The sequence below is a fragment of the Myotis myotis genome, unplaced genomic scaffold (genome assembly GCF_014108235.1).
Source record: "Myotis myotis isolate mMyoMyo1 unplaced genomic scaffold, mMyoMyo1.p scaffold_m19_p_3, whole genome shotgun sequence".
In the NCBI taxonomy this organism is placed as follows: Eukaryota; Metazoa; Chordata; class Mammalia; order Chiroptera; family Vespertilionidae; genus Myotis; species Myotis myotis.
This window is the reverse complement of record NW_023416335.1, coordinates 167,634,074-167,911,862: the sequence shown is the minus strand read 5'-3', so window position 1 is coordinate 167,911,862 and position 277,789 is coordinate 167,634,074. Positions and strand designations below refer to the sequence as shown.

The window sequence follows — 277,789 nt, the reverse complement described above, 5'->3', positions numbered from 1 at the left end:
CTGTCTATGCTTCAAAGGACTATGGACTAAGAAATAAGGAGAAGTGTAGTAAAGTTACTAAAAAATGAAGTTAAGTTGTTGTGAAAAGATAATATTTTCCAGGTTACTTTATCCCTAACTCAACCCGTAGCAAACAGGGCATCATGAAGAAAGAAATAAAATCTTGAGAACCTGGGTTAAAGAAAAACAGGAAAAAAAAATTTTTTTAAAGAACTAAAAATTTGTAGGCAAAAAGGAATAGGTGAATTTCTGAGCATTTTGAAACAGTTTAGAAAACTTGTAAATTAAATGCCTGTCGGGTCACAGATCCTTTGCCAAGAGCTGGACCTCCGTGGGTGCTGGGAATTGGAAGAAGACATGAGTGTCTGCAGGTATATAGGAGGGAATTTATTGTAGACTAAGCAGTCATTGCTAACAAGGAGTCATTAGACAAAGCAGTTCTTCAAAGTAGCCCCGCCAAGCAGCCGTGCACAGGCTGGTCAGTAACACATTTTTATATCAACTTAGATAAAGGACGCTTGAACACCTGATAACTCACTTAATTTTCACTCCTTTTCAGGTTTAACTGATTTGAAATAATGGGTGAAGCCAGGCTAAGCTTTGAACAAAGAAAATTTATCCTAAAGTGCCACTGGGCTTTTTTTATGGGGATACATAAAAGATAAAGTTTGCAGTACATAATCACAACAGTTGGCAAATTGAGGGCACGCAAGTATTGAACGAAATGATTCTTGATGTTTGAGATTCCATTGCTCCATGTTATTAGCAGTACCTGGACCAGAATGGTCATCAGTTTGAAAACAGGCATCGGCAAAAAAAAATTTATTCATTTTGTGTAGGTTCTTTTAAATTTTGAAAATGAACTGTACGTTAAAAAACATTGACTTTATAATCATTCACAGTGTGTATACATTTCTTAGGGACATCCTGTATTTATGCTATTCATTTCCCAGTGACTATTCTAAAATATGTCAGTGTGGATCATTGAATCTACATTCTAAGTGCTATCATTTGAAATGTGTGTTTTAGAACGCAAATCTATCTTGTACCATGCCCCTTGCCTTTTTTTCCCTTGAGGACATTCCTGGGCTTTAAAATATTATAACTTCTAATAATCTGTCTTTGATGCTAGAAACCAAATTTAAGAAAATCCACTTAATTCAACAATCAGAAAGTATTCTTGGAGGCAAAAATTGTACTGTTTGCTAGTTCATTTTAAAGCAAATAAAAGTTTAGCTTTAGGGGGAAAGAGAGATAGGTCAAACTGTTTCTTTGCCTGCTTGCCCAGTGATGCTAACAAGTCATTGTCTTTTCTCACTCAAGCATAAATGCCCGAAAACTACTTGTTCTTTGCCTACCATTGCCTTAACCAGTAATGCTCTTCTCAGACAGCAAGATACCTGAATGTCTAAACATTTATCTATACTAATACAGGCTCATTTCATGTGAATGCCTGCCAAGCAGGAACTAGGCTGTCAGCTTCATCCCATCAAAACGACTTTCAGTCCCAAGGACGGATGGCAGGTTCCAATTGTTAAGTCATTCTTGCTTGAACTGAATTTTAAAGCCAGGCTCCTACTGTTAAAAGACTGGAACTCAAAGAGGGTATTTACCCAGAAATGTTGCAATTCTAAATATAATACTGTTGGCTATGGATTTTTTTACTTGTCTTTTTTTTTTCTTTAATTTGGGTGCTAAGTAAAACTCCAGGGCAGCAAATAGTGTGTAAGGGCAACCAATACTGCATAACAGCTCTTGTTTTGGTACATTCACTTTGTAGTGATTTATTAAGGGAGACTGAAAAAGCCTGATTAAAATGCATAAACAGTGCTGAACAGTAAACAACCATGTCTAAGGATGAAAAAATGGGACCCACATGCTGTGCATGGAAATTGCCCTTAACAACATGGCCTATTGTTGAACAGATAGGAAGCCAAAGGTTGCTTGTAATCAAATTTGAAGTTTCCCATCACTTATAAAAGCAACACTTCCTTGTGCAAACGTTTCAATTTGTTGTAGTTAAAAACTGCTTCCTGACTTAATCCTTACAGAAATCAGGAGTTCTTTTGACTGTCAGGTGGATAGAAAAATTTAGACAGAGAGCCTACTAGGCTAAGGAAAAACTAAATGAAACCAAGTTTATCTAAAGAATTGACAGGAGCATATTAAAACAGCAATGGAGCTCAACATATATATTTGGTATTTCATTTACACAGGGAGTAAAGAGTTCATGGTTTAGGTAGGTGCTAAATCTCCTTTTCTCTTTCAAAAATAAAACAAATTCCAAATAAAACAAAACAAACAAACAAAAACACTGGCTCACTACAGCCAGAATCAAGTCTATAAGAAAAACTCAAAGAGAAAAAAATCATTAATAATATGACAAGACTTATCTGATGGGCTGATTTACATGAGTTCACATACAAGATTTCCTATATAATAACAATTACTTAAATTTTTATTTTGGAGAATATTAATTGCTAATTAAAAAGACAGATTTACTGCTAAACTTCTAAACCATGTTTATTCTTCCACTGTATATAGTAGATTACAAAGAATAATACATTAAGAAATTTAAATAATTTCTTTAAAATTCTATTTATATTATAATCTGCAGTGTCTTAGTTATATGAAGAGCATTTTAAAAGTGTTTTAATATCCTTTTCCCAAGTAAAATTAAAGAATAAACCAAAAAGTCATCAACTTCCATCATCCTAACTAAATATCCTTGTGCTAAAATTTAAAAATTCACAAATCTCTTATTATTAGCATGTAGGTCTTTTTCATTTCCCAATAATAATATTATAGAAAACATCTTTATACCATAATCCTTATATATGTGTATATATATAATTATATACCATTATATATATATATATATTCTGTATATACCATCTTTATGCCATTATATATATATATATATATAATTTCTAGATCATGGCCATGAAAATTTCACTTCCTAAAATGGACTTCGAGAAAAGTCTTACTAATTTTCTTCCTACCCTTGGTACATGAGACTACATGGAACCAGCATTTGGTGTTCTTTGCTAAATCGATAGCAAATGAATGAAAATGGCATCTTTTAAAAATGTGTGTGTGTCTCTGATGTACCATTTATAATTTTAATAATTTTTATGATTCACTCATTGTTCTTACATGAATTGCCTCTTAAAAAGATATCTGGCACAGGCCGGTGTTCTCAGTGGTTGGAGAGTCAGCCATACACTGAAGGGATTCGGGTTTGATTCCAGTCAAGGGCACTACCTGAGTTGCAGGTTCGATCCCTGGAGGCAACTGATCAATATGTCTCTCTCACATCGATGTTTCTCCCTCTCTCTCTCTCCTTATCTGTCCCTCTCTCTCCCTCTCCCTCCCTCCCTTCCACTCTCTAAAAATCAATGCAAAAAATATCCTTGGGTGAAGATTAACAGCAACCACACACAAAAACAAAAAACAAAAAACAAAAAAAAAAAACATGTCTGATCCACCCTGGCTGGTGTGGCTCAGTTGGTTGGAGTGTTGTCTGGTACACTGACAGGATGTGGGTTTGATTCATATTCAAGGTACATATCCAAGTTGTGGGGTCAACCCCCTGTTGGACCCATACGAGAAGCAACCAATTGATGTTCCTCTCTCTCTCCCTTCTTCTCCCTCTAAAAAAAAATCAATAAAAATAGCCTCTGGTGAGGATTAAAACAAACATATCTGATCCTTTTATAGGGTTAATGGGATAATTAAATGTGATAATTCATGTAAAGTGCTTAATACAGTGACTAGAAGATCTTCAGTATTTAAGAATAGTTAATGAGTTTTAGTTATAATTATGGGTATTGATTTTTTTAACCTCTCTGAATTACAGATATAAATGTGGTCAGTAAAGAAATTCAACTTAAATGAAGATAGCATTACCATTATTCTGAAATTATACATGTAATAGTAAAATAAAAGTACTCTTTCTACAAAGAACAGAAAATCATAAATCTGTGGAGGGAAGAAGTCCTTGCTCAGTAATTTGTGCATGCCTCTCCCAATTCCTGTAACCATCACAAGCACTTCCCTTCACTTTGGGGAAGAGAGTGGTGAGTCCAAGTTCTCGATCAATAGAAGTAAAGGATATCTGTTATGCAAGGAACTGTCCTGGGCACCTCTTAGGTATGTGGGGGAATGTTGTAGCCTTCAATGCATAGAGCTGCCAGCTACAGGGAGAGAAATACAAGTCTGGGCCAAGTGTGACCTCACAGGCCAGGACCAGCAACAGAAGGGCCATTGAAGGGGCTCTTCTTCACTTCAAAACCAGAAAGTAGGCTTTTTACTACATTAAAGAGAGAATGGTTAACTTTTACCAAAATGAGTATAAATCCTCATTTGACAATAATTGCAATGATCCTACTAAACCAACTTCATACCTCTAACCTCTTGCCTCACCAGTCCATCATTACAGCGTGATGGATTTGTCACCCTGCACCACAGGATGGATTATGCTCTTCCCATCTTAGAAAATGGTCGGCTCTTTCTATGCCTCTACTCCTTTGCTCATGCAAGTCATAACTATTAGCATAATGTTCAAGACCCTTATCCATCTAGCTCTAACCTACCTGTTTCAGCATCGACTTCATCCCATTTCTCTGCACATTCTGTGCTCCAGATGCTGGTCTACTCACCACTTCTCAAACATGGACCATGAGTATTCATTCCTCCAAGCCTTTGTTCCCATTTCTGCCCCCTGACCCCTTCGAAGCTCCACTCTCTGTTGATAGAGATCCCATATATTCTTCAAAGTCCTACCCAGATTCTTTCCCACATTTAATCACCCCTTCCTCTGTAGTCTTAATATACAATCTACTTGGCACATTTCTTTCTGCCCTGTATTTTGATGGTTATTTACACAAGTGTTTTTCCCATAGATTATAAGCATATGAGAAACAGTGACTATATTTTAATCATGTTTGATTTCCCCACAGCCTACCACAATACTTCACAAAGAGGAAGTGCCAAGTAATTGTTTCATAAATTGAATCTTCAATGACTAGTTTTAGTGCTTTCTATATAAATATGACAAGTTCCTGTATGAGAAAAAAAATACTCTTCATTAGTTCCAAAATAGGATGGCAAAATAAAATACTGAACACTGAGTTGAATTTGAATTTGAATTTGAAATTCAAATTTAATGGGATGTTTTTGCTGAATCTGGATACCCTAGTCCAAAAACATGTCAGTTTCACCAGTGTCAGGGTTAACTTCTGGGCAAGGGTGAATTAGTGTGGGCGTAAGTATGTTTCCATCCAATTCTGCTGTAGCATTGTGTATTTAGCCACCATGAATCCTCTTTGTGTAAGGGGAAGGTAATATTTGGGGGGAGGGCTGAAGGGCAGAAGAACAAAAGTAGCCATTTATTACCTGATCCTTATATTCTCACACACAAAATATAGTGGATATTTGAGGAACCCAGGAGAATAATTCCAGGTATTAATGCAAATTCTTCAAAGAGCTAGTAGATTAACAATATAGCCAAGATAAATCTTTGAGGTCATTGAGACTTTCTGCTTTTCTTCAGGACATTTCTTCATGCTGCCCTTGGTCTCTTTTATTGTCTCCCTAGCATCCTAACCACAATGGGGTTATTGTGTGGGCTCTGTTTGTGCCAATTTTCCATGCTCAGCCCTGAGGATTCCTGTCTACCCCAAGTTATCTGATAACAAATTCTAACTTTATCCTCCACCCACACTTAGCTCTCCTCCCCACCTCTTCTCTTTTCTAGTTTCCTAGGTAACAGTTTATTAGTCTAATAATAAACCAATGCTTGCCATCCTACAATGAAAGGAGATCAATAGAACCCTAAGGTTTCTCCTTTGGTCTCAGATGACATCTTCAGTTGCACACTAACCTTCTTCGGACAATTTCTGGCTCCCCCTAAGTTGTCTGATTAAAGAAGGTTGGAATTTCCTGTAAGAGTGGGTGATGTACTCTGTGAGGGAATGATTTTTTGGAGAGAGAAACCTTACAGCAACCTTTAAATCAAATTATGTGAGCAGTTGTCTGGTGATGAGTTAAGCAGAATCTCTTATTTGCAGAAGTTTAATGAGCATGTTCAGACCTCACCATTCTGATTACAAAGTAATTTTCCTGTTTATCTAGATTATACCCAAGTTGAGCGCCCAGTTGCCCCTAAGGAATTTGTTGCTGCCCAGAAGGGTGTTCTCATTGCCTCATGTGTCCATGAGAACAAACCCCTTATGATCTTGGCGCCTAGCCTCTGTCGAATCTCTACTCCTCTACTTCAGACAGAAACTCCCAGGAGCCCGTGGCTTCACTGGAAAAATACTCCTACAGAAGTACAGACACATTTATGACAATACAATTGACCAATCACGGGGAATAAGCTTTGGGCCATGCAATGTATAAGAAAAGTAACTCATTAGAATAAAGCCAATAATTTTAGTCACTTTAGCAAACAAATTGTTGGGAAGCCCCAGATGTAAACCGTGTACTCCTTAAGACTCTGATTGCTGGTAACTGAAACCAATTGTAGGTAGCTTTAAAAGAAACAAAAATTAAAGAGGAATGCATTACAAGGACATGATTCGGGGAATTCTCAGAATTCAAGGGAAGAAGAGGCTAATGGGTAGTGAAATGGGAATCTAGAAAAAGTATAATCCTGCTTCTTGGGACTAAATCTCTCTTTCTGTCTGTGTTGTTTCATTTCTTTTTCTCTTTGCCATCAGTTTCCTCTGCTCCCAAATCTTCAGGGTGATTTGACCCACCATACTGAGGTCAGCACCATAAAGCTTTCTTGAAGGGTAGGGTCAGATTTCTCAAAGTGTCCCAGAGACCCAGCCTCAGTGGGATCATTACTAGCTGGGCAGACATTACAGAAGGAAGATTATACACCATCATGGCTACTATTTCCCTAGGTCTTACCTGCCTAAGACAAACTTGGAAAAGGAAATAGTAGAGATGCTAGATATCTATTAAATGCTGATGTTAAACTGTGATGAAGCAAGTTCAGAATTGTAATAAAGCGTGCTAAAAAAATTGTAATCCATAATGATGGTCTCCAGTGACCAAATTCTCTCTCTTTTTTTCTACATTCATTCTTTCTGTCCTCCCCCAGAAACCGAGATCCTGAACTAATGCTGATCCTGCCAGCAATTCAGACCAAAGGAAATCATGAGATACAGTAATATGTAAACCAACAATCTAAGTACTATCACATATACCAGAAACTTCTACCCAACAACTACAAATCCTAACCATTCATTTATTTGTCTTCCTTAATTGCTAAGCAGGATAGCTCTTAGAAATAAAACTGAGTTGAATTGATTTAAAATAACATGATTCCATATGGGCTTATAAAAGTTTTTTACTCTAAAATTACTGATGGTTTACTATTGGCAGAGTTCAGACCCCCTGCCTAAGTTTCCTCAGTGCAATCAGATGTCATTCAAATACTCTAAAATTAAGTGAAAAACCATCTTACAAAAAGTAACTTTTGTGTGCCATTTAGCTCTGTGACGGGGAACTAATAACTGTGAATGAAGCCTTACTCAGTGCTTCTCGTTTTTACACTTTTCTTCGGTGTCCCATTCACTCAATGGTTATACTTTCTAGTCATCCCTTATAGTCACTTCCAAGATATTTTTGTGCACCCTTATTTTAAAAAGTTAGTACATTTCTCCACTTTATGTTTATTTATTTACTAAAGTATATGCATTATAAAGTAAATAAATACTAAAAACTTTAAACCATGACCTACACTAAGTCTAAGTAGAAGTTGAATATTTGCTTCCCTGCTCCCTGATGAGCTTCTTGTGCACTGGTCTGCATCCCAGGACCGTCAGCCCATCTGAGTTGAGTTGTTCTTAGTGCATCATTTTCAGTGTCCTCCAGGCCAGTTCTGAACTTCAGGAATGAAGTGTTCTCGGTAACCACATCTTGACTTGAATTCTCCAGCACTAAACCTTTCATTGTGTAAGTGCCATGAATATTTGTCTGTAGTGCCAAAAACCACCGAATGAGTGTAAAAGTGACCAACATCAAACCAGCAAAGTGAATTTTCTAAAAAAAAAAATGAGAAATTGGAAAAGTAAGGCATGGGGCTATGGCTGGGCTTGGACAATAAGGCTACAGACATCAAAGTAGATAGAGCAGGGGTTCAAGCTGTGGCTGACGCAGACAAGCATAACCCCACATAAAGGAGGAAGGGAAGCCAATTGGATAATGATGATCTCCAGTGACCAAATTCCTCTCTTTTTCTCTACATTCATTCATTCTGTCCTCCCCTGGAAACCGAGACCCTGAGGTAATGCTGACCCTGCCAGCAATTCAGACCAAAGGAAATCATGAGATAGAGTAGTATGTAAACCAACAATCTAATCTACACTAATAAAAGAGAAACATGCAAATTAACCATCATTCCGCCACTCCACTACACCCACAAGCCATGCCCACCAGCCAATCAGGAGTGAATATGCAAATTAACCCAACTAAGATGCCAGCGGCCACGGAGCTGGAGAGAGCAAGAGGCTTGGATTGCCCCTGGTGATGGCGGAAGCCAAGCTTCCCGCCTGCCCTGGCTGGCCCTGGGCTCTGCTCAAGGCTACAAAGTTTCAATTATAGAAGATAAATAAATCCCAGATACCTGCTTCCAGCCCGCCCTGGGCTCTGCTCAAGGAGGCGCTGAAAAAAAAAAGAAAAAGAAAAAAAGGAGAGGCTGGGAGCTTGGGTCGCCAAGGGGGTGTGGCCAGCCTGAAAATGGCCCTCAGCCACTCACCCAGGCTTGCCACACCCCCATGGGGTGAGGGTCCCCACTGGGAGGCTTGGCCAGCCTACAAACAGCCATCAGCCCTTCACCCAGGCTGGCCAGGTACCCCAGCGGGAACCCCCCCACCCTGAAGGGGCTGTGGCCAGCCTGCAAACAGCCATTATCCCCTCACCCAGGCTGGCCAGGCACCCCAGCGGGACCCCCACCCTGATCTGGGACACCTTGCAGTACAAACCAGCCAGCCCCCACCCGTGCACCAGTCCTCTATCCTATATAATAAAAGGGTAATATGCAAATTGACCCTAACAGCACACTGGGAATGACTGGTCACTATGACACACACTGACCACCAGGGGGCAGACGCTCAATGCAGGAGCTGACCCCTGGTGGTCAGTGCGCTCCCACACGGGGAGCTCTGCTCAGCAACAAGCCAGGCTGACGATTACCAGCACAGCAGTCGTGGCGGGAGCCTCTCCCACCTCCTCAGCAGTGCTAAGTATGTCCAACTGCAGCCAGGCCTGCTCCCCACTGGCAAGTGAACATCCCCCAAGGGCTCCCAAGCTGCCAGAGGGATGTCTGACTGCCAGCTTAGGCCCGATCCCCCGGGGAGCAGGCCTAAGCCAGCAGGTGGACATCCCCCGAGGAGTCCCAGATGCGAGAGGGCACAGGCCAGGCTGAGGGACCCCCCCCCCCCCCGAGTGCACCAATTTTTTTGCACCAGGCCTTTAGTCCTTTAATAAAGCCCTTCTCACAAAAGGAATGACCAAAATTTAACAAGAAACTGAAAATACTATTCGTTAAAAGAATGATAGGCACTGGAGTTATAACTCCAGTAATAAGAAGTGCATACAAATTCATGAGAACAGTAAGACCTTCCACTGAGTAAGTCAGCAAAGGCTATTCAAAAAAGAAGAAATGATTGATTGGCAAATATGTGGAGAAATGTTCAATTTTCATTTTTTAAAATGTCATCAGTTAAAACAACTGGGTATTGTCTTTCCTCCGTCAAATTAGCAATAATTTATTTTGAATTGTATTTCTTTTATTTATTGCTGGCAGTATTATAGATGCTCCCCATTTTCCCCCTCTATCCCTCTCAACCCAGCCCCTGCCCCACCCCAGGCCTTCTCCACACTACTATCTGTGTCCATGGGTTGTGCATATATGCATATATATTCTTTGGTTAATCTCCTCCTGCCCCCTCCCCACCTTCCCACTGAGATCTGTCATTCTGTTCCATGCTAAACTATCATAAAAGTACAAGCCCAAGAAGTGATATGAGAACTTGAGTTCATCACATGTAGAAGTGTATATTAACCTGACTCTTTGCAAATTAATACTTCAATGCAGATCAAAAGCTATTAATATTTATATTTCCTTTGATGTAGCAACTCCTATTAATTCATCTTAGGGAAGTCAAAACAAATATTTAGAGACTAACATGTTTACTAACACACTTTATAAAGCATTGAAAAAAGATAAAACACCAGATTATTTGATAATATGAAATAGATAAGTAAATTATGATATATCTACACAATACATTATTGTCCAGTTTCTAAAATGTATGTTTATTAGGAGAGCTTGGTAGTATAATGGATGTCATGTTAATCTCATTAGTAGAAAACGTAGGATATGCAACAGGCCTATAGTAATGACAACAACCAAGAAAAAAATATATTAAAAAAGGCTCTACATAAAAATAGGCAAAAATTCTATGTCATTTTTATTGGTTGGTGAATCTATGAATAATTTTAGTTTCTTCTTTCTAGAGTTTAGTTTCCATTTTTATATCTCTTTTCAAATTTACATTCATGTAGCAAATATTTATTGAGGACCTACTGCCATTCCAGACACACACTGTCCTACATGTCCTAAGTGCCTAGAATAAAGCAACAACAAAAACAAAATTTCCACTCTCAACAGGTTTGCCAAATTTAGCAAATAAAAGTAAGCATCCAATTAAGTGTGAATTTAGATAAGTAATTAATAATATTTTAGTATAAGTATAGTATTTTACCTAGCAACCCTAAGTCTCACAGAATTTAATTTTAGTGGGGGATATATTTCCTACAGTGAGCACAAATTAATTTTTAAAATTCATTTTTCATTGAAGTAAAATACACATGACATAAAATGTACCATTTTCACCACTTTAAAGTACATGATTCAATGGTATTAAGTTCATTCACAATGTTGTGCAACCATCACAACTGTCTAGTTCGGTGGTTCTCAACCTTGGATGCACATTAGAATAGCCTGGGAATATTTTTAAAATTCCAAGGATGAAGCCCAGAAATCAGGATTTTAAAAAGATTCCCAGGTGATTCTAATGTGCAGCCAAGGTTGAGAACCACTGGTCTAGTTCCAGAACTTCTTCATCACCTCAAAGAGAAAACTCTGTACATATTAAGTATTCACTCCCCATTCCTTACTCTCCCCAGTGCCTAGCAACCACTAATCGGCTTTCTGTCTCTACAGATTTGCCTATTCTGTACATTTTGCATAAATGGGATTGTATAAGATGTGGCCTTTGTGTTCAGCTTCTTTCACTTAGCATGATGTTTTTCAGGTTCATCCATGTTGTAGCATGTATCAGAATGTCATTCCCTTTTGTGGCTGAATAATATTTCATTGTATGTGTATACCACATTTTGTTTATCCATCGATTGATGGACTTTTTGAGCTGTTTCCACCTTTTGACTGTTGTGAAGTATGTATTAATTTTATACTTTTAAAAATAATATTTACTTAAATATTAAAAGCCCCAAGCGATAATGAAAATCTTTCACTAAGCCTTCTCTATCTCAATGTTATGTGTTCAAATAGCTCTGAATGAAGTAGATAGCCAGTCAACACAAAATAGTGTATTAAGCAAAATAAAATGTAGCAGATCTGAAGAAGCAAAAAATATAATCTTGTCATCAAAAAGCTTATACCAAATTCTGGGAAATGAGAGTCCAGCGTTTCATCATGGCAAGGCTACTCTGCCTCTCAGTTAGAAACAGCTGAGTTTAGATTACTAATTCAGGGCTGCCACTAGAACAATAACTAGGGCGCATCACATCTGCATGATTAAAAAGCTTACCAAACACTGTGCTTCCCAGGGGAGGAGAAAAGACCTTCATCCAAAGACAAATCACATTTTCCAAACCTTGAAGCCATGAAAGTTCAGAAATATTGGAATTCCTCCTCCAGCATATGTCAGATAACTAATTTCTGCCTTCCCATTTTAGCGAGTGTTCTTCTGTTTCAGGTCCTCTGAGGTTTTCAAACTTACATCAGTAAATTCTCCTTTCAACAGCTAGGGGAGACTGGCTTGCAAAACCTTTTGCTGGCATCATCTCAGAGAATATGAAGCATAAGAGAGAGAAGCAACACAGGAAGTGGGAAGAACCTTCACACTTCTTTCTCCTTCGCCAGAGCCCAAGCAGCCAATGCCTGACCCAGAGCCAAAGGCTGCACGGAGAGGTGAGGCTGAGTAAGATGGTGTGGTGAAGAGCAGTCAGAGACTCAAGATACAAGTGTCTTCTCTGGCTCAATTGGTTCTTTCCTTCTTCCAGAACTTGCCAGACTTCTCCCATTGCCTTGTTCAAGCTACCTGCCTTACCTTACTTCTTGCTGCCCACTGACTAAAATTTTATGTGTTTTCCCTTTAGGCTCAATGCAAATCAGCTGCCTCTAAAGAGGCTTTGCTGATCTTTTTCTTCTTTGGAAGGCTTTGGAAAGCCTTCCAGAGAGGCTCTGCTGATTCTTCTTTCTCCCAAAGAAGGAAGCTACTGTTTCTTCCCTGTTCGGGCTCTATCTCACCATATTTGTTAGTTATTCATATGTTTGGTTGGTACTTGTTCCCCATACCCTACCACCATCAACAAGCATAATACAATCCCAAAAGGTTGTCTCTTCGTGGTAGTAACTACATTCCACTTGTTTGTAAGTCCTTCCCTTCTCTCATTGACCGTGCACACTCATGACAGGTTGACCAGTGCTGTATGCAGGTTTGATACGCAGGGAAAAAAAGTACTAAATGGATGAATACTTACTTATTTTTAGACTCCATTTTTAAAGGCAAAGAAGTCTTTTCAAATACCTTAATAGCAGGGTAGTGGTGTTTACCTGCCCACTGCAAGCTAAAAAGTGTTGTTTTGTTTTTTTATTTTAAAAATAAAGTATAGTTATCATATTAGTTTCAGGTGTACAACATGGTGATTTGACATGTATGCTAGTATACCCTACAATGTGAACACCACACTAAGTCTAGTGACCATCTGTCACTGTGCAAAATTATCACTATTTTTGGTTATATTCCCCTTCCACTCTTTTACCTATCCCCCTACCCCCTTCCCCTCTGGCAACTACCAGTTTATTCTTTGTTTCTGATTTTGTTTTGTTTTTTGTTTTGATTTTTCAAATTCCACATATAAGTAATTTGGAAATATTTCATTAGAGCTGAAAGTATATGATTGGAGCATCTTCTCTTTTTTTATCCTTAAAAGAATTTGTCTTTTAGGGTATAAAAGAGAAAATTCAGCTCACATTTCTCTAAATATCTCCTGAAGAGTACCATTTCTTCATTTCCATTTTTTTTCTGTAGCCATTAATTTTCTATACTTAATTTCTCAATTAAATTTTCTACATTAAACCATACAAACTTTTATTCTGTTACTATTTTTATAGGGTTTTTTCTGTATTACTAACCCTAAATTCCAAATAATTATACACTAGAATAATTTCTATATGTGTATGTAAAAAGTAGGAAAGTAGAATGCTCTTATGAAGAAAATATCTAGCCTGGCCACGTGGCTCAGTGGTTGAGCATCAACCTATGAACCAGGAGATCACTGTTCAATTCCTGGTCAGGGCACATACCTGGATATTGGGCTTGATCCCCAGTGTGAGGCATGCAGGAGACAGCAGATCAATTATTCTCTCTCATCATTGATGTTTTTATCTCTCTTTTCCTCTCCCTTCCTCTCTGAAATTAATTATACATATAAAGAAAATAACCAAAGCATTAATTTCTTTAACCTCAAGTACCTGGGGTGGTGGTATGAGTCATGCTGCTGGCTTTGTATACTGCTCCAATTGCAGTATAGTTGTCAACATGACTTCATTAACTCATTCATTCCTTCAACAAATATTTATTGACTATAATATCTGAGATACTGAGCTAAATACTATAATACTATAGACTGGCTCATTTGCTCTTATTCGCTTTTGCCAGCACAACTTTCCCACTATCCCTTAAGGACTGGTGTTTTCCAGGGGTTTGTTCTTGAGTCTTTTCCTTCTGTTAGTGGGAATGGTTAACACCGGACACAGATGCAGTCCTCACCCTCTCCGGAGCCAGTGGTGGATACTAGTAAGTCACCATTCCTGGCCATCTTTCCCACTGTGCCTGAAGATGGCCTTACATTCTTTCTCAGTGCAGCATCTCATCTAAGTCATTTGGAGATGATGGGCCACAGGTAATCCTTTTGCTCCCCTGCAACTCTCTCCCTCAGTGATTTCATCTCCGCCTGTGGCCTCCACTTTCACTTCTATGAAGATGATCCCCAAATTCTACCTGCTATTGTTCCTGAATTCTAGGTTCATAGTTTCCATAACTTTCTCCACTTCATGTCTCAAACTCAGCTTGTCCAAAACTGAGCTTACTATGTTCTCCATAAAACCTGCTCCTAAGGATTACTATTTACAGTCACTCAGCCTAGAGGCTTGTCTTTACTTTCTCTTCTCCCTCACTTAGTATAATTAAGTATATTAATCCTACTTTATAAATGTTAAGTATATTATTGCTTGTCCTTTTCCACTTTCCTAATTTAAGCTATCATGGATTGCCTACCTGGATGCTTGCAATAGCCTCTATCATTCTCCACGAATGAATTATTCTCACTCCAAATTACCCTCCATCTAGCCATGAATTATCTTTCTAAAGCTAATTATGTGACCCTGGTAGTGATTTCTTTCCTTTCCTTCAGTGGATCCTTAAAATTCTTTATTGTCACCTGGGGAAATATCAGATTTCTTCTTTGCTTGTAGTCCAGAGCCCTTGACCCTCTAGCACCAAATTACTTTTCAAGCACATTTCTCATTTCCTCAACTCCTAGCTATGCTTTAGGCATACAGTACAAGGTACTCACTAAGTATACCATGAACTTCTGTGCCTGTGTGTCTTTCCTCGTGCTGTGCAATGTGTTTAGAATGCCTTTTCTTCCGCTAACTGCCTGGAGAAATTCTCCTCCTTCTGCCACCAGACTCTCTCCCCTTCTGCAACCCAGCCTCCATTAATGGTTCCTGTTGCTTTGTTGTGTGATGGTTAGTTGAGTCTGTTGCACCAGGCTGTTGACTCCTGGAGTAGTCTCATCCACTTTTGTATCTATAATATGAAGAGTGGTGTTCCTAACACATAGTAAAAATTAGTGAATGTTCGTGGCATTTGCCAAAGCAAAGAATAGCCCATATTCTAAGTCACTTTTATCTTTAAAGAGTAATAGCTGGTTAGTAAATGAAGATGATTATTTTAGCTTAAATTTGAATCTTATCACATGGCCTTGGATTGGAAATTGTTGATTTGCCAATATTTTTTCCCAAGCCTCCAGTGAAATTTTTTTTGAAAGTTATGCAGTGAGATGATTCATCCCAACTTTATTTTCTTGGTTTAGAAACAAAAACAAAACCATCAATGCTTGATTGACATAAGCGGAAAAACCCTTTTGTTTTGTATAATCCAATGTTTTCACTAAGTACATTTGCAGAGTAGGAAGAGGAAAAGAGTATTTGTAGGGACTTCCAGTGGCATGCTACCGAAGAAAATCTGAATAATTTGAATAGTAGAGTTGGAGGTTCCAAGTATACCTCATACAAGCCATCCCTGGGGAAAGGGACTTCCCAGTAACAAGCTGCTACTTCAGGACAGAAATCCCTTTTTCTGCTGCCTGCAAGGCTCCAGAAGAAAGTGTTTCATGGCACTTTCACACTGAAATATATTTTAAAGAGGGAAACCTGCTAATGTAGTGGTTGGGCATAATAAATGTGATATAATCAAAGGTTGGTTTATGTAATGACATAATTCTTTACCATAAAAATTCAAAATATCAGGAGGTATATTAGAGAGTTAATATATACTAGACTAAAATTAAAATTAGCACTTGTGTAGGTCTCCCCTAAATCAATCTAATAATATTTACCTGCATTATAAAACTGTATTTAATACGGCAATTGGAATTAATGAATTACGATGTCATTTATGAGAGAATAAAGGCCTCCAGTTCAAATACTGCTGTAAGCAGTTCCCAATGGAATTCTTTCATTAACTGTGGAAGTTGATTTAAATGATGCAATCCAAATTTTAAGTGGAACTGTTAAGAAATGCATCAAGACACAGAAAGATAGAAAAAATTCCCACAAAGCTTGAATACCAGTAAGTGAATCTTCCCCACAGAGAAAAAGATGCCAGATTACAAATGAGCACTCTCTTTAGTTGGCCGGTAAATCAGTGTGCAGGCCTGGATAAAGGGAACAATGGACACCTTCGACACCAGGCTGTGTGTCTGGTGAGCATCCCTCAGTGCAAATGTTAGTACTGTGTGAGTATTTATTGTGTTTCTATAAAGTCCTAATGAGCTCCTTGGGTGAGAGTGAAACCCTTTGCTTTTTCACACTGTGCTCAAGACCCCTAAACTTCATGGGGTCAAATCTAAAGAAAGGGTAATGGACCATGAGGTCCAGCTTAATAGACCTGATATTAACACAGCAGCAAGAATGTCACCAAATGCAAAGTTTAGGGCAAGCAATGAATGAAGTATTTGTTACACTTAAATAATATACAAAGGTTATAACAGAGTAGTGGCACTATATCAATGTCATCATTGCAGGACTTTGAAAACCTGCCATGTATGAAATAACCCTGTAACACATCTTTAGATTACAATAGACAAATTTGCTTTCCAACAGCAAATAATAAATTAGAGTAGAAAGTTATGCAACTGTGGGGACTACTTATAGTTATTTTTAGGTATTGAAAATCTCTTGCCCAGAGAAATAATTGGGATACTATCAATATATATACTCGTGTAATAGAAATGTATTGTAGCCTTCATATTGATTTTGCAGTTCACATACTGAAATGTACATTTTCTCTAAATGAAACAGAAAAAATTTTCTCCTCTAGTGCTCTGCTTCCTTGAGGATAGGACAGATGTTTCTTGCTTTGAAATGAGTAAAACATAACCACACTGAGTATGATGTCATGGACAGAACCACTTGTGTAAATATAGGACTCTTTCACCAGACTCCTCATCCATGTAGTTGTTGACTCATCATGATAATCCTCGTCTGTTGTTACAGTGAACTTGCAATTCATATGATGTGATGTAGGCCACAGACGGGATCTGAAAGCACTGCACTCTGTGGTTTTGTTTCTAAGTTAACATTGAAAGCATCATCACTCTCTAACATGGGTAAGAAGGGGAAGATGTGAGGGTATGCGCCAGTAAAAATATCTGTGCTTGTTCACCTTCCATGTTTTCATTTTCTGCTGGGTTACTTTTTTTTTGGAGTTGACTCAAGTGGGTTATAAATTATTTTAGGACAAGGACTCTCTCCTGCTGCTTTATGCTTCCATTCCCAACACCAAAGACAAAGCCGCCGTATTGTTTACACATGCCTCATCTCATGGAGATTTTATACATATGTATTCCCAAAAATGTATACACACTTTAACAGCTGAGAACTCAATTTTGAAAATGAAATGTATTTTAATAAACACTGACTTTATAATTATCCAAAGTGTGTGTATACATTTTTGGGACACCCTGTATGAGAAATATTATTCATTACTCACCAATTCCTCTTTTTTCTAGGCCTTATTATCAAAAAAAGTGGAAAATTGCATTTATTCAGGGAATTCATACAGTCTATTGCCAAATTAGTTAGCTAAAATATGCTATCATTAAATTTCAAGAGATTATTAACTACTAATTTTGCCTTGTTGATTTGCATTCCAGGAGTCTGCCCAATCCAGTAATTCAGAAGTTACTTGAATGTCACCTCCACATTTGTAAAATTAAACCAGGTTCGAATAAGTGAAAATCCTCACAGGTTTTAAAAAACTAGTTTCAGTGTGGGAGTACAGGAATCAAGGTCATTTACAAACAAACAAAAATGCCTCTGGACTCCTTAAGTTCCATGGTTAAGTGTCATCATTTCTCTTTGACTATTCTCTTGGACTAATGAGGATGGAAATAATGACATAATTATTTTACTTATACTTGTTGCTATTTTTAAAAGGAATACAGAGAAATTTAAAAATGGAAACCAATTAAATCTTTTTAACAAAGAAAAGCTAAAAGCACTTACCTGTTGATAGGATTGACCGTAAAGAAGGGGCACTAAGAGCCCGCCAAACGTGTGTGTGATACAGGAACATCGAAGCTCTGACCTTCCTTTTCCATTCCTGTAGTCTATTTCTCTCAAACCATCACTTGTAGATTATACCAGTAAAAGAAGTACATAAAGGAAGTCATTGTAAAAATAAAGTTCATATATCACGACTGAAGCCAAACATATACGGTTCCCTTACAATGGCAGTGAAGGAGAAAACAATACAGGACTCTTCCCATTGAAGGGGTTATTACTAACACTTCACTAATAACATGGACTTCGCTGGGTCAGCAGTTTAACAGAAACAGCCCCTGACAGTGATTGACCTCATCAAAGTTCAGTTTTCCTTCTCTATTGAAATGTTTCTTCACTAAAGTGCTTGTGGTGTGCCCATGCCAGTGGCTTCAAAGCATTTCTTTTATTGTTTTAATGTTAAAATGTCTGCTCTCCCTACAGAAGTTTCATGCAGTCCTTTAAGCTGTTGGAATTCAAATCCCTTAATGGCAGTAATAATGATGTTAGCTGACATAAACATTCAATAGCTATCCCAAAGCTCTGCATCAAACGCTAAGTGAAAATAGGATATTTCGTGTTTTGTTCTAAAGACTTAGACTCCTTTGTAAATAGGCATCATGAATGAATAGGTATTTGTGGTTTCCTAGGGAAATTCTGCCACCTAGAATTTAAATGCAGGAATCTACATGAAATAGACCTCATCATTTTAAGGGAGAAAGCATGTAGTGTGGAAGAAGGGAGAAAGGAGGAGAGGATATCTGAGTGATACAATCACAGTGTTTTGGGACAAGAATCATGTAAAGTTCACAAAGCAACTTTAAGTCTGCTTTGAGTACCTCTCGGGGTATAAATACAGTTAGCAACCATAACACTAGGACTCTCTCAGATAAAACCTCCAGGTATCTGTAGAGTGTGTTTTATTTAACAAGCCTTCATTAAATTACTATATGTCAGGAAATGTACTATTCACTAAAGGTGTAAAATTCAGTTCACATTCTACTGAGAAAGAGCTACCTTTAAAGGAAAAGTACAGCCCTAGCTGGTTTGGCTCATTGGATAGAGCATCAGCCTGCAGACTGAAGGGTCCCGGGTTCGATTCCAGTCAATGGCACATGCCTGGGTTGCCGGCTTGATCCCCAGTAGGGGACGTGCAAGAGGCAGCCGGTCAATGATTCTCTCTCATCATTAATGTTTCTATCTCTTCCTCTCCCTTCCTCTCTGAAATCAATAAAAATATATTTTTAAATTTTTACATTTTATAACCCCCAAAATTGAAAGCAGGGTCTAGAAGAGATGGTTGTACACGCATGTTCATAACAACATTATTCACAATAGTTAAACAGGGAAGCAGCCAGGTGTCCCTGGACAGGTGAATGGATAAGCACAATGTGGTATATACATACAGTGGAGTGTTATTCAACATCAGTGAGGAAGGAAACTGACATAGGCTACAACATGAGCCTTGAGGACATTACACCAAGTGAAATAAGCCCAAATAAAACTAATAGTGTGTGATTCCACTTATATGAGGTGCCTAGCGTAGTCAAAATCATAAAGACAGAAAATAGAATGGTGGTTGCCAGGGCTGAGGAAAGGGGGAATGAAGAATTGTTGTTTAATGGGTAGAGTTTCAGTTTTGCAAGATGTGAAAGGGTTCCGGAGATGTATGGTGATGATGGCTGCACAACAATGTGAATGTACTTAATGCCACTGAACTGTACACTAAAATGCTAAAAATGGTAAATTTATGCCAGGTGTACTTTATCAATAAAATTTGGGGGGGGGAACTACATTTAAAAATTACAAATATATAATAGAAACACAAAGAACATACTGCAGAGTCATGAAAGAGGAAGACATTTCTAGTACCTTTATGTCGAATGGGGTGGAGGCCAGAGAAATCTTGCAGCAGAGGGGCTGGCTGAATGAGGCCTCACAGGACACAAGATCCATTAGTGCCTGTTTAACCACCTCTACTTAACACACTCCTCTGCCCCCGATGTAAGCCACGCGACTGGTTGCAGTTATAGTAACCGCCTTCTTGAGTGCCCTGGACTTCCCTGTCCCCATGACTCGTGTGCCTCTCAGGAGTCAGAGGCACTGACTCTCCAGTGTGTATACTACTGTACTTACGGCAATTCCCCAACCCAATGATTGATACATTGTGTAAACCAATTCTATGTCACTGTGAGGAAGAAGAGAATTGTTGGTCTACAAAAACAAATGCTTTGGAAAGGCTCCATAAATTAGTCACTATAAAAAAGTTGAAATTGGGTATAGCTTAAGCCACGTATCAAACGCTGGGAGAAAACTGTAAACATCTAGATGGATTTTGCACTCAGGTTACTTGGCAAGTGCACCTAATTTCTCTTCCTCTTCAGTGAAATCAAAACTAGAAATTGTAGAACCATGCAAAAAGGACGCAGCTAATGCACAGTGAACTAACTCTAAGGAACTTGAGTCAGCAGACTCATTCTCAAAGAAAAAAACCTTGGTCACTAAGGTTTGACAACGAAGCGAGACATTTGTTTTAATTTTAAATACACATATGCTCTTGTATCAAATCCCTTTTTCTACCACACCATCAGTTGCAGGTGTGATTTCCTTGGTTATGAAGACACCGTGGTTTGGGGTGCAGGCTCTGGAATGAGACTGCCTGGGCTGAATGATGGTTCTACTACTTAGAAGCTATGTGACCTCCGGCAAATGAATCTCTTTATACTTTATTTTATCAGCTATTACATGGGGTAATAACAGTACCTATCTATGAGATTTCTCTTAAGAATGAACTTATTTAGCACATGTAAAGCACTTAGAAGTGCCAGACACAATAAATGCTGTGTGTTAGCAGTTACCAGTACTAGTAATGGTACTGATACTACTAATACCAACTGTATTTTGCCAGGGAAAGAGGATGAAGAGAGAGCATTTGGAGAGGAACAGCCTGCGGACCATGGAGTTGTGATCATGCCAATGGGAGGTACAGTACCTGTGGGAAAGACGAATGATGAGGGGTCTCAGATCCACATGGTGATGTCGCCTTCCTGTTCCATTTCTAACTCACCCTGTGCCTCTAATTCTCTCTATTCTCATGGTCATTTTTTAGATGCCACGTTATAATGAACATAGAGACTGAGTGGTCTCAAGCCCTAATGAATTTACAATTCAGCAAGACGTTCTGATACATAAATAATATGAGGGAATACACATTAAGAATACATGGTATATCCTTTATGTAAAAATGTACTGATGCAAAGAAGAGGGTGCGACAACTTGACCTGAGAGAATATGATAGAAAAATGATGATTGAACTGGATGTTAGAGATGAATAAGAATTTGTAAATGATAGCATCCAGCATGCATAATTGCCATCACTAGAACAGACAAGGTAATCACAGTGCCCTTTCCAAGTAGTTACAGCAACAAAGAAACCCCTGCCCTGCACTAAAGATCTGGAAAGTGTAACATCTGTATCCCAAGGTCACGGCTATTTTCTATTTGACGTAACCTTGATAAAACTATGAAATATGTCATTGAGCCAAACCGCCTATCTACGATTAAGTCATCTAGATGGCTCCTGAAGTGTTCCTCTCTTCCATCTTCCTGTATTTTAGCTCTCTAGTTTAGACAACTGGCAAGATAAAAATGAACATGAAATGTTGAGTACAACCCAGGAAAAGCTATAATCATTGTTCACTGCCTCTCCCTTCAGTACAACACAATAAAAGGAGATTCCATAAAAATCATTCCATTTTGGTATCATCTATTATGGGCAATGTCATTCTGGCATTTTTGTTCTGTCTCCTGTTGATATTATAGACATAGGAAGGGGGAAATAACTTTTTCCTGAATGTTCAGTAAAGGTTAGAAATGGGCAATGAAGAGGTCAAGCAGCAGGCAGGGGGTTCAGCACAGAAAAGCAGCCACAGCATAGGCGCTGGAGTCAGCCAGACTCCTACCCCACAGTGTGCTCAGCGACACTGAAAAGTCACGGAACTTCTGTTAAATGTGGACACTGTGTCTTATCCTCTGGCATTTCTGGAGGATTAAGTAAAATAACATAGAATACCTGGAACATTATAGATATTTAGTAAATGCTTCTTGAATGAATAAGCTTACAAATGCAGTTCTTTTCATTTTTCACCTTTTTCAAGAATACTGAATTGGTTTTTAATTTCAACAGTAAGTGTATTCATTTTCCTGGGATGCCGTAACAAAGTACCACCAACTGGGTGGCTTGATCAACAGAAATTTGTCTCACAATTTTGGAGGCTAGAAGTCTGAGGTCAAGGTGTTGACAGCAATGGCTGGCTCTTTCTGAGGCCATCGGGGAAGGACCTGTTCCAGGCCTCTCCCCTGGGCCATAGACGGCTGTCTTCCTCCTGTGTTGCCTGTGTGTCTAAGTTTCCCCCTTGGTTAAGGACACCAGTCAAAAGGAAACCTACTCCAGCATGATCTCATCTTAGCTTAACTAATTACATCTGCAACTAATTTCAAATAAGGTCACACTCTGAGATACTGGGGGGTTAAGACTTCAACATGTGAATTTGGGGGTGGAGCACAATTCAACCATAAGAGTAATGAACTCTTTGTATAATAATTCAAGAAATATAGAGATTTAAGAAATTAATAGTCTCCTCCCCCTGCCATCCAATCCCATTTCTCTGCTTTTAACATTTTAAAATAAATCCTTCCATAAGTCTTTCCATACCTACACACACACACCTCATATTATATTACTAGAGGCCCAATGCACGAAATTCGTGCAAGAATAGGCCTTCCTTCCCCCGGCTGCCGGCACCAGCTTCCCTCTGGCATCCAGGACCCAGGCTTCCCTCGCAGCCCCTGCTTCATCTGGAAAGTTGTCTGGTGAAATTAGCATATTATACTTTTATTATTATAGATATAATCTTAGACACACACATATATAGTTTTTTTCTTTTTATTGAATCCAGTCATATTAAACATATTATTTAGCCCCTTGCTTTTTTCACTTCACATGAATATACTCATATAAATATATGAGTATAGACCTATGTAAATATTTGCCTAATGTTCTACAGTATGAATTAATAATAATCTATTGGTGGATAGTCAGGGTAATTCCAGGGTTTGGTTCATTTTTTTAATTCAGCAATATGCAGTTTTACTCAGCTTTTCCCATAAGACTAGTGCTTTTCTTTATGTAAATTAGATTCCTAGACATAGTCTTTTTAGGTCAAAGATGTGCACATTTAAATTTAATATTACCAGGTGACTTTCAAAAATGTTTTAGCTAGTCACACATTCATCAATAATGCCTAAGAGGTATTTGTTTTCCCCACACTTTTGCCCAAGTAGATTTGATCATATTTTTTAATGTATCTCTCTGAAACATGAAAAATAATATGTCTTTATTTCTTTAATATACATATCCCTGACTACCACTTAGGTATAGCAACTTTTCAAATGTTTACTGGCTGTCTGTATCCCTTATCTCAGAATTGCTCCATCACCATATATACCTATTTTTCTATCATATATCTTGTATTTTATCCATTTGCAGTAGTCATTATATTTAAGGAAAACTAACATCTTGTCAAATATGCTGCAAATATTCCTTCCCAACTATTATTTTTCTTTTAACTTTGTGGTACATTTTGCCATTCAGAAATTTTAGGTTTTTAGGTACTGAGTCTCTCAATTTCTTTTTTTAAAGATTTGTGGATTTTTCTGTCTTGCCCATGAATGCTTGTACCCTCCTCCTAAGATTCTTGATCTCCTTAATTATATTCCAATATTCTGTTTGTGTTTGTTGTAAATTACAAGTCTATCTTTTTCTGCCAGGTGAATATTTCATTACCATAACACTTCCTATAAGGAAATTCTTCCTTTTCTCACTAAATTGAAATTTAAGCATCACTATATATCAAATTGTTATTTTAAAGAGTGCTTGAATCTGTTTCTGTACTGTGTTCTGTTTCCTGATCAGTTTGTTCATCCTTGAGTCAATATCCATACTATTTGGATTGTAGTCACCATACAGGGAGTTTTAATATGGCAAATTCTCCTTCACTCTTTGTTTTATTTCATAACTAGTGCCCTGGTGCATGAATTCATGCACATTGAAAGGAAATTAATTAGAAGGTGGTTGGCACGGTGGGTCTGGGTGAGAAGGACCAGACATGCTCTGGAGCCAACCTCCTGCGGTCCCTCCCTGGCCAACCACACCTGGGGCAGCACCATGGCTCAAAGGTTGTCTGCAGAGTGAGCGGGGTCCCTCCAGCAGGTGGGGTCCCTCGGCCTGGCCTGCAAGGATCGGGCTGAAACTGGCTCTCCGACATCCCCCAAGGGATCCCAGATTGCAAGAGGGCCGTTCTCGGATGACGCACCCCGGAATTGGGCTCCCTCATCTCTGGTTCTGGGTGCATCACCTAAGAACCGCCTCTGCCAAGTCACTGCAGCTCGGCAGCTCCTGCATTGAGCATCTGCCCCCTGGTGGTCAGTGCATGTCATACCTACCAGCCAGTTGGACGGTCGCTTAGCCTTTTATATATATAGATTTTCTTGACAATGATTTACACTTTTTCTTCCATATCAATTTTAGAATTATCTTGACCAGTTAAAATAACAATGGGACTCTGATCCAAATTGCTTTAAATGTGAATGCATGTTTGGAACTGTTGATGATTAGCCCTATTCAGGAGTCACTTACATCAGCCACCTGAGTTTAATATGAAAGGTGCAGCTTGGAAAGGTTTTGTAACTTATCCAAGACCACACAGCTGGAAAAATACAGAGGCCTTAGTGTCTCCCTGATGCAAAGTCCACAGCATTAGTTACTTTCTCTGTTCATATCAGAGAAGGAAGATGATAAATTAAATTACTGACACTGTCCTGACTAAAGTACACAGCAGTGTAACCATTTACAAGGCTGTCAGATGCAGTCAGAACTTGACCGAGCATGGCACCAGTTTATAAGCAAATCGTTAGTTTTTATATTTTAAAAAAAAAAATTATCTTCCTTCAAAAAAACCTATGTAGAATAAGAATGAGAGTAAACTTCCACTGAATAAGTTTCTGATGGAAATACATCTTTACTGATATGAAATTCTGTCATTATATCTTCATTTTTTGGTTTTAAAACTTACTCTTCTAAAATGTAAATACCCTTAGAAAGATTACTGCACATATTGGTGTGAATTGGTTTAATTGCTACTCTTAAAACTAACCGGTGGACTCCCTGTTGATATAAAATTTTGGTCTTGGGCAGTGGGGCAAGGGGATAGAAACGGATGTGGAAAATGGGACAGCACCTCAGGGCAGCCGAGGTAAAATAGAATGCTGGTGGCTAGGAGCCTGGAAAGTTGGACAGGTACCATCCGGGAAGCAGTGCAGTGTAAGAGGCAGAGGGCCACACCTTCACACTTTGCTTTGGGCTAACAAGTTCTGCTCATCCGTCAGGGACATGTAGTGAATCACCTCGAAAAAAACAGTTGGCTGGCCTTGCCTTGCTCTGCCTTTCTGCGTTGCCTGCTCTGATCTCCCGCCTATTCCCAGAGCAGCCACTGCAGCCACTGCTTTCCTTACCAGGACATCTGGTCACATTTAACATCTCTGCTGCTCAAAAATAAAGCTGTTTTAAGAAAATTTCAAAAAATGAAACAAAAGAGCAGCTAGAAGCTCATTTTCAAGTGAGAAGCCTAACCTGAAGGTGGAAGCTAGTTGTTAAGAGATGGACCCACCAGGCAACAAATAGGAAAACAGATCAGGACTAAACCAGCCAAATCAATACCTTATCCTAGTCAGTTAACTGACCAGTCAGTAGTATTGAGCACCCGCTATGTGCAAAGCGCTGGCTAAATCGAGTTTTAAAAAAGTACTCAGTGTAATGGACTGATATTGGAGACACATCACCTGAATGTCCAAAGCTTCTGCATTTCTCCACCTCTTTTTTATTCTTGGCAGAATAAAAGTATATTGTGCTCCACCTAGTAAATGGGAGTGGTGATGTTGACCATAACTTTTTCTACTCATTCTGCTTGTGTATTATGCATATTTCTTTAAACTATTGGATCAAAGGCATGCTTAGACTATTTCCACACACAAAAAATCAATGGGCATGGCATAACCTGATGAGTGAGTAATTTTCAATAGAGAGAGAAGTAGTGTCAAATTAGTACTCCAGGATGTAGGATGAAATATTAGTCAAATATTCATTAACTTATTTGGAAGATTGGCATCTATTCTAAATTTACCATGTGAATGTATAATAGTTTAGTTTAAAGCATTTTCAAATAAAAGGGAGGTTATTTTAAAATGGGATACAAAATGTCCATTATTTAAGAGCTTAAAAATATATCTAAACATTCTGAATAAAATACAATAATATTTTAATACAGGCAGGTGTCCAAAACAATTTTATGTTCTTTGCAATAGATATATGCCTCCACTAAAAAAATAATAATAATAATAATAGCAAAGCACAGCAATGGAGTTTTGGAAAGTGGTGCTGGATGAGAAGTTGCAGGTTCTATCCCAGGTTATGCTCTCTCTACCTGGGATGTTACTCATGGTTGGTAGAAGATGAAAATGACATGAGGCACAGTCATAGGCTCTGAGAACTGCAAAAACCTATCAAATGCGAAACATTCTGTTATCATACAAAAATCGGTGTGCTTTAATGTGGTGTGCCTCAGTAAAAATTATAAATGCCAATGTCAAAATTCAATAGAATTTTAGATTCAATACTTACCTTCAATAGAAAGGCCCACTATTTGAAGGATTTTGTAGTTTTTTTGTAATGCAAAAACCATTCTAAATCAGTTTGTTTTGTGAATTTATTTGGTTTTCTTAAAATGAGGTTGCTTTATTGAATATATACAGGGTAGCTTCATTTTTGTTCATCTCTTTGATTCAAAGCATTCTGTGCGCAGAGGTCTCCCAAATGCTCAGTTTGGTGGTGACTACTTTCCATCCCGCCCTCCTATTCAGGACACAGAAAACAAAGGCAGTACTGCCACCAACAGGAAAGTGGAAGTCCCAATAACTCCACTTAAACCCCAATTCTCCATTTTCTCTACTTAGAACTCTTGTTAAATAAACTAAGTCATAGTATGGACAACAGAGAAACATGGAAAAGAGCTCTTCGGATGAATGAAACTTAAATGTAAAACTAAGAAAAGTAACATCCTGTAACAGCAAAAACAAACAAACAAACAAAAACCAGTATCCTGGAATAATAGACTGAGAGGCAAGTGTTCTGCGTTAAAGTGCAGCACAGTAAGAAATAAGAAGTCTCCATGAAAACCTTCTTCCTTGTCTACATGATTAAAATACAGATTTCTTAAAAGCCAAAGAAAATACTGACATGCATTAGTAAAGAATTTGATTGGCAAAATATAATTTCATTATAATACTGTTGTATAATAGTGCAGATGTATAATCTGCACTCCACATGCTGCAAAGTTTTGCTTTTATTGCAAAAATAAAGGTTAAATGTTACAAAAAGCATCATTCAAAATTACCAGGAAAAAGTGGAATACTAACATTTAAAAATTATATAATATAATTTTCTTAAAACTAAAAGGTTTATGCAATTATAAATTATAATTATATACATTTATATGTTATAATTTATATTTTAAAGTTTGGACACAATTGAGGGGTAGGTATAGATAAATTCATGTAAGATTTTTCAAACTCTTACATTCAAAGTCTCTCACAGTCCTTGATCTAGAATCATCTTTTTGATCATTAGAGAAAATTAGAAATGTTCTTTCTGTAGTCACAGACATGAGAAGAAAAGTGCGGGTGCCATTAAGCCCCCAGCTCCTCCCATCCATTTTTTTTAAACTACTCAACCCTTCTCATTTCAAATAGCTCACAATTACAAAAGACCAAATTTCTCACTCAGTTACACCCACACAATTCCCACTGGGGTTCTTTCTTTCTTTCTTTTTTTCTTCCTTTCTTCCTTTTTTAGCAAATTGCATAAACACATCTGAAGCTACATTTATCCCAAATGAATATGGGCACTTATTTATTTTACTTTCAATTAATATTTCTTCGATATTAAAGAAATTTCTTAGAATATTAATGAAAAATATCAAAGGTCCTAGAAAATCTGTTTTAGTCAGTGTGTTTTTCAATTACAGTTTATATTCAATATTATTTTGTATTAATTTCAGCTGTAGAACATAGTAGTTAGACAATCATATGCTTTACTCTGATATTTCCAGTACCCAACTATGTAATATTGCAATACATAGTTATTACAATATTATTTCCTATGCTGTACTTTACATCCCCATAGCTATTTTGTAACTACCAATCTATGCTACTCAATCCCTTCACCTTTTTCACCCAGTACTCAACCCTCCTCCCCTCTGACAAACATCAGTCTGTTCTCTGTATTGATGTCTGTTTCTGTTTTATTTTTCATTTATATTGTCTTTTAGATTACACATATAAGTGTAATCATCTGATATTTGTCTTTCTCTGACTGACTTATTTCAGTTAGTATAATACCCCCTAGGTCCATCCATGTTGTCGCAAATGATAAAATTTTGTTCCTTTTAAAAGTGTATATATGTACTACCACTTTCTTTGTTAAATATATTTTATTGATTTTTTACAGAGAGGAAGGGAGAGGGATAGAGAGTTAGAAACATCAATGAGAGAGAAACATCAGCTGCCTCCTGCACACCCCCTACTGGGATGTGCCCGCAACCAAGGTACATGCCCTTGACCGGAATCAAACCTGGAACCCTTCGGTCAGCAGGCCGACGCTCTATCCACTGAGCCAAACCGGTCAGGGTAGTACTACCACTTTTTTATCTACTCTTCTACTGATGGGCACTTGGGTTACTTCTATACCTTGGTTATTATAAATAACACTGCAGTGAGCATTGGGGTCTTATATTCTTTCAAATTAGTGTTTGGATGCTTTGGATATATAACCAGAAGTGGAATGGCTGGGTCATAAGGCAGTTCCATTTTAAATTTTTTTAGAAAATTCCATTCCATAATGTTTTCCACAGTGGCTTCACAACTCAACACCAAATAAAAACAATCCAATTCAAAAATGGGCAAAGGGCATAAATAGACACTTTTCCAAAGAGGACATACAGATGGCCAATAGACATACAACAAATGCTCAACATCACTAATCATCAAAGAAATGCTAATTAAAACCACAATGAGATATCACCTCATATCTGTCAGGATGGCTATCATCAATAAATCAACAAATAGTGAGTATTGGGGAGGATGTAGAGAAAAAGGAGCCCTCTACACTGTAGGTGGGAATAAAGATTAGTCAGTGTGGTTTTAACTCTTGACTTTCGACCACCTATTAAGCACTTGCTATATGACAGTCTCAGTCTGAGATACGGGTGTGCCAAAATGAACCAACATACAGTTTTCTTGATTCTAAAACTAAGAATTAATAAAAGGACACATTTTTTAGCTCTAACCTATGCATATATTTATTTGTAGCTATTCCATGTAGAATTCACAAGATGAAAATATAGGTTATAATAGCAATTGCTGGGGAAAGTTGACAACTCTGATAATTTCCCTAACTTGTTTCATCCACCTGTTAGGTACTTAGATGTCAGTATTCAGTGTCGAGTAACATTTTCCTTCTATCGCATTGCATTATTTAGATCACACCATTCTGAGTGTGTGATTCTTCAAAAATGAAGATGACATGATTTAACAATTCCTAAAAGGGCAGAGGGCCCAGATCCGTTCAAAATTTCTCCACCTCTATTTCTTCTTTTTTCAGAAAGTTTCTGATCCACGGAACACAACTGTGAGAAGGTGTGCAATGTTGCTGATTTGACGTGTGGCCCTCTAGCCCACCATGCTTTCTCAGCTTGCATTTTTTCAATAGTCTCTCAGCTAGAATCCTTGTCCCTAGACTCACCCACATGCCGATCCATTCTCTCTACACTCAATCATTTTATCTACTTATAAACCCTTCAATGTTGTTTTATAACCAACTATATAAAATCCAAACTTCCTGGAGTGGCATTTGAAGACCTTCACATCTGATTCTTTTCCCTTAGCTCCTGCCATATCAACTTCTTGTAGTCCCAGAAATCTATTCTGCTGCCTCTCACATCCTGACCTTTGCATATTTTAGTCCTTCTGCTTGGAATTCCCTTCTTTCCTTCTGTTCCCTTGTTCTGGATAAACTTTATATCCTTCAGTGCTCTGCTTAACTATCTTATTCCCCAGAACCTTCCGTGGTCTGGAAAGGGGTCAAGGGACTATCATAGAGTAGGTTAGGAGCCTATTGAAAATTGTCCTTCGAACCATGTACTCACCCCATCCTGTCTCTGTGCATATCATTTTGGGGGAATCATCTGTTTAATTATCCATATTTCCAATTCTAAAAGCAGGGAGTCAGCCTTATTCACCTTTGAATCTTCACTCCATGACACACAGTAGGCGCTCAGTAAACATACTGAAGAATTAAGGAGTAAATTTGCTCTCCCTAAAATGAAGCCTAAAATGATGGCTTGTCTGCTCACATTAGCATGAGGTTCTAATCTACCAAACAGAGTGCTCATGGAGATTGATAACTCACAGGAGAAGATTCTCTTGCTATAAATTATGCAAATGGAATCTGTATGAGGATAATTGCTTAAAACATTTTCTTTTGTTTAAGCATTAAGAATCAGCTTGCTCTGGTTTTTAATGTACTGACCAGCAGGGCAATACAACATATCAGAGAAGGGATGGAGAGCTGAATGCAGATTGAGGAGCCATAAGTCATGTCTTTTTGTCCTAAAGGACTGCTCATTGAGTTGATTAACAAGCAACAATCAATTGGCTACTCATCTTTCAGGCTTTGTCAAATGGCCAGCTGTCCTCCCCAGGTGACACCTTTGTCATCTCCCAACTGTAACATACCTCTCTACATATGAGTATCGAGAATTACTAGTAGATTCATTACTCACATAATGAAAGATAGGTCAATCCAGGCTGATTAAAGCCCCAGTCCTGAAAGTGGGCTAAGTCATAAGGTATTCCCACAGCTGCTATTGATACTAGACTTTCATCATCACCCAGATATGTACGCTTAGACCGGGGAATTCTTTCCAGCACCAGTAGTCTGGAATTACATTCTCGTTCTTTACACTTCTGTTCTGCATTTATGTGCTGCTGTTGCTTTTGTTTGTATAACTGATTGCACTTTAAAAAGAAAACCAGGTTTAGCAAATTTCAAAAAATGCTTGGCACTGATTAAAACAAAGAGGATTAATGACCAGTTCCAAGAAACCATTTCTGCTGCTGGTAACACTGTCTAGAATTTTCATTTTAAATCCTGAAAATAAAGCTGGAAAAAAAATCTGAGAATGAAAAGTAATAAATTCTAAAGTGCTCAAAATAGTAATACTCAAAGTTTTATATTATGGAGGGGTAAGGTTTACCACCAAAAACAAGCAGTATAGATATCTTGATAACATCTTCATTTTCATGTATAAGCAAAATATCTATATAAAATAATTTGTCATATTAGCTTAAATTGTATCACTAGTAAAAAGCAATATAATGGGATTTACTCCAAGGGTAGTCTCGCTCTTCTAGGATTTGATTAACATTTTTTCAACTGTTATTTCTCTTAGCTACAGGATGATAAATGGCATACATAAATGTTAGCCTAAGGCACTGTAAGATTATGTGACTTGGGAATCATCAAAGAGTAATTAAATAATGGTTAATCCTGGTCTAAGATTTAAGTGTGTTTTATGGTATTTGATAGCTGCAAAGAAGAACAAAGTACTGAGCTCTGAATCTCAATACCTGTTTAACTCTAGGTTTGTGATTTGGAGCAAATCAAGCCATTCTCCCTGCCTGCCTTCATTTGTTCCCTGTGCTGGCCAGTGAAAATATGATTTAGCCAAGGTCTCAGAAGTTTCTGATTCTCATTTTCCTTATCTGTAAGATGGGGCTTTTATGATGATAATTAAATAAAATATGTTAAAGTACCATTTTTAAAATGTATTTTTATTGATTTCAGAGAGGCAGGGAAAGGGAGAGAGCTAGAAATATCAAAGATGAGAGAGAATAATTGGTCAGTTGCCTCCTGCACACCCTCCACTGGGGATCAAGCCCTCAACCCAGGCATGTGCCCTGACTGGGAATCGAATCATGATCTCCTGCTTCATAGGTCGATGCTCCACTACTGAGCCATGCCGGCTGGGCTTAAAGTACTTTTTAAATGGTTAGCAGTCATACAAATGTCAAATGTTATTATAGCTAAAATAATGACAAGAATGTTTAATGAAAATATTAAAATATTTGCTTCACTTTTTAATAATTTTATGTGGAAGTAAAGTCAAACTTACAGAAAGATGCACAAAGAATCTCCATATAGCTTTAATCAAGGTCACTTATTTATAACATTTTACCTCATTTTCTCACTCTTTCCCTCTCTACCTCTCTTTCTTTCCTGGACAATTTAAACATAAGTTACATGCATCATGGCTCATCACTCCTGAATATTTGTGTTTCCTAAGAGTATGGGTATTTGCTTACATAACCACACTACAGTTTTCAACTTTTGTAAATTGTGTTGATATACTACTGTTATCTCATTTGCATCCATATTCCACTTTGTCAATTGACCCAATTACGTTCCTTTTTGTCTTCTCTTGTCCAGGCTTCAGCTTAGATTAGGTATTGCATTCATATTAGTTGTCATGACTCTTTAGCCTCCTTTAAGCTGAAACTTTTCACACCCTTCCTTTGTCTTGTATGATGTGGACAATTTTTAAGAATACAGTCCTCCTATATTTTGTAAATTGGAAGATTTCTTATTCTTTAGTTGTTTCACTATAATGATCTATAATAATAAAAGCATAGTATGCTAATTAGACCAGACAGCCGAATGACCTTCAGGACATCATTCCAGACGTTCTTCGGATGAAGCTGCTGTGGCAGGGGCCAAGGCAGAGGTGGTTAGGGGCGATCAGGCAGGCAGACAAGCAGTTAGAGGCAATCAGGCAGGCAGGGAAGTGGTTAGGGGTGATCAGGCAGGCAGGCAGAGGCAGTTAGGGGTGATCAGGCAGGGAGGCAAGTGGTTAGGGGCGATCAGGCAGGTAGGCAGAGTGGTTAGGGTGATCAGGCAGGCAAGAGAGCAGTTAGGGGGGATCAGGCAGGCAGGCGAGCAGTTAGGGGCAATAAGACAGGCAGGCAGAGTGGTTGGGCGAGCAGGCAGGCAAGCGGTTAGGAGCCAGCCATCCCAAATTGCAAGGGGGATGTCCGAGGGGTTCCGGATTTCGAGAGAGTACAGGCGGGGCTGAGCCCCGCCACTCCCTGCACGAATTTTGTGCACTGGGCCTCTAGTTATTTTATATTTATCAACTGAAGGTTCTATTCCTCCCACTGGGAACCTAAAAGCTATCCCTGCATGTAAAACAATAGCATGCACAGTGTCTGGCTTGCCACAAGTGATAATGTAGTGTTCATTTCATCCCCTCCTCTCCTGCCCTGTTTCTTCCCTTCATTCTTCTGTTTTTCTATGGGTCCTTCGACTGTGACATCCAACTTCCTCTCCTCTCCCTTCCTGGTATCTGCATTAAATGGATCATGGACAGAATGTCATGTCTGTTCACATCACTCCCACAAGGGGGAGAGGGGCCAGAAAGCCATGTCCGTTCACATCACTCCCACAAGGGGGAGAGGGGCCAGAAAGCCTCATCCTTGATTCTTCCACTGTATCTCTCACCTTCTTAGCCTCCTTGGTTTCTTCCTACTAAATGACAGATTCCTGTCATATTGGTTTTTCCAGCATGCGATTTTATTTCACTTGAACCTTGAGCAACCAAATGTGTTGGGCAGTGTTCATTATCACAGTTTTGTAGATAATGAAACAGAAGCTCAGACCCATTGAGTCTTTTCCTCCATATTCAGGCACCTGTATGGTTATAGGTTCAGGCTGAAATCCATGGGCTTGGGTTGCTAGCCAATGTTTCCCCACTACAGTTTGATGTCTCCTTATAGTTACTTTACATCTATGGATCCTATGTGACCCCATGGCATGGTGGTCGAAGATGCAGGACACTGAGGTTAAGCTGCCTTTTCTTTTGCGGAAATGGTAGAGGTAGTTATAGCTGGCACATTTAGTACATATGGTGCTTAAACTCTTATTTAAACAAACTTGAAATTTGGCAAAAATAGAGAAATATGTTTGTTGTAATATGCACTTAGCAAATTTGGAAGATATAGCTCATAAATGTTCCATAATTATTCATCAAAATTAATGTGAGATCTCACAAATAATAGCTTTTAAACGAGGAGTCCATATTTCAAATATATTAAATTGCAAATACACACAGTCATGAAAACATCAAACAAGAGACGGGGAAGGGATCTAAGGGATCCTGCCCAGCTTTCTTATTAACAGCATAACATGCTCCTTAAAGAAAATTTAGAAATACACAAAATTTTTAAATGGGGGTTACTAACTACAAATGTGGAAACTAAGAAAGAGAGAGTCTTAAGTATCTTGTATGTGGCCACACTGGGTGTCAGTGACATACCTGGGCTTAGACCTTGGACCTCCTGCTGTTAGTCCAGTAGGCACTTGCCTACATTTTTATGAGTTATTTGTGATATAAATTTGAAAATGTTCTAATCCTCTCATATAGAACAATAATATGCACTGACCTAAGCTATAGAGAGCCAAGATAGACTTGTAGCAAAATTAAATATTAAATTGAGCAAATACTATTTTTTAGAAAAGAATGTCATCATTGGGGGCCCCTACTGAGGAAAATGCGGTGAGATACCTTTAGCCTCAGGTAAGCAGGTGAGAGTAAGGTGTACTTCAGTTGCCTTGTCTCTTTAAGGATTTTCTCAAATTGGGCAGTCAGCTGAGGCCTGGGGTATTTGTAATTATCACACCCATTTTAAATTAACTATTGTATATGCTGCAAGATAAGAGTTGGGGTTCATTTTTAGGTACATGGATGTTCACTTGTCCCAGCACCATTTGTTTGATATTTTGAATAATAAGATATCAAATTAACTTCAGAAAATCTCAAACATCAAGTCTACACATAGGCAACATGCATATTCCATAAGCAAGCTTTTTCCCCTTTAAATAGGCCTCTCTAGGAAATAGACTTAATCTTTTATACATGTAGCCAGGGAAAAATGAGGAACTTGCTTTCTCTCAAAATATGGTAAAATAAGGTAAGTACCCATATTATTGTATGTCATAAATGCTTTCATTTGGGAATTTTCTTAAAGAAAAATCACAAGTAGGAGTTAAAGAGAATGGGATTTCAAGAAGCATAAGTGAAGCAATTCTTCTAATTTATCAAGCACCCAAGATAGACAAATGCAGAGTATCAAATCTGCAATTCTGTAAATGAGCTGGTCACAAATGCTCCAGTTCCAAAATGATCTGCAGTTCATGATGAGCTGAATTTTTTCAAAAACTGTCCACTTGGTGGCACCGTGGTGCTGCTTCAAGAAAGAGCCTGTTGATTTGGGTAAAGGTCCAGTTAAGGGCTGATTTCTCATGGAGGGTTTTGTGATTCTTAAACATGTGGTCATACCACAATACGTGCCAACAACTGACAATTGCCCTAGTCATTTTTCCAAGAGAAGAAAGAAACGTATGTGTAGGTGGTTCAAGTAAAGACAGAGCAGGATTTAAGTGGACTTGTAGGGCAGGTTGAACAAGTGGATGGATGGAAGTCTACCAGACCTATCTTCTACCTTATTCTTAAACAGAAATGCCTCCACGGGGTTTTTTAATTCTCTCTTCTTATGACTTGATTTTGAGCAGAAAATTTGACACTAATAACTTCAGCACAAATGAAAACTCAAGTTGAGCTTCATTTTCTCCGTAATAAATATTTAGAACCAGTGGTGCCATCATTATTGGGCACCATAAGTTACATGTGAGAAGGCTAAACACTGTTCTTACCCTCAGTTTCCTTGCAGTCAACCTGTGAAGACACAACATATGTGTAAAACAGTAATTGCTGAATTGTGTGCTAGAGGGAGAGCCAAGTGGAGGCCATAATTATGAAGGCCTTCGCTGAGCAGGTGGGACTGTCGCTGTGGATAAAGAATGGCTTCACTGTGGCTGCACAGCTGAGTGGAAAGAAGGCAGGAGGGAGCAGGACTTGGCAGTTGTTCTGGTGGCCTGGCTGGAAAGGGGGAGGTCAGAGCCTCCTGCTCTGCAGCAGTTGTTGGAGAAGCAGCCATCCCAGATGGATCCTCTGGCCTCTCCATCCAGCTGGTCCATTACTCAGTGCATCCACTGACTCACTGATCCATTTTGTAAATTATGTACACTTATTTCTTCCAGATATTGGGGTAAATACAAACTATTGATTCATTTAATTTATATTTTTTGTAGTTGAATTAGAAGTTTGAATACCCAATGAGTGAGGTTTCTGTGAAATAACTTGGTAAATAGTGAACCTAGAGAATAAAGTCCCTACTTCTTAGAAAAGTATTGATTTCAATCCATATAGGAGTGAAATGACATGAAGCCTCAGGTATACTTTAAAATATTTCAGCAAAGAAAAAACAATACGTATTGTAGTATTGTATAATTTTGCTAATTATTGATTTTGGGTTATGGGTATATAGGGATTTATAGTACTATTCTATTTTTGTATGTTTGAAATGTTTTATAATTCCTTCTCCTTACAAATTAGTCCATCGTTTGAAAAGATAATTCTGGAAATGGGCAAGACTGATCCTGAAGTTAAGGTAGGTGGGTTCAGGTGAGGGTGTGAATGATGAGGAAATGAAGCAGAATTTAGCACTAAGACCCTTCAGCTGGGAAAACCCCATTTACCAATTTATTCTACCCAAAGCATGATGGAAATAATGTGCTTCCTCCCAGAGAGATTTGCCAGATAAAAAAATCTGCAGGAAGTGGACTGCTGCTCCATGCTTCAGTTCACGTGCCCAAATGTGACAAGAAGGAGTTAAAGAGAAGATCAGTCATGTGTAGATTATCAGGGACTGTGCAATGGGAACACCTGCTAAGGAAGGATTATGTGCACTCTTAACCATTAAAGTGCTTTTATACAGATTCTCTCAAATATATGAGAAAAGCCATTCTCAGCTATATCTGTGCTCTAGAATGACTAGCAATCACCTCTCTCACCTATAGGCCAACGAGAAAGAGGCCGGCACACCAAGAAACATTGGAAAAGAAAGAGAAACATTTTTTACAAATGAGCCATTGTGTTATTCCAGGCAGAACATAGGACCAAAAGTAAGAAAACTTTTAGGTTAGAATTCTGGCTCTTCCACTTTTGAGGTGTGTGATTGGAGGCAATTTATCTAACTTTCCTAAAATTCACTTTATGCCGCTAAAAAATAGGGGTGCTAGTCACTTCACAGGTCTGCTGTGAACAACAGACAGTGTAATGAAGTGTTTAGAAGAGTTTACTGTGGCCATAATTTGCACTGCAAAGTCTCTGCCCTCCCACTTCCCCGGTATGCACCCCACAAGTCCTCCGGTCCACAGCAGATGAGGGTAACTACACAAGATTACAAATTACAGGTTCAACGGAGACCCAACCAGGTATGAGATGAAAGCCATTTGGGAATGATAGGAAAAGCAGAAGAACCTGATTGCCCCCCAGGTGGAAAGTAAGATATAGGAGCAAGCCAGAAGATTGGAGAGAGAACGTGTGGGAGGCACCGCTTCAAAAAGGAGAATGACGTAAGGCACAGCACCTCTCACTCTTCCCTGCGGAGGAAGGAAGTGTTTCTCAAGTAGCACTGCCAGCCTCTCTTTGTCCTCTTCTTATCTCCTCCACCTGAAAGGTGGGGGGATGCATCTGATGGGTGAGTTTGGAATGAGACACAGAACAAACAGAAGCTAGCCCTTTCTTTCCCCTTCCTTTCTCTCGGCTGCCTGCCTGCCAAGAGCACGAACTCTGGTCGGCTTCATCTCTGATAGCACTGCTGTAAGTATAGCAATGGGTACATGGCGAAAGTGGGCTTTCCTATACTGAAACTCAGCATCAGACAGAATTACGTATTCCATCGATGCCAGAAAATTGTAGGCCTACTCCAAGAGGGCAGATCCCCATGTACAGCTGAATTTAGCACATGGCCTACCCATTCTGCCATAAAATCTATGTATAAATGGTGTTGATTGATTGCAATTTTCAAATCAACCTATAGATAAAGCATAGGTGATATAACTAGTTATAGAATAGACTGTAAGTGCTGTAAATCTTGATAGTGAAAAAAAATAGCGATATTATTGACCAATAGTTGGTGAGACATAGAGGAAAGAGATGGTATTATGCATTGAATGTTCACGATCTCCCAAGTTCATATGTTAAAATCCTAACCCCCAACAGGATGGTTTCTGGAGGGAGGGCCTTTAGGAGGTCATTAGGTCATGAGGGTGGAGCCCTCATGAATGGGGTAAGTGTGACCTTATAAAGGGGACCCCAGAGAGCGCCTTGCTCTGCTCTCTGCCATGTGAAGACACATGACAGTATGGCCATGTGCGAACCAAGAAGTGGACACTCACCAGACACTGAATCTGTTGGGGCTTTGATCTTAGACTTGCCTCCAAAACTGTGAGAAATGAATGTCTGTTGTTTAAGCCACCCAATCTATGGTACTTTGTTATTGCAACCCAAACTGACGAAACAGATAGTCTTTTAAAAACATAAAGCAGCCCTGCTGGCGTGGCTCAGTAGTTGAGCATCGACCTATGAACCAGGAGGTCATGGTTCAATTTTCAATCAGGGCGCATGCCCGGGTTGTGGGCTCGATCCCCAATAGGGAGTGTGCAGGAGGCAGCCGATCAATGATTCTCTCTCATCATTGATGTTTCTATCTCTGTCCCTCTCCCTTCCTCTCTGAAATCAATAAAGATATATTTTTTTAAAAAAACATAAAGCAGTTATCACTCCCCTGCTCAAAACCTCCAAGGCGTTTTTCTATGGTCTCCTAGCCCTATTCAGTGGTGAGAACCTTTTTTCTGCAAAGGGTCATTTGGATATTTACAACATCATTTGAGGGCCATACAAAATTATCAACTTAAAAATTAGCCTGCTATACTTGGTCAAACATTTAATTAACTCACCCCTAAGGCCTTGGCAGGGCCAGACCAAAGGATTTCCGGGGCCTTATACAGCCTGTGGGACAGATGTTCCTCACCCCTGTCCTACAGGATCTGCCCCTGCTATTCTCCTGTGTCCTCTCGTGCCCACATACTCTCACAACATTCCAACCATTCTGGACCAATGACAGCTTCTAAAAGACGAAAACTTTTCCGCTGCTCATCTACCTGAGAAGTAAATGTGAAGCCTAATGCTCCCCTCTCCAATTCAGTTTAACTTCCTCTCTCCCTCAACAGCATGTACGCAAACGACATACTGCTCCTGTTCACTCATGTTTTCAAGAGCTACCTTTGTGAATAGTTGAACTTAATCGCTTTCTAGTGTCCCGCTGTATGAATAAATCCCGTGTACTTATGCTTTCCCCAACTGATGAACATTTAAATTGCTTCCAGTGGGGGAAAAAAAGAAAGAAAGAAAGAAAAAAAAATAGTTTTCAGTGTTTGGCTGTTGCTAGTAGATTTTTAGGAAACACCCTTTATTAAATTTAAGAAGATTCTTTATACATATCATCAAATAGGATGTTTTTACAATAACTAAATCTTAAATTTCATCAGATATTATTATTATGATTATCTACTAAGGTGTTTATATATGTTTACTTTTTTAATAAGTCAATGCATTAAATTTACCTGGATAGAATTTTCCAATATGAAACTATCCTTGATTTGTGAGATAAACTCAGTATTGGTCATGATTACTGTTTTTAAATACTGCTACCTGGATTTAGTATACTAATAATTTGTTTCTTAATTTCGCATCTGTATCCATTGATGAGGTTTATCAATAAATTGATTACTTAGTTTCAATGTATAAGGTTATGCTGCTCTTATACAAATGAGTTGAATATTTTTTTTTCATTTTTTTTCTTGTCTAAAATGTTTATCTACCTGTTTCTTGAAACTTCTATGCAACTCATCCTTTGTTCCCTAAAAGATATTCTTTTGGAAGAGTAGAGTTGTTAAAATTGATACCATTTATGTAGTGGTTATTCATTTATTTGGGTTTTCTATTTCTTCTGAATTTGTTTTAATATTTACATTTTTTTCTAGAAAATTGTCCATTTCATTTCTTTTTAAATTCATCAGCAAAACAGTCGATTAGGCTGTACCCAGGTATAGTTTTCTGTACTGAATTTGATCAGTTTTCATAAGAATATATATTTTTATTTATCTTTTGGAAAAATAGGTTTTGAGTTTGTTAATTATTACTATTGGTGACTTTTCTTTGGTTGTTTTCTCTGTTCATTTTTACTCTTAAGGTTGTGAACTTCTTACATTTTCCCCCATAAGTTCAATGTTTTATATTTATAGAATCTTCAATTAAATCATGAAATCACTTCTTGAAAATAATATTTATTGTTTATAAGTGAATACACTAAAGTATAAATTTCCTCCTAAATATTGTAGCTGCATAATACAAAGTTTGAAATATAGTGTGTGTGTGGGGGGGTTCTCAGTCTTAAATATTGTATCATTTTCTTTGAAGTTTCCTCTTTAACCCATGGATTTTTTAGGAGTACTGGTGTTTTGCTTTGTTTTTAACTATCATTTTGTTATTATTTTCTAATTTAATTACATTATAGTTTTTTAAAAAAACATGGTCTACCTGATAGTAATTTTTTGAAATTTGTTGAAACATTCTGTAACCTAATATATGTTTAATTTCCATAAATATTTTATCTATGCTTGAAAAGAATGTCTATTCTTCATGTATTGGGGAAAAGGTTTTGTGTTTGGTTTGCATGTCTGCCTATGATAAACTCTTATACTAGTAAACCAGATATTATTTATTCTTACAGATTTTTATTTTTGTCTATTTTATCTATCTGTGCTTGATCAGAGTGTTTTATTTAATTATTCAAATATCATTGTGGATTTTTCTACTTCTCTTTGTGGTTTGCTTTTTATATTTGAAGCTCTGTTGTCAAGTCTGTCCTTGCTCATGATTATTATGCTCTTTGTGGATTGTTCTTTTATCATGCGTAGGTCTGCTTCAGTCCTATTATTGCGTCCTTTTGGTCTGACTTTAACCTTGCATAATAGGTTCTGTTTTGATTATGATCCTAGTGTACTTTACCTAGTGGTTTTCTTTTATGGGAATGTCTATACACAGTAAGTAGCTGTATTTTATGAAATCCTTTATTGGTATTTTAATAGCTGAGTTTAATCAATTGATACTTATTTTGATTATTGAAACATTTAGAATTACTTGTCACATTGTGTGTTTTATATTTACCAGGCTTTTCTTTCCTTCTTTTCTACTGTTTCTTTTCTTCAGTTGATTTGATAAAGTTATTTATTAAAAATTAAAGGTTTCTGTATCTCTTTCCTCATAATAAAATTATAACTTTTTTGCTATATACTGAGCTTCCCTTTCTCATATACAGGCATTAATTAATTTATGAGTGTGTTTATCAGCTGGGCATCATACTTCTTCCCTACAAATTTGTTTTGTTGTTCATCTTTATAAAAAGCTCTTCAGTTAAAATACAATGGACAGAAAATTATTTGTGTGGATCTGAATCATGTCTATATTTTAAAATAAATGTTGAACGATAGATTAGCTGGGCATAAAATAATATTTCTGCCTTCCAACAAAACTCCAAGGAATTGAAATAAACCAGTCCTTCACTGAAGGATTAAGACCTTAAGCATCAGGCTCTATGCCAAATATCTTAACACACTGTTTTATTTAACTACGACACTGTTGAAGAAAATGACCCAGAGAAATTAAGTACTTTGTCAAGTCATGGATCTCCAAAGCAGAGGTGGGACTCACATTCAGATCTGCCTCATTTAAAAGCCCACTCTTCTTACATCCAACAGTGCAACAATGCAAATATAAAAAGTAAAGTAAAAGGAAGTTTAATCTCCAGTAAATTCATTTCATGACAGAAAGAGACAATTCAGGTATCTAACAAAGAAAATGTCCAGCTGAAAAACATTCCCACTTAACCTGACTCTCTTCTGTAACTCTATAAAAGTGTCATAGATTTGTGGGTATTTTCAGGAAACTGACAACTTCTGGACGGAGCGTAACTTTTGTTCATCTATAGACTTCCTCTACTCCAGTGAGAAAGCAATTTTAAAAAGCCTTCTATTTCTCTCCCTCTAAATTTGAGGTCCTCTATTATTTTCTGTTGTCAAAACTCAGACAAGCCTTATTATTTTATTAGGTCATTGGCTATGATTTATATGTCTCCTAGGAGCAGTGACTGTAGACAGAGAGAGTGATAGGACTTATCAGGCCCCGAGTGGACTGAGCTCACCCATTAAGTTAGCCTGTCTGCCCTGCTCTTGACAGTTATTAATGCTTCCACTTCCTGCCGCTCCCAATGCTTTTTCTTCTGGAGTGCCAATTCCAGATGCTACTGTTACATGTGGCAGCACTTATAGCCCAAACATGCCAGTGGTTTCTGTGTCTTGGGCATAGTCCTGCTGTAACAGTTCCCCGGTTGACCCCCTTCCAATGCATTATCCAAGAAGCACAAAATGACCAGTCAGAGCCCCTGAAACAGCAGGCATATCCTTGCTGAGGCACTTAAAAGTTCAAACTGTTTCTCAATAAACAAAGTGTTGTGTGTTGCTAACTCCCCATTAACCTGACAGTCCTTGCTTTACCTTCATCGGCCTGCATTGTGTCTGTAGCCTTAGTGGCCAATGAGCCCTACTAGCCAGCCCTTTGCCCACAATAAGAACTGTTTCCCGTTGCAGGGTGGGCGAATAGGGACAGTGAGAGATATGATTTCCCTGTATCAGTCAGGTATGCTTGGTTATGCTGTGGTAAAAATGATCCCCAAATCTCAACGGCTTACCATAGTAATAAATAGTTCTATTTTGCATTTATATTTATAGCTGTTGTGGGTTAGCCTCAGCTCTACACTGTGCTGTCCAGGACCCAGGCTAATGGAGCAAACTCTCCGGGGAACATTAAGTCTGTGGCAGAGACAAATGAAGCGTGACAAACACAAGCTCGTTCTTCAAGCTTCTGGCCCCACTTCGTCAGCAACGCAAGTCATACAGCCATTCCCGACATCAACAGAGAGGGGATGTGAAACCCTCCTTCGGGGAGCCGTACCCCGGGGCGGGGCAGCAAACATTTTGCGCATTAATACAATCTACCACTCTCACTTGGATGGAGACCTCTCATGCCTAAGAGGAGCCCTTCTACGGAGCCCACGTCTCAAGACTTCACAGGATTCCGCCAGGGCAGGGGCGGCCTGCCCCTTTTCTCGGCCTCCCCTGCCACCTGCCACAGGGCCTGGAGCTCCTGACATTGACAGATGGGCCGGGTGTCCTGGAGACTCCCTGAGGTGAGTCAAGGCATCGCTCCTGGTCTTTGTAATTCCTAGGCTGTGTGACCCCAATGCCTGAAGAAGCAGACCTCGGCCCTTGCCCAGCCCCTGGGGCAGGGTAGGGAGAGGAGCCCCTCCATCAGACCCCACATTTGTGTCAGCGAAGGACACGCCACTCTGAGGCACTTATTTCTGCAGCCTGCCAAAGACCAGATTAGATCACTTTGAAGGAATACATTATGACCGTCTGTCCATTCAGATAAATCACTGACCTTCCTTTTTTTTTTTCCCCTAGCAGTAGGGTGTTCATGACAGTTGTCTCTGTGATAAATCTTTACCAGTTTAGTAGCATAAACGTGGTTGTGCTTGATGTTTTATGCTATGATTATTGCTGTGTTGAAATGTCTAGGACAGTGATGGCGAACCTTTTGAGCTTGGCGTGTCAGCATTTTGAAAAACCCTAACTTAACTCTGGTGCCGTGTCACATATAGAAATTTTTTGATATTTGCAACCATAGTAAAACAAAGACTTACATTTTTGATATCTATTTTATATATTTAAATGCCATTTAACAAAGAAAAATCAACCAAAAAAATGAGTTCACGTGTCACCTCTGACACACGTGCCATAGATTCGCCATCGCTGGTCTAGGACTTAAGGCGTTAATGCTGTCCTCAGCATCGTGAGACACATCTGGAATAAAAATCATTTAATGATTTGAATTATATTAATATGCAGAAAATGCCTTGCAAGAAGTTCTTCTAAATACAACCACTCAAAATCTGGTTGAAAATAATTTCAAAAGTGTGAATAACATAACAATTTTAAATATATCATTTTGGGACTACACATATGCAAACACACAAATATCTTTAGATATAAAATTCATTAAGTGTCAAGCATTTATTACTCATGTAAGTCAGGGAGACAAAGAGAACCAACTTAAAAAGTGTCTCCCATAATGATTATTATAAGTAGCCTGTAATTGCAGTACCTTTGTTGAGTTGTTAAACTCACATTAAAACAACTGCTATTTCTTCACTCAAAAAAAAATATATATATTTATTGAGCATCAATCATGAGCCAGGCACAGGGGATACAGAAGAAAACGAAACAGGTAAAAATCCCTGTCCTCGTGGAACTTGGGTTCTAGTTGGAGGAGAACTATCCTTCTGTGGATGTTTCTACTCGGAGGAAAATGTCCTTCTGTGGATATTTGTACTTGGAGGAGAACTGTCCCTCTGTGGCTACTTGGAGTTGGACAGGAATGTCCTTCTGTGGATATTCCTAGTTGGAGGAGAACTAGCCTTCTGTGCAAGTCTTCTGTGAGCTCCTCCTGACTCCCTCTCCAGCTTTCTCCCCCCTGATCTGTGCATCTGTACAGACCACATCAACAAGCTCACTTGGCTTCTCTCCAGTTGGATTTGGCCAGTAGGAGGCACTTGCGGCACAAGAGGAGAATAAAGTTGCAGTGTTTATTCGTCATGGCTACATTCTTCCTCCAAAGGCAGCCCTCTCCATGCTGCTGTGCTCTCTAGGTTCCTCTCTCCATCCCCATAACCGCTCTTTCACTCTTTCCTTCCAGCTCCCCACCTTCACCAGCATTATTGCTAGTCCCAAGTCACTACTAGCCCCTGCCGTTTTCCCTGAGACTTGCTCACACTTTTGTCAGTCATTCTGCTAGTAGGTTTAGTTGAGATCACCCTGTTCAAGGATACTTTTCCTGCTATAACCCTGACCAATACACAAGATGAAGAAATTATATAGTAACTTAGGTATTGATAAATGCTGCTGAGAAAAAGGGTAAAGAGGCTAAATTGTGCTGAGTCAGGACAGGTGGGTGCTCTTTAAATAGTGTGGCCAGAGAAGGCTACATAGTAAAAATATAAAACACTACAAATTTGCACATCTCCCAGCAGCACTTTGCTTTCAGGGGAACGTCAACAAGAAGCCCCAACATGTAAAACTTAGACTCAAGGAACATCCCTGGTTGAAGCAGAGGTAGGAGTAGAGGTGAAGACTGAGGTCTCCCACTGCCGCATGGCTGAGTCCTGCCTCTGCCCTCAAGGCTGCACGAAGTCATCCACCATCCCACCCTTGGCTTCTGACGCACCTCTATTGCCCCAGGCTCTGAGTCACACAGAACCAAGGCTGATACAAAATAGTCAGTTCTTAATCCTCCCAGTTTTATGCCACATCATTCCTGAGAAACGTAAAACTACTCATCTCACCCCCAGGAAAAGCTTCAATAGAGCCATGGTTTAATGCTATGTCCTCATCTCTCTCTCACTGCTTTAAAAAAAAAAAAAAAGTGACCTCACATATATTTGCTTTTCATCTTTATTTGTAAAATTGGCATTAAGAATCATGTCCCAATATTTCTCAACGTCTTCTTTACAAAAACCCATATGATAAATTATCCCAGGGAAAGGTTTCTTTCCTGATGGACATCGATGGTCCTTCTACTGGACAATGAGAAGTATGTTTTCCTCCCTGTTTTCCTCCTGGCATTGGTGAACAGGAAACTCAGAGGCAAGTGTCATGCTATGGGTAAATTGCTATGACTTTTCTCAAAAATTGTTTTTTAATGTGATTTTTTTCTTTTCTAGTTTCTCTTCTCTGGTTTTTGTCATATATGTGTTATTTTATTGTAATTTTGATTTTCTTCTAAAAGTAGGTAGACTAAATAAATGTTATAATGCAATTGAATTCAGATATTTTATTTTGATTTTAATTAACTATTTTTCCTGACTGTCTACGTAAAAAATGATCTATAAACTATGAAAACTTTAGCCAATTAATAATTTTTGGTTTCTGTGCTAACCAAAATGACCAGTTTGGCTGATTTGACTTTCTTTTCCATTCAAGAGACTGTGCTTCTTCAATCAAGAAAGGACAAGCAGTACTTCCAGGTAATGTTTTATTTCCAGCATCAGTGCTCAGCACTGGGAGATGAATGTGGTACAGACCCTATCCTCAAGGAGTTATCTTTCAAACTTCTCATTCAGAACCAGTGTTTATTTGCAGTTAAAAATTAATTTACAAAAGAACACATTTTGGGGGGAATAAAAAAGACTTTTCCCACTTGGTTCTCCGCTGCCAACAGATACAGAGGTAAGAGAAATAAAAATTCTTAACCGTCTACAACTGTAGGTTGCTCCCAAACAAACATAAGACTGTTTTAAAAATACTTCCTGCAGTAGGATTTATGGAGGGCAGCCTAGGCTTCCGACAAGCCACTGGGGCCCTGGTGCTTTTGCTCCTGATCCATCCTACTTCCTTCAACACCAAATCCCCTTAAAGCATTTAAAATCAATATTTGGCTTTGAAAGCTGAAATGTGTCTGCCTAATAGCTCAAGCTACATTTTTATGTCAATCATAATTCCTAGCGAGTTCTGTAACTTTCCGAGTTTGACAAATCACTTCTGCCATTGACGATGTGAAAACTGCCAGCCAAGGTACTTGAAGGCCTCCAGCTTACAGACCAGCCCCAGCGAACCTCCAACTTCTATACTATTCCTCCACTTGACTAAAATTCGCTAAGCACCTATGGTATTCCAGGCTCACTACTATGTGCTGGGATGTAAATGAGAAACAATACAGATGTGTTCTCTGCCCTCACGAAGCTGCATCTAACAGAAGACACAAACGGTAAACCGATAACTCCAAGTGTAATGAAGGCAAGGATTTTTGTCTGATGCCTTCACTGTGTATCTCTCATGCATATAACAATGCCAGGCTCAACACATGTTTGCTGGGTGAACAGTAGGCAAGAGGAAGCAGGGTGTGCACAGGAACATGTCTGGGGGCGTCATCTAGTCTGGAGAGAAGAAATGCCATTTCATCTGATACCTAAATGAAGAGTTGAAGAAGCGAGGGAAGTGTGATGCCAGTGGAAGAAAACAAGGCCCCAGGTGTAAAAGAACTGAAGGTTTACGAATGCACACATACCTACCCATATTGGCTGACGTGGAAAGAGCATAGAGCGGACTGAAAAGAGATGGGGTTGAAAGCTTGATATAAGTGGCAGCTCAGATGATCTCACCAAGCGAGTTATGAATTTTGTACTTTGTCTTACAGGCTGTGGAAAACCATTGAAGTGTTTTGAGTAGATGGGTGATGTAAATCAGATTTGTTATTTTAAAAGATCCCTCCTGGTATAGAGAGAAGTCCTTGTAGCTGATGTTAGAAAGTGCTGCCTTTAGTCTGGCAATTCCTCAAAAAATTGAGAATAGAGCTACCATACAACCCAGCAATCCATGTCCTGGGTATATACCTGAAAAACGCAAAATCACTCATTTGCAAAAATATACGCACCCCGATGTTCATTGCAGCATTATTCACAGTGGCCAAGGCATGGGAACTACCGATGTGTCCCTTGATAGAGGACTGGATAAATATGTGGCACATGTACACAATGGAATACTATTCAGCCACAAGAAAGGATGAAATAGCGCCATTTGCAACAACATGGATGGACCTTGAGAGCATTATGCTGAGTGAAAGAATTCAGTCAGAAAAAGCTAAGAACCATATGATTTCACTCCTGTGGGATATAAAACTGAACCTCGTGAACACAAACAGCAGGCTGCCAGAGGGAAGTGGGTAGGGAGAGAAAGGGGTCCTAATTTCTGGCGACAGGAAAAGATCTGACTTTGGGTGGTGGGCACACAGTGCAATATAAAGATCTTGTAACAGAGAAACCCACACCTGAAACCTATCTGTTCATGTTGACCAATCAATTTAATTAATAAATATATTTTTAAAAACGTGCTGCCTTCATTTGCATTATCTTCTTATTGCTTTACACTCTATTTCCCCCTTCTGCTTGCTCTGTAATATTCCATTATTGAGATGTCTTTATCACAATTCCGCACCTGTCCTGTGTGCCCAGCTTCCCCCTCAGAGATGGCAGCATTACTGTCTCCCAGACAGTGACATAGTTCATTCTTTCATGGTTTCTTACTCCAGGTACCCTTTCAATCATACGCATATATCTTGACTGACCATACCATATACCTGTATCTTCTGGACATCCTTCCAGACATCCTTCTGGAAAAAGCCACGGTGGCGGGGGCCAAGGCAGAGGCAGTTAGGGGTGACCAGGCCAGCCAGGAAGGGAAGTTAGGGGTGACCAAGCCGGCAGGGGAGAGCAGTTAGGGGCGACCAGGCAGGCAGATAGGTGAGCAGTTAGGAGCCAGCGGTCCCAGATTGCAAAAGGGATGTCCAGCAATCAGACATCCCCTGAGGGGGGTCCCTCCCCGCCCCGCCAGGACGAATTTCCTGCACCAGGCCTCTAGTAATATATAAACAAGTAAGTTTGAACTCCCCTGCCTCAGAAAATAGAGAGCCCTGCACAATTCTGAGAACACTCAGAAAATGCTCCCATTCCCCTGTTGTTTGTTCTCTCATTCCAATCTGCTGCTCCCCAGATTTCCCTATCATTTCTCCTGGTCTCCTCAGCATTTTATATGCTGTCCCAGAATTCGGCCACATTGCTCCCAAACACAGACCTCCCCTCATCCTCCCTAAGCACAGCTGGAGACTCAGGAACAGAGGATAATTTCAGGGAAGAAAGGCAGAGCCAACATTTGGTTATCAGCTCACTGTTACCACACCCTTTGAGTGGCAGTCTGCGTCATACCCCCAGCCAGCTCTATGTTGCTGGAACCAATGTCAGTTCAAAGAAGAGTCTGCCTATTGCCCAACCTCCCCCCCTGTCTCTAGAGCCCAAACATTCCTTTCTTCTTAACCCCAACCAGTGGAGGCCAAACCAGGGAGGCTATAATAATCCGCAAGAGTTGCCAACCGGTGCAGAATGATGATAGCTATTAACACTGCAAAAGGAAGGAGTGCATTCCTCTGTGACTCAACTTTTCCCTTCCACACTAGCCCCAGGGATTGACTTAACTTGGCAAACCAAAGGGCCCACTAAAGTGTTTTCTTCCAAACTAAAAAACAGTCCTCCTTTGAAAGACACTTCTTCTATATCCCCCTAGAACACAGTTTTTGAAACAACATTTTTATTTACTTTATAGATGTACAAATATATATATATACACATATATATGTGTATATATTTATATATATATATTTGCCCACACACAATGTTTCTCCAATTTTCCAAATTAATTACTGCTAACAAGTGAAAATTCCAGGATGAATGGGGAATGTTATCTCAAAGCAGCCTATGGCATGCATATTATTTCTGTAGAGTCTTATATTTTTCTCTCCTAAAATTCACATTTTGCATGCCACTATAATATGTTCATTTATTTCAATACATAATGATATAATGAAATACATTTAAACCCCGCCATAGTGCTAGAAGGGGGATCCACAAAATTCTATCAAGAGTAACAAAGAGAGCCGAAACCGGTTTGGCTCAGTGGATAGAGCGTCAGCCTGCGGACTGAGGGGTCCCGGGTTCGATTCCAGTCAAGGGCATGTGCCGGGGTTGCGGGCACATCCCCAGTGGGGGATGTGCAGGAGGCAGCTGATTGATGTTTCTCTCTCATCGATGTTTCTGGCTCTCTATCTCTCTCCCTTCCTCTCTGTAAAAAATCAATAAAATTTATAAAAAAAAAAAAAAGAGTGACAAAGAGAAACCATACCTTAGAGTATGAGAAAAGAGAATTGACCTGCCTCCTGTCTTCTAGGTATATCTCAAGAAGATCTAACTGATGCACACCTCCATTCTCTGGGCAACTGCTCAAGACAATAGAGCCCATGCTCTATCGTGAGGGTGTCATTAGAGTCCGAAAGTGATGGGGCCCCAGTGTATGTGGAATGCTGAGTAAGAAAGAGAAGGAAGTTGCCAAGGGACTCTGAGAAGGTTCACAAGGTTTTTGTCCTCCAGCAAGCAAGTTATACAGAAAGGTAAAAGTTCTATCTTACTCAACAATTCCTATAGAATATCCAACAAAAAAGATTATCATCTTGATTCTAAGATGAATTAACTCCACATAAAGCTTCTAATTTTAATTCCCCAATTTATACAATTTTATAGCAGTTTCTATTCTGCAACCCCTAAACTTAGTAATTAAATATGTTTGCCTATAGAGTTTTCTATGTCTTGTGTAATACTTGCCCTTCCCATCATACTTTTGGATGCTTTAAGTCAGGGACCAAAATAATATAGCATAATAAAGAAATCGACACTGGGCAATTTACTAACCATTATAAGTCTCAGTTTCTTCATAAACTCCTTCCTTTATAAGTAGTAAATGAGATAATGCTTAAAAATGCAATTTTTTTGGTAAATGCCTGGCACATAGCACTTAAGAAATATTTTATGTTGTACCTTCATAATTGTTATTAATAATTATTTTCATACCACAAATAAATAAAGTATGGAACATACCATAAATGTTTAATAAGAAATTTGTTGAATGACCCATGCAGGATGTGCTTTTCAAAGTAATGCTTCTATACAAGAAGGAATAAAACACTTCTCTGGATCATTTTTATTTATTTGCCTAATGAAGAGATTAGACTCAATTCTCTCAAAATTCATAAAGTTATTCATTAGTAGAGTTAATTATTTTTGTTGAAATATCTATTTGCAGTTTCTTTTAGTTACTAGCAAGCAAATACAACAACATATACTATTATGGAAAATTATGAAATAAGCACTGGGTGTGTAAGATATGATTCATATGATGGCACGGGTGATGCTCCACTTAGATATCTCACCCTTATCAAAACTGAATATATACAAAACTACATCGTCAACTCCTCCCCTAAAACTTCCCATTGTGTCTCTAGCCAGTGACTACTATGGCAATTCTCAACCTGTGTGCCACAAGATTTTTTAAAACATGAAATACCTGACTAGTCAGAGGCACTGACTTCTTTTCCCTTAAATTCTCAAATAAAAAATGACAACAGCCAACACAACAATAGCTGTCTGGTGTGAGTGAATCAAAATTATACCTATTTTTTTATCAGATTGGCAAAATATATAATATATATTTTTAGTGTACCACAGAATTGTAGTAAGGAGTTTATCTGTGCCATGAGATAGAAAAGGTTGAAAATCACTGCTCTAATCCATTTCCACATACCCCAATATGCCCATTTTAAAACTAACTCTATCTCCTCCACAACTAGGTTATAATCCCTCAGTGTCTTCTGTGGTAGATTAGATTATGGTAGAAAAAGTACTTCCTCCTCCCCCCTCTGCCTCCTTTAGAAGATGGTCCTCTGTACCCCATTGATGCTGGACATGCCCATGTGACTTACGTTGGTCACCGGGATGTTAGTTCTTCTGACACAAACAGAAGCTGTGTTGCTGTGTGCTCTCAGGCTTACTCTTCTGTGCTTCTGCTCTCACCATGAAGAGTTTCCTCGGGTAACTACTGGCCCTTGGGCCTGTGCTCCTGTATGATACATGTGGAACAGGGCTCTGTAGCTGACCCTCAGACCTGTAGCCTGATACCCATTTGACTTGTGTAACCAAGAAGTAAGTGCTGTTGTCTTATACTCTTGAGATTTGGAGGTGGTTTGTTATGAGCTATAGCGAACTGATATAACTCCATATAAAATCAATTTAAAAATTCTTACCATGACCTAAAAGGTCTGTTATGAGTTGCTAGACTCACCATATAGCATGCTCTCTCTTCTTCCTCCCCACACTATACTGTAACCACTCTTTTAGTTCTTCCAATACACCAAAGCCCTTTCCCAGCCTGTAGTCTCCTCTTGGCCTGGATGTTCTCTCTCTCTCTCTCTCTCTCTCTCTCTCTCTCTCTCTCTCTCTCTCTCTCTCTCTAGCAAACTTCCAACTCCCATTCTATTTACCTTCTATGTCCCTGCCTCAGGAAAACAAGCCCTAAAACTTCTCTTCACCCAAGTACCAAACTAGGAATCATCCCCATTTTACATATTTCCACCTCACTCTGCACATTTCTTCATAAGCACTCATACAAATTTTAACTTACTAAGTTGGGGAAATGTTTACCAGTATGTCATGGCTCTTACACTAAAGAATTAGCTCCATCACAGCATGACAGGGTCCATCTTGTTTACTTCTGTACCTTCATGGCCAGCACATGCCTGACATGATAAGTACTTGAGTAAACAACTTGATTGGAACAGGCTTTACACACTGTTTATCTTATATCAATGTCAATAAACCTATCATATTTTAGAGCCCTTCCGATATGGCAGGTTGCCTTAGTAGAGCAAACAGTTTTCTTGCCTTTCTAGAATCTAGTCTATTTCTCATATTTTTATTATAATAATACATTTAAGTATGTCACCAATCTGAGATGATAGCTAACAATCTACCTTTTCCTTATTATATCTCTAGCAGTAACATTGGACAAATTGATTTATGGTACCCCATATGCAAACAAAAATATTAAAAGAAATTATAGCTGGTGTGGCTCAGTTGGTTAGGTGTCATCCTAAGCACCACTCAACCCCCAGTGGAGGGCATGCAGGAGGCAGCTGATTGATGTTTCTCTCTCTACCTCCCCCTTCCTCTCTCTAAAAATCAATAAGAAATAGTAATTAAAAAAAGAAATTATAACATTCCAGAGTTATTTTTTAGGGTATTGAGGGAACTTTTAAATTAAAATGTTACTAAGGGGGAAGGGTAAAGTGAAAATATCTTGAGTCCAGAATTGTGATAGTGGAGGAAAGGGCATACCAGGTAACTTAAAAAAAAATTGCCCCCCCCCCAAGAAAATTAATTAATTAATTTTAAAAAATCAACCTGTTATCCCATATGTGCAAGAAACTGTCATTGCAACAAAAATAAAGATGTGGGGGGGGGGAGAGAACAAGGAAGGGAGAGAAAGAAGGAAGGAAGGAGGAAAGGCAAGAAGGGAAGGAGGGAGGGAGGGTGAGGGAGAAAGAATGAGGAGAAAAGGAGACTTTCACTATCATAGATCCCACTGGTTCCAGCTGAGTTGGAAGAGAAGCTCCTGCCTGTAAAATGCTGTCCCTCACCAGGCTTCTAAAAGAGCTGCTAAGGGGTTAACAAGCAGCCTGAGGCTGGAGCTCTGCCCAGGGCCCTCTGCCAAAGCAGCTGTGTAAGCAACTGTGCCCTTCAGAGCAGCTGTTAGGAGCAGCAGAGAATAGGGTCAGCCCACAAGGGGAGAAGAGGTCAAATCAGCATTTTACACAGGAAAATTCAAGGTAAACCTCGCAGAATTTTTTAATGGGACTTTCTATGGCATCTACAATATGTTCTCCCATCACTATGAACCATTAGCAAACAAGACCAGGAAGGTAAGACTTTATCCCGCTTCTCTTCAAGGATGGGCCCAAAGCACCTGTGTTTCTATACCTGGGGACAAAGCCATTGGATGATAAACTGAGCTGGATCTTAAGGGTTGTTGCATACTATGGCCAGACTCTCCTACGTAATACGCATAAGATACTTAACACTACACCCATGTAGTGAACGTGCATCATCTGCTCCACCCAAAATAACATCTGCTCCTGGGATATTCCATTGCCTCTCCTTAGCCACATGATTAAAAGGGAAGTCACCATTTTCTTACAAATCTCAGTCACCACCATTGATTGGCCCAAGGTTGTTTATCCAATAGGAACTAGATTTGCAAGCATATTCTACATCCTGGACACAAGTTATTGATCTGGGAGAGAATACCTGACATCTGTTGAAGTAATTTAAAGTTTTCCTTAGGCTACAGTTTTTGTTCATTTGTTAACTTGAGGAGAGAGAGAGAGAAGAGAGAGAGAGAGGAGAGAGAGAGAGAGAAAGAGAGAGAGAGAGAACGCTTTGGTCCCTTTCAGTGGCACATGGAGAAGGAAAGAGGAGAACAGCTGCTGCTTCCTGCTACGTCGTGAAAGCCAGTTTGAGAGAATGAAAGTAACATGCCCAGAAAAGTCAAGAAAAGAAAGTTAGAACAACCTAGTAGCTGTTGAGTCCATGTTCCCGTTGCCTCTAACACCAGCTGGGTCCTGGTTTCTGTCACTTGCAACCCAAAGTTCTGACTAACATATACCGGTATCTAGCAACCATTCAATAATGATGAATACTATTGTTGAGCCTATTGACCATATGTTAGGGAGCCCCTCAAATCAAGTGCTTAGTCTGAAACAGCCATTTCTCACATTTGGGATTTTCATATATCAAATTTTTACAATTAATGACCAGTAATACTTAGTCAAATAGTAAATATATCATCTTTTTTAAAAGGAATACATTTATATGCCTGAACTAGGTAGCAAGTTTGGGTGCCATAATCTGGGGTGATGAAAGCAATAGACACCATATGGGAAGACACAGATTGGACTGTTCCTTTATAAATGAAAACAATTCTGAATTGAAAAAATGAGTTCCGGTGCCCAAAATTTAGATTAAGATTGTTATTATATGCCTAGGAGTGCCAGAACAAATTATATATTATCTGATTATTGCCCTGGAGAATTTCATGTACAGAACTATGAAGAAAGAATATTTATAGATGACACATATGATATTAAAATGCATCTAAATGCTCTCAATCTCTAAGTAAAATAACTTCAGTAGCTAAGAGTCCAAAACTGTTTCTCCACCCCGTGTGAAAATCAAAAAGTGTGAGAGAGGCAAAACTTATCTTTAGTGATTTTCTCATGAGGACTAACTAGATATGTGCATCTTCCAAATCTAACTGTGAACAGATTTTTTTAGGAAACTCTACTCTCAAAATTAATTGCTCCCTGCTCTGGACTCCTATAAGATTGAATCAACCATACTGTATAGTATTTCCACTTTCCCTGCTAGAATGCAAGCTTTTCAAGAGCAAAGATTGTTTTTGAAAACAATGAGTTAACCAAACTGATTGTTCTCAACAACAACAAAAAAAAACCTGAATTGAAATGAGTGAAAATTCGATAGCCAAAAAATTACATTTAGATAAACTCCTTGTATTTCTGTTCTCTGGGGACAAAAACAGTGGCTGTTTTTTGGCCACGACCCAAAGTAAGGAATACATTTTACTTTGTAACACAGTGTACATGTCCGTAGGTATATAAAACTGAAACAAATTTTATAAAACAATATTTCTTCTTAAAACATGTGACAAGCTCTAACATCTAGTCTTTTTTTCCCTTTAATAATATCACCAACTTACACCATACACAAAAACAAACTCAAAATAGCTAAAGGACTTGAATGTAAGACGGGAAATCATAAAAATCCTACAAGACTCCAGAAGCAGCAAAATTGCAGACATATGTCGTAGGAATATCTTTACAGACACAGATCCTAGGGCAAGAGAGACTAAGGAGAAAATAAACAAATGGGATTACATCAAAATAAAAAGCTTCTGCACAGTAAAAGAAACCATCAACAAAACAACAAGAAAGCCCACTGCATGGGAGAACGTATTTGCCAATGTTATCTCTGTTAAGGGTTTAATCTCCAACATTTACAGGGAACTCATACAAATCAACAAAAGGAAAGTAAACAATCCAATCAAAAAATGGGCAAAGGACCTAAATAGAATCTTTTCGGAAGAGGACACTCAGAAAGCCAAGAGACACATGAAAACATGCTCAAAGTCACTAATCATCCAAGAGATGCAAATCAAAATGACAATGAGGTACCATCTCACACCTGTCAGAATGGCTATCATCAACAAATCAACAAATGACAAGTGCTGGAGAGGATGTGGAGAAAAAGGAACCCTCCTTCACTTCTGGTAGGAATACAGACTGGTGCAACCACTGTGGAGAACAGTATGGAGTTTCCTCAAAAATGTAAAAATGGAACTGCCATTTGACCCAGTGATCCCACTTCTAGGAATATATCCCAAGAAACCAGAAACAGCAATCAGAAAAGATATATGCACCCCTATGTTCATAGCAGCACAATTTACAATAGCCAAGATTTGGAAACAGCCTAAATGCCCATCAACAGATGAGTGGATCAGAAAACTGTGGTACATCTACACAATGGAATACTATGCTGCTATAAAAAAGAAGGAATTCTTACCATTTGCAAGAGCATGGATGGAACTGGAGAGCATTATGCTAAGCAAAATAAATCAGTCAGAGAAAGACAAATATCACATGATCTCACTCATTTATGGATAATAAAGCACATTATAACCTGATGAACAAAAAGATAGATACAGAGGCAGAGAAGCATGGAACAGACTGTCAAATTACAGTGGGAAGGTTGGGGGGTGGGGAGGTAAGAGATCAACCAAAGGACTTGTATGCATGCATATACGCATAGCCAATGGACACAAGACTCTGGGGGTGGGCGGGTGAGGGCATGTGCCGGGGGGTAGGGGAGGCTAAGGGAAGGTCAATGGGGAAAAAAATAAAAAAGGAGACATATGTACTACTACTATCTGTAACACTTTAAACAATAAAATAAAATTTAAAAAATAAAATAAAATAAAAAAATAATGGTTCTGATCCATTAAGTCAATCTCATGCCTCCTAATGAGTCATGGCCCATAGTTTGAAATCATTGTGCTAATGAGAACCTATGGTTTGGTGCATCTATCAGAGAAGGTGGGAAAATTGAGTGGAATCCTCAAACCAGGTGAAACCTCAAAAGCAGCCATTATGTCTACATGGTTATTTAATGTATAGGCTGCAGAATTATAAACTCATAGAAATACTAACCCAGAAGCAAAATTTAGAGGACTTATTCTCCTACTCTCAGACGATTTTTTGTCTACAGGTTACAAGATCAGTGTACGGTAAAGTAAAGATCTTGGAGGTTTATTCGTATCTTCACCAATATATTGAGCACTGTGTTTTAGGTGTTGGAGCTACAGAGGTAAGTAAAATGTACTAAGTCCCTGCCTTCATGAAGTTTCGATTTTAGTGAGGGGCACAAAGAATAAACACAGATGTGTCTAATATAATTTCAGGTAGTGACAAATGTTATGAAAGAAAAATAAAACATGGGAAAGGATTAGGAAGTAATAGGAAGAGGAAAGGACTATTTTAGACAGAAAAGGCCGTGAAGGCTTCTCTCTGAAGGTGATATTTGAACAGAATCTGAATGAGCCACTTGAATGCCTAGAAAAATGTATGAAGCAGAGGAGCAGCAAATGGCATAATTATGTTCACTAAAGAAAGGGGGCTGTTAGGCAGGTGGCATGGTCAGTAGAGTTAGCAATTAGATCTATGATACAGATGAGCCGAACCACAGCCCCTTCCAAGGGAAGTTACCTTGAACACAATCATGGGCCATCTGGTAGATATGGGCAGTCATTGTAACATGTCTCACCCTCCTCTTCCAGCCGCAACCATTTGGACCAGGCATGAACACCTGACCCTAGGTATCAGAGATTTGGAACTGGTTTTAATAACTAAATAGAAAATAGCTTGTTATGGGTCGAATTGTGTCCCCCTCCAAATTCATGTATTGAAGTCCTAACCCCTAATACCTCAGAATGTGGCCTTATTTGGAAATAGAGTTGAAGATGTCATTAGCTTAGATGAGGTCCTACTGGAGTTGAGTGGGCCCCTAATCCAAATTCTGGTATGTCTTTCCAGAAGGGGGAAATTTGGGCATAGTGTTCATCCAGAAACAAGTGTTCAACCAGGACATGACAAGGCTCTTCTACACGCCAAGGAGACAGACCTGGAACAATTCTTCCCCTCACAGCCCTCAGAAGGAACTAACTCCACCAACACCTTGGCCTTGGCCCCCAGAACTGTGAGGTAATAAATGTCTGTTGTTTAAGCCACCCAGCTTGTGGTATTTTGTTAAGCAGCCTTAGCAAACTAATACATCTAACCTGGGGAGGCGTGGAGTGTATTCTATGTGTAGTAAGATGGATAACACATGGATGAATTGTGGGACGTGGCTGACTGCTACCTCTGTAGTTGCATATTGAGACTTTGTCATTGAGACAAACTACATTTCCTCCTCTCTAATGCAGCTATACGTGCAATCTCACTGAGTTCTGGCTAATGAGCTATAATCAGTTGTACCTGGTGGCAGCTCCCAGCAGCCTTCCTTAAAAGATAGGTGGGAGCTGGCACTTGACCTTTTTCTGCATCCTTTCCTCCTTCCTGGTGGCTGTAATACGGATGTGATGGCTGTGTTTAAACTAAGAGTGGCATTGGGAGTGGAAGCCATGAAGGATAAAGAACCAGAATAAAAGGAATGTGGGTAATTGAAAGCTTTGTGGAGCAGACTCGTCATACCAATCCTGGACTGCCCACCTCTAGACTTGGGCATGAACAAGAAGTGGTCTTTTACCTCATCTAAGCCACTGTTTTGTTTTGTTTTGTTTTGTTTTGTTTTGTTTTGTTTTGGAGAGGAGGATTGCTGTTACTTGCTGTTGAATCTAATATTAACAAATACAGGCATGCAGAGTCCAGACAGGAGAAAAACAGAACCTCAGAGAGGATTTTAGGTTAGAGGCAGAAAAATCAGATTGAGAAGGAACAATCAAAGAAAAGCCAAGAGAAAATTTTGTCTGGGAAGCTAAAGGATATCTAAATGAAGAGAGAAACAAAGCATTAGGTCTTCCTGAATCTAACAGAAGGACCAAGAAACATCTAATGGTAGGTCCATGTTTCTCAAACCTTAATGTGAATAAGAGTCATTTGGTGTGTTGTGAACATAGAGAATGTGACTAAGGAGGTCTGGGGCGTGGCAGTTCAGAAAGCTCTCAGGTGATGCCAGTGCTGCTGCTACACTTAGAGTGGCAAAGGTTTAGGTGAGGAGGGGTCTCAAAGTGTAGTTCTTGAACCAGCAGCATCAGCATCAGCACCAGGGAACTTGTTAGAAATGCACATTCTCAGCCCCAGCCCAGACTCACGGCATTAGAAGCCCTGGGGTTGGGGTCCAGCAATTTGTTTTAACAAGCCTACCAGGTGGTTCTGATGTGCTCTAAAGTCTGACAGCACTGGTGAGAGCAATGATGATGATGATGATGATGATGATGATGATGATGATGATGATGATAAACTGCTACAGATGTTGCTCACCAACTGTGGGCCAGGCCCTTTAACACTCTTCCTACATTATCTTATTTGGTCATCACAACAATCTATTTCATCAGTGAGGAAGCTGAGACTGAGAAGAAGTTAAATACTTGCCAAGGTCACACAAGGAGCAAGTGGATCCAAGACACCACATCAGTCTGACACCTAGGCCCATTCTCGGGCCTCCTTGCCACTTGCCTTCAAGGGTCAACGAGTATCACTGCTAAATAATTTCAGCAGGGTACGGGGACAGAAGCCACATTGCAGTGGCCTTGGAAGGGAGGAAATGGGGAAAGTGAGTGCAAAATACTTTTTAAAAAACTGACTTTGAACGAGAAAAGAGAAATAAAATGAAAACTAGAATATAATGAGAGAGAGAGAGAGAGAGAGAGAGAGAGAGAGAGAATATTCATTTGCTAGCTTGCTTGTTTGTCAGAGGGGAAACACTCAGAGATAAAAGAGGAAACGAGTTTCACAATACAGGAATGTGCTTGAATTTTCAAAAGATCAAACTTGAGCACAATCAGGGGAGAATGAATGAGGAAGGAAAGATGATTGATTATGTTATTCATGCTTTGAGGAAATAGGATATTTACCAGGAAAGAGGAGAGACTTGGGAAGAAGGTAAGAGTGAACTTTGAAGATCTAGGAGGCTGTTACATGGAAGGGGAACAACTCTTATTCTTATAGCTCCAGAGAGCAGACCAGGGGATGGAAGTTACAGGGGATAGATTTCACCTTAAAGTGAGAAAGAAAAGTCTAATGATTCAAGTTATTTGAAAACAGAATTACTTGCCCTTTGAGATGGCGATTTTCTTATTACTGAAAGCAGTTAAGGAAAACCTATTTGACATCCACGAGGCAAGTTGTAAAAGGGATTCCTGTGAATTCACTGGGGGGTTTTAACTCTGCTAAAAGTCTATGCTATGTTCCTACACGGCCCGTTCCTTTCATAAACCAATGAAGAACAGCACTGCTTATGGTAAGGAGGATTTTCTCTGTGAAGTTTACAGCTTGAAGCCTTCCCCTTACAATTTACAAGTAATGGAGGTGGAAAATAGGTGATTGCTTACATCTCTGACATTTTCAAAACAATTCATGTATTTGCAGTAATTTAAGTCCCTATTTAGACTTCAAATGCTCACTTTTTTAATAGATTCTGTTTCTAAGCCTCCACTAACTTCTCTTGGCCTAAATGATTTGGACTACATAAACAACTGACTGGATTTTTCTATGCTATACGGGAGCCCCTTTGTTATGCATATATCTCAGCATTTCTGCCTCTGGCAGATTTTGTTCAGAGCATTCTGCAAACATCACCATGATTTACTAGGTAGAATGTCTCCTCTCCCATGTTATCAACACCATTATTTCCAACGCAGAGGAAATCATAGTTTGACAAATTTATGAGAAGAAAACCACAGAACCCACACGTCTCCTAAATTGAACCTGCAGAGGCCCGATCTGTTTGTTCTTTTTTTCTCACAGCCTAGAGACAGTGGTGTGACCTGAAGCCTTCCTGGTATCTTCACTATGGACAACCAAGCCACGGGAAAAAGGGCCAAAACTGAGCCTCTGCACTCCCAGGAGATGAACACACTCATCAAAGTAAGCGGTAGCTTTTGTGCCCACTGGTAAAGGGCAGCACAAAGGCATGTGTGTGCTGGGGCGGGGGGACGGGGGGGGGGGGGGGAGGCACCATCTGTTGCACCTGTTGTGAAGAACAGTTGATCCCCAGACCACGCTGTCGATTGCAATCAAGAGTTGACGTTTACTGAATTGCTATTTCCTCTTGGGCTCAAGTGCATTGCTGTAGCAAGTGCTTTGTAAAACTTGCTTTAAACTTAGATTTTGCAAACTTTGGAGTGACCAGAACCCACCATCTCTTAGAGCAGCGGTTCTCAACCTGTGGGTCCCCTCTGGCGGTCAAACGACCCTTTCACAGGGGTCGCCTAAGACCATCCTGCATATCAGATATTTACATTACGATTCATAACAGTAGCAACATTACAGTTATGAAGTAGCAACAAAAATAATTTTATGGTTGGGCCACAACATGAGGAACTGTATTTAAAGGGCCAGAAGGTTGAGAACCACTGTCTTAGGGTGAACTGAGGAAAAAGGACATCAAACCTTTGTTCTTGGCTTGTGAATTTGGAACAATGGTTTCTAAGGTTACACTCGGGTTTTCAACTTGAGTCACAATATGTGGGTTTGCTTTTGGGAAGAATGTCTTTACCTTCTCATACCTTTCTAATATTTGATAGAATATAGTAATGAATATTTAATTGTACATGCATGCATATGTATACATGTGTGCGTGTGACTATGTTATATGTGAAATTTTGGACATTTATCTCTGAAGCTTCAGATTGAAAGTGGGAGTTCCACTTGATATATTGTCACATGGTATTTGCATGCATATATATTATTAGGGACATAGGAGAGAATGAAAAGAACATAGACCAAGTGCAGTCTATTCCTTTGAAAGACTTTAAAGAGAAACAGTATTTTTACATGGCAGTAATATATTGCCAATATTGGAGTCCTTCTCACAGCATTGAAGGTCAATAAAATTTACAAACAATATAGTCTAGAAAGGCAGAATCCTAAGAGTCTAGTAGGGTGTCTCTTGAAAATAATTCCAGGGTGTCCCTTGAACATAATTTTCAGGTGAAAACACACCACAATGTTTTCCAATGCTATTGTATTTATTTTTCTCACCTTTTAAAGCACCAAATAATCCTCAAATGGGCCTTTTAAATTTAACGCAATCGTGGCATTTTAGCTAAATTAGAAGCATTTTTAATAGGATCATTATTCCTAAAAACATTCGAAATAACTAGTTTGAAAACTAATGTAAACTATGTATAAGATTTCTTTCTAATTTCTTCTGTGAATCAGTTAATTTATTTGTTTTGTTTCTTCTTCTGAGGGAAGGGAAGAGGGGCTATTAACAGGAGACCACTAGGAGGCAGCACAGAACTAGGAATCAGGAGCCTTGGGTTTGGGCCAACTGGTCACCAGCTGTGTCTCCTTGAGTGCTGGCCATCTGAACTCTGAGCTTCATTCAGCCCTTGGTGGATGGCTCAGTTAGCAAGGGAGCCATGTTTCTCTCGCATATTGATGTCTCTCTTTCCTTCATTCTCTCTCTCTTCTTCTCTCTAAAATCAATAAACATACCCTCCAGTAAGGATAAAATATTTTTTTAAATAAATAAACTCTGAGTTTTAGTTTCCTCATCATAACCATGCCAGAATTTGATGTATCTATTGCTATTGCTGTTTTTAGGATTTTGTTGTGACTATGACCGATCAGGAGGGCCTGAAGTGCTGAGGGACATGAGATGGGAACCCAAGGGTGGACCACCAAGAGTAGCTGATTGAGGAAAGGCGGAGCCTCCTAGAGACACTCCATTCTGAAGCACAATGGTTTGGTCCAAGTTCAGTGAGAAGTACAGGAAAGGGAGGGATTTTGAATGCAGGCAGGGGTGTGCTCCTTCCTCTGACACATAATGCAGGATGTGATGTGTTCAACTCTTAGGGCAGAGCACATGCAGATAAATGTCAGTCTGTTAATTTGTAAGAGGACATTACTGTGTCAGGTTTAGAATACTCCTATTTCTGTAATCAGAGCGTTCTCTCCCTTTTGGGCAGACGGACATGAAAAGCCAAACAGCAGTCAGAAGTGCCGGGTGACAACTGGTGAGTAGCATGTGGGTACAGTGCATCTGTCTCCCCTGGCCCAGTCTTATTGGGACCAGAACTTTTGAAGTCTGATAAAGAAAGCCCCTTTCTGTTTTTGGGGTGGCATGCACACTGGCCACCAGTGCTGTTTTATTGACGGGCTTTGGAGAACAATGGTTATGTGTATTTAAAAAAAACTTGAATAAATGATCCCTGATTTCTCTTCTGAGCTATTATTTGTGACTAGAGGCCCAGTACACAAATTCATGCACCAGTGGGGTCCCTCAGGGTGGCCTGTGGGGATTGGGCCCTAGCTCACATCCCCAGCCTCATAGCCCTGCAGCCCCGCCGCCCCGCCTGGCACCCACTGTGGCCTGGAGCCACCCCCTTACCTGCTCCACCACCCTGCCTGAGGGCAATCGGTCGGGGGCCCGGCTATCCCCTCTCCCTCCCTCCCTCAGCACCTGGGAGCCTGGCGGCAGCCCTGGCCTCCCCCCCCTCCACCGCTGGTCGCAGTCTGTGGGGCGATCAGTGAGGCGATCAGGCCCCTGCTCACACCCGCCTTGGCCTGGCGCCACCTGCTCTACCATCCTGCCGCAGTCCCGCTCTCGTCAGGGCCCATGGGGCCGGCAGTACCTCCAGTGCCGCTGCTGCCAGTGCCACGTCACCGATGCCATGTTCCGCGCCACCTCCTGGTGGTCAGCGCACGTCATAGTGAGCAGTCAAACTCCCGGTAGAACAATTTGTAATTAGGCTTTTATTATATAGGATTCTGGGGTGTCACCAAGCAGTGGCATAGCTGAATGGTAGAGGAGTTCTGGCCCTGGCGCCAGACTGCCTGGGTTCAGCCATGCCCACTGGGTAAGTTACTTGATCATTCTATGACACTATCTTCTTCATCTCTAAAATGGGAGAATAATAGTATCAGGGTTCCAAAATTGTCATAAAGATTAAATGAATTAACACATGAAGCACTTGACATACTTCTTGACACATAGTGAGTGCTTAGATGTTCGCTATTTTGAGAATGTGCTTGCCTTTTTCTTTGCAATTTTTTTGGATCTTAATAAGTTTAATATAAGTAACTACTTATTGTGTTTCATAACAAGGTGGTTGTGTAATACAGTCAATTATTTAATTTTACATGCTTTTTAGTTAGTTGACATACTAGCCAATTTTTAACAGTAATAATATTATTACTAGTATTGTAATGAATCATACTAAAACAAAGCTGTAAAATTAATGAGCATGTATTTCTTAGGCACAAGAAAACACAGTAGCCCCCCCCCCCCTTATTCACAGTTTCCCTTTCCACATTTTCAGTTACCTACAGTCAACCACTATCTGAAAATATTAAATGGAAAATTCCAGAAATAAATAATTCATAAGATTTACATTTTGGGCTATTCTGAGTACACGAGGAAATCTCGTTTGGTCCGCTCCATCCCACCCAGGACATGAATCAGCCCTTTGTCCAGCATCTCCATGCTCTTGACACTCCTGCCTCTTAGTCACTCAGCAGCCATCATGGTTTAAGATCAGTCACAGTATCTCAGTGCTTGTGTTCAAGTAACTCTTATTTTACTTAATAGTGACCCCAAAGTGCAAGAGTGGTGATGCTGGCAATTTGAATATGCCAAAGAGAAGCCATAAAGTGCTTCCTTCACCTGAAAAGGTAGGTACAATACAATGAGATATTTTGAGAGAGAGAGAGAGAGATCACCCTCATTCACACGACTTTTATTACAGTATATTGTTATACTTATTCTATTTGATTATTAGTTATTATTGTTACTCTCTTACTATACCTGATTTATAAGTTAAACTTTACCTTTGCATGTTTAAGGAAAACATAGTATATATGGGGTTCAGTACTATCCATAGTTTCAGGCATTTATTGGGGTTCTTGGAAGGTACCCCCCATGGATAATGGGGGACTCTATTTACACCTGGTTGAAGTTTTTCCCAACAAGAGTCATGGCCTTCGAAGAGACAATCTATTGATCACTGCCAGAGCTATGCCATGGGAAAAGAGCCTTGGGGACATGTTTTGCACACATTAGTCAAGTCCAATGTGAGCTTTTTACATAAGTGTGTCAGGGTATGTTTGTGCTATCTATTCCCATTCCCATTGTAGGGTCAGAGCAATTAAGGAAAACAAATAGTTCTAAAGTACTGGGTAGCCCTGGCTGAGTAGGTAGTTCAGTTGGTCAGAGCATTGTCCCAATACGCCAGGGTTATGGGTTCAATCCTTGGTCAGGGTATTTACAATTATCAATCAATGAATGCATAAATAAGTAGAACAACAAATTGATGTTTCTCTCTCTCTCTTCCTTCCTCTCTCTCTTTAATATCAGTCAATAGCCCAGCCGGTGTGACCAGTGGTTGAGCATAGACCCATGAACCAAGAGGTTACTGGTTCAATTCCTGGTTAGGGCACATGCCCAGGTTTCGGGCTCGATCCCCAGGAGGGGACATGCAGGAGGCAGCCAATGGATGATGTTTCTCTCTCATCAGTGTTTCTGTCTCTCTATTCCTCTCCCTTCCTCTCTCCCTAAAAAGCAATAAAAACATATTTTAAAAAATCAATCAATAAATTCAAATTCAAAGCACTGGGTAAAAATAAAACACTAAATAAAAATAAAGGACAATTTTAACTCCCATAAATGGAGCTTTTTTTTTTAGCAATTTTAAGTAGATGCAATTAAATGGCTTCTTTTGCAGTTGTTTTTGAATCATTTTATTCATGTAAAATATATTATTCCAAGTGATTTTTAATCTTATCTTTTAAGGGTTTAAGACTTAATAAACAGAAAGCAAAACATGTGGTAAAATGGGTAAATCATTTGTACAAATAATCGATAATAGGATTTATTCAAGAATATAATAGCCAGTATAACACTTAATCTTGAGTAACTGAATAATTTGTGAAGGACTTCATGACTTTTTAAGAAATTTATAATCACATGGTTAGATTTAGATCAGTGCCTTGGGTAATTCCAGGATATAAAATAATAAAAATATTGTAGAATTAATTCTTGAAATTTGGAATATAAAGAGCTTGATTGATGCTGTGCAATCATTGTTTTCATCACACTTTCTTTAGCTGTTGGATTATATCCATTGGCTTTTAGCGCCAATTTTTGTACTTAGGAAAATCCCCTTTACATTCATCTCTGTTTCCAGCACCCTCTCCCTGCTGCTTTACCTGTTCAGAGTTGCACGTGCATACCACACAGAAGGTCCAGGGCAAGGCAGGAGACACTGCCACTAAAAACAAAAACAAAATCAATGTTTGTTTTTCACATTTTTCAAAACATGTGCATTTGTATGGTAGTATGTATGAAATGGAATAAGAACTGCTCCTTCCAAGCCCAGCCAGCATGGCTCAGTGGTTGAGCATCAGCTTATGAACCAAGAGGTTCCCGGTCAGGACATATGCCTGGGTTGCCGGCTCAGTCCCCAGTGTAGGGTGTGCAGGAGGCATCCGATCAATGATTCTCTCTCATCATTGATGTTTCTATCTCTCTCCCCCTCTTCCTTCCTCTCTGAAATAAATAAAAAATATATAATTTTTTAAAAAAGGAACTGCTCCTTCCTGGTGAAAGTAATGAGAATGGGTTAGTTCTCAGAGAAATATGCCCACAGAGGCAGTGCCTAAGGTCACAGTGTCTTCTGTGTGTCTCCACAGGTGATGGTTTGGCTCTTGCTTAGTAGGCTTAGAAATTCAATTTGGTCTGTGTATCTAGATAATCAGCCTCTTACAGACTCACATTAACCAATTTATTTCAGATTGATGCACAAATCAAAACCCCAATTAGTTAGGTTGCAATGAAGAAATATGTAGTCTTTCCTGCTACCATAATAACTAAGACCCAGGACAGGGTCTCTTTTTGCTCTCTGCTGTGACCAAGGTGCCTGGCACAGAATTTTGCACACAGCAGCCATTCAATAGGTATTAACTAAATTTACAAAGAAACAGGAGAGAGAGAAAGGGAGTAGACTAAGGAAGGAATATAATTCTGAGTGAAATGTCATCCAGATCATAAAAGCTTATATTCCATCTTGCCTCCTCAGAAAACATAGTTGTCGATTTACTAGTTCATACTAGTTCTTCAGATTCCATTCGTCCCCTTGAGAAAAAGAAAATTAATTGAATTATTTTTGCCTTTTAGCGTTGCTATTCAGCCTTCCTCATTCTCTTTATAACTTGTTCCTTCTTCGGAGAGATTACACTAGAGGTGATGAAATCTCAACTTTTCCAGCCCTACCTCCCAGAGATCAACCCTGGTCATGTTGCTCAGACTTCCCAAATCTCCCTGGGTGCATTTTAATAGATAATCCCTTTGTTCTTGGAGCTAACCTCTTCCAAATTCAGGGTCCCCTTCCTCACCTGCATGTATAATCCACAAAAAGCATCTGAAAGAGGAGCTAATGCTGCACTAGTAGATAATATATGTCAACACCCCCACCCACACACACAAGGTAATGACAAAAAAAGAAAAAGGATTTTTTATATCTAATTTGTAAATTACTATATTTGAAACAAATTGCTACTTGCTACTTCAGAATTACAGGTATGTACAGGATTGACAATACAAATCTCATCCTGTCTGACTTTTGGGGCTCAGGGTTGTGCAACAGTTTCCTAATTGAAAAAGTTAAACAGTCTAATAATTCCCTCATTCTAATGCTTGGCTTAAATCAGGACTCTGCATACCTGAAACAAAGAACCACTTAACTGACAGCTCAAAGCTCCCATCGCTGATCAATAACCTGAATGGCTCTGAATCCCGATTAGAAAGAGGGCAGGAGGCAGAGACCAGACAGGGTCCCCTGGGTGATGCCAAGGAATCCTGCAGGCCTTTCCCTGTCCTGGGCCACAGCCTCCAACACAATGTGTATTGAATTGGGAAGGAGCGTTCTCTTAGCTTTCTCTCCCAACAAATGGCTAGGGAAATTCTCCCTGTTACGGTTGTTACTATTATCTTTATTATTAATGCTAAAAATACTAAGATAATGTTGAGAATTATGCCCATTGTTAGTGGTGCTAATAATGAATTATATTAGTCAAAAGTCTGTTCTGGCCAAGCCTTTTCCTAGTATTTTACAGATATTATTTCATTTAATCTTCAAGCCCTAGCTGATTTATCTCAGTGGTTAGAGCATCGGCCCACAGACTGAAAGGTCCCAGGTTCAATTCTGGTCAAGGGCACCTACCTCAGTAGCAATGGCCTTGGTCAATCCTGATGCGTGCTGAGGGCAACCAATCAATGTGTTTCTCTCACATCCACATCGATGTTTCTCTCTCTGTCTCTCTCCTTATTCCTTTCAGGCTCTCTAAAAAAAAAAAAAAATCAATGGAAAAAATAAAAAATAGAATAATAAAACAACTCTATGAAGTTGTATCTCTCATTAAACAGATGAGGAAATTGAGGCCTGGAGGGTTTAAAAACTTGCTTAAGATCACAGAACAATAAGTGGCATAACCAGTACTATTTGACTCCAGAGCCTAACTAGTACTTTTGGCCTCTCCTATCTTAAACCCCAGGAAGGTAATTAGCTGCATAACACCTATCAACAGGGGAAATCTCAAATTTCTAAAAATCTCATTAGATTGTTTTTTACATTGACCCTTTGGTCAGTCTTGAGTGTTCTGGGGGGCATTTATGAATAGCTCATCTATCATTATGCTCTGCTAAACTTTTTATCCCTTTAGGATGTACATCCCATCCTATTAGGAGGAAAACTAGGAGAGGTAGGCGATAGATCAGTTACTTGTGTTACCATAACAGCTTCGGGTGCAGCTGAGAGCCTTTGAAACTGATGCATAAAATTAAGCTTCAGGATTATCTACTTCTTTAGTGCTTCATTCATCTGGATATAATGAGATGAGTCAGCCAGTAACCAAATCCCACTTACAATTGTGATGTACTAGGAAGAAAAACTTCACGTATTAAACTTCTGCCGTTGTTGCCCTAAGAACATTTGCTTTATCTTTTCTTTTTGTGGTTGGAATTCTGTAAATACTACAATTTATGAGTAGCATTTAATTACTATGGAATTATAGTTTTCCAACTTCTTAGTATTGACTTCATTTTTTAAAAATGTTTATTATATATTAATTGCGTTCATATCTATTTTTTTCTATTTTGCTTTTGTACGATTTTTCAGAAGTTGTCGATATTAACAGAAAGATACGCAGACAAACGAGTCTATCCCATTTTTAATGATGCTTAGAGAAGACAATATTTCTTTTCCCAAAATTTTTAGTCCTTCTTGAAATTCTCTTATATCCAATTTCTATCCCTGTGGGTGAGTTGCATTTCTTCTGGCGTCATCCCCTTAGAGATGGAGAATAGTTTGTTATAGAAACAGGGAAGGGTTAGCTTATATGCTATAAAATATTTTGACTTTTAGATAGGTGGAGAAGACCCAGAAATTAAATTTTAATAGGCCTGCAGATTTGGGCAGCAATCAAAGAGTTTCTCTATAGCAACAATTATACACATCACTGATCTGAGATCAAATATTTATGTCTTCCCCGCCTGCTAGAGAACGAGTGTTTTGCTAGTTATTGTTATTACCAGGGCAATTCAATAGAGGGCAAAAGAGACTAAAAATGTCATTTCACAGTGGAAACTGTAAGAGAAAGTAATAACAAGCCTGGAAAAGATTAAGTACAATTGGAAATGAGTCTAAACTGAAATAAAATAGTAGATTTGAGTGAATTTTTTAGGGCTGTAATGTAACTTCTACTAAAGAGCTTTTGTTTTGCCTATCCCTAAAACACACACACACACACACACACACACACACACACACACACACACACAGGCCTGATGCTAGCAAGAGACAAAAGCTCTTCCTCATTTCCTAAAAGTATAGTTTGAAGAAGACTCATTATGCCTTGGGGGGAAATGTCACCATTTTAAAAAATGAAATAGAAATTACACTTTCCTTTGGAAAAACGTTGTTGTTGCAACCTAAAAGGCAGTAACAGAGTAAATGCTGCGGACGAGGTCTCATCCACCTTCAAGGACTAGAGCTCTCTTCACATTGCTGTCATCAATCACCACCTCAATGGTCACCACTTTACCAATTGCTACACTGTACTATCTTTGGGGGTGCAATCTTGCAACAACTTCCCCCAAACCAGGTACTTTTCAGGAACTATTATGGAGCTGCCCTGAAGAATTTATGATTTAGAAACTTGCATTAAAGTATTATATTGCCATTCTTTCATGACTTTACTTCTTTTCTGTTGACATTTCTGGTGATGTTATTTGGTTCCAGGGAAGCTGTGAAATTCTGTTATTTCTTCCCAGTTGGCTCCAAATATACAATCCAACAGATTTTTGTTAGGATCTCTACAGTCTCAACTGGGGGGCTTTAAACTAGGAATGGCTCCAATGCGGGAGAGTAGTCCCTTGGAAAAGTGCTAGTATAACCCAGAAGGGCAGAAGGACCAGAGACAAGGGGAGGTAACTAGTAATAGAAGGCAGTTCTGAATGAATGGTGTGCCTGGAGAGAGTTCAAAGAGGGTGAGAACACTGGGTCTGCTGGAAGCTGGGAGGGCTCCAGGAGAAGGCTCTTGCAGAGACAGGCGGAAAGCTGATCTCTAGATGATGTAAATAGCAATTGTGAAGGCTGGGAGGGTGGAAGGAGTAAGGATGCTCACGGAGCAGTAAGTAGATCCATCTATGATGGGGTGTTCATGAAGGCAAGAGGTAGGAGGTAAGGATGGGAACAGCTGTGGCAGGCCTTGAACCATAGGCTAGGAGATTTGAATTGTATTCTCCATTCATGTGGACTCAAGCTGTTGAAGATTTCTGGAATAGGGAAGTGACATGATAAAGGCGGTATTTTTGGAAGATTCATGTGGAAGCCAAGTGCAACACACATGTGAGAGAAACAGGAATTCCCTCCCTAGAATGAGAAGATACATTAGGAATTCCTATAAAATGTCAGGTATCATTCATTCATTAGCAAGCATTTATTGAGTGTTTATTCTATGATAGGCATCACTCTAGGCCCCAGGAATACAGTAATTAACAAGGTGGGTCTAGATTTTGTAGGGCCTGAAGTTCAAACAATTTGAGGGGCCTTCTTTAAGAAAAAATATATAAAATTAAAAATAGGAAATATGGGGTTTTAAAACTTACTCAAAAGATAAAAAACAAATAAATAAAAACAAAAGCCTGCCATATTATAGAAACAGTAGTTTTAAATGGACAGGGTAGTTTTTCTACCCCCCTTTTAAAAAATATAATTATTTCTTTCTTTGCCAAGAATATACAAACAAGGTATATTCCTTTTTTATCCTAAGATATACTTTCAAGAATCTCAGTTTATAGGAGTAAGGGGGAAAGGAACCTTAAAAAAAGAGGGATTTCACTTAGTCTTCCTGATGGACTCTTCCATATTAGCCAACTTTAAACATACCTATAGTTTGCTGCATTGTACTGCCTTTAAAATATTTTCTCTTAAGGATTTAGCAAGGAAATGGCAATTTTATTGAAGTGGCTGTATTTTTTCCTCTTTCTTTTGTTACTCATTTAACAAGTAGTTCACTTGAGTCACAAGGCCACTATTAGAAGTTTGAGATATTTCCAGGAAAACTGGGGTGGGGAGGAATATCAGTAAATCTATGGGAAGAAAAGTTAAATAATAATACCCTATGTTTCTGAGAAGTTGACGCACAATTCCAATTGCTTACTCCTAAACTATAATAATAAAAGGTTATTGTTGTTATTCTGCATTGCAGACAAGTGAATAGAGACCCAGAGTTCTCTAGCTCTTGTGTCTAAGAGGCAGTGGCATGAACTTGGCTTCAAGCAGAAAATCTGAGTTTGAATTCCTGCTTCATCGTTTACTAGCTATGCCAGAAACGACTAACTGCCCTAAGTACTCATGTCTACTTACATTTAGTAATAGAACATCGTGTGTTTTAGCAGGGCACGTGGCTGCCCAGGTATGGGCTACACTTCCCAGGCTTCCTTTGCAGCGAGGTGTGGCCATACAACCAGGTTGAGGTCAGTGGGGTGTAAGTAGAAAGGATTTCTCATCTCCTTCAGGACAATGCTACTTGCCCTAAATGTTGTCTTTCCCCCTCTCACAGGCTGGAATATGTATGTGGCAGTGACCAACCTTTGGCCCTGCAGGATATGGCAGTGGCAAGATGAAGGGAGCCTGGGTCCTGGAATGACATTATGGAGGAGAGCTGCTCTGACAACCTGGATTGTTCACATTGGAGCTGTTAAGAAATAAGCCCTAACTGGTTTGGCTCAGTGGATAGAGCGTCAGCCTGTGGACTGAAAGGTCCCAGGTTTGATTCCGGTCAAGGGCATGTACTTTGGTTGTGGGCACATCCCCAGTAGGGGGTGTGCAGGAGGCAGCTGATTGATGTTTCTCTCTCATTGATGTTTCTAACTCTCTCTCTTTCTCCCTTCCTCTCTGTAAAAAATCAATAAAATATATTTTAAAAAAGAAAAAAAAAGGAAATAAGCATTAATTTAATCAATTAAGCCACTATATTTTATGGTCTTTTAATTTCAACAGTTTCAAACTGTAACCTCAAAAATACACTTGAGCCCTAACTGGTTTGGCTCAGTGGATAGAGCATTGGCCTGCAGACTGAAAGGTCCCAGGTTCGATTCCGGTCAAGGACATGTACCTTAGTTGCAGGCACATTCCCAGAGGGGGGTGTGCAGGAGGCAGCTGATCAATGTTTCTCTCTCATCGATGTTTCTAGCTCTCTATCCCTCTCCCTTCCTATCTGTAAAAAATCAATAAAATATATTTTTTTAAAAATACACTTGAAAAGTGCCATTTGTATTCAACCTTTCTGTATCTCCATTTCTTTTCTATAAACTGACTATAATGTCTATCTCACATCCTAGCTGTGAAGATTAAATGAGAAAATGCATGGGAGGATGACAGGAAAGGTGTGTGATAAAAACTTGTTGTCTTCCCTTTATCCATTTGGGAGCTTGTGTTTTATTTATCTTTTCCATGAATATAGAAAATACAGAGATTTTATGTCAAGCTGCTGAATAATAGGATTTACACTGTTACAGGAGACACTCACTCCAAAACATTCCAAGGGTTGTGTGAATATGCTCAGGAAATAACACATTAATCAGATGAAATCCAGTTGCTCCAGCGACAGGTTCCCCATTAAATCTCCAGAACCGAAAACAAAGCCTGGCACAAGTAGGCCCTCGATAGGTATTTATCGAAAGAACAACTACTCAGCCACAGGCCACTGGGAGTGGAGGTTGTGAGTGCTCGGGCTTCTGAGTGATAACAACTCCTGTGGTGGGGAATTGGTTAATGTTAATGTATGTGAAAGTGCCTAGCAATTGCATGATGTACATATATTGGCACTCAAAAGTTTTAATCAGACCATAAGCTTCTTGAGGGCCAGTTCTGGGTCTTGTTTTCTGCTGTATTCGAAGTGCACAGCACACAGTAAGACTAAGTAAATATTTGATGAGAAGAACATTGATATAAAATGACAGTTAGCCATTTTTATCTCCATCACTTCCCTCTTCTACCCTGACCCCCGCCCCAATGAATGAGGAAACTGACATGCAAAAGTGAAGCAACTTGCCCAAGTCCACACAGTTAACAAATAGCAGAGTCAAGATCTGAACCAAACCCAGGACATACTGGGTCCTCATTTTGAAGTCTTTCCACCTTGAGCCTAGGTAGATATCCTTTCTTGAGAGCAGACTTTGAGATAAGTAAGATATTTGTATACCAGTGGATGAAGAAATGAGGGGAAATGAGGTGGTTGGAATGCTTTTTTTCTAGTTTTACAGATTTGCCTCAGTAATGCACAACCCTATAACAGTGGTCATTCTTTCCATTCCTTGCTTCTTAGATGGTATAAACAGTTCTTTAAAAAAAAAACTCTCCCATTTTCTTCACCAGTCTATGGTGTAACTAGAACTTTTGAATCCCTATGGGCAAAATAGTTTAAATAATTGTTAAAGACTCTGTTAAGTGGCCAGAGTAACAAATCTCCAGCCCTCAGCCCTGGGCGGTGTTTACACGGGAGAGGAGAAAAAAGGAGAAGCCACCAGGCAGGGCCATTGCGCTCTCACTCCAGCTGGTTTGCAATGCCCTTTACTTGGCATCCGAGATATCAGAGCAACAGATGAGCCCCTGACGCTGAGCAAGATAATTCCCTGCCCTCCAGCAGAGCCAGTCCCCCTGAACCAATGTGGCGGAGGAGTTGCTTGTGAATGGCTTGATTAGGACTGGCTTATGAAGTTCTGAGGAGGCAAGGTTTTTCTCCCCAACATATTTCCCCTCCAAACCCATCTCTGCTATTGCTGTTTTTAGAGGCATGTTGTTTTTACCAATAGCAACTATCTGAGAAGAAAGCTATTGGCCAACGAGGATTAAGTTGGAAGCTTTTACAGGGATATTTGTATATTTAAGAAGCCGGGTGAGGCCCGGCCGGAGTGGTTCAAGTTGGTTGAGCATTGTCCTGTGCACTGAAAGGTTGCCGGTTTAATTCCCCGTCAGGGCATGTACATGGGTTGTGGGTTCAGTCCCCGACTGGGGCATGTACAGAAGGCAGCTGATCGATGTTTCTCTCTCACATCAATATTTATCTCTTTCTCCCACTCTCTCCCCCTTCTCTCTCTCTAAGTATGGCCTCAGGTGAGGATTAATAATAATAATAAGCACCATTTTTTTTAAATAGCTGGAGGTCTGGGAGGAGAGGAGTGGCTGCTAAGCATAGAGGAGTGAGATGAGTGAGATGTCCTGGAAGCCTAGAAAAGAGTTCAAGGAGGAAGTAGGATCACTTTTATGAAGCATCTCCTGTGCTAGGGTTTAATTTTTTTACATTAACTTTATTGTGGTGACATTGGTTAACAAAATTATATATGTTTCAAGTGTACAGTTCCATGATACATCATCTGTATATTGCACTGTGTGTCCATCACCCACGGTCAAACCTTCTGTCACCATATATTTGACTCCCTTTGTCCTTTACTAGCCACCTTTTCCTCTGGTAACCACCACACTGTTGTCTGTGTCTATGAGTTTTTGTTTGTTTTTCTTGTTTGTTCATTTGTTGATTTCAGTTCTGTATCCCACTTATGAGTGACATCTTATGATTCTTAACTTTTTCTGTCGGATTTATTTCATTTAGCATGATAACCTCAAGACCCATCCCCATTGTCACAAATGGCAGTATCATCTTTTCTTCTAGCTGAGTAGTATTCTATTGCGTATAGGCACTATATATTCTTTATCCAATCATCTATAAAATACCATATGCTTCATATATACAGTAAGCTATTCATACAAGGGCCCCTCCCTCAATAGAAAATACAGAGAATTAAAATATTACTAACCAAATAAGCATTAACAGGAAGGTATATTCAATGCTGGCATGGGAAAATACAGGATGCTTTGCAAATGTGTATCAGAGGCATTCAATACAGACTGGGGAACACCAAGGAAGTCTTCCAGGGGGAAGCGAAATTGAAGCTGAGACCTGGTGGGTGAGTGAAAGCCAGTTCAAGATGGGAGAGAAATGGTCAAAGTAAAGAGAACAGCATGTGCAAAGTCTTGAAGGTATGATACAGAACAAAACCTCAATTGAAGGTTCTCAAGGTATTCAAGATGCTGAAGAAGTATTGAGAATGAGACTTGGGATATGGACAGGGGCTCAAGTGATTGATTGAAAAGGAGTCATTTCATCAGATTTTCGTGTCAAGATCACACCCGTGAGAATGGATTGGAAAGGATAAGAAGAAAAGTAAGGAGGCTTCAGCAGCAACCCAGGTGAGAAATAGCGCCAGTGATCCTCGTAATCCCACCCACCAGAATATACAACTTTCTGATCTTGCCTTTTTTTTTTTTTTTTTTTGAGTCATGCCCTCACTGCTCTATCCTTTGGATCCTGTTAAAAGCATTCCCTTACTTATACCATCAGCTCCCTCCCCTTCTATCCCTCTGTTGAACTTACCTGACAAAACCCTACCCTAGTTATATCCATACCCACCTATTTGACATAAAGACCTGAGTAGCGGAACATGACTAGGGGGAAAATATATGACAATGCTGGCAGGTTTCAACTTAAGTTCATGACCTCATGTGAGTCTTTGGTGTGATCCTGTGTCTTGCTTTAGTCCATTTTCTTCTAGCTGTCCTAGATAACTATTCCAAACCCTCTCTCTGCTTAAACCTCACTCCACATCTCATCTTCTACTAATGACCTTATTTTTTTTTTCTATTTTACTAAGAAAATATAAATTATTCAAAGATAGTTTCTGGGCTTTGAACACATTGTGTAAATAAAATAAGCCAGTCACTGTATGAGTCCATGTATATGAGATATCTAACATAGTCAAACTTGAAGAAACAGAAAGTAGGTGCTGGTTTCCAGGGGCTGAAGGAAGAAATAGGACTTGTTCAATGACTATGGAGTTTCAATCTTGCAAGATGAAAAAGTTCTAGAGGTCTGTTGCACAACAATGGGAATATACACTGAGTGGCCAGATTATTATGACCACCTCATATTTGTAGGCAAATTAGCTATAATTTTGTGCTGAAGTTGCTAGAGGGCCAGACCATTATAAACAGGGAAGCAGGTTGTTTACCCCTACAGTAGAAGTGATTTTTTTTTTCTGAAGATATGGGTAAACAACGTGATTTAACAGCCTTTGAACGTGGGATATATATATACTGTATGTAACACTGCTGAACTGTGTAGGGAGCAGCTATAGGGTTAAGCCTCAGACTGACCTGTTGGCAAAGCCACAAACAAGTCCTAGCTTAGAAGGCACAGCCCCCTTAGCATAATTAGGCTTGACCTTATGACACTCCCTAGATCTTATCTGGGTAGCTAATGGGCTGTGGGAGGTGCAGCAATTGCTGCCAAAACAAGTGAAACTCACAAGAACATTGTAATTATGGTGACCACTACCTTGTTTACCTCTGGCTATAAAATAAAGGCTCAGCTTGCTGTCTGGATCTCTCTCTGTGGCCTCAGCCAGGCACAGGAAGATCTACCTAGACCAGTGATGGCGAAACTTTTGAGCTCGGCGTGTCAGCATTTTGAAAAACCCTAACTTAACTCTGGTGCCGTGTAACATATAGAAATATTTTGATATTTGCAACCATAGTAAAACAAAGACTTATATTTTTGATATCTATTTTATATATTTAAATGCCATTTAACAAAGAAAAATCAACCAAAAAAATGAGTTCGTGTGTCACCTCTGACACATGTGTCATAGGTTCGCCATTACTGACCTAGACCCAGCTTATTCTCTTTGTCTTTTCTACATCCTTCGCCACCCCCCCTCAGGCTCACCAAACCCTTAGCTGAGCTGGCATGGCACAGAACTGTATACTTAGAAATGGTTAAGATGGTAAATTTTATAATGTATGGTTTTATGACATTTATTTATTTATTTTTAAATTCTTTATTAGTTAAGGTATTACAAATGTGTCCTCATCCCCCCCCCCATTAAACCCCCATCCTCCCCCCACACACACACACACACTCATGCTCTCATCCCCCTGTTGTCCGTGTCCATTGGTTTAGCTTATATGCATGCATACAAGTCCTTTGGTTGATCTCTTCCCCTCTCCCCCTCCCTCCCCTACTTTCCCTCTGGGGATTAATAGTCTGTTCACTGTTTCTCTGTCTTTGGATCTGTCCCTGTTCATCAGTCTATGTTGTTCTCTATATTCCACAAATAAGTGAAATCATGAGTTATTTATCTTTCTCTGACTGGCTTATTTCATTTAGCATAATGCTCTCCAGTTCCATTCATGCTGTTGCAAAAGGCAAGAGTTCCTTCTTTTTTACCGCAGTGTAGTATTCCAATGTGTAGATGTACCACAGTTTTTTAATCCACTCATCTGTTGATGGGCACTTAGGCTGTTTCCAAATCTTAGCTATGGTGAATTGTGCTGCTATGAGCATAGGAGTGCATACATCCTTTCTGATTGGTGTTTCTGGCTTCTTGGGATATATTCCTAGAAGTGGGATCACTGGGTCAGATGGGAGTTCCATTTTTAATTTTTTGAGGAAACTCCATACTGTTCTCCACAGTGGCTGCACCAGTCTGCATTCCCACCAGCAGTGCAGAAGGGTTCCTTTTTCTCCACATCCTCTCCAACACTTGTTGTTTGTTGATTTGTTGATGATAGCTATTCTGACAGGTGTGAGGTGGTACCTCATTGTCGTTTTGATTTGCATCTCTCGTATAATTAGTGACTTTGAGCATGGTTTTTATACCATTTAAAAAAATAGCTTTCAATTTTCAATCTGGTCTACCCTCAGCTAGGTGCACCGTACCCACTCCACATATCCTGTCCCTTCCACTGACTCCCCACATGGCCAGGGGCTCTGATGCCCTTTCATATTCAAATAGAGGTGCCGATGAAAACAAACCAGAGGTGTGTGATACAGTGACATTTTAGCAGAGATCAGAAAGGCTTTCCCTGACCACTTGATATACAGTCCCCTCCACCCCCACCAACCATTATTCTTGATTGCTCTTGCCCTGCTTCATTCTTCTCACTAGTCAGTATACATCATTTCCTGACATGTGCTTATGTATTTGTCTCTTTCCACTAGAATGGAAAGTCAGAAGGTCAGGGATGCTTTCTATCTTTGTTTTTTGTATTTCCTATTGAGTCCCCAACACCAGAAAAGTAGCCAGCATTTAGTTTGTTTTCAGTAACTCAGAATCAAGAATGACGGCCATGTTCAAGAATAAAATTCAACCAAGTAAGTTTGAAGATACTGGCTTTAATAAAAAAATTCATGGATCAGGGAACATATCATTTAACAACTAGAAGGGTGCTCCAAAGAGTTGTACAAAATGGAAGATGTTTCCATGCAGAAAGAAAGAGGGATCTGAAGTTAAAAGAGCGGGTTACTTTCCCTTAGGAGAAGGCAGGGGGTCTTGTTGGGCAGACTACTTCACTAGCGTTGATCAGGAAATTCCAGACTAACTGGTTTAAAGTTTCACTCCTGGAAGAGACTGAATCTGCAATTAGGTTAGTTAGTAAGTTTTCGTTTGGTGGCGTGGCTTACCAAAGGTGAGTCCATTTTGGCCTGTTGTTCCATTTTATCAACAGTGACACTGAAGGTGTGTGGCACCCAGCCACCAACATGACTCCCAACCATCCCTGCCTCTGCTATTCATGTTCTTGTATGAGCCCCCCCCACAGTGAGTAGAGCTGACTGCCCTGTGGAAACAATGGCGGAAATGACAACATGTGACTCCTGAGCCTAGGTCATAACAGATGCTGTGGCATCCACCTCGCCTTCACCCTCGGATTACTCCTGGTGTCACGAGGACGCTCAGCAGCCTATGGACGGGCCCGCGGGAGAAGGAACAGTGCCCCTGCTGACAAGCAGCACCACTTGGGAGTGAACTGTTTTGAGAGTGAATTATCTTAGAAGCAGATCTCAAACCTTTCAAGCTTTCAGGCCAGAACCCCATGACTATGTTGCTCCCAAATTCCTGACCCACAGAAACTGTGTGATATAATACAAGTTTGTTTGGGGGTAACCTATTATGTCACAGTTGCCATGACCTCTGCTGGTTCTCTGCTGCACTTCTGCATTTGCTTTTCCTTCAGCTTAAGCCTCCATTCCTTCAGAGAGGTGCATGTCTTCTCTCGCTTCCATCAGGTCTCAGCTAAAATGCCATGCTATGCAGTTATACAGCAATGCAACAATGGATAACAAATACAGGATGTGCTTGAGATATCCAGGAGGTAGATGCAACTGGATGTAGCAACTGATTGGATATGAGGGATAAGAGACAGGAAGGAGTCAAAATGATTCTCCATTTATTGGTTTGTGTAATGAGTTTTCTGGATTTAGGGAAACAGGTTTGGGAAGAGATTATAAATACAGTTTTGGCCCTGCTGAATTTGAAAAGTCTAACGAATACCCAAGTGGAGTTGTCCAACATGCAGGCAGATGTACCATTTGTAACACAGAAGACAGATCTAGACTAGAAAGTAAGATCTTAGAATCAGAGCCAGCTGTACAATTTCCAGGGCCCAGTGCAAAATGAAAACGCAGGGTCCCTTGTTCAAAGACTGCATGACATCCTTCAGCTGCCAGGGCCCCCTCCCACCAATCTGTAGCACTGACAGACCATGCTCTGGCTGAGGGTAGGGAAGTTGAGCCAGGTATCTCCTCTTCTCATGGACTCTATGCTCCAAATTACAGTGGAAGAGCAACATCCAAGAGATTGGCACTTCCCTGCCAGGATGCACAGGAATGGGGGATGGGTAAGAGACTCATCTCCACTGAGTCACTTCTGGGTACCCCGTGACACTGCCAGTCTAGGGCAGGGACAGGTGCCACCATGCCCCAGCCTAAGATACCATGGGTACATACACATGAACTTAACCTTCCCTGTGCCCTTGCCCAGGTCCCCCCAGGCCCTGGTGATCCTGGTCCTGAGTGGGGCAACGGGGAGGATGGGTAGGGCTGAGGTGCCAGGGAATAGGGGAGCTGGCGCTGAGAACCCACCCCAAGGAGGCAGGACTGCATGTGAACTCACACAAGCTCTACTGTCTCTTTGAATTTCACTTACAAAATAAAATTCAAAGGTGACATTATTAAGAATTTCAAGCCAGCAACCACAGAGTATTAAGACCCCAAGCATTAAGCCTTTTTTTGTGTAGGACCCTGTGTGAATGCGATGTTTGAATGCCTATGAACCTGGCCTTGCTTGGGATAGTCAAGTTCTATGCCTGAATGAGTTTAAAAGGGGCCCAAGGACTGAAACCAGAGAAACACCAAGATTTAAGGAATGGGCAGAGAAAGCACATCCTGTGACCAAATGAAGGAGACCAATGATAGAGGAAATACTTGGCCTATGATCTCTGACTTGGAAAAGCTTTGCAAATCCAATAACCTGGCCACATATTAAGAACATTTTATTTCACAAACTATTCATGATATAACTGATATTTTTTAGGATCATAGGTGTGGTTCTTACAAAGGCCTATTACCTTGATTATTTTTGAAGCATATATTACTTGGTTAAAAAAAATGCATGAGAGAAACTGCAAGAAAAAAAATGGCTTAAATGAAATTATGGAGTTTACTAATAATAGACTCACAGCTAATCTAAGTAAATAATTCACTTCCCTTCCAGCCACCTTTTTACATAAGGCCAGCAGAGTCTGTCTGCAACGTTTATCAAGCAAGAAAAAATGTAAACTCTAAAATCTGTGAAGAATTTTAGATGACTCACTGAAACCTGTTGCAAAGTCGACCACAGGAGTTTTCTAACTACTAATTAACTTTGAGCGAAGTCTTAGGCCATAAACACCAGACCATTTGGTGAGAAAACTCTGGCTGGGAGTTGTTGAGCATTTGGGAGTTTGGAATTGGTAGGGAGGGTGTGTGTGTGTGTGTGTGTGTGTGGCGGGGGGGGGGGGGGGGGGGTTGTTTGTGCATGTGTTGTTGTTTTTTAAACGGATTTAGAAATGTCTTTGGAAGTGGTTTGTAACATGGCTAAGAACAGAGATTCTTAGCCATTCTTAGCCAAACAAGCTGCTTGGGTTTGAATCTCAGCCTTGCCACTTACTCTCTGTGTGATTTTAGATAAGTTACTCCATTGCCCTGAGTGTGGTAATGACTCCTAGGGTTGGTATGAGAATTAAATCACTGAATATAAAACATTTAGACCTGTGCCTCGCACATAAAAAGCACTGTATATGCACCTGTTAAATGAAAATAGTGAAAACAGACCACGTAACTAAAATAGCTCTGGGATTTCTATTACAGTAGGTCCCACCAGTGCTGGGAAAAGAGAGTTCACTAAAATAAAACATTTTTTGCCCTGACCAGTGTGGTCAGTTGGTTGGGTGTTGTCTGTACACCAAAAGGTTGCTGGTTTGATTCAGGTCAGAGCACATGCTGGTGTTGTCACTGGATCCTCAGTAGGGGGCTGTGCAGGAGGCAGCTGATCAATGTTTCTCTCTCACTCTCCTTCCTTTCTCTAATACATGCGCGTACACGTACGTACACACACACCAGTTTTTTCTTCTCATTTTTGTGTGTATTCTTCCATTTTTCCCTCCCCCCACCCACCTTCAAAATACTATATTGTTTTCTCTTTATATTGAAAGGAAATTTCTTTATTCAGAAAGTTTCCCTAAGAAGTAAGTATAGTGTTTCCTGGATATTTTCCTAAAAGCAATTTCCTCATGTCTTAAAATGCATATTCATGGCTGTTTTCCCAGTTATGATTCATCTCAATGTCTTATTTCTTTCACATAAAAACATCAAAAATATGTGTATGGGAAAATAAAATGCACAGAAGCTTTAGTGTTCTCATGATTATCATAATAATTCTGGTACTTCAGTGGAAAAAAATATAAAAAGTTTCAATGAGAAGTGTTAGAGAGACAATGACTATAACAAGAATTTCAAATAGAACTCTCCAGCCCTTTTGAGAAGTCAAAACTGACCCACCTAAATTCACCAGCCTTCTTGAAAGAAAGATCCACAGAAACATGATTCCAGGAGCCTGCAGTTCAAACTGCGCCCTGTGTGTTCAAAATAGAATCCCTTTGGACTTGTCCTATTGTTCCCTTTGGTCTTCAGGAATGCATTCTTTTACTCTGTGCCTCAATCTTATTTCAGCACCTTATTTCCTCGGGTTATTATCGCTTTTCACACGACCTCGGAGTTTACCTGGTGGAGGTCTTGGTTTCCTCTGCCTTTCTGCCACGTAGGACTAAGCTTTACCAGGTCCTAAAGGGAGAGAGAACACTCAGTGATCATCTTCTGACCACGCCCTGTGCGTGCTCAGCGGGCGGGGCTAGGGGGCGCTTCTCTCCCTTCCTAACCTCACTTTGGGCGGAAACCCTTTTGTGAATATGCTTCTTTAAATCTCGCTCTTTTTTTTTTTCTTCTCGTGTTGCGTATCATCTACCATCTACGAGCTTTACCTCTTCCTCTGTCATCTCCCTCCCCACTTTCCCTACAGAAGATTCGTTTCCCCTTTTGAGCCAGAGACACGGATCCTTGAAGATCCTCCACTGGCTCCACGTCGCCTTTAAGCACCATTCAAACGGGCTCGCCTTCAAGGTTCCTCCCGCGAGCTGCGGCGGCGTTTTCCCCTCTGCGGTAACAGTGATCAAAGAAAGCAAGCCCCGCGCCTGTATGTACCTATGACCTTAGAACAGAAAGCTGCCGCGCCCGGGGGCCGCGTTGCAGAGCCGCGCACTCCCCCCGCGCGTGCTCCCGCCTCGCCCTTCCACCAGGTCACTAGCGTGCAGAAGGCGAGCGCCGACTACACCCTCTGCCTCCGGACTCTCCCTCTGCCTCCCGACTTCCTCCCGGGCGCCTAATAAGCGGGGGAAGGCGATCATTCCGCAGCAGCCTCGCCGCGCACTGGGCATGCTCAGTGGCGAGGGGTAGCCTTGGGCGCCGGGTTCGGGTCGGCGGCCGGATCGGCTTCCCGGAGCGCGGGCTGGGCAGGGCGCAGCGTCCCCGGAGCCGGGAGCCAGACCCGCCCCGCGGTCCCCACTCGGGCGCCCGGCCCACGACAGCTGCGTCGTTCGGGACCCGGGAGTCCCAACTTCGCGCCAAGTTCGGAGCCGCCTTCGGGGGCGCAATGATGACCAGGGACGTTCTGTTAGACCTGGAGCTGGATGAGGACGACGACGAGGATGGAGATATCGGTGAGCAAGGGGTTCCCATGGGGCGCCGGCGCGGGGCCCCGCGTCCCCGCCCGAAAGCCCGAGCCCACGCGGAGGAAGTTGGGGACCGCGCGTGGGCGCTGCGCCCGCCGCGGGGAGGCCTGCGGGGACCCTCGGCCGCTCCGAGGAGCGCAGGCGGGCGGGCGCCCGGGGCCGGGAGTAGGAAGCCCGAGCCGGCGTCCCGGGGGCCGCAATGCGGACGCCTCGGGCCGCCGACCGGGGTCGCCTGCGGGCTGCGCTGGCGGAGGCCGACGACCCCCGGGAAGGCCAGGGAGGCGCGGGGCAAGCAGGGGCCCCGAGAACAGACGCTGGATGGGAAGGGACGCAGCCCTGGAACAGTCACGGGAGGCAGGGGGACGCCGCTGCGTGCGGAAGTCTTGACTCAGAAACAACAACTTTTGGGTCATTTCCTCCGCCTTGAACCAGCGCTGGTGTTCTCCAAAGCCGGCGCTGGCGGCGAGCCTGTCGGTGGGGTGGGGGGAGTGGGTTCGGGCTGGGAGGACTGGGGTGTGACCGCCTGAATCCTCTTTGGGTTAAGGCGAATGCAGGGCTCTGGCGGGCAGGATTGGGGCAGGTGGAGCGGCCGGGGAACTGATTTGTGGCCGCGGACCCGCAGCCTCCTTTCATCCGCAGAGCCCGGGAGGTGATAATCAGAGGTGGAAGCCCTTAGGTAGGTGGACCGCAGGCATTTCCTACGAGTCCAGAAGGCCTCTGGAGCCTGGGGGGCGGGGCAAGCCCGTTCCTAATTAGAGTTAAAAATGCACAAAGTTATAAAAGGGGTGGAGGGAGAGCTGTTTAAAAGCTAACAAAAGGGTAGGAGGAAGCGGGGAGGGGATGGAGCAATTGGAAGGGGTAGGGAGAAAATCAGGTCTCTGAAGAGAACACTCAGAATGATGGAGACTGTGGGTCCCTCCCGAAGACTGGCAATTAAGTTACCTTGCTGGTCGGCGCCACAGGCTCCGCCTCGGTTTCCTGGATGCAGATCACTCTAAACATAACAGTTTCTGTTCATGTCTTAAAGTCCTCATCTTCTCTAATAACTTTAGAAAGTAACTTAATCTTAGGAGTTAGATGTGGCACCGCTAATTTATTTAGTTATTTTTTTATTTCTATTGCGATATAGTTGACATGTAACACTGTATAAGTTTAAAATGTACAGTGTGTTGGTTTGATTCCCATATATGGCAAGATGATTACTACCCAAGCCTTACTTAGCTAACACCTCCATCACCTAACATAATTACCATTTCTCTTTTTTTGCCGAGAACATTTAAGATCTCTTCTAGCATCTTTAAAGTATATGACACAGTGTTATGAACTATAATCACTATGCTGTGCATTAGATCTCCAGAACGTACTCATAACTATAAGTTTGACCAACGTCTCCACCCCCCATTGGGTTTCTATGAGTTTAGCTCTTTTAGATTTCAATATAAGTGCAGTATTTGTATTTCTATGTGTTATTTATTTCACTTAGCAAAATGCCTTCAGGTTCCATCCATGGTGTCACAAATGGCAAGATTTCCTTCTCTCTCATGGCTGAATACTGTTACTTTATATATCACACACACCATATCTCCATTCATCTGTAGCCAGACAGTTAAGTTGTTTTTATGAATCATCCTATCTAATAAAAGAGAAACATGGTAATTAGCATACGTCCGCTACCCTTCCCATTGGCTAATCAGGGTGATATGCAAATTAACTGCCAGCCAAGATGGCCCAGGCAGCCAGGCAGCTTGAAACTAACATGAGGCTTGCTTGCTTCAGTGATGGAGGAAACCAACGTTCCCTGCCTGCCTTGCCAGCCTCTGAGCTTGCAGTTTGAAACATAGTTACAAATACAGAAGCTAAACAAAACCCCAGAAACCTGCTTTCAGTGAGCCGGGATCTCAGAGCTGGAGTTGATACAGTGTTTCGATTATAGAACACAAACAAACCAGATACCTGCTTTCAGCAGCAGAGGCCTCAGAGCTGGAGTCAGAGCTAAAGCTGGCCCAGAATAAAAAAGAAAAAGAAAAAAAGGAGCGGTTGGGAGCTTCAGTCACCCGCCAGCCTGAAAACAGCCCTCAGCCCCTCACCCAGGCTGGCCAGGCACCCCAGTGGGGACCCCCCACTCTGATCCAGGACACCCTTCAGGGCAAACCAGCCGGCCCCCACCCATGCACCAGGCCTCTATCCTATATAGTAAAAGGGTAATATGCCTCCCAGCACCAGGATCAGCGGAGCTGCGAGGCCTCCTGGCATCAGGATCAGCATGACAGGGGGCAGCACCCAAAGCCCCTGATCGCCCTGCGGCTCTGTGTGTGACAGGGGGTGGGGCCACAACCTCCCTATCCACCCTGCTCTGTTCGTGACAGGGGAAGGCGCCCCAACCCCCTGATCAGCCCTGCTGTGTGCCTGATAGGGGGGAGCTCCCCAACCCCCTGATTGGCCCTGCTCTGTGTATGACAGGGTGCGGTGCCCCAACCCCCCCACCCCACGGGCCCTGCTCCGTGTGTGACGGGGTAGAGCCATAACCTCCCCATCGGCCCTGCCCTGAGTGTGACAGTGGCGGCGCCCCAACCCCCTGATCAGACCTGCTTTGTGGGTGATAGAGGGCGGCGCCCCAACCCCCTGATCCGCCGTGCTCTGTGTGTGACTGGGGTGGTGCCCCAACTCCCCTATCGGCCCTACTCTTTGAGTGACATTGGGGAGCTCCCCAACCCCCTGATTGACCCTGCTCTGTGCGTGACAGTGTACGGAGCCCCAACCCCCCTGATGGGCCCTGCTCTGTGCGTGACAGGGGGCAGTTCCCCAACCCCCTGATTGTCCCTGCTCTGTGCGTGACAGGGGATGGTGCCGCAACCTCCCTATCGACCCTGCCTTGAGTGTGACAAGGGGCGGTGCCCCAACCCCCCAATCGGCCCTACCCTGAACGTGACTGAGGGTGGCATCGCAACCTCCCAATCCGCCCTGCTCTATGCATGATGGGGCGGCGCCCCAACTCCCCAATCGGCCCTGCTCTGAGCCCGACCAGGGGCTGCTCTTAGGGATTGGGCCTGCCCTCTGCCACCCGGGAGCAGGCCTAAGCCAGCAGGCCGTTATCTCCCGAGGGGTCCCAGACTGCGAGAGGGCACAGGCCGGGCTGAGGGACCCCCCCCTCCCCCCTGAGTGCACAAATTTTTGTGCACCAGGCCTCTAGTCTATTATAATCACTGCTCATTTAAAAATTCATAGAAAGTGATAACTTGTTGATTAGAGACAAAGTGAATAGAGGGGATTTTACTCCATGGTTCAGCTTTACTTGTCATTCAGTTGAGAACAATTTATTAGGTATCCATCCTTATAGAGGGAGCAAGTAGTGTTTTCCTTTTGTATAGGAGAGAAAACTGAAGCTCACAGGTTGATCCGCCTGCTTCTCCCACAAGTAGTTCAAGTTCAAACCCAGGTTTTCTGATTTGCAAGACCTGCGTAGATTAATGCACTTTCCCTCTGGTGACTCCAGCTGTTAGATATAATGCTATTGGCAGGCTTTAGTAGTAAATGATGATTACATAAAAATATTCATAGGAGCAAACTTTAGAAAGTTATAAAATTAGCAGTCTGTTGCATTGGAAAATACTCTTGTTTATTATGGTGAAGTGTAACTGTTTATATTGAGTATGGTGAATAAATAATGGTAAAAACCCAAATAGAAATGAAAATAAAAAGGACACTCTGAGCTATGTTTGTCCCTCTGTGCCATTGGTACATCTCAGTTTAGAAAGAAAGCTAACTTGGTTTAGTCCGTGCTTGCATGATGAAGCATCATAAAATTCATCTTTTTATTTATAACTAGAGGCCTGATGCACGAAATTTGTGCAAGAGTAGGCCTTCCTTCTCCCAGTTTCTGGCACTGGCTTCCCTCTGGCACCCAGGACCTGGGCTTCCCACGCAGTCCTGGCTTCATCCAGAAGGTCGTCCAGAAGGACATCTGGTTTAATTAGCATATTATGCTTTTATTATAGATTACAGGTGTAATCTATGCTAGTTCTATCAAGTCAAACGGTAGATAAATTTAAGAAAAATTAAGTATCTTTGCCTCTCCTTCATCCTTCCCTCTATAGCAGTGGTTCTCAACCTTGGCTGCACATTAGAATCACCTGGGAATCTTTTAAAAATCCTGATTTCTGGGCCTCATCCTCCGGAAATTCTGTTTATTTGTTATGGGATGAGGCCACAGCATTAGTAACAGAATTTCTGGAGGATGAGGCCCAGAAATCAGGATTTTAAAAAGATTCCCAAGTGATTCTAATGTGCAGCCAAGGTTAAGAACCACTGCTCTATAGGCTACTGATATGAATACTTAAGTGTGTGTAGGGGTCAATTCAACATAATTTATGTCAGGCACCAAATATCACTTAAATATGTCTCAGCAATTTTTGGTTATTACATACATTTAAAGTGGGTTGCAGTGGTTTTATATCAAGAAAAAATGTTTACCATACCAATGGAAAGTTGATGTCATTGTAACATAAGCCTTTCAAAAGGTTACCAGAAGTAGGCTGATAGTGTACAGACTTTTATGAAATAACTGTAATTTCCAACTGTGGGAGAGGAGACTCTGGTGAAATGAAGATTATAAATTTAACCTCTGCCTCTAGTTTTGTAATGCAGGGCTGTGTTAAAGCTGTTGGCTAACGTATTTTCCCTAGTACTTGATTGTCACTACTAATAGCTGTATAATAATTTAAACCTACTCAGGTCCAGAAAATTTCTATGAAATCTCTCTATAGTGTTAACGGTATTATTCAGAACAGAAGAGTTATTTTGATATAACTTCCTAGAGAAAACACATCTACCATCAGCTAATTTAGGAGAGGCAAAAAAGAAAAACAAACTTTGAAACTACATGTAGTCCCTGGTTACATGGTAGAGATATTTTACATGCATACATATGCCTTCTACTAGACTGGGATTTGAGGGCCTTTCTTTTTTTTTTTTTTTTTTAGTGAGTTCCTGCTTAGTTTTGAAAAATGTTCAGTATTTTAAGCAAAAAGATTTCTTCCTTGTTTGGCATGAACCAATCTAGAGAGTCAAAGATGGTACATCTTACCATGGGTATCTTTTCCATATTTGCTTAACTCGTGGCCACCAGACATTATTCCCAAAGATTTGCAAATGAGGCAACCTGTTGGCATGAGAGCACTTTTACAAAAGGCCACCTATTTCTCCATGAGCTTCAACAACCAACCACAGATGTTAATCCAGGATGTCGTGGTGGGAAATACGTGGCCTGCAGCCCTGTTGCGCTGGTGCTCCTGGAGATCACATGCTGAGGCAGCCTGTGTGTGCCTGGTGTGTGGAAGAAGCTCTGTGGCTGCCGTGCTCCCAGGAGCACCCTCCGCCACCCCCAAGTTAATCGGAATCGAATCCAACATCTCTACCCGTTGATGTAGAAAGTGATGGAAACATCTTTTGTAGCCAGAATGTAGCTATTGTATTTAAGGCAGATTTAGTATGCCGTTTTGTTTTGTTTCTTGCATGTCCATGGTTCAGACTTCACTGAGAGAGGAAAGGTGTTCTTAAAAAAAGGGGGGGGGGGCTACAGAAACAGGTCACATAGTTCAGGCAAAACGTCTTTGGTGTAGTTTTGGCTGTTGTGCACTCCCAGGCTGCTTATCGAAAGCATGTACTGTCTGATCCCCACAGCTAATTGTCATGTCGCTGGGGCGGGCGGGTTGGGCAGAGGCCCATTACCTCTTAAAAATGATGGTTCAGCCGTACCTCTCAGTTTTTATTGGCTCCCTTTTCTCTGTCTTCCCACACAGTCTCTATCCCCTTACTACCTATGATATGTTTTGTTTTTAATCCTCCCTGGAGGTTATGCTTTTATTCATTTGACAAAGAGAGAGAGAGAAAGAAGAGAGACATGATATGAGAAACATCCATCTATTGGTTGCCTCCTGTAAGTGCCCCAACTGGGGATTGAACCAACAACCTAGGTATGGGCCCTACCAGGAATGGAACCTGCAACCTTTCGGTGCTGGGGATGACGCTACAACCAACTGAGCCACCTGGCCAGGGAGGGCCCTACTTTAGGTTTAATTGCCTGTAAATCTTGTCCTAGCTTCAGTTTTGCTTTATCAACATTAATTGAGCAAAGCTGCTGTGCCAGGTGCAGGGTTAGGTGCTGGGCTGGGTGTTGGTTGACTAAAGAGGCACCTCTTGGAGAGGTAGGGTCTCTGGAACCAGACATTTGCAGGAAGTGCCAGTATTGAGGTATATATACAGCCGTGGGCAGAGAATGGGAGACAGCTTCTCTGGAGGGATTAGTGGGCCAGGTGTTGAAGGACCGGGCAGGTGCAGTGGCATAGAGAGCAGGAGAGTCTGGAATTCCAAGCAGTCACCTGTGGTGGAAGGGAGCCGTCACAAGGCTGGGAAGGCAGGAGGGGGTGGCGCATGAAGAATCTTCCACATGTTTTAAGGATTGGGGATTTTACTGTGTCTGTGATTTGGAGTTCCTGAAAGGTTTCAAGGAAAGGAGTGATAGTGAATTTGCTCTTGGAAAGCACTCCCTGACAGTATGTTGGAAATGGATGGGAAAGAGATAATGGAGGTAAGCCTTTCGAGTAGTCAAGTTCAGAAATGCCTGCAGTGGCCATGCAATTAGAGATGAGTGAGTCTGAGAGCTTTTAAAAGATCCGCCATCTATAAGGCCTCAAGGGACTGGATGCTGCCAGCAGAGAGGAGATCTGGGTGAGGCTTGGACTGAAATTGAGTGATGAGGAGGAAAGTGGTGGCCAGAGGAGAAGGAGAACAGGTTTGCAGGAGGGGAGAATTTTTTCTTCTTCCAACAGGTCTTACACATGTCTCCTCTGCTTTGGCTCTGACATCTCCCTCCCTTGTAACAACCAGACTCACATCCTCGTTTCTCCAAGCCTGTCACAAACCCTGAAAGCTATTACTGATCCTCCTAGCCCAGGGGTGGGGAAGGTCTGGCCCTCAGGCCGTCTAAGGCCCATGAAATAATTTGGACTGGCCCTGCCGAGGCATTAGGGGTGAGTTAATTAAATGTTTGACCCAATGTAGCAGGCTAATTTTTAAGTTGATAATTTTGTATGGCCCTCCAATGATGATATAAATATCCAAACAGCCCTTGGCAGAAAAAAGGTTCCCCATGCCTTTGACCTAGCCCAAGGAGCCCACCAATGAATTCTCACACCCCTTATCTTTCTGTTCTACCCAATTAGCATTGACCTTGTTTTCGGTCTTTGTTGTTCATTATCTTTGCATTAATTATCCCCACAACTAGAGTATAAATTTCTTGGGGATTGGGACTAGGTCATTTGGGCTTTCTAAAGATCATGCAAAATACTTAAATCTTGTATAGTTAAAAGATTTTTTTTCTCTTCCTCACTGTCCTCTACATTGTAAGTTCCTTGAAGGCAGATGTCTGTGTGCGTTGTGTTCTAAGCTATGTCCCTGGTGTCTAGAATGGTGCTTGATATTCAGTAGAAGTCAAGCACATCATTGTTAAAGAATGCATAAATGAATTGCTCTTTTAAAATAATTTGATTAACATAAATGCTTAGGGGTTTTATGGCCCTAGTAGAATTCTCTTCTGTGGCATTTGAGATTCCCTTAGTCATCTGTTATAAAAATGTTGATACTCAGACCTAGCTGACCTTCAGTGCCTCACTATCTAGGGAAGAGGCGGATATGTGAATAGATAATTGCAGTAATCTGCAGTTAGTGCCGTAATCAAGATGTGTACCAGGGTCAGTCCTGGTACCAAGGAGAAAGTTCGCAATCTTGCTTTGGCAAATCCAAGGTAGTTCTACAGAGGCAGTTCCTGAGCCGGCCCTAGAAGGAATGAGAAGATAAGGCGGGAATGGGACTAGGACAAGGGAATGTCCTGAGCATTTTGAAATGCAGCATTTCTCAAAGAATAATCCTTGATGCCGCACTTGCCTTGTTTGCTAGGGCAAGGGGATTTTTTATATTTGAGAAAAGGTTATGTATATTTGAAAAAAGGTTCCCCACCCCCTCCTTTTTTTTTCCTATCGGTGATGACAGCTGAAAAAAAACAAAACCAACTGTCCTTGAAGTGTTTCTCTTTGAGCATAGTCAATTTGACTCTTTTTCATAACCTTTTGTTATTTTCAGTTTCAAATCCACAGTCGCAATTTATCTTCCAGGTTCTAACTCATGGGTCAGATAGTTACTTTCCAAGAGATTCCTTTTATAATTCTCCTGATTCTTTGGGTCTGACAAGTCAGCTCTAGAAGAGTAAAGGAGTTCCACTCACACCCCTTTCTTTTTTCTTGAGTGGCTGTGACAGTTCCATATGTAGATTGCTGTACATCTCATTTTTCTTTTAGAAGTCAAGAAATTCAGACTAAAAGCTCCTATGAAGGTTTATATCAGAGATACTATTTAAATGCCGAAATTCTTGAGGGGAGATTATAATATATTATTAAGTATCCCACAATCTAGCTTTAAAGGATGGTCTTGATCTCTCAAAGTGGAATCTGTGGCAGGCTGAATTAAAAGGATTATATTTTAATAAAAGTTTTCACCCTGGCTAATAATACTTTAGATTTTCTTCTGTTATCATACTTCTTAGTTGTTTTGTATTCCAGGCAATTGAATACATCTTAACAAAAAGCTGATAGTCTTAGAGGGTCAATAGGGCTATCTTACTGACCTCTGTACCCCACAGCTTGCATATCATAATGCTTTGCAACGTTATAAAAAACCCAACACTTAATATTGATACTAATTTCCTATAAGTTGCTGTGCTATCATAGACACGTCAAGAAATGAAAGAAACCATTAAACATTTAGAAACATTTAACATCAGAAGCCTTAAAAGCTAACTTTATATAGTAGCCCCTCAAAAAGCTACAGCCTGCATTTTTTAAAGTATTTTCTCTACAAAGAATCTTATCAGTTATACAAAAATCTGTACAGTTTTTATACTGAAACTAATATTGTGCTGCACTTGAATTCACATTCTTAGCGAAACGATGGCCGGAGCACACACACATTCCACACACATCACCACAGGGCAGCCTTTGGGTCGTTGTCGTCTTCCTCCTCTTCCTTTTCCCATCTTAAATGGTAATGGAGGGTTGGAAGCTGCTTGAGCTGCTTCTGATACAGTGCATTTAGGACTGGGCCTGGGGAAAAATCACTAGTTTTAGAACTGGAAAATATTCCCAATTACCTTCAGCCAAGGAAATGTACTTTCTCTTTTTTTTATGTTTCGAATGAGTGTTTAATGGTCTCCATTAAACTCTCTTAGAACATAAAAATCATCTAAAATTGCTCCAGTAATTAGTCTTCTTAACAGCAGAATGAGTATAAATAAAATTGATAATTTGCCCAAATTACTAGTAAACAATGCAGCCCCCCAAATTTTGATGACTCCCACTAAAGACAGAAGATGCAATCAGATGCACTTTTTATGGAGAGAACAATAAGAGAATATCAGCTCTTGAATACTCTTATTCTTTTAGACCAAGCATGTCGAACTTGCGGCCGGCAGGCCATATATGGCCCGCAAGTTTGACATGCTTGTTAGACACTATCATATTAAGCATAATATGATATATTTCAACCCAAGGACAGATAAAGAAGCAGCACACTAGAAAAATGTTTGCTTTTTTTCTGTACTTCTTGACTAATAGGTTACTCATATGTAAAGATGGAGACTGAGAATTTAGTAAATCAAGTGATTAAGTCATCATTACTTTTATTATTGCTTTCCTTTAGTTTGATCTTGCTTTGTAATACTGCAAGTGAAATTAATTAGCATTCATTCTAAGAAGCAGCCAGTTTAAAGAATACTGGCTGAAAAAGTCAACAATAAAATATTTTGGACGTGTACCAAAGAGCAATTCAAATACTATTCAGCCAAAACATCCAAAGAAATGTTTGCATGGAAGGCAAGGTGAAGGGTTAATAGGCAACTTTCTCTTCCATGGTATTTATTACTGCCCTGGCTACACATCTGAATACTAATTGAAAGAACTTGCTGCAGTAAGTTATTCAGTAGCCAAAAGTACAAATGAAAGAAAATGTATTCTTTTGTGAAGTCCAGATGTTGCTTTTATATTTAATGCTTTCAATCTAGGACATTGAAACTACTATTTCCCACATTGTTTTGAGATACAAATACTTGAAATTGGCGGGGGGAAAAAGGATATTGGTCTTTAAAATTCTCTTTTCTATAGTTTTGATTTTAACTTTGGCAGAACTTTAGCCAAGGGTCATAGGCATCTAAATAGATGTTCTTTCACAAAGTATAATTATGCAAATTATAGGTTTGTTTATCAAGCTTGTTTTATGTAAACTAAGATTGTGTTTACATAATTGAATTTGTTATGATTTCTCCAGACAGTCCATCTAGCTGTTTGTAAAACAGTCTTGGAACAGACACAATGATGGCTAAATTTTCCGTGTGTGGCATCATACAGACACACCTTAAGCACGCCCCTGCAACCCGACTTGTGCTCAGTTTGTAGGAAAAATTACCTCCTATTAAATTCTAAACAAAAATGATGCACCCTTCCCACATATAAAACGTTACTGTAAAGGTTTAGTTATTTATATTCTGATTGGAAACAGTTGTGTTCCTTATTCTATTTCTTTCTGTTACTTAGGAAACGAACCCTGAATGTTTAATGAGTGTAAAACGTAAGATGCTCTTTCTCAGAAAAAGAAAAACCAACCAATGAAACCCACCATTGTTTCCAAGTCATACAAATAGTAAAGAAACAGCGTTTCTTGGAGGGGGTGGGGTTAATCCCTAGGAGGATAGGAAAAAAAAAAAAATTAAAAGAAGAAAGCAGGAGTGAAGGCTGTGTTGATCTCAGCAGTGAGGAGGGAAAAGGAACATCTTGTTCTCAGAAGACTGGAATTTGCGTTAGACTAGTGGTTCTCAACCTTGGCTGCACATTAGAATCACCACCTGGGAATCTTTTAAAAATCCTGATTTCTGGGCCTCATCCTCCGGAAATTCTGTTTCTTTGTTATGGGGTGAGGCCACAACATTAGTAACAAAGAAACAGAATTTCTGGAGGGTGAGGCCCAGAAATCAGGATTTTATAAAGATTCCCAGGTGATTCTAATGTGCAGCCAAGGTTGAGAACCACTGCATTAGACTTTGTCACCTAGAATCGATCATCTGGGGCAAGTTTCTGGACTTCTCAGAGCCTGTTTTTCAGCCTGTGAGATGTCTGGAGGAGGCAAGGTGGCATAGGTAGTGCTGGCACAGCTTTTTCACTCACTCCAGGAGGGGCAGTTACAATTTTACCATCCTAATGAATTCTTGTATTTAAACACAGTCATGGGAACAGTTACTCAATCTCAGCGAGCTCTAAGTCCTTCCCCTGCCGTCTGGCGTCGCTCTGGGTCACGCTGTGTGTCTGGTTAAGGATGATCATGGCAGTGGCTGTTCTGTAGACATGTGTATTTAAAGATAAAGGATTTGAAGAATAGCATGTTGCTTCTGTAAATAGATAATTACTGTGTTTCCTGTACCCTCGCAGATCTTCAGACCGACTGGGTTCTCCAAATTCCAGGAAACCTATTTTAGGGGGAATCTTGGCAAGAGGTCCTGGGGCTTATCTTTCCAATAAATGGCTCATAAATGTAGGGATTGCTTCCATTAGAGGCACCTGTGGCCTATCTCATTCTCCTAATTGCTGCCAGGCAGTTGTAACCAAAGTCTGTGTGCTCCCCTGTGTCATCCTAGCATCAAACGCACAAAAAATGAGCAAGGAGACAAGTAAGAAGTAAATAGCTTTTATTGCAAATTGAGCCTTTAGAATATGACAGGAGAAGAGAGGAGAAGAAGGTTAATGGTGAGATTCTCAGGGCTCAGGGTTCTCCGTGATTCCATTGTCACCACTGAATGGTGGAAACTTGGAGGATCATTCAGAGAGTTCACTGTTCACTGGAGGGAAGGCAGTTGCGAGGCACGCGAGGGGAGTGTTCTTTGACCTGATATTAAAAACCCGTTTGACTTTGACAACCTTCCCTCCATCCCCTTCCCAGGTTTTGACCATTGTGTATGCAGGCAGCTCACTTTTGGCACCTCTTCTCTAAGTGTCTTCAGAATTGGAGATGATCTTGGGTCTCTGAGAGAGGACCTTCTCAGCTACCTTATTATCCTGCACACCCAAACCCCACTCTCCGAGGGCTGTGAGGTACTTTGGGAATCTGCACCCCCTTGGGTCTGGAGGGGTGAAGGAGAGAGTGGGTCCTTCCTTTCTCTCCCTGTGGGGCCCCATCTTTTCCTCCCCAAGAGCCGTAGATAAGTGTAGGTCTGAGGGATCAGGTGACAGTGACCTTTTCTTGAGGTTTGGATTTGCAGATGAAAACCTGAATTTGATTAGCGGTATGTCTCCTGGAGATTGAAGTAAAAAGAGGGCTCCTCCCTGTGTTGAAAGATGAACTTCATCCGCCTGCTGCAGGTAGCCTCACCTCAACTGGGCCAGGGTGTGGGCCAGCATCCTGTGGTGAGGAAGAAAGGGACCCTCTTCTGGCCTGTGGTCCTTTTTATCTATCCCAGGTCAGCTCCTTTTCCTGCTCTTCATCTGTCTCTGGAGAGTCCTTTATCCTTCCTCTGTCCCAGTATTACCATTGAACACCTAGCCTGCTTCTTCACAGAAACGGAGAGCACCCATATTCAGGAGCATCAGACCTAAGGAAAGTGAGACACTGCTTTCCCTTTGGGCAGGAGACAACAAAGGGAAGGGAAGAAGGCTTTTATCCCCAGATCTGGTAGAATTTAAGGTCTTTGCTGTATAGTTAAGCCTTCCATTGAAGTGACTTTTCAGTAAAAACCAAAATTCCATTCTTCATGACTGCACTTAGAATTGCAGTTCTTGTCATCCAGGGGTTCAGCCTGGGCTCCGTTCAGAAGATTGCCTGACTGTCTTGTAATTCCTGCTTCCATTTAAATTGAAACAGTATTCAGTACCCACCGGGTCTGTGCTTCTCCAACCCGCACAACGCAGCTTACAGAACACAGGAGACGTGAACTTTCTAGCGGCCTTGTCATCAGCTGTAAGGGTAAGCGACACAGCACATGACTTTTTTTTTTTTTAATATATTTTACTGATTTTTTTACAGAGAGGAAGGGAGAGGGATAGAGAGTTAGAAACATCGATGAGAGAGAAACATTGATCAGCTGCCTCCTGCACACCCCTAACTGGGGATGTGCCCGCAACCCAGGTACATGCCCTTGACTGGAATCGAACCTGGGACCCTTCAGTCCGCAGGCCGACACTCTATCCACTGAGCCAAGCCGGTTAGGGCAGCACATGGCTTTTGAGCCACGGGGCAATCATGGTTTTCCTGAGAGGTACAGTTCTCTGAACTGTGGCTACAGGCTTGTTTTACACTCCAAAATACTTATTTGAGGCGTTCCATCACAATCTCTACTTACTTGGCACACACAGAAACGTCCCTTTGAAAGCTGACTGTGGAAATTCCTTCATAAATCAGGTCTATTGCCCTTTTAAAACCTCATGTGCATAGAGATTTAATTTAGCGTAGAGCCCTGGATTGATCTTGTCTCACAATCTTTATTCATTCAATATTTACGGAAGACCTCCTGTGGGTCATTTTAGAGTTTGAGGATCCCAAATCAGGCATAGAGGACCCTGTTTTCATTGGAGCTTGTATTCTAATAAGTGATAAAATAAATCAGAAATGCATGCTGAAGTTCATTCATTTCCCCCATGTCTACCCAGCACCTTCTGTGTGGCAGGCATTGTGCTCAGCACTAGGTATTTAGCAATACACAAGGCAGAAGCAGCCTCTGCCCTTGACGAGTAGGCAGACTGGCAGAGCAGGCAAATGTGCCAACAGACTACCAGCAAATTATACTTGAAGATTGTGAAAAAGGAGACTGAACCAGGATAGCACTGCTGAGAACAGAACTTGTCTGTATCCAAAGCCAGGAGGGGCCCTCACCTGGGGATGGCTAACCAGTGCAGCTGCTGTTTTCATAATTTTAACAATAACATGGCCTTCGATTCTTGAAAAAGCAGGTCTATGAGAAGGCTCAAGGTGTACATTAGATTCATGTGTAAAACACTGCAAATGGTTTTAGGCTCACAATTCCAGCTCCATTGGGAGCTTTGTTTATATTGATTCCTACAGCTATTAATGCACCTTGCAAAGATGAGCAGGTAGCATTGTTGCTGTATGGTCGTATGCCCCTTTATTTCTTGGAAGATGGGCTGAAATATTAGTCCTGAGTAGGGAAGGACCAAAACTTGGCAGGTCATTTCCAGTTCCCTTTATTCTCCCTTTGTAACTCAGTGTAGCACCATCTTCTCCCTTCCTTGCGTTAAAGGAGGAGCTGAGAGGTTGGGCCTGAGCAATCTGTGCAGTTGCCTTGAGTTGACAAAGGAGGAGGAAAGAGGAATGAAGCAGGTCCACCTGTTCCCTGCACTCCACCTTTCCTTTCGCGCTGGAAAAGGGCAGGGAGCTAGGAAAGAGCCGGTTTCCTGGATTCTCAGCCAGGAACTGGATCTTTAGTCTTCCTGCCATGCTGCTGAGGGGTGTGACTCATTCCGGTCGGAAGTGACTGGCATTAGCTGGGAGTCATAACCAAGCCCCTAGACATGAATCAGAATGTGTGTGAGCATGGAAAAGCCCCACACGCACTCTGACCTGCTCCACCAAGGATTTTTCCCTTTGAGAAATCCTGATATTAAGTAGTGTATCTCCCTTCCCCTCCACACACACCCCTTATCTAAGGTTTTACTTTACATGTTTTCAGTTATCCACGGCCAACCACGGTCTGAAAATATTAACTGGAAAATTACAGAAATAAACAATTCATAATTTTTAAATTGTGCGCCATTCTGAGTAGCATGAAATCTTGCTCTGTCCCACCCAGGCCATGAATCATCCCTCTCCCCAGCGTGTCCACGCTGTATGTGCTCTCTGCCTTTTAGTCACTTAGTAATCTTAGTTTATCGATTGGTGATGAGAGAGAGAACATATAATTTTTATAACAGTAGTATATTGTTATAATTTTTATATTTATTAGTTATTGTTAATCTCATACTGTGCCTAATTTATAAATTAAATTACATAGGTATGTATATTTAGGAAAAAACATGGGGTATATATATATAGGGTTCAGTACTGTCTGTGGTTTCCGGCACCCATAAGGGTCTTAGAACGTATCCCTCATGGATAAGGGGCTGGGGGGTGGCAGGGCCACTGTACTAGAGAATCCCTCTCAGAATGCCTTCCCTGTGAAGAGCCAGAGTACCTGGCAGCAGAGTGATGTGGAAGATGCAAATGAAAACTTTTGTTTCCAGTTGATAGGGCAGAAGGAAATGGATACAAATTCTGTTTTCATTACTATTTTAAAACCCTGTTAGTTTTCCATGTTAGGATCTTTTACCCATGACTGAATCTATGAGGCAGTATGACTATATTATTAAACTTCTTGTCATAGCCATTACATCAAATTCCTTCCAAATTGGGTATATTTTCTTTATAAATGCTGTTGAGATCAAGTATACCAGATACTACCGTTAACCCTTTGCCATGATTTTATCTGACCACTCTATTCCTATTAATATTTATGTAGTCCGAGGGTATTTTTTAATATTTAAAAGTCAGATTTTACATACCATAAAACACATAGTTAATCATTTCATTTGGTAAGCTTTGTATAACTTCGGCCTTTCAAGTCAAGCCTTCTCCCCACGCTCCAGATGTCACACATGACTTCTACTACCATAAATTTGTTTGGCCTGTTCTTGATCATAATATAAATGGGATCATATAGAATGTAGTCTTCTGTGTGCCTGACTTCTTTCCTGTAGCATAATCTTTTTGGAGATTCATCCATGTTGATTTGATTACGAGTAACAACCCAGGCTGTTGTATCTGTAAGAATATCTGGGAAAATATTTTTAATTAAATCCTGAAGTATTATATCTCTCATTGATAGCGAACTAATAATCCTTAACCTTTTAATTCTATTTTTACTTTAAAGTCAAGTATTTTTTTTTGGTCTTAGTTATTTTTGTAATCTCTTTAGCAGCTCACACAATGCCTGGCCTATAATAGGACATTAGCAAATGTTTTCTTAAGCTGGAAGGGATGTGTGTGAGAAAATGAGCTCATCTCACTTTACAGAAATTCAGATTTTAATTGCCCAGCTGTGACTGGGAAACCATACTGCACATTCATTCTGAGCACCGGTCCACCGGCGGCTTCCTGGTGAGGGTGAGACCACTCCGGACTGGTTGGCGGACGCCTTCCTTCTGCGTAAGGAGCTCAAGTGTAATACTTCGTTTGCCAAAAGGTCAGCTCTTATTGCTGTTTTCTATCAGTAAAAGTTTTCTAAACAGATATTATGAGCCTCATGTGGTAACCGAAGAGCTCTGAGAACAGAAAAGTAGGTGGTGACCTATCCAAAATGAAGGAACGATTCCATGTTGATGCAAGACATTACATTCCAAAATATTTGTTCAAGCACATGGGTTCCAAGTTCCCAGAGAAGGTACTGACGCTGACAGCGGTTTCCCTTAAGGGTGACTCATGATTTCTTGAGTCTGGTTTCCACTATTAGTCATCTTCACGGCTCGGACTAAAGCAGGCGTTCAGACTCTGCCTGGACTCCAGCCCCCCCAGACCCCACCCCCTCCGTGATTCCCATCTCTTGGCTTAGCCACACAGCGTCTCTGGAACCAGTTCTGACTCCAGGCAGGAGGGATTTTAAAATTCTGCATTTAGCTATTGATTCAGCATTCACCTTGTGTTTGTGTTTCAATTTTGATAATTTGGCTTGTCCTCCCCCCACCCCCCATTTGCCCAGATTCTTTTCTCAGAAATATGCTCAGGACCCTGGTGTCTTTACTCCTCAGGCCCTGTCTTCCTCCTGTGAGTCTCCTCATTGCTCTCATGCCTGGAGATGCAGTCCTCCCCTCCGTGGCCCTACCTGTCCATGCCCCCCACCCCACAACCTATAACAGACCCAGATAATAGTCTGCTTGTGTCCCCAGATTGAATAGCATGAACTGTACCTCTGCTCCCTTCTCCAACTGCTCTACCAGTTGTACCTTAAATCTGGGCCCTGCTTTGTCATCAAAGTGTCGTATTTACTTTCACTCCTTCATTAGTCATGCCCTGCTGGCTGCCTAGCTGTCCGAGAGTGAGAGTGGGATTGGGTTTCCTGCAGTGAGAGATGGGAGACTTAAGCCTGGCACCTGAGAAAGATCAAGTGTTTACTGGAATGTGGGGAAACAGCCTGGAGGGCACACCGGTCGGTGCCTGGCAGTGAACTTCTATTCTCAGTCGGTTCCCCAATACCGAGAAGTGACCTGCTTGAGCAGCGGGACGTCCCGCAGAGCTAGCTCTCAGCAGCCCTCACAACACTTACGGTTGTGGCTGTCCGACACTCCTCCCTAGTTTCCAATATGGAAACCAAATATTTTTCTCACTCGTGTGCACACACAGCTTGAAGAAAAGACTCCTGTTCAGAATTTCCCATGTTTGAAAATGCTTTGGGAATCTAAAAAGTTGAGAACCACTCCTGGCTGTTCCCTTCCCTGGCTGACCTGGTGGCGTTCCTGGACTCGCATGCCTGTGTGTTCCCACTTTCCTTGGTGACCACATCCTCTCCCAGGTGGCTTCCCCTGGCTCCCGCACTGGCTTTCTTCCCGGGACGCTAGGTCCACTCTGGAGGCAGGCCTCCTTCCTCCCAGGCAGCCGCAGCCCGGCCAGGTCCTGGGTCTGTCCTGAGCCAGAGCCTGGCTGTCTTTGGGAGCAGGAGAGGCTGTATTAAAGGGAAGGCGGGGAGAGGCTCTTGTCTGCCTTAGGAAAGGGGAATGAGCTGTGGTGAAAGCGCAGGCCAAACAGACCTAACCGCGTTGTGCCAGAACTTAGAAGGCATCTGGTTCAAAGTGTAACTTGGGGGAGAGGGGAGCAAAAAATGCTGTGGCCAGTGGAGCTGTGGGGTTCACTGTCAGACTCCGGTAGAGCTAGTTAGTGTGTGCCACCGAGATTGTGTTAAGCCTTGTGTGAGCTCTCACGTAGAAGATTCAACGTGGATCGAGAAAGGTTTCCTTCTGCACTTTTTATTTTACGAAACGAGTAAGGTGGTGAAGTTTCACATGCCTCTTTAAAAAGTTGATTGTGATTTCTGACTGTTAACCTGCAACTGGAATAGGAAAGTATATATTTGTCATTGTTTCACAAATACCCTTGAGCAACACAGGGGTTAGGGGGGCCGACTCTTAACCCGTTGAAAATCCGCATAATAACTTTTGATTCCCACAGAATTTAAGTACAGTGGGGCCTTGACTTACGAGTTTAATTCATTCCGAGACCGAGCTCGTTAAGGAGCTCGTTAACTCAAATTACTCTGTCAACTCAATGCAAAAAATCAGAGAGACAGCTGGTATCTCAAAAAACTCGTTAGTCAGGAAACTCCTAAGTCAAGGCCCCACTGTACTAATAGCCTACTGTTGACCGGAAGTCTTACTGATAACATAAACCATCAGTTAACATATTTTGTGTTATATGTATTATATACTGTATTCTTACAATAAAGTAATCTGGAGGAAAGAAAATTCAGTTAAGAAAATTATAGCCCTGGCTGGTGTGTTCAGTGGTTAGAGCATCATCTCACGCATTGAAGGGTCTCCGGCTCCCCACCCCCAGTCAGGACTCGTGCAGGAGGCAACCAGATGATGTGTCTCTCTTGCATACATGTTTTTCTTTCTCTCCCCCCATCTCCCCACTCTCTCTGAAAAGCAATGGGAAAAATATCCTCAAGTGAAGATTAACAACAACAAAAAGAAAATTACAAGGAAGAGAAAATTGAAAAAAAATCTGCTTATAAGTGGACACACATAGGTCAAACCTATGTTGTTCAAGAGTCAAATGTATATGTAGCAAAGCCATCATCTGTAATTTCTGCTGTGTACCATGATAGTATATTTGTCCATTATTAGTGAGAGATTATTTGGATAATAAAATAATTGTGGCAATTAATTTTCTTGTAGCTTTTTGAAGTGTGACATATTTATTGTATGTAGGGATCACCTTGGCCATGCATTCTGAGCTTTTAAAAGCACCGCTTCTTAATATTATTCAACTATGATAGCTGGGAATAATGCATTTAATTCTTCTGCATATCTCTGTTTCCTGATATATAAAGCAGTGATTGAACTTACTGGCTTCTTGGTCATATTAGAGATGCTTATAGATGCATTTTAGTGTAATTAATTACTGCAGATTAAATGGTAGAGATCAGATATAGAACTCTTTGCCTTCTCATTTACAGCAAGTCATCTGGAAGTGTGCATTATAGAAAAAAATAAATTGAAGCTCATTTTCTCAAAGGAATAAGTGTATAAAGGAAGAATATACTAAGGGCTTTATGTCCTGTGTTTTATAGAAATAATTACAAATACTTTCATGAAGCTTTTTCAGTAACTTAAAATTGATTGGACAGGGAAATGTAGAAATAATAAGAAATCATATTTGATAACAGAGTATAAAACGTTTCTGTTCATGTTTTTCACGATTTCTACCTTATTTTTGTTGTAACCACTGGCAGGTGAGGAATGAAGGCCTTTACAATTTGGTGGGATGGAGAAAGGTTCTTGAAAGAATGACCATCAGGCATCTTAGAGGAGAGGTGTGGGGGTCTCCCGGCACAGAGAAAGACCTCTTTGAGAAACCGACCAGGAAGATGCTTGTTGCGCCTTTTCTGTTTCCCAAATTGCCCAAGCATTTGGGACTACATGAGCAATGAGGTCTGATCTACATGGTTGGGCTTGAGGTGGGGCGCTCTTAAAACCCCTAAATTGCCTGGGAAATGGGACTGTTTGCGTGTTTTCAGGTTTCTGGTGAAAGGAATCTGGAACTTTCATCAGATTCTTAAGGGGATTCTTGATCCAAAGGGACTGAATTGCCAGTGTGATAAAACTGGTGATTACCATACAGAACTCATGAGGTTAAGGTTTGCCAGCTGCACCAGTGCTGTAACACTGTTAACAAACTGGGCATCTCGGTTTTCCTGTGCTGTCATCATTAGCTCCCACACTGACATCTCTTAAGGTCCATATGCTTTAAAATGTGTGTACTCTAGTGGATTCTCTTTGTTTTGTTGGTGGAAGACCAGAGAAGGAATAGAGGGTATTATTTTTTAAAATATATTTCTCGACTTTAACTGCCTGTTTTAATTAGGAATCTTTGGTCAGAGGGGCCTGGAAGCCAGAACAAATGTCCTGACTAATAAAGGGAACTTATTAGGGCCTTAACTGAAAGGTTTAGAGGTAGTTGTACCGGCAGGGGCCAGCCTCGCCCTCAGGTTGCATACCAGGGAGTCCAGCAGCTCCAGCTCCTCCCTTGCAGCTAAGTGGCAGTGGTGGTTTCCCATCTGTTAATCCCCCTTCACCATGCCGTCCACAGCAAGAAAGAGTTCTGGTAACCGCTTCCCTAGAAATCGCATCTAAAGGCTTTGATGGGATTGTATACTCATTCCTGAGACCACCATAGTGGATATGACTGATAGGGTATGTTGATCATCTCTAAATGAGAGTGGAGTTCCTTAAGCCCCATAAATGAAAATGGGGAATGTGTACATTTTTTTGGAACTTTTGTATTATTACCTTCTAAACCTAAAACTGCAGTGAAGCCATCTGTTAATTCAACGTACTGAATTGTAATTTTTAATATTCATAATAATCTAGTTGTTGATGTTTGCTTTTAAAAATATTTATTGATTGATTTTAGAGAGAGAGGAAGGAAGGGTGGGGGCGGGGGGGGGGTGAGAAACATCAGTTTGTTGTTCCACTTACTTATGCATTCATTGGTTGATTCTTGTATGGGCCCTGACCGAGGATTATATCTGCAACCTTGGCCTATCAGGACGATGCTCTAAACCAGGGGTCTTCAAACTACGGCCTGCGGGCCACATGCAAATACAAATATTGTATTTGTTCCCGTTTTGTTTTTTTACTTCAAAATAAGATATGTGCATAGGAATTTGTTCATAGTTGTTTTTTTTTTTTTTTATTAAACTATAGTCTGGCCCTCCAGCGGTCTGAGGGACAGTGAACTGGCCCCCTGTTTACAAAGTTTGAGGACCCCTGCTCTACACAATCAAACTACCTGGCCAGGGCATGCTTGCTTTTCTTAATATAAGAAATAGAGACAAATAATATTTTTTATTGCTTTGTCTTTAAAAAAAATTAAAACTGATTAGATTGAGAGACTTCATAGGAGCCCTCATCTCTCTCCTTGGGTTGGTGTTGTGGTGGCTCCTTATAGAAAAGATATTTCCCAAACTTCTTTTTTTTTTTTTTAAATATATTGTTATTGATTTCAAAGAGGAAGGGAGAGGGAGAGAGATAGAAACATCAATGATGAGAGAGGATCATTGATCGGCTGCCTCCTGCACGCCCCACACTAAGGATCAAGCCCGCAACCCAGACATGTGCCCTTGACCGGGAATCGAACCTGGGACCTTTCAGTCTGTAGGCCAACACTCTATCCACTGAGCCAAGCCAGCTAGGACTCCCTAACTTCTTTTTCACTGTGTTACCACAGTTGTTTTTCAAATATCTCTGCAGTACAAGCTGTAGAAAAGGCTCATTGGAAGGGTTTTCTGATGTTAGAATGACCAAATTAAAATGTTTACTCTGCTACTTGCTGATGGTGCAACCTTAAATTGTTGAATCTCTGAGCTATTTTTTTCTCATAAAGATAAGATGAGATAAAGTACATAAAAGACTTAGTACAGTCCCTGGGTTGTGTACATTAGCCAAATTATGCAAATCTCATAATTTCACATAAAATTATTATAATATGTACAAGAACTTAATTATAGGCATTTATGAATAGGCCCATGGCTAATTACTATGTCTGTAGAATCAATCTGTTCATTGTAATTTTGCATAGATTCTCTTGGGTAGGATTCTAGAAGTTAGATTGACATTTTAGTAAAAAAAAAAAAAAAAAAAACCCGCCAAGAAGATATTAAGTTGACGGAGTTGGAATATGGCATATTGATATTATTAATAAGTATTACTTGTGTTACTGAAAATATCAAGAGGGAAATTAGCTTAAAGCACTGAATATCCAAGTCTGCGGAGTGTAAGTACACAGTACATCTTTAATTGATTTTATTCCTTGGGCGACTTTTTTCAGTTTATACTGGGGCTCATTTTTCATAACATTATAATAGGATTGAATAAAAATGAATATATTCATTTACCCTCTAGAATAAACCGTTCCTGTCAGAATTGTTGAATCAGTGACGTCCTTTGGAGCCAATGAGGACAAGACTGAAACCTACGGAAAGTTTACTTTGTGGTTTTTGGTTTTCTTGCACTTTCCAGGGGAATCCTTTTTGAGTTCTTCAGGATTTTTTTAACCTGGGTCAATATGGTGCCTGAAATATTTCTACATTTGGGAATTCAAGTAAAAATAAACATTGCTAACTCTGAGGAAGGAGTAATGGGCCCAGGTTGTTGGGCTTTGAAAAGGAAAGCTGACCAGTAGCCTGTAATAACGAGAAACCAGCTGAGGAAATGGATATAGAGGGAATTCATTTAAGGAATTCATCCTTATAATTAACATAAATGGTTTAGGTTGTTAAACACTTAATGGGGTCCAAATATAGACTTTTCCCCTGAAGATGTTTAAAAATAGACAAGGCAAGGATTGGCCCAATTGTTTTGATACAGCCTTGCTTCCAATGAAGTCATCTGGGAGTAGACCAGATGACTTCATGTGGGGTATTTCCATCCTACTTTCTAATGAAATCCATCAACCCAGGATTTATTAAGTGCCTGCTCTATGCCTATCAGTGTTAAAGATTAAGATGGTACATAAAAAGAATAACATTTTTAAGTGCCAGGTATAAATATGAATACTTTATGTTAACACATTTAATAGTTACAACAGTGCTATTAAGTAGGTGCTATTATAATACCCATTTTATGGATGATAAGATTGAGAGTCAGGCAAGTTAATGCACTAAAGTCATACAGCAAGTAAATGGTGAAGGAGAATTGGAACTTAGGCCCAATCATGAAGCTGATTTTTGAACAGTCTAAATATACGAATGAAAAATAAAACAAGAACAGTAAACATTTGATTAGTATTGGGGGATTATGAATGTTTTTCATAATCTACAAAAAGCTCATTTCTATTAATTTTGTGGTATGCACTTGAACATCCTGCTGGTTTCCTCTTAGTGGAAGGCTGACCTGGGACATGATGGTGAATTTTTGAAGTTAATGGAAAGAAAAATTTGATAAGTATTATTTATCAAATAAAGTTATTTTTTTTCCTGGCATGCTTATGTAGTGGCAGTAACTTCATTTTATGTAGCGGTGGCACTTTACGGTTAACAGAGCTTGTTTCACTTGATTCTTAAAACAGTCATGTAAAGTGGGCAGGACATCTGCTTTATGGATGAGCAAGCTGAAGGGCTGAGTCACCTTGAACTCGGGCCACACACTGTTCTGTTACGCAGTTTAGAAAGCTTTTGCCAAGTAGAAAAGCTGAATTATTTGTGTGTGTGTGCTTGCACGTACAGGACATATACATGAGGTCATAAAGAAAATGTATGCAATGGTAACTAAATTTACAAAAAGAAGTAAAACCACGCATTTGGAGTTAGTTGACCTGAAGGAATATGGAGGAAGACACCAGCAAGTCATTTAAACAAAGGGTTGTGTCACTAAGCAGGAGATGCTGGCTCCACTGAGTCAGCCTTAGAATGCTTCTCCAATTCCCCGTGTTCTCATTTATATCCCTGTCACTATTTTGTGACTGCCAGTGTGTACTTCTTAACCCCTTCACTGTTTTCACCCAGCTCCCAACCCCCTCCCATCTGCCAACCATCAGTATTGTTCTCTGAGCCTATGAGTCTGTTTTTGTTTTGTATGTTCATTTGTCTTATTTTTAGGTTCCACATATAAGTGAAATCATATGGTATCTGTCTTTCTCTATCTCATGTATTTCAGTCTAGGTCCATCCATGTTGCAAATGGAAAGATTGCATTCTTTTTTATGGCCATGTAATAACCCATTGTATATATGTATCACATCTTTCTTTTTAATTGATTGATTTTAGAGAGAAGGAAAGGTGGGGGGGGGGGGAGAGAAGCATTAGTTTGTTGTCCCACTGATTTATGCATTCAATGGTTGGTTCTTGTATGTGCCCTGATCCTGACCTGGGGATTGAACCTGTGATCTTGGCGTATTGGGACGATCGATGCTCTAACCAACTGAGTTACCCAGCCAGGGTTGTACCACATCTTCTTTATCTGCTCATCTATTGATAGACACTTTCATATCTTGGCTATTGTAAATAATACTACAGTGAACATAGGGATGCATATATCTTTTCTAATTACTGTTTTGGATTTCTTTGAATAACTACCCAGAAGTGGAATTGCTGGGTCATAAGGCAGTCCCATATTTAATTTTTTGAGAAAACTTCATACGGTTTTCCACAGTGGCTGCACCAGTCTGCATTCCCACCAACATTGCACTAGGATTTCCTTCTCTCCACATCCTTGTCAGCACTTGTTTGTTTGTTTATTGGTGATAGGCATTCTGACAGGTGTGAGGTGATAGCTCATTGTGATTTTAATTTCCATTTCTCAGATGGTTAGTAACATTGAGCATCTTTTCAGATGTCTTTTGACCATCTGTATGTCCTTTTTTGAGAAATGTATATTCAGGTCCTCTGCCTGTTTTTAAATTGAATTGTTGTTTGGTTCTTTATAATTTTTTATATTAATCCATAATCAGATGTATCACTGGGGAATATCTTCTCCCATTCAGTAGGTTGTCTTTTTGTTTTGCTGATGGTTTCCTTTGCTGTACAAACACTTTTTAGTTTGATGTAGTCCCATTTGTTTATTTTTTCTTTTGTTTTCCTTGCCTGAGGAGATAATCCGAAAGGATATTACTAAGAGCAGTGTCAGAGTTTACTGCCTGTCTTTTCTTCTAGAAGTTTTGTGATTTCTGGTCTTACATGTAAGTCTTTAATCCATTTTGAGTTTATTTTTATATATTATGTAAGACGGTGGTCTAGTTTTATTTTTTTGCATGTAGTTTTTCCATCATCATTTATTTTAGAGACTGTCTTTTTACCTCATTGTATATTCTTGCCTCCTTTGTCGTAGATTAATTGATCATATAGCTGTGGGTTTATTTCTGGGCTCTCTATTCTGCTTCATTGATCTATATGTTTATTTTTATGCCAGTACCATGCTGTTATGATTCCTATAGCCCTGTAATATAGTTTGATTTCAGGTAGCATGATACCTCTAACTTTGTTCTTCTTTCTCAAGATTGCTGTGTCTCCTCGGTTTTTTGTTTGTTTTTTGCTTTGTGGTGTTTTTTTGTTTTATTTTTTTGTGGTGTTTTTTTGGTTGTGTGTGTGTGTGTGTGTGTGTGTGTGTGTGTGTGGTTCCATACAAATTTTTGGATTATTCTAGTTCTATGAAAAATGCCACTGGTATTTTGATAGGTATTGCATTGAATCTATAGATTGCTTTGGGTAGTCTCAAGTTGTCTTAAAATCATTATAGTATTTAGTAGTGGTACCATGTCAGATGTTTTGTGAGAATAAAATTATAGAGTGGATGTTAAACTGCTTTGAAAGATTTTGAATTGCAAGTTGAAATAGAGCCTTGTGTATAACATCCTGGACCTAGAATGCCTTGTAAATACAATAGTTTTGTTTGAACTGGAGTCGCAATTTTAACATCAAAGAAGCAGAACAGCAAAATGCGTAACTAAAGTCAATTATTTGAAAATAGGAAACAGTATATTTACAGGAAAATGGCCTAATTTATGTCATGTTCATGAGATAGTCAGAAATATTTTTAAAGTTGTCATCAGCATTTCACCTTGAGTAATTCTGAGATGTTTATTCCTTTGGATTATAATCTGTCATTTTGAATTTGGTTTATTAAATATCCTGCAAGTTTATATAGGCTTGCAAATTTGGAAAAACCTTTTTAATGTGATAGAATTCTTCTGATTCCTGGGCTGCAGCCCTGCATTTGAAAATATGTTTTCTCAGGATAATTCATTGGCAGGACAAGGCATTCCCATTTTAAGGCATTTGAGGGATCTCTTTTTTTGTATTGATGATAGAATATGGAGAATATAAGTCTGTTGAGGGAAGAGGAGGATATCCATCAGATAATAAACTTGATTTTCAAAAATCTTGATCATATTCCATGCACATTTAGAATAAAGTTTCTTCAGGGGGAAAATGTTAGATACTGATTATTCTCCAAATCAGTCAGCCATTCATGGCCATATAATCTCTAGATACAGAGGAGCCAGTTGCTTGCATGCCAATATCTTACCTACTTTTCCTTTTCCAATGGCTGCCAGAATTTGTTTATCTTTGGAATTGTGTTCTTTTCTTCACTGATTAATAGTTTAATGAACACAGCATCTAAAAGACTTAAATACTCAATGACAAAACTTACTTGTTAATGACAAAACTAAATTGTTAGTCTGCAATTTCAGGTTCATATAGAGCCTAAAGAATACATAAAAGGTTTCCTGTAAACTGCTCATACATAAAGCTAACCTTGGTACAAAAATAATAATAATAGTAAGCTAACCTTGGGAAGAAGCTCAGGGTTGCCTTTTAGTGTGTTTTTGGCTGACTGAAGAAATAAGCTTAAGAACTATGTTACTAAATCTAATAAAAAAAGTCATATAGTTGGAGCAAAACATTGACTTAGATAAGTACCAGAGGTGTAGTTTACCTGAAGATATTTCTCCTGAAATGGAAATAAAGAGGTGAAATCTTACATATACTTTTTTGTAGTTAACACTACTGTCTACATAGTGAAGCAAATTTTGGCTTGAAGTTTTATTTCATTCTCTCCAAATAGTAATTCTTTCCCTGTTTCACCCAAGGAAAATGTTTTTAAGATAAAGGCATAAGAAAGGAAATATGTCAGAATTATCCTTAACTTTTAAGGATAGGTAGATGATACAACTTCTGAGATCATGGCCTGAGTTCACACATTAACAGTGAAAGGGTGGTGGTGGGATGTAATGGAACCAAGATGGGCTCTTTGACAAAACAGAGCTGGGAGCCTGGAGACCTGGATTCTAGTTTTAACCTGATTGCTAGCTAGTGACCTTGGACACCTAACCAGTCTGGATCTCAGTTTGCTCAAAAGCAGTGTTTCACCAGCAGATCGTTAAAGTCCCTTCCAAAGTCTGTGGTTTTCTATGCTGCATAGCAAATTATCCTAAAGCTTAGTGACTAACTAAAGCAACAGCCATTTTCTTCTATATCTTGTGGTTTTGCACAGATTCAGCCTGGGCTCACCACGTAGTGTTGAGCTGTCAGATGGTCTTCACTTGTGTTTCTCTGACTGTGGCAGGGTTGTCTGGAAGGCTGGGCTCAGTTGGGGCTGTTCACCAGAGTGACCACATGTGGCCTTTTCGGCATGGTGGCCTCAGGGTAGTGGGACTTAACTAGACTCAGAGACTAGTTAGTATTCCAGTGCACAGACAGAAAGTGCATGGTCTCTTACGGATTCAGCCTTGGAAGTCACAAGTAGCATTTCCATCATCCTTTCTTAGAGGAAGCAATCAGTGCAAGCCTGCTCCGAATCAAGGGGAAGCTACTAGTACGTAGCCTCCACCACCTAATAAGAGGAGTTAGAAAGGTTTGCTGGCCATATTTTAGAGTTGCTCTAATCCCATTCACCATGTATGGTAAAGTGTGTTCAACTGTGGTAAACTTGCTGTTTTAAATTTAGCCTTCTCAAGCACTTGACCAGATGGAAAAGCCATTCATGTGCCCAAGGAGAGAGTGCTGATGACCAAAATTATCACCTTGTTCTGCAATCCTCCTACTCTGTAATATTTGCTTATTCATTTTAATTTTTTTAATCTTAGATTTTATTTGTTCAACCCTACATCCCAAGTTCCTCAACCACGGCTTCAGCTTTTTATTTATTTTTTATTTTAAAAATATTTTTATTGATTTCAGGGAAGAAGGGAGAGGGGAAAGAGAGATCGAAACATCAATGATGAGAGAAAATCATTGGTTGGCTGCCTCCCCCCAGACACACACACACACACACACACACACACACACACACACACACTGGGGATGGAACCAGCAACCTGGGCAAGTGCCCTGACCGGAAATCCAACCCTGACCTCCTGGTTTCTAGGTCGACATTCAGTCACTGAGCCATGCTGGCTGGGCCAGCTTTAGCTTTTTAGTTTTTTTTGTGTGTGTGTTTTTTTAAAATATATTCCACTGATTCCCTACAGAGAAGAAGGGAGAGGAATAGAGAGTCAAACATCAATGAGAGAGAAACATCGATCAGCTGTCTCCTGCACACCCCCCACTGGGGATGTGCCCGCAATCAAGGCACATGCCCTTGATGGGACCCTTCAGTCCGCAGGCCGATGCTCTATCCACTGAGCCAAACTGGTCAGGGCAGCTTTTTAGTTTTATTACTAGAGGCCCGACGCACGAAATTCTTGCGAGGGTAGGCCTTCCTTCCCTCACTGCTGGCTTCGCAGCCCTGGCCCCGCCCTCCGCTTCATCCGCCTTGGTCTGGTGCTGCCTGCATCCACCACCACATACCCCTGGCTCCCTGGTTCCATGGAGCCCCGTGATCAGTCACCCCGCAGAGGGTGCCTGGGCCTCCCTCTTTGGGATGATTGTGGAGCCCCCCTTCTCCCTCCCCCCCCCCCCCGATTGATCGCCCTGCCGGCCAGTTACCCGGGCCTTCCTCTGAGGGGTGATCGTGGGGCCCCACACCAATCGCATGGCACCCGCCCTGGCTGGCCTGGCACCAGTGCGTGTCATAGCGTGGTCGTCCAGAAGGTTGTTCTGCTGTTCAGTTGTTTGGTCAATTTGCATATTATGCTTTTATTATTATAGATTGTTATTTAATGTTAAGAATACTGATACCTTGAAAAGTGGCCTTTGAGAGCATTTTCTGTGGGCTTGACTTGGGGTGAATGAAGCACACAGGATGTTTCCCAGCTTTTTCATTTCCAGTAAGGGGGTACTTGAAGAAGCTGATGATGACTCTGCCTTCCTTGGGCAAAGCATACAGGCAGTCACCAAAAATCATTTTAGCAGTTGGAAAATAGAGAGTAATTTGTGATTAAACAACCAATCTGCCTGGTGGTTGATGCATCTTATTTCCATAATTTTGAAGTTCACTGAAATAATTTGAACTCATTTCTTCTGGGGACCCATATTTATCCTGAATGTAACCAGCCGCGTTATAAAGAAATTACTTAAGCAAATGTTACAGGAAAGTCTAAACACAAACACATCTATATCTCCAAAGATGTTTAATCATTTTTTAAAAATAAAGTCTACATGGGGGTACGTTCTCTCTTCCCGCGACCAGCGCCAAAAGAGAAATGAACTGGTTCTTTGAGTAGAGGCACTTGGGATTGAGAAAAGAATCAAAGAGACAAGACACAAAAATAGAAGATGCTGGGACTGGGTGGGCTTCTGCCCTCTGATGGAGGGACAGACGGGACCGAGCACCGGAATCACGTGTTTAATTTATACCCAAATACCAGGAAGTTACATCAGTTCTGGGCGGGCCCGGCTGGTGGGAGTGATGAGCAGTTGTGGTTCTACCTCAGGGCCCTTCCCACAGGGCGGGGCCAGTCAGAGGGAGGAGAGTCCTATTCATTCCTGGTGCTTGGCTGGATTTACATATCAAAACCCACTCCCTGGTGCCTGGGCTTTGAAGAGTCGAACTGAGGCATTCTCACCTCTTGGTTAGATAGGCCCCCAAGACAAGACTGTGCCTACATCTTGGGTTCAGTCAACATGAACTTAAAAGAAAGCCCATGGCGCCTTCCCTGGCAGGGGGCCCTCCACAAGTCTAGGTGATTTTTTAAAAACTACCATTTTTATTAGCTACTAGAGGCCTGGTGCATGAAATTTGTACAAGGGTAGGGTCCCTAGACCTGGCTGGTGATCAGGGCCGATCTGTGGGGTGACCGGCGGTGCGATTGGGGGGCTCCCGCTGGCACCCACCTTGGCCGACCTGGTGCCGCCCGCTCACCAGCCCCATCCCCTGCTGCTGCCCCTTGTTGCCTACCTCTGCAGGGCGATCAGGGGGCCCCCACTGGCACCCGCCTTGGCTGTCCTGGAGCCTGCGGGCTGGGAGCAGCTCCTGCATTGAGCATCTGCCCCCTCGTGGTCAGTGCACATCATAGCCGCCAGTTGTTTGGTCATTCCACTGGTTGTTCTGCCATTTGGTCAATTTGCATATTAGGCTTTTATTATATACTAGAGGCCCGATGCACAAAAATTCATGCAACAGTAGGCCTTCCTTCCCTGACTGCCAGCACCGGCTTCGCTCCTGCCACAGGCAGTCCCCCAGGTCCCTGGCTTTGCTCTGGCTGCTGGCAGGCACCCGGGACCTGGGCTGCTTCCCTCTGCCCCCAGCTACATCTGGTCTAATTAGCATATTACACTTTTATTATTATGGAGGATAATTTATAAGAAATGGCATCTCTTCATTGTTTCTTAGACAGGGGCACATGCTGAAATTTGGCTGGCAGGCCATGTTTTCATTAAATACTCATTTCATAGCCATACCCAGGCCCATAAAGCTTAGTATTGTTGGAGCGCAAAGCCATAGAAGTGCACTTGGCCATAGGTTGGAACAGCTTTTACAGTTAATTAACCAGGAGTTGGTAGGAAAGCATTTATTTTATTTTAATGTAATTAAAAAAATACTATGTTATTTCATTTCCTTACATTTTGTATGTAATGGTTTGGTCATCAACATTCTTAAATATAAATATTGGCTCTGAGGGGCAAATTACAGTGAGGATGCAATCTTAATCTCTTTCTCTAAATTAGCTTTGGAAATTGTGGAAACCTTTATGCAAGGAAATTGTCATGGTTCCTGACTTACGTGAATGTTGATCTCTTTCTTTTGAGACTTCTTCAGGGAAAACACTAATTACTGTATTTTTCTTGCTTACTCTGCAGTAATGACATAATTGACACTGTTTTATTAAAAGTTTATCATGTCTGCTTTTTAAACTTGCTGTCCTTCCTTATCTGTCAATAAATTTCTTTGCTTTAATGATAGCAAGATGTGCTATAGACTGGCATAATATATATTAAGATCTTTACAGGGAGTACGGAGCATTCTGTAATTCAGGCTATTTAATATCACATTTGTTTAATTGCATAAGTATTGTTTGCTTGCTGGAAGAAAATGAGAATATACAGAGAAAGAAAAAAAAAATATGACAGCACCTGATAATGTCTGTTAACATTATGGTTTATTGCAGAAGTGAAATAAAAAATATTTAACAGCCAGTATGGCACAGGCATCAACTAGTCAGAATAGACTCCGGCCTTACACAACACGCGCCTCCTGGTTACCACTGGTCTCGGGTTGTATTCGCATCTGAATGGTTTCCCATACCTACATAGATAAGCTGTATGTTTTAAGAAATGAGCTTGCTTACCTTTGCCCCTCAAAAGTACCTGGAATGTTTCATAGACAGATTCTACCAACTTAAATCTACAAATAAGAAGTAGAAGTTGAGGCCACAAAATTGAAAAATAAAATTATTTGCTTATGAATTTACTTTTGACTTGGCTTGTTAAACATAATGGTGGAAGATTTTTGTTTAGTAAATGTAAAGTGATACGTACATCTTTTTAAAAGCAGAGCACATCTTAGGAAAAGGGTAGCCTTACAGAGTACCTTTGTCCTGCCCGTTCCCAGAGGGCTTTCCCCATGGAAGTCAGTGAGGGTCCGCTTCTCATCTTGCCACTGATTCAGTTGCAGGGAAGAGAGAAAAAGAATTCAGAAGTCTCTCACATTTATACAGTTGCTCAAAAATAATTTATGTGAGGCATGTTGATGCCATCAATAACAACAAAATGTGAAATTGGGTTCCATGAAAGAAGCAGGTTTTAAACAGTTTAAGTATTGCTCTCAAGCTGCACATGATTACAAATTAAGAGATACACAATATCATTAGCATCCTGGATTTAGATGATTAACCTCTTACAACATTAAAACATAGAAATGTATAATTAAGGTGTGCCTTCATGAATGCGTTAGATCACTTTGTGTCAGTTGTTATTTTGGTGATAAGTGAACACAGCATCATAGTTCCCTTGTCTGTAAAACGAGAAGTTTAGATTAAAATATATCCAAGATTCCTCCCAGCTTGCTGATTTCGTAATTGTATATTAATAACACCTATAATGAGCTAGTAGTATTTGAGTATTTGGTTTACACTTTAAATTTTCAAAAGCTTTCCAGAACTTTCCATGTAATAATTTCAGAAAATTCACCAATCTTAGGAGGGGCTTCATGGATGCTGAATGGTACAGACGGGAAAAGGCAGTAGGGAAAGATGCTTGAGTTATAATTTGCTGAACCAGGGGAAGGTTACTCCAGGATTCTAGAAACCCAAATTTGTCACAGCTTCTGAAGGTGGGCCGAGAAGTAGGGGGAGACAGGAGGACGGGGATGTTGTTGCTGCTCATTGCCTGGGAGGCAGGACCTGCTAGATCCGTGGTCGGCAAACTGCGGCTCGCGAGCCACATGCGGCTCTTTGGCCTCTTGAGTGTGGCTCTTCCTAAGCCTTAGGAGTACCCTGATTAAGTTAATAACAATGTACCTACCTATATAGTTTAAGTTTAAAAAACTTGGCTCTCAAAAGAAATTTCAATCGTTGTACTGTTGATATTTGGTTCTGTTGACTAATGAGTTTGCCGACCACTCTAGATCATGGCTGTGACCCAGTGAAGATTATTTTCCTGTCCTATTTTCACACACCATCACAGTGTGGTGCAAACTGTGCACTTGGATGTTTTGATTGTATCTCCACTGTTTTTACTGTGATCTACAGGGAAACATTTAATTTGGTGTGTTGTTTATTTGTGGTCTTATTTTTGTAGCTGGTGCTATAGTTTACTGAAAACCTTCCAAGATTAGAGGCTACATGAGAAGGAGCGTCAACATGAGCCAGCATACCCGGTCCAGCCCTCTGTCCACCCCACACTAGCCGGTGATGAATAATTGTCTTTTATATTTCACCAAGTCACGGGCAGATCTGACATTTTAACTATGGTATGCTAAAAATACGGTTTTCTGTCAATTTAGGAAGAATCACCCAAAGCCATTTTTGGGTTGTTAAATGCGTTTTATTAGTCTTGACTAGTTGTGACTCCCAGTTCTAAGTGGTTGTGAAGAGGGCTTGATCTTGCAAATCCTTCTGACCCAGGTCTCTCTGTGACAATCTTGACGTTATTGCATGTCTTCTTATGACCGGGATACCATCAATTTGAGTGTGCACGTTGTGCACAAATACATATGCACACATCCTGTAGACAGAGATGACAAAAGATGTAGATTTCCAATTATTGTGCCTTTCCTGGCTTTCTCACACACTGCCACCGTAATCATTTCAGATCCTGGTGCTCTCCAAACCACATTTACCTAAGGCAGCGAAGGCCATTTATTTTCATATCTGTCTGTTGGTACCTTGGAAGGGCTAATGTTTTTTATTTATTTGATTGTTACTACTCTTAATCATTACAAAAATCTTATTACTGCCCATATATAAATCAGGAAAAACAAATTTGATTTTTAGCATTCTAATGTGGTTAAAAAATTCATGAATAAAAGAAACTTCTTATGCAAATGTAAGCTACTGACAGAGAATAAATATGGGTATAAACGCTTGCTATTATAATAATCTTTTGACCTCAGCCATCCTTTATATAGCCCAAGTAATGACTGTTTGATGTTTATTATAAAGCATATTAAGTCCCGTGATTAACTGAACCTTTCATATCTCTTTTTTTGTTTCATGTAGCAATGAAAATAGATTGTTCTATTATCATTCTTGCCAGGAAATTTATAAAAAATATAAAATTATTCATAAATGTATTTTAAACTGGAGAAATATTAATGTATTATTGGGTGTACTGAGCAGAAAACATTTCTTTTCACATTTGAATGGCAGGCACATTATTATAAATTTACTTCCTACTGAATATTAATCATCAACTCCAAATGGCTGGTGGCTAAAGCTTTGAGAGGCAGCCAAGAGATGTAAATTCTTACCCTCATCATGGACTTTTGATGTGATTTTGATTAATAGTTAAAATTGAGTGACCTCCGATTTAAAAGAAAAAAAAGAAAATCATATTCCTGAGAAATCCAAGGGCAGGATGGTCTCAAGATGGGCTATCATCCCTTCTGCTCCCCTCTTGGCTACTGTGATCTGGGCTCTCTTGTTCCTCCTCCTGCATATGACTTCCTTCTTGGTCCCTTGCTTCCTCTGCTCGACTTAAAACCCTGGTGTACTTAGCGTGCCAACCTCAGTCCACTTTTGTTCTCACTCCACTGTGCACATATTCTGAGGACATTCTCACTCATACTTACAGTTTATAGGCGCTTGCCTGTCCTTGGACTTCAGCTGCCTCTCCAGGCCCCCTCTACCAGGACAACTCCCCTCTGTACCCCCTTTGCTCTCATTCACCTCGTCACCCTCCTTCCACTTGTCCTGTGACCTCTTTAGTCTGGTTCAGCACTGATTTCCTTGCACTCAGCAAGCCCCTAGCATGGAGTAGGCACTTGGAATGTGTCTGCTGATTTAATGCACACAGTTGAACTCATTATTCTCCCCACTCCCAACCCTAACACACACTCTCTCTCTCTCTCTCTCTCCCCCTCTGAACAGTGCATCTATTTCCTGTGTTGTGTCTCAATGAATGACACCCACCATCCAGTCTCCCCTACCTCCTCTCTTGTCCAGCACCCCCCTGCTTCTTCTTTTGCTCCATCCAGTCTTTTAAAGTCTGTCTTCTGTGTGCTCTGAGTCCAGTTTTTCCCCTTCACTCAACGTACCACTGCCTTGGTCCTAGGCTTTCGTGTATCTCACCTGGATTGTGGCCAGATACTTCAGCCTTCCAATCTGGTTTTCTCAGATCCATTCTTCATACTGTTGCCAGACTAATCTGTCCAAAGTATATATCTGAACATGTACCCTCCTAAGGTTACAAGAAAACTGCAAACATTACTAGGACTACAAAAAGATCCAAATAAACGCCAGGGGTTTTCTGTGCTCCCTATGTGGGAAGACAGTACAGTGAGGTGTTCATACTTTCCGGGTTTATGTTTCTGCTTTATTACAAGGCTAATCAAGAGCACAAAGCAGTTTCCTGAGAAAATTGGATAAAATGATTCACTCGTCTTATAAATTAAATGAGTGAGAATAAATGAAACTTGAAATGTAAGTGTATAGTCTTTGCAGTAAGAAAACTTGGTGTTAAATCTCAGCTCAGCTACACATTAGCTGTGTGGACTTGCATAGTAGTACTAACCCCCACCCCCTCCCTATGTCTGTCTCTTTAAAATAGGATTACAATAGGAACTTTTCTTAAGAATTTTTGTGAGGATTAAATAACATGACAGAATGCCTGTGGTGTATTTAGCACAATGTCTGATACCTAGTAAATGCTTAATAAATATTAGCAGAATTAAAAGAACATGAAAATCATACGCACAAACACGTTTATCTAACACAGAGATGAAAGAATAGTAATAGTGGTTGTCTCTATATGGCAGAGTTATAATTTTCCTCACTTGTGTCTTCATTCTCTACAATTATCATTTGTTACTTTTAAGTAGAAAAAAAATCTTTCAATGACTTCCCACCTTTACACAATAAATTCCAGCTCCCTTAGACTTCATTCAGTGTCCTCCTTAACCTCACCTCTCCTTACAGCTGCTTTCTGCCTACCTCTTTAGTCATCACGAATCCTGAGTTACTTTATTCCTTGCTCACATTCCTTCCTGTTTGCAAGCCTTGCTGCCTCCTCTGCCCAGCATGGCCACTCCTAACTTTGATTTATTGTTGCTCCTCTGTCTAAATTTAGCTTAAAAATCACTCATCCCATCAGGCTCAGCATTTGGATTTTCTGTGTTTAAATTATCTGGTTTTGTGTCTGTCTCCCTCTACAGAATGTTTTTCTCCAGAATGAGGACTTTACCAGAACCTGAAATACAAGATAACTAAGTTAGAGTCCCTGCCCTCAGGTTGCGTGTAGCAGAAGGAGAAAGGCATGTAAATGCATGAAGGTGATAAATGCTATAGGATCTCTGACACCAGCACCTGTAGAGCATAGTAGGGCAGAATCAAGGGTTCACTTAGTTTCTATGGGAGGGTGGGGAGTTAGGGTGCAGAAGGTTTTCATTCAAGAGGTGAGACACTGCTGAATAGATGTTTCCTGGGCAGAAGACTCGGGGACAGTGTTCCAAGCAGCGTGTGGGAAAATGTTCCAGCATTCAGTATGGCGATGAGTTGAGTTTGAGGTGGGGTCTTCATGCTGCTTGGCACATAGACGCTCAGACCAAGGTGAACAGGGTTCCTGCTCCTCCTGGTAGCTGTCTTTGTGCCTCTGGGGTTTGTGCATCCCCAGAAGTTATGTACAATACCTTATGTTTATGTGCTTCCGAGAGGTTTTCTAGGAGAGGATCCTGAATTCCACCCGATTGTCCCGAAGTGTTGCATGGCCTATGAAAGATTAAAACCACTCTTGACAGAGTGGGTGAGGTGAGGGGTGAAGGCTAGAAAAGAATTTGAAGGTAAACTGTCCCAGCTGCAGCGGGTGGGGTGCACCTGGGCATCCACAGGGCATTTACCTGCTGGAGCCACTAAGGGCCTGGTCACAAAGGGCAATTCTGTTCATGGTTCCAGCCGGCATCTTCTAGCTCCTTTCAGCAAGCAGGCTCAGTCCTGCATCTTTTGTTTGCTCCAGCTAAGCCAGGTCAGCGTCCTTTCCCTGGTAGTCAAAGCAGCTCTCCAGGTGGGAAACATTGCGGGGTTGAAAGACTCGGGAGAGAATGGAAGCACCATATGTTTTCTTCTGAAACTAAATTGAGGAGGTGAATATGTGAGGAGAAGAAAGCAAACATAGTAACCAAAGCAGGTCAGTGGCAATGCTGTTCAATAGGCTGCATTAAAAGATAGAAACAGCATCAACGCCCCCCTCCTCACACCCCCCCACCCTCCGCCCAACTGTGTAGGTCAGCTCATTCATTCCTCAGCCGCTGATGAAGAGATATGTGGATTATCTAACTCCCAGAGTCCTGCCCAGGCAGATCTTCTGCCCTGCTATGCTGCTGTAGTAATACCCCATACAGACCTTTGTTCTAGAACACATACCGCTGTGGTGTAGCTGTGGATATCCTTTTCTTCCCAAGGCAAGACTGGCTTCTTTTTGCATGTCCAGCCTTTAGCGCCGGGCTCAGTTCATGTTTTTCAAAAGAATGAACTCCAGCTTTCTAGCCTGAAGATACTGGAATTCTTAGTTTAACATGAACAAAGGAAACCCCAAACTGCTGAAAATTTCCATTATCCTTTGCCCAGCGAGGCACTCAAGTGGAAGAGCTAATCAAGGAAGGGAGAGATCTGCAAAGATAAGGGCTGCTCTTTTGGAGGGATTTGGCAGGATGTGGAATCTGATGACAGACACTCAGCTTGCTAAACAAATGTTGATAACCACAAGGCAAGGCAAAGGACAAAGGTTGTCGGAGCAGAGGTGAAGGGCACTGTTGGTCACACTGGGATCTGGCGTCTGGCTCAGAGGCACCCCCACCCCCCCTCCTCCCCAGCTGCCACCCAAAGGCATGTAACCTTCAGAACCATAACGGTTAGTTTATTTTCCAGAGCTGTCCTCTGGGATGCTCAGCTCTGTTCGAGGGAGGCAGAGGATCCCAGCTGACAGTGCGGGGTGAGCGTGCAGAGGGCTCAGAGGAACCACTAGCGTAAAGATTCAAAAGTGGGAGAATGTTGAAGAAGAGACTGAAGGGTGGCTTCATGATCTCAGGTCTCAGGGATTTGAAAGTCACAGAGAATAGTGATTAGTCTTTTCCAGTTACTGGAGCACAAAGAACAAGAAAATTGTTTTGAACTGGATCATAAAGGCTTCTGAGTTGGATGGGGCGAATGAGAAGATTGCTGAAACGATCTTCCTATACTCCTGTCATGTTAACTCTATTAGTTACAGATAGTTGGTCACTTTTAGCATTCAAGTCACTCCGACACTATTGTTTTCCCAGACTAGACACTCGATCTGGAGCAGGAAAGGGAAGGGAACTCGTGACACGGATTGAGCACCTGCTACCAGCAGGCTCTGGGTTTTCCTGCCTCCCTGAGTTGAAAACATCATCCCATTCAATACCCAAGGGGTAGGTGTGATGATCCCCATTTATTTGTGGGGAACCAGGCCAGGAGCCCTCAGGATGGCAATCATAGGTGGCAATCCTGGGTCTGTATTATGTGTTCCTTCAGTGCTGAATCTGTGTGACTCCAAAGTTCTGGCTTCTAATTTATCTGTAAATGGGATGAATTTAGTGTTTACAGAGGCTGTTTGGATGTCTTCCTCTCTGTGAGGCATTTCAGACGGGCCCATCCCAGGTCCTGAGAGCCTTTCCCTCTAGAACAAGTGCACTTTTGATCCAGTTTGGCACTTGTATGTCCAAAACAACCACCTATTATCTCTCGGTCTGGATACAACATACTTATAAAGCAGCAAATCTGTAAGGCATGCTCTCTGGCATAGCAAAAAGAAAAAGAAGAAAAATACATTCCAATATAATAAAGATAAAATTTGAACTCCCACAGCATGCCTTTGGACTGTGCACAGGGAAGGCAAGCACAGATGTGTGCCATATACATGCACATCAGGATCATAGCAACGTGAACAGTCCACATCCAGGTTAAACCTGCTGGTGGCCAGACCTTCCTGTCCCTGATGTCTGCTGTGCCTCATCTGTTTCTGATTATAAGTATTATATGCTAGCCATTGTGGATATTTTGGAAAATACAGAAAATTGCAGCTAAAACAAAATTTACCTCTAATGCTACTGCCCAAACATAAAACAAACATGAATACTTTAGCGTGCTTCTTTACAGCTTTTTAAAAACACAGATGTAATTTAATATAGTTTAGACATACAGTTTCCTGCCTTTTCACTTACCTTGCCTCATAAGCATTGTGGTAAAATACACGTAACACAAAATTGACCATTTTACCCATTTTCAGATGTACATTTCAGTGACATTGAGTACATTATTCACAGTGTTGTACAACTATCACCACTATCCATCTCCAGAACTGTTTCATCATCCACATTCCCTGTACTTAAAATAGTTAAGTTAAAAATGCTTCACAGACCACATTTAATAGTGGTGTAATACTTCACCGTATAGTATTTACTTGAAAGCATTTCTCACAAACATTCAACAGGTACCTTATTTTGTGATCCCTGCAAGGTAGGTTTTATGGCTCAGGCAGTGAACAAAACATGGTTTTTGCCTTCTGGGACCTTAAATCTGGTGGAGGAAATGGCCATCAGCAGGCAGTTTGAGTCCTGGAGAGCATGTAGTAGGAGAACCTTGCAGTATAATTTCCATGATCATTTATTGATTATTGCGCATCTCGTGTGTAGCAGATTTTTTTCCTTTTATAAATAATGCGAGATATTTGTAGTTATAAATATCTGTTCACATTTCAGATTATTTTATGAAGATGGCAAAAAAAGGTGTCATTACTGGGCTACTCGTTGTACAGGGGCAGTCGGGGTGTGCTTTTGGAATGCCGGTTATCGCTACCCATGGTGCCATTCTCAAGATGAGGAACTGCTGCCCCCAAACATTTTCTTTGCCTTTTATACCTGATGAGCTCTACTAACCTCTTTTTATAAATGTGTATCTGATTTGCATTGAGCAGGATTGTGGGAAGAGCAAGGGAGGGAAGAGATAAGGGATCCTGGCTGAGGCGGACACTATGTCACAAGTATCCTGCCAACTGCCCAGCTGTTTGTACATTTCCAGGCTCTGGTTTGACCCCTGCTTTAGGGCTGTGCTCCAAGTGCATGCAGACTGAGGACTGAGCGTGGCTCCCTTCTGTGAAATTCCAGGCGTGGGAACTCGAGGCCCATTGTGAACTAAAAGTAGCCTCAAAAAAAAAAATATATGTTTATCATTTAAACAGAAACTCCATCTGTTATCAGAGCAGGAAGAGACCTCTGAGTGTCACACAATCTCCTCTGTTCAGATGGAGACTCTGAGGCTTACAAAGCTAAGAAATATTCTGAAGGAAACCGGTTGGATAAACATCAAAGAGGGATTAAAACTCAGGTCTCTTGATTTATCAGGTGGTCACCCCATGACCTGCCCGAGGTTGTCTTGGCCTTTGTTCTTCTGTTTACAGGAATTCATTTCTTCTTTTCACTTTTAAATCCCTGATTTTATTCGCTGCTGTTTGGTTCCATGATGGTACTCATTTTCAGTATTGAACACCATGCTTGTGTGCTGGGGTCCAACCCCAGCAGGTCCAGGGGTCCCCAAAGGTGTGGACGGAGTCGGCAAAGAAGGAATGACATGGAGGCAGCGTTCAGTTGATCAGCAGCCTAGCCAGGATCTCCAGCCAGGATCTCCAGCCAAGTTCTGGTCTGGATCTCCAGAGAGGTTCTGCTTCAGATCTCCAGCCAGGTTCTGTGTCCATGTTCTCTTGCTAGGTTCTCCAGCCAGGTTCAGTCCAGGTTCTCCAGCCAGGTTCAGTCACCAGGTTCTAGTCAGGTTCTCTTGCCCATTTCTGTAGTCAGGTTCAGTCCAGGATCTTTTGCCATGTTCTCTCCAGCGAAGTTCTTCTGTCTCTAGTTCTGTGTAGGTTCTGTGCCTAGGTTCCGTCTCTCCTGGTTCTGTGTTCTGAGTTCTGTGTTCTAAGTTCTGTGTTCTAAGTTCTGACTCTTGCTGTCTAGTTACAACTGTATTTATACCAGTTGATTCAATCCTATCAATCTCTATTACAAAGGTTAGGGCGTTTCTTATCTCCATTATGTAGCTTAAGCATGATTGTTCATAGTTAAAGTGATTAATTACCCGCCTGGCACTTAGTTAAGAGGTTTTATTCCCTCCCTAACTTCAGGGGAAAATCCCTACCTGGGGAAACAACCTTTCTCAGAGACCTTGGTTAAAACACATAGTGCCAAGAAGGTGAGCAAACATATTAAAAACAGTATGCCATATATGCCAGGTCCCTTGAAACAGCAAGCATGGACTGGCTCCCGGCACTTGTGCTGGCTAATGTCTGTGTCAGCCATCATCAGGTTATGCCAGTGTGTTGCATGCCTATTCCATGTTTGTCCTGAGCCTACTAATTTGTTTGACTTCTGACTGCTCTCTTTATCTTGGCCCCATTGGTGACTGGAAAGTTTCTGTTGACTGTGGCCAAAGTAATCAGTAATGTCTTATTTTGCTTTCTTTGCTCTCTTCTTGTTAGTCCCTTTGGGTAATTTTGTTGGGTTTTGTATTTTTTTAAAATTAATTTTTACAGGTAAGACACCCTCCAGTGATACAGTAAATGTGAAAACCTGGTCCAGGGCCAAAGAGGAAACAGTTTTTAAATAGATCATTGGTGTTGAGAATAGGAATATCAGCATAGATTTCTGATGTATTCATTTCGTGATAGCGGGTAGATAATGGTTAGTTGGTAAAGCTTTACCGTGGATACATGTGACTATCTTTATGTTAACGTGCCTAAACTATTTTTATGTGTAGTCAATCTTCTAAGATCAAATTTACAAAAAGAAAAAAGTTAGCATTGTTTTGTGTTAGACAAAGTGCCATTATCTTCAGTAGAACTTTATGTCTACATAATGACTCTAAATATAGGACCATAGACCCCTGATAATAATTAGAAAAGTAACTTAAAAAGCAGAGCACCAAATTTGGTCTGAGGCTGTCAACCCCAATAGGAAGTGGTTGTTATGCAGTTGAAAAATCCTATAGCTTAGTTTCTATACAATTTCTGATCATCAGAATCTCAAAATAATTCAGATCCTTTCATTTATGAGAGAAAGGAACAATTTCTCATTTATCTTGAGTCTTTTATGTTCATAATTTCATCCTTAATGAAAAAGGCAGTGGCATTTTCATTGTGAAGATAGTTTTCCTGAATTTATACCTGAGTCTGCTATTGCAGTGTTTCAAAACCAATTGGCATTAGCCTGGATAGTTATTTTTATACAAAAGCAACTTAAAATTTGATTTTGGAGTGTCTTAATTTTAAAGATCATTTCAGACATCTGTTCCTCCTGTGTTGGGTCTACTGAATGGAAGTATTAACCAAAGATCTAAGGAATAGATATAGCAAACTCCACTTCCCAGAAAGATGGGTAGCCACTGCCATTCCGTATTCAGAGGACTTGAAAGCCCAAAGAGACACACCCTGGCTATCATCATGACAGTTATGTTTTTTAAGTGCCCAGCAGGCTATGTGTTATGTTCCATTTGGTATTCATAACAGCCTTGTTAAGAGAGGCTAGGGCAGGGGTGGGCAAACTTTTTGACTGGAGGGCCACAATGGGTTCTTAAACTAAACCGGAGGGCCGGAACAAAAGCATGGATGGAGTGTTTGTGTGAACTAATATAAATTCAAAGTAAACATCATTACATTAAAGGGTACGGTCTTTTTTTTCAATAGTTTTATTCATTTCAAACGGGCCGGATCCAGCCCGCGGGCCGTAGTTTGCCCACGGCTGGGTTAGGGTGATGCCCATTTTCCAGATTAGGAAACTGAGATTTTTCTCAACTAATCATCTGGTTAACATCCTGATGCCCCTTGATTGATTGGTTTTTGTCATTCTCATCACCCCTGCTCTATTCTGAACACCACAGCTGGTTCCATCCATGTTCTTTATAACATTATTCTTCTGAAACTCTTTCAAGATTCCACCCTGCGTAGGGATAAAGCCCAAACTTCAGTATATTCAGGTTGGCTCTGTTTCTTTAACCTTATAGCCCTATATCCCACAACCTTCTTCTTTTTTTTTTTTTTTTTTTTAAGTTTGTTCCCTTTTTAGATTTATTGTTTTCTCTTTCTTTTCTTAAGAAAAGATTCTGGAATAATACAAGAACCATCAAAGTTAGAATAATGATTAACTCTGGAGAGAAGGACTAGGAGGTGATGAGGCAGTGAGGGTAGAGGGGACTTGAATGTACTGTGTTTTTTTTTTCTTTTTAAGTTAGGCAGTGGGTATATGGATGCTCATTGTCACATTCTTTATGCCTTTCTATGTCATATATTTCATAATAAACATTTTAGAGAATTACATTTAAAATACTTAATAAATAATTCAGATTAAATTAAATACTAGAATACAATTATTGATATTAAAATTTTTCAGGTTAGGTTAGCAAGCATGTCAAACTTGTGGCCTGCAGGTTGCATGAGGCCCGAAATGAATATTTTTTCAGCCCAGCCAGTATAATCCACAACCTTCTTCTTTTAAAAATGTTTGATCTTATTTTTTAAAAATTTCTTTATTAAGGTATTACATATGTGCTTTTATCCCCCCATTGCCCCCCTACCCCCCAACTCATGCCCTCACCCCCCTGTTGTATGTGTCCATACAACCTTCTTCTAAGAACATGCAGTACATACCTACCCTAAGGTGATTGATACTGTGTACTTTCCAATCTGTTCCTCTGCCCCAGCATACCTTCTTTGCCAAGCACTCTGCTAGAATCTTAGGGAGACAGTTCTTGCCTTCAAAACTTTACGCTTAGTGGCAAGACAAACCTGGGCATAAACCACTTCTCCTTATGTAGTTATTACAGTATTATTGACTGTATTCTCAGTGCTGTACGTTACATCCCATGACTGCTTTTTAACTATCAATCTGTACTTCTCAATCCCTTCACCTTTTCACCCAGTCCCACAACCTCCCTCTCCCTTTCTGGTAATCAACAGCCTGATCTCTGTATTTATGAGTCTGTTTCTGTTTTGTTTGTTCGTTTTAATTATTCATTAGACTCCACATATAAGTGAAATCATATGGTATTTTGTCTATCTCTGACTGACTTATTTCACTTAGCATAATACCTTCTAGGTCCATGCTGTTGCAAAGGGTAAGATTTCATTCTTTCCTTTTTTATTAACCTTGGATTTAATTTTCAACTTAAAAGCCTTCAAATTGTTTTGAAACCAGTGATGACTGACTAAAGCAATGCAATGAAATGCATTTAGGTTTCACCTTTTTCAAGTAAAGGTTTGAGGCAATTTCCAGCCAAAAACATGCATTAATAAAATTAACAGGTTAGAAATTAAAAAACAACAGCAACAGTACCCAAGAAAAAGAAAACAGCAAATATAACTATTCCATGCTTTATGGTTCTCAAGATTGCTGTGAATGAGTTGCCAGCACTGCCTTGGTATTCCTGGCAAAGTATAATTGTTCTCATTATCACACAAAAATAGTAAACCTCTACCTATGAAATGATGTAGAAGAAGCCCACATTTTCTTTCTTTTGTTAATATTAAGATCAAGGCAGTGTCAACATTGATCTCTGCCCTCTTTGGAATCCTGAAGCACTGCGTGTGCTAATCTAAGTGCTACCCAAGACCAGCAGCCATGGTGTCACCTGGCAGCTTCTTAGAAATGGAGACTCTTAGGCCCCACCCCAGACCTGCCAAGTACTACTGCATTGTGTGTATGTACCACCACTTTTTTTATCCATTCGTCAATATTGGTGGGCACTTGGGTTGCTTCCATACAATACCCTATAAAATAAAAGGGTAATATGCAAATTGACCCTCACGGCAGAATGACTGGTTGCTATGTTGCTCACTGACCACCAGGGGGCAGATGCTCAATGCAGGAGCTGCCCCCTGCTGGCCAGTGCGCTCCCACAGGGGGAACTTTGCTCAGCCACAAGCCGGGCTGATGGCTGCAAGCGCAGCGGCGTCAGTGGCGGGAGCTTCTCTTGCCTCCTCAGCAGTGCTAAGGATGTCCTACTGACGGGGAGTGGGCCTAAGCCGCAGTCAGACATCCCCCGAGGGCTCCTGGGCTGCCAGAGGGATGTCTGACTGCCAGCTTAGGCCTGATTCCCTGGGGAATGGGCTTAAGCTGGCAGGTGGACATCCACCGAGGGTTCCCTGACTGCGAGAGAGTGCAGGCCGGGCTGAGGGACCTTCCCCCACCCCGAGTGCACGAATTTTCGTGCACTGGGCGTCTAGTAACTCTACAATGAACATAGAATAGGGATGCATACATCTTTTTTAATTAGTGTTTTGGGTTTTTTTCAGGTAAACCCCCAGAAGTGGAACCATTGGGACATAAGACAATCTTGTTTTTAATTTTTTGAGGAACCTCCATGCTATTTTCCATAGTAGATGCACCAATCTGCATTCCCACCAATAGTGTATGAGGGCTCCCTTTTCTCCACATCTTTGCCAATACTTGTTGTTTGTTGATATATTGATGATAGCCATTCTGTCAGGTGTGAGGTGATATAGTTCATTATGGTTTTAATTTGCATATCTCCAATGATTAGTGACATTGAACATCTTTTAATATGTCTATTGCCCATCTCTTTAGAAGAATTTAGGTTCTTTGCCCATTTTTTAATTGGGTTGTTTGTGTTTTTTGGTGTGGAGTTGTCTGAATTCTTTATGAATTTTGGATATTAACCCCTTATCAGATGTATCATTGGTGAATATGTTTTCCCATTCAGTGGGTTGTCTTTTTATTCTGTTGATTTCTTTTGCTGTGCAGAAGCTTTTTATGGGGAACACTTTGTAAAGTATATAAATGTCTAACCACTGTTCTGTACACCTAAAACTAATACAAAATAATATTTAATAAATAATGGGGAAAAACTTTTTAAATTTTTTAATTAAAATATCGGCAAGTTAAATGAAAATGATGTAAAAGGAAAAGGGGGTTACAATATTTCTATTAAAATAATCTTATTCACATATTTTTTAAAATCACTTCTCCTTTACCTTTATTACAATTCTAGATTGGTGTAGAGCTCTTGCCCTTGGTGGGACTGTCTCTAATTACTCAAGGCAGATCCTGCCTTCCTCTGAAAGCAGCCTGAGCTGGCATCTTCAGGTTTTGATCTTCTTTTCCTGTGATTGGATCTTAACCCACTCTTTGGTTATAGACTGCATAGGCAAAGTTGGGATTTTAATGTATCTTTGATCTTTAAACTCTCATATTTAAAGGGAAGATTGATTAATTTGTAAAAATCCATAAAATTTTGCAAAGAAAATTTTAGCCTTGGACTACCATACTTTTGATGCATTGTATTGTGTTCTGAGACCACATGTGTTAAAGTATAAAATATTAGGCTGGCACACATATATAGCATGTCATTTATTTTTCTGGATGTTTAAACCCTGGTGCCAAGTCTTTTTAAAAAATCAAGTTATTAATATTAATACACCTTCCTTTTCATTAGTTATCAGCATGAGAAGAAAGCCTTTTGAATATAAGCCAAGCCTTAAAATGGCACTAATAAATAAAGTATCCTGGGCTCTAGCCCTTCACGTTGTGGGATTTGTTAAAATGACCATAAAAAATAAATGGTGTGAGCAGAAAGAGTCCTGAATCAGGAAGTAGGAAACCTGTTTTAGTCCTGGCTGCATCCCTTAGCAGGTGACCTGATGTCATCAGAAGCACCATGAGCTCCGAGGAGACCATCTGCATCATTGCGGACACAGTGGGTTTCTGACCCAGCAAAGACTCTTATGGGTGCTTCTCTCCATGACGTTAGGTGACTGTTACCCATGTATTTATATGTTCTGTTAGTTGGCTAGGGCTACTGTAACAAAACACTCACAGACTGGGTGGTTCAAACAGCAGAAATTGATTCTCACACAATTCTTGAGGCTTTACTAGTTGTACTGGTTAATGCGAATTTTGTAATCAAAGAAAACACGGTAATTTCAAGAGAAACATCAAAAGTGCTTTATTCAAAGTAATGTCCATCACTAGCTACACATTTCCCCCATCTTTCAGGCAATTTGTGGATACTGTCCCAATAGAACTTTTCTTGTTTTAAGGCAAATCATTCAGAGACCCAATTTTCCGCTTCATATGTTTTGAAGTGCTGCTCAGAAAGTGTGTGTGCCATCAATCGGAACAAGTGGTAATCTGAAGGAGCAAGGACTGGTGAATACGGCGGGTGGATTAATACTTCCCAGGCAAGATCTTTTAATGTGTCTTTAACTGGTTTTGAAGTGTGTGATGGTGCATCATCATGAAGCAAAATTACTTTGCCGTGTCTTCTGGCATATTCTGGTTGTTTTCATGATCAAAGCATGATTCAAATTGATTATTTGTTGTCGGTAGCGATCAGTATTAATGGTTTCACCTGGTTTTATCAGCTCATAATACACCACACCTTCCTGATCCCACCAAACGCAGAGCATTGTCTTCTTTCTGAAGCAGTTTGGCCTTGTAGTTGATGTTGATGGTTGACCTGGATCAACCCATGATTTTGTGCATTTGGGATTCTCAAAATAAATCCACTTTTCATTGCCAGTCACAATTCGATGCAAAAAAGACTTTCTTTCGTGCCATTGAAGCAACATTTACTGATGACTTTTTGGTTTTCCATTTGTCTTTCGTTCAGTTAATGTGGCATCCATTTTCCTTCCTTTAAAATCTTCCCCATTGTTGTAAACTATCAGAAATTGTTTGCCAAGCAATGTTTAATCTTTCTGCAAGTTGTTTTTGAGTTTGACATGCATCTTCATCCAATGCTTGTAATTGTTGGTCTTCAAACTTTTTTGGTTGACCTGGACGTTCTTTGTCTTTCACATCGAAGTCATCACTTTTAAAGCATTTAAACCAGCGTTCACAAGTATCTTGAGATGGAGCATGTTCACCATAAGCTTCCCAACATATTGAATAACATTTTCTTCAAAATAAAGTAATGAATTAAAACTTCCCACAAGTGCTCTTTTTTTGGCACAAAATTTGACATTTTTAAGCATAAAAATATCTATGATGTTAACACCTTCAGCAAATTTGACATAAGAAGTTTTGAAGCTTGCTGTCAATACAACAAAATAGCATACATATTGTCGGAAGCCAATTCCAGCATGTCAGCAGGGCTGAATCATCTCGAGATGGCTGAGGGCATTGCCCCAAACCTGAAAAGGATGCATCATGATTGCTTGCTGCCAGACAGCTGAGGGCATCTCAATCTACATGTTATTGCCTCCTACTGGCCAAACACCTGAACAGTCATAGGCAGTTCCCCAATCTGACAATGGATTGTGTATACAAAACCCTACCCTTTGATTTGTATATCTCCACCTTGCTTTAGGACAAATTGTGTTAATAAATAGCAAGGGGTCCTGAGGCAAGGAGAACTTAATTCCTTTAGCTAACTCTTCTCTGACTCCCCATGATATCTTTCAAAATTATGTTTCATTTCTGGGCTCTTGATTAATTTATGCATAGCCCTTCTCCAGATTCCTGAACCCTTCTAGATGCTGGATTAAGACCACCGGTGTTAACATATCAAATCGCATATATATCAACATATGTGTAACTCCATCTGTTGAAAAAAAATCCTCGTTATTAACGTACACCTAGTAAGTCCAAGGTCAAGGTGTTGGCACATTTGGTTTCTTCTGAGGCCACTCTCCTTGGCTTGCAGAAGCCACCTTCTTGCTGTTTTCTCATATGGTCTTTCCTGTGCTCATCCCTGGCGTCTTTGCACGCATCCATATTCCATGTTCTTAAAAGGATGCTGATCAGATTGAATTAGGGCCCACCCTAACGGCTTCATTTTAACCTCATGGCCTCTTTAAAGGCCCTGTCTCCATATACAGTTGCATTCTGAGATACTAGCAGTTAGTGTTTCAAGTTATGAATTTGGAGGAGACCCATTTGAGCCTATAACATCTATTTAAAATAGCATTTTTTGTTTTAAATTATACATAAAGAAACTTGTATAAAGGAGAAATTGAAAATAGCCTTCTACCCACTTAATGCCTGTTATTAAAAGGAGGAGGATATAAGTACATGAAAAGATAATTAAAACTGTACTAAAGGGTATAAAAGGCAAAAATAATACTCTCTTGGCCCTCCCTTCTCCACTAAGGCAACTTCTTTCAACACCTTTGCATCGATGTTTGCTATACAGGCAGCAGGCACATTTTTTTCGTGTCTTAATGTATCATACAGAGTACAGATAACTCCGTATTCTGCTCATGCTCTCTGTTGGCCTTCTTTTAAAAGGCTGCACAGTATTACATTGTGTATGTATCAGATTTTAATTTAACTAGATTTAACCAGTCACTTATTCATGGGCATTTAGGTTGTTTCCAGGTTCCCTCCTCTTTGCTCCTCCCCCCTACCCCGCCCAACCGCTGCAATTGCAAGCAATAGAGTTGGAGTCCATGATCAAAAGAATAGTGAGGAGCCACCTAACAGAAATAAGTAGCCCAGTGGTGGCGAACCTTTTGAGCTCGGTGTGTCAGCATTTTGAAAAACCCTAACTTAACTCTGGTGCCGTGTCACATATAGAAATTTTTTGATATTTGCAACCATAGTAAAACAAAGATTTATATTTTTGATATTCATTTTATATATTTAAATGCCATTTAACAAAGAAAAATCAACCAAAAAAAATGAGTTCGCGTGTCACCTCTGACACGCGTGTCATAGGTTCGCCATCACTGGACTAGCCTCCTATTTGGGGGAAGCCAGCCTTTGTTTTTCTCCTTTCTGTGTATTGGTCCTTACCAGAGGTGTTGGGAAAGGTGTGGGCTTTCTTACCTTCCTGGACCTGACCATATGCCAGTGCATACCTCTCCTTCCTGGCTTCCTTTGGCGGCATTAGCTCATCTCTATCGGGCAATCCTTCTTCAGGAGGAAAGGTCAGTTTGAATTATTAACAAGCGTAGACTATTTTTGTTAAGTAGAACAGCTTTTTTTCTAAGAATTGCTGTTTCCACGCCCAGGGCGCGCATGAACCCTCCCTGGCTGCTTCCGCCCTTTGGAGAGGGGCCAGCTTGTTAATGGAATGTGAGCAGTCTTGCTGCTAATGAAGATTTAGAGTTGAGACAGGGATGCCTGGCACTCCTTGGATTTGCAGACCCTCCCAGCTAGCAGTGCAGCTCTGCGATGGTGCAGTGCAGTGCGGAGGTCCCAGTCCTGGGCTCCCAGCCCTCCCTCCCTCCCCAGGCCCTACCGCTTCGCCACAGGTATCATCTGGCATTGTTTTACAAGCTGCAGATGTTCTCTGCTGAAGAATTACTTTCATTTCTGACTCCTTTTAGGAAATGAGGCAGTCTGTCAGAGGTGTTTCTTCATTTCCAGACAACCCCCCCACCCGCCCCAGCGTTCCTTTCCTCCTGGGATTTCTAACCACAGGTGGGCCGTGCTTCATTTACCCAATGTGAGGGACAAGAGGAATGACCAGTCCTCTTCTAAAGCAGCCCTGACTTCCCTGTGGAACCCAGTGTGGAGGCCCCGAATTAGCTTGTGCTCTTATTCATGTAAATATTTCTGAGACTTTGGTTTCATGAGGCCTGTAGACGTGCTGTGTGTACGGGCTTTGGTGCAGAAAAAGTATAATTTAGCAACAGATTGAAAAGGTAGTCTGGAGTGTTTCTAATTACTGTTTGTTTAGTTCACTGTTACCTAATGAGAGGATTTAAGTAACCATGGGGGTAGGGAATGTAATGTTCATATTGTAGTCAACCATGCAAATCAAATTCTAAGTGTTGCAGAGAAGGCACCATGGAGCCAGTTAATAGATGTGTTCCACTGAATGTTAAATTTAGAACCGAGAGCATTTTGGAACAGGCTTCTTCTGCCTGTCATTCATCACCAAGAATTATGCACGTGCCAAAACCGGTTTGGCTCAGTGGATAGAGCGGCAGCCTGCGGACTGAAAGGTCCCAGGTTCGATTCCGGTCAAGGGCATGTACCTGGGTTGCGGGCACATCCCCAGTAGGAGATGTACAAGAGGCAGCTGATTGATGTTTCTCTCTCATTGATGTTTCTAACTCTCTATCTCTCTCCCTTCCTCTCTGTAAAAAATCAATAAAATGTATTAAAAAAAAAAAAAGAATTATGCACGTGTCCAAAACCAGCCCTACTGTGTGGTACAACCCCATTTAAAACGCATCGGTGGCCTCTGGCATTCAGTTCATAAAAATATGAGTTAAATGCTAACTTATTTCCTTTACCATATTGCATCTATAGCTTTAAGCATCCACATTTCGTTAGCACATTGGATTAAATCCTTAGGCTTCTCTGGATTAATGTGTTAAAGTCTTTTCAGTTGGCTAAAAAAACTTAATTTCAGACAAGAATGAGAGAACAAGACCTTAGGAGCTTTCCTGCTCCCTTTATTCCTCCTCCTTCAGGGGCCATAACTGGAAACTGAAGTGCCAAGAGGGCCTGGAAGAGTGGCTCTCAGCCTTGGCCACACCTTGGAATCGGCCTGGGAACATTAGAACATTCTGATGCCTGGGCCCAACCTCAGAGATTCTGGTTTAATTGTCTGGAATGCAGCCTGCACTGGGATATTTAAAAGCTCTGCAGAGGAGGCGATGGTGCACTGTTGTTTGAGAGCCACGGACACAGATGTCTGGGACTTAGGAGGTCACTGCATTCGGTGGTCCTCCGCCTCAGTTGCAGACCGGTGTTACCTGGAAAGGTTCTTAAAGAAACACTGGTGTCCCACTAATTGAAACCATATTTCTAGGGGAGGGAGCTCCTAGGTGATGGTTAGAAAGCTTCTAGATGATTCTTACACACAGCAAGGGATAAGGTCAATGGACATATCTCACCATCCCATCTCGCAGAAAAGGAAAAATGAGAGCAAGAAAGGCCACACGGTTTGCTCAGGTTGTTGTGGAAGCAGGCCTGGGGCTCCAGCTGGTCTTGCTGCTGCTGACACTGCCTCCTTGTATATTGATTAATGCCTCCTCATCCTTCAGGTGATGTTCCCGCCTCCAAGAGGCCTTTTCTGAGAACTCAGACTCACCCGTCCGGTCTGGGTAAGCTGCCCTCTTTCCTTGAACCGCACCCTTCCTTATCTGTCCCGGGTGTCAGTCACCTCCGGGGGGACAGAGCCTGAATCTCTCTTATTCTTTCTGGAACTTGCTGGCCTGTCATTGAGTCCCAGGCACTGTTGCTTGTATTGAAGTTCCCTAACTTTTGTTCATCAATTAGTCCACATGGATTGCTTTAAAAGAAATCTATTCCCATATGCTAGCTTCTGAAAGCAAAAGTTATTTTTTTTTACCTGTCAACAGCCCACTATACTGTGGGTCAAGGTCTCATACCCAAGGACTTCCTACCCCTGCCTTCCAGGAGAGGGCTTTTGATGACAAAATAATGAAAAGAAGATTTCACTCACTTTATGTGTTGCTCAAAGTACTTAAAACAGCCAGGATCTTTTGAGTAACATACAAGTGTGTATGTCATAAACAGAAAGGAACGTGCAGCACTACTTTAGGATGAAAATGTGTCTGAAGAAAAATAATGCAATTTCATGAAAATACGTGTTAAGGACGGAATGACTTCTTTTACCGTATTGCATGTATAACTGAGTAGCCACATCGAGTTCGCATAGTTGAGTTAAATCCTTGGGCTTCTCTGGATTAACATGGTACAGTCTTTTCAACTGAGTTTTAAAAACTATGAATCTGTCGTCCCAGTTTACCGAAGGTTATGCTTAGCCACGGTCTTATTTTTATTTGAAAAATATGTTTTGGATGGTTACTCTTGTAGCTGCAACAGAGTTTTGTCTCAGAAAGCAGATTGCAGCCAGTATTTCTTCACTTTACAGATGGCCAGCAGGCTCCACAGCGGGGTCGGCGGAAGTAGCTGTTTTCTTGTTTGGAGAATTCAGAGTTAAAAGTTTTTGGAGCCAAGATTGCAAGCTGGGCAGTGTTGTAGGGTAGACATTTAAGATGTTGCAGACAGGAGAGAATGATGCCCAGAGTGTGTGAGAACATTATGAAGTCTTTCTAAGATTTTGTAGGTTCGTGCTTTATGATTGGGAGTCTTCATGTCCCAGGTAAATGGCAAGGTGTCAGCGGTTAAGTAAAGCCACCACTTATCAGGGGAAATCTTCCTAAAACAAATATTCTTAAAAGTTGTAGGAGAACGCTAATCCATTGGGCTGGAGGGATGTACACAACATTTTTATATTAAAATAACTTTGAATGTAAGACCTGAAACTGTAAAACTCCTAGAAAAAAATAGGCGGTAAGCACCTCAATAGAGAGGTCTTTTTGAATCTGACACCAAAAGCAAAAGCAATATTAAGTAAGTTGGACTGCGTCATACTACAAAGTTTCTGTGCAGCAAAGGAAACCAATAAAATGAGAAGACAACCTACTGAATGGGAGAAAATATTCACAAATCATATCTGGTAAGGGACTGATCTCCAAAATATGTAAAGAACTCATAAAACTCAATAGTAAAAGAAAAAATAACAATGTCATTAAAAATCTGAATGGACACTTTTCCAAAGAAGACACGCAGGTGGCGGCCAACAGGTACATGGAAAAATGGTCAGCATCACAAATCATCAGGGAAATGCTAATCAGAACTACAGTGATCGCTCACCTCACACCTGATAGAATGGCTGTCATCAAAAAGAAAAGACATAACAAGAGTTGGTACAGATGTGGAGAAAAGCGAACCCTTATGCGCTGGAGGTAGGATTGTAAATTGGTGTAGCCACTATTGAAAACAGCGGCTATTCTTCAGAAAATTAAAAATAGAACTTTCATATGATCCAGCAATTCCATTTGGGTATTTATGGAAGAAAGTGAAAACTAACTAGAAAAGATATATGCACCCCCATGTTCATTGCAGCATTATTTACAGTAGCAAAGATATGAAAAAAAGCTTTTCATTGGTGATTGAATGGTTAAGAAAATGTACATATATAATGGAATATTACTCAGCCATAAAAAAGAATGAAATCCTGCTATTTGTGACAACATGGATGGATTTCCAGGGCATTATACTAAGTGAAATAAGTCAGAGGAAGACAGATATGTAGGATGCCTCTTATATGTGGGATCTGAACTACAACAAACCACACTTACAGATACAGAGACCAAATAAGCAGTTGGCAGAGGTGGGGGGCAGAGTATTGGGAGGAAGGGGTGAAGAAGGCATAAATGGCTTTAAAATATCTGTTACAGATGCATGACATAACACAAAAAATAGCTCTGTGTTGTGGAATAAAGTGCAACGTTTTTGTGACTTTAAAAAAAAATGAGAAAACTGCCTTCCAGTTTCTCCTTCGTTGCTATTTGGATACAAAACTAACAAACCAATAAAAGTTTTTGCTAAGTAATCTACTTCCATTATCCTAATTTCAGCAGCTCAGCAGTATGATCTGGAAGAGGAGAAAGAGGGAGGAGGGTTTACTGACGAAGAAAGGCGTAAGGGTCAGTGGTTTCACCCAGGTTGTGCCATAGGATCTCTATGGCTGCCCTGCACATTAGGCCTATTCACACCAATTTCAGCGTGTGAGGAGGTACATGTGCATTTGTGCACGAGGGAGCAGGTCTGTCTGATTCCAGAGTCTGTGTTTTTTTCACCAAAGGCGGCCTCTTATGTTATGAGAGTAGCAATGTCTCCAGAAGAGATGTTGTTAATTATGAGTATTTACCATGCTGATAGAGGAGGGCTGACGCTTGCTCCTCTTAGGGTTTATTTACCACCAATAAAATCAACATTTATAAATGTCTGTGAAACAGTTAAAAGCCTTTCCCCTTCATATCCTATAAAGTTCTGACTTTAAAAATGACATGTTATTATTGCAATGGTGTCATTGTCGTGCATTAAAAGGAAGGAAGGGGATAGTCAGCAATGGCCACTTTTGTTCAGAAGACATAGAGCATCAGGTAGGATTCTGTGCTCTCTCTCTCAGACATGCATTTGTCTTGGGGGAGGCAGCAAAGCAAAATGCTTGATAATTTGTGCTTTGCCATGCAGTTCCTGGGTGTGAGCATCCTGACTCCGCTACCCACTGCTAGCTGTGTGATCTCCGGCAGGTGACCTGACCTCTGGGTGCCTTAGTTCCTTTTAAGTGAGACGGGAACAATAATAACTGGATGTCATGTTTAGAATGGAATAACCTAAAGTATACAAAGAGCTTAGAACATTGTGTGATGCAAAGCTAGTGCTCAGTGAATGTTTCTCTCTTCTTAGAGGACAAAGGCTAGATGCTACCTGGCCCAGTGATCCCATTCCCAGGTATTGACCCCAGAGAAATGAAAACCTGTGTTCACTGAAGACCTTTTAGCAAAGGTGTATAGGAGTTTATTTGTTTTTTATAATAGCTAAAACCTGGAAACAACTCAAATGTTTATCAGCTGGCAAATGGATAAACTGGGGTACATTCATGCTATAGAATACTATTCAGGAGCAAAAAGGAACAAATTCCTGATCCAGGCAACTCCAGGGCAGATCTCAAAAGCATTTTGCTACGTAAAAGAAGCCAGAAGCATCCCCTGTGGTTCCACTTACACGACATTCCTAAAAACCAAAACTGTAGATACAGAAATCAGATCATTTCTCGCCAAGAACTGGAAGTGGGTGGAGGTTGACTGCGCAGGGGCAAGAGGGAGTATTTGGGGGTGATGGGAATACTCTCTCTTCATTGTGGTGGAGCTCACATGATTGTATATATTTGTCAAAACACATCAAACTTAAAATGAGTAGATTTTCACTGTATGTATATAAGTTAAACCTCAGTAAGTCTGACTTTTTTTAAAGTCAGGTGCTGCAACATGAACAAAGAATGGTGGAAGAAAAGGGGTGAGACACAATGGGTAATCAGAAATTATCCATTTAAGATGGAAGGAGTGGTTGCATTCGTTTTTCTCTCACTGGCTATGAGTTAGAAAAAGGTAGTATCCTGTGAAATAGTTCTGTCCTGCCCTAACATTCCCGATTCTCTGCTGTGAGCATTTGTCTGCGTCCCATTTCTGCAGCCCACCCATGTGGAGCTGTGTCTGTTTTGCAGGCACAGGGCTCCCCTGGGTTGCTTCCTGGGAGAATCCTGAAGGAGGGTTTGCCATGTGGTAAGGCATTTGTGGAAACAGACTGTTGGTGTTCTAGATGAACTGAGGGTTACTTTTCCAGATTACTAAGAAGTCTGGGTACACTTATGAGTAAGGGATGTTATCTCAGAGCATTGTTCATTCATCATGAGTCACAGCGACCCTTGGCACTTCCTCGTGGAGCTCATGTCTATCTCAGCAGCTCCCTCCTTCCCGAAATTCTTTTTTCACTTGGCATCTGCGATGCTACTCCATCTTGATTCTGCTTACAACTCTCTTGTTTTTTCTTAATCTCCCCTGCTGGAACCTCCTCTTCCTATTCCTGGCCTCTAAACTTTGGAGTGTCATGAGTTTTGGTCTCTGACCACTTCCTATCTCAGCTCATTCTTGAGATGATCTCATTCATTTCCAGGTATATGAGGGTATACCATCTGTATGTTGATGACCTACATTTGGTTGCCTAATAAGACATCTCAGATGTAACATGTCCAAAAACAGCTTCTTGAGTTGTTTTCTAAATCTACACTTTCTCCATGGTTCCTCATCTCAGCAGCATGAATGGACACGGGCCAGATAAACTAGGCATGTGGCCTGGAGCCAACTCCACCCAGTTGCTCAGTCCAAAAACCCGAAACCATCCTTGATTCCTGCCTTGCTCCCACACTCATGTTCGATCGATTAGCATCTATCCCCAATCCAAGCACTCCTAACCTCCCCCCTCCACCCCTAAATCTGAGCCCAGGCCACCCCCGAGTCTTTCTAGAACTTCTGCAAAGGCTTTCGAAGCCATCTTCCTGTCTCTGTCTGTGTACCACATGGTGTGAGTTCACACAACCATCACAGTGATTATTCTGTTTTATAGTTTTATACTACTTGCAGTGGCTTCTCTACAATCAATATAAAGTCCAAACTCTTAGCCATGCCCTGTAAGGCCCCTGCTACCTCTCTGCCCAACAACTGAAGGAATAAGTGAACTAGTGCTCTGGTACCGTAACATTAAAAATTAAAGAATCAAACTTCCTCCTGGACCCTCATATACCTCTCTATCTTTCACCCAATTTTAGTGTTCCCTTTTAAGGCAGAATTTCTCAAATGTTATCTGGAGGTACTATAGCTATTTATTATTCATTTACTCTTTACTCTGTTACAATTTGATGTCTTTTCCAAACACAGTTGTGAAATTTCTCAGGGTCATTCAAGATTTATGTGTTGCTGCTACCAATAGATATATTCCTGTCCTGTCTTACCGGGTCTCTGAGTAGCTATAAGAACAGTTTGCCATTACATTTGAAATTCCCTTCTAACTTAGCTTCCCCCTTCCCAAGTAGTCATTCCTTGATCCTTTCCTGCCATTTCCTTCATTTTGGGACCTCAGTTTTGAGAATTCTTCAGGTGTGGGCTCGGCCCTCTTTTCTCTCTACACGCTCATCTGTTCCCAGACCTTTTGATACTATTAATAAGCTGATGGCTTCCCAATGTATATGTACAACACTGACCTCTTCTGAGCTCCAGACCCTGCATCTGACCGCCTCCTTGACATCTCTTTGGATGTCTCATGCCCAAGGAAGAACTCTTAAAAAAAATTATTGTTAATTTTTCCACTACAGTTGATATATATTAGTTTTAGGTGTACAACATAGTAATTAGACATTTACATAACTTATGAAATGATCACCCTGACAGGTCTGGTAGCCATCTGACATCATGCATAATTATTATATTATTGACCACTGCGCTGTACTTTACATCCCCATGACTATTTTTGCAGCTGGCAATTTGTACATGTTAATCGTCAGGAAGGAACTCTTGGTTCACTTCTATGTTCAATCTGCCTGAACCTGGCTTTCCACATCCTGTCTTTGCTATCTCAGTCAGTGCTACCACCCTCCTCCCAGTATCCAATGTCAGAAACCTGGGTACCATTTTTAGTTTCTTCTTCATTGTCCCCCTTTCCCAGCACTTTTAGTTCTACCTTTAAAATATATTTTGGCCCTGGCACCTGTGGCTCAGTTGGCTGGAGTATCATCCCTCCCCCTTCCCCTCCCCTGCCCCTCCCCTCTCCCTCCCCCAAATAAATGAAAATTTCTCTTGGGGCGCGCACACACACACACACACACACACACACACACACACACACATCTTAGGCCAACACTGTTGCCTGGACCTCAGCAGTATCAAGTAACAGGTCAGTTGTCTCTGCTCTGCCATGCTATGGTGCCAGACGCTGCTTACCTGTCAGCAGATGGTGGAATATGGCACCTGTCTCCTCTTCAGCTGGTTTTGTTCCTAGCCTCTTGTCTCTTCATTACTTTCCAATCACACTAACCCAGTCCCCTTTTTTATTTTAGATAGAGAGGGAGGGAGTGAGGGAAAGAGATTGATTTGTTGTTCCACTTATTCATACATTCATTGGTTGATTCTTGTTTGTGCCCTGACATGGGATCAAACCTGCAACCTTGGCATATCCAGACGACACTCTAACCAACTGAGCTAGCCGGCCAGGGACACTGAACTCTTTGGTCATATCCTTGAGCACACCAAGATATCTTCTGCTTCAGAACCGTTGGCTTGCTTCCACCATTTCCTTTCATGTTCTTTCTTTAGCCCTGTGTGGCCAACTCCTCATCTTTCAGGTCTCAACTTAAATATCACCCCTCAGGGAGCCTCCTCTGACCACAGTGACCAGAATACTTCCCTCTCTTATGCTCTATCATAGAAACCTATTTATTTCCTTCAAGTCAGTCATTTAAAAAGTATTTACATTTAGATTTTATTATAGAATACTAGAGGCCTGATGCATGAAATTCATGCAAGAGTAGGCCTTCGCAGCCCTGGCTGCCTCGGCCCTCGCAGCCCCAGCTGCCTTGGCCCTCGCAGCCCCGGCTTCATCTGGAAGGTTGTCCAGACAGTTGTTCTGCTGTTCGGCCATTTGGTCGATTTGCATATTATGCTTTTATTATTATAGATAAGTACCCTGAAAAGGGACTTTCTCTGTTATGTTAGCTGTTCTGTTGTCCGCATCTAGCACAGTGCTTGGCAGTAGTGGGTGCCAGAACAGTGATGCTTATGTTTCCATGTCTTACAGTATGACGTGTTTGATGTGACTCCTCGCCTCCATTTTTTTTTTTTTTAAATAGAGAAAAAACTTAAGTGTTTAGATTTTCAAGGTTTTGTATAATTAGTAAAGTTTACATAATTAGAAAATTAAATAATACTATAAGATTTTTTTATGAAAACAACAGCATCTTTCCTTCCATTTTCTGTTTGCCATGGCAAGTGTTTTCAGCTTTAGCTGATTATCTTACTAATGATGTCTGTATTTGTAATTAACATCCATGGAACGTTATTTACCTACTTTTTAGTTTTAGGAATTGGCTCTTGATGCAAAAATGAGTATTGAGCTCACTTTCATCTACTCCTGCCCCTCTCCCCTTCTCACAAAGATTTTCCCAACCCTCACCCTGCCATTGTAATTGTATTATAATTTCAGTAAGATAAATATGCAATGTTTATTATCCCTATGTAATACTTGCCACAGAAAAGCTCTCAAACACAGATTACTTTCCCTCATAAGACGACTCAGCAGATATTATTTTTCTCTTAATTTTTGGTGTATTTCTAAATATTCAACCCCAGACTCTACCCCAGTTGTAAATCTCCTCTCAATGTAGTCAACTACTTAGAGAACCTATCCAATTCATCCTATTTGGGGAAATTCCTCCCTGAGCATTCTGGTCTTTCTAGGTTGCTTTCTTGGCCCCCCAAAAGCTAGGGCTTCCCCTTCTCACCTGTCCTGAGGACTCCATTTGCCTCTCTTGCATTGGAGCTATCAGTCTCTGGAGCTTTGGGCTTCCTCTCTGTTGGTTTACTACTTCATTTTGGTGGAGCACATTCTCCAGTTTCTTATGGACAAAGGAGGTAAGAGAGGTAATTTTTTGAGACTTGCAGATCTGACAGTGCCTTCTGGCTTTTAACTGCTGGCTTTGATGAAGTTTATAATTCTAAGGTAGAAACCATCTGTTCTCAGAATTTTGAAGCTTCTGCCTTCAAGAGCTGCTCTTGTGAAGTTTCTGCCATCCTGACTTGAAATCTTTTGTATGAAACTATTTTCTCTCTGGAAATTCCATAATGATGTACCTTGGTATGGGTCTGTTAGCACTGAATATGGTGGAAACTTGGCTGGCCTTTTCATGGTGGAAACCTCAGTCTGGGAGATATTTTTTCCTTGACAGTTATTTCCCCTTCATTTTCTTTGATAATGAGCACTATTATTTTGATACTAGAGGCTCAGTGCACGAAATTCATGCAGGGGTGTGTGTGTGTGTCCCTCAGCCCAGCCTGCACCCTCTCCAATCTGGGACCCCTCTCACAATCTAGGACTGCTGGCTCCCAACCACTCACCTGCCTGCCTGCCTGATCACCCCCTAACTACTCCCCTGCCAGCCTGATCAATGCCTAACTGCTCCCCTGCCAGCTTGATTGCCCCTAACTGCCCTCCCCTGCCAGACTGGTCACCCCTAACTGCCCTCCCCTGCCGGCCTGGTCACCCCTAACTGTCCTCCCCTGCTGGCCTGATCGCCCACAACTGCCCTCCCTGCCGGCCAGCTTGTGTGTTGGAGTGATGGTCAATTTGCATATTACCTCTTTATTATATATAGGATTGGCTATTCTCAATTAGCCCCCTAAACTCTCCATATTTCCTGTATTATATCTGTCTTTTTGTTTAACTTTCTTGGACATTTCCTAAGTTGTATCTCATATTGAATTTTTAATCTGCTATTATTTTATTCTAAGCTCTTTTTTATTCTCTGAACATCTCTCTCTCTCTCTCTCTCTCTCTCTCTCTCTCTCTCTCTCACACACACACACACACACACACACACACACACACCATCTTGTTCTTATTTCATGGATGTCCTTTTCTCAGAACTCTAAAGATGCTACAGTTTTTATTTGTTTCTTTAAATTGCTTCTTCAAATTGCTTCTTCCTGTGATTTTTTTTTCTCCTCTAAGTTGCTTTGATGTTTCTGTTAGATGCTTTCCTTAGCATTGGAAAGTCTTGCTGTGTACTCCTGTTTAGAGTAACTATCTAAAAAGACCACTAGAATTTCTTTGAATAGTGGGTAGAGTTTGGCAATTCTGGGCTTCATTCTAGGGTGATCAGGCTGTTTTGTTTGGAAAACCCTGATGTTAGTATTCTTTTTTTTTTTTTTTTTTTAAATATATTTTATTGATTTTTTACAGAGAAGAAGGGAGAGGGATAGAAAGTCAGAAACATCGATGAGAGAGATCGATCAGCTGCCTCCTGCATGCCCCCCAGTGGGGACGTGCCTGCAACCAAGGTACATGCCCTTGACCGGAATCGAACCTGGGACCCTTGAGTCCGCAGGCCGATGCTCTATCCACTGAGCCAAACCGGTTTGGCGATGTTAGTATTCTTAGGTTGTGTTTTATTTTTGTTTTGTTTGTGGTGTGTGTGTGTGTGTGTGTGTGTGTTTGTTTGTTTTAGCTCATGCAGCAGTAATCTTTGTTGTAAACTCTCCTCAGTATGGAATCCTCCATCCAAAGATCCTTTTTTGAGTCTTTTCAGACACTACATTTCCAGTCTCCTAGGTGGGGGCTGGGGCTTTGGAGGCCATCCCTTATCCACGAGGAGTGAGGGACGGATTCTGGGGGTCTAGCTACTTAAACAGACTTTCAGCCAATTTTTCATCCCACATTCACCCCCACTTCCAGAGGAACCTGGTATGCCAGTCCTCAGCCTTTTGGGGGTTTTATGATGTAAAGGAAATTGCTTCTAAGGTGGTCCTAGTTTTGGACCAAACTTTCTCCAGTTTGCTAAGCCAGTTGCCCCTTTTCTATTTGTTCTCCATCTTCCAAAATTGTGTTGCTATCTCTTTTCTACTCTTTTTGTCTTTATTTATGTTTTACTAGTATTTGAGGAGAGAGCAGAACTAAATGCATGTGTTCAGTACTCCATATTCAAATAAAAGTTTCTCTCAACATGGGTTTTTAATTGTTTATGAAGCATTTGATCACATGTGTGAAACGGGTTTCTGTGTACTCTGCGAATCTCAATTTCCCCTACTTCAGTCTTTTCTTACCTACAGTGGGGTGGGGCATTGTGGAAACCCTTGAACTGGGAATTAAGACACTTGGGTTCGATTTCCAGATTTGTTACAAACTGATATGGGCATTCTCTTGTCATTATTTCCTCATCTGTAAGACCAAGGAATTGAAATAGAATAGATGATTTTAAAATCTCTTTATACCCACAGGTTGATTTTATTTCCAAGAAATTAAGATATGCATGTGTAATTTTATTTTATTTTTAGATAAAGTGGAAGGGAGGGAGAGAAGAAGAGAGGGAGAGGGAGGGAGAGAGGGAAGGAGGAAGGGAGAGAGAGAGAGAGAGAGAGAGAGAAGGAGAGAGAGAAACATTGATGTGAGAAAGACACATCGATTTGTTACCTCCCACATGCACCTTGACTGGGGCTGGGATCAAACCTGCAACCCAAGTGTGTGGCCTTGACTGGGAATTGAACCCATGTCCCTTCAGTGTGTGGGCCAATGTTCTAACCACTGAACAATAGCCAGGGCTTCATGTGTAATTGAACACCAGACTAGGAAATAGAGTTGTAGCAACCAGCTGAAGAAATGCAGAATAAGCTTTTCCTGTGTATGTCAGTATGCCTCTGTAACTCTGACATCTTGAAAGTCCCAAGTAAAATTGCAGCCCATATTCTATGAACAAGATATTGTTAAAAAGTTAAAATTTTTAAATTCTTTTCCTCTGGGCTATTTTCAGCTGTTAATAGTTCAGCTCCAAAGCATACTTGGACTCATATTCTCAGTAGTTAGATAAAATGTTCATTTTGAGCCAGAAAAACAGGAGAGAGAATAGAGAATGATGCCTATTTTTCCCCTTTTACCCTCTGGCAGGGGTGGCCATCCTGGTAGCACCCCACCAGGAAATGTGTCCTTCTCATCCCAGCCATGTGTGCGTAGATAATAGTCCCATCTATATTTTTTCTCTCCTCCACGTTGCTGCTTCTGTCGGATGGAAAGGCAGAGTGGACATTGCATGTCACTGTGGTTTTGACTGCTGGCTTTGATCACGAATCCAGTGTGCTCAGTGATGGTTAGTGTAATGACTGAGGAGAACGTGTACTCTGGGAGCCGGTGACCTTGTGCTCAGAGACCGAAGGGAAGTTCCTTAGGATTGTGCGTCACTGAGTGGTACATGAGAGCCGCCCCGCCCCCAGTTACTAGAACAGTCTCCATGCGTTGGGGCGTTGGGGCTTAGGAGTCATTTTGTCACAGTTCCCCAGCTTATTAGGATGCACCTCATTCTTATGCTGACCAGGAACTATTGTCGTAGGGACAGGAGGCCAAAAAGAAAATCTGAGTCCTGAGCATTTGCAGACTCAGGAAAAAAATAGCAGGTCAGAAACTGAACTCAGCACAGCTAGCAGGCTGCCTCTCTGTCAGTCACAGGAACTGTTTCAAATCCTCTGCTTTCCTTTTATCTCTGCTCTACACCCTTTCTCCTCATTCTTAGATCATCTTGCTTCTGAAACCAGAGAGGAAATGGAAACCTTCAGGGGGTACTGCCCCAACTTCTTTTCTCTCCTTCCCTCAAAAAAAAAAAAAAAGTGCGTGTGTGTGTGTGTGTGTGTGTGTGTGTGTGTACGTGTGTACATAAGCCCTGAGTGAACACTCTGAGTCTGAGATGCCTGGGAGTTTTCCAAGTAGAGGTGTCACATAGGCAGTTAGATGTGTGATCCTGGCGTTAAGAAGGGACGTCTGACATAGAGTGATGGATTTGGAACCCTTAGCCTAACGGTGTTAATGTGCCATGGGCTAGGTTACAGAGGAGCGGGCCCTGTGGAGCCCTGACTATCTTCAGAAGTAAAGGTCTAGGCAGGCAGCAGGCACCAACAGGAGGGAAAGGAAAGGACCTCTAAGAGAAGGAAAGCAAGAGAAGAGTCATCAAAAGAAGTCACGTTCAGCTGACCAAAGATTGTTGCAACATCAAATAAGGCAGAAGTGTGAGATGGAGGTTAGGATTAGCAGTGTGCCAGTCATGGATGCCCTTAGCCGGAGCTGGGTGGTGGGGGTAGAGGCTGAACCCCATTGGCAAGGTGCCCACTCACCTGAAACTGTGGCAGCAGTGGGAAGACTTTCAGACTACACAGTGGACAAGGCTGATAAGGTTGCCAATGTTTCCTTTTTATGATAGCCTCTTTATTGTTTTGTTCTGATGATCAAAGCAGTATGTGCTCATTGTAAAAGTTTTAAACATTGAAAAATATGACCGAATAATCCTCATAATCGCACTCCCTCATATGTAATCACTGTTAATCTTTTGAGGCATATCCTTCAAGATTTTTCTGTGCCCATGCTACCACATACACACGCTTTTACAGATTTACTTTTAGAAATCGGGTTGACTGCCCGATAGTCTGTTACAGCTTGTATTTTGGTCTGTAATCTCAGACCTCTCCCTGCCTAAGCAGATGTATTCTGTGGTGCTATAGTATATTCTCTGGGCGTTGGAGTTTTATTTAGGCATTTTTGCTTGTCATATAGTGCTCCCCTGAACATGCTTGTGCATATTATACATTCCTTTCAGATGTGTAAAGGAATTTCTGTGGGACAAGTTCCTAAAGTGGAATTGTGGGGTCAAAGGGCAAGTACATTTGACATTTTGTTAACTGCTACAGTGCCCAAAGAAAAGGGTTTTTTCTTCCTTTTTTTTTTTTTTAAAGAGGGAAGAACTTTGAGCATGAAAAATGTCAATGAGGGGCAAGTGAAGAGTAGGCTGAAGTCACAGGAAAAGTGCCGAATGCTCTACAGTGAGAAGGCCAGTGGGAATGGAAGCCAACGTGTGTGGCGGGGGGGGCGGGGGAGGGGAGCCTTTGGGCTGAGGAGGTGGAGAGGATGAAAGGGGGCAGGGCCTCAGTGCTGGCATGTGGCAGGCACTCAACAAATACTTGTTGGTTGACTGCATAAAGGAATGTCGTTTGATTAAGCCATGGAATTTACTGATGTTTCCATCAGGAAGCATCTAGTTTCCCACTTCCTCTGCGTAATAGAAGGTTAGGATTTCCTACTGAAACTGGTGAAGGAGGAGTTGGAGATTTGGAAGGCTGTTCTTGCTTAGTGAGCGAAGTTGCCACGGTCAGATGGGATGCTGAGTCTAGGTATCTCTTACCTTCCTCTCCAATCACCCTGTAAAGGCCTCTTGGTTCTGAGGCCTTCATATCTCTGGACTCTATCTAATTCTGTTCACCCCCACTATTATGGTCATTGTGTTAGTTCCAGCCTGCACTTAAAAAAAAAATTATTGATTTCAGAGAGGAAGGGAGAGGGAGAGAAAGAAATATCAATGGTGAGAGAGAGTTATTGATCAGCTGCCTCCTGCATGCCCCACACAGGATCTAGCCGGTAACCCAGGCATGTGCCCTGATTGGGAATCGAACCATAACCTCCAGGTTCATAGATTGATGCTCAACCACTGAGCCACACTGGCCGGGCCAGCCTGTACTTTCTTATCAGAGCAGCCTCTCAGACGGTCTCCCATCTCCTCTTGCGCATGACTCAGGACTCTCTTTTTCCACTCCCCAGCCCTGTGCAGGCAGGCACCTATTCCCCCTGCATGGTCACTTCTTATGTTTGTTTACCTACAGCCTTCACAAGTAAACGCCTTAGTGGCCATTTTACATCCCCTAAGACCTACTGTATTGCTTAGCTCATATTGCATGCTAAATAAATGAGAGATATTGTTTTACTAGTATATAGGAAAGTCTGATGCTTATATTAACTTGGTACATGAAAAGGAAGGACAAGGACAAAAACAGGCATGAGATGAACTCACAAAGGTCTGGGAATTTAAGACATTTGATCCTTGAATAAGCTTCAGGATTGTTACTCCCTCCCTAGGGAGAGGCAGTCTGATTTACTTATGTGTCATTTGTATTATTTTTATAATTAGCATGATAAATGCATATTTTGAGAAAATTTAAATGCCTCACATCTCAGGTAATTTGGCTATATTCAGATCATTTGCATATTTAAAAAGATTACAGTGAAAGAACTATGCTTTGTGGTATTTTCTAGAGTAGAAATGCCTCACCCTTCTCAGCTGCATCTGGCCAGCCAGAGGTTAATCACACGATTGAAATCTCTGGTGGGATTCTAAAAGGAACAGCCTTCCAAGCCACTAAATCAAGAGCTCCCAAATTGGGAGGGAATGTTCCCATTTGGATCTTCCTGCTCCCTTGCATCTCCATGCACCACCCCCATCTACTGGGAGAGTAGTAGCAGGTCCTTACCAGCTGGCAACTGAACTAGAATTTCAAGTTACATAATCAAAGTGTAATGAGAGAAAAGACACAAGGAGTTGCTTATGTGTGTGTGTGTGTGTGTGTGTGTGTGTGTGTGTGTAGCAAACAGCAGGGTTCAAAGCTTCTGAAGCATTAGATTCGCAGCTGAGAAATGCTGTGGTCAGAAGACCGTGAGAATCACTGGGACCTTGCAGAGAGGTGCTTGTCTCGAGGATTGCAGTTTTGGAGGAAGAGACCTGTGGCCTGGGATCAGATGCTTCTGCCTGTGGCTCCTCCCTCCCAGCCGGGTCCAAGTTTCCCTTAAACAGCCACCTATTTGTAGCACAGTGGATGTGTCCACAGCAATTAGAATGGCCATCACCCAGCCACTTCTTCAGCAGAAGGAAGTGACTGGGGTCAGATGTGGGTGCCCCACTTCTGAACACTTTCCTGAGGAAGAGGAGGCTTTGCTGCCAGGGTTGCACTTGACGCCCTCCTTGCCTGACTGCTGAGTAGAGCCAGCAGAACGGGTGGTGGTTGGATATAGGCACTTACACTATTTAGCCTCAAATAATAGTCTGACCTACTAAAATCGATTTATTTAGAAGGAATTTTTGTCATTTTAGTCCATTTCTTACCTGGTGGCTTAAGAAAATGTGCCCATACATTCAAAATTTAAAGAATGGGTGTGATTTAGAACTCTATACTAATAAAGGGGTAATATGCTAATTAGACCAGATAAACTGGACATCTTCCGGTTGTCTGGTCCTCCTTCCAGACAAAACCACGGTGGCAGGGGCCGAGGCAGAGGTGGTTAGGGGTGATCAGGCCAGCAGGGGCAGGCAGGCAGAGGGGTTAGGGGTTATCAGGCAGGCAGGTGAGTGGTTAGGAGCCAGCAGTCCCGGATTGTGAGTTGGACATCCCCCGAGGGGTCTCGGATTGGAGAGGGTGCAGGCCTGGCTGAGCCCCCCCACCCCCATTCCATGCACTGGGCCTCTAGTATCTAAATAATAACACAGTAGAAAATGCATAAACATGAGGTCTACATGTTTCTTGAGTTTTCTTAGTTTTCAATATCAGATTGAATTTACATGCACTTTCCTCATTTCTGTTGTTACACAACGTTTAATAAACTGCCATTAGCATCTTTATTACTTGACATATCCCAAAGGCTATATACTATATGCCCCTTTAAAAAAAAACACTTTAGGAAGGTTCAAACATAACACTTTTTCCTCTCATTATGTAACACTTGCAGCTAATATTTACCTAAGGTTTATTATGTGCAGGTTCAATGCTAAACACTTCATATGCCACAACTCATTTCATCTTCAAAACAACCCCACGGGGAAGTGCTATTCTTCAGGTTCAGACAATGAAATATCGAAAGGTAGAATAGGCTGCCCAAGGTCAATAGTTAGGAAGTGGTGTCTGGAGTTTGACTTCAGGTGTGTCTGACCCCCGCAGCCAACCTTACTGACAGAAGGCATTCTTTGAACAGGTAAGTATGGAGTGCCTAACATGGCCCACGCACTGTTCTAGGTGCTTAGGATTCAACTACAAACCAGGTGAAATCTCTGCCCTCATGGAACTCAAAGAATATAGAACAAGTAATTATTAATTATGTGCTAAAGAAAAGTACACAGGGCAAGGTGACAGAGAATGGGGCCCTATTCTGAGGCTGTTAGAATTTCAGGAACGGCCTCTCTTGAGGTAGGGATATTGAACAGTTAGCAAGAGAGCAAGCTTCCTAAGACCAAAAAATAGTTATCAGGTAGTAGTTACAAGCATAGCAGCCTACGGGCTCCTGGGTCAGATCCCAGTCCTCTGGCTTATGAGCTGTGTGATCTTGGGCAAAGTACGTGACTTCTTTGTGCCTCTTCATTGGTGACGTAAAGCTAATGATAGTACTTACCTTTACCCTATAGGGCTATTGTGAGGATAAAGTGGGTTCATATATGAAAAGAACTTAGATATAAAACAGGCACTAGAATTTGATAAGCAGTCTTATCATATTAGTGTTAAGTGCTAGTTATTATCTAAGCCCTATGGGTGGTGAGAAGTCAAGAGCTGGTTTCTGGGTAGATTTTGAAAACTCAGCTGACTGGATTTAGAGGAATTGGGTGTCTGAGGGAAAGGAGTCAGGGATGACTCCAGGAATTTTGGTCTGATTAATCTGGTGGATTTGGGGGTCATTTATCAAAACGGGGAAGTATGGGGTATAGTACAGTTCAGTATCATTAAGACCATTCTCATTGTGCAACCGTCCATCTCCTAAACTTTTTTATCTTGAGGAACTGAAACTCTGCTCCCTTTGAACAACCACTCTCCATTCTTCCCTCCCCCCCCCCACCTTTCGCAACCACCATTCTACTTTCTATATCTTTGAATTTGACTACTCTAAGGACTTCATATTAGTGGAATCACATAATATTTATCCTTCTTTTTTTAATTAAAATTTGTCCTTTTGTGGCTGGTTTATTTCACCTAGCAGAATGCCCTCAGGATTCATCCACGTTGTAACATGTGTCAGAATTCCCTTTTTAAAGCTAAATAATACTCTGTTGTATGTTTTGTTATCTATTCATCGTTGTTGGAAACTTAGATTGCTCCCACCTTCTGGCTGTTGTGAATAATGTTAATGTGAACATGGGTGTGCAAATATTTGTTCAAGTTCCTCTTCATTCTTTTGAGTATATACCATATAGTTTTATCATCTAGTTTTTTCACATTGAAATATATTATTGGAATTTTCCGTGTCATAAATATTATTTTACAAAATGATTTTTAAATGATTACATTATATTCTACCATGTAATATATTTAAGTAAGCATTTATATTTCCTAGAAATAAAATTTGTAAGATTAAAGGATATGACTGATAGTAAAGCTTTTGCTACCTTTGCCAAATTGCCATCCAGAAAGCTCATACTACCTGACACGCTGGATACCTGTGTGTGCTCCCTGTCCCTCTGCTAATTAGACAGCATTAACTCTTTTCTGTCACTTTGATAATTAAAAATGGTATATCAATTCCAGTTTTCCTTTTAGACAAATTGAGGGTTCACTTTCTGGATTAGAGTTGATTACTAGGGGAAATCAATTTGGTAAATACTCAATTTGTGAGAGAATGAGAAAAAATGACTATCTGTGGGGTTCTTCCTTCTGAGTCTGTCATTAGAAGGCAGTTAGGTGCAAGCCTTTTTCTCTGTGTGTATGTGACAGACTGCTGCAATAGGGTTTTGAGTTCTGCTGTTGTGTGCTGAATACATTCTTAGTTACAGTTCCACAATTTCTTAAAATTCAAAAATCGAAAAAGTGCTGGAAAACAGTAGTTTCTGGTAACTCATTTGGTGATAGAACCTGACAAGTCTGAACTCATTGGATGGAAAAACCAGACCTCAAGCATCATGAGACTGTATTTTTTATTTATCCCATTTAGACTGACTGTTCACATTTTTTACTGCAAAATAGGAAGATGTTTGTGTAAGGGGTGCTGCCCCAGAGCCAATTAGGGGTGCATGGTAACATACAAGTAACATGTAAGAGTTTTTTCCTTTATTAAGAATTTTTTATTTTCAACTACAGCTGACATACAATAGTATATTAATTTCAGGTATACAACATAGTGATTACACACTTATATAACTTACTTAGTGATCACCCAATAACCCTAGTACCCATTGGACACCATGCATAGTTATTAAAATATCATTTACTACTAGAGGCCCAGTGCATGGGCTCCCTCCTCTCTGGTTCCGGGTGCGTCACCTGAGAACCACAGCTGCCAAGTCACCGCAGCTCGGCAGCTTCTACATTGAGCGTCTGCCCCCTGGTGGTCAGTGCGCGTCATAGCTATCAGTCGGAGCATCTGCCCCCCGGTGGTCATTGTGTGTCATAGCTGCCAGTTGGACAGTAGGATGGTCGAATGGTCGCAAGGCTTTTATATACATATTTTCTATGCTGTACTTTACATCCCCATGACTATTTTGTAACTACCATTTGTGCTTCTTAATACCTTCACCTTTTTCACCCATGTCTCAATCCCCCTCCCACCTGGCAACCACCAAAATGTTCTCTGTCTTTGAATTGGTTTTTGTTTTGTTTGTTGTTTTTAGGTTCCACATATAAGTGAAATCATCTAGCATTTGTCTTTCTCTGACTTATTTCACTCAGCACAGTGCACTCTAGGTCCATCCATGTTGTTGCAGATGCAAGATTTCATTTTTTTAATGGCTGAGTCATATTCCATTGTTTATATATGCACCACTTCTTTGTCCACTCATCTATTAACATAAACTTTGATTGCTTCCATATTTTGGCTATTGTAAATAATGCTGCAATGAATATGTGGATATGGATGTGTTTTAGAATTAGTGTTTTGGGTTTCTTCAGATAAATACCCAGAGGTGGAATTGCTGGGTCCCTATTTGTCTCTTATTATAGCCTTTGTTTTGAAGACTGTTTTGTTGGTATAAGTATTGCTACCCCAGTTATTTTTTTGTTTTTGTTTTTTTAAATTCTCATCTGAGGATATATTTTATTGATTTTTAGAGAGAAGAAGGGTGAAAAAGTGTGTGAGAGAATGTCTGTGTGTGTGTGTAAGGGAGAGAAACATTGATCAGTTGCCCTCTGTACATGCCCTGACTGGGGGTAGAACCTGAAACCCAGGTATATGCCCTGACTGGGAATTGAACCAGCAATATTTCGGTGCACAGAACAATGATCCACCAACTGAGCTACTTTGGCCAGGTTTGTTTTCAGTTTTGTGAAATATTTTTTTTTATCCTTTTACTTGCAGTCTGTGTGTGTCTTTTGATCTGAAGTGAGTCTCTTCCAGACAGCACATGTAAGGAAGGGTCTTGTTCTGTTATCCCATTCAGTCACTGTATGTCTTTTGATTGGAGCATTTAATCCATTTACATTTAAACTAATTAGTGATATTTATGTAGTTATTGCCTTTTTATTATTCATGTTTTTTTTTTTTTATCTCTCTGTCTTCTACTTAAAGAAGACCCTTTAACATTTCATGTAATACTGGTTTGGTGGTGATTAACTCCTTTAGATTTTTCATACCTGGGAAGCTCTTTATCTGTTCTTTAATTCTAAAGGATAGCTTTGCTGGGTAGAGTAATCTTGGCTTTAGGTCTTTGCTTTTTAACACTTCACATATTTTGTGCCAGTTCCTCTGGCCTACAAAGTTTCTGTTGAGAAATCAGCTGACAGTCTTACGGGAGCTCCCTTATAGGTAATTAACTGCTTTTCTCTCACTACTTTTAAAATTCTCACTTTGTCTGTAACCTTAATTATGATGTCTTGGTGTGGGCCTCTTTGGGTTCCTCTTGTTTGGGACTCTCTGTGCTTCCTAGGCTTGTATGTCTATTTGCTTCACCAGGTTAGGGAAATATTCAGTCATTATTTCTTCAAATAGGTTTTCAATTCCTGGCTCTCTCTCCTCTCCTTTTGGTATCCTTATGATGCAAGGTTTGCATGCTTGATGTTGTCCCAGAGGCCTCTTAAACTATCCTCATTTTTTATTCTCTTTTTCTTTTGGCTGTTCTGATTGGGTATTCTCTGCTACCTCCTGTTCCAAATTGCAGATCCAATCCTTCCTCTGCTTTATCTAATCTGTTGATTTTCTGTAATGTATTTCTTCCTTTTTGACTGGTTCTTTAAATAGTTTCTATGTTCTTTTTTATGCTGTTGAAGTTCTCACTAAGTTCCTTGAGCATCCTTATAACCAGTGTTTTGAACTCTGTATGTGATAGATTGCTTGCCTCCATTTAATTTAGTTTTCTTTCCTGGAGATTTCTCCTGTTGTTTTATTTGGGGCATGTTTCTTTGTCTCCTCATTTTGGCTGCTGACTTCCTATGTGGTTTCTATGTATTAGGTGGAGCTGTTATGTCTCCTAGTCTTGGTAGAGTGGCCCTATTTAGTATGTGTCCTGTGGGACCTTGTGGTACAGTCTCCCTTGTCACCTGACTTGGTGTGTCCCTTGTGTGGGTTGTGTGTGCCCTCCTGTTATAGTTGAGCTTTGATTGCTGGTTGGATGAGCTATTATATAGGGACTGACCATTTGTAGCAGGATTTGCTTTAGCGGGGCTCTGATTCCTCCCTAAATTGCCCTTTGAGTGTGACATTCATGAAGGTGGTTGGGTGGTACTCTGGTGTGGTTTGAAGTTTCCCATGGGGGTATGTTGGTTCTGGGGCTTCTTGGGAGGTTCAGGCCAAGGTCAGCTGCTGCCTGTGCCCTGCTTGGGGCCACCTGGTATGAGCTACAAAGTGATCTACAGATGGTTGCCACTTGTGCTGGGCTTGGAGATGCCTAGGAGAGGCTAAGCTGTGAACTGAGGTTAGCTGCTGTTAGTCCTTAGTTGGGGCTGCTTAGCAGGAAATGCAGGGCATGCCAAGGCTAGATGCTGCTTGTTTGGGGTTTATGAACATTTGAGAGATTTTAGCAGAGTCCCAGTATGAGACAAGATAGGTCGTTTGTATGGAAAAGCATCTGGACAGGCTTTGGGTGGGCCAGCAAGTTGGGTAGGGTAGGGTCTCAGTGAATTACTTGGGCGGGCTAACAGTGTTAGCCAGGTTGATGGAAATGCAGATATGGTGCCAGTCTGGGCCTGCAGGGGGAGGGCTTAGCAATGATCCATGGCTTCCTTAGCACTTCTTTCTGGGAGAAAGCTGCCCCTCCCACCTTTGCCTTGAAGCCAGACAGTTCAGTTCCTCTCAGTAAGTCCCTGAGCTTTTCAAGCTGCTGCTCCAGCACCAGAGCTAAGATCTAGTGACCCCTTCAACAGGTAAGTCCATGTGGGCCCTTTAAGAGGGCACCCAAGACCTAAGCCGCCTTTAGTCTGAGCCACTGTTCCTGCTGGTTTTCAAGCCGAAAGTTATGGGTACTTCTCTTCCTGGCATTGGAATCTTGTGCTAGAGAACCTGGTGTGGGGCTGGGATCCCATCATCTTTAGGGCAGTGGTTCTCAACCTTCCTAATGCCGCGACCCTTTAATACAGTTCTTCATGTTGTGGTGACCCCCCAACCATGAAATTATTTTCGTTGCTACTTCATAACTGTAATTTTGCTACTGTTATGAATCGTAATGTAAATATCTGATATGCAGGATGTATTTTCATTGCTACAAATTGAACATAATTAAAGCATAGTGATTAATCACAAAAACAATATGTAATTATATATGTGTTTTCTGATGGTCTTAGGCGACCTCTGTTCACAGGTTGAGAACCGCTGCCATAGGGGAACCTCTGCAGTTGAGACATCCCTCCTAATTTTTAAACTGCTGAGTGTGTGTGTGTGTGTGTGTGTCCAGCCCATTCCGTGCCTTTGTCACTCCTGCCTGTCTCAAAGTGGCTTCTTCTGTATGTCCTTAGTTATAGGACTTCTGTTCAGCTAGACTTCAGGCAGTTCCCAGTGCTGGTTATTCTCTCGTTTAGTTGTAGTTTTAAAGTGGACATGAGAGGAGGCAAGGGCGGTGCTTACCTATTCTGCAGTCTCCATTGGAAGCCTGTCGAGTTTTTTCTTTCTGAATTCTGAAACACAAAAGTCTTTGCATCAGAGGTGTTGGATGAGGGAATGTGGACTTACAGATTTTTCTTTTCCCTTACGTTTTTATATTCTCATCCCTCCTATCCGTCAAAAATGAATTTTGAAATCAGGCCAGCTCTGGAAGTGAAGCATGGGGTTATGACTCACATGTGTTCTGAGTTTAAAGACAATAGAAATTTAAGAGTGGTGTCTTTCATCCCAGGACATGTATAATCACTGTAATTTGGGAACTGACAGGTCAGTGGCTAGAACCAAGTTTCAGCTGAGCCATACCCCACTGCAAATTTGGGGTGATCTTTAGCTGGGAACCCTGGGAGTCTTGGAAGATCTGAAACAGTTGAACTATGAAGGGATAGTGATAGCTTTCCAAGATGTTGTTGGAACGTATTTCTATAATTAAAACCGTTCGTCCTTTATAGAACATCAGTTGTCTTAGCCAAGTTTTTAAAAAGCAACAATAGCCCTAGCTGGTTTGGTTCAGTGGATAGAGCATCAGCCTGTGGACTGAAGGGTCCCAGGTTCGATTCCAGTCAAGGCAATATGCCTGGGTTTCAGGCTCGATCCCCAGTAAGGGGCATGCAGGAGGCAGCCAATCGATGATTCTCATCATTGATGTTTCTCTCTCTCTCTCTGCCTCGCCCTTCTTCTCTGAAATCAATAAAAATATATTTTTAAAAAAGCAACACCAAATTAGTTAAATGAAATAAAATCAATTACATGATTGCCTATCATTAATATTATTAAATCTAAATAAAAATATTATTAAAATAGTAAATATTGCAGAAGTGGAAAAGTTGACTCAAATTCATGTGGAACTGTAAGAGGTCCTCAGTAGCCAAAACAATTTTAAAAAGGATGAATGAAGTTGGAGGATTCACATTTCCTGATTTCAATATTTTTATAAAACCACAGTAATTAAAACAGTGTAGTACTGGCATACAGATAAACATATAGACCAATAGAATAGAATTGAGAGTTCAGGACTAAATCTACATATCTATGACCAATTGATTTTTGAAAGGGTGTCAAGTATATCTAATGAGAAAATAAGAGTGTTTTTAACAACTGGATTTCCACATGCTAAAAATTGGAATGAAGTTGGACCTCTACCTCATATTGTATTCAAAAATTAACTCAAAATGGATCAACAACCTAAATATAAGAGTTAATGCCATAAAACTCTTAGAAAAAACTTAGAGATAAATCTTCATGACCCTGGATTTAGCAATGCTTCTTAGATACTATACCGAAAGCATGAGCAACAACAATGGATAAATTGGACTTTATCAAAATTAAAAACTTTTGTTCATCAAGGACATTCACAAGAAAATGAAAAGACAGCTAACAGAGAGGGAAACTATTCGGAAATAATATATCTATAAAGCTTTAATACCCAGAATATATAAAGAACTCCTACAACTCAGTGAAAAGACTTCCTAATTGAAAATGGACAAAGGATTTGAGTAGACATTTCTCCAAGGAGATATACAAATGGCCATGAAAAGATACTTTGCATCATTTGTCATTAGGGAAATGCAAATCAAAACCAGAACACCACTTCATACCTGCTAGAATTGCTATAATTTTTTAAAAAAATCTGAAAATAACATGTCAACAAGGATGTTGAGAAGTTGGAATCCTCATACACTGCTGATGGAATGTAAAATGGTACATCAACTGTGGAAAATAATTTGGCGGCTCCTCAAAAAACTAAACATATAATTACTATATGACTCAGCAATTCTACTCCTAGGTTTATACCCAAAAGAATTGAAAGCAGGATCCTGGCCGGTATGGCTCTTAGTTAGAGTGTCAGCCCATGCACCAAAGGGTCTCGGGTTCGATTCCCAGCCAAGGGCATGTGCCTGGGTTGTAGGTTCAATCCAGACACATCAATGTTTCTCTCTCCTTCTCTCCCTTCCTCCTTCCCTCCCACTCTCTCTAAAAATCAGTGGAAAAAAAATGTCCTCAGGTAAGGATTAGCAACAAAAGGAATTGAAAACAGGGACTCAAATAGATATTTTTATGCCATTGTTCATTGCAGTATTATTTGCAGTAGCCAAAGGGTGAAAACAACCAAAGTGTCCATCAGTAGATGAATAGATAAACAAAATGTGATATATGCATGCATACAATGGAATATTAGTCATAAGGAATGATACATGCTACAGCATCAATGAATCTTGACATCATTATCGTAAGTGAAATAAGCCAGAAGCAAAAGGACAAATATATGATTCTCCAAATATCTAGAATAGGCAAATTCATACAGGCAGAAAGTAGAGGCTATCATGGACTGGGAGGCAGGAGAAAACGGGGAGTTATTGCTTAATGGGTTACAGAGTCACTGCGGTGATACAAAAAATTTTGTAAGTAGTAGTGATGGTTGCACAACCTGGGAAATGGAACTGATACCACCAAATTGTACACTTAAAAATAGTTAACAAAAATTTTATCTTTAGTATATGTTAACACAATAAAGAATTTTTTTTTTTAAAGATGGTAAAGGAACCAATGAATTCAGCTGAAATCTGATAGGTTTGTGATAGTCATTGGGCCTTTCTACAAAGGCATTAGCTAATCTGATTGGGGTGTGAGAATGACTCATGTGATGGTTGTTTCAGCTCTTCAGAAGGAGACATGTTTAACTTCCAGGCACATTTTTAGAGCTGAATTTGAAGAAGGGGAGGATTGTGGAAAAAAGAAAAGGCAGTGCATAAGAGGAGCTAAAACAACACCAAACATCACTGGCAATGCAGCAAGATGGAGAAAATTGTGCTTACTGACGATCTTCTCAGGGGCAGTAGAGTTATTTGTGGATGGAAAAAATCCTTAGAATAACCACGTAGGGTAGGGCTGGGAAGGTGAGATGCCCAAGGGACTCACTGAACCCTTCTGCTGCCAGTTCAGCTGTGGAGTCTTGTACTTGGGTAGGAGCATGTGTCAGATGTGTTGCTGGTGCAGTGGGCAGAGTGGAAGAGAGGCTGAGCCCCTCCTTTTCATAAGTATTGTCCAAATATTTGAAGAATATAATCATGAAGGGACACTATATTATTAGCCTGCTTTGTGTGTGGACATTATCTCAGTGTGGCCCAGTGCAATAGGTTTCTGGAAATACAAAAACTCTCATTATTATGTAGGTAATTAAATTGCATTCTGAGGAACTGAAGAGCACTATTAACTTTCGAGAGTGACAAAGAGCACTTTTGTCTTTTTCAAGATGGGGAAAAACGAGAACTCTAATGGAAACCATCAACTTGAACTTGGAATTTGCATTCCAGAAATGATTAGAGGAGAATGCCTCATTTTTTTCATTTAAATATTATGGTCATTGAGTTTATATGCCAGTAGCAAGCTGGTGTCAGATTGAGCCATCCAGATTCAGAAAAAAAGGGAAACATTTCCTGATTTACATTTCTTTTTATTAAAAGTAGTAGCCAAGAGTGCTTAGGACATTGAGGTCGTTCGAAAATATTTGCTAAATTAATGTTATCTTTTTCTATGTTCTAATTTATTTTATTTTTATATTCAAAAGGGAGTGAATGGCAGGGATAGCCAAGGTAAAAAGTAACATAGAAAAATTGGTGCCTAACAATGTTAAGGGTGCCAAAATTTATTAGAGATTAAAGTTAAAAAGTAATAATAGCCAATATTTAAATAGTACTTAACAGTTTTCAAGTCACTTTTATGTGTCCACAATTTATTCTTCACAATGACCTTCTGATGTAGGTATTATAATATACATTTTATTGATGTATTCTCCACAATGACCTTCTGATGTAGGTATGGTAATATACATTATATTGATACATTTTTCACAATGACCTTCTGATATAGGTATTATAATACACATTTTATTTGTGTGTTCTCCACAATGATCTTCTGATCTAGGTACTATAATAAAGCTTATATTGATATATTCTCCACAGTGACCTTCAGATGTAGGTATTATAATATACATTTTATTAATGAGGAAACTGAGTCTTTGGGCTAAGTGATGTGCCTAAAGCCATAGGGTTTTACTGTGTAAAGGTCTTAAAATTCAAGCCCACTGTCCTAGGTGGATACAGCCATCTTAATCTTGAAAGAAAGTCTCCCGTCTTTGTGTTTTATGTTTCATTATTGCCTTTCCTTTCACTAGTACTGACTCTTTGGCTCCATTTTAGAATTTAATATCTCATTTAATATTATAGGACCTGTAATCTGCAGGTTTACAACCTCTCTATAATATGGGAAATTGATTTTTCCCAACCTAATATTCACCAAAATACTGTAGATCCTGCTAAACAGGCCAGAGAAAGAGATACTGGAAACCATATATGACTACCACAGTATGATGTGAGGCCTGAGGGATAGACTCAGCTGTAAGTGATGTGTGGAGTGAGACTGGGCAGGCCTCATAATATTTGGAAAGTATGGAATGATGGGAAATGGTCACTCAGGGGTGTGATTGCTTTAAGAATGGTGGTTGGGGGTTTTGGCATTCAAGTCAAGCATTATATGTATTCTGAGACCAGTTTTCAGAGACTTCTAGTCAATTGGGAGAAGAGTTTTCAGGTACAGGACTGTTTGGCAGATCACTAGACATCCTGCCTAATCTGGATATGTGAACACAACCTCATTCCCAAGGTGATATTGACCATTCCTTTGACATCTCTTTAGTTGTACATTCACTAGATCATAGGATTCAGGAGGACAGTTTCTATACTTTCTTCATCTTAGTATTTGTGCTCATATTATCTAACTTATATCGTTAGCACATGAATGAATGTCTTTAGCTATTTGCCAGAATTTCACTGCTGTGGTTTTCAAAATACGTTAGTCTGTTATTTGTTAATTCTTTTGACTTATACTTACAATACTATCTTAATTCTTTTTTATTTTTTAATTTATGTCAGAGAGGAGGGGAGAGAGGGATAGAAACATCAATGATGAGAGAGAATCATTAATCAGCTGCCTCCCCCACATCCCTTACTGGGGATTGAGCCTACAACCCGGGCATGTTCCTTACCTGGAATTGAACAGTGACCTGGTTCATGGGTTGATGTTCAACCACTGAGCCACACCTGCTGAGCTATCTTAATCTTAATTCTTTATCAACTTCGATTCAGCATTGGTGCCGCCTTGGAATTATTCATAGTAGCTCAAGAGACAAACTATTAAAAAAATTGGAATTGGACAGATTAAGATTCCTATTGTGTCAGTTCTGGGGGGTGACTTCAGGCAACTAGTAACCTTGAATTTTCATCTTTGGTTAAAGAAGATTAGATAAGATCAGACATTTAGAAGTGCCAGGCACCAAAAATAAACACATTCACCAAATTCTGATTACATTTTTTTCATATCTCTGGGTCTGTGTACATGAACTTTATATTTATATAGTGCTTTGTATTTTTACAACATGCTTTTGAATTGCCATTTGTATCTTTACACAACCCTGTAAATAACCAGGGAGAGTAATTTTATTATCAGCTTCAGATAAATAAACTGAGAATAAGTTATTGCCTACAATCATGCAGCAAAGTTGCAAAATCAGGACTTGAACCCAGGCAGTCCCCTGCATCCATGCCCAGTGCCCTTTGCACCAGACCCTGGTTGAGGTCTGTCATATATTCACTACATCTCTGATCATTTCAATGGCAAGTAACCACCATAATAAACATGTCAATTGGACCCAACCACCTCCAAGCGGGTGGTGTAGTTAGATGACGTGTAGATGTATAATTCTGATTACTTTTATTGCTAGGGCACTACTTATCAGGCACTTCCTGAATTTCCTGAAAGGTCATTTTGTGTTTTATGATAGATAATAAATTATCTTTGTTATAAAATTATAGATAATGGCTTTTAAAAAAATTGGCCATTGTATTGTCAAACCTGACTTTGAATTATGCTTTCATTGTGCACCCATACAAAATTCCATTGACATGTCAATGCCAAAGATTTTTTCATCATATTAGAATAACTAGTTTTCAGTTCTCTAGTCAGCTTTTTAAAAAATGATGTGTGTTTTTTAATTGATTTCCAACAGAAGAGGGGAGAAGGAAAAATAGAAACATCAATGATGAGAGAGAATCATTGATCAGCTAGCTACCTCCTGCATGCCCCACACTAGGGATTGAGCACACAATCCAGGGAATCAGTCTAAGACCTCCTGGTTCATAGGTGGACACTCAACCATGAATCCATGCTGGTGGGCTCTCTAGTCAGCTTTTTAATGAGCAGGTAACATAGAGGTCCCAAATATTTTTATATTTCTAGTGCCCAAATTAAATGAACTAATCACAATGCTATTCAAGGTGGTACATTTCAAAATATTACATTTTAAAAAATGATTTATATAAAGAAAGAAAGAAAATGAACGTTTTTTTCCTTTTTGGAATCCTCCTTCACCCCCCACCTTAATTCTGCCCCTATTTTAATGAAAAGCTACAACAGCGTCACCTTGATTTTGTTTATTTTATTTTTGCTGAGAAATGAACTTTTCAGCTGCATTAGATGACCAGAAACAAGAATACCCAATTTTAACTGGAGCCCTTCAGTAGGGGAAGTATAATTATCATATTAGGTTCATAAATTACTTGTTTCTCGGGACTATATTAGGTCCTGAGAGCAACAGCTGCAGCTTTTTTCTACCTAGATGATGTTTCAATAAAGCTGTTTCTGTTTTTATTCACTCAAATTTACAGTTTCTCCTTTGTGTTGACATTAAGCAGTGAATCTATTAGTTCTCATTACCAGCAGAATAACACTATAAATAGTTTTATATTTTCTCTCACAAATCCTTTCCAGTTGCATGTATGCCTTTAATTTAATAGAATGTCTGGGTAATACATCTTGTTTCTCAACCCTGTCTTTAGGCAAAATGGATACTTTAAGTTTGCCCTTTCATTAAAAAAAAAAAAAAAAAAAAAAAAAAAAAAAAAAGGCAGCTTTGTCCCATCTATTGATCCCAGATACTTAATAGATAAATTGGGCATATAATTATAAAATGATATCAAAATAAAATGCCAAAGTCAATTCACTCTATCCGATTTATAATACTGATTAAAAATATCTGCAGTATTGTAGTATTGTTTCACTGACTTGCTAGTTCTGCTCCCCCCCCCCCAAAAAAAAAACAAACAAAAAACAAGGTATCATAGACACCAAAGATATAATTTTTTCAATATCTAAGTGCTATAAAATGGTTAGGTCTTTTCTTCCGAATGTAAACCAAGCTGCAAAACACCAATTTAAAACACATCCTCATAGCCAGTAGTATAAGCACATTTTAGCAAGTTTAAAAGGCGGTCTGCAAGGATGTAATTATGATGTTGGAAATAACCGGTTGGTTACATTGCAGTTCTCGAAGTGTAACAGACTGTGCCGTAATTGCCGTTGCCCTCCTGGAGTTCTCAGAGGCGAGCACCTCAGTTCTGGCTTTGGTTGCAGCTCTGTAAGGCTTGGCCAGCCTCATGTGTTTCCTGTTTCTGCTTTGGTTCACATGTAGGGGTCCTGCGATGAGCTGAGTTTTTTGGAAAGAATTGGAACCATTTGTTTGTGTTGTCAGTGGTATGAGTTTCGTGGACAAGACTCTTTGAGTGAACCCAAAATCGAATCCAGATATTGAGAGGTTTCTTAGTGCTCTGCCAAACCCAGGTATTGGGTAGCTGAACTGTTAGCTGATATATTGGTTTTGTTAAACAATCACTTAGAGGGGTCTTGTGAATCTACCCTATACATGTCCAGCCTTCTTTTTTGGGCCACTGAAGGGAATTTTTCTGGAACCATAGGAACCCATCCTTTTCTTTTACATAACTTTTAATGGATTTTTAAAAATTAGGTTGCAGCCCTACCCTATTTTGATTCCTTCTATTGCAGGCCCAATCCCTGGGCCAGTTGGGCCTCATGTGGGAGGCAAACAATTGATGTGTCTCTCTCATATCCGTGTGTCTCTATCTCTGTCTCTCCCCCTCCCTTCCACTCTCTCTAAAAAATCAATGGGAAAAAAACACCTTTGGGTAAGGATTAACAACAACAAAAAATTAGATTGCATTGAAAAAAATCACTACAAAAGCAAAATAACATCATATTTCATAAAATTAAAAATAATTTCTTAACATAATTTAATTCTGTGCAGCTGAATGCCACATATTGTTAATGACTGTTTTGGTATTGTGATTTATAATAAGAAATACAGAGCCCCTAAAACCCCAGGAGTTTCTTATGGGATAAGAGCAAAGTGATAAATGTGCCTTTTAGGTTAGAGACGTGATGTTTGCAAAGCCCCTAGATCAGCGGTTCTCAACCTGTGGGTCTCGACCCCTTTGGGGGTCGAACGACCCTTTCACAGGGGTCGCCTAAGACCATCGCAAAACACATATATAATTACATATTGTTTTTGTGATTAATCACTAGGCTTTAATTATGTTCAATTTGTAACAATGAAATTGGGGGTCACCACAACATGAGGAACTGTGTTAAAGGGGTCGCGACCAAAAGGTTGAGAACCACTGGGCTAGGTAAACAAATGTGGGGACTGGTTGCCAGAAGAACCCACCAGGTGATTAGAGGGTTGAAATTTTCAGTCCCATGCCCTGACCTAGATGAGGTTAAATCAGTGGCCAGTGGCCAGTGGCCAGTGACAATCACTCTTGCTTATGTAATGAAGCTCCCTAGAAACCCCGAGGATTGGAGGCTTCAGGTTGGTGCGCGTGTGGAGATGAGGAGTGGCACATTGGCGAGGTCATGGAAACTCCCGCTTCCCACACACATGGCTTAGGTTCCACTTTGTCTGGCTGTTTGTCTGTGTCCTTATGTTACCTTGTTGGGGAGAAATAATTTTTCCTCCACCATACAAAGGGTTTCTTTTGTTGGTCTAATAAATCAATATTTAAAAGATTCATAGGGGAAAAACAAATGTTTAATTTTGTGCATACAGGAACCACATATACATGAGAGGCTTGGAAACAGAAAGGGAACAGGAGGCATAAGTGGAACAAGGTAACTTTGGCTGCGAAGGAACATGTTCTTAATGAAATAAACTTAAATACATATTCTTAAATATTTAAATATGTTTAAATAACAGTGACAAACAGTTAAATACATTTAAATAAATATTCTCACTTATCAACAGGTCCAACCTCTTAGACTAATCAATGACGTGAAAAAGGCAGACTGTTAGAAATTTAAAGAGCCCTAGGGAATATAACTCCCACACCACCAAACAATGCACTGAGTTCTGACCCTCTCTGGAGAGAGCACCAGATGCCACAGGTTAAGGCTCGGTGCCACAAGACTTGCCATATTGAGCCAAGGAGTGGGATGGGACAGGCTTCCGAGGGGAGGAGGGTCATTCACGGGACGATCAGAAGAGCAGCTGTTCAGTGATTAGATATTCGCCCTGCCATACAGATGGGTCATAAAAGTTTATTTCTGGCGATAGCTCTTATTATGGGCAAGGCCCCCAATTTCAGTTCTTCAAGGGAGAGAGAAAAGTTTCTCTTGAGCCCTCAGGGTCTCGATTGCCTTCAGCTCGGAGGAATCCACATGCCATAGTGGTACATCTCGGGGAGGCCTGTTCTGAACTCCTTCAAACCCTGTATAGTAAACTGGTAAATGGAAGGAAATGTTTCTATAATTCTGTGCTCTGCTCTCACAAATGAATCAGTCCCAAGGAGAGGGTGGTGGGAACCTCCGGTTTAGAGCCAGTCAGCCAAAAAGCACAGGTGACAACCTGAACTTTCCATTGGCGAAAGCACACTGCTCATGGTTGTTTTGTTCTCTCAGTATCTTTTAATCTGGAACAAAAACCGTTCATTCATGTCAGGAACTTGCCGATGAGAGTCATATTGTGCACAGTGGCCCACCTGGATCTGGTTCCTTCGTCCTCCTGACACTGTGCTGTCCCCTACACTAATCACACGTGGCCACTGAGCTTTTGAAATGTGGTTCGTCCAAATTGAATGTGTTGTGAGTATAACATTCACATTACATTTCTAAGACTTGGTACCGAAAAAAAAAGGTAAAATAGCCTGCTAGTAATTTTTTATATTGAATACAAATTCAAATGGTAATCTGAACATATATTACCCATAGGTCCTAATACTAAAATTATTTTTATTTGTTTCTTTTCATTTTCTTAATGTATCTAATGGAAAATTTTATTTGCCTCCCAGTATATTTCTACCAGATGGTGCTATTCAACAGTGGTATTCAACAGATTTTGAAACAAAATTGCTCCCCCAGAATCACTTCACATCAGTTCTCTGAGATGTCTTGGAAAAAGAACATGGGTAGATTGAAGTGTTTTTTAGCTAGAGTGTGATAGCATAGTTGCTGTGTCCTTCTAGGTAGGAGCTAACAGATTTTCCATGGTAGTTCTAGCCCAGGGGTCCTCAAACTACGGCCCGTGGGCCACATGCAAATATAAATATGGTAGTTGTTCCCATTTTGTTTTTTTACTTCAAAATAAGATATGTGCAGTGTGCATAGGAATTTGTTCATAGTTGTTTTTTTTTAAACTATAGTCCGGCCCTCCAACGGTCTGAGGGACAGTGAACTGGCCCCCTGTTTAAAAAGTTTGAGGACCCCTGGTTTAGCCTAAAGTGTTTTCAGACCTGATTTCCTCCAAGCCTGGCATTGTCCAATAGAGGAGACAGCTACTGAACATTTTGAGTGTCTTTGACAGCTGAAAGTATTAAATCATATAAACCTATAAGTGTGCCACAAATGCTAAATATAGTTGGTAAGCCAGTGCTGCTGATTTAAAAGCAAAAAGTATGTGAGCTGATGCAACTTCATGCTTCATTTGTTCATGTGTTTGTTTATTTTTAGCGTTGGAAAACTTCGATCAGATGGTTGGCTCCAGTTTTGGAACTCGGGAAAATCAGCCTGATTTCCGATCCCCGGAGTTTGTGAGTATTACTGCTCTGTCTGAAATCTGTACTGGTTAGCCAGAGCTTCCTCACCAACCGGAGGGAAAGGTGTGGCTTTTTCCATGGATTCGTGCCTTCAGTGGCTCTTCACCCGGCACAGGTCTCGCTGGCAGTGCTGTGGTTCTTTGGGGAACAGGTGACTATAGAACTGTAGCGTCTTGGCATCATGCTCTGTTGGTTCGTTCTGCTACGTGTCATTGTCAATGGGAACTCATTCTGCAGCACGATAGCATCACGTTCCCCATCATTCGTTCATACCCTGGTATCAGTTTCTGCTGTTAGTAACTCAGGAAACCAGTCTTTACTGAGCACGTACAAGTCCATTAACCAGTCTGATTCCCATTTTATTCCAAAACCTCCAGTCATACAACCTATATAGGCATATCTTGCGGGGCTAGGATTATTGTAGTGGTTATTCCTACCAAGAGGGGAACTACATGCTTCCACTAAATTAGACTCATTAGAGGCTAGCCATGGTTCCTACCCTTAAGAAATTAAAAATCTTATTAGATGCTACTGTGATTTTATTAATGCCTTGTTAAAAGAAAATTAAGCACATAGGACGCTTTATGCAGAATGTCCTCACTGAATAGGTTTTATATTAGATTCACTTGAGGGAGGGAGTGGGAAGAAGTGTTTCTCTGACTCCTGTACCCTGTTATTCACAGACGTGTAGGAAAGCATGCCAGGACCCACCGCCATGGATTGATTTTTGCCCCCTGCCGCAGGCTTGTCTACCACTTTAGCAATGCAAAAATCTTTTTTGATTTATTTTCAAAGTGTAATATGCAGTCGCCACTCCGACAATTGACAGAGCACCAGGGCAGCATTGTATTATTGATAAAGATGCCCCCCCCCCCCAAAAAAAAGAACTCATTATGTGTTTTTCCTCTCTCGTCTCACTCACTCTTTATGGATCGCCCCCTCGATTCAGCCAGGAGGAAGAGCTCTGGACTGAAAAGAGATCGCACATCAAACTGTACCCACAGTGCCATTGTATTTCAAAGTGTGGGCTCCTGTGGTGTACTAGCAGATTGCCTACTGCGAAAATCACTTGGCTGTAATAGAAAGACATAGTGTTCGATGGCTTCCCTGTTATATTCAATGAGATTTTCAGTGAAGGAAAATTGGGAGTGCTCGCCAGTAGTCCTGCATCTTAAAGGAACAGAGCATTTTTGTGGTGGATCTAACTTCTGCACTTAGAGGCCGGAGTGGAATTGACGCAGGTGTTTCACATTTGAGTCTGATATCAGTACAGGCTCGTGGAGGTGGCCCTCTTTGGTTCTGTTATTTTCGAACTGCTTTTTTTCTGATAACCTGTAAGCGACATATCTAATCTAAAAAAGAGCTCTGTGCAGTCAGGTGGTGGTGTGCTTGGTAAACACATCGAGTTCACACCAATGCCCGGTGTGGAAATAGAAGTATTTTTTCTTAAGAACAGATCTTCGTATATTATGGCGTTGGAGATTGGCATGGCTCAGTGTTGTCTTTGCCACAGACAGTCTACCCTGGGAATTACACTGGGAATCTTCTTTTACCTGCCATGTTAACTGCCCCATGTCCCTTTTTCAGGTGGGAGGACTGGCCAGTCCAAGCTAGAATGACCAGGGCTGGAACTTGGAGATCACAGAATAGACTTACCGCGACTTGTCTTAACAATGAGTCCGAGAACCTCCAAACCGAAAGGAGAGATTTAGGCTCTGTCTTCATATTTTTATTTTTCACTCAAGAATATCCATCATTTCTTTTCACCGCAGTAGAAGAGCTGAAGTTGTTAATCACAGTTTCCTTCTATGTACGGTTGATATCGATGTCTATAGCCTTGCTATTATCTTTCTCTAACTGTGTGTTCGCACCCGTGTTCAGGAAGGCATCTGTGATTTTTCTTGTGCTTTATGGATTTTCACGCATCCGATGCTCACTGCATGCCACATCCCTGTGTGGCCTGTGCATAGCCGCTTCTGTTTTCTCCTCAGCATCACTGTAGGCTGCATACTCCCAGTTCCACAGTAAACATGTATTTCCCCGATGCCGTCTCCATGGTAAAAAACAGGAGGTGTGCAAGGTGCCTGGAGAACAAGTCCTCAAGGGAATCGGGCGTAATATTGAAGGGTAGCCTTTTTTGTAGGCAGAATGTTACAGCATCAGTGAAAATGGGTGGCTCACTGGGCCGTGTAGGCAGGCGGATTGGGCAAACGCCAGGACAGAATCAGGTAAGCTGATCCAACCCCAAATTTAAAATCAGAAACAGGTGATACTGTGACCCTGGGAGCAAACAGAACCCAACAGCAAAGCAAAATTGAAAACAGGGAGAAGACAGAAGAGTAAAAGGAGCTGTGAAGTCAGCATTCTGTTCTCCATCTGGCAGTTTGCTGAGCTGAACCGAAATAAAGCAAGGCACAGACTATGTTTACTCAGGCCTTAGCCTCAAATAGTTCAGATTTTAGAAGGATCAAGAGTCTAGTGTTCTCATACAACGGAGTGTATTTATATGGTTTGGCCAACAGGGAGAATGAAAATGCTTATCATTATTCGTTTCCTTCAGAATTTCCGTTTTTCTTTCCTTTTAAACAAGGCCTCAGAGAGCAGTGCTAGTTGAGTAGCCTTGGTTACCGGCATGATAAGCACATTCAAAGTTTCCGTCGCAGCTCAGGTGTCTATGAAGTGACTAGTCAGGCAGAGCCGTGTTGCCAGGTGGTCTATGTAAATGACTGTAAGTGACGGGTAAACAGATGCTGTTGTGAACCCCCGTGTGGCCTGGAGACAGCAGCCCACTGTGCTCACTTCGTTCACTGCAGAGGTTATCCATTTATGCTTTTGTCACCGGCGTCTCTGTGCTGCTCCTCTCCACTTCCCACCCCACTTTTAGACTGAGGCAAGGTTAGCCAAAGCATGCTGAAATGGAAAGGGGTGACAGAGATGTGGACACAAGGTGTGTGTGTGTTTGCTACTCCAAAGCGTGTGAGGTGCTGGGAACATGTTGAAACTAAACATGGACCCTCTCTGAGGTGAGGTGGACGCGGGAGTGAGGTGGAAAAGACCCGGCTAAATGCTGACCTTACAGAGCGTAACTTGGTGATCTTGCTATGCTGGGAAACCATCTCAATCCAGTGCAGGTTTTTATATAAGCACAATGAAAATCCATTTCATAACCTGCTTTATTAACTTAACATTTTATCCTGAATGTTTCCCTTGCTGTTTTTCCCCAGTTTTACTGAGATTTAATGAATATATAATTGACATGTAGCACTGTGTTCATTTAAGGTATACAGTACCATACTGTGTTTTTTTCCCCTCTAATGTTCCTTTGTGTCAATTAACTATAATTAAATTATAATTTTACAACAGTTAGTTCATGGCGACCTAGTCAAGGACAGAGTGGTATGGCCAGATGCTCTGGAATCAGGTGATTGGTGACCACCGTTTTCGGACATGGACCCCAAACATAGACTAGGTACGTGATGACAGGTCTCAGACACTGGGGAAGGGGACTGGCCAGAGTGAGGCTGGGGATCGGATATCCCTGATAACCTTGTAGAGTTCAGACTTTGAAGCAGAGATGGCAGACCTAGGCTGTCTGTTCAGAACTGAGGATGGAAGCCATCCACATGGCTATGGAGCAGACAGAAGTGGTTCTGCAATATGGTAACATGAAGATAGAGGGCACCTAAGCTCCCCCCAGTGCCTTCAGTTTCAGGTTTGGTTAAGAACAAAGGTGACCTGAGGGTGCAGTCATGGCTGACCTCGCAAACCTCAGGTTTATTCCAAGCCTCAAGGAGTGGAGGGGTTCGTAGGGAGAAGGGTTAAGTAGTGGTCAAGTCTGTTTCTAGAAACCCCATCTCTGTTGGTATGGGCCCAGGAACTTACATAGGCCCGATTGCCTGAGCACACCTGGGTGAAGGATGGGGGCGGGAAGAACTCGGATCTAGCAGTGGGGACTCTGCTTGCAGCAAACTGGAGAGAAACCAGGCTGGGTCAGCAGGAAAACACGTGGAAGGAAAGAGAAGGCTAAGGGATTATGTTTTATGATTTGAGTCTCGCTAATAATATCCCTATTTCAAGCCTTTTCAGACTTAAGATTTATACAGTGGGGCCTTGACTTACGAGTGTCCCGAACTAACAAGTTTTTTGAGATACCAGCTGTCTCTCTGCCGATTTTTTGCACTGAGTTGATAGAGTAATTTGAGTTAACGAGCTCGGTCTTGGAACGAATTAAACTCCTAAGTCAAGGCCCCACTGTATTTAAGTCTCCTGGCTTTTTGGAGGCAGGAAGAGTCTTATCACCTTTTATCTCATGCTGTTAGTGATGTTTTCCTTTGTTTAGCTTCTACCAAATTTAGAGTAAATAATGAGTGTGGGTTGGCAAAAGAATATTAGGATTACAATAGGATGAACCAGGGAAGATGATGAGAAACCAGGATTTAGAGAGACTTACCTAGAAAAATAGACTCAGGAAAATGAGGAATAAAGTGAAGTAGGTATACTGTATGTCCCCTTCGTTCAGCACTCACGATTATACAGAGAGAAGGTCTGAAGAGTATCTCATTGTGTAACTGGCTCCCTTTTTGAGGGAAGATACTACTTTCTAGAAAATACTGCTGATTCCCTGAAATTCAAATTTGATTCTCTTTCACTAGATGAAAATATATGTGATCCCCGAGAAAGAGTTAAAATAATAATTCATTTAACAAATAATGTATTTGGAGTCTACTATTTTAGGCACTGTAGTGAACAAACAAAATATCCCTGTACGTGTGGGACTTACATTTTGGTGGGAGAAACAATAAATTAAATTCATAAAATACACAAAATAAGTAAAATACATCACATGCCAAATCGTGGTAAATCCTAAAGGGAAATAAAGTAAGGATTGTGTGTGTACATTGAGGGGGAAGGGTTACAGTTTTAAATAGTGTTCAGGGCACATCCCACTGCAAAGGTGGCAAGTGAAAAGACCTGAAAGTAGGAGCGCATACTATTTGGAAATCTAGAGGAAGCACAGTTCAGGCAGAAGGAAGAGCTTAGACAAAGGTCTTGCGGTGGGAGTTTGTGATGATTGAGGAAATGGGAGGAAGCCAATTTGATTGGAGTAGAGAGAAGGATGATGAGAATAGTAGACAGTGGGGACTTTATAGGCCATTCTAAACACTTTGGCTTTACCCTGACTGTGGTGGGAAGTTACTGGAGGATAACGGGGGCATTCTGAGTAGAGGAGAGAGTTGAACTGAGCTGTGGTTTAAAGGGATCACTTTGACTGTGGTGAGTGTAGACTGTGGAGTAATAAGAGCAGAAGCATGGAGACCTGTTGGACTTTTTAGGAATCCAAGTGAGAGATGATGGTGGCTTGGTCCTGAGTATTAATGATGGCAGTAATGAGACATATGCTCATTCTTGGTGTGTTTTAAAGTTAGAACCAAGAGGATTTGTTGACAGATCTGATGTGAGGTATGCAAGAAAGAGCAGTCAAGGATGACTAAGGTTTTTGACCTGGAAGACTACAGAGGAGCAGTTGGGGGGAAAAGTGTGCAGTGGAAGATTACATTTCCGTTTTGTATCTGTAAAGTTTGAGACATCCAGGTAGAGAAGTTGATATACAATTGGATATATGAGTCAGGAATTAGAGAGGGGTCTAGCTAGAGAGGTGAGGTGTCAGCACACAAATGGTGTTTAAATGTGTGGGGCTGAATGACAGCATCAAAGGAAAGAGGGAGATAAAGTTAAGAAGAGACCCTGGAGTGAGCCCTGGGGTCCAGTGTTTATAGATCAGGGAGATGAGGAAGAATCAGCAGAGGAGACGGAGAAGGAAAAGTCAGTGGGGTAGGAGGCAAGCAAGGAGAGTCCTGGAAGCCAATGAAGAAAGTACAAATAGGAGGGGGTGACCAAATACTGCTGGTGAGGATGAGTGATTGGATGTAGCAACGTGGAGCTGACCTTGACTAGAAGTCTTAGCTGAGTGGTGGGATCCAAAACTCATTAGAGAGAATTAAAAATGGAATGGAGGAAGAGGAATTGGATACAGGGAGTTTAGAGAACACTTTCCACAAGATTTTGCTGAACAAGATGACAGAGAATGGAGGTATTTATCTGGAAGGGGATTAGGATGAAAAGTTTTTTAATTAGTTCGTTTTAAGATGGCAGGAATTACATTTTGTAAAATAATTGAAATAATTCTGTAAGGACAGAAAATCTGGCACTGCAGAGTAAAAGGGAAGAATTCCTGGAATGCCCTCTTGAGAGAGGACAGGAAGGGGATGGAATGTGGTCCATAAGTGGAGGCCTCTCCCCATAGCTAAAGAGATGGTTCATTTTAAAGCCACTATGAGGCCTCAGGTGGGAGGAATCACTTTGTTAGACTGGCTAGTAGGAACTTATTGAACTTTTTCTCTTGATTGCTTTTTATTTACCAGTAAAATGGGAAGCAAGGCATTCGCTAAGATTGAGAAAGGAAAAGAGAAAAGAAAGGAGAAGAGAAAAGAAAGGGGAAGATATGAGATAGAGTGAATACCCTGGGAAATGTGATATAATTGCTGGGTGGTGCTATGAGCCCATTTGAAGTGGGCATGATGATTTGTATGCTTTTTCCATTCCAGTCCAGCTTTGGGGAGCAAGCATGAGATAAGCAAATAGTGTGATTTAACTTATTTTGGGGTTTCACCAGGTCAGTTCAGTGAAGCAAGACAAGACTAAGAGAGTTACCAGATGTTTGCAAGAGAGTATGGGACCAGGGATAAGAGGAGGTGAGGCAATAGGGTCAATAGATTTAGATTTAGATCAATAAATTTAGTGGGGTTTGATCATGTTTGGAGTTGGGGTATTGGGGGAAAAGTGAATTGGAATAATAAAAGGCAATAGTTGGAGAGTCAGATGTTTATAATTGAGGGAGGAGTTACAGTAACAAGTACAGACAAAGTCTGGGGTTTGAATATTGGAACGAATGGCTGAGGCAGGGTGGAGTTGCAAGAACAGGGTGTTGGGAGGATCACATATGTGGAAATGAAAATCCTCAAGAGTTATGCCAGGCGTAATGTATTTAAAAAGTAACAGTGAGCCAAAGCTTAAATTTCCAAGGAATAAGGGGCAGTGACTCGGGTCTGCAGATGGCTGCAAAAGGAAATGACCAGAGAGGAGGAGGAATTTGGGAGAATGACAGGATGGCAGCCAAGAAGCAGATGAAGTGTTGATAGTTTCGGGTGTTGTGTAGGGATTCAGTGATATCACGATTGCTCAGCCTCAGCACCACTGAAACTCTGGGCTGGATTTCTCTTCGTCGTGGGGAGCTCTCCAGTGCATTGTAGGATGTTTAGCAGCATTCCTGGCCTCTGCCCACAAGATGCAAAGGACCCTCTCCTCAGTTGTGACAACCAAATGTTGCCAGACATTGCTAAATGTCCCAGGGAGGTAAAACCATTCCCATTTGAGAACCACTGAGTTAGATAAATGCAGAAAGGGTGTTGAGGTCACTGGTGACCTTATAAAGAGCAATTTCTAGGGAGTGTTGGGGACTCGTGGGACCTCTGAGGATTATGGAATGAGCAGGAGAAAAGAAAATAGAAAATATTGACCTATCGTTCAAGGAGTTTGACTATGAAGGTCTGTGGAATGGTTTGAAGGATGATTATGAAGGATGAGGGAGATATAACTGGAGGAGAATATGAGAGTCAAGGTTGATTTCCTTCTGACAGATGCAGAAACTTGAACAAGTTTTAAAGGATTGAAGAAGGATCCATGCAAGAGGAACAACTGAATCTAGAGAGGAGTAGCTTTGAAAGGGCTGTGGAATGTTTGCAGAGCGCAGTGGAGAAATAAGCACTAGATAGGAGGAGCAGTGTCTCCTAAGGGCCAGGAAGGAGGGAGAAGGTTGATGCTATTTGTCTGCGGATTTGATGGAGAGAAGGTGAGGGAATTCCCATCCTACAGCTTCAATTTTCAGCTGCTGAGAGCGTAGAGAACACTGGGAGGAGAGGGAGGAATTGATGCTCTGAAGTAGTTGTGGAGAGCAGAGACCAGGCTGACCTGGAAAAACCTAGAAAAAGTTCTAGGGCTTCTGGGCTGTGGTGAGGGCCTGTGTGGGGCCAGGGAGCCTGAATTTACAGAGTTACCCAAATGCCCTGCTGTGGTTTCTCCACTATCACTCAGTCGGTGAGGAAGCAAGAGGCTTCAGCCAGAGTTGGAGCTGTGCTAAATGGACATGGTGGCCTGGCTGGTGTGGCTCAGTGGTTGAGCATTGACCCGTGCACCAGGAGGCCGCAGGTTCAGTTCCCCATCAAGTCAGGGTGCATGCCTGGGTTGTGGGCTCAATCCCCAGTGGTGGGGTGTGGAGAAGGCGGCCCATCAATGTTTCTCTCTCATCGATGTTTCTATCTCTTTCTCCTTCTCCCTCCCTCCCTCTCTAAAAGTCAATAAAAAAAAATTCAAAAAATGGATATGGTGGAAAAAGTGTTACTGAGGTGATGAGCTGGGAAATGGAACCTTAAAAAAGGAAGGGAGGGAAGAAAAAGGATTTGCAGATTGATGAGAAAAGATCCCCAGCTCAAGTAGTCACTGAAATGAGAAGCAATGTTAGTTGTGGTCAACAAGAGGGATTCTTGAATAAGTGACTTTGGAAAGAGAATTTTTCAAGTGATGACAAGGTCCACAGTGGGACTCTGGCAGTTCATGAAAGGGAGACGATCATTAATAATAAGAAGTCAATTGACTGAGGTGCCAACGTATATGGGCCATGCCTGTGGATGCGGATGTCCGGGTCTGATGGAAGACTCAGAATGTGAGCCAGGGCCAGATTTCCAGTGAATCAGGAGCAGCCGCTGAGAGGAGATGATAGACTCTAGGGAACTCTAGGAGTATATTCTGTTAGCATGGACCTAAACATTTTTCCCCCAAGAGCATTGGGAGTAATGGTCTGCCAGTGACCCAGGGAATGAGCAACCCTACTTCCTTGGTCTGGTGAGAGAAGAATCAGAACCAGCTGCCCACCGATCTGCAGGTTTTGTTTCAAGATGGTCAGTCAGGTTTGTTTCAAAATGGATTCAATGGAATCTTCTTCTTTTTTTCTCTCTCTAGAAATCCAGACCTCAGTTTGGTTATTTCTAGTCTAAGTAGCCCTGCAGTAAGTAACTCAGTGCTGGGGCTATTGAACGAGATTACAGTTGATTTTATGGTCAGTCCACGGCCTTTCTGGCTAATCCCAGGAACCCATCATAAATCACAAGGTCTGCCTCAAGCTCCCAGATTTTCAGGATCTGGGAGACGGGCTAAAAGGAGGACTCTTCCATTCAGGCACTTCTAACAGAGAAATAGGGCGGTTTGCCTTATAGCTTTTGGCACTAAGTTCAGCAAACTAAAAAAGAAAAGAAACTCTACTGCAAAAGGAAGCCAAACAAAGGAACATTATTTTGGCAAAAAGGACTGTTAGGAGAGAAATGAGGTCAAAGATAAACTAGCTAGTAAGAATGGCTCAATTGGCCCATTTGCTAGGAGAAGACTTCACATGGCATTTCCCCGTTGAGAGCTTTTTGTGCATTCAAGAGCAAAGGTAATGGAATGTGTGCTATTCCTGAGTATGGAGGAAAGGGGACCTACTCATTTGCTTTATGTGGATGATTCAGAAGCTACATTTGTTAGGATTAGGGGGTAGGAGCAAAAGCAGGCAGTCCAACACGCACAGATCTGGGTCAGAAATTTCTTTCTGAGTCACTTCGTTGGAATGCAGAATCATTTTCCCAGAGAAACAGTCATAAATGGTGATTATGCTTTTAGGCCCTGCCAGGAAGACCCACTGAAGCCAATTTTACTCAGAGCTAACACACTATCATTCTGTACTAATGGTTTTTTGGAACACCCCCATCTTTTCCATTTTGACTAACAAAAGTGAGTAAAACTCAAGTCTAGAGTGAGTGAGTGAGTTGAGGTTTGTTTTAAAAAAAATGCTTAACATGGTAGAGATTGATTGATTTTTTTTTTTTACTTTTTTTTTTTATTATTGCTTAAAGTATTACAAAGGGTATTACATATGTGTCCTTTTTTTTTTTTTGATTTTGAGTTATGTTAGACCCTGAAGAGGCAGCAAAGGGTCGAAACTTGAGGAAGACAGTTTAGTGCAGTGGTTCTCAACCTGTGAGTCGCGACCCCTTTGGTGGTCAAACAACCCTTTCACAGGGGTCGCCTAAGACCATCCTGCAGATCAGATATTTATATTACGATTCATAACAGTAGCAACATTACAGTTATGAAGTAGCAACGAAAATAATTTTATGGTTGGGTCACAACATGAGGAACTGTATTTAAAGGGCCAGAAGGTTGAGAACCACTGGTTTAGTGGTACAAAAGGACAGAGAAGAGAGCTCATCTACTCCTGTATTACTTCTGTCTTTTCTGCTAATGAAGGTGAACTTTAGATTGAACGGTACGAGCCCCAGGGAAGGGCTGCAGAAGCCCTTTCTGCGTGAGACTACTTTAGAAAGAAATATAATTTTTCCAATGAGTTTAAATTTCCTGACTAGAAAAATTATCTTTCAACTAGGGTATTAAAAGAGCTTGTAGATTTGCTCATGGAATCACAATTAGTAATCTCAAGGCGATAAGGAGAACAAGACACGTTCTAAGAATAGTAAAGGGACATTTGTGACAGTTTTCACAAGGGGGTGAGGTTAGGGTGGAAGTTGGGCATAAACTATATTCTGATCAATAGAGACATTGAAGCTGGAGCATTAATCCCCAGGAATATTACAGAATGAGATTTTGAAGCACATAGTTGGTGAATGTTAGCATCAGGAACCAACATGAATTCAATGTCATATCAAAGTGAGCACATTGCCCCCCCCTTTTTTTTTAAATGAGGGGGGATTATTAGAGCAAAAGAAAGCCACAGCTATTTTTGTGTGTTTTGATTTTAGCAAGCTGTGTGGAAAAAATTGTACTTAATACAGAACGAAGAAATGCAGGCCTAGTGAGTGTGTGCTTATCTGGGCAATTGTTCTTACCAAGACTGTGGAATAATGGATGGAAATCAATTTCTAGAGGAGACAAAAATCAATATGAATTCAAGTAAGCTCCTGCTCCTAATTCATAAATATCAGCTCCTTAACTAAAGATCACAAAGGCCGAGCCTACTAACTGATCACGTGAAAAGGCTAGGTATTATGCTAACTTAAACTAATTATGAATTGAGAATGTAATAGTACCTCTAGGTTGCATTCATACCTCTATGGCCAGAACAAAGGAAGTACTAGGCTTCTCCCGTTCAGTATTGGTAAATCCACCTCCTAATCTGGGATCTCCATTTTAAAAGGAAGACTATAGAAAGGAGAAGGATCAACGTGGTGGTGGCAATAACTTACTGACAAGTTTAAACATTTGACTATAGTAACGTAAATGTAGAGTTAAGACCCAAGAATAGAAAGTATATATAGGCAGATGGATTTCATTTCAGAAAAACGTTCTCATAAATGAAATACCTTAATTCTTTGGAGTAGTTCAAATACAGACAAACTGGACAGCAATCTAGGAAGGACATGATGAGTGCTTGGACCAGGATGTCAGTGGGGACACATGCTTTATGTGTAGTTGGACTTGGTAGTTGGTGGAAAGTGGGGAATGAGAAAAAGAGAGGATGTTTCTGGGACTGGACCACCCCAGTGAGATGCATGTGGCTCACCAACATATGCGTTGCTTTTTTATTTTTTTCCTTCATTTAACCTATTATCGTCAGCAGCCAAATTATGTAATTAATTAAAACCCTTTCCTCCATATAGCAGTGTTCATTCTACCTGGTTTTATTCCCTGGTTTTCAAAACCCTTGACTGCAAAACTCTTTGTGAATTCCAGCCCCACAAAGCAGCCCAAATGAAATTCAGCAAGCTATTTATTATTATCTGGGGGATGTCAAATTTAATTTGACAAAAACATGCGTGAGGAAGGCAGGGAGCCCTGGGCATTCTGGGGGCATTCTGAACAAAAATGTGATATCATATTTACCATAGGACTCATTTGATTATAAGTCGTCTAAAAGCATATCACAATAATGCCAAAAAGCCCACAGAAGCAAAAGAATTGAGTTAAAGTTGAGAATCTGCTGGTAAATAACCTGACCGTGCCATGACCTAAAAAAACCCTGCATTAAATTAAAATTTAAAGAGAAATTCAGACTTGGTGGAAATGTATATACATATGAATTCACAGGATTCTTAGAAAGTCAAAAGGGAAACCAGTGGGATTTCAACTGCAGTTGTCCATCCCATACTTTGAACTCTTAATTTGGAAGTATTAAGGGTTTTGGAGAGGTGATTTAAAATCCTTTTATTTCTGAAGTTCAACGAGTTAACTGTCGTTTTCTTTATTTCAACAATAAGTATAAATAAAATAAGTATATTTTTATTTATAGGTCTCAAATGTATTCCTTAAGTCTGTTTCTGGTAAAAAAAAAAAAAAAAAAAAAAAAAAAAAGAATGAAAGAAAGAAAGAAAACTATAAATATGCTTTTACCCAGAAAACTCTAATACAGGTTCTCAACCTGTGGGTCACGACCCCTTTGGTCCTGCTAGACCCCTTCCACAGGGGTCGCCTAAGGCCATCCTGCATATCAGATATTTACGATTCATAACAGTAGCAACATTACAGTTATGGAGTAGCAACGAAAATAATTTTATGGTTGGGTCACAACATGAGAACTGTATTTACACTTGATCTTAGCCAAAAGGCCGAGAAGCGATAGGAACTGTATTTAAAGGACCAGAAGGTTGAGAACCACTGATAGCTCCTTCAAAAGGGAAAAATGCATTTATAGTGCCTTCTCACAAGTCATTTTTTGAGATGTAGATTAATGTGAACTGACAGATTGTAGTAACTACCAAAGAGCATTTTCATTAATTATAATGGGCAGGCCAATAATGTGACTCTTTATATGATGTTAGTATGAATTAGAATATATCAGATCAGGACCATCCTTATAGCCGGAGTAAAATTTGACTGCAAAATCCAAATCCCTTAAAATAAAAACACATCATGAAAATTTAGACAGATCATTCAGTGATGCTAATGGTATCCCCACCATTTCATGTACTTTCGTTAGTCTTAAGAGTTTTTAAAAAGCAAATGTACTTTCTTGTAAAATAGGAAGTAATAAGATTGAAGAATAAAGGTTAATGAGGTGAGATATTTCTGAGACTTTGAGAAGTGTTTTTACTTTTTTTAAACACACACACACACACACACACACACACACACAAGCTTTCTTTTTAGTAAGGGAAAGTCATTTTCAAAGTCGTTACTCCCTCCCCTCCTCCCCTCCCTCTCCCCAAGCTGAGTGGAAGATGGAATTTTAGGGAATTAGAAGCCTCTGTTCCCAAGAAGCTCTGCTCTCTGTCCCCTGTGGGCAAATTGCTTTTCCTTTTTGGACCTCAGCCTCCTCCTGTATAAAGAGCCGAATAATCAGCAGTAGATTTCCTAACCGAGGTGTCGTTCTGTGACTGCACAGGGATTGAAAAGCATTTTAGCTATCTTAAAAGCATATTCATAAAATAATAATATAGCGAGAAGTCTTAGTTCACTTTTATGGATGCTTATAGTTGGCAACGCACCTTGCAGGCTCGGGGCTAGCCAGCCTTGAAATGGCCATAGCCTTCCCTTGCTCAGCCCAGCCATGCACCTTCTCATTTCCTTTCAAATGAAATCAGATTGTGTTGGCATCAGGACTTGGTTCTTATGAGCACACAGGAGCATGTGTGACTTCTGCTCCGGAGAAAGTAGTCGGGCCCTTAGGTGTCTCCCAAATTATCAGTGGGTTGAGAATTAATCATAGCCAGCAATATTATAAAACACCCATGGTACAGCCTATCAATAAATAAATACGTTGAGCATTAGTAACACTTGCTAATAGAATTTTCAATAGAACGAGACATATGAGCTATTTAAATTATGCACTATTTTGAATAAACCACTATCAGCTTCACTAAATTTTGAAGTAACTTTTTCATTTATTTGATCATTTAGTATTTATTAATCAATGTATTTCGAGAAATGCCAAGCCGTGTATCTCAATATTTAGGCCAACATTGCCTCTGTCTTATTATCTGACAAATGTTAGTCATGCAGGTAATGCTGGTTGGTTGGTAGGTTGGTTAAATGGAAAATATCCGGCAGTGTGCAGTGTTTGATTAGTCCCAGCGGCACTTTTACAGTAAAAGTGCTAGAGGAGTTTAGTTAGGACTGTAGGGCTCAACCCGGCTCTGTGTCGCAATTACCTGGAGAGCTCTTATGAAAAGTGGAGGCCCAAGCTCCACCTCCATGAGCTAATCTTGCTCTTTGTTAGAACCTGTATATGTTGGTATAAAGTTTACAAAGGTGACTTTATGTGCAGCCAGGTTTAAGAATCATTGTTTTCAACCTAGCCAGTGTTGTTCAGTGGTTAGGCAGGGGTGGGCAAACTTTTTGACTCGAGGGCCACAATGGGTTCTTAAACTGGACCGGAGGGCCGGAACAAAAGCATGGATGGAGTGTTTGTGTGAACTAATATAAATTCAAAGTAAACATCATTACATAAAAGGGTACGGTCTTTTTTTCAATAGTTTTATTCATTTCAAATGGGCCAGATCCAGCCCACGGGCCGTAGTTTGCCCACGGCCGGGCTAGAGTGGTGGCCTGCGAACCAAAGTGTTGAGGGTTAGCTCCCAGACCCTGGTCCAGGCACATGCAGGAGGCAACCAATGGATTTGTCCCTCTCACATCAGTGTTTCTCTTTTTCTCTCCCCTGCCCTTCCTTCCACTCTCTCTCAATGGAAAAATATCCTCTGATGAGGATTAACAAAACAAATCATTGTTTTTGAAAAAACAGGTGTGTAGGTACTGAAATCTGTGCCGAAATCTATACCAATCAAGGTTTTACCAGAAAAGAGAATAGTACAGTATATACTTATATACACATGTGTATGTACATATATGTATATGTGTGTGTGTGTACATATATGTATATGTGTATATATCTATATCATCTATATCTATATCCACACATGGCACAGTGAGAGAGAGAGTTTTTAAAGAATTTCTCTCCAGACTTGGCTTCTGCAGTTGTGGGGTCTGATCCATAGCGCACTCCAGGAGGCCGGGCAGGCTGGAAGCTCTTGGGCTGGCACAGCAATCTATAGATGGAATTTCTTCCAGAGAAGCCTCAGTTTTTCTCTGAAGGTCGTTCATCCGACTGGCTGAGTCCCACCCAGATCACTGAGAATAATCCCCTTTCCTTAAAGTTCATTGACCATAGATGTTAACCACATCTGCAGAATGCCTTCACAGCAACACCTAAATCAGTGTTTGGTTGCATCACTGGGTACTGCAGCCCAGCCAAGATGCCGCAAGCCTGCCTCCACAGTGGATATACTACAGGAGGGTATCCTGACAGTATGGCATGAACAAATGAATAAAAGTGGAAAGGTGTATGCCCAGGTTACAGAGTTGATCTAGGAGAGTGGGAGGAGATGAAGTTAGGAAGATAGCTTAGGGTCGAATGTAGAAGCCTTGAACTCAGGGTTTGGGCTTGTGAGCTGAAAGGACGAAGCAGTGCTATAGCAGCACTGTCCACAGAGCTTTCTCAGATGCAGGAAATGTTCTGACTCCATGCCTTCCACCGCGATTGCCACGTAGCTGCATGTGGCTGTAGAGACCCTTGAAATGTGGCTATTGAGACAGAGGAACTGAATTGTGAATTCTGCCTAATTTTAATTCATGTGAATTAAACAGCCACACATGGAGAGTGCAGCTGTAGAGAGATCGACCTGACAGGAACAGACAGGATTCATTGGAAGGAAAAACAGAAAGCAAGCAGTCCGGTTAGACTCTCTTCACAGTCCCAGTGTAGGGAGGGACAGAGGCAGGGAATGTAGAAAGGAAGAGAGATGAAAAGTGAGGAAGAAGGAAGGGTATCAAAAATAATCTTACGGTTGGCCACTTCTCTACCCAGCCACTTCTCTAGCCTCCCAGCCACTTCTCCACCTTCTTCTCCTTCCACCCAGGCCCTCCCTGAATGTCAGGTTTCCTCAGAGCTCATCGCAGCTGTCTTTTCTCACTGCTCTTCTCACGCTCACTTCTTTAGTTTCAATGACAAGCTCAGTGCTCACAAGTCTCAAGTTCATACTTTCAGTCTTAGATCGTTCCTCTCGACCCCAGACCCCTGATATCTCCACTTAGAAATCTCACAAACTCTTAGTCTTCCCATACTACTCATATTTCTGTTTCCGTTTTCTGAATTTGGGTAAATATAATTGTCATTCTCTCAGCTGCTCAAGCCGGTCCCCTGAGAATTTTCTTGACACCTTGTTTGTGACCTGCTGATGCTCAGTGTGAGTTACAGCTGCAATCTGTTTCTTTCTCCTCATCCTTGTTGCTACCCACCCCTTCCCTGCAGAATAGGTTGCCACCTCTCTCTGGGCTCTCTCAGTCTCTCCAGGACCACTTTAGTTACCCACTATTTATTCTCTAAACAATTCCTTTGAAAAACAGAAATCATACTGTTTCATTTTTTCTGTGAAATGTAATGGAATTTCCTCCCTGTGGCTTTATCTGTCATATTACAAAGCCCCACAGGACAAAGGGTTAATGACTTTCAGTTGATTTATTTAATAATATTTATCCATTTAATAGTTCTATAACCCTATTAAGCAGGGACAGTTGGGAAATACAACAGAAATATCCCTTGGGGCATATGTGCTAGTGAGAAAGACAGGCATTAATCAAATAATTACACAAATAGCTAGGCAATTAAAATCGTGAGACGTGACATTTAAGGAGGAGCCTGTGGTGCTCTGAGAGTATGTCAGTACTAGTATATAGAAGGACGAGACCTAAGCCAGCCAGGAAGATCAGGGAAGGGCTCCATCAGGAGCAGTGAGCCAGGGAAAGGGAGAGAAGATTCTAGGACAGTGATGGCAAACCTATTTTTTCGGTTGATTTTTCTTTGTTAAATGGCATTTAAATAAATAAATATCAAAAATATAAATCTTTGTTTTACTATGGTTACAAATATCAAAAAATTTCTATATGTGACACGGCACCAGAGTTAAGTTAGGGTTTTTCAAAATGCTGACACGCCGAGCTCAAAAGGTTCGCCATCACTGCTCTAGGAAATGGGAACTGCATATGCAAAGATAGGAGGGCAATACTATACTTTGATGGAATACAGTGCAATCATTACAAACCTCCACTGGTATACAGAAACTGACAACAGTGTGGGGATGAATAGAGTCTTAAATTTTCCAAGCCATCTGGAGCAGTTTTTGGAAACCAAGGATACTGAACCTTTATAAAACTTGAATAAGATGTTTCTATTAAACACTTTGACTTGAATCTGTTATCTCAAGTCAGTTCAGAAAGTACCTCTGGTGGCTTACTTTCCTAAAAAAACAAAAAGTAGGGTTTCTTTCCTTTATTGTTAAATATAATAAAAATGATAGTATGTGCACATAAAAATAGATGACATTATACTATGTATGTATTATATCTTGCTATTATAATTTGTATAATGCAAAATTAGGAGCCAAAATGAATGGTGTAGAACAGCAGTTCTAAACGTTATATATTCTTACAGTTTACACTCTTAAAGTACTAGTATTGACACCAAGGAACATTTTTGATGTGGGTGTATCAGTCAAGATTTACTATATTGGGACGTTATAACTAAAATTTTAAATATTTATTAATGCATTTAAACATAACCAATAATAAACTCAGTATACATTAACATAATTAAGGTATTTTATGAAAAATAACTCTTTTGTAAAACAAAATTTAGTTAAGAAAGGTGGCATTATTTTGTATACTTTACAAATCTCTTTAAGAGAAGATAGCTAGAGTCTTTTTTGTTGTTTTTTATTGATGTAAAATTGGTTAATAACATTATATAAATTTTAGGTATACAGCACTATAATTCACTACCTGTATGCACTATCATGTGCTCACCACCAGAAGTCTAGAGTCTGTCCCTACACATTTGACCCCCTTTACCCATTTCACCCTCCCCTATGACTACCTTCCTCTAAAAGCTACCAATCTGCTGTCTGTATCTATGAGTTTGTTTTTGTTTGTTTTATTTTATTTTTTATTACATTTATAATAGGTTTGCCTTAGCTGGTTTGGCTCAGTGGATAGGCTTTGGCCCACGGCCTGAAGGGTCCCAGGTTCGATTCTGGTCAAGGACACCCCCCTCGGTTGCAGGCTTGATCCCCAGCCCTGGTCAGTGTGCTTGCAGGAGGCAACCAATCCATGTATTTCTCTCTCAATGTTTCTCTCTCTGTCTCTCCTCCTCCCTAAAAAAAAATTATATAAGTTTCAAGTGTACATTTCTATGATACATGTCCTGTATACTAGTATTGCATTGTGTTCCTACCACCCAAAGTCAAATCATCTTCTATCACCATATATTTGGCTCTCTTTACCTTTACCCCATCCTTCCTTCCCTCTGATAACCACCATACTGTTGTCTGTGTCTGAGTTTCATTTTTATATACCGCATATCAGTATTTGTTTCTTTTTTGTTTTCTGTTCCACATGAGTGAAATCATATGAATTTTGTCTTTTTCTACCTGACTTATTTCACTTAGCATAATACCTTCAAGTCCATTCATGTTGTCACAAATGACAATATTACATCTTTTTATGGCTGAGTGGTAATCCATTGTATACTAGTATATGTACCACAACTTCTTTATTCATTTATTAGTCAGTAGACCCTTATGTTGTTTCTATATTTTGGCTATTGAAAATAATGCCACAGTGAATATCTGTGTGCATATATCTTTTCAAATTAGTGTTTTCATTTTCTTTGGATAAATACCCAGAAGTAGAATTGCTGAATCATGTGGTAGTTCTGTTTTTATTTTTTTGTGTGTGGAACCTCCATACTGTCTTACATAGTAGCTGCACCAATTTACAATCCCACCAACAGTGCAGAGGGGTTCCCTTTTTTCCACATACCCACAAACACTTGCTATTTGTTGACTTTTTAATAATAGCCTTCCTGGCAGGTGTAAGGTAATATCTCATTGTGGCTTTGATTTGCAGGGTGGTTAGTGATGTTGAGCAACTTTTCACGTGTCTATTGTTCATCAGCATTTCTTTTTTGGACACATGTTTATTGAGGTCCACTACCCACTTAAAAAAAATCTGATTTTTTTTATGTTGAGTTGTATGAGTTATTTTTATATTTTGAATATTAACCCTTTATCAAATACCTCATTTGAAAATATTTTCTTCCATTCAGTGGATTGTATTTTTATTTTGTTGTTGGTTTCCTTTGAACAGATGGATTCTTATATCTGATCTGCATCTGCAGTGAAAAACTTACAATATGTTTTTTGGGGGTTGAAGTATATGAAGTAGATCCAGCCTTACACAGGTAGATAGTCAGAAAAGACTTGTATTTTATTTTATTTTTTAAAATATATTTTTTATTGATTTCAGAGAGGAAGAGAGAAGGAGAGCGAGATAGAAACATAAGTGATGAGAGAGAATCACTGATTGGCTGCCTCCTGCAGGCCCTCTACTGGGAATTGAGCCTGCAACCTGGTCATGTGCCCTTGACCGGAATCAAACCCAGGACTCTTCAGTCCACAGGCCAACGTTCTATCCACTGAGCCAAACTAGCTAGGGCAGAAAAGGCTTGTATTTTAAAGACTTGTTAGGCATTGTGGATATTCTTCTTTGATACACATTAAAAGAATGTGGTAGTTTCATAAAGGTTGGTTGCAATGTGGAATGTAAAACCATATCAGTGAAATTTTTGTTTATTAAAAACCTATGTTACATTTTGAAACCCAAGCATGATTTTTATCACCATGCATAGGGCACCTGGAAAATACAGGTTCACTGAGTTAAGTAGCTCTTCTAAATGTTGACCTATTTTCTTATACAGTATGAAAGAAACTACATTTGTTAGCACATGTCCAGTCTCGTCAGAAAAGCCATGGAATATTGAGAAGCTGTCAAGTTCATTGGTGAATACAGGTTGTCTTAAATTCTAATACTTGCTTGAAAGCTCAAATTTTATCATTAGCAAAAATAGTGTCCGTTGTTTTCCTTGAAATGACAGTTTCATTGTCCGCTTCCTGGAAGAATACCTGCCAAATACCCAAGTTTGTATAACTGCATTTTCTGTCAGTCATCTGTCAAGCGAAAGTAGTGTCTGTGTGAAAATTGGCAACTCAAAAATTGTGCAAACATTTTTCCTCAAGACAACCATTGTACTTGATGTGCAGCAGAAGTGCTTTATGGATATTCTCATTTCTTCACACAGAATGTTACAAAGCCATGTACTCAAGGGTCAAGATTTAATAAAGTGGGCAACTGTTACAGCTTCATCAAGAACATGCTTACATGAATTACTTTTTTTTTACTGTATGTGGTGGTGAAGAATACAGTGACGACCTATACAGTTTGGTACCATTGCTGAACTGTGCTAAGGCATTGGCAGTTTTACCCGCCATTGCTCTTGCACCATCACTGTGGATGTTAACACAATGAGAAAGACAAATAACATCTTAGTATTATTATAAAAATGGTTGTGACCTCATGAGTCCCCTGAAAGGGTCTCAGGAATCTCCGGAAGTTCACAGACCCACACGTCAATTGGCATAAACAGTAGCACAGTGAAGCAGATGGAAACATGCACCCAAGTTGTTAGGAAGGCTTCATGGAAGAAGAATTGAGCTGGACCTTGAGCAATTAAGATTTGGAAAGGAGGGAAGGCGAAGAAAAGGGTTTTTAGGAGAAAGGAATTATGTGAGCAAAGAACTGGAGGTGAGAAGCAACATGACATAGTCACAGCTCTGATTGGAAAGGATGGTTGGATTGGAGGGTTAAGAGTGTTAGTTAATAAAAGGTGGGCTATAATCAGATTATGAAAGACGTTGACTTACCCTTTTGAAAAGTTTGCACTTTCTCCAGAGGTCACTGGGTGTAGCTGAAGGTGTTTGGATCCTATGACTTGAGCATGTTGGCTTAGGAACACACATAGTGTGGCAGTGTGTAAGGTGAACTGGCAAACAGGAGAAGTGGATGCAAGGAGACCGAGTGGGATATTAATTGTAATTTAGGTAGTAAGAGTTAAGATCACAGACTAGAATGATGGCAGTAGATGGGAGAGAGTGAAATATAGACTAACTGCTTCAAAGGTAGAAGAGATAGTAGAACTAAAAACAAAAAGTCAAAGGTTACCAATTTATTGTATTTTATAACCCCAATTTCAGGCCAAGGACAGGCCAAGGGAGTAGATGAAAACGGGGTGTTTCTATATAAGGTCTAACATGAGACTTTTCCCTTCCCCTTCCAAATCTCATGCTTCCCTTTTTTCTGATAACAAGGGTGGTATCATGGGACACATTTCCTTTCTGCCCTGCCACCAGAGGCTTTGCGCCAGATGTCATGTGAAAATCACAACAATTACAGTTGTCCCAGTGGTTAGTACATGTTCTTCCTCCTACTTTCTCTGGCTCTGATTTTCTTTCTCTATTTATAATTCAATAATCTTATCTGTTTTCATTCTGTTTGGTGCCAGATGCCACAAGACCTCTTTTTAAATAGATTGAGGGGATGGGGAAAATATAATGATAATATATTAACCTTTACCATATTTAATTCATTTGTGGAACCGGGCCCTCCCCTTCAGTCACATTCTACTCAGAACCTGAAGAAAGCTAAAAAGCCTCTGATGTCCCAAACCAAAGCACTAAGGCTTAATTTCAAAGAAATTCAACAAATTCAGTTAATTTGGCAGTCCAATTCAAAGCAACAAATAAAAGAGTAGGGGAAGACCTATTAAAAACAGGTAAAATGGCAGCAAAAGAAGTGACCCTCATGCTTTGAGTATGACAGAGAAAGAACAAGATGCAGGTTGAATTTCTGATGGTTATAAAGTATGTGAATGCACCCAACAAAGCTAGAGGTCAATAAGGAACAGTTATGTGTTAAAATGGAGACACCAGCAACCATATTTGGGCTTTTACTACGTTTCAGGATATGTATTATTGCTTTACATGCATCATTTCACTTACTCTTCACTGTAACCCTGCATTTTTTCTAAGGGTCTTATTTTTTATTAATCCATTCAGCCACCCTATGTCTTTTGTCCATTTACATTAAAATAATTAGTGATAGGTATGCCATTGCCATTAATTGTTTTCTGATTGTTATATACTTCTTCCCTTATTCTCTTGTATGTTGATAACTTTCTATAGTGTTGTGTTTAGATTCCTGTCTCTTTACTTCTTGTATCTCTTGTAGATTTTGTTTTGTGTTACCATGAGCTTCATATATACCAAGCTAAGTTTATATCAATTTATTTAAGTTGATGGTTGCATAAGTTCAAGTAGATTCAAATACATTACTACAATTTTACTAACCCCTCCATGTTGGTTCTTTTTTACATTTTGTGTGTGTGTATTCCTTAGTTTATTGTTTTAATTGCATGTAATTTTTGTACTTTTGTCTTTTAACCTTTGTACTAACTTTATAGTTGGTTGATCCTCTGCTTTTACTGTTTGACTTTGTCAGTAAGCATCTTTCTTATATTTCCATTTTTTTATTTTTTATTTTCTACTTAAAGAAGTCCCTTTGACACTTCTTCTAATACTAGTTTAGTGGTGGTGAATTCCTTTAGCTTTTTCTTGTGTGGGAAACTCTTTATAACTCCTCAATTCTAAATGATAGCCTTGATGGGTAGAGTAGTCTTGGTTATAGGTCTTTGCATTTCATGACTGAATATTTAGTGCCAGTCCTTTCTGTTCTGTGAAGTTCCTGTTGAGAAATCAGCTGACAGTCTTATGGAAGCTCACTTGTATGTAACTAACTGCTTTCTTCTTGTTACTTTTAAAATTCACCCTTTGTTTTTAACTTTTGGTGTTTTAATTATGATGTGTCCTGGTGTGTGACTCTTTGGGTTCATCTTGTTTGGGATCGCTGAGTTTCCTGGGCTTGTGTGTCTGTTTCCTTCTCCAGGTTAGGGAAGTTTCTTGTCATTATTTCTTTAAATAGGTTTTCAATCTTTTGCTGTCTTTCTATTTTTTGGTACCCAGTGATGCGAATGTTGGTACACTTGATATTGTCCCAAAGGTCTCTTAAACTATCTTCTTCTTTTTTTAATTCATTTTTTCCCCCAAGTGGGTGATTTTTACTATCTCATCTTTAAGATTTTTGATTGAATTCTCTATTCATCTGTTCTGCTATTGATTTCCTCTAAAGTAGTCCTCATTTTTTGTTTTGTAGTCCTTATTTTTGCCTAGCTTTTTTTTGTTGTTGTTTTTTTTTTTTTTTGCTTTTCCCCCTTTTTTTAAAGTTCTCACTGAGTTTATTTATTCTTTCTCTCAATTTATTGAACATTCTTATAACCAGTATTTTGAACTCTGTATGTGTTAGATTGTGTGTCTCCATTTCATTCATTTTCTCTTTTTGGAGTCTTATCCTGTTCTTTCATTTGTGACATGTTTTTTTGTCTCTTTATTTTGGCTGGCTCCTGTGTTTATTTCTATGTATTAGGTAGATCTGCTGTGTCTTTCAGTCTTGTCTGAGGGGCCTTAATTAGTAGGTGTCCTGTGGGGCCCAGTGGCACAGCCTCCCTGGTCACCTGATCTGGATGCTCCAAGGGTGTCCTTTGTGTGGGTGAGTGCCCTCCTGTTGTAGTTGAGCTTTGATTCCTATTGGCACGTAAGTAGATGAAATTGACCCTCAGACTGACTGGCTGTGACTATAGTGGACAAGCTATAGTGCATGAGCTGATTCCAGAGAGCAGGCATCTCTTTAGCAGGACTCTTATGCCAGCTGCGTCTTCCCTTCAGTTGTGTCATTTGTAGAGCTGTCTGGGTGGTGCTCCGGTGTGTTCTGAAGCTGTCCACCAGGTGTATTGGTTCTACAGCCTCTTAGGAGGGACCCAGGTGCAGGCCAAGGTCAGCTTCTGTTTGTGGCTTGCTTAGGGCCACCTGGTAGGAGCTACAAAATGATCTGCTGCTTGTGCTGTGCTTGGAGATACTTGGTGGAGGCTATGCTGTGAACCAAAGCCAGTTTCCACTAGTGCCAGGCTTGGGACTCTTAGATGGGCACCACAATGTGACCTGAAGCCAGCCACCACTTGTGTCGGGCTTATGGCCACTTAGTGGAAACTACATTCCAAGCCAACACTGGCCGCAGCTTATGCCTGCCTTAGGGCCATATGATGAGAGTTTGCAATGCAAGTTGAGACTAGTCACTGATTGTTCCAGACTTGGGATCACTTAGAAAGATGTACAGGGCTCGCCAAGGCCAGACACTGCTTGTTTGGGATTTGTAGACCTTTGAGAGTTTTTAGGAAAGTTTGCAGCGCAAGGCAAGGCAGGCTACTTGTGTAGAAAAGTTGCTGGAAGTGTGCAAGTTGTATGTGGTGGGTTTCGGGATTCGCCATGTTGGGGCAAATGGTGTTAGGTTAATGGAGACCTCCCCCTCCATTTGGCAACTGCCCATGTCAGGGCGGCTAGATGGGGGAAGGGCTCAACAAAGAACCATTGGTGCCTGCCTGTGCTTCCTTTCCTGGAGAGAGCTGCTCCCGCCCCTCCTCTCGAGCCCTTGCCCTGAAACTAATCATTTCAGCTCCTCTCTATATTTCCCTTTGTTTTTGAAGATGTGGCCCCTGGAAGCTTAGAGCAGGTGACTTTGCGAGTGAGCATGTCCATGTGCATTCCCCTTAAGAGGAATGTCTGGGACTCCAGCAGCCTTCCTTACATATAATCTCCACTGGTTTTCACAGACAAATGTTGTGAAGACTCCTTTTCCCGGCACTGGTGCCGCTGGCTGGTGAGCCTGATGTGGGGTTATGACCCTAGCTCCTCAGGGGGGACCGCCATAGCCTAGTTATCCCTCCTGATTTCTAATTATCTAGAGCAGGGGTCCTCAAACTACGGCCCGCGGGCCACATGCAAATACAAATATTGTATTTGTTCCCGTTTTGTTTTTTTACTTCAAAATAAGATATGTGCAGTGTGCATAGGAATTTGTTCATAGTTTTTTTTTAAACTATGGTCTGGCCCTCCAACGGTCTGAGGGACAGTGAACTGGCCCCCTGTTTAAAAAGTTTGAGGACCCCTGATCTAGAGTGTGGGACCAGCCCATTCCACTTATCCACCCCTCCTACCAATCTCCTCCTGGCTTCTTTATATCATTAGTTACAGCACTTTTGTTCAGGTAGTTATCAATGATGGTTGTTCTGTAATTTAGTTGTAATTTTGGTGTGGCTGTGGGAGGAGGCGAGCACAGTGTTTACCTCTCCTGCCATCTTGACTGAAAGTCAAAACCCATGTTCTTTATTCTTATTTTGGGCTCCCTTCATTTTTACCTCAATAATAATAAGAAGAATAGTGTAATAATAATATCTATGTTTAATATTCCCTCTTTGAGAAATAAAAAAATACTATATACTATATTTGAGAAAAATTTGAGCACAAAAAGCTTACAGGAACCTTTTGAAAATTGGTGTAAAGTTTATCAGAAAACTTACTGCCTTGGAGTACTTTATCTCTTGAAATTTTCTAATAACTGATGGGAGGAGGATTTTTTTATTAAGGATTTTTTTCTACTAGAGCCCTGGTGCATGAAATTCGTGCACTTGGGGCGGGGGTGGGGGCTCCTTCAGCCTGGTCTGTGCTCTCTCGCAGTCTGGGAGCCCTCGGGGGATGTCTGACTGATGGCTTAGCTGTCAGTTGGACATCTTTAGTGCTGCCATGAAGGTGGGAGAGGCTCCTACCACCGCTGCTGTGCTCACCAGCCTTGAGCCCGGCTTCTGGTTGAGCACACTGACCACCAGGGGGGGCAGCTCCTGTGTTGAGCATCCGCCCCCTGGTGGTCAGTGCACATCATAGTGACCGGTTGTTCAGCCATTCGCTCGATTTGCATATTAGCCTTTTATTAGAGAGGATAGTTGTGTCATTGTTTTAAATGAGCCACTTGTTTTTTCTTTATTTTGTTTTGGAAACATGTCTGCATCTTCTTTTTCATACCACAAACAATAGTCATTCTTGTAAACTGCATCTTGAGTTAAAGGAAAGTATCCTATATAATAAGAGAAACATGCAAATTGACCATCCCTCTGCTATGCTCAAGCCACACCCACCAGCCAATCAGGAGCAGTATGCAAATTATCCCGACTAAGATGGCAGCGGCCACGGAGCTGGAGTGAGCAGGAGGCTTGAATTGCCCCGGTGATTGAGGAAGCCAAACTTCCCACCTGCCCTGGCCAGACCTGGGCTCTGCTCAAGGCTACAAAGTTTCAATTACAGAAGATAAATAAATCCCAGGAAAAAGAAAAAAAGGAGAGGCTGGGAGCTTGGGTCGCCAGGGGGCGTGGCCAGTCTGAAAATGGCCATCAGCCCCTCACCCAGGCTAGCCAGGCACCCCAGTGGGGACCCCCACCCTGAAGTGGGTGTGCCAGCCTGAAAATGCCCTCAGCCCCTCACCCAGTCTGGTCACACCCCTATGGGGTGAGGGTCCCCACTGGGGGACTTGACCAGCCTGCAAACAGCCATCAGCCCCTCACCCAGGCTGGCCAGGCACCCCAGGGGGACCCCCACCCTGATCCAGGACACCCTTCAGGGCAAACCAGCCAGCCCCCACCCATGCACCAGGCCTCTATTCTATATAATAAAAGGGTAATATGCAAATTGACCCTAACAGCAGAATGACGGAATGATTGGTCACTATGACACACACTGACCACCAGGGGGGCAGATGCTCAATGCAGGAGCTGCCCCCTAGTGATCAGTGCACTCCCACAGGGGGAGCTCTGCTCAGCCACAAGCCAGGCTGACGGCTGCCAGCACAGCGGTGGTGGTGGGAGCCTCTCCCACCTCCCCAGCAGCACTAAGGATGTCCGACTGCAGCTTAGGCCTGCTCCCTGCTGGCAAGTGGACATCCCCTGAGGGCTCCCAGGCTGCCAGAGGGATGTCTGAGTGCCAGCTTAGGCCTGATCCCCTGGGGAGCAGGCCTAAGCCAGCGGGTAGACATCCCCTGAGGGGTCACAGACTGTGAGAGGGCACAGGCCAGGCTCAGGGACCACCTTAGGTGCACAAATTTTTGTGCACCACGCCTCTAGTTATCTATATAAAACATTAACCAGCTGATAGGAGTTGTCACATCCTTTGCTTTGCTGGGCACAAGATGCTCTGATTTTTTTTTCTTTCTCTTGCGTTGAATGAGGTTGCAGTCATCAATTCCCAGACAAGTGGTCTGAGAAGATTATAGCAAAGGGATACATGTGACATAACAGTTTGACAAGGGAGTTACAGTTAATGACAGGACTCTTGTGCTGTAAACCCTGAGCAGCTGACACACTAAAAATAATTCAGGGTAGTCCTTAGACTGGCAGTGGAAACCTCCTGTGAAAGATGAAGAGCTTTCTGGGAATGACGGATTATAATTTTAAGGGATTCTGCAGAAAAAGAATTTTACAGGAACCTGGTAAAGAGCTTAAGTCTGTTGCCTTACTTACATCTTCAGTTGTACCTTACATATCTTCTTCAGCTCAACAGTCTGAGTAGCTATGGCTTGAAACTCTCTTTTCTGTTCATTCTCAGATTATAGTCACCTATGAGATTGGCTCTTCATTCAAAAGCATAAAATTTTAGGGACTACAGCTATGGATTTGGTGAATGGGAAGTACCAGTAAATATCTCTGAGTCATAATCAGTTACATTTTCAAGAATTGAAAATAGATATATGGAGACATTTGAGATACTATTAAGAGGAATAAGAACATAGGTGGAGTGGAACACGTGGTTTTTAAGTCAAGCTAAAATTATTATTCTTTAAGACTAAAGATCTTAAAGTTGTAGATAGAATATTGTGAAAGTCCTTTAAATCATGAAGGATCTTATTGTAGCAAAATTATTTTGGTTCTAACCATAATATAAGATTGGGAGCTATTTCTTAAAGGTCCAAAAAATGTAATTTCGAACAACCATCTTGTGTAGGTGGAAGACCTACACAGTTTCTTCCTCATCCTGGGTGGTGTGTCTCAGTGGTCCTATACACTGAAGGGTCACAGGTTCGTTTTCTAGTCAAGGCACATACCCAGGTTGCAGGTTTGATCCCTGATTGGAATACATACAAGAGGCAACTGATCGACTTTTCTCTCTCACATTGATGTTTCTCTCTCTCCCTCTCTCCCCTTTTCTCTCTCTGAAATTAATAAAAACATATTGTTGGGTGAGGATTAAAAAACAACAACAACAAAAACCCCAGCCCTAGCTGGTCTGAAGGGTCCCGGTTTCAAGTCCAGTCAAGGGCACACGTAACTCAGGTGCAGCTCAATTCCTGGCCCTGGTTGGGGGCACTTGCAAGAAGCAACCAGTCAATGTGTCTCACATACATGTTTCTCTATCTGTTTTTTGCCCTCCCTCCCTTCCACTCTCTCTACAAATCAGTGGAGAAATATCCTCAGTTGAAGATTTAACAACAACAAGAAAAACATTCTTTCCCCAGGAGATGGTACAACCTGAAAATGATAATAGGTTAAAAATTGTTTTAGGTAAATGGCTGAATGTTAAATAATCATTCTCACAAATTCCTGTTGTACCACTTGTCTTGTTTTAATATAGCTATCACTTTATCGTTCCTAAGATTTTATTGGGCATATCTTATAGCTTAATCTCACCCACAGTTCTTTCACCAGTGTTACCACTGCCAGATGAGAGCAGTGCAAACAGATGATAGCTTCTTCTAGAAAAGGAAAAGTATGAAAATCACCACTAAAGGCATTTTGACATTTTTTTCTTTTCCTTTTCTTTTTTGACTTGACTTTACTTGTTCCCCTTCCTTTCTGCAGATCATCTTTAAAGAAGGATAAACTGAGGTTTTAAAATGGTAAAAAGCCTGTGGGGAAATAGGAAAGCCAAAAAAGTTTGAAATGATGCTCATTGAAAATCCCGGTTCCAACTCTTAACTGTGGGTTTAAGGAAAAGGTTCAGAGTCCCACTTCTATGAGAAGGCTCCAAAGTAAGCATATCACCTACCCTGCTTCCTTACCTCCTTTTCAGCAAGTTTTATTTTAATAGCCATGTCAAAGTTCTATATTCATATTTCCTATGGCCCAGTTCAGAAATTTTAAGAATATAATATTTAAAATCATATGAGAACTCCACTTGATGAAACTACTGCTTCCTCGGCATGGGCCAGAGGGAAATATTTCACAGTAATCACTCGACATCTGAAGTGCAGTGCCCTAATAACAGATCTCTAAAGTTTATGTTAACACAGGCAAAGAGAAATAAAGGCCAAATGCGTATACCAAATGAGGAAGCCGTGGGCCTCGAACATTCCCTCGTGTGTGAACAGAAAAGGAAAAAGCAGCAGCGGCGGCATTTTTATGGGCAATCGAATTATATTATATGAACCACATTTACCCCTGATGAGACATGACTAAAAATAACTAGTTCAGCTATTTGAGAACTGGTTATAGCCATTTCCCAATATAAAATAGCAAGACTATTTTTAAAGAATTTGTACATCAGTTCTTAATTTGTAACAGGAGTCACGTGCACACCAAATAAATAGTAGGTTCTAAATCTAAAGAAATATCTGAGTCAAAAGATATAACTGACATTTGGTAGTTCCACAGGCCACGTACACTCTATTGGGAAGTGCATGCAGGGAGGTGGGAGTAGGGCGGGGACCTTGTAACACCAGCATGGCGCATTCCAGTTAAACCTCAACATTGCTGAAGCCAGGATCGCTGTCAGAGCCCTAGACTATTTCTCACTTTTTCTTTGGGGACTGACTTGGTATTTTTATGGGTCTCTTTTGTATTACCATTTAATCATTTGCCTATATGGTTTTTGGGCTCTCAAGAGAATTTACTGGAAAGTGATTGCATAATAAGATAGTTCAGTTAAGTCAAGAGTCGTAATAGGCACTTCACAAAAGCAGTAATTCAGTTGGGCAGCCCCCATAAAACTGTTAGCGTTCTCTAGTTAAAAAATGCAGATGTAAAAATGGACCATCCTGGGAAGAGTGAAAAGGATTGCTATCTAGTGATGGTGGGTGAAGGCACGTTCATCCTCTGCTGGTGAAAGTGTCCATTTTTATAAATAGTATTTTGAATGACAGATTAGCAACCTACATATCAAAAGTTTCTAAGAAGGCCATGCTAGGTAAAATCTGCCTCTAGAATTCAGCCTAAGGGAATTGTAATTGAACATGTGCACAGATACATATGCACAAAGATGCTCATTGCAGCAGTGTTGATAGAAGCAACAAATTGGAAGCAACTTATGCATTCATCAGTGAAGGCACTGTTTAACTAAATTATATTGCAGCTATTAAACGTGATGATGCAGAGCTTAATATAAAGCTAGAAAATCTCTATGATGGATGTATATGAAACTATAATATATATTGTATGCTACCATCTGGTTAATGTGTGTGTGTGTGTGTGTGTGTGAAACCCTAAAAAGATGTACTCCAAAATAAGTTCTGCTCATCTCTGGGAAATGGGATTACATATGACTTCTATTATTATTTTTTATACTTTTCTCTATCTTCAGAATTTTTTGTATTGAGTATATGTTACTTTTATTGTCAGGCGGGAAAAAGCTATTTTTATTCTGAGACAAAAGTAAGCCAGGCTCCTGCTACATGCAAAGTGTCAGCAGAGAACTCAGGGTGAACAGGACTTGGCTATTGACTTTCAGAATATAGTAGTGTGGTTAACGCACCCTCCTCCTCAAATGGGCCCTTTCCCACCACACTTTCATTCCGGCAACACTGTCCTGAATGCCTGGGTCCCTTTAAAAGCATGCTCACTCATCCCCTGCAGCATGTCATTTACTGCGCTGACTGCCCGTGTGGCGCCCCTGTGTGTGCGTGAGCCTCTCCTTATCCCTGGCTAATATCTAACTTATTTTTCTCCCCCGCTACACTTCTCACAGTATTAGTCTTTCCCCCTTCAGTGTTCAGTTTTTTGTACCTCCAGTTCTTGGTTGTTTTTCTTTGCACTTTGCATTTTCTCACCTTCGGGCGTTCTTCCGGGCTGGGGAGGTGACGTACCAGCGGCCGCCAACCTTTCGGACCGCACGGACCACCAGTGGAACACGGACCACCGGTTGGCGACCGCTGCTCCAAAGGTTTCCTTAAACCAGCGGTCGCCAACCTTTTTGACCTCACGGACCACCGGTTGGCGACCGCTGCTCTAAACATAAGCAATAAAATTCGACCTATTGTCTCTTGTATTTTCAGAAATTTTGCACAATTGTGTAAAGTGGAAAAAAGTTCCACTGTTATGCCTTGAATCTGCCTGAGCTCTGCTGCAGTCAGGGAAAACATTTCAGAATATATCTCTCATTCATAACTGCGTGACATGTACATATAAGACTATATGTAGTATGGCCCATATTGTGTGAGAGCTAAATATTTACATAAAGGCTTTTGCCTCTAAATGTTTGTTTCCCTAAAGCTTGCTATGTGCATGGGTTCAGGATTTAAAAAGAAATTGAAGATCCTCTATTTTCACTGTCGTCCTCTGCTCTGATTTAAGTTTGTTTTTCTTTCTGTTGTGTATTTCTTGGAATTAATTATTTTGTTTTGCTAGTCTTAGAGACGGCAGAGGGCCACATGTTTTTTCCACATTCACCTATCAGTTGCTCTTTAATTGTGCTTTAATATTGTTTTCCACAGCGTAATTCCTTAACTGCTATTGTTAGCCAATAAACCTTCCTTGCATCCTCCTCTGGGTAGAGGTCAAGACCATTAGCCCAAATAGTCTTGGAATGCTCTCTAGTCTCATAGTCAGTGAATAGTTTATTTGGAAATTCTAGAGATACAATTAGATAATATCACTTGCTGCCCAAGGCATATTTCCAACACCCTTACACAGAAACGAGAATTTGAGCCAAGATCCCAGCCTGACTATTTTTTATCCAGATCTGGGACAAACATCAGCATTTTAAACGCTAGGAGTAGGGACCTGTGTTGTGAAATGGGACTCCAGTCTTGATTTGCAGGGTTAGATGAGACACTTGAGAAGTGTTGGGCAGAGGTTAAGCAGCGGGTTATTTCATGAACCCGCCAGGTGCTGACGATGCCTGGGATTTCAGGGCTGCTTACCTGTAACCGACCTCCCTGAGCACTGAGAGGAAGGCCACTCAGGCAGGTTCCCCCAGGTTCTCTCTTACTCCAGCCCTTCTCTCTCTGCCCAGGAAGCATGCATGTGATCTTTCATTTTTTGAAGAATGCCATCCTGTCCAAGGGGAAGTCCAGTGCCATATTTCATTCAGAGACTGCCTATGAGAAGTTTTCCTACCAAGTAATTTCTGGAAAATATTTATCTTTGGACTTGTTTGTCCTCTGGGACAGCGATTTTCAACTGTTGTGCCATAAGAATTTTTAAAATATGCAATACCTGACTGTTTAGTCAGGGGCACTGACCTCTTCTACTTAGATTGTCCAATTAAAAAATGACAACAGCCAACACAACAATAGCTATCCAATGTGAATAAATCATTACTGTATACCCATATATTTTGTAAGATAGGCAAAATATGTATTATTTGGTATGTTGCAGAATTTTAGTAATTGGTTTATGTTGTCCATGAGATGAAAAAAAAAAAGTTGAAAATCGCTGCCCTAGGACATCCTTTCTCAACCACTTGTCCTATAGTACGGAGGTCTCAACCACTCCAGGGACAGGACTGGTACCCGCACATGCTTCCTGGCCAGTTACAGAACAGAAAGAGTTCATCCACAGCCAAACATGGGACACTGAGAACTGCAGTGGGGAAATATTGCCAATTTTATTATAAATGGCTCCACCCAGGAGAACGGGAGGCTACTGCTCAAAATCCCGAACTCCCTGACGGTGTGTAGGTTTCAGATTATGTAGGGCAAAATCAGGAGACATCGGGGGTTGTTCTGGGAGCTGATTGGTCAGAGGCAAGAGGGTGATGAATAATGTCTTCAGGTCTTGAGGACAGCTCTGGGGTCTGTTCCAGGGTTCCTCTGTCTGGTTTTATGGGCAAGTAGCCAGGAGCTCATTCCACCTTAGGGCTCAGGAACTAAAACATAGGTCAAGATGTTATTTTTAGCCTGCCAAAGGAGGAAGAAAGAGAAAGGGGGGGGGCGGTTAGGGGGAGAGATTATTTCTAGAGCTAGAATTTAAAGCCAAATTTAATCAAAGTCATAGGACCCTTGATTTTACCAATAGCAAAAAAATAAAAATAAAAATAAATCATTTTTTTCATGTTCTCAAAGTCATAACTCTAGCTTGAAAGCACTGGGCAGAGTCATTTTACTGCTCGCATTTTTTATCCTGATTTGGTTAAGAAGGATCCTGCCCTTTTCCACTCTTTTGTTGAAGTAGCTGCCCACAAATAAAAGGAGAGAAGCCAGCTGAGAGGAGGGAGGCCTGGAAAACATCACTTGCGTAAATCGCACGTGACCTCCTTCCTAGTCTCTTCACTGTGTGGCTAAGCCCTCATTTCTCAGGTCTCCCCTGGCTCAGACCAAGTGCCTCCTCTTCATCCCCGTGTGAAGTGAAATGTCTCTGCTGACACCAGGGGCAGAAGTGGACAGGCCATGGTTCTGCAGTGGTTGGCAGCATTGCTCTACTTCATTGCATATATCAACAGGTGAACATAGGTAGGCCTTTTAACCAACCACTGTCGCCTTTAACTGTTAGTACAGTGTTAGGTCAGGTCACTACGAATGGGTAAATGAATACTAGATTCATGGAATGTTCTCTCCTTAGTACCCGAGAGGGCAATGGGTGTGAATAGACATAGGGTTTTATAGACCCCAAACTGTAATTAGAAATTTGCTTGATGTTTTTTCCAGTAAGAAAGAAGTATTAACAGATAGTGATTCTGTTGACTTCCTTGGCACTGAAAACATTTGTCTAAGACCCTCAGGGTGATGATTAGTAAGTCACCCAGATGAGGATAAGGATAGATAAATTTTTTAGATGGAAAATCAGTAACCATATGTAAGCTCTGATCTGGAAAGTGATTTTACCTGATAAATGTTAAGCCTTCTCATCAAGTTTTTTAAATTTTTTTTTTTTTTTTAATTTAAGCTGCTGAACAGGAAGAGTCATGTGTCAAGGGTTTTTGTATTTCATCTTGGTGCCATTTGACCTGGTAGAAAAGACTAAAGATAAAATTTTTAGTAGTTCTAAGAGAAGGCATGGAGACCAGGACATGAATAATCAGTCAGTCATTTAAAGAAGATTCTCTGTATTTACCCTGAGAAATTATCAGAATTTTACTTGATATAAAGCAAAAGCTTAGGAGAGGAATTTTTTTTTCCAGTTTTCTTTCATTTCTGTCTGGTTCGGGGAGTTAGGCCTGTAGTAGAACGTATCACTGAAAAATCCAGCTTTTTTTTTTTTTTAACTTTTGTTCATACATCAGCCTTCTTTATTTAGTTCAGTTCCCTTGTTTATTACACATTTGTTCCAGCCCAGCATTTAGTTTCTCTCTTCTTCCCAGTTGCCTAGTAGAATGTCTTCTGCCAAGAGATGGGAAACCTGGATTTCACAGCCATAGAAACTTGGCACCTTTTCCCTGGCTCTGCATTCTAATAACACCGTATCAGAGTTTGACCTAGTTATTTCTCACAGGCGGCTACTGCCAAGTCCATTGGGGTTTCCTTCCAAAGAAATGGCATGGTCTTCTGTCACATAAGAGAGAACTGTGTGCAGACCAGATTGCCTGGGAGCTAGCTGCCAACCTGTGCAGCCATTGGCCATCCAGGAAAGAGTGCCTGGAGTTGTGTGCGAATGTTGTTCTCATTCCAGGCCTGATTCTTCAGAACGTAACTTCATTGAGCTCCTGCTGGACACCACAGCGGCAACATAATGTGGGCAATAGAGAGCAAGCTGCTTTTGTACACTTTACCGACTTCTGCAATGATGATCAGGTCTTTATGACTCTGTTCCACCCTGTCTCACCTACTGTTTTCCTTTCTGAGAACTCCCCTCCCCCTACTTAACATTTTTCCTCTAGCAGCCGCCCTGGTTGTCACCAATGGTAACATCTTCATTGAAAGGAAGAGAAATCAAAGTGGCTTCAAGGACTCTGTAGCTGAAATGAAAAATACAGGGCTTAGTACTTTTGTATAGCTTTAAATACTCTGAAACAGTGGTTCTCAACCTTCCTAACGCCGCGACCCTTTAATACAGTTCCTCATATTGTGGTGACCCCCAACCATAAAATTATTTTCGTTGCTACTTCGTAACTAATTTTGCTACTGTTATGAGTCGTAATGTAAATATCTGATATGCAGGATGTATTTGCATTGTTACAAATTGAACATAATTAAAGCATAGTGATTAATCACAAAAACAATATGTAATTATATATGTGTTTTCCGATGGTCTTAGGCGACACCTGTGAAAGGGTTGTTCGACCCCCAAAGGGGTCGCGACCCACAGGTTGAGAACCACTGCTCTAAGAGAACACTTACTGGTTTTAGATCGGTGAAATTGCAAATAGAAGAATTGGATAGTGGCCTGAGGCATTGATGCGCCTCTTCAGTGCCTTAGCTAGGGGAGACCTCAAGGCACAACCACTGTTTGAGGTTAGAGTCCCTGGTTGAATGAGGCTGAGATGTAGGTGCTTGGAGCTAGGTTACAGCAGCAGCAGCAGGCGTTGCGTTGGTGAATGACCTGTTAAGTGGGAGGAGCTTCGAATACTAATAAACCTTCACAGGCTCCCTGGTGGAAAGAGGAAGGGAATCACAAGCACCTTCCTTTTTGAATATATTTTCTTATTTAATTCTTATGTATGTTTAGCAAAAATATACATCTCAAAGGTGTGAAGAAAAGCAGGAAGTGGTGATAAAATTAGGTGATTTTTGTACTAATTGATGGTGAATGCAGAGGAGAATTAGTCACATTTAATGATTAAGAAGTTCTACCAAATGACTGCAAAATGCAGTCTCCCCAGGAGTTTTTAATTTAAAAAAACTGAAAAATTAAAAAAATATTACTTAGTTAAAAAGCAGTCTGATTCTTAACAACAGAACTAATGTAAGCATCCTGACAAGTTGTGTGAGAACACAAATTCAAGGCTTTTAAAACAATTCTATTCAAGTCCATATGTTGTAGAGATTGTTTTCAATTGTATTAGGTCTGTGTTTTGCCATGATTTGTTTGTTTGTTTTTAACCCATAGGCTTTTAAGATCTAAATTAAAAAGCTCATTTATTTTGTTGCCGTTGCTGGTTTGGCTTGGTTTGGTTGTTTATTTTGTTTTTCCCTGGGAGTGAGAGGGTTTCTTCTGTGGACTTGGGAACAAATAGCCAAAGACCACACAGTAGCTTCTGTGTATATTGAAGCATCTTCTGATATTTGTTTAAGGTTATAAAATGATACCTTCTATAAAGTGGTAAGGTCAAGAGAGGTCAGGAAAAATGATGGAAGAGTTGGAAAATAAGACATAGGAAGGAGGAGATTTTTATCAACAGTGCTTTGTCTTAGATTTTTCTTCTTGTTAAAAAAACTTCTGTCCTTGCCGAAGCCGGTTTGGCTCAGTGGATAGAGCGTCGGCCTGCGGACTGAAGGGTCCCAGGTTCGATTCCGGTCGAGGGCATGTACCTGGGTTGCAGGCACATCCCCAGTGGGGGATGTGCGGGAGGCGGCTGATCGATGTTTCTCTCTCATTGATGTTTCTGACTCTCTATCTCTCTCCCTTCCTCTCTGTAAAAAATCAATAAAATATATTAAAAAAAAAAAACAAAAAACTTCTGTCCTTTGGTTAAGCATCTCTGGCTACTGTATGCATTTCCAAACTTGCTACTTATTTTGCTGTTTGAGGCAGGAATAATTCTGGGATATGTGTGTTACATACACAGTACTGATATTCTTTCATGCACTTGTAGAATAATGCTAAACCGCTCAATTAAAGGACTTAACTATCACCAAGAAGAAAGTATGCTTGCAAAAATCATGGTGACCATGATCTTTGTCAAGTAACTAATAATGGATGTATTTCTCTTTCTCTATAAACATGTTGATGTGCCCATTAAAGCTGGGCAATAAACATTTTTTTCAAAAATGTATATTAAAGTTTGTTTTACATTCTACACAGGAAGAATTTAATGGGAAACCCAACTCACTCTATTTTAATGACGGCCAGCGAAGAATCGACTTTGTTCTAGTGTATGAAGATGAAAGTAGAAAAGAGAACAATAAAAAGGGTGCAAATGAAAAACAAAGGGTAAGTTTTTTATGCTCCTTTCCTTTCTTTTTACGCCTTATAGTATTGTGAACTGACAAAGTGCTATTTTTATGTAAGCAATAAAGTGCAACTGGTGTTTGAAATATCATACACCATCCTTACCTTTGTATTTTCTCTGCCCATCATTCCCTCAGGGCATGTTAACAAATTGTTTATTTTTAATTTGAAATAGAAATTTTGCAGGCTCTTAACGTCAGTTGGTTTCACAACTGAAGGCAGACTTTCTTCCAAGGAATTGTATTTTCTATCTGTAGAAGAGATGTGTATTAAAAGCACACTGGGCTGTTTGCGCTTAGGTGGGGAAAGAAGCTAATGGGTAATAATGACACCAAGTATAATAGTGATTAACATTCGGTGTGTGCTTTCTCACGAATATATGCTTTTTGCATATATTTTCTTATTTAATTCTTATAACAACCTGTAAAAGGCATTCTGTTATCATAAGCATCCTAGATGAAAGAGTTGACCCTTAGAGAGGTTCAATGATTGCCCAAAGTCACGGGCTCTCGTACAAGAAATAGTGGAGCCAAGGTTCAAACTCTTGTCTTGAATCTGGAACTCACCCATTTTCTGTCGCCTCCCGTCCTTCCCTTCCATCCACTGCCCGTGAAGCTGCTCCTTTCTCCCTTCCCTTTGCTTCAGGTCTGTCAGGTGACAGGCCATCTCTATGTTGAGATACGAGACCACTTAGTGGGCTGCGGTTATAACACCTGCCTGGATCTTCTTTACCTGAACCCAAACTGTATCAGACCAAAGCCAGACATAAAAGAGAGAATACATGTTAGTGTCCCTTCTACCCTCTTTTGAAATCACTCCCTCATTCTTCATTTGTTTTTGTTTTTCCTCTAATCTATGCTATCACACATACAACTTTAATTGTCCTTGTCCAGACTTTCTCTGTGAAATATATCATTCTTAAATGTACTTATGTCTGCCCTTCCTTCAAGCCAAGTGATGAAAACTGCTTAAAATGAAGCAATCAGTCCTGTTTTATTTTGGATTTTTTGTTTATTTGTTTTGGAGGTTTCTACTTGCCTGGTGTCACAGGATCAGTTCCAGGCTTTGGAACCTGACATTCACATTCTAATTCTGCCACAACAGTATTGCAGTAATGCTAGTTGATGTCACACACTAGCCCGGTATGACAGTGACTTAACAAAATAAAAGTTTACTTTATTGCTCGTTTTATTTTATTTTTAATGAATTTTATTGATTTCAGTGAGGAAGGGAGAGGGAGAAAGAGAGAAAAACATCAATGATGAGAAAATCATTGATTGGCTGCCTCCTGCACACCCCCCACTAGGGACTGAGCCCGCAACCCGGGCAAGTACCCTGACGGGGAATCAAACTGTGATCTCCTGGTTCCTAGGTCAGTGCTCAACCACTGAGCCACGCCGACCAGGCTGTTGCTCGTTTTAAATTAAATGTGGCATCCCTATTTGGCACCGTGGTTTGGGGGTACAGGCAGGGCTTTCTTCTCTGGAGTCAGTCAGGAACCCGGGCAGACACAGAGGCTCTGCCATGTTCAGCAGGCAGTTTCTCTCATCATCGTGGGCATCAGCATCCTGTAAATGGTAGATCGGGTAAGAGAGGATGGAGACAGTTCCCTCGCTTCTTTGCCTCTTTGGCCTGGAGGTGACTACATTAGTTGTGTTCACAGTCTATTGATCAGGATTCAGGGAGGTGGAAGGTGTAGCTTCTGGCTGGACAGCCATTTCTCAGTAGGAAGGTCACACTGTGGGAGGGGAGCAGGCGTTTTGGTGGATAGCGAGCTTGTCTTTGCCAAGACTACTAACTGGCTGTGTGAATCAGTGATTTTTCTTATCAATATCCTATTTTATTATTTTGGAGATGCCTGTTATTTTTTACATTTTGATAACTCTGATATCAGGGCACATCTTATAAATGGTGTGTCATAATTTCATTGGCTGAATTTTCTCTTATTGGTACATAGAATATTGGCTCCCCATACAACTGCCATCTGAGATTCAGGAAAATGGGAATCTGAATACATAGTCCAGAGGATATGGTTAAAAAGCATTTAAAAATGAAATAAAATAAAATAGTATATAGAGATATCATATAAATTTTCAGCACATATTAGGTCATAGATGTTAATTCCTGTCCCTTCCCTTTTATTTGGGGTTTTCTTTTTATATATATTTTTTTCAATTACAGTTGACATTCAATACCCCTTTATATTAGTTTCAGGTGTACAGCATAGTGGGTTAGACAGTCATATATTTGACAAAGTGTTCCCCCCAATATTCTCAGTACCCACCTGGCACCATCCAGTTATTACAATATTACTGACTGCATTTCTTATGCTGTACTTTACATCCCGGGGACTGTTTTGTAACTACCAGTCTGTACTTCTCAATCCCTTCTTTTTTCTATTTGGGGTTTTCTTAAAACAGTGCATTACTATGAAAGGCATGACTCTCCTTCTGTTACTGCATAATTTTATAACTAGAGTTAAAGAGCTTAGAGTACTTTATCATGTTCCTGTGGACACAAGGGTATCTTCTGTGCAGTCGTAGTCACTGTCATCAAATATTCATTAAGCATCCACATGCCAGTGGGGCTGGGTTGAGTACCACAGACAGTGAGTTAAACAAATCTAATCCATTAAAGCAGGAAGGAAGCAGTTCTGGTTTTAGACGAGAGCGTCACTGCCGTGGAGAAGGAGCCCAGAGCTGCTTACATTATTAACAAGTTCTGCATTTGCGTTACATGGAAACATAGGTCCAGGGAAGCTCTCATAAATCAGGAGAAAAGAAATTATCATGAATTTCGGCAATCCCTGAACTCATGGATTGATATGCTGTGATGTTGGTTTTTATAAGCCGTACTTCGAAGTGTTTTGAGTTTCTATTTGTACACATTACTTAATTTTAGACTCCACCAGAATGCAAAGCTCAGCTTTGGAGGCACATTTTTATTAATTTGAAAAACATCTGTAAGTTCTGACATATACCCTGTCTGGTCTTATTCAAGATTTAAGACAACACCAAGGAAAAGCATTTTCACAGTCCTGTTTTCTTTGAGAGAGAAAAAGAAGTCTAAATCATATTGATTTCCTGAAGCAACGCCAGGTTGACTTTGCCAGGGGCTCATCTAAAGAGTACTTACTGTTACATACTTTTTTAGAGATGATGGAGAAAGTTAGACATAATAAGGCCACAAATGTAAAAAACGCAGAGAAGTAAAAGGCTGTACTTCCCATGGGCAAAAAAGAAATTATTTTTCTATCCAAACCTCCAAATAGCATGTAACTTTGTCCCCTTATATTAGTGAAAACACTCGAGATACCGCACACCTTCCCTTTAAAAGCATAAACCGTTTACATTGAGATTTTGCAAGCGGGTGATTATAAGTAGTTTCGGTAATAAATGCTCATTTAGACAGTACTGTTCTCCGCGAAGAATCAGTTTGAATTTTCTTTTTTACGGTAAGTAACAGGAACATCAAACTCAAAATGGCTTAAATACTAACAGGAAATAATAATTTTCTCATGTAAGAAGTAGCCTGAAGATAAGACCATTTCTGGTTTAGATAATTTATTGGCTTAACGAGGTCATCAGGAATCAGTGCTTCTGAATCATTCCATGCTTCTGTCTTGCCATCCTCAAAGTGTTGGCTGCTCTTAAACTAGCTGCACTTTGTTCTCAGATGACTGCTGCAATTCCAGACATCCAGAGGCAAACACGGGGACTGCCTTTCTCGTGGTCCATTTTTAAGGGGGGAAAAAGGCGCCCTTACAGGGCCCTAAGCAGACTTCCTTTTACAGTTTGTTGTCTATTGCAAATCTGTTCCAAACCAACTACTGGCAAGATGAGTGGAATTACCATCATTAGCATAGACTAAGCAAGACAAGTCTTTCATCTCTTGAATCACCTAATATCTGAAAAAACACTAGACTTTTCTTACTAATGAAGAAAGGGAGAATGGCGTGTTCAGTAGGCAGCAGCAATGTCTGGCACAGTAAATGATTAAATATGTCTAAGCATGCTTATACTGTGAAGAGCAAAAATGTTTTAAATAAAACAAATTTCCATGTATGTACTTTTCCTACTCTTCCTGACTTTTGTTAGTAATGCTGCTTTCTTCCATTTCATTTTCCTAGAACTGCTAACAAGTGGAGGAATTGATCTATTTTTAATTTCATTTTGTCTGACACTTGGCCTCCCTTTAAACCAGGGGTGGGCAAACTTTTTGACTTGAGGGCCACAATGGGTTCTTAAACTGGACCGGAGGGCCGGAACAAAAGCATGGATGGAGTGTTTGTGTGAACTAATATAAATTCAAAGTAAACATCATTACATAAAAGGGTATGGTCTTTTTTCTTTTTAGTTTTATTCATTTCAAACGGGCCGGATCCGGCCGGCGGGCCGTAGTTTGCCCACGGCTGCTTTAAACAGTAGTGTTTATGACCAAGTACTAGTGTAATTCAAATGATGGTAAAGAGGGTGGAGTGGTCTAGGTAGCACAAAAATAATGCAATATATGTTCTATGTATTATCTTTTTTATCAGCAGAATACATTCCTAAAATTTGAAATTTTATTTCTTTAAAGTTGATGAAGACTTTATGTATGGAAGTAAAAATTTGTATTTCATATCTGACCTTAAAAATTCTTTTGTGTAAGGCAGATGGATTTGTCCAATGGAGACCACAGAAAAAGAGATTTTTGAAAACTGAGTGATTAAACTAAGTTATATCTAAACTTTCAAATAATATGAGACAACTAATTGGTTATAGATTCTGTGCGTTTTTGAAACCGTTATACATAGTTTTAGATGAGTTTTGAGGCTGGAATGGTTTGCCTAGAAGCTGGGTGAGATCTCTTTGGATGTTTCAGAGTTCATCATAACAGTTTAGTATGGTGAAAACAGCGCATCACTCTATTTATTGCAGTCTTACATTCTTTAGAAAAGTTTTATCACAGTGTCCATGAAGATCTTGTACATTTTCATTAACTATTACTATTTTAAATTTTTGTTGCTCTTGTCAGAAGGATTTTAAATGGTAGTTTGTGATGTACTGTGTGTTAAAAAGTGATGATGAGTTCTATCGAGGGACCTTGGTAATAAGCACTTTAGTTGTAGTAGTTTCTAATACTTGTGTTAGGTTTCCTCAGAAGACCATATTGTCTAAAAATGACAGTTTTGCTCTATGATTGCCGTCTTTATATATTTTTTTCTTTTCCAAGTGCAATGGCTAAGGCATAGAACCAGTAACACATAGTGATCACAGTTGTGTTGTTCCTGATTTCAATGGAAATGTTTCAACAATTTCACCATTAAATATCACACTTGCTATAAATTAGGGGTATTTTTCTTTTAAAAAGTTAAAAGAGTTCCCTTTTAGTTCTAGATTGCTAAGAGTTTTTATAATTGTGTTTTAAATTTTATCAAATGCTTTTTAATTTTTTCGTGTCTTGAAGTGATCATATGGCTTAATTTCTCATTAAGTTTTATGTGCATTAAATGTATGGTTATTTGAAGCTAATAAGATGATAATTCAAAATCATTTGTTATTGGCCACAACATGCAGTGTATAATTTTTACAGTTTATTAGCTCCCTACTTATACTAATACTGTTAACATAGTTTACTTACATATAATTCATTAAAAATTAATTGAGTTCAGTCACAGAATATATCAGTCACAAGAATATGCCCAGATGGTGTGGCTCAGTGGTTGAGCATTGACTTAGGAGCCAGGAGGTCATGGTTCAATTCCCAGTCAGGGCACATGCCACACCAGCTTGATGCCCAGTGGGGAGCACGCAGGAGGCAGCTGATCGATGATTCTCTCTCATCATTGATATTTCTATCTCTCCCTCCCTCTTCTTCTCTCTCTAAAAAATCAATAAAAATGTATTTTTTTAAAAAAGAAGAAGAGATGAAGGCAACCAGTGTTGGGTGGTTTTACCTTCACAGATAACTTTGGGTAGATGTTCTCTCTTTTGTTTTAGGAAGCGAAATCAGATCTAGTTTAAACTCCTTAACATTTTAGACTAAGGCAGAGACCTCTTCTTTATATTTTTATCTCCTTCATTCACACCCTACTTGCTTTTAAACTAGGATTGTAGGTTAAAAGGAATAAATTAAATTAGTGTCAGCTGTGTCAAATTACAGCTACAAAATGTGTTGCTGGCATAAGCACATTTGGTTTATTTTTCAGTACTTAGCACACGAGCAGTGACTCCAAATCTTGCTTTTTATTTCCAAAATGACAAGTTTTCTTGGACCCAATCCTTAAAAACAAACAAGCAAAGAGGACAGTCATATTCTGAAAAGGGAAGTCCTAGTATCCCATTTCATCTCACAAAGATAAGAGAAGAGGAGACCCTTTCCCTGATTGGTCCTTCTGAGGTCTGCCTTAGATTTGAATGAAGAAGCTGTCCTTTGCCCTGGTTCCCAAAGTCACCTGTGTCTCACTTTTTAAAGAGTCATCTGTAAAAGTAAAGGATTGGGAAAAATCAACTACATACTGAGTGTTCATAAAAACAGGCTTGAGGGGAATAATCAACAAAGAGCTGCCTGGATGCACAGAAAAGGTGTGTCCTGGAAAGCAGTGTTTCTTAAACTCATCTGATGATAAGCGTCATTTCCTTTGCTTATTAAAACTGGATTATTTAAGGCCCGTGCTTTCTCTACTGAGGTAGAATCTCCAGGAGAGGGGCCAGGGACCTGCTGCTTAAGCAGTGCTTCACGTTGTTTGTAGAAGAAGGTAACTTTGGAAAACACTGTCCTAAAACGTTCATAGTAATCTCATTTATGTATTTATTTTTGTAATTATGCCAAACATGTTCATTTAAAGAGAAAAGTTGGACGTGAATATAATCTAAATATCCACGTCCACTTTCTGCTCATCGCTTGGGCTGTTCGTGTCCTCTGGTGAATACACGTTACCCACTTGAGTAGATCCCCCATCAGATCAGTCCACTCACATGTAAGGATTTGTCACCAACACATGCATTTAAATTAAGTCCCAATTAAATACGTTATTCTGCTTACTAAACCTTCTTGAACACATGGTATATATATAACTAATAAATAGCACTTAGGGTAATTAGCAGTAATTTTTGCACAAATTAAATACCTTTGACTTTTTTCTCACCCATCTTTGTAGGCTTAATAGAGATTGGCAAGTTGAAAAGTACAGTGACAGCACCATCAGTACTTTGCCTTAAAAAGCTGTAAGAATATTTGAAATTAATCTATACATAATATTTCATTAATCCCAACTGATTTGTGCTTTATTATCATCACAGTGTATTCAGTAAATTTTACTTATTAGACATTACAACTCCTGCTTTTTATGCTGAAAAAGCTGGGTGACATTTAAAAAAAAAAGGTAGGTTGGTGTTTACAATCAGTGCTATTACTATCTATTCACAGGCAAGGCTTTCCCAACAATGACTTTATTAAGCCAAATGAGATGTGTAATTGAAGGTGCTTGGGGACAGAAGGCTGCCTTAATTAAGCCAGTCTGTCCTTTGTGATTTTGATTGCTTTATTCTGTATTTCTCTGACAGCTTTAATAACCTCTCAAAAGAGGTATGAATAAAATATCAGTTTCTGGAGTGAGATGGGTACTCTTGTCCTCTTTTACTTTGAGCCCCTAGTACAGTCCTCCACCAACAGTGATAGACTCACATGTATCTTTTTGTGATGCATGTAGCTCCTCAAAAATTTTAGTCACTTTGGCTTTACTAGAAGTAGGAGAAGGAAGGGAGGGAGGAGGGAGGGAAGGAAGATAGATTGATGATTGATTGATTGATAGATAGATAGATAGATAGATAGATAGATCAATCCCGGTTGCAATGCCGATAAATTTGCTCCACTAGAGAAAGAAAAATTTACAGCATAATTTAATATACAATAGGGCTTTTCTCAGAGCCAGTGAGTCTAGTTTAATCATTTTGTGCTGCCAAATACAGATCATAGACTGTAGAACATAGTTTAGGTTCTTATAACTAAGGTTTTCCAACAAGGCACACAGATCATTCTTAATGAAAGATTGTGTGGCCTCAGATATTCATTTACTCAACAAATATTCATTGAGCAATGGCTATGTCAGGCAATATACAGTATTAATTTTCTTCATTTTTAACGTGGAAGACAGCTCTAACCTAATTTTTTTTTAATGTCAAGAACACTGTTACTTATCCAAGTGTAAATTGTACAGAGAAGTAAAGATGATGAGTTCACATTCAACAGACCTAATCAGTCTTTTCTTAAGTAAGCACTCTTTTCCTGATATGCGCCTGTTTGACAAATACAGCACATATGCTCATTTACTGTAGCTACCTGACAAACCAAGAAAACTGGTTTGATCAATTTTTTAAATATTCCACTCGTTCTTTGTGAATTGCTTTGCTAAAGGAAAATAAGAGCTGTTGGCCCTTGGAGAAAGAAAACAAAGATACCGGAGGGGACCCTGAGCAGGTGTCTGCTTTCTTTCTCTAAGGCAGCGGTTCTCAACCTGTGGGTCGCGACCCCTTTGGGGGTCGAATGACCCTGTCACAGGGGTCGCCTAAGACCATCGGAAAACACATATGTAATTACATATTGTTTACAGTAGCAAAATCACAGTTATGAAGTAGCAACGAAAATAATTTTATGATTGGGGGTCACCACAACATGAGGAACTGTATTAAAGGGTCGCGGCATTAGTAAGGTTGAGAACCACTGCTCTAAGGGCACTTCTTCTGCCTCCTTAACTTCTTTCCTGAGTCCATGCAGCCCAGCTGGCTCACTTCTTTTGCCTCTGTGACTTTCTAAAGGGCCAAGGCAGCCGCGGCTAGGTTCACTCCTGTTGCTATGACCTTACCTCTTCTATCTTAAGCCCGCCCTTTTGCTTCACTGTCCCCAGCTTTTAACAAACGTACTCTACAAATCACCTGGACTCCTATTGTGAAATCTTCCCTGCACAGAAGTCAAGAATTGGGCCATCAACATGACTATTTTACTAAAGCAACACCAAGGTGATATATTAACATGTTTAAGCAAATTAAAATGTCCTATCCTTGACTCAGCTGTTTAAGTACTCATAGTTGGTGGTAAAAGAGAGGGCATTATCAACCAACTTCAAGATGTGCCAATTATCTTTAGAGAAATCAGGAGTTCTTTGTAAAGAACCACATAAAAACTAAACGTGGTAAATTAGTGCAGCCTTTCTGAAGGGCATTATGGCGCTACATATTAAAGAACTTAAAACGGCATACATTCTTTGATTAATAATTCTGCTTCTAGGGCTTTATCCTGAGGAAGTAATAATGGGTGCACAAGATTATTCTACTAGAATTTTCATAGAAGTGAAAAATTTGAAACAACCTACATATCCAACAATTTGAGATTGGTTAATAAGTAAAAAGTCCATCTATCTGAGTGAATGTCATGCCATTAAAATGAGATGGAAAGGAAGTATATCTAATTTTTCTGCATCTGTGATATTCACATGTGCTATATATCCTTATCAGTATCCCTTAATGGGGCAAAAGAGAGGAGATATAAGGATGTGTTTATGTCCTTTGGAGAATGAAAAGGCTGTACAGCCATCACATAGCAAAGAAGACAGTCCACGAACCAGGTGGTAAGGAAGAGTCAAGAAGAGGGAGGGTTGAGTGAGTCAGCATTAAGATCGGTTTCCTGGAGTTCTAGCGAAGTGGTATCATTGGTGACGATGTCATTGGCTACACAGTATGGAGGCCAGGTGGGAATTAACCTATTTTTGGTCTGGCAGTTAGGTGTGGAGTCTGAGGACACGTGGAAGTTTGGAACAGCTCCCTGGTGGAGGAAAAGAGGCTAGGGAGGAGATGACAGCATCATGGTGGGTTGGTGATGGAATCCGTGGATTTCTCATAAGGCAGTTCACATTGTTATGTGAGGGGTTTTTTTATGAACACTTAATTGTTAACATACCCATTAAGCCACTGAAGAAGCCACTCTGGCTGATTTGTCTAATCTTCTAACTAGAAGGACACTTGTCTGCCAGAGTGAACGTCCTTGGGTCTGCACTTCACACCCTAATTGAAATTATTCCTGACTGATCTCGAGGATACAGAGGACAGTCATGGATCCTGTGCATGACCTGCTAGTGAGGCAGAGTGGGTGTCCCCTTGCACAGGCTCAGGGTGAGTCATCTCAGAAGGAGAGGAAGTCAGAGTGTCTTGTCTGCTCAGAACACCTGCCACCTTCACTGGACAGATTTGGGTTTGAGGCTGACAAGTGTTGTGCAGTCCGTGGCTTCTCTGTCAGGATTCTCACTGGCAGTGACAGAAATGAGCTCAAATTTAAGCAGGCAGGGAGTTTATCAGTGCATGTTAGAGAGCTCACGGGCTCTGAAGGGTGGGGCAGACAAGCCTGGAGACTGGGCAGCCAGAAACAGTGCCCCAAATCCCACTGCAGAGCCAGGATGGGAGAGAGAGCGTGGCCAAGGCCAGAGTGATGGCTGGCACCACTGCCGTCTCTAGAACTGGCATCTGATCTCCCGACCTACCGCCCCACAGTGGTTTCTGCTTGGCCTGACTTCTTTGCATTGCTAGCTTCTGAGGTGGTCTGATCAGCAAGGCCTCGCTCGTGTGTCAGTAACTGAGCTTCTTGGTAGACAAGGACCGGAGTGTCTGGGTTTTCATCCGCTGTCGTGGATGTGGGCTCCGGCAGGAGCTGAAATGTCAGGTGGCCATAGAGAATGACAGCTGTCCGTTGCAGTGGCATGAAACGCATGCATAAATGTTTTAGTCCCTCTGCATTGGGAGACTGGCCACTGGACAGTTTCTCTGTAGTTCCTCTATGGCAGACTACTTTAAATTCTTTGACTCTCTTAGGATGCTCTCAGAAAATGCTTGTAGAATGAATCAATAAGTGTCGTTGAGTATGTTCTTTCAACAAATACGTTTTGGGCATATACTCTGTGCCAACTATGCCGAACATTCTCCGTGGGATCAAAGAATGCGTTTACGCAATAGCAAAGACAGAAACAGGAGCGGGGAGTGGCTCCCATGCAAGAATCAAACTAAGAGAATTAGGATCCAGAGTGAAGAGATACTGCCTCAGCACGAAGCAGGACGAGTCTGAATCCGCTTCTTGAGTTGAGGTTGGGGATATGGCAAATCTGGGGTAGAGGGGGCTGAAAAACTTGGCAGGGAGAATTGCAGAGATGGCGGGGTGGCAGGGAGGCAGAGGGGACAGTCGCTTGCTGGAAAAGCTGCACTCCAAGCTCTCATTCATCTGACAGGGCATTTCTGGGCAAGTTGTTTATTTATGTTTAAGGGAGCTGCAGTACTGACTGGTTTTTCTCTGAGTGACTATTGTATGTTCAAATTGTAACAGGCAATTAAATCTGTTACATTTGCAAAGCTCTGGTACAGTGTCTGGCATGGTGTAGGTATTATATAGCCATTTATTAAATACATAAAAGTAAGGCAATGTTCTGTTTCTGATAATTGCATAAAATGTTAGGGGTTCCCCCTTGGACTCACATTTAGCCAAATGCCAGGTGTGTCCTTTTCACCTTTGACCGTCAGTCTTTTTCCTACAGCATCTGCATTGCATTCATTCAGTGCTGCACATTCGAGGCACTGTCCGGGTGTGCGTGCACACAGCAGCTCCGCCCGTTCACAGCGGCAAACCATGAATGTGCTCCCTGGGCACAGCGGCCTGACTGCCAGCCCCTCGGGGTTACCTCAGCCTGGCTCAGCGATTCTTCTCTATCTTAGCAGCTAAAGTTTTTTGTGTGTTTTCTTTAATTTAATGTAGATATTTCAGTTTCCTCCCGTGGGAGACTTGGTCCAGTTTACCTCCTGTGATTACTAGAGATGGAAATTCTGGTTTAGGTGGTTTAAATCATAGGATCCTCACAAGAACCTCAGAAGGAACTGGTAAGGTGTTCTCCATTCTACAGATGAGAACAATGAGGCAAAGGGAGTTTGTTTCCTGCTGAGAGTCAGAGAGCTGAATTGGAACATTCAAAACAGTCTGTTTTCAGAGCTTGTGTGCTTCACCCCTGTGTCCACTCATTTTTCTCCTTTTCATAACGCAGTATAATGCCTCCTCATCAAAAGTGTTCTCCTGAAAGGTCTCTACCTTCACACACTTCCCTTACAGCTCAGGACACAGTTTGGTAAAACCCTAGCCAGATACGGAATTCAGTGTCAGTAAACACAGTGCTATATTCTGTGTCTTTTCCAATGGCCACATTATATTAACGAATATTACCAATTAATTAGTTCCCTATTTTTGTAGACTTCGATATTTTTATAGCTTCAAAAACATTTCGGTCTTGCAGAAAGAAAAATACCTTTGTTTTGCCAAAGTTTTCTGTGTTTTATTGAATTTGGTCAAGGCATGCAGAGATGAAATACATATGTCTAAAATGGAGCCATTTGAATGTTCGGTATGGAAATAAATTTTAAAAATATTAGAATATCATATCTGGGCTATAACTGGTAAATGACATCAGCGAATAGTACTAAAAAAGAAAAAACAAACTTTATTTTTGTGCAAAACCTCTGATAAGCCAAAAAAAAGTCCTTGGAATTGTGCCCAACTTAGAGATTTTTATGTATATTTAATGGCTGAAAATCCCTGGGGACAGCCAAGGGCTTTCCAGAATGCTGAGAGAATAACCCAAGTGCACTCCACGGCAGACTATCTGGGGAACCCAACCCCCACAGGTCACCACAGCTGGAGCAGCTCCTTTGCTTCTGTGCCATTTTAAGCAAATGTCTCTGCATCAGGTTCAAACTGGTTTGTTGTTCATATTTTCTTTAAATAAAAAACAAACAAAAAAAACCCCAGCACCTTTCTTTCTGGCCTTGGTAAAACTAAAGGCCTAACATATTTTCTGATTTCTTTTGACAGAGAAAAAGACGAGCATATGAATCTAACCTCATTCATGATGGCCTGCAGCTAGAAGCAACCAGATCGGTAAGTGGCAGCCCCTTTCCAACCCGTGGCTGACCCTGGCTCTTGGGAACCTGCATGTCACTTGGAATGCTGGAATGGTGTTTGAAAAAACCCCAGCCACGCCTTACTTGTAGGCTGGGAGGGAAGTCAGTCATAATCTGCAGTATAAAATGTATGGTTCTGATGGAAGCCAGCAATATATGAGTGGAACAATGAATACAGGTATAAGTGATTGTTTTCTTGTTTTAAGAATCGTTTTAAAGATTTTTTTTATTATACAAGTAATAGTATTTTTTTTTAAAAAAAAAAGTATAGGAATAGTGAAAAAAATCATTTGTATCGTAATTATTCATAAATAACCTTGTAGTTCTTCTAAACTTTTTGCTCAAATATATACATTTTTCTCTTCCAAAAAGAAAAATTATATCACAGGGATTTAATTCACTTTTTTTCCCTTTAATATATAGTAAATGCATTTCTATATCAATAAACATCCTTTATAATGACCACATAACATGATATTGAACAGATATATAATAAATTAAGCAGTCCTAGGTTTAAGAAATTTAAAAATTGTTCTTACAATAACATTGCAATGAATATTCTGGTGTTTTTATTTTTATTCACTAACTTGGATGGAGTGATGGGCAAATTAACAAGTTAATTTTTCTTCATTTAAAATATTAGGAATTTTATGAAAGAACTATGATAAGAATTTTAATTACTTTCTCAGTAATTCGAACCAAGAAATTACCTTTAAGGCAAAAAGTTTACAGTGGTTTGCAAATCCACTTTGTAGTGTATCTTCACTTACACTAATGTCTGTGTGTGTATGTTCATGTACACATGTTTTCTATCTATCAGCAACATAAGAAAAATCTATGTGTTTGGTTTTCTAGATTGTGTTTTATTCTTCCAATATAGGTTTTGGACGACAAGCTGGTATTTGTAAAGATCCATGCCCCGTGGGAGGTGTTATGTACATATGCGGAGCTAATGCACATCAAATTGCCTCTGAAGCCCAACGATCTGAAAACCCGCTCTTCAGCCTTCGACAATTTCAATTGGCTTGGCAAAGTCCTCCAAGTGGATGAAAGTATCATCAAGCCAGAGCAAGAATTTTTCACTGCCCCCTTTGAGAGGAGCCGGATGAATGATTTTTATATTCGTGACAAAGATACCTTCTTTAACCCAGCCACCAGAAGCCGCATTGTACGTCTAAGCCAGATTTACTTGCTGTCTTGGGGTGATTTGCATCCTGCTGTTGAATAATTAGTGGTTTGGTTGGTTGGCTTAGTTTTGTGTTTAGAAACTGCTACACACTAAAGAGAAGAGAACTCTGCCTACAGATTCCCATTATGACAGTAAACAATGATTGGTTAGTTACACTATATAAACCACACACTTTGCTTTGAATCTTTTTAGGTTTACTTCATCCTCTCTCGAATCAAGTATCAAGTAAGCGACAACGTTAAAAAGTTTGGAATTAACAAACTTGTGAGCTCTGGGATCTACAAGGCAGCTTTCCCTCTCCATGATGTAAGTCAAATAGCAAAAATGAAATAAAATACCTAATGCATACTTCAGTGTTAGTAGGGAAGGGCTAATCTTCTTGACCTTACTTAAGTTTCTTTCTCAGTAAAATGAAGATAATATATAGAAAGATTACAAGCATATCCAGGGCAGGAACCGGGTTGCATTGTTCACTGCTTAGTCCTAGGTATAGAGAGGGCCCTCAGGTCAAATGAGTGAGCGGATGATGAGTGAAGGAAGGAAGGCATGAACGAACAAGCAAGCAGTAGCTCTCCCATAGTTAATGTGATAAGCATTGTAGGTTAGTAGTTAAGAGCATGGGCTCTGGGGCCAAAATGCCTGCTCCACCATTTTCTAGCTGGATCACCTTGTGCAAGTCATTTAGTCTCTCCTTTCCTCAATTTCTTCATCAATAAAATGGGAATAATAATAGTATCTACCCCAGAGTTGTTTGTGAGGATTAGTCCATGTCAAATGTTAGAACAGTTCCTGGCATGTAATAAGTACTATATGTGTATTAGCTATTTTCATAATAACTGACAGATGTTATCAACCAGAAAAGTATTAGTTCTTTGTAAGCAAAAACACATGTTAGAACTTTTCATTTATCATTTTCTGTAACATGGGTTTTTTTCTCCTCTGACATACCATTCCACGCTGTGCCCTGGAATACCACAGGCTTTTAGAAAGGCCTCTGTCAGGGTTCTTGTCATAATGGCATATGGCAAAGTGTTGACATTTTTTAAGGACTACGTTCTGAGATGATAGCAGCTCCTCAAATCCAATAGCACTTCTCTAGCTGATAGCATCTCACACGAAATGAAATTTTTAAAATGTGACTGCTCAGACGCTTAGCGATTTCATAAATGCAAGGATATTATATCTAAGCTCCTCAAATAACTTATGCTACTGAAATAAATGAAATACTATATTATATGGTACCATTACTTTGTTGCATTCACCATCAAGTTATCTGAATCTCTATGACCAAAGAAAGCAAACACTGAGATTGATCATTGCTGCTGTGCAGTACATGTATTTGTGGATGAGGACAGCATTGAAATGCACCTTATAAGGTAATGAGACTAGGACCCATGCATACATGGAGAACAGAGAGGAGGGCAGAGAAGCAGATGCTGAGCTTCCTGGCTAAGGGACCCAACACAGCAGTCCAAACATGCGTTTTATATTTGTGCCCCAGCAAGATTAGCAATTATAGCTTCGGGGACACTTGCAGAGAGCTCTCATGAATATAACCTGAGATGCCAACGGTCTCTAGTATTCATTTAGCAACTGGCCATGCCCAGGTTTTTTTCCTTTGAAGCTTCTTGACATTGCAAAGGGGCCTTATCCAGGCTCAGGAATGATCTCAGATGGTATTTGGAAGGGAGGAGGGTGGAGGTCAGGGTGATAATTTAGTTACAGGAGGAAGGAAAGCCAGTCAGGTGGAAAGAAGAGTGACTGAATTTGAGCAGAGGCAGAAGTTCTGTTTCTTGAATAAGCTAAGTGTATATAACATGATATCAAGCTTCTTTGTTATTTGCATTCTACATGTCACTGAATAACTGTTGAATTGGGAAAAAAGAAGTCTGGGTTTTAGTAAAGATCCTGCCACTAACCACCCAAGGGCCTGGGTGTCTGAGGAGTGGTCTGGGCTCTCAGGTATCCCCCCAGTGTGGCAGCTTTGGCACTTGAGTGCCCCAGTGACGGGGTCCAACCCCAGCAGGTCCAGGGGTCCCCAAAGGTGTGGACGGAGTCGGTGAAGAAGGAAGGACACGGAGACAGCGTTCAGTTGATCAGCAGCCTAGCCAGGATCTCCAGCCAGGATCTCCAGCCAAGTTCTGGTCTGGATCTCCAGCGAAGTTCTGGTTCGGATCTCCAGCCAGGTTCTGTGTCCATGTTGTCTTGCTAGGTTCTCCAGCCAGGTTCTGTAGCCATGTTCCCTCGCTAGGTTCTCCAGCCAGGTTCTATCCAGGTTCTCCAGCCAGGTTCAGATACCAGGTTCTAGTCAGGTTCTCTTGCCAATTTCTGTAGTCAGGTTCAGTCCAGGATCTTTTGCCATGTTCTCTCCAGCGAAGTTCTTCTGTCTCTAGGTTCTGTGTAGGTTCTGTCTTCTAAGTTCTGTCTTCTAAGTTCTGTGTTCTAAGTTCTGTGTTCTAAGTTCTGTGTCTTGCTGTCTTATTACATCTGTATTTATACCAGTTGATTCAATCCTATCAATCTCTATTACAAAGGTTAGGGCGTTTCTTATCTCCATTCCAGGGAGTAAAGATTATGTAGCTTAAGCATGATTGTTCATAGTTAAAGTGATTAATTACCCGCCTGGCACTTAGTTGAGGGGTTTTATTCCCTCCCTAACTTCAGGGGAAAATCCCTACCTGGGGAAACAACCTTTCTCAGAGACCTTGGTTAAAACACATAGTGCCAAGAAGGTGAGCAAACATATTAAGAACAGTATGCCATATATGCCAGGTCCTTTGAAACAGCAAGGATGGACCGGCTCCCGGCACCCCAGTTTTCAGTTGTTTATGACTCACCCACTTGTAGGACTTTAACATCCCCGAAGTTCCCACCAAGTGCCTGATGTGTCCCCCAGGATGGTAATAACCAAGCATTTCTTGCCACCCACATTGGCAAATGGCCCTCAGGGGGTTAGTAATACCCATGGTTGAGAATCACTCAAAATTACATGGTATTTTCATCCACTTCAGCAAATAAGGGCCCCTTATTCACAAATGACAGGAGTATTGGCACCACATTTAATAAACACATCTGTGAACACATGGTGATTGCGATGCTCACTTACTTGGTTTTGTTTCCCAGTGCAACTTCAGCTATCCGTCCGAGGACTTCACCTGCCCCAATGAACGATACCTTCTGTACAGGGAATGGGCTCATCCTCGAAGCATATACAAAAAACAGCCCTTGGATCTCATCAGGTAAGGCAGTGATTTTCAACCAGTGTGCCGTAACACTTTTTAACATGCATTGCCTGACTGTTTAGCGGGCGGCACTGACCTCTTTTACATTAGATTGTCAAATTAAAAAATAATAATAGCCAACAGAACAATAGCCATCCATTGTGAATGCCCTGTCTTGAACTATAAATATATAGGTCATATAATAGATTTGCTTCTTATTGGTCACATTGCATAATAAGGTTGTGTCTGGTTAGCTAATTCTTGGAACCAGAAATCCTTCTATACAAGTACAGCCTCTGATATTTTTACAAGGTAGATAATCACTATTATCGGAGAAATGTGTGAATTCTCTCTCTGTTGCTAGTGGGAGTGGTGTTCTTGGGGTACCACTGGAATAAGCATTTCTGGAGCCCCCACGGGAGGGTGAGATGTGGTATTACATCCTTGGGTTTTAAAGTCCCATTTCCCTTAATCACGTCCTGAAAAATGTGCAGCTGGGGATTCAGTAGAGCTAAAAGCAAAGCCAGTGTCCAGAGTTGCCATTCCAGCAACAAGCTGGGTCTGGTTTAGCATCAGGCTAGTTGCAGTCCATTAGTCCATTGTGTGTGGGGTCTACATGGCCCATGGCAAATGCAGGGGCTTTCTCTCCCAGGCCCTGTCCTGAGCCTGCTGTTTGCCTGCCATGCCTGTGTGTGTGCCAGACAGCAAAGTCCCACAAGCTAGGAGTTAAGAGCGCAAGAGAGCAAACTTCTTTGTTTAGAGTCTTTTCTCCGCCAAAGGCCATTTGGATATTTATAACTTCATTCTTGGGCCATACAGAATTATCAGCTTAAAAATTAGCCTGCTATATTTGGTCAGACATTTAATTAACTCACCCTTAATGCCTTGGCAGGGCCAGCCCAAATGATTTTGAGGGCCCTGTTTGGACGGCAGGTCAGACGTTCCCCACCCTGGTTACGGAGATTAACTGTCTTAAATCTTCACAGGCTTGCAGTGGCCAAGCCTACTCTGGCCAATGACCTGTTCCCAGGTGTAACTGACAGATACGTACCTTCCCTATGTCACCCAGACTTTACATGCATCTACACTGCAGCTTCCTGCCAAAGCTGCACACCTGGCACGCCTTTGCTCCTTTCCTGTTATTCATAGCCAGATTAAATTACAATGGTATCAGTTACTATTATTATTTTCTTTTTGATCACTGAGCTAACATGCTGTGGACTCAGGGTTGCCCTTATGGCATCAAAGTGTGACAATACTCAGAGCACCACCACTCAGGCAAGTTCACCTGGAACGCTGAGCTTTGTTGCGCAGAGCCTATATTAAGGCTTCATTACAAAGGCATGCTTGGTTGAGTCATCACCACATGACTCAAGCTCCAGCCCCTTTCTCTCCCCAGAGGTTGGACCAATCACGCGGCTCAAAGCCCCAACCCTCTAATCGCAGAGTTGGTGTTTCTGGGATGGCCCGCCCTCTTCCTGAGTCAGATCATTAGCACACACTCTTTAGGGGTTCACCATGAATAGTAAAGACACTCCTTTTTCCAGAAGCTTATGTCGCTTGGAAAGCCTGCTGGAAAGAGATAGATAAAACCAAACAAATAAAAATAAGCAAACAAAAAATAAACAAAATGTGTGGTTGAAATGAAGAAAACAATGATGAGATAGGGAGTGGGGTAGGGAGAAGTGGGCAAGAAAGTTATCTCTAAGTAAGTGGCATGTGAGCTGATACCAGATGGTAAAAAGGAGCCAGGACTTGAAGAATTAGAAGTCTTTCCGGGAATAGGGGCAACTTGTACGGTGGCCCTGAGGCACAAACACATTTGTCCAGTTTGAGGACATATCAAAGACCAGTGTTAATGAGACAGAGAATGATCAGACACCAGTTCAGCAGGGCAGCAGGGGCACGGAAAGGAGTTTAGACCAAGTGCTGTTGTGATATTTTAAGCATTCAAGTCATTTTATCTTGTTCACATTTTGCAAAAAGAGTGAGGGGACTACAAGAGGCACAGGAAGCAGGGAGACCAGAGAGCAGGCTGATGGAGTGGACCAGGTGAGAGATCGTGGGAACAAATTTGGAACGTATTTTAGGAGCAGAGTTAACAGGGCTTGGTTATAGTTGGATATTGAGGGTGAGGAGTCACGATGTCCCCAAGGTGGCCTGGAGCCAACTACCTGTTCTTTCAACACTATATCAAAGCTCCATGCACTTGCCCACCTATTGGGGGGAAAACTCTTAGCCTTACATGTAAGAGTTTTAAATCGGGCATTTTCTAGGATGGATGGTTGATAGGAATATATTATAGAAAACCCAACAGTCAAGAGCCCAAAACATCTCAAAGCCATCCCCAGGCTTTCTCTCCCAGGTGCTGTCCTGAGCCTGCTGTTTGCCTGCCACGTGTGTGTGTGTGCCAGACAGCAAAGCCCCAGTCACTTGAAAATGGATAATCTGTTCTCCTGATTGCACATTGGTCTCACCCTTTCCTTTTCCCCATGGGTGTGACCTACACCTGCCCTATAACTAGCCAGCTGCTCTCACTGTTGCCCTGTGAGCCCCGGTCCAACCCATGGAGGTTCCTGTCTGAAATCTCCCAGATATCCAGGTTCTCAGAGCTAAGTCCCCACTAGGTAAACTCAGGGAGCTCGTGCCAGCTCCATGCTGAGCCAGAAATATCCTAGAGGCCTCAGAGTTAAGTAAATCTTCAGCTTCTACCCACCAATACTGAGACAAGTGAATCAGTCTAGAGAAGTACCAGCAGCAGCAACCATCACCTACATAGTCATTTCGCTATTTTCTCCTTATCCCTAAGCCTTTCTTTCCTGCCTGATTGTATTTGTCTCCCTTTCAGGAACAATCTCCCATTGCCCAGCCTCTCTTCCCATCTTGCCTACCTGGCCTCTTCCATTTTACCCCAGATCACACCACTGATCAGTTTTAAAATCTTAGAAAAAAACTGAAGTGCTAAGTGGAAGAAATACAGGGTGGTGGCTTCCTCAGTCGTATCCATCCTGTCCTCTCCCACTCTCACAATGTGCAATGTGTTTTATAAATGTTTTGATCAGAGGCACATTCCACTACTAACTATTTATAGTATATACAATACATAAATGTAATGTATTAATTGTGGTTTATATTACATTTGCTCCAAGGAAGTTCCCTGGGTAAGTGAAAGCAGGTAACTGTGAGTGGGTTGTTCATGTTCATTTGTTTCATGCAGATTAAGAATCATCTTTCGGAGAATGTGTCAAATGTGCTGCTCTTTACAGAGAATGATGGTGCTATCTCTCCCTGCTCCATACTCAGCGTTTTTCCTTCCTTTGCTCTGTTCTAATTTACTTTGCTTTCACAGGTTAGCCAGGGATCTAGTACTTCCATGAAATGTAAAGTTCTTTTGGGTTTACGGTGGAATTTGGGGTCTGCTATGAGCCTGAGTATGTTTTAAGTGTGAATTGAGTCTGATGTTTAAGCTCAAAGGCTTCTCTTTTTAAAATCGGAAATTAATATTCGGGTAAAGCTGCAGAGTGATTATTTGTATCTTCTAAAAATATTTTCTGTCTTTGTTCAGGAAATATTATGGAGAGAAGATCGGAATCTATTTTGCTTGGCTGGGCTATTACACGCAGATGCTCCTCCTGGCAGCAGTAGTGGGTGTGGCTTGCTTTCTCTACGGATATCTGAATCGAAATAACTGCACTTGGAGGTAACCCTATTTATTCTTTGTTAGCGCGCTGAAGGTTGATGAGACATAAAATTATTTTCAGGGTCTTAGACATTTTTCATAAAAGAGGACTCATCGCAAAAACAGTTACTGCTTTGGATGATACATCTTTTTTTGTTCGAGTCTAATAAGTGGAGTGGAAAATTTTTTCTTAGATCATGCAGCCCAGTCTCTGGCAGGAATATTATCCTCAGGAAACACTTCAATATTTTCAGACAATGCTTTGTTTGCAAAGGAAAAGAGGGATGTAGGGAGGCTCATCCTTGAACTTCTGGCCTCCAGAGGAATGCTTTGCTTAGCCCTCCCTACAGATGTGGCCAAGAGCAGCTCTGATCTCTTTAAAGTCTCAGTGGCGAAACTGGAAAAATTGGTGTTTTTATGCTTTTTAGAAATGATTTCTTATACATAAAAACATAAGTAAACAATACTTTTTTTTTTAACTTTTTAAAAACTAGCCCTTACAAAAGTAGGGGAAAGAATAAGAGATAAAGAATGAGTTTGTGCTGGATGTTGGAATGCAGGTACCAGCTGCACTGTCTGAAAAGAAATAGGCGAGAGCCTGAACACTGCATTGTGCCATCGCTATTCTGAATTGTGTTGTTATGCCTCTGCTTTTGGTGGTCTCAACCTTCAGCAGACATGCAACACTAAACCAAGTATTTTCCTTTGACCTCTGGCCTCTATCCAGATGTGACAGCCAGATCGAAATATCTGAACACCAGCTATGAGCAGACCAAATTTTTCTCGCTTGGGGCATACCAGGCTGGCTCCCCAGGCAGACAGCTTACAGGGCAGCCCTGACGTGTAGGCATCATGATCCGTCCTGTTTAACAGGGTTCTGAGCGTTCTGTACCCATGGGGCTTCTTAGCCAGAAAGCTGCAGGTGGTCTTTGAAGTCCTCACTTCTCATCACTGAAAAAGTTTAGGGCCAAGGGCTGAATGTTGGTTCTTTTTACCTACATTTGTCTTTAGCCTCTCCATTGTTTTGTATATATTTCCAGCCAAGAAAAAAAAAAAAGGCATCTCAAAAATTATACTTTCAAAGTGATGTTACATTTTTATAAAGTTCTTGAATGGTGGTTGTAGACTGTATTCTTACAGAGATTTAGCTGTTTTTCCTTAAATAAACACCCACTAGGTTACTGTAAGTTTTTGTTTAATTTCCAGAGCTCTGCAGAGGTTAATTTTGACTAATTTTCCATTGTTCTCTTACTTACATAGAAAAATAGATTTTCCAAGATTTATTTTATTTTATTTTATTATTTTATTTTTTTATAATCCTCACCCGAGGATATTTTTCCATTGATTTTTAGGGAGAGTGGAAGAGAGAGGGAAAGACAGAGAAACATGAATGTGAGAGAAACAAATCGATTGGTTGCCTCCTACATGAGCCCTGGCCAGGGCCCAAACCAGGGAGGAGCCTGCAACCAAGGTACCTGTCCTTGATCAGAATTGAACCCAGGACCCTTTGGTCCACAAGCCGGTGCTCTATCTACTGTGCCAAACTGGCTAGGGCAACTTTCCAAGATTTTTACTCAGATACTCTATATGATTCTCATATCCATTTGTTTGTAACTGACTTATGTGTAAGACCAACAAGCTACCCAACTCCAGTCCTATTCACATAAAAGTCCCTCTGAATGGTTTCTAGAGGGAGCAGTCTGCATGCTGTTGTTACTTTGTTGTGTTTTTCTAATTAATTTATAGTAGTTCTTTACATACTCTGGTGAATCATCCTTTGCCATTTTTTAAAAAATATTTTTTTATTGATTTCAGGGAGGAAGGGAGAGAGAGAGAATCAATGATGAGAGATAGAATCATTGATTGTCTGCCTCCTGCATGCCCCACTCTGGGGATGGAGACCACAGAGTATGTGCCCTGACTGGGAATCCAACAGTGACCTCTAGTTCACAGGTTGACACTCACCCACTGAGCCACACCAGCCAGGCAATCCTTTGTCATTTTTATGTGTTACAAAACTTCTACCAGTTTGTAGCTAATTCTTTTTTTCTCTCTCTTCCCTTTATTTTGGTGAAGTTCTTGCCTTTGAAAGATTTTGAATTTATCAATATTTTTCTTTCTGATGTATGCCTTTTGGTTTCTTATTTATGGAATCTGTCCTTACCCCCTAGGTCAGTGATGGCGAACCTTTTGAGCTCGGCGTGTCAGCATTTTGAAAAACCCTAGCTTAACTCTGGTGCCGTGTCACATATAGAAATTTTTTGATATTTGCAACCATAGTAAAACAAAGACTTATATTTTTGATATTTACTTTATATATTTAAATGCCATTTAACAAAGAAAAATCAACCAAAAAAATGAGTTTGCGTGTCACCTCTGACACACGCGTGTCATAGGTTCGCCATCACTGCCCTAGGTTATCTAAATATTCTCTTCTTCCTTTTTTTATAGTAAGTTGGTGCTGTTGCATTCTCATTTTCCACCTGGAATTGATTTGTATGAGATAAGATTTGGGAGTTGAATTTCATGGTTTCCCATATGGATATTTCATTGCAGCAGCCCCATTTGTGAAATGTCAGTTCTCACCTTACTGGTTTGATGGGCTCGCCCTCTCCTAGTCAGTTTTTGTATCTGCAGATGTCTCTTGTCTCCTGAACTCTTTCTTTTGTTCTCTAGGTCAGTTTTTCTTAACCTATGCCAACGGCATCTTGTTGTTTTTTAGTGTGTCTTAAATCTTCTGAGCCCTTTGGTCTTGTAATTGAATTTATAGCTCAAATGGGGGAGAAATGACATCTGTAAATATTGATTCTTCCAAATTATGAACATCATCATGTATCCACTTATATATAGGATTCACTGTATGTATTTCACTCTTTCAGGACAGTTTTATAATTTTCTCCATGTAAATCTTATACATCTTGAGTTAGACTTATCCTTTGGTTCTTCATATTTTTTAAGCTATTGAAAGATGCTATTTTAAAAACTAATTTCTAATTGTTACAGGTCTGTGGGGACACAGTTCTTTTTGCGACCCTGGGTATATTTTGTGTATTAATATTGTGTCCCACAAATTTATTAAACGCACTTATTCTCATAATTTGTCTGGGGTTCTGTTAAGTTATTTATATTGACAATCATGTAATCTATTAGCAATAGCAGTTTTTTTTTTCCCTTCCTTACCAATTCTACTATTATTCTTTTTTTACTTACCATGCTGTCATGACCTCCACTGGGAAGAAGTGGTGATGGAAGGACCCATCGCCTTGTTTCAGATCTAAAGAAAATACTTTAAGCATTTTATCATTAAACATAATGTTTGTATAGGCTTTAGGTAGCAAGCCTTTATCAATTAGGTTAATGAAGTTCATTTCCATTCCTAGTTTTATAAGAATTTAGTTTTGTCTTATTTTCTTATATGAATAGATGTTGGATTTTATCATTCTACTAGAAAGGCAGTCCTATTAATTAAATTTTTAAAATTAAATTAAAATTTTTCTCTTTTCTCTAGCAAAGAAGTTTGTGACCCTAATATTGGCGGCACCATCATAATGTGTCCTCAGTGTGATAGGCTTTGTCCATTCTGGAAGCTCAATATTACTTGCGAGTCCTCACAGGTAATTTTTGTTATTCCAAACATTTCCAAGTAATGAATGAAAGATAATTTTTGCCTCTAATAATGTTAGTAAAACATGGAAATTTTTTTATATTTTTTTATATTTTTTTCCTCGGAGGAATTCAGAAAGGTAATTTTGAACTAATTGTTCATTCTGAAAGGCAGATACAAACCATGTGTTTATTCCTCTTTTGCAAATAATAAGTTTATTCTTCTTTTACAAATAATAAGTTGAGATTAAAAGTCTTATTTAAAATCTCCTGGAGGATCAGGGAGGAACTGTGGGGTTGAAACTATTTGAGTATTTCAGATAATCAAAGCAGAAATCTCAGACTTGGCTTATTTCATGAATGCTTTCCATTACAGTTACTATTATAAGTATTTTCCTTAATTCAAGTGAGTGAAAGCTGTGTTTGGATTTTTAAAGACTTTGATGGTCATATTTCAACTATCTGAAAGTATGCATGAAAAAGGTTTTGTGTATAAATGACAACAGATACTCACTCTGTCTCAAAGCATTCCCACAAAACACATCTGGTTCCCTGGCTAACGGCAGATGATCTTGAGCTGTAAGACTCCTCAACTCCAGGAGGTTTAGGGCAACAGTGAGCGTGGAGGGAGCTTATTAAATGGCATGGCCCCCTAAGGGAGAAAGCAGGTCAGCTTGCTTTGGAGAGTTTTCCTGACAACTTGGACATATTACCACTGAAGCGATGCCACTTTATATTTTATATTTTGCAAAGTCTTGTACTTATCACTTATGGCACACCCAACAACCCTATGAGATAGGCAGGACAGGCATTATCTCCACTTTACAGAGTAAAACACAGAGGAACTGAGAGATTAGATAGATTGCTGGAGGTCACCCACCTGTGAACTGACAAAGCCGGAAACTGACAGTGAATCTGCATTTCTTGCCATCAGTGTGTTCCTCCCCAGCTGACAGTAGTACCAGGCACTTCACTCTCAAATTGAGCTCTGTGTTTGAAAAATCGTTCCACCACGTAATTAAGATGATTGCAGGGTATCGTCAACGCATGGATTTTTATGCTTAATTTATGAATTAGAATAGATTTCATTGCCCACCCTGCAAATCAACACACATTCTAGCCCACAAATATCTGCCATAGATGACACAAAGTAAGAGATTTGAAGCTGGTGAAAGTGAAGCTGCCTCCCAGTGAAGTTAACGCATAAAGGTCAGGAGTTAGTGTGTAACCCCAGGCACCGGATTTAAGACAGATGCCAACAGGAATGCCAGAGGCACATTGCAACTGCAAATTCCATTTTCTTGAAGAAATTCTCTTTCACACACTCCACCCCCATTTCTTTTCTCATTTCTTCTGACCCATTTTAAACACATGACTTTCAAATATGTCCCTGTGCACATATTTTTTTCCTTGTTTTAGAAAAAAACGAGTCATTCTACTCCAGTTTCCTGAATGGTCCCTTGAGCCTTGTCAGAGTGATTTACAAAGGGAAGGAAATATATAAAAAAATGGAATGAAAAATAAGTTTAAAAAAGAGTTTTTTTATGCTTTTCCTTTTGTTGGTTAATTCAATTATTTCTTTTTAAATAATTTTTTATTGAATTATTTTAGAGAGAGAGGAGGAGGAGGGGAGAAACAGAAACATCTCTTTGTTGCTCTACTTACTTAGGCATTCATTGGTTGCTTTTTGTATGTGTCCTGACCGGGGATTGAACCCACAACCTTGGCGTATCAGGACAATGCTCTAATCAACTGAGCTACCAAGCCAGGGCCTCTATTCAATTATTTCTTTATACATTTCTTTATATATTTATTTCTACTTTTCTTTTGGAAAGAGATGGAGTATTCACTAACTGACATGTATGCTAAAAGGGTTAACAGACTACAAATATAAATATGCATATAGAATCAGGATCAGGGAAATGAAACAGTTATAAAAATAATCAGGATTAATACTGTTTTTGTGATTGAGCATTGAGTACAGTCCTTAGCTTTTGGCTGGCAAGATAAAAGAGAGACATGGTAAATTATAATATTTCGTTCTAAGAAATACATTAAGCTATAAGATTTTGATTTTATTCTTTTGCAGGAAGAAAGCATAACAGATGGTCATTTTCCTAGATTCTGATGGGTTCCTCTCTTAAAATCGGCATGCCTGCATGCGTAGCTCTCTTCTTTCCTGCTCCATGTGACTAAAGCAGTGTGCTGACGGGGCTGCCCTTCACACAGCTGGCTTTACCCTTCTGTGCCATCCTGCCAAGCAAGCTAAGCCAGGCTTCTAACCAGTAAAGCCCCTTGCTTACCTTCTCTCCTGCTTCCTGCTCCCATGCCACTATGGGCCACCTAGAGAAGAGAGGCCAACCATCTCATTTTCTCTCTTGGGTCCTTGACTTTTACTCATGTGGTAACTTGATCCAAGCCACCTAACTACCTGGCATAGGCATGCAAGGTGCATCCCTTGTCTTGAACCAGGCAACTGGTGCGATCTTGGCATCGGCAATAAACCTGCTTTTTCTTGCTGCTCCTCTTTATTTTCTCTCGCACTGATAGATGTGCTTCCATTGGGTTTTTCAGCATAGTAGGACAAAGAGTTCACAGGATTTTCTTCTTTATAGTGTGGATGGAGCAGAGATGTCAGGGTAAGCAGGGAAGTATCAGATAGAAAGAGGCTTGCACTGATTCCTAAAAGAGAAGACTTAGCATTGGGCAGAATTGTCAATAATGGTGTGATAACTCACAGAATGGTTTTTCATGAGACTTACAATTTTCAGTAAGAGATAAGGGATAACATTCAGAGACAACTTGGAGAAGATGGTTCTGTAAGAGTCAGAGCTAAAATATTTGAAATGTGTGGTGCATGGAACCCCAGACTAGAGGAACAGGTGGAGAGCTTTGTTCCCAGGGCCTTCTCTCACGTGTTCATTGTCTCCCTTGCGTGGGAGTGTTTGAGAGGAATAAATAGATGACAGCAACTTGGGATTGTGCTTTCTGATCAGGGTCTGTATGGATGATTGAAGGGCATCTGCTCTGGGAAATGGATGTCCGAGTAGAGGGTTAGGTGGATAATCTTTTATGAAAATAACATAACTAATGTTTTAACATTGATGAAAGTTGACCTACTTTACATCAATAGAAAGGGCAACCCAACAAGTTACCTAAAGCAAAGATGAGTTTTCCTCAGAAGCAGCTTGGAATGTTCTTCAGCGTTTGAAAATCTTGCTTTTTTAATTTGTTTTGTTTTCTTTTTAACCTAGAACTTCTTTTTCTACACTGTTGTCTTTACTTTTATTTTTATCTATCCTGAAGTTGATATTATATATGTTTGCCACTATTTCCATTAACCTTACAGATATTTTTAGGAGCTGTAAAAAAAGCTCACTCGTGAAAAATGAGTAACTAACGGAACGATTTTCCAGGAATTTATAGAGGGAGATAGGCTATTTATACAGTAGCAAAAAGATGAAGCGTAGCAGAACTTGTGAATAGAGCCTTCTGTGTGCAGGTGTGTCCTTTATTCATTCATGGTCATTGTACCCTTTGTAATGTCAGCAAAAGCCCCTGCGCATCCTATTCTACTGGAAGCCTCTGTCAGTGGTGGTAGAAAGGCCGTCACTGGGTGTGAGGAAGCAGAGCTCTTCAGGGGGAGGGCCATCTCAGAATAGCCCAGCTTTGTACTTCTCTTATCAAGAAAAGCAGGAATTCAGGAACCTATCCTCTGACCAGGGTGGGATGATGATAAAATGCAAATCCTAATCTAAAAGTTGCATGGAGTTCATTGTATTCTTAGGACCATACTACTTCCTCAAATTCTTTTTATGACAGCTCATAGATGAGGCCATTATTCAGAAGTCTGAGAGGCTTTAAACAGAGTGGCGTCTTAGCAGCTATCCTATTTCTTGATCATGAGATGGAAAGATTCCATTGCAAAATACACTTGTAAACACAGCAAGGGCTGTTTGCTTCCAAAAAGAATAAGAAACCCCATCTATAAGGATTTAGTACAGATCATGATTGTTAAACAAGGTGTCAGCTTTAAAACGAAATTCAGACTGTATACACACACACAGCATTGGATATTTGATGAATTGTAATAAGTGGAGAACAGGATTAATGTATATGTCATTGTTGTATTTTCCAGAAATTGTGCATCTTTGACAGTTTTGGAACCCTAGTCTTTGCAGTATTTATGGGGGTCTGGGGTAAGTTTTCTTTTTTGTTTTTTCAGTTTACTTTGCCTCTTAAAAAAAAAAAACCAAAAAAACCTAAGATCACACAAATGCCCGACTTAATAGCATTATGCAGTTTTGTACAGGCTATCAAAGTAACCCACTTTTAGGACCTTGGATGGCCCAAGCTTCAGCTCCCCTACAGCTCCATTTAGAACTCTTTAAGGCCATTGTATCAGTTACTGCATAAGGGACTGCCTCAAAATGTAGTCGCTTAAAACACACTTTTATAATCCTCATCATCCTCTGGGTCAGCTAGGGGGTTCCTAGGCCGTGGGCTGGCTCAGCTGACCACGCTGGCAGGTCCCCTGGGCTAGTCTGGCCGTCACCAAGCCAAGTGGTTCGTGGGGCTCAGCTGGGCCAGCTCATCTGCTCCATGCTGTCCCTCATCCTCCACTGGGCGTGCCCAGGGTCTTCCCATGGTAGTTGTAGGATTCCAAAAAGAGGCAAGAGAGGACAAGCCTTAATGCATATGTATTTTAAGCTTATGGTTGCATCAAGTTTGCAAATGTCCCATCAGCCAAAACAAGTCATGGCCAAGCCAGCAACAATGTGAGGTAGTGGGAGGACTACCCAAGGGCTTGGATGGAGGGAGGCTTAGTTCACTGGGAGCCATCGTGGTCACAGTCCCACAGCTGTCCACCACCCTGACTTTCCTGGGGTTGGGGTTCTGGGGAAGTGCCAGCACAGTGGTTACAGGTAAGCTTTCTTCTTTATACACTTCTATAGAAGTAAGAATTTAATAAGTATGTGCTACTCTCATAATACTTTCACATCCCATTTAATAAATTTAACAAATATCATCCTAAACAATATAATTGTATATAGAAGCTTTAACATTATATTCATATCATTTACGTTGAATAGCATCATTGAGGCAATTATTTTCTTTAAATACAGATTTTACGTGTTTAATTGATGTAAATGTTCTCCCATAGAAGAAAAAATTTTCAAAGATAAACACATTTCCAACTTCATTGTGTAAGAGGAAAATAAAGTTCAGCTTATTAGGTAGGTGGGGGAAGAAACAGAGCTAAGTCTCTTGTTCTTTTTTTTTTTTTAATATATATTTTATTGATTTTTTACAGAGAGGAAGGGAGAGAGATAGAGAGTTAGAAACATCGATCAGCTGCCTCCTGCACATCTCCCACCGGGGATGTGCCAGCAACCCTGGTACATGCCCTTGACCGGAATCGAACCTGGGACCTTTCAGTCCGCAGGCCGACGCTCTATCCACTGAGCCAAACTGGTTTCAGCTAAGTCTGTTGTTCTTAAGACAACATATCAACACACGGGAATCACAGGCACAGTTCTCCACAGGTGTCCTCTGCAGTATTTCTCTTTTGCAATGGCTGTGCCTGTGAAGATCACCAAATGGATCTCAGAACAGGCATTGTTTGAACACTTTTTAGAGATAGTAGTTGCCACTCCTGGATTAACTAGACTGTACTAGTAAGGTGACCAAACTTACCTACAAAGTTACATTGTCATTCAGACACTTAGCATGTTTTGGCTGAAAACCAAATACTGGTTAATATATGACACATGGAAGAATAAAGATCAAATTCATGTATTAAGATCCTCTGTACTGTTCCACTGTTAAATACATTAGTATTTTCCCCCCATAAGAGCACTGGTGCCAAACACATGGGTGGTGGGCACTTTTAACTCGTGTCTATACCTTAGTCTCAACACTGATTCACAACAGATAAAATTCTGACACATCTGTTGAACTCCATATACTAATGGATACTGACAGGCCTAATTTAAAAAGACATCTTAAAAAAATATACAACAGGGTGGGGCAAAAGTAGGTTTACAGTGGTAAGTACGTGAAACATGGAGTTTATTCTTATATTATTATTTATTAACTAGAGGTCCGTTGCATGAAAATTCATGCACTGGAGGGGGAGTCCCTCAGCCCGGCCTGCCCCCTCTCACAGTCCAGGAGCCATCAGGGGCGGGAGGTGACCTGGCGATCAGGGGAAGGTGATGCCCTATCACACCTCTGCTGCTGCCACTGCTGGTAGCACAAGCCTCGACCGACTCTGGTTACCTGAGCCTCGGGCGGCTCTGGGTGGCTGGGCAGCCACCATCCGAGGGTTGTCTGTGCCTCAGGCCAGCCCTGGGCGGCTGAAGGGACTGGGGACTCCAGAGGCAGGCACGTGGCAGGGCTGAGGGGACTAGGCACTGCCATCTTGTGGCTGTGGACACTGCCATCTTTGAGGGTGTGACAGTTAATTAGCATACTCCCTCCTTATTGGCTGTGGGTGCTGCCATCTTTGAGGGTGTGACAGTCAATTAGCATACTCCCGCCTTATTGGCTGTGGGTGTTGCCATCTTTGAGGGTGGGGCAGCAATTAGCATATTCCCTCCTTATTGGCTGTGGGTGCCACCATCCTTGCAACAGTGTGAGGGTCAATTAGCATATTCCCTCTTTTTTTTTTTTAATATATATTTTATTGATTTTTTACAGAGAGGAAGGGAGAGGGATAGAGAGTTAGAAACATCAATGAGAGAGAAACATCGACCAGCTGCCTCTTGCACACCTCCTACTGGGGATGTGTCCGCAACCAAGGTACACGCCCTTGACCGGAATCAAACCTGGAACCTTTCAAGTCCACAGGCCGACACTCTATCCACTGAGCCAAACCGGTTTGGCAGCATATTCGCTCTTTATTAGCTAGGATTATTGTATTCTTTTCCATATTAAAAAATGTAAACCTACTTTTGCCCCACCCTGTATATTAATTTTTGCGCTGCAAGACAACCCTCATATTTCCTAGCTAGCCTTGGTTTCCACGATCATTAACTACACCATGTTTACCGAAAACTGACTGAAGCATAGTGAGCTACTGATTTTGTCACCGATTTTAGAATGCAGAAGACATCTCAGGCCTGCTTGCAGCACCATATGTGTGTCGTTAAGGACATGTATGATGAAGTCTTTATTTTAAGTGCCTGATATAGCTTTTCTTGTTACCACTGCCTTATGGGAACTGCTGCTGTGAGCCTCATTACAGAAAGCCTGAAATTGTAGAGCTGAAGAGGCAGGAGGATCCTGTGACGTTTTTCATATCATCGTCATCACATTCCTGCTGCATCTCTTTTGTACCCAGATATATGGGGCACTTAGTTTTGTTCTCTTCCCTAGGAGTTATACAAGTTGAAAATAAAAAACCTTTTACAAGAAATACAGTACAAATCATATACTTACTTTCACCCTTCTAGCCAGCCATTCATACTGACTCCTAGAGTCCTGCACACCAACCCATGATTGAAGTTAAGGTTCTTAGCATATCACGCCCGCCATCCCCCCTCCCTGTTCCTTGTTGCTTCTTACCTGCCTCTGTCGGATCCTCCCTGGCTCGGACTCTTAGCTGCATGACTGCAATTTTTCATTTTCACCTTTGAGTTCTAGTCTAGGCCTAGTGATTCCCAGAGAAACACTGGCCACCTGGCTTATGAGGACCCAGGGAATCGAGAAGACATTACTCTAGCTAGCGGCTTTTCAGGGGCTCAGGAAATGGGAGTTCCAGACCTGTGCTAATCCTGCTGGTCCACATCAGCAAAATAGCAGCTCGCACAACCACCTTTGCTCTGTTCAGCTCTGCTTCTGATTCAAGTGACTCACAGATGCAGGTGATGGGCATTTTAAAAGTTGAATCTGGAACTCTAACTGCAGGAGAGTCCGTGAGAAATGCAGTTTTCACTTGCACTCTTTCAGTTAGGAAGTTGGAATAAAGGCTAAGCAAGCTCTTCTACCTTATTTACCGTTGTGAGTAAAGAGATCTGAATACTTTCAAGGCCTGTCAAAATATTCCAGCCCTTCAGCAGCAAAAAATTTTTTAAACTTTTTTTAATTAAAAATTTTTTTTAATTACAGTTGATTAAATGATTAAATTATTATATTAGTTTCAGGTGTATAACATATACATTTATTTAAATTATGCAGTGATCACCCCAATAAATCTAGTGGCCATCTGATACCACACATAGTTATTACAATATTATTGACTATATTCCCTTGAGCAGCAAACTCTTATAGCAACTAGAACACACCCATCTACCAAGAGTGTGCCTCTTGTCCTTAGATATAGCTGGACACAACACCACCAGTGCCTTAGTGACCTGAACACCTATTCCCTTTAGCAGCATCTTCTTGATCTGATGTATACTTTATCTAAATGTAATAATACCATGATTAAAAAGACAAGCTGTTCTTGCCTTAGCAGGTTGGCTCAATGGAGAGAGCGTCTGCCTATGGACTGAAGGGTCCCAGGTTCGATTCTGGTCAGGGGCACATGACCTGGTTGCAGGCTCAATAGGGGGCATGCAGGAGGCAGCTGATCAGTGATTCTCTCTCATCATTGATGTTTCTCTCTCCCTCTCCCTTTTTCTCTAAAGCCAATAAAAATATGTGTTGGGTGTTTTTTTTTTTTTTAAAAAAAAAGGACAAGCTGTTCTTGATTCCCAAGGTCCAAGGCAGCCATGCCTCTTCTCTTGTTATAACTGTGTCTCTTTAATCAACCAGAGCTTCATGGTATGTGGTTTGCCAGAGAAATAAGCACAGTGCCTCCCACTGGAGTTCTGCCAGGTGTTTTATTGCAGGGAGAGAGCTAAAGATAGAGAACAGGAAACTCCTGTGTGACATCATGCAGGGTCACCCCAGGTCCTGGTGTTCTCCATCAGGGGTGTACAGCAGTGTGAGTCAGCAGGGACATGGCCCAGGAGTGCTCCAGAACGTTGGGCGGCTATACCAGGTTACCATGTCTTCCAGGAACCCTGCAAATCCTTCGCTGTGTGAAATGAAGAACTAAGAAACTCCCACCCATTCCGGCAATTCCAGGTTTTTGCCTCTAAGGTTCAGGATTTGCTAACGACTCATTATTTTTCGCCAGTCGTTTCTCGCTTGCTTGGCAGTCCTATCACTTCCTAGGCAGAACTGCTCCTCGGGTTCAGCCTTTGGTAAACAGCAGCCTTTTCACTCCTCATGTTCAAGTTCAGGGAGGACAAGGAATAGTACCCACTCTTCTTCCTTTATAGTGCTGATCAGAATTGCTGATACTGCTTTTTGTGAGAAAAATACGTCTTGCTTTCGTAAATCATCTCTTGTTGATACTGTTGCTAGATTGTGAGCAAATGGATGCCTATTATACTCCCATTTTAAAGATGAGGAAAGTGACACTGAGAAAGATTAACCAAATTACTCAGTTCCCCCGAGGCAGAAAGTGACAAGCACAGAATAAGAGCTCTGCAAATATAATTTGGCTGCCATCAGCCTTTAGATCGGAGACAAAATGCAGCGTCTAGTGATAAAGTTGTAGGAAGCTTTTAGAAAGATGCATAAATATTTACTTGATTGAAAGAATAGCACTGTTCTGTCTGGGGCTTGGAATTATAGGAATGGGTTAGAAAACCTTCGTTCCATGACTCTGGTTCCACCTCACCTGACACATAACAGGAAGAAAAAAGCCAGATTTGCAGCCTCATTCTACCAGCCTGATGAGATAAGAGCTTCATGTCATTTATGCCTGCCTCTGGGAGTCACAGTGAGCAGGGCTTTCATGTTTTCAGTCAGTTTTCTTTAAAAATAGAGATGATTAAAGATATAAATTCATGAAAGTAAGCTGCTTTTTTTATTAAAATGAAAAGTAACTTTCTTTACTTTGCAGAGAAGGAAATTGGAGATTTTTATGCATTTTTGAAAAAGGATTTCAAAAACATGTAACAGATTAAAACTGCAAAATTTAGAGGAATTACGGTAACACAAGGAAGATATCTAGCGGGGCTCCCTAGAGGGCTTTCCCCAGCAAGCTGGGTTCCTAAAGAGGCCACGATGGGGCAGACACCGTCTTCCACCCGTAGTTTCTTTCCTCAGGCTGGAGGGGCCAGAGTTTCCGCTGCTGTGATCTTGTGCTTCCAGTGAGTTGTGAGGTAGGACCAAACTCGTGACGATTCCTTCAGTCTGTCTACCCTGACATCCTCCAGGTGGTCAAGGGGCTAGAGCCACCAGGACCTCCCCAATAGACCGGCACATTCTCCATCTTAGCTTATGCAGACCTGTTGCCGAGTGTAGAGAAATTGGGGGCCCATGTGATCTGGTGCAGCAGAGAGTGATAGTGAGCGGGTGGTCATGCACAGAGGGGAGCAGTTGGAGTAGATGGTTCCATCCATCGGGGATCCCAGATGGTGGGGTTCTCCAGGCTCTGATTGGCTTCCTGCAGTTCATTCATTCAGCTGATACTCATTGAGTGCCTGCTGTGTGCTAGTGCTTCAGCGTGAACGAAACAAGATTCCTGCCCTCAAGGTGGCATTGTAGTGGGCGAGATAAACAGTAAATATGGAAGCAAATACAGGTCAGGATCGTGGTTGCTACCTGTCTTGAAAAAAGTTGAGGTCAGCATAAGAAATAAAGTGCGCCATTCTTGAGAGAATGGACACACCACTGGACGGATTTAACAGTTTAGATGGAAGACACAGTTGGAAGAACTTCGGCGGGGGGAGAGTTCATGCAATACTAGCAGAATCTAAGTAAACTAAAAATGTAAGCTCTTCTACTTGACGGGGTGCGTTGGGTGTTTATCCAGGAGATGTGAGCCCAGGGGACTTTAGTCAGTGGATACGCTGTGCTGCTTTGGGTGAAGGCCAGGAGGGTTGGTGCATGGCTGACTCGTTTGCCCACTAGGGGTCTCCTTGGGAGTATCTGCCGCATGAGGCCAGCACGGATGAGGTGGGAGGCGGGACCCGCCATGACAGCTTGATCCAGAGATACGTAGTGCCCTGAAGACTTTCATCCCACTGATGCCTCGTTTCCTCCTGGTTGGGAACAAGGACACACACGGCTGGGCAGTTTCTCGGTCAGCACAAGCTCAGGAGAGATGCCCAGGCCCACGGAGAGGACCTTCCTGAGAGCAGGAGCAGCCACATCCGTCCTGCTCTCCGGGGTCTGACAGGTGCACCAGCTCAGTTTCTCTCACAAGTTACTCCCTTACAGGATTTGGGGCATTTGAGTAACTGAGAGGGGCAGGAAATAATACCCAAGGGCTCTGTGGATTTCGTCCTCCAGTGTTAACTCATCCGCGGTAGCTGTTGTGCAAGGAGATGGAATTTGGGGACTACTGGGCCATTCCCTGTGCTCCCTGATGGGGCCAGTGGATTACAAGGTAAACTAGAACTTGGTGGCAGGGGAAGGGGAAGCATCATTCCTATTTAAAGAGGCTAGGAGGCCTTACATAACTCCTGTCTCAGGTTTCAAAGCTTTATAAGGAAAACTGGCTCCCAACCAAGTAGGAGACAAGGAGTGACCTCCCCTACTAACTGAGCTCTGTGCTTCCATTAACAATAGCACCCACTGCAGGAAGCTGGCCCTCCACCTATATTCCCTTGGAAACATGCTGGCAGCCACAGCAGGGGCCGCCGAGGGTTTATGTTGCCACAGAGGCCCTGAGTGGGAACGGGACAGTTACTAGCAGCGTGCCCGGAGGAGTGCCAGAATCAGAAACTGGAAAAGCAAGCAGCGATGACACCTAAGCAAAGAGTTGTGGTTTACCTTGTGATCCATTGGCCAAAGGAAGGGGATTGGAGAGCAGGAGAATTAGGGGCAGAGCTCGGGCTCCGGAGCCAAGAATGCCTGGGTTTGATTCCTGCCTCAATACTAACCTCAGGCAAGTAGCTGAACCTGCCTGTGCCTCCGTTTCTTGGTGTCTAAAATGGGGATCACAATAACAATGACCTCAGAGGGCTTGGAGGGCCTTGACAGATGCTGTTTCAATAAGTTGGCAATAGCCTGTGGGGTAGGTTCTGTCTCCACATTTTGCAGAGCAACACAAAAAGTCCTGCACTCTCTCCACCAGGCTGCCCCACTCTGTTCATCACCTAGTTTCTGGAAAGTACCTGGCTCTCCTCATCCCCTTGCCTTTGCAGGTGCAGCTCCCTGGGGGGAAATGGCCTTAACATGATCAGTCGAAGTCACCTCAGAACTCACGTAGTCCCCCTCCCCCGCCTCTGGGAGAGCCATGGCTCGGTGTTGGTTACTTGTTCTGGCTCTGTGTGCCCAGAGCCACCTGGGCTGACCTTTATCAAGTCCCTCTTAATAGTCTCCTGTCACTAGCACTTCACTGCAATCTTTGTACACCTAGGAGCCCCTCAAAGTAGACATTGTGTCTTTTTTCTCTTCTCAGCACATAGTAGAAACTCAAGCAGTGTTTCTGGATGGAATAGTGGTAACACAGAATTTCTCTCCAGGAAGGGCTCAGTGGTAGCTGTCTGGAAAAAGGACCTAGAGCCGTGGTCGGCAAACTGCGGCTCGCGAGCCACATGCGGCTTTTTGGCCCCTTGAGTGTGGCTCTTCCTAAGCCTTAGGAGTACCCTAATTAAGTTAATAACAATGTACCTACCTATGTAGTTCAAGTTTAAAAAATTTGGCTCTCAAAAGAAATTTCAATCGTTGTACTGTTGATATTTGGCTCTGTTGACTAATGAGTTTGCCGACCACTGACCTAGAGGATTTACCCTGAAACCACATTTTCAATTAACATTAATGTTCTCTTTATTTCGTATTTTAAGTTATAAACCTTACAAAATAATAAAAATTTCTAAAAGTTACGTTATTTATATTTTACACAAGATAGAGAAAATATCAGTTTTCTATATTTAAGAATATTACATTAATTGGGGGTGGCTTGGGTGGTGGTAAAGAGAGATTTGGGAATTACTAAGGCATTTCTCCGCCACCCCCCACCCCCCACCCCCCACTCGGGCCCTTAGGAAGGACGGGAGGGAGAGGGATGTGGGGAAGAGCAGTCTGAAGGATGGACCGTGAACTGCTTTGAACTATACTGGTTATTTGTGTTGTTTAGGGGGCGATGAAAAGTGCTGGTTGCCCATGCTTCAGCACTCAACACTCACACCCCTTCCAGCCATCACATTGTCACCTTTCCCATAAGCGGTAGGCTCTTCACAAGAGCATTAACTTGTTTTCTGCTCTTTTAAATATTAATGTCACCTGTAAATTAGATGCTGTTGACCATATACAAATGTTATGGATAATTAATGTTATTTAGTATAGATTTATGAAACATCAATCATCATTGAAGGCCCACATGATCCTGTTCTCTCTCTCCGTTAGTTACCTTGTTTCTGGAGTTCTGGAAGAGGCGCCAGGCAGAGCTTGAGTACGAATGGGACACGGTTGAGTTACAGCAGGAAGAACAGCCCCGGCCAGAGTATGAGGCCCGGTGTACTCACGTGGTGATAAATGAGATCACTCAGGTACGGAGGTGTTTTTTAGATGCATCGTAGTCTACTTATTGCAGGGGTTCTCAACCTCGGCTGCACATCGGGATCACCTGGGACCTTAGCAAATGCTGATGCCTGCGTCCAATCACTACTTACTCTGATGGTACTTGGTGGCCTGGGGTGTGTTCTGGGCACAGGGATTTTTTAAAGCTCCTCCAGCAATCCTCGTGTGTACCCAAAGTGAAGAAGCTGTGCTTAGAACAGTGGACAGGGGAGATAAATGTAGTCCCTTCTTTCATAATAACAGTAAAAATGAAAAAAAAAATACAAAAAAAACTTTGACATAAATGTACATTAAGTCCTCACTGGATGTCGTGATAAGTTCTGCAAACTTTTAAGTACAATGGTATATAATGAAACCAATTTTACTGTAGGCCAATTGAGATAAATGAAAGGTAAGTTACTACATCACCTCGTCAGTGTTATAATGAAATGACACTGAATGAAATGATATTATTTGAGAACCTGCTATATAAGAAAAAGATGTATTGGTTTGCATCCTTTTCTTTTTCCTAATTCCAGTAAAATATGCACAAAAAATAGAGTCTTTGACATAAATGTATGGAAAGATGCATAGGTTTTTAGAGTTAATTCTCAACTTTTCACATGCGCCTTCATTATTTCAGCACCTTTCATCCTAGGCTTAGCTGCCCCTTTGTCAAAAGCCTCAGTCACTGCTCCCCCTTCTGGTTGGGATGTGCACAAAATAGTGTGGCTCTTTCTCTAATTTGGGGGGAAGGATGAAAAAGGAAAACATTTTTTGAGGTCCGACTGTGTTCAGTCACTGTGCGAGGCATTTCATATCATTGGAAAGGTAAATTTGCTGCTGCTACTGCTGCTACAAAATTAAAAACAAAACAAAAAACCTATATATCTTTCTGTATAAATATCCCAAAGCCAGCAAAAGATGATTTTTTTAATCATCTGAATTATTGCTTCTTTCCACCAACACAGACAATTTAGAGCTGATTGTACTTGCAGGCATCAGCTTAAGGACAATGGCTTCTGAAAATGAATAACTCTTAGGAAAAAATGCTTTTCCCAAGAGCTGCTGAAAATGTCCTGACTCTAGATTTTACAAATTGAGTCACAGATTTACAGACTGTCAGCACTAAAAGGGACCAGAGGGAGCAGTTCGACTCCTCATTTCATAAGTGGGGGAAAATGAGGTCCAGTTATCAAGAGAAGATGACATTTGGCTTTGTAACTGTAACAAGTTGTACGTAATCCCCATTATGAATAGCTCCCACTGTTGACTATGGAAGACAAAGCCAAAGCATGTGTTATTGAAAGATCGTAGATTCAGAAATGAGAGCCAAAACTTAGACAGAATTGTATGTTCATAAGGTTTTTTGAGTACTGAAAAACAAAAGCTTATATTGGCAACATAAGGAAAATACTGAAGAAAAATCAACTTGGTAATTTAAACCTGCCAATTTTACATTTAAAGTTGCCAACTAATAGGATTAAATTTCCCTTGTCAAAAAGATTAAAGATGAAAGTTTATTTTAACCTTTATTTTATGTCTCAGTTTACTTTTCCTGCTAATACATCCTCCATTGGTGTAGAGAAGCGTATAGTGCGGTGGTCAGGTCTTGAGAACGAGGTTGCCTAAGTTCAAATCCAAACGCAGCAAGTTGGTGGCTGAATGACTCTGGACAAATGATTTAACTTCTCTGTGCCATTGTTTCCTCGGTTATAAAATGGAAACAAATATAGTTGCTTCCTCAGCTGATGGTAGTAAGGTTGAATCGACTTCATGTTTGGGACCTCCTTAGAATAGTACCCGGCACAGAGTAAATAGCACCAAGGTATTTACAGCGATTGCTCTACTATAGCTTCTCTTACTATCCAGGTAAATCCTGAGAGGTATTGATTTCTGCTCTTAAAATTTTAAATATATTCATAGAAAGGGGAAACTTTAAAAATTCAGTTATGACAAAGTAAACGTGTACAGCTCAACCAGGAAACACATACTGGATTCCTAGCATTTGCAAACATCTGTGAGGCGTTTTGTCTGGCACGGGCTCTGGGCTCTCTATCATTGCTCACTTCTAACACCTAAGACAAGCTCAGGAATGCAGCTTCACGGCGTGGCATTGCAGGTACCCGACTCCCGAGCTCAGGTTATGGCAGATGAATTATTGTTCACACTTGCATTTTCAAAAAATATTATTAAAATGAGCACTGCATATGTTTTGTTGTATGTATGTTTGAAATTGTTAACAAAAAAAACCATGCAATTATGAGGAAGGAGGCTATGTTTGAAAACTAATTTTTAGAAAAATTAAAGTCAGCCTAGGATATAGTGACCCACAGGAGAAAAATCATTTCATTGGAGTAATCCCTTGATTGTCTGAACTGCTTTTTTCTTTTTAATCAGGAAGAAGAGCGGGTTCCCTTCACTACCTGGGGGAAGTGCATTCGTGGCGTCCTCTGCGCCAGTGCTGTCTTGTTCTGGGTGAGTCCTTCACAAAACTTACTATCCTGTTTTAAATGCTAAGGAAGATGGAAGCTGAGCTGGAAACTTGTAATCTTACTGGGGTTTAAATCAGATCAGCAGTCCAGTATTTTCCAGTTTCTGGTGAAGAAGCCATAGGGGAGACACTAAGAATTCTAAAATTTTTCATCAGTAGCAACTAAAATAAAATTCAGTTATGACAAATTAATGTGTAAAGCTCTAAGAATAGTCTTAACAAAAAGATAACAGGAACTATCAAAGAAAAGGCATAAAAACTAGTGAAAAATGTAAAAGAAGCCTCAAATGATTCTAGATCAAAAGATAATATTTCTAAAATATCTGAACTTATGAAATTAATTTTGAGTTTATTACTAATAAAATCATGTTGGAAATATAATGATCTGTAATATACAAGAGTTTTGTTGTCTCAAGAAGAGCCAGATTAGAGAATAGAACATGAAGCCCAGAATGGGCTCTGATATCAGTAATAACTTAATATACTAGTAGGAGAAGGGAGATATTCTAAATCTGGCATAAGTAAAGATTATTCAATAAATACACTTGTTAGCTATTGGTGGAAAAGTTGAAGAAAGAAACCACATGCTATAATAAATTCCAGAAATATTAAAGATAAGTAACACTAGAAATAAATATTGATGAATATATGATCTCTAGATATAAAAAGATTTTCTAAATTTAATAGCAATGGGAGAACTTTTGGAAGAAAATACTTTACAATTTTCATACATCAAAAGAATCCTAAGCTTAAACAAAACACCAGAAGTAATAATTATTAACAAATAGGGCAAAGGGTTAATAACTTCGATACATACAAAGTCCAGATCACTCCTAAGCTAATACTCAAGACCTCAGGAGCTTAGAGGCAGAGAACATGAGTACACAGGCACAAAAGAAAACTGTCATGGCAGATGCCAAACCTCAGTAGTGATTAGATTAGTGCACATTAAAATGAGATGTGATTTTTCACCTCTCAAGTGATGACTCAGTGTTGGAGAGGATGAAATGCAGTGATCAGCACTCTCATATCTCAGCTGTTAGAATTTTACACTGCTCTGGCCTTCTTAGAAAGCCATTTGGCAGTATCAAGAGTCAAAAATATTCATATGCTGTAATCTAATTCAGGTTTTAGAAACTTTTAATCAGGAAGCATTTCAGAATAAGTAAAAGTGAGTAAAGCTTATATATATATATAAGTATGTATATATATTTCAGCCAAAATATTCTACTTCCAACTGTTTATACTGTGGGGTATTGTACAGCTGTGAAAAGCTATGTCCATGAAAATATTTTATGACATATAAAAATGTCATGTTTATGATAGGCTTAAGGAAAAGATACAATTAATTATTAAAGTGACTTAATATGCAAACTCCATGGTTCTGAAGGAATTATGCCTACAGATAGATAGTAGATACATTTTTCCTATTTTTGTGTACGTTTTAGCCTTTACTTTTATAGTTAGGAATCTTTCGGTTGTGGGTGACAGAAAAATCAATCTGCTGCAAAGTGGGGGTTGGAGGGTATCGGTTCCTGTAACTGAAAATCTCAGTCTGAGGCCTGGCTCTGGTCCAGGATAGGTACTGCAGCCCCGATGATGTCAAGGGCTGGGTTTGGTTCCATCTTTATTCTGTGTCCTGTGGTCTGGGCACTCTCCCTTATGGTTGCGGAGTGGCTGCAGTGTTCCAGATCTCACATCGCGTGGAAGCCGGGAAAGGTCTCTCTTAGCAGCGTCCTCTAACAGAAGCTTCTCTTTCCCATGGGCACTAGTAGTTATCTCCTCCTATGAGTGGCTCTTACTAGGTTGTCAGTCCTGGAGTCCATTGCTGAGGTCAATAGGATGAGATACCCATCTGTCTCAGTCTAATCAGGATCCCAGGGGAGGAAGGGCAGTCTAGCCCAAACCATGGGACTAAAAGTAGAGAGAATGCCCCCAAAAGCAAAATCTGGGTCCTTTTCTCAGACTGGAAACAGACCCCGGGCAGCAAAAGCAGCTATTGTTCACGACAGAGTACTTTCAAATTTTCTACGATGAGTACATATTGAGAGTTGTGGTAAGAAGAGTATATTAAAGTTAGAGTGAGGAAAGATAGGTAAGAAACTTGAGGAAGGCGAATGCAAAGCTTCTCTGCCTCCTATGGAGAAATATGGAGCCGGTCACGTGCCTGAAGAAGTTTGCAAACATTAAGTTTGCAAAAGCTCTGGAATGAATTAGAATTCACTTCAGAAACCACATGGGAGGCAGCGCCATGTAGAGGTTAGTAGTCTCTGGAGTCCTTGCATATCTCAGTTACTTCACTCACTAGTTGCTAACTTTGGGGCAAATTGTTTTGTCTCTAGTGGCTCTGGTTCCTCATCTGAAAGGAGATCTGATACTGCCTCCCTCCCCGGGCTGTGTGAGGACGTAAAGATACCTGTGTGCTGAGGCGAATAGTGAGCACTGAAAGAATCTTAACTATTATAATTACTTAATAACCTCAAAAATTATATGGACTATATGTGTTGTGCTGAGAGAGAAAGAATTTGATATACCCTCACTAATATATATTTCTCAGCCTTGGAAATTTTCATATATACGCCACATTTTTTTTTAAAATGTTATTCCTTAACAGTGTAGGAAAGGAGATAATGAGAGAGATTAGAGGAGGAAATATAATCCTTCTCTACAAACTGATGGCCTAAAAAGGTAAGGAAAACATCTTAACACTTTAGCTGCCATAATCAGCGCTAATATTTATATAGTTCTTTTCATATGCCTGGGCTAAATGTTCTGTGTCTTTACTGAGAACAGCTCACTGAATCCTCACAAAAATTCTATAAGTTAGTTGCTATTATGATCCCCCCGTATATGGGTGAGGAGATTGAGGCCCCCAAAGGTTCAGTGATTTGTCCACGGTCCCCCAGCCCTTGAACAGGGCAGAGGCGGATTCCCATGCAGGAGGCTGGCCCCAGGGCTGTGCTTGCAGTCACTGCCTTGACTGCTCTCCAAGGTGAGCAGTCGCCTTCCTCTGTTGCTGTAACCATGACACCATTTGCTTGGTCCCGAGACTCACATTCTTTATGGATTTTCTCTCTCATGGTAGTCATCACCTGCAGTCAGACACTTTGAGTTCATGCTCTGGAGTATGTCCAAGAGGAAGATGCAGAGCAAACAGTTTCAAAGCGGGACCTCTGGTGTGCACTGTTCAGTGGCAGAGAAAACCTGCCTGGTGAGGAAGTGAAATCCTAGCAACCACGTGTTTCACACACTCCTGCTGACACGGGGTGTGCAGTCAAAAATGCAGTGGGTTAGGGCAGTGGTCGGCAAACTGCGGCTCGTGAGCCACATGCGGCCCTTTGGCCCCTTGAGTGTGGCCACAAAGTTTCAATCGCACTGTATGTGCGCGCCCTCACGTGGTATTTTGTGGAAGAGCCACACTCAAGGGGCCGCAGTTTGCCAACCACTGGGTTAGGGAAATGAATCTTGTGTAAACGCAGGTTATGAATAACTGCCAGTGTAAGGTCTTACGATGTGAGTATGAAAAGTGTGTGAAGCTTTGATGAGCAGAGACCTGCTGCCATTTCCAGGGGTTACCCTGGTATCTGCACAGCTTCGGAACTCTGGTCCTGGTCAGACCCGCCCTTGGTACTAAACTAAGACGAAAGCTGGCACCTGCTGAGCCTGAACCAGAGATACGTGCTCTGTTGGGAGGACACATATGCCCTTAATGGAGCAAAAAACACTGATTCATAACCTAAATGACTTCATAAGTATAGAGCAGGGGTGGGCAAACTTTTTGACTCGAGGGCCACAATGGGTTCTTAAACTGGACCGGAGGGCCGGAACAAAAGCATGGACGGAGTGTTTGTGTGAACTAATATAAATTCAAAGTAAACATCATTACATAAAAGGGTACGGTACGGTCTTTTTTTTTTTTTTTAGTTTTATTCATTTCAAACGGGCCGGATCCGGCCCGCGGGCTGTAGTTTGCCCACGGCTGGTATAGAGGGATGTTTTCTCTGGTTCTGCTATCACAAAGACCTTTTCCTTCTACCAGAATGTGCTCCCAGTTATTCCATTTTTACTCCATCTGAAGACGCACTCTCCTTTTTTTTTTTTTTTTTTTTTTTTAGAGCAGCATTGCATTTACAGAAAAATTGCTCAGAAAGTACAGATTTCCCATACTCCCTTACTCCCCACACACAGCTTCTCCTACTTTAACGTCTCACTTGAATGGACACATTCTCTTGTGACTTCCTTCATTCCTTTCCCTTTCTTTGACCTTTAACGCACTTGATTTCTGCCTCTCTTGTGGCAGTTCTGTGAGATTTCACATCACTTCACCCATGCACCTTGTCCACTTAAGGCCTGAGGCTGATTTTTCAGTGTAAAATATGATGATTGAGGAGTCTCACGCTGCTGTGTTTATTGTGCTTTCAGATCCTGCTGATCATCGCTTCAGTCATTGGGATCATTGTCTACAGACTCTCAGTGTTCATTGTATTTTCTGCAAAACTTCCCAAGAACCTGAATGGAACAGACCCAATCCAGAAGTATCTGACCCCACAGACAGCCACATCCATCACCGCTTCCGTCATCAGCTTTGTCATCATCATGATTCTGAACACCATCTATGAAAAAGTGGCAATCATGATTACTAATTTTGGTAAGTTCCTACCAGAGTGTCAGTCGTGTCTAGGACATTTTCAGAACCTGGTGGAGATGGAGACCGTATCTTTCTGGCATTTCAATTCCAGCCTCTAAAATTTCAAGTGTAAACCTATTTTCTCTGGCCTGAGTGGGCGATGAAATTAGCTACAGCTTGGCATTAGTGAAAGGGACAAAGCAGAGACAATCATAATGTCCAAGCTTTGTATAAACAGATCAGTGCTGGATAATATTTGCAGTTACATTACATCATGTGCCCTGTTGTTGAAAGTAAATCGTCTCTTTATTGCAAATAAGTGGAGCAGGGTCATGGTTCCAGTGGCAGATACGCGCCTCTGTTGCTGAGAGGACAGGCGATCGTGCTGTTACATGTCTCCCCCCGTTCTGTTCGCATTCATCCAGCTCCATTCTCTTCCGCTCTGGCTTTTGTAATAAGTGATTCTCCTCTCTGGCTTGTGTCCCAGGCAGCTGCTTTGTGGCCAAAGTTAAGTGCTTCCCACTGGCTGCATGTGTCTGCTCAGTGGTCATGTGCTGAGAGTGATGAGCCCAATCTAAACTCTAAACTAGGAGGGGGATCTGGTTTGTCCTCCCCAAATGCTCCTAGCAAGTTTCCCTTGTTTTGTTGGTTTTCTTCAACACCTACCCTAAAAAAGACGAGAGAATATCATTCTTGCCCATTTGATAACATTGTACATTTTAAGGAACAGTTGAATACTTTTGCCTTGTGGGATATATTTATGGGGGAGAAGCTCTTATAACAATGTGTAAACTTGAATTCACACAGTAGTTGTATTAAGGAGCTCAAAACAGCTTAAATGGAAACAGTGTGAATTGTATTTTTAAAACATTTTAACTCCTGTGTCTTTGATTAGGGTCTCATCACTGTTCACAATTTTTAAAACTTAACTTTTCTTTGGTTAACTACAGAACTCCCAAGGACCCAGACTGATTATGAGAACAGCCTAACCATGAAGATGTTCTTATTCCAGTTTGTCAACTACTACTCCTCGTGTTTCTACATCGCCTTCTTCAAGGGCAAATTTGTAGGTTATCCTGGAGATCCAGTGTATTGGCTGGGAAAATACAGGAATGAAGAGGTATGAACGCAGAGTTATATTCCCAAAACAACTGAAGACAGTTTCTTCATTGTACATGCTTAGATGTTTTTCCAGCCTAAAGTGAAGATCGGAAAAATTAAAATGAATGATTCTGTTTCATGTTAGAGCCATCTAAATTCTAAATGAGATTCTTTTTAATATTCCAGTGTGACCCAGGTGGCTGTCTCCTTGAGCTGACAACGCAGCTGCTGATAATCATGGGAGGAAAAGCAATCTGGAATAACATACAAGAGGTGTTACTTCCGTGAGTGTCAAGTCATGTAATCCGGGATGTGGGACAGGGGGTAACAGAGCCCACCCAGCCAAGCCTTTTGCCTACATGTCCATGTAACTGCATGCCTACCTCTAAGGTAGCATAGACGCGATGCTTATTAAAGGTCTCCGACAAGAAGGTCCAACCAACAGTGTAAACATGTCTGTGTTTACACCTTCATTTCCCGTAAGCCCAAGGCTACAGATTATAGGGACCTGACGTTTGCCTTCCGATATTTCTTCTCCTGATCTAAAACAGTGTGTTTTGAATCATCTTTGCTCTTGTTTGAAAACTGGGAATGCTAAGTGTTAGCCAAGTTAGAGAGTGACTCAGGCTCTTCTTGTCACTGCTTCTTCTCTGTATAGATGCAAGTGTCCAATTCTTTCATACAAAATTCTAACATACTAAAGATACGTTACTCTTGCTACCCAGTGCTACCCCCATCCCAAAAATACATAGGAAGGGAGAGAAAAGCCTTTTAAGTCAGCGACTCTTTTCACACTATTTAAGAATATTATGTTAATTTGGGATTCCACCGTAAATGTACCTCTTCCCTCCCCCCCATGCCCCCGCCCCACTCGGGCCCTTGACTAGGACTCTTGGAGTAAGTGAAGCAGCATACCCGGCACTGAGCCCGAGGTTCCGGCGGGGGTCTCATCAGCACCTGGTGTTTAAAAGGCACTCAGCACCTGCTGAGTGAATGAGTGACTCATATGCCTGAAATCCATAACGTTAATAACTTAATTAGTAAGTTAGTAGAATTGTTTGTGGGACTCGGACAACAAGCTCAGAGCTCCTTGGCCTTCCTGTTCTCACTTGGTGTCGGAGGCTTCCCTGGGAATTTTATGCTGGGCATACTTAACAAGCTGGTGCAATCTCTGCATTAAGCAGCTCACTCTGGAGAAATTTTTATGATAAAATGTTAAGGAAAATAATTAAAGTTAAATATACAAAATGCCAACAGCATCATCCTTTGGTCAAAGTTTAGATAATGGATGGCTGTAATTGTCTTCCTTTATGTTTTCTGTACTTTCCTCAATGGGCACGGACTACTTACAAGAAAAGTGAACTGTTCCCTTGAGAAGAGATATTTTATGTGCATTGGCTAGAGGGGGAACCAGAGACCTACAATAAGAGAACCCTGAATACAGGTATCCCTCATTGCTTTTTAAATTCAGGAAAAATATAAACTCAGGCATGAAATAGACTCAGGGAGTAAAGGATGCTTGTGTTCAAAGTTAGGGAGTGGGAATCCTAGAGAACATTCAAAACACAAATGGTGATTTTCTGCCGTATGTGGATTAAATATAATAATGAAGATCAAAGAGAAAATGAGGTACAAAGTACTTCACGCTGTGCTCTACACCTAATAAAGGCTTCGTAGAAGGCAACTTATTACAATGCTGTGATGCTAATATGCCTGGTAAATTCCTAGGAAAATTATTTAGTAACCCCTGCTGGAGGGAGGAAGCCTGCAGCCGTGGCCAGGGGAAGAAGTGTCTGGTGTCTGTCTTTTTAAAAATTGCTCTAGGTGAGTCTCATGTGCAGTCAAGATGGATGTCCCTGCACTAGAATCATGACCCAGTAGAAAACCCAAAGACCAGGGGCGATGATGGACGGACTACAGCCTGAGATTTCCTTCCACAGATGAGTGGCTCATTCAGGAAGACTGAACAGGAGGCTTCGCGTCTGTAGCTCAGGAAGGAAAGCTCTTCAGAGAGACTGAGCTCTGACGTGATTAGTTCTGGGTGAGGGAAGGCAGGACAGTACGTACCAGAGGGAAGCGCCGGAGGAGTCAGTCATGCCAGGACAGAAGTTTCCACCCAAATCCAAACTGTGATGGATTTTAGTAAAAGACCTGCCTCTCTGGGCCCCGGAGAGGATTCAGCAAGAGGCTGAGGCTGGAAGTGTGAGGCAGAGCAACACAGAAGCCAATCGAAACCAGTGATCTCGAGTTTGGGGTCAGGAGGGGTGATGGGCACGTGTGGTCCCTGGTGCCGCCTGCGTCACAAGACTCCTGTAAAACCGCGGATTCCCAGACTTGACGGATTTCAGAGCTTTGTGTTGGAGCCTAGGAAGTAGCACCAGCAACTAGCATTGTTTTTCTTGTAAGGGCTGGAGTGAGATCCGCCGATCCAGACAGCACTGCGTCCCCAAGCCAGTTCTAAATAACTGAGGCCTGGGTGGGTCAAAAACTAATCCTGTGTGGTGGGGTCTGAGGTGTAAGGAAGTGTGCTAATGCTTTACCTGTTCTGAATCATTCAGTCCTGACAGCAACCCTGGGCAGTGGAGGGTTTATCACCCATTTGATTTGAACTTGACCAAAGGTACATGGTGACTAAGCAGTGAAGTGTGGATTCAGACTCAAGGGGTGTCTGCGTGTGTCCACATCCCCTCCACCTGCCACAGCCTCCTGCTTTGTCCCTAATGTCATAGAAGAGAGACAAGTGGGGAAGGATCGTGAAGCCAGGGGCACGTTTATCGTAGAGAAATCTCCCTTAGTAAACCTTATGGAATGGTCAGTGCAAAGTTAATGCTGAGATCAGCAGCAGTGGGAAACCCCACATGGTGAGCTAGTCATATCTTACCGTGTGTGTGTGTGTGTGTGTACACGTTCCCACGTGTGTGCATGCACATGCAATTTATACAGCTGCCTTTACTTAGTGGGAAGCCTTCTCACTGCCCGAATGTGAAATCCATATAAGCATGGTGTTCCTTCAGCCGAAGCTTAGTCGGATGTTTGTGTCTGCATTTGAAGTTTGTTGTTGTGGCTCCTCCCCTGATGAACGCCACGAGGAAACCACAAGCCCCGCTGCTTTAGGGGACAACGGTTCTCTCTGCTGCAGGTGCACTCTCAGGTCGCTGCCAACTTCGAGTTCTTTTCAGGACAAATTGCCATAAAAAGGGGGAGCATTTCTCTGGGCCACTAGGCTTTGAGGAAGAGAAAAACACAACATAGAAAAAGAACAGCGAACGCTCTGCGGGGACAGTGTGCAGCAATGGGCAGAGCTGGGCCACCCACGGCCGTCTCCTCCTCGCTCTGCGTGATGGCTTCCAGGAAGTTTATCGTGTCTCTGGTCCTCGATATGTCCCGCTTAGCATAGGATCTTGAGCTGTTTTATCCCATCTTGAACTATCTCACGTTTTCTCTGTGTCCCTCAGTGGCTCCCCAGTTCCCTCAGAGTAAAAATCACCCAAATCCTCACAATGGTCTCTTTGTCTCCCCTGCTTGCCCCTTTGCCTTCTTTTTTGTTGTTGTTAATCCTCACCCGAGGATATTTTTTCTATTGATTTTCCTTTAGAGTGGAAAAGAGGGAGGGGGTGAGAGAGAAAGGAACATCGATGTGAGAGACATAGATTGGTTGTCTTCTGCACACGCCTTGACCAGGGCCAGAGATCAAACCTGTACGTGCCCTTAACCAGGAATCAAACCCAAGAACCTTCTGTGTGCAGACCAATGCTCTAACCACTGCTCAGTGACACCCTTTTACCTTCTTAGTATCTCTTTTCAAATGTTACTTTTAACAAACCAAGCTGCCACCACCCCACTCCTCCCTACCACAAATGCAAACACTTTTTCTCCACAGCACTTATCACCAGCTCACAATCCATGTCTTTGTTTTTCTCTGGAAAGACAATTTTGTATAACATAGAAATGAGAAAAAAAGAAAGTTAATCAAAAGAGGGAAAGCATCTTTTAAAAACTAAACTGCCCATATAAAAGGAGCTAAGAGAAAATGTAGCAGTTACAGTTTTGATACCCTGAAGTACATAGTCAAAGCACCAGATGAATTTTTTGGGAAGATAATGCATTCAGCTCGAGATATCACTAAATACTTTTATGACCTGGTCTGATAACATTCTAACTCATCATGTGGTCCTTTTGGCAGCTGGATCAAGAATCTAATTGGACGCTACCGCACAGTTTCAGGTTCAGAAATGGTAACCCCGCGATGGGAGCAGGACTACCACCTGCAGCTCATGGGAAGACTGGGATTATTTTACGAGTATCTTGAAATGAGTAAGTCACAAGTGATATTTTAGATGACATAAGTTATAATGGAGCATCAGTGATATTTTAAGTGATATAAATTATATTGGAGCATGTTTTGGATCCCAAAAGTCAGGGTTATCAAGCCAAATAATGATCTAGCATATTAAAATGGGATATGTTTTCCTCCATTTGAAAGCCTGATAATATAAAACTATAGAATCAGGCTTTCACATAAGGTGACTGTGTATCTTCGTTGTACAGAGTTAAAGATGTACCATCGATGATACGGAGTAGTCATTGAGGTTCATCTTCACCGTTCGTTCTCGGAGCATTCTAACCATGTTGTCTGAGACTGAACTTGAAACTATTATTAGATGTGATTCGGCCCGGCTGGAGTCCATGCGGGCACGGCTGTTGGCAGATGCACTTCCAAACCAAGTCCTGTAAGCAAGGCTGTGCAGGAGGCCAGGAGGAGGGACATGTTGCTGCTTGTCCCAGGGGTGATTCAGGGCCCCCCCTCCCCCCCGCCTGCTTTCACACCTGCCTCTAGCAGCGTATCTATTCCTTCTGGCTGGTGGTTCCTGCCTGGTTCCTTGAGTGACCTCATGACTCATCACTGGCCTGAATTTAGAACCATGTGGCTGGTCTGGAATTAAGATTTAGCACAGGCCTTCTGCTTCTTGATGGCCTTTGTCCATTAGTGGAGTGTTTGCTTCGGCTCTGTTTCTCTCCCGTTGAACTGGATTTTGAGCTCTCAGTTGCCTTTAAATGGATGCACCTCAAAATAGATTTCCAACTTCTTTTCTATTATGCACGGCACGATTATATCTGTCAGAAGGCTAACAAGGTGTATGTTTTGTATCTGCGCCCTTTCAGCTAACCATTGCAATGAATTACAGTTTCTTAAGCTCAGGAGAATAGAACAGGAGGCACAACATTTTGGGTGACAGACCTTGCATTTATGCAAAGGGGGTCTGTGTGTTTGCAGACACCCTTTGTGGTTCCTGTTTACAAGTCGGCAGAGAGAAAGGGCGGCTTTTATTAAGTCACATTCTATATATAAAATAATTGCTTGTAAAAATACATGTGATCCATGGAAACACAGCTGCTTCCTTCAGTGAGTGAAAGGTTCATCTCGGAGCTTCTACAGTCAGCAACGCTTTGCACCCTGAAGTCTGATTTGAATTTCCTTTTTGCTCGTGTTATGTTTTGTGACCAGGTTCAATTAAGGGTGTAGCTGCCATACATAATGCAGAAGCTATATTTATTCTGTTTCCAAAAGGACTTTCAAGACACTTACCTGTTATTCTAAAATGAGTCATAATTATAAATATTTCATGTGGAGCCATTATCAGCATTAATAACAACATGCTGGGGCAGAATGTCATTTGTTATTTTAGCACCAATAAAAGTTGGGAAAAAAAGAGTTATTTTCCTGGAGTTGATTAGTCAAACCAGTGACATTGAGAGGAAAAGTTGCAGGGTTGTGGCTTGGGGAGAAGTTGATATGACCTTTAGGGTTTCCTACTCTCATTAAAATAATTTCCAACTAAATAATTTGGCCTCACCCTATCTTAAAAGATGAAATAACAACTGTTATAGTTTTTTTATATTTATTAAATTGTTTTCCTATTATCTAAATAATACCTAATGAATTAGAAAAATTAATCAATTTATAAGAGTAGGCAGTCTGTTATTCCATCTTCAACTCCATAGTGAAATCGATTATTTTGTGGGCGATAGAATTCCTAAGTGCTTTCTGAACTATTTTTGTTTTTCTAAAGAGAGTGCCTTTGGTGGTGGTCTCATCACCACACAGTTTCTCCTTCCTTCCTGTTTCCCATATCATGATGATACCACCATGTGCTTTTCAGTTATGAAGGGGAACACCTTCCGACAAACAACCCTGGAGCCCTCCGGCCTTGCGCCGGCACGGAACACCTGCCTTCTGTTCTGTCTGAGGAATTCCTGCCAGGCCCCCGCAGCGACCCTCCACTTCCCCCACACACTAGCTGTCCTATTCTCAGGCCTTAGCTTGATCCCTGTGCGGCGGTAGGGACCAGCTTGCTTCTGTAGGAGGGAGCTGCCAGGCCTCCGCTTCTTCCATTCGCAGCTGGAACACCCCCGCCTGGCCCTAGTCCTCATAGTCACGTAAGTGACTTGAGCTTGGAGTTTCAACACACACATCCCACTGTGAGTGGAATTTACATTAAGATTGCTCCAGCCACCCCCACCAAGTTCTGTAGGGCATAGGTTTTGGGGGGGACTTTTTTTTTAATATATTTTTATTTCAGAGAGGGAGAAAGAGATGGAAACATCAATGATGAGAGAGAATCATTGATCAGCTGCCTCCTGCTCCCCCCTACTGGGGATAGAGCCCACAACCCAGACGTGTGCCCCGACTGGGAATCAAACCAGGACCTCCTAATTCTGTGGTCGGCAAACTGCGGCTCGTGAGCCACATGCGGCTCTTTGGCCCCTTGAGTGTGGCTCTTCCTAAGCCTTAGGAGTACCCTAATTAAGTTAATAACAATGTACCTACCTATATAATTTAAGTTTAAAAAAATTGTCTCTCAAAAGAAATTTCAGTCGTTGTACTGTTGATATTTGGCTCTGTTGACTAATGAGTTTGCCAACCACTGTCTAGTTCATAGGTTGGTGCTTAACCACTGAGCAACACCGGCCGACGAGAGAGGGAGGGTGCTTTTTGAGTGAAATTTCTTTTTATTTAGCAAATTCTCCACTATCCTTTGAGATTATTGGAGTAATCTGGGGTGTTAACCAAAATTGCCTCCCTGAGTGTATGGTTGTGACTTCTGAAATCTTGGGCATGGGACATAAGAGAAATGGTCTGTCGGTCTATAGTCCGGAGGCCGTAAGCTAGCATTTCGTACATAGAGCACGACACAGCACAGGCACCAGTGTCTCCAGAACTTGGCAATGCCTTCCCAGTGGGCACGAGCCATAAATGGACTGTAATAAAGTGATGACATGGGCCCTGTTTGACCTCACCTTCCTCCATCCATAATTTTTAAAAATTAAAACAATGTATTAATTTCTCCATTTAATTTACTGTAATTAATACCAGCTGTCTTCACCTGCTCCTTGCACCACCCCTTTCCTCTCCTCTTGCTCCAGGTCTACAGCACTCCAACCCCTCTCTCTAGGATGCAGGCCTGTCTCCCCCACCTCCTCGCCTCTGCTCTGTTTCCATCCACCACCTGCATTGATGTTTCCTTGTCTTGGCAGGATGAGCTTTCCAAAATGGAAGAAGCATGATAGCTAGGTAGCCTTTAAAAAAAAATGTGTGTGTACACATATATACTTTTATATATGTGTACATACACATATACCCCATGGCTTTTTAAAATTTAAGGAAAACAATAACGAAGAGGAAACACTTGTCACAGAGAGGGAAATGTTTGGCCATATCAAAGTCAGCCTAGTGTGCACATCACTAAAGACTGAAATGTGAGTGCCGCGGGCAGATGCAACAGGCGTCTCGGTGCAAGGGTGAGGGCTGCGGCAGGGGTGGAGAAAGACTCAGCATAGGTACTTCAAGAAACTTGACTTTAAAGTGATCAAGAAAGCATGGAAAGTATTAGCATGTACAGGGGTGGGCAAACTTTTTGACTCGAGGGCCACAATGGGTTCTTAAACTGGACCGGAGGGCCGGAACAAAAGCATGGATGGAGTCTTTGTGTGAACTAATATAAATTCAAAGTAAACATCATTACATAAAAGGGTACGGTCTTTTTTTTTTTTAGTTTTATTCATTTCAAACGGGCCGGATCCGGCCCACGGGCCGTAGTTTGCCCACGGCTGAGCATGTAGGTCATGAAGAAGTGCCAGGTGAGGGTTATCTTTGTTTTCCCGATGGGTGTTTTTGCCCTGCTGAATTGAATTGATAGGCTGTTACTTTCTCTTGCTTGCTTGCTTTCAAAAGTTGTTCTCACTTTAATATCAGAACAGACTATACCAACTGGAATTGATTTTGGTGTCAAAAGTGAGGACTCTATGCCAGTTTTTCCAGTGTGGAGCTAATCTCTCCATGCTCGAATCTACTGATTTGAAGTATCATATTTATAATACATTAAAATCCCATGAGTATCTGCATCTATTCTTGAAATCTATTCTGTATAATTCATACTATCTACTAGTGCACCTTTATAAACTGTTTCCATTATCATAGCACCGTAATATGTATTAATATCTCGTAGAGCTAGTCCCGTTTCGTTGTTTTTCAGGATGTCCCTAATACTGTCAGTTCACACATTCTTCCTACTGTTTTATTTGTGTATATTTCTTAAAAATTTTCAGCATCACCTTTCAGCTTTCTTTATTCATTTGGGATTGTTAACTAAATTTGCATTCAAATTCTAATTTATATTTTAGAGGGAAAAAATGTGATATGTCCCCAAAGTTGAGTCTGCATCATTTATTCATTCATTTGTTTTACCTTATTTTTTAAAGGCATTGTAAGAGTCTTAACATTTCTCACTAATTTATTTCTAAATCGTCTGTACTTTTGTTGTCATTATAAATGGTATCTTTTCTTTTTTGGGTTTTTAGCTGAGCTTACTGCCAGTCTAGTCCGAATTTCTGGCTTCCCTTGAATCATGAGCTCTGACAGCTGTGAGTGGTCCCTTCGTTAGGACACATGCACTTGCCAGTTCACATCTGTAGGAAGTTGAGTTCATTTAGGGTTAGATGAGTCACAGACACAGACATTGACATCACTGCTTGATGCTGCGCTGCTGACTCCATGACATCACCAGCTCTAGTCCTTGCTTATCTGATTTCCCTGGACATGACCACACCTGTTTGTACCACAGCCTGGCCGCTGAGACCGGAAGCCATTGCCAGCTGCTCCTGCCCAGCCACTCTCCACAGCCTGGCCCTTCCTGGCCAGAGTGGTCCCTGCCCCTTGTCTAAGCAGTAGCCCTAAAGGGGCTGACATTCTCCTCTCCTCCACAGTCTTACTTGCATTTGTAAGTCTGCCAGTTAGGAGGGAAGGGTCTAAAACGGAACATAATATCGTAGAGTATTTATAGTGTACGCCACGTAAATTACAGGCAAGAAGAGAACTTCTAAGTCACCACTTGCATCTTGACTTATGGTGACCACATAGACTGCAGCAACTTCAAGATAAAACTTCCTAAGGAAGGATTGTATTTTAACTTAAGACACGTTTGTCACGTACATTTCTGTGATGTGTGGTAATCCCTCAACTTCTCTGACTGCTGCCCTGGCAGACTCAGGGGAGCTTGCTCATTTGCCTGTTTTCAGCATATTTCCTCCACCGTTCTCTAAGCGGAGTCTTCCCAAAGGTGCATGTCTTATTACTTTTTAGCTTGTTAGATATTGCCACAGTTTTTTCTTTTTTTCAGTCCTAACTCACAAATCATCTTCCAGTGTTCTATTATTTCAACATTGAGAATGAATTATATGCTTAGAGTGTCCCAAGTTCATTTAGCAGCAAATAACTTTGGTTGATTAAAGATGTTTAAATATATTATTCCTATTAAGTATATAAATGTGAAAGAAACAGGCTATAATTCATCTTTTTCCTTAGAGTTCTCATATTTGTGTTTTAATTATTTCACTGTTGAATATTATTAGTGCCACAAATGTCTGTTCTCTTTGGGGGTTAGTTTGTTGTTTGCTGTTGTCTTTCCATCCCTCCACCATCCATGATGTGTGTCCATTTCATTGACAGTTATTCAGTTTGGCTTTGTCACCTTATTTGTGGCCTCTTTTCCACTGGCCCCTCTGTTGGCTCTGGTGAACAATATATTGGAAATACGAGTGGACGCGTGGAAAATGACTACCCAGTACCGTCGCATGGTGCCAGAAAAAGCCCAGGACATCGGAGCATGGCAGCCCATCATGCAAGGAATCGCAATTCTGGCTGTGGTAACCAACGTGAGTAAAACCGAGGTCACGGGGTCAAGTCGTTGAAAAGGGCAAAAATACATTAGCATTGCTACCTGAGGAATCAGATGTTTGGTATTTCTTAAAATGGGAGAAAGATGCAAGACTATCATCCATATCAACAACATAGTTGTAATTGTTCATATTTTTAATATTTTTAATGTATTTTATTTGTAATTATCACTCATGACTTACAAAGTCAAGATCTCTTACTGAGGCAGTTGCTAAGAAGACTAACCATTATATTATTGTTGCACATGTGCTAAAGTTTTTATTCCCTAGAAACATGGTAATAGTAATAACAAGTACTGACTTTTAATCCTCACATGACTGTAAAAGGAAATACCCAAAAGTGCCTTTATAATGGAGATAAAAATCGATCCATTTAAATATGAGGACCCTAAAATAGCGGCTATCATTCCACCATATTTTACCATTTATTCCAATTTATCAATGTAAAATATTAACTATTTGGTGATGAAATATAAACACTTTGTGCATTCCCAATTGGTGTCACCTTCCTTGTCTCCGAAGACAGAGGTTCTTTAAGGAGGCAGGTCCCATCTCTCCTCCCCACCCCACCCCTTAGTCACGGCGAGTCACTCTCTGGTTATCGGCTAAGCCACTGCATACCCTGCATGTATCCCAGCTGTGAGGGAACAGAATTCATTTGTTTACAAGCTGTACTGATTATGGACCTGTCTGAACAATCTCTCTCTCTCTCTCTTTTTCCCAACAAGCCAACAGGAAGCTCTCAGGCAGACTTCCTGCCCCAGAAGTATTCTTACAACCAGGCTATTTCTTCCCTTATTTCACAGCCAAGTTCACTCCCAGGTTGCAGTCTCCAGCAACATGATATCCCAGTTTTAATTTATTAATCAAGCCACACTTGCCCTGAGTCCCTAGCCTTTTCCCACAAGCACTTACAGAAACAGAACCGAATTCGGCAGCGCCCGTGGGCCAGGCTCCTGGATGGGGGGCGTAGCCGAGCACTGCAGGCTCTGGGGTCAGACCCGAGCTCCAGCTCCCAGCTCTGCAGCATCCCAGCCGCACCACCTCGGGCCAGGCCTTAACACTCCGAGCTCTTTTCCTCATTTGTAAATTGAATAATTCCCAAGCACACACTTTAAGAATATCGTATACCACAACGGGCGGTTAGGGAATTCAGAGAGTTAATGTGTGGAATGCTCAGGGCCTGGGCCTCCTGGAATGTTAGTTGCCGCTGTTTATCCTCTGCATTCCTCTTCATCATTCACAGTGACTCCGTGGAGACTTGGACAGGTGTCTAAGCTAGAGGCACAAGAATTTAACAATGTGCTACTGTCTGGACCAGGCTTAGTTATAGTTCTCTGGGATCCAGCTGTCACCCCCCAGAATTCTCAGTTGATCTGAACTGCATGCCATCCCTCCTTTTTGGAGAAAGTTGCAAATCTCACACACACACAAAAGCAACTAATAGGTTCCATGAGCGTCCATTCCCCCAGAGAGCCCACACTTTGCACATCCACGGCGCTGCGAAATGCAGACTGATGTTGGGAAATGCGACAGTGAGGCTTCAAGTTCCACCGCCATAAGAGAATGAATCTGTCACATTCAATACGCTGCCCAGCACTAAGCGGGGCGGGAACGTGGACTTGTGTGCTTTAGCCACGTTTTCAGCAACAAGGTTTGAAACCAAAAGCGTTTTTGTTTGACCTTCAGCTAACCAGAAAATTCAATTGAGTCCTACTCCCCATTCCTCAAGCGTCTGGTTTGATTGTATCAGGCACCTTGTCCTCGTATCCCCAGCCTGGCTCCACTCCCTCAGCGCAGATGGAGTACTGGCTGTGTTTCCAGGGCCACCCTCTGTGTATGTACGCGTGTGTGCACACACAGGCACACGCGCGCATGCTCATGGTGCTGCTGGGTCTTACCCAGGTAGGCGTCGTTTCTTGCGCATGTATATCATCACCTCGGCTACCGAATGTGGGCCTCCCCAGACTAACATGCACAAGAAAGGCTAACTTTCCAAAATAGGGGAACTTTTAACTGTAGGAAGAAGAGAATAGCGATAGCAGAGATGAAAATGGACATTAAGCAGGAGTTTGGTTTACAATCATTTTAAAGCTGCTCACTCAGTAAATAAGATGAATTGACATTGTTGTATTGTGCCAGAGCATCTGCTATTGAAGACCAATTTTAATTTATTTTTACATAAAGGGAGAATTGTGTTAGGAACAGCATGTGAAATGAAGCACTGCATTTATTTATACTCAAAGCAGCTCAATTCAGGAGGAGAAAGTATCTTGTCTGAAGATAATAGAATTAACTTCCTTGTCGGAATTTTTGTAGCTCCCTAAAGCACATCTGCAGGTGGTTCTCTAAAAAGCTATAGTTGAGTAAAATAGCAAATATTCTTGCCTTATACCACCACCACCACCACCACCACCACAGAAATATTTCACTTTGGGGGAAATCTTGCAATACAAAAGCCCCTTATTTGTTTTCCTAGTTTGCCTGAGATCTTGTTTGTTGACTTGTGGCCTCACTGTATCTAAACCATATGTTCCTATGAATGCTCTTACAAATCATAGCGTGCCAGAAACAGGACTGTTCTTCTGCTTCAATAAATACCCAAATCAGTGAGCTTTGTTTAGTCACATAGATTTTGGATTGAAATATTCTTTCTCCTTCCTTCAAACCAATTTTACACATTGGAAAGCTTAAAGCCCAAATTAAAAACTTTTGGAGAAAATCCATGTAATAGTACTTGCCTTCTGAGTAGATGTCTGCCTATCTGCCTAGTTTAGACCCACGTTTAACTTTGACCCATACTTATTCCTTTAATCTGGAAACACACTAGACTTTGTTATTTAATAATTTATAATGTTCACAACTTTATCCATTTAATATTTTAGATGTTTAGAGGCTTAGATACTATATCTAACAAAACAGACATCATTGCTTGACTGTGTGAATGGAGCAACCCAAAGGGGGGTGGGGGTGGTTCTGTTGTTGTTTTCTACATTTTAATAACATTAATTTAAAAATAGTTGCTCTCTAATGAAGCAACATCCATAAGTATATACTGACAGTTTAAAATAAATCAGATTATGGACTGACTTGTCTAAACAAGTCTAGATACTATAGAATAAAAGTTTGAATCTAAAGGCCATTAACTTAGATCAAGGAAAATGTATTTTATGCAGCTTACATTCCATTTTTAAGAGACAAACTATTTTAAAATCAGTTTTGTATTAATTATTTACACTACAAAAGAATTATATAGAGCCAAATTATTTTTAGAATATTACACCTTCTCCATCTAAATCATAAAAGATTTAAATTATATTGAATAGAGCTCCAAGGTTGATTGAATTTTGTTATATTCTAATTTTTGAAAAAATAATTCACATGCATTATATATGCAAGCAGCTCTTAAGTCATCCACAATTATTTTTACCTTACTTAAGAAACATCTCAGGCAACTATAGGCCTTGCTTTTGAACTGTAGATAAGATTTCTGGACATTTTTTAGAATTGAAGATGAAAAGGAAAGGAACTATTCTACTTTAACACTAGATTGCCCAAGGAAGTCATTTTGACTGCTTTTTAATTTCAATTAGAAAAACAATTATGTATATAAGGACACAATGTCTTAGAATTTTGTGACTTTTTGTACAACATATAAATGCGTTTATTAATAATTGTAGTTACCTCCCCCTCCATTTCTGGTATATATATATGTGTTATACCTATATTGCCCAAAAGCAGTCATTTTGACTGCTTGGGAAATTTTAAATAATCAAATGACTATTATTATTGAATTGAGTAAATTTCTTATATGACCAGTTTGGCTCTGTATTGAAATAACAGTTTTCTTTTTTTTTTCCGATTACCGTCACATGATAACATACAAGTACATGATAAATTGTCGATACTTGATAAGTTGCAGTTGCTCAATAAGCTAAACTAGTACTTGTTATTCGAATCTTTATGCAGTGATACTTGTTCTAATAAGTTGTTTATTGTATTTCTTTTGCGCCCTAAATTCATGAAAGAAATGTCGAATAGAAGTGAGTTATTGGAAAAGCTAAGGAACATAAGTGAAGAGTGCTCCGATATTATTCTTTCACAATGCAGTCATTTCGACTGCTTTTGGGCAATATAGGTATACACTAAATTTCAGTCTTTCTAGTGTTAAAGCAACTGCTCAAAGATTTTAGGATATTTACTCTCTATATCCATTTGTTACAGATTTAGTTAGGAAAGAATTAAGGTTCCCGAATCTTTAATTTTAAAAACAATCAACTGATAAAAATGTAATTCTGGCATCTTTGTTAACCATCCCTAAAAGGGCTCTAAATTAATGCCCCCCTCTTGTTTTCCTCCCAACACAGGCCATGATTATTGCTTTCACATCAGACATGATCCCCCGCCTGGTGTATTACTGGTCCTTTTCTGTCCCTCCCTATGGGGACCACCCCCACTACACCATGGATGGATACATCAACAATACTCTCTCCATCTTCAACATCGCGGACTTCAAAAACAGAAGCAAGGGAAATCCATACACTGGACTTGGCAACTACACCACATGCAGGCAAGTTTTGCTTATGTGTTTAAAAATGTATTTCATCTTTAGGACTTTGATTGTAAGGCAATTCTATTTGGTATAATTTAAATAAAATAGCTAGAGATATCTTTTCCTAGCTATCTTTTTCTATCAAACTTAAAGGATAATACATAAAAGTTAATACAAACTAGGATTAGAGCTTCCAATCATAAAGCAAGATTTAAAGGTGAGAATTTCAAATGATTACAGGGAGACTGATTCCAAAGAAAAGACTTATATTTTAGAAAAAAGAAACTTAAGAGTTCCAAAAAGCAAGATAATTCATTTGTCATGACTAATGTGTTATTAAGCACAACCTGACAACATTGAATGATGACAAACTAGCTCTCTCATTTAACAAAGAAATGCAAAGACAAGAAATGCAAATACCTCCACCCCGCCAGCAATATTCTCTAAAGGTATTCCAAAGTGCTCTGCATTTATTTTAATGGCCGGTGGGATCAACTGTGGACAGTATATGTGAACTAAATTACCCCTTGATAAAGTTTGTTGAGTACATACAGGTCATTGATTAACTTTTTTTTTCCAATCAGTGACTTAAACCTAAAGGAGGATTTAAAATGTATTTAGTTCTACTCCTCAAAGCCTTCTTCAATTCAGATTCTCAACAACACAACCAAGAAACCAAAAATAAGCCTCAAATAAAAGTTTCAAATTTACACACAGTAGAGCTTCTTCAGAATTCCACATTGAATCTGCTTTATATAATTCCAGAGAGTAATTAAACTCTCCTAGGATTAATAGGTTACAGGAAGAAAATTAGAGGTGTGCTGCTTAAGGGAGAGACATCAACAGCAGTAGCACATGATATCTGACCACAAGGAAACGAGCAAGAAACTTGTAACAAGCAGACAGTACTCCCAATAGAGGAGAGAACCCCATAGCTGAGTGAACGCCGATGGCACCATGAGATAAACAAATTTATAACTATATTTCAGAAATACACTCAATTGTTTTAGTTATATAGTCTTAAGAAAGCAAGGATAAAACGCTAGGAAAAAAATGTAAGACACCTTTGTTCTCTTTTTACAAAGATGGAATCTGTCATTACCATCATTTCCCCATTGTATGTGAAATATCACTGGAAGAAATATCACTGGAAGAGTATTTCAGGGTTTTGTTACCAAATTAAACTCTTAGAGAATATTTATATGATGTCCAACTTTAAAAAAGCGTTGTTTAAAATAGGACCTCTTTTTAAATGGGCCCTTTGTTTACAGTATTTGATCAAAAAGAATGACCTTCTGATCTGCCCCCACTGTGTTTCCAGGTATCGTGATTTCCGGTACCCTCCTGGACACCCTCAAGAGTATAAACACAACATCTACTACTGGCACGTGATCGCGGCCAAGCTGGCTTTTATCATTGTCATGGAGGTAGGAGAAGCAGTCAGACTTTGAAATAATTTATACGGCAATATATTTGCATACCTTTCATCAGCTTTAAGTGTTTCCGACTCCGTCTTAAAATGTACAATACATTCTTATCTCTTGCTAACAATTATTTTAGGACATGTGTTAATCAAATTTGACCTGAGAATACCCATAAAGCTCACATGAATTAAATGAAGTTGCTTATCTGCTTTAAAAGTTAAAAGCACGTTGTGTGCTAAGGGGATTCAATTCTTTTCAGTTCAGTATGGAGTGTCTTCAGTAGGGGGTGGGGCACTGGGCTACATGTTAGGCTGAGAAGGGGCTTACTCAAAATGAGTAAGATCTGATCTCTGCCTTTGAGAAACTTATTGCTGTTAATAGTTTTACTTGTATTATTATGTCTATTAGTTTTACTTGTGTTATTATATTTATTAATTTTCATAAAATACCTTCTTATAATATTTTTATAATATTTTGTATTCTTAAAGTTAACCAGCTTTGAAAAATGAATAAGGCAGCTATCAATTTGAAATTGATCTAGTCAACTTTACTTTTTACACTGAGTGAATAGCTCCCACCAAATTCCAGAGCCTCAGAAATTGCTTGCTGTGGTCAGTTAGGATTACATTTAGCTGCAAGAAACAGAAAATCCATCTGTAGTGGTTTAAACAAATAAGGGTTGTTTTTTCTCACATAAACTTCACTGGAAGTAGGTGAACGCTCCTGAGTCGATAACAGCTTGCTGACACAAGGAGCATGTCTCTGATTTTCTAGGTTTTCTCTCATTCAGTGCCACTTTATGATTGCAGCATGATGGCTGCAATTCCAGATAACAGGCTATGTCCTCGTCAGAAGGAGAAGGACAATGCTAGCCATATCTGTTCCTTTTTGTCAGGAAAGAAAATATTTTGCCAGAACGCCCCAGGGAAGACTTCCATGTATATCTCAGTTACCAAATACTAATAAAAGAAGAAAATAATTCATCATTGGCTCACCATAATAAGTGGGTTCTAGAAGTACTGTATCTGGTATACAGCAAGAGTTACTAGTTTATATTCAAGTATGTCATTACCAAAGTGTTTAGATTTCTACTTTTGATCTCATGGTATACTAGTTACTGTGGGGCCATCTCACTACAAAACATTTGGAATCATCTTAAAACATAGTTTCCTTTGCTTTTGAGCTCACAAGGGAGGAGAATCTACAAGAGGGAGCAGCATCTCTTCCAAGACCCAGAGATTTAACAGCTCTACATAAAACATAGACAGAAACACAGGGAGTCAGCCAAAATGGGGAGACAAAGAACATGCCGCAAATAAAAGAACAAGAGAAAATCTCCAGAAAAATAACTAAATGAAATGGAGGCAGGCATTCTATCTGATACAGAGTTCAAAACAATGGTTACAAAGATGTCAAGGAACTTAGAACTTTAACAGCATAAAAGAGGACATAGAAACCACACACACAAAAAAACACACACAACAGAAATGAATATATATATTTTTTTATTTATTGCTTAAAGTATTACAAAGGGTATTACATATGTGTCCATTTTATCCCCCCGCCCTAGACAGTCCCCTAGCCTCCCCTATCCCCCAGTGTCTTATGTCCATTGGTTATGCTTATATGCATGCATACAAGTCCTTTAGTTGATCTCTTACCCCCCTATCTCCTGCCCCCCAACCCTCCCCGGCCTTCCCACTGCAGTTTGACAATCTGTTTGAGGCAGCTCTGCCTCTGTATCTATTATTGTTCAAAAGTTTATAATGGTCTCTATTATCCATGAATGAGTGAGATCATGTGGTATTTTTCCTTCATTGACTGGCTTATTTCACTTAGCATAATGCTAGAAATGAATATATTAAGAGCAGTGGTTCCCAACCTGTTTTGTTTTTTTTTTTTTGGCCATGCCCCCACCCTCGCCATGACATATCTTTCTTATTCAAAAAGTGAACTCCTGTTAATGTGGAAGATGCCTAAAAGGCCATTAACTTGATCTAAACAGGCTTTCAAGAACATGGCATCCATAAAAGAGAAAAATAAAAGAACAAAAGGATAGTTGAAGTACTGAGGAAGAAATCACTAAGAAATTGTTAAAAAAATAATATGAAATTATATGAAAAAATAGCAAAGAAAGTTTCAAAACATAGGGAACTGAAATGCATAAATATGTCACAATATATACTTATATACTATACTAGAGGCCTGGTGCATGAAATGTGTGCACTGGAGGGGCGGGGGTGGGATTCCCCTCAGCCCAGCCTGCACCCTCTCCAATCCGGGACCCCTCGGGGGATGTCCGACTGCCGGTTTAGGCCTGACCCCCGAGATCGGGCCTAAACCAGCAGTCAGACATCCCTCTCAATACTGGACCGCTGGCTCCTAATCGCTCACCTGTCTGCCGGCCTGGTCGTCCCCAACTCCCCCCCTCCCCCCACGCTGGCTTGGCCGCTCCATGCAGCCTGCTGTTCAGTCGTTTGGTTGTCCCTCACTAATCCCCCTGCTGGCCTGGTCGCCCCCAACTTCCCCTCCCCGCCTCACACTGGCTTGGTCACCCCATGCAGCCTGCTGTTCAGTCGTTTGGTCGTCCCTCACTAACCCCCCTGCTGGCCTGGTCGCCCCACGCAACCTGCTTGTTCAGTTGTTTGTTCGTCCCTCCCTGACCCCCCTGCCAGCCTGATCATAGGCAACCATCTTGTGAGGGTGTAGGGTCAATTTGCATATTATCTCTTTATTAGATAGGATATGAGGACCCTAGAACCATAAGAAATGCAAAAAACTCACTGTTAATAGCTCATTCTCAAATTGCCCCCCTTAAAAATCAAATTGTTCTGCCCCATGTTGGGAGCCACTGTATTAGAGGGAATCAAAAGTAGATTCCATAAAGCAGAGGATTGAATCAGCAGTTTGGCAGATAAGGTTGCAGAAAACACCCAATCAGAACAGCTAAAAGAATCCAAAAAAAAATGAGGATAGTTTAAAGAGCCTCTGGAACAACATCAAGCATGCCAGCATTCACATAACGGGGGTACCAGAAGGAGAGAGATAGAGCAAGAAATTAAAAACTTACTTGAAGCAATAATGACAGAAAACGTCCCTAGCTTGGCAAAGGAAATAGGAAATGTCCTGGACATACCTATCCAGGAAGCACAGAGAGTCCCCAGTGAGGTGAACTCAAAGAGGCCCACACCAAGACACATCATAATTAAAATCACAAAGGTTAAAGACAAAGAGAGTAGCTTAAAAGCAGCAAGAGATAAGCAGTTAGTTACCCAGAAGGAAGCTGCCATAAGACTGTCAGCTGATTTTGCAACAGAAACTTTGCAGGCCATAGAGATGGCATGAAATATTCAAAGTGATGAAAAGCAAAGGCCTACAACCAACATTATTCTACCCTGCAAAGCTATCATTTAAAGCAATTTTAAAACACTGTATACAATATCTATTACGAGTTTTATAAAGCTCAAATCAAGCAAGACCAAACAATGTATTATTTTGGGATGTATACATATTTTGTTAAACTTTTTTTAAGTAAAAAAATATAGAGAGTTTACTTTTGAGGAAGAGGCTTGGGACAAGATAGAAAAGGCCCACACACTAGAAATGTACAGAATGATCAGTGTTGTGGTGAGTACTGTAGATACTAGAGCTGTTCTTTCCTATCAAATAGTATTCCTGAAATAAGTAACATGGAGCTCCTTGGCACAGCCTGGACGGACATGTGCAGCGCCCACCCCCTTGTCCAGATGCACTGCCATGATGACCAGCAAGAATAAAGGAGAGGACTGTTCCCTCCATGTCTTGTGGTTGACTTGTTTCTTTTTCTCTCCTTCAGCATGTCATCTACTCTGTGAAATTCTTCCTGTCATATGCAATTCCGGACGTATCGAAAAGGACGAGGAGCAAGATCAAGAGAGAAAAGTACCTAACCCAGAAGCTTCTTCATGAGAATCACCTCAAAGACATGACCAAAAATATGGGGGTCATCGCTGAGACCATAATGGGAGCAGCAGATAACCATTTACGACCCAAATTAGAATAAGAGCTTTAGGTTCTGAGAAGCACTTTAAAGAATTTTACTCTTGTCAAAAAATACTATGAACCTCTGATGAAAATGCTTCAAAAGCACCCCTTCTGCAGCAGGACGGACTTGTGTTTTCCTGTTTGTTTTTAGGGAGTGTTTTGCCGCTTCACTTTGCCAGACCTGCGCCAGTGACCTTCCCCTCACAGTGCCATCCTTAGAGACGAGACACGCCTGCTTCTGCGTGACTGAAAATCGCTGGCTCAGAGTCCCGCCTGAACGCTGTATGAAGTGGCAAATAGACTCAAGGATTCCTGACATTTGGGCGAATTATCACTGCCCTACAGACAAGGAAACCTCAGTGAACAGGAAACAGTTTCAGTCTTCATGGTGGCTACCTGTCCATCTCACAGAACGCTCTTCATGCACGGGGATGAGGACAGCGAGGTCCTGCAGCGTGCTTGTGCTAACCCACAGCGATGCCTCTTACTCCCAGGAGCCGTCCCAGAATGTTCTGTGCCTAATCAGTGTTGACTGCTTTGCAGCTCAAAGGGAATAAGATGACAAAAGCAGGGAAAGTTACAGATTCAAACAGAATTTAATTCCTATTGATCAGGATAATTAATTTACCTCTCCTACTAAAGATGTATAGTTTCTTGGGGGGGGGGGGAAATCAAGGAATTAAAATTATCTCTTCTAAAGATGTGTAGTTTCTTGGGAAAACAAAGAAATCAAGGAATTAAAATTACATTTCTATCAACGTAATAGTCTGGGAAAGATACGCCCATCAATTTCCCACAGTTGCCCTTTATCCACTAGCTGCAGGGCGCACAGTATTCCAGATCACGAGCGCCATCGCGAATGGCGCCCTACACAGCCACTGTGACATGATGATGCCGAGTGCGCTTACCAGAACACAAGTGCCCTGATGGTGAGCCACACTGTGTCTCTGTGTGGGGAGCACCTTTTGGCAAGGATTCCGCATGTCCATGGGATCAACATACCAAAGCCTCTGCCCCAAGTAGCTCCCTGCACCCTCCATTCTCCTATTCCCAACCCAGGAACTTGTTTGTAATTGCATGTTTGCACCAGAGGGGCATTTGTGGGGAGGGAGGAAGACGGGAGTAAACCCAGATTATTCCCAACCCAGAAAAGACTCTGGGTTTGATTTGTACTTCCAGCATCCTTAAAGCCAATCGGGCATTTAGGCTCTGACAAGAAAATGGTTTGGTCACAAACCCTGCCCTCAGCCGGAGGTCACTTCCTGCTGAATGCCTACACCGTGCCTGTCTTGCCCGAGATGTGTTCAGCTGAGCAGTCTTTACAGCGCCTTACTGCCTTTCAGGTGCTAGGCCCTCTGGGGAACTCGAGAAGATACGGAGCCCGCACTCCTCACTACTGACTGGTCACGGGAGTGATGGGTGCGGGAGAAGGTGTCTAGCACCGGGTCCTTGCTAGATGGGCTGCCACCCACTGGGGTGCTGCTAAACACCCAGGTGCCATGGGAGCCAAGCTGCTCAGAATTCCAGCAGCAAAGGAAAAGGAAACATGTTTTCGTGTTTAGAGGCTTGTTACCATAGGGTAGTCGAACTCCAGATCACAATTCTAAATACCTGCCATAAATGTTTTTTTTAAAAAAAAGCAGTATTTACGTAGGATTCCTCAAAGCAGTCTCTGGACTTTTGAATTGTCCCTATGGACCAGGGACAGCATTTCACTAACTGTCTGGATAAGGCTGCCGAGGTGATCAGAACGTGGCCATGAGGGGCCGACTGCACCGGGAGTGAGAAACGAATTTCTTTCCCGGGCCAGCTTTCTCATCCCACACAGCCTAGTGCCACTGCTCCTGCCCCACTCCCTGTGATGCTCTCCCGGAAGCGGTGCGCTTCCTCCGATTACCTCCTCTCCTCTCTGAACTGTATCCCCGTGTTGGATTTGGCAGTTCCTCATTGTGGATGGAAGCATGGAAAAGAAATGCTCTTGCCTTATCTCCTCGTATATACAACGCTAAAAGAATTATGCATTTTCTTTCATACGTTGTCTTCACGGTCTAAAACGTGCTTCCTTGGACAGGAGGGCATAAAACCTCTACACTTTTTAAGGCAGCAGATGTGACATACGACACTGCCAACATTTCCCAAACGGCTCCGTTGTAGTGGGCGCCCAGGGTCACCCAGGACACCAACACTGGTGATGTAAGTCTAGCGCGGGCTTGTCAGTGGTGAAGAAAAGTGTGGGGCTCTGCCTGCAGCCATCATGGCTGGGTCTAAGCGTGTGCAGAGGCAGCGCCCCGGGGAAGATGAATGGGTGTGGCCGTGGGCCTGTGAAGGGAAATCCAGCCCTAGAGCTGCCCAGCGTTAACCACTAGAGAAGTGTTCATGTCCTGTCCTTTTGTAATGCCTGTGAATTGTAATAGAGCAGAGCATTAGACCAAAATACTCAGGGGAGTTTCCTTTATCCCTCCAGTGTCCTAGTTATGTCAGTAGATAGAAGGGGAAAGCTACCATTTGTGTTGGAAGACTAAACAAGGCCATCTTATAAACTGTCACCAAAGTCTTCCCTTTGAATTGCGCACACATCTTGAATTTCAGAAAACACGAATTCATAATAGGGGGGCAGAATGTGCTCTGTTGTTGAAACACTTCTTGTAACATTTGTCATGTTTGTATTTTAAGATGTTTGAAAAATTAAACTGTATGAGTAGCCTAACTAAATTAGAACTGAAATATTCATATAATGCTCTTCATACACCATGGCATAAGATGGAAAGTTTGTAATGTTTTGTGATTTCTGTGCATTTTAATATCCTTTTATAATTTTGAGCATTTTAATAAAATCACTGTAAAAACAGTACTGTGGTCTACTCATTTAATTGTCTTAATTGGTACACAGCAGGTATATTTGCCCTTTCTGAAAAAACATTATCACTCAGATAACAAATGTGCACTTTTATGTAGATTACTAGAGGCCCAGTGCAGGAATTTGTACATGGGTGGAGTCTGGCCAGCCTGCCCCAATGAGTGCCGATTGGGGGCAGGGCCAGCCATGGGGAGGGGCTGCAGGAAGTTGTGGGGGGCCAATCGGGCCCCAATCAGGCCAGTTGGCCGCTGCAGTGTGTGTCATAGCGACTGGTCATTCTGGTTCCATTCTGTCCTTCTGGTCACTTGGCTTTTATATATAGAGATATCTAAAATTATATTTTTTCACAGCCTGCACTTACTTTGAAGTATGGTTTTTCTGGGATAAATTGTGGGTGGAGACTCAGGCAAGGCTGCTGCAGACAGTTGTTGAGTTGGAACCCTGCACAGGGCACCAAGCCTGGAGACCAAATGGGAGCTGCAAACCAGCCTACCTCACCTTGCCAGGTGCACCAGTGTCCCACTGCACCAGCAGGAGGAGGATGTGCTTGCTCTAAATGCATAATGACAGCTTCTGGTCATGATCGTAGTGGCAATATCGCCCACGTAGGGCAAGTGTCCATGAGTCTCAGTAGGTTCTGTTTAAATGTAAAATGTCCCTGGGTGCAGAAAGGGGAAATTATGGTGAATATCCTATCTAATAATAGACAAACACGGTAATTGACCATACCTTTGCTATGCCTCCCATTGGCTAATCAGCATGATATGAAAATTAACCACCAACAAAGGTGGCGGCTAATTTGCATACTGCAGGCAGGGCGGGCCAGCGGGAGCAGCCATCTGGGCCTCTGTGTGCCGCCTAAGCCCCGCCCCCGGCCGGGACCCCCCATGTGTGGCCCTGGGCTGCTGGGACCCCCATGTGCGGTCCTGGGTGGCAGGGCTTGGTGGCCCGATCTGCCCGAGGAAGCCCTATTTTTTCAGGGGCTGCTGGGGGCCTGATCAGAGACACAAACATGTAGGCCCAGCACCCAGCAGCCCCAAGCTCCGGGCTGCTGGGGGGATCAGAGACACAAACCTGCAGGCCCAGCACCCAGCAGCCCCAAGGCCCACCACCTTGGTGCTGGGGCCTGATCGAAGACAGATCCGCAGCCCCAGCTCCCAGCAGCCCCAAGCCCTGCCATCAAGGTGCTGGGGCTGCTGGGGGTATCAGAGACACAAACCCGCAGGGGTGGGGGGCTGGCACCCAGCAGCCCCAAAGCCCACCACCTCGGCGCTGGGGCTGCTGCAGGCAGGATCAGAGACACAAACCCTGTGAGCCCTGCACAGGACGGGTGCTCTGCTCCAGGCGAAGTGCTTTCCCTCCAACCCAGCTCTCCCTGGGAGTCCGGCGTGGAGGGCGCTCTCCCTGGGAACCTGGAAATTCGCCTCTGGGGCGACTGTGCAGCAGCCACGCCTGGCGAGCCACGGAGAGGGTGACCTAACCATGTGGATGTGCACACTGTCGGAGGCCATGCAGCTGCCATAGTTGAAGTTGTCCTTGATGTAGGAAACGGGGGTAGTGGGGATCAGAGTGGGCCAGGTTGGCAATGGAACCCCAGCTCCCCACCGAATGACTAGGGCACACAATCCTCAGTCACTTCCTGAGCAGCAGTCAGCCCCAACCGGGGATCAAACCCGAAACCTAAGTAGGTGCCCTGACAGAATGGAACCCAAACCTTTGCAGTAGAAGAGGAGCTCCGACCCACAGCAGGGGCCAGGGCAGCTGGCGAGTGCAGCTGCGGTGGCGGGAGCCTTTGCGGCAGCACCAAGGAGCAGCAAGCCGAGCGGTATGAAGCAGCAAGCAGGTGGGCGGTAAGGAGGGAGAGGTCCCGGACTGCGAGAGGGCACAGACTGGGCTAAGGGACCCCCCCACCCATCCCCAGTGCACGAATTTCATGCACTGGGCCTCTAGTAGGATATAAAAGTTAATCTCATTACAAAAATCAATTTTTTAAAAAATCCTGCACTTCCGGTTTCTACTTCTGCCTCTGGACAATATAAAATCCAGATTTTAACTCATTTCACCCTTTAATATTTTTTACCAGCTTAATTTTCATTAGGCTTCCAATCAAAGTAAGTAAAATATAGGCCATAACTGAATAAACAGGAAGAAGCTTTTTCTGATTCCTAAATAATGCCTATGGGACTGGTACTAATAATGCTTGAATAGCCCTAACTGGTTTGGCTCAGTGGATAGAGCATCAGCCTGCAGACTGAAGGGTCCCAGGTTCGATTCCAGTCAAGGGCATGTACCTTGGTTGCGGGTACATCCCCATTAGAGGGTGTGCAGGAGGCAACTGATCGATGTTTCTCTCTCATCAATGTTTCTAACACTCTATCCCTCTCCCTTCCTCTCTGTAAAAAATCAATAAAATATATTTAAAAAACAAATAATGCTTGAA

The 277,789-nt window shown here is 41.1% G+C and overlaps 1 protein-coding gene and 1 long non-coding RNA gene across 10 annotated transcripts; one reads left to right on the top strand and one right to left on the bottom strand.

Moving 5' to 3' along the window:
• Window positions 1-83,166: 83,166 nt before the first annotated feature.
• ANO6 (anoctamin 6) lies at window positions 83,167-275,341 on the top strand. 7 transcript variants are annotated; one of them, XM_036300887.1, is made up of 21 exons: window positions 83,167-83,894; window positions 135,747-135,806; window positions 168,553-168,632; window positions 205,726-205,854; window positions 218,749-218,814; window positions 219,718-220,005; window positions 220,219-220,332; window positions 223,150-223,265; window positions 226,813-226,947; window positions 230,435-230,540; window positions 234,668-234,728; window positions 243,886-244,028; window positions 246,439-246,516; window positions 250,955-251,180; window positions 252,110-252,279; window positions 252,447-252,544; window positions 256,444-256,574; window positions 262,267-262,472; window positions 266,861-267,063; window positions 268,367-268,472; window positions 272,305-275,341. In XM_036300887.1, exons 1-21 carry the CDS (start codon window positions 83,828-83,830, stop codon window positions 272,509-272,511), a joined length of 2,790 nt encoding a protein of 929 aa, XP_036156780.1. In that variant the 5' UTR covers window positions 83,167-83,827; the 3' UTR covers window positions 272,512-275,341. The 7 variants fall into 7 exon arrangements, with proteins under 7 accessions (XP_036156780.1, XP_036156781.1, XP_036156784.1 ...); XM_036300889.1 differs by lacking the exon at window positions 135,747-135,806 and adding an exon at window positions 166,658-166,719 and having other exon boundaries at window positions 83,172-83,894; XM_036300888.1 differs by lacking the exon at window positions 135,747-135,806 and having other exon boundaries at window positions 83,171-83,894.
• On the bottom strand, window positions 117,053-121,351 carry LOC118651589. 3 transcript variants are annotated; one of them, XR_004966299.1, is made up of 5 exons: window positions 121,148-121,351; window positions 120,625-120,854; window positions 120,418-120,517; window positions 118,862-118,937; window positions 117,053-117,296 (listed from the first exon to the last, which is right to left on the bottom strand). It is a non-coding gene; the product is annotated as an uncharacterized LOC118651589 (long non-coding RNA). The 3 variants fall into 3 exon arrangements; XR_004966298.1 differs by having other exon boundaries at window positions 118,862-120,517; XR_004966297.1 differs by having other exon boundaries at window positions 118,862-120,496.
• Window positions 275,342-277,789: the final 2,448 nt, after the last annotated feature.

What these genes read in the sequence shown, in the direction of transcription:
- ANO6 (XM_036300887.1), top strand. Translation starts at nt 83,828, where the DNA reads ATGATGACCAGGGACGTTCTGTTAGACCTGGAGCTGGATGAGGACGAC. An exon ending in CGACGAGGATGGAGATATCG is followed by an intron (nt 83,895 to 135,746) that starts GTGAGCAAGGGG and finishes CTCATCCTTCAG; the next exon opens with GTGATGTTCCCGCCTCCAAG. An exon ending in CTTTTATCATTGTCATGGAG is followed by an intron (nt 268,473 to 272,304) that starts GTAGGAGAAGCA and finishes TCTCTCCTTCAG; the next exon opens with CATGTCATCTACTCTGTGAA.